Genomic DNA, 288,358 nt, shown 5'->3' on the forward strand with positions numbered 1-288,358 from the left:
TGGTGTGATACTTCAATGTGCGGTAGAGAAAATGGAGTCCGCCTCTGGACTCATCAAGCCAGCCCTCTGAGGAGCACAGCTGTGGGAATAGTTGCGAAATTTACTACTTTAAATACCAATCGTGTTTGTGTGTGCCTGTTAATCTTTTTTGGATGGAACTCTTTGAATACGTACATTTATCTGTCTTCATAGAAAAGGACATTTGAATTATTTTAATTTTTGATGACCTAGGTCTTTATTAAAAAGTTCACCATCTAACCCACTTCTTTCCGCATGTTAGCTCATTTCCCTTCTAACCTTTTCTCAGAAATGAAGGCCCTTGTCAGGTCTCTTGAATGGCTCAGTTGGTTAAGTGTCTGCCTTTGCCTCAGGTCATGACCCCTGGGTCCTGGGGTGGGGAGCCAGCTTCTCCCTCCCCAGTGTTACTCCCCCTGCTCTTGCTCTCTCTTTTACTCTCTCTCTCTTTGTGTCAAAACTCTTTAAAAAAAAGAAGAAGAAGAAGGAGAAGAATGAAGGCCCTTATTAAACTGATCTATCCAATCATAAACATTGGCTGGACTGCCATTACTAAGAGGCAGAGTCATTGTGTATTAACAGGCTCTCCATCACACCACCTCTTACAGTCCTTCTAGGGACCTGACCAATTGTATTTGCTCTCTGATATCTTTGGTCCATGCATCTGTTAAGAGGGTATATGTAAAATCTACTGTCTGGGTGCTACATAGTCTACCCTACTAGATTTTATCATTAAACCTTGGGGAGGGCACGTTTTGCATGGAGCACTGGGTGTTGTGCAAAAAGAATGAATACTGTTACGCTGAAAAAATAAATAAAATGGGAAAAAAAAAAACAACCTTCACAGTAAGCCATGGGGTATAGACTATTATTATTTTCCTTTTATAAATGGAAAACTGAGTCTTGCAGAAAGTCAGTAGCTTGCACAAGGGAAGCAGAGGGCTAGCATGTAAGGGAATGCACTCTGCCTCCAGCCCTTGCTCTGGACTTCTGAATTATATAGCATTTCATCTCAGCCCTGACTGTCAGACACCCCATAAGAGCACTGATTATCCTGCCAAGGGTCTGATGTCCAGTGCTCTCAAAGTGAAGGGTCCTTCTATAGGCCACAGACAGCTGTATTCTGAGCAGAAGCAGGAAGAAGGCCACTATCACCCACTCGGTTTTGTACCTTGCCATGGATGCCAAAGCAGTCATACTCAGGTATTTCTTTTTGTGGTTGTTGCTGTTTTTGATTTCCTTATGAAAATCATCTTCAGTTCTGCAATAACCATTCTTCCTAAGGTCAAGATGCACATCTGTGAAGCAAAGGAAGGGACCCGTGTCTGAGAAAGGCTCCATTCCCTTCCCTTGCCTTTGTCTCCATCAAGGCCCCCTTGCAAATCCGCTTTCATGGAAGCAAGGAGCATGCAGGGATGGTGGTAACTAAAAAAGAGATCCCTTACAGATCGACTCCTGGAGACCTCACCTGCTAATGTACCAGTTTCTTCTCGGACCTTCCACTGGCCTTCGATTACAAAGAATTAGATGCATTGTAGCCCAGTTTCATGACATACTTTCATAATTGGTAAGTGCATGTCCTAATTTTATTTACTGAATTAGCTATTTAATTGAATATTTGAAATAATTTAATGAGCTCCTATGAAACTACCCCCTCAAAAAAGTTAAATCTTTGGAAATATCTGCATATATCCATGTGGTTCCTCCTCATCCCCTTAGCCATCCCCCTTAAAGTAGCATCGTCTGGAATCCAGTGTTGATCATTCCTTTGCTTTCCTTTTTAAGCGGTTTTATTATGTCTATACACATTCTAAAATTTACATTTTAAGTTTACTTGTTATTAACTTTAGAAAAAGAGTATCATACTATAAGTAATCTTTCAAGACTTAATGTTTTTAACTTAATATCATATTGTTAAGATCAACCCATTCATTTATATCATAATCTTCCTTTGTATAAATAGACCACAGTTCATCCTCCCAGTCTCCCACTGGCAGGCATCTGGACTGTTTTCTGTTTTCTTTGTTGTAAACAGCACCACTAAGAACATTCTGAAGTACGTGGCCTTTGACACACGTGTGGGGGATTTCTCCTGTGAAGGCTTGTAAGAGAAGAATCGTTGGGGGAAAAAAATTCTGTAGCTATGTATGGTGATGGATGCTAACTGGACTTATTGTGGTGATCATTTCACAATATATATAAATATCAAATCATTATGTTTTACACCTGAAACTAATATAGGGTTATGTCAATTATACCTCAATAAAACTTTCTGCCGACACACATACATAGAAAATAAATAAATAAATATTTATCTTCCATAATTCCACATATTTTGATCTTGTTAGATTCTGGAAATATCCTTTAATGTGAACAAAATTAAACAATGTGATAAAAGCAGTGAATATAGGTTCTGGGACATAATTCAGAGCTATACACAGGCTAGGGTAGATATAACCAAAGTCAGTTTCAGGACCTAAAGGAAAGTGTAATGTATTTGTTCATCTGAATCAATAGCATATTATAAAAGCTGAGTTTATCAGTTTATTTGAATAATCTTGGAGCATCATGGTGCTATTATTTGGTGATGCATAGGAATAATAACTTTTAGTGGAAATTAATAGATATCACTTAAAAGACAAAGCTTTTGTAAACCCAAGCAGGATGAGATGAGAGACAGAGTAAGATGTCTGATGATCACTTAAAAGGATGTTGAGCCAGGGTGCCTGGGAGGCTCAGTCAGTTAAGGACTGATTCTTGGTTTCACTCAGCTCAGTTCATGATCTCAGAGCCTGAGACTGAGCCTCACTTAGGGCTCCACGCTCAGTGTGGGTCTGTCTGGGACTGTCTCCCTTCCTTCTGCTCCTCCCTCCTGCTCCTTTCCTGCTCACATGAGTTCTCCTTCTCTCTCTCTCTTTCTCTAAAATAAGCAAATAAATAAAATCGTTTTTTTTTAATTTTTTTTTATTTATTTGTCAGAGAGAGAGAGCATGCTTGCATAAGCAGGGGGAGCGGCAGGCAGATTCCCTGCTGAGCAAGGACCGTGATGCCAGACTCTATCCCAGGACCCCGAGATCATGACCTAAGCCAAACAAAGGCAGACGCTCAACCAACTGAGCCACCCAAGCATCTCACAAATAAATAAAATATTTAAAAAAAAAAAAAAAAGAATTTCGAGCCAAGGTAATACTAAGGATGGAATTGTGTTTACCCAAATTTTTAAAAATGCCTGTGCCTCTGTGATTACTTTCATACTGATTATGGAACTTGCCAGCAGTAAACCACACAAATGTTTAGTTTCAGGAATCAGGGACAATGTCAGGCAAGAAGCCCACCACCCATTCTGTATGGGTCTCAACAAACTTGGCCTTCTCATACTGCTCACTTCTGAATGAATTCAGTGAAATGACATATCAAAATATGTTTAGTAGAGAATGACATTTTTTCCATACATGTATTTAGCAAAATATATTCCTTTACTTCCAGAGAGACCTCAAGAGGTTTCTTCTGGAAAGAAGGGTTGGGGCATATGGGTGGCTCAGTCAGTTAAACGTCTGCCTTCGGCTCAGATCATAATCCTGGAGTTCATGAATCAAGCCCCTCCTTGGCATGAGGCTCCCTGCTCAGTGGGGAGTCTGCTTCAGCTTCCCCTCCCCACCCCCTGCTCCTACTCTTTAGCTCACTTTCTCTCTCTCTACCAAATAAATAAATAAAATCTTCAGAAAAGGAACAGGGAAATGTTCTTTGGTCTCATAAGCGGAGAATTGCATAGGACCTGGAATTTACAATGTAAGATTCTGAGGAGTATTATTTTTTTAACCTTTGTTTAATTCTGAACATTTTGGTTTGTGAAATCCTGCTTTAGTAGATTCTTCTGATTTGACAATGGATGGGAAATGAGATTCAAGAAAAATAAGTATACCATTATTTGAGCCTCAATGACTGGTAGAATGCAATTCTTAAAAGAAAGAAAACACGCAGAAAGTTGTGGGTTAGGAGAGACAATGAGTTCCATTCCGAGTACTGAGTTTGATCTCAAGATCCCTTTCTGGGTATTACTCTCTGTCAGTTGGAAATTCAGGACTAGAGCTTACCAGAATGGTCCTGACCACAGATGAAGATTTCACAGGCATATATAAAGAAGCAACAATTAAAGCCAGGGCAGTAGATTAGGTTGGGAAGGAATTGAGGAAAGAAGAAAAATGTGAAAGAGAAAACATGTCCCTGTATTTAAGGAGTCATCAGAAAGTTGAGATGAGGGTGGGAGGTTGGGGGAACCAGGTGGTGGGTAATAGGGAGGGCACGTATTGCATGGAGCACTGGGTGTTGTGCAAAAACAATGAATACTGTTACGCTGAAAAAAATAAATAAATAAATTTAAACTGTGCTGCATTCAAAAAAAAAAAGAAAGTTGAGATGAGAACCAGAGATGCACGTTCCTACTGAAGCCGGAAGAGGAGAGCGTCTCAACAAGGAGGAAATGCTACCCATGTTGTAAAGCTGAATACCTGAAATAAGGGCATCAGATATATTGATTTGAGGTGACAAGAACATTCCAGAGAACATTGTTGGCATTGTGGTAAGGACCTAAATCTTATGGAAAGTGTTAAGAATTGAGGGCATGCAGAAAGAGATAGCCAGGAGCACTGACTTAGTATGTCAGCAACAAAGGAGATGAGAAAGCTAGCTTGGTAAACTTAAGAAATAGCAGAATAGAGGGTATCCTCACAACTCTAGGATGTAGAATGGCCTAAGTTTGTTGTAGGCAAAGGAAGTGATTACAAGTAAAAGGGGGGCAGCTGATAAAGCAAATTTCCAAAGAGCCTGGTAGAGTCTCTGGTTGCTATTGGTAGAAGATAAATCGATACAGCCTTTTTAGAGAGCAATGTGACAATGTATCAAAATTTTAAAATCTATATTCCATTTGGCAACAATTTCATAGTACAATTCTGTCCACAGAAAAGCTAATGCAAGTGTACAAGGATACTCTTTATATTAGTTGTAATAGCAAAACATTGGAGAACTTAAATGTTTTCTGATGAATGAATGTTTAAATAAATCATGATAGACCTCTTCTACAAACAATACAGCTATTATAAATAATGAACAAGGGGCGCCTGAGTGGCTCAGTGGGTTAAAGCCTCTGCCTTCCACACAGGTCATGATCCCAGGGTCCTGGGATTGAGTCCCGCAATTGGGCTCTCAGTTCAGCAGGGAGCCTGCTTTCTGCTCTGTCTCTGCCTGCCTCTCTGCCTACTTGTGATCTGTCTGTCAAATAAATAAATAAATAAATAAAATCTTAAAAAAATAAATAGTGAACAAAATATTTATAAACTGAAATGAAATGGTGCTCAAAACATCTTTCCAATGAACTGTTAAGTTTTACTTGGCCAAGAACCGTGTCCCTTTTCTCACCCTTGTATACCTATGTCCTAGAACAGAGCTTGACCCATAGTGGGTGCTCAGTATCTCAATAAATACTTGTTGAATGGAATGTAAAATTTTGTTTGTTTGTTTAAGTAGGCTCCATGCCCAGCATGGGCCCTGAACTCACCAGATCAAGACCTGAGCTGAGATCAAGGGTCAGATGCTTAACTGACTAAGGGACTCAAACCCCCTTGAATGTTAAGTTTTTAAAACATATTGCAGAATAACATGTACATTGATTATGAAAAGATTCACATGTATTTTATATACACATATATGTGTTTACATTTGCATATGCATAGAAAAAAATTCTGAAAGAATATTTAGCAAATGAAAGTAGTTATCTTTGGACGGGAAGAAGAGGAAGAGATGTAAGCACACTTTTATTTCAATTAACCCTATCTTCTTAAATGTTTACTATCATGAATTTGTTTTATAATTTCCATATGTCAATAAAAGATACAAAATCACTAGAGGAAAAGGAAGAAGAGTGCAGTAGGGTGGGTTAGTCTTGGTAAGGGTCAAGCCCCATCTTCCTGAAAGACAGTAGCGGATCATGGTGAAGTTACAGAAAGGGGGAAAACTAGGGAACCCAGCTATGCATCTCAGTAAAGTAGAAGTCAGTGTCATCCATGAGAGGGAAGGTAGTGGTGACAGACTGGCATGTGAGGGAGGTTGAGAAGTTTCAAACATGAACTCAGTGTTAGCACTGGGGAGACCTTGGAGACCCTTCAATACAACCACCCACTTGACACAAAGCCTTGCCAAAGAACTCGTGGTTTGGTGCCAGTTCAATACAATGGCTTCTAAAAATATGCAAAAAGCCTTCAAAGCATATGAATAAATGGGTTGCAAGGCATTTGTGAGGGCCTTGATAGGGTGAAGAGAAGCCTTCACTGTACTATGGCATTCTGTGTCAATGATAGGCAGCCTGTGAGCTGAGCAGAGACGAGAAGGGGTGGAGTATGAGAGTGTGGGAGGTAGAGATGAATCCCAGGAGACTGATTATTGCATCGATGACTGAGGGACAGGTCTTTAGAACTGATGGATTCAAATGAGCAATAGTCTACTGGATTGCTCCACTTTCATCCAAGGAATCTTAGCTATGCTGGTGTCCAATTAGGTAAGTTGGGTAAAGGTGTTGCCCCAATTGTAAAGGCAGCACCCACTGACTTAATAAAACATGAAGTCTCAGCACTGATTCAAAATGTCTGGCAATTCCCAGAATTCTTGGGGTGAATCCTGACCTACCACTTTGAGCAGGTTTAGCTAGTAGCTCAGGCTTTCATTAAGGCATTGGCTGGTTAAGGCTAAGCATCCTGGCAGTTATTTCTGGAATAGAGGCTCAGCCATTTAGCCAGCCTGCTGGACACTGTATCAATAATGTACCTTCTTCCTAGACCCAACTGACTCCTGCTAGATTGCTATACTACCATGGTGTCCAACCATGATACGATAATGGAATCGCCAGATTGGAAGGTAGACCACAGCATATGGTACTGTGTCTACCATTCCAAGGAGGGGTCAGGGGCAACCATGTAAGTTATTAAGAGGGGTGGGTATGAAGAGAAAGAAAGGCACAGTGTTCTTCTGGTCTCTCTATGATTGCTTTGTGTTTTAACGTTCCCGGATTTTTGCTTTTTGTTTATTTCTAAATTTATTTTTTTATGATTTATCATTATATCTATGTCACGCATAGACCAGAAGGCTTGAGTTTGCCTGTGTCCTACCTTGGCCATATGTACTACTGAAAGTTATGTAATGGTCTCAAATTCCCTGCTGTTTTATTGGGCTAAATAAGAACATTTTCCATGAAAGACTGAGTTCTATTTAGTCTAAGTAGTAGATTGCGTAAAATCTGTGAGTAAATAAGGAATCTACACACTAAATTATGTCATACCAATTCCCCATGTTCTTCATCATCCAACACACAAGCAGATGCTCCTTGTTCTTCTATACAGTTCAGTCAAGGCTGTGTCTACACTTGCCCTCGGGCTTATGAATTTCATAAACATTTTGTTCACAGCTTACCCTTTCACTTTTTATTAATTGTGATCATACATTTAACATATTCATGCAGGGCAAGGATGAAATGATTCACAGCTAAGAAAAAACATGGACTAAAGGAAAGGAATGGAATTCTACTTCATTATAACTCAATAAATGTTTTTTGAATGGCCCCGCAGGTGACCTAGTGGCTGAGAGCATCCACCTATTCTTCCAGTATAGTCACAATTTCCTGTTGCAGTATCCTGTGTAGTTTGCCTAGTCTTTTTCCATCTCTAACACTACTGACTTGCCTATTGTTCTAGGAAGTACATACCATAGGGCCAGTGAAGGGCTGTAAAACAGAGGGGTGACTTGAGGACAGAAGGCATATTTCTAAATTCTTTTCCTTTTGTGGTCTCCAGCAGCATTATTTCTTTTCTGGCCTGTAGTTCTGAGTCTGGCAGAGTTTAAAATAATAACTCATATTTCTCTCCCCTTTGTTGCATTTGATTTGTTACATTAACTGTCCACAGGCTTTCCTGAGCCACCTAAAATATGGCTTCAGGCACAAATCACCAGACCCTGGGTTTAATTATTTCAGCAGGGAAGGCCATGGGGTAGTCCTATTAGTGTTACTTTCTAAGCCATTGATCTGCAACTGGCCATGACCAGAACACTCAATGTCTGGGGATAGGTCCCTTCCTAGAACATAAGAGCCTTGAGGCTGAGTGGGACCTCAGGTGCCTCTTGTCTCACTTTTCATTTTACAGAGGAAAGGAGTGAAGGCCAGGGAGCTTAGAAGACTAGCTCGAGGCTGAGACTAGCGAGGTGCAGCCCTGGGATGGAAATACCAGGTCTCTAGCCCACAGTATAGAGCCCTTTCTCTTCCCTGTGCTTTCTCCTAGGCCCTCCAGGGAGCTGCTGGTCATCACTCATCATAAAACCAAGTTAAAAACCACTGTGGACTGTTCCCAAAGGCCATCCAGTTGAAATAAGCACAGAAATGTTATGGGCCCATCTCCAGTAGCTAGCTGGAAGAAATAGCTTTTGCAAGGTCTTTAGTACATAATCATATTCACCCAGAAGAAGAATACAAGCATGACCTATGGCAAACCCAATCCTTAAGTTTTGCTCAGGTAAAGCATTTAATAAATAAAGAGAGAGAGTAAGCCTTAACTTTAATTCAATCATTTAATGATTAAATGTATCTCCTTCCAAATATGGGCTCTTTCTCTCCTCTTGCCTCATAATCAATTATTTTGTCCTTGGTATTTCCATTTTTAAATAAATGTTAATTTAAGAATGATAACAAGTGAATTGTTTTTCAAAATATGAGGGACAACAATCTTGAACACTTCACTTTTTGTATTCTTGCAGCTCAGCTATGACTTATTTTGAGTTGTTCAAGTCACAAATGTCAAAGACTGATGACTTTGGGAGACAGACGGGATGGGAAGAAATCATGCCAGGCTGAGAAGATTGAAGATCAGCCTTTGGGTCATGGTCTGCTCTCACTGATGTTTCCATCTCTCCCAGCTTCAAGTTGGATGATGGTGCTTACCCCACGGAGTTGTAGGGGGAATTGTTTTGGACAGCGTAGGTGACAGCATTCTGCATGCTCTAAAAGATGGAAAATGAAAACCAATGTAAAAATGCTATAATTATGAAAACATTTAGTGACTATAGAGTCTGAATTTGAATGCCTGAGAATACCAGACAGGAAATTGGCCCCTAAATTATGGTCTAGTTCCCTAGAAAAGCCTGTTCACCTCTAGTTACTTATTCCTAGAGAATAAGTTTGAGTCCACAAAGGAAAATTCAAATAGAGAACTGAATCAATTAAGGACATGATTCATACTGAAATCACTTTAGACTGAAAGGATGAAGTAATTAAGGATGGCATAGTTGGAGCCATGAATTATCTGGATGGGGCTAAGGATTAAGATGGGACATGTAATGAAGGGCTAGATGCTCTGTTATTTGATAATGAGACCAGAACCATGTATTAGCCTAAGTAGCAGCCTCTATGAGAAAGGTTAGCAAATATTAAATACTATGTTGATAATAAAGCATCTGCAATCAAGTTATTGTTTCCAGATATTAAAACTACTGAAAGAAAAGTGAAAAATACTTATTGAATTATGTTATAGATAACAAAGAATTCTATTAACTTTGTAATTATCAGCATTTTTTTCTTGTTTTCTCTAGAACACATTAGTCATATAGCAAAAGTAATAATATTAGTGTTATTAGTAATAATAATAGCAGCTGAAGTGTATGAGTGGTCTCTATGTTTCAAGCATTATTCTGGGAAATTTATGTGCATTATCTTACTTTACCCTCACAAAAACCTCTATGAGACAGGTACACATCCCACTTTATAGATGTGGCAGCTGAGACTTTGAGAATAAAATCGCTTCCCAAGATCACACAGCTAGTAAGTAGGAAAATTGAGAGATACAAACAGACAATCTAAGTCTGTAGCCTGGCTTTTTAAAAACTACATCTAATTTCTCTTTTAAGGAAGACCTACAGATTGACAAACTTATGGAAAGACAATATGTTTCATATATAAATTTTGCTTTTATGATGACTTCCTCCAGAAGAGTAACATGGCTGCTTTGCAAACCAGCATTTTCTATTTCTCCCTGATACACTCATCACAGTCTCTTTCAAAAATCACATGTTTCTCAAATTGCTACTATTCTTGTATCAGAATCCCTTTGGTTGTCAGTAAGGGAAAAACTAACTCAAATTGGCAATAAAAGGTATATCTTGGCCCATGAAAATGAAAGTTCAGAGGTCAATTTGATTTCACAGCTAAACAACATCTTTCAGGACCCATTTTATCCCACTTTTACTCTGTCTTCTGTGGGGTCACTTTCTCTTAAAAATGGCTTTCCTTGGGATTGATAATGACTCCAGGGGAAACAAAGTCTTTCTTTTATATACAAAAGAGAAAAGCAGCCCACCTCTAGAAGCTCTCTCCAAAAAAACCTGAGAAACCCCTTTCCAGAAGACCCCAGCAAACCTCTCCTTCCATCTGATTGACCTGTTGGTCATATGACTATCTCTGACCCTATAATTATGTTCCACTATAGGATGGGATTCCAGTAGTTCATTTAGATCTGAAACAAATGCCCCACACCCAGAAAATGAGACACTAGCACAGGTCCTGTGTGTAGGAGGTATGAATTCTCCATGGAAAATAAGAGTTGTTACTGAAGCTCTTTTAATGTCTGCTAGAGTTCCCATCATCATCTCTAGGATCCCAGTAATATCAGGGTAAGTACTAGTCTAGAAATCTCAATAGAGAAATTTGGTTGTATTTAAAGGCAATAACCTATGTTTACAGATTATTTTATTAGTAAGAAACTGCATGGACTATGATCCCAAATACCATAATTGTTTGTTTTTACATATGTATGTTTTATTTATTATATACATATATATACACATATACATATATGTGTATATATATGTATTTCTCTTTAATCATTAAAAAGGGAAAAAGGCCTTGGGAGTTGATTTAATAAGAAATATTATCTTTTTCTAATGTTTATATTTTTCGATAATCTCTATCTATACACAGTGTGGGGCTTGAACTCATAACCTGAAGATCAAAAGTCCCATATTCTTCCCACTAAATGAGCCAGGCACCCTAGAAATATTATCTTTTCATTAAATAAAGAAAAGAAGTTATGCACTTAGCTTGAGATAAATGTAATTAAAATTAGCATGGGCCTTTTGAGAAAATAAATGAGGGAGGACAAACAAAGAAGAAGAAGAAAAAGAAAAGAAATCAAGACTAAGAGAGAAAGAAAGGGAAAAACCATTAATGGGTTATTTGGAAGTAATAAAAATAGTCAAAGTAGACCTAGGGCAGGTAATTAATGAACTTTACTAATGGATGCGGTATGTGATAGATAGAAGCTATCTCATAGGAATTACTGTCAGGCAATACCTTCCACTGACAGAAGAGCCAACATATTGTGGCCTGGTAAACTCGTGACAGAGTGTGCTAACTTGGAAACGGTGTCAAACACTGCTTTCTTTCCCTCCAATAGGAGGGGCTGACTCCATTCAAGTTAAAATTCATCTCAGCTTCAGGGATGTATTGGTTTTACAAGTTGAGATGTCTGGATTGCCCCAGGAATGAGGAGTCGTGTTTAGGGGACACAGTGACAGTTCATAAGATTCATTCTGTTTGTCCCCTGAGGCCTAAATTGTTATTGCAACAACCTCCCGTTTGTCCTCTGGTCTCCTGTCTCTCCACTCCAGAGCACCTTCCTCCTGGTTATCTGATTAACCTTTCTTAGCTCCTCTGTGATCATTTCTCTGTCTTCTAGTAGTAAACTAGTGATCAGATCCATATCTATCTTTTCCATATTATCTCTCATTATCCACCCAACCAAACTTTGCACAATGCTCAGGTAATCTGCCCTTGCTCTTACCTGAATATGCATGTGATTTCCCATTCTATTCCTGTGTCTCTGCTGTTCCATTTGCCTGAAATTCCTTTCTCCATGCCCTTCCCCCACCCATCTTCCAATACCTAATTCCTCTGCCTGTGTGGAGATCCAGCTCCAATCTATAGTGCTTTCTTTTCTCATTGAGCTCAAAATATCCCTCCCAGCTTTAACCCCCAAAAGCAATGGATTTGTGCCCATCTGGAACACCTACTGACTTGAATCATAGTACCTGAATGCTATAAATCTCCCTTATTAGAATATAAGATAAAGTTATTATATAGTATTATCCACAGTGCCTTGCACTAAGTAGATCCCTGTGAAAAGGCAGTGTGTGTTTTGTGTATTATGTGTTATGAATATGTAATGTTTTCAAAAGAAGTCTTTAAGTAAAGGAATAGAGTGTAAGAATGAGATCTAAGGGGCATCTCAAAAAAATCTTCCCAAGCTCTTCATCATTTCTATTCCTCTAACTGGCTCTTCCTTTCCATCTAGCAGTGACAAATCAATCATTCAAGTCTGCTCAGGCCAAAAAGATGAAGTCCTTTCTTATTCTCATTCCCCATATCCAGAAAATCTTACTGGTTGTACATTCAAAATAGATCCAGAATTTGATGACCTCTCAGCTCTAATGTTAACGTTGTGGACCAAGCCCCTATCGTCTCTCACCTGAATTGTTGCCATAGCTTCTAAATGGTCTCCCTGGCTCCTCTCTCATCTCTTTCCCTCTACCCCTGTTTCCACGTGGCAGACAAAATAAGTCCAGTCATGTTACTTCCATGCACAGAACCCTCTAATACCTCCCATCACCCTCAGGGCCAAAGTTTTTATAATTATCTTGATGTTCCTACATAATCCATCCCACACAGCCCCTTTCCTTTGAGACTATTTCCAACTACTCTGCCTCCCTCATTTTATTCTTGCCTCTTCCTCAACAAGGCAAGCAAGCTTTCCATCCTCCGCAACCTTTTTCCCCATAGCACTTTTCATTTGACACACTGTATTCCATGTATGCATATTCCTCTTGCTTGATTGTTTATTCTCTCTCTCTCCTATGCTTGCCTCAATTAGCATGTAAACTTCGTGAAGGCAGAAATTTTTGTCTGATTTCTACTCTGCCTTCTCCTCAGGGCTGAGAAAAGTGCCAATTGCCAAGCAGACATTGCAAAATATTTGTTGAGTGAATGGATGGTGAATAAATCTTAGAATGCTAAATATTCAGGAGCTATAGACCACCTGACAGATCTGGTGGACAATGACTTGAGACTCCTTCTCCTAAAGGTCTGAATCTGTGCATTTGAACTTTTAGAGCCAGATCAATTTCCCACTTGTTAGAGAAGCAATAACTGTACTTTAATTCCAAACTGTAAAGCACAGTGCAAATTTGAGACATTTATTATGGTTATGCTCAGTTCTGACTTTTTTCCAAAACCAGTTTATTTCCCAAGGTGAACACATCCCACATGCATTTTCTAGAAGATAACGCAAGGGATACAGAGCTAGATTGCAGAACGCAAGGGATACAGAGCTAGATTGCAGAACGCAAGGGATACAGAGCTAGATTGCAGAGAGCTTTTGAATTAGACTCTTAAAGACCCATTTCTGCCACTGCTCATACAAAGTAGGTTAGAAAACATTTTAATTCCCCGTCCTGCTTATATACCCACCATGGTGACAGCAATCCGTCTCTTAAGGAAACTTCTCTTCCTTTTGTGGTGCTTGGGTTGGAATGGGTGCAAGGATATAAGAACCCAGTGTCTTGGGTCTCTTCTTTTGAATGTTGCCCAATTCTCCTTAATTGTATCATTTCATTACCCAATCCCAGGAGCTCCTATTTTATATTGATCTCATTACCGATATAATGGATGTTGACACCTCTGTTCTCAATTGATTACTTTACCACCAAACAACGATCACTTCCCTTTAGCCTGATAAAGTAATTATCCTGGTGGACCTAAGCGATGGCCACAGCCAAGGTGGTCGATAATCCTTGTTAGGACCATTCTCTCTCCATCTGCTGTGGCCCTCTAGTCAAAGTGCAATCTGTCCCTAAGAATCCTCCCCACAAAACTGGACAGCTATATGTAGAAGAATGAAACTAGACCATTCTCTTACACCATACACAAAGATAAACTCAAAATGGATAAAAGACCTCAATGTGAGACAGGAATCCATCAGAATCCTAGAGGAGAACATAGGCAGTAACCTCTTCGATATCAGCCACAGCAACTTCTTTCAAGATATGTCTCCAAAGGCAAAGGAAACAAAAGCGAAAATGAACTTTTGGGACTTCATCAAGATCAAAAGCTTCTGCACAGCAAAGGAAACAGTCAACAAAACAAAAAGGCAACCCACGGAATGGCAGAAGATATTTGCAAATGACAGTACAGACAAAAGGTTGATATCCAGGATTTATAAAGAACTCCTCAAACTCAACACACACAAAATAGATAATCATATCAAAAAATGGGCAGAAGGTATGAACAGACACTTCTCCAATGAGGACATACAAATGGCTATCAGACACATGAAAAAATGCTCATCATCACTAACCATCAGGGAAATTCAAATTAAAACCTCATTGAGATATCACCTTACACCAGTTAGAATGGCCAAAATTAGCAAGACAGGGAACAACGTGTGTTGGAGAGGTTGTGGAGAAAGGGGAACCCTCTTACACTGTTGGTGGGAATGCAAGTTGGTGCAACCACTTTGGAGAACAGTGTGGAGATTCCTCAAGAAATTAAAGATAGAGCTTCCCTATGACCCTGCAATTGCACTGCTGGGTATTTACCCCAAAGATACAGATGTAGTGAAAAGAAGAGCCATCTGTACCCCAATGTTTATAGCAGCAATGGCCACGGTCGCCAAACTGTGGAAAAAACCAAGATGCCCTTCAACAGACGAATGGATAAGGAAGATGTGGTCCATATACATGATGGAGTACTATGCCTCCATCAGAAAGGAAGAATACCCAACTTTTGTAGCAACATGGACGGGACTGGAAGAGATTATGCTGAGTGAAATAAGTCAAGCAGAGAGATTCAAGTATCATATGGTTTCACTTATTTGTGGAGCATAACAAAGAACATTGAGGACATGGGGAGATGGAGAGGAGAAGGGAGTTGTGGGAAATTGGAAGGGGAGATGAACCATGAGAGACTATGGACTCTGAAAAACAACCTGAGGGTTTTGAAGGGGCAGTGGTGGGAGGTTGGGGAACCAGGTGGAGGGTAATAGAGAGGGCACGTATTGCATGGAGCACTGGGTGTGGTGCAAAAACAATGGGTACTGTTACATTGAAAATAAATAAATTAATTAAAAAAAAAAAAGAATCCTCCCCACATGCAAATCTGAACACCATGAGTTTCTCACAGTAACATACTGAGGTTACAGTGACCTCAGTGGAGGAAAAGCTTAAAAATATTATGTACACTGTGATTCCTTTTTGTTTTTGTTTTTGTTTTTAAGATTTATTTATTTATTGCAGAGAGAGAGAGTGCATGAATGAGGGGAGGGGTAAAGGGAGAGGGAGAGAGAGAATCTCAAGCAGATTCCCTGCTGAGCATGGAGCCCAATGCAAGGCTAGATTTCACCACCCTAAGAGCATGACCTGAGCCAAAATCAAGAGTCAGAAGCTCAACTGACTGAGACATTCAGGTGCCCCATTTTGATTTGGTTTTGTATGAAAAAGTAGGATATATAAAATGGATATATAAAATATATTTCACATGCATGCAAAATATATATCAAATAGAATGCATAAAATATTTAAAAACATGGTACAGATGCAAAAAGGAAATTGATATGGATGCAATAGAAGTCTGAAGGTATTTACTCCCAAACATTTCCAGTGTCTTAAATCTTTACCCCAGAGAGGCATGATTCCTGGTGACCACTATTTCCTCTTTTTTTGCTATCTGTAATTTTCAATTTGACTACAATTACAACTGCTACATTTTAAATTCTGCAAATGCAACCATGATTATGTCATTCTTGGGCTTCAATTTCTTCACTTAAAATTTAAAAGGTTATGACAGTTTTGTGCTGAGGTTGATCAGAGAAGTAAGGGCGAGCTATCACCTGCCATGAGGTCTCTGACAGTCAAGTGGCAAGAAGGAAAGGTAGGGAGAGTGGTGTCTCTTTTCTGCTGACACCCCTCTCCTCTCAGGCTATGCTTCTCCTCTGTGGATGACTCTGGTGGGTGTCCAGCCATGTGAGGAGGAGCGAAAGCAAGAGAGCCAGGTGAGCATGGGGATTTCCAAATGGTGTTCTTCCCCCCATGGGGCATTGTACCTATGCATAACAATATTGTTATTGTACAGTTCAAAACCAGTGAAGAGGGTCTACCTCCTGTTAAGTTCTCACAACAATGAAATGTAAACATTTTGTTAACTTAAGAGAAGTTGTTCTTCCTCCCATGGGTTTCCTCAGACTTTTGTTCAGGACCTCCATGTGACTGTGACAAGCTCTTCAGTGTTCAGATTGGCAGGAGAGAAGACCCCCGTGTAGCCTGGGGCTTGGCAGAGGAAAACCTGAGAGACCGGAACAGGCTGGGAAGCTTTCTTCTCCCTCAGGCTGTCCCAGGCCCTGAAGACCAAGACTGTGTGCCCTGAACAGGCACGCAAGGAGCCTTCACAATCCCATGACTCTCTCACCTGTCCTGTGGCCGCAAGTCTCTGATGTGATTGCTCCTCTGCAAATGGCAGCTTTCCTTCCTCTCATCACGGAGGACTCAGCAAGGTTGCCCCCTTCTTCCAGCCAGTAGAGTCCCCAGAAAGGCCTTGCTCTGTACAGTTTATTAGCAGTTCATCTGGACTTTGCCTTTGAATTCCTGTTAACCGCTTTGCATTCCTTATAGGGTTAACTTACAGTGCACCTCAGTGGACTCTTAATTCCTTCAGAGTTAGGATTTTTTTTTTTTTATCACCCTTCCTTCAGCATGTAACCTGCCATTCTGAAGTGTCCAACAAATGCAGAGTAAGTAAGTGAATACAGGAGTTCATGAGTAACTAAATAAAAGATGGGAGGACAGATGGATAGATGGATAGATGGAAAGAATGTAGAAAGCCCATGCTAAAAGCCAAATGAGGCTGTGCTAAGTGCCATAGCCCAGAGAGGAAGCATGGCTAACACAGGCTGTCCACATCCTGAACAAAAGTCTGACAGAACAAATGGGAGGAGGAATGGCTTTTAGAAGGCCCCCCACACTCCTGGCTCTCTTGTTCTCGCTCCTCCTCACATGGCTGGACTCCCACCAGAGTCACCCACAGAGGAGAAGCACAGCCCGAGAGGAGAGGGGTGTCAGCAGAAAAGAGACACCACTCTCCACCTTTCCTTCCTGCCACTTGACTGTCAGAGACCTCATGGCAGGTGATAGCTCGCCCTTGCTTCTCTGACCAACCTCATCACAGAATTGTCACTAGTACACAGTCCCACAACAATCCTGTCTAATTATGTCCAAGATTAGCACCTAAAAATCCGAAATAGCATCTGACGTGACTTTCTATTTACAGAAGGGCATATGGGATGCATTAACAACACCCTTGCTGGATCCTCGGATGCTGTGGACAGGCCCAACAAGTGCTGAAGGGAGGGGGCAGCCCTGATACTCATCTGCTGATAAGTGCACCCACTGGGGGACTCAGAAGGGAATTCCAGAACGTTCTTTTGATAAAGCCTCCAAGCCACCAGATCTGCTGCTGCCAGCACTAAAAATAGTTGGGTGTAGTTGAGAAAGCATTGGTCTGGAAGTGGGAAGGTGTGGGGCCCTCATCCTGCTCTTGAACTGGCTTTGTATCCTTGCCATTTAACCTATTCGCCTCCCAACTCGCTCTCTTCTGAGCATCAGGGATTACAGAGCAGCACTCCTTTGATCAAGGGGCAGGTGGGGTTCCCAAGGGACATAATGAACCTGAAAGTATTTGGCCAATGCCCAGCTCCAATCTCAGGAGACGAGTGCAAGGAATGGTCGTGATAAGAAAACAGCCACACTGAGGACACTCGGTCTATTGTCAGTCTGTCATTGTAGCAGGAGTAAAATCCTCCCACACTCCGGATTTTGATGGTCTGTAGGTGGCCCTTCAGTGAGGAGATGATTCCCTCTGTTCTACTCTCTCCTAACTTTCTGTGCAACAGTCAGCCATGCTCTCGTCTTGCCTGCCCTGTCTTATCACTCCATCATCCATGACCGCCGCATACACATTGAATATGGGGAAGACCTACAGAGCAGCCAGAAAAGTGAATGGCTATTCTCAGCAAATGTGAGGTTACCCAAGCCGCAGGATAAATAAACGTGGTTATTTTTCTTCTTTAAAAATAGTTATTCTATTTTAAGACTTTGAAATACAGTATAAATAGTCTATATTGAGCACTGACTATACGCCAGTCTGTGTTAATACTTTACCAACATTATTTCATTTACTATTCATAATAATTCAGTGAAAGATGTATCATTGACCCCTTTTGCTTTTCAGGTAAGGAAACTAACAACCAGAGAGACTATGTGTGTGCCAAGCTCCCAGAGTTGTAAACAGACCCATGATTTAAACCTTATTTTATTTCATACAAAATTCATGCTCTTGTGTATTATGCTTTTAGCCTCAAAAATAATAGTAACCACAGGGGCGCCTGGGTGGCTCAGTGGGTTAGAGCCTCTGCCTTCGGCTCGAGTCATGATCCCAGGGTCCTGGGATCGAGCCCCGTGTTGGGCTCTCTCAGCGGGAGGCCTGCTTCCTCCTCTCTCTCTCTGCCTGCCTCTCTGCCTGCTTGTGATCTCTATCTGTCAAATAAATAAATAAATCTTTAAAAAAAATAGTATCCACAAAAAGAAGATGAGGAGGAAAAATTGGAGTACATATTTAATCAGTAATCAAAAGTTCATGGGTCTTAGACAAATACACTCTCACCCCTACCAGTCAGACCTTTCCCAGAACTGAACATGGCGTTGTGCATAAAGAGAAGACACCCAAGTCAGATGCAAAGTGTGTGACTGATTGATAGTGAAGAACAGGACATAATTCTTCAGAAAACAAATGTGAACAATTTTTGTGTACTGAAGAGATCTTTCTCCGAAGTCAGAATGTGATATTACTACTATTATTATTATTTTATTATTACTTCAAGTTTTTTCAAGGGAGAAGGGGAGAGGATAATTGAACATCATTTTTTCTTCTTAGACCCTAGCTATCTTGCCTCCTAACATCTCTCTCTTCAAGGACCCAACCAAACATGTTTTTAGGTACTTTCACTTAATTTAGTGCATAATCCGGTGTCTGTGGCTGATGATCATTGTTTAGCTTACTGGTTTATCTCAGTACTATCTTTATTTTTTTATTTTTTAGATTTTTTTTTAAGATTTTATTTCTTTATTTGACAGAGCGATATCACAAGTAGGCAGAGAAGCAGGCAGAGAGAGAGGAGGAAGCAGGCTCCCTGCGGAGCAGAGAGCCTGATGCGGGACTCGATCCCAGGACCCTGAGATCATGACCTGAGCCGAAGGCAGCCACTTAACGACTGAGCCACCCAAGCGCCCCCTCAGTACTATCTTTATATCTTAAAATGAAAACGTTACAAATACTTGAGAATATATGAGAACTTTGTGTTTCTACCTGCTTTGGCACTTTTGTTTCATATCATTTTATTGTTCAAAATCAATGACTTGGGCGCCTGGGTGGCTCAGTGGGTTAAGCTGCTGCCTTCAGCTCGGGTCATGATCTCAGGGTCCTGGGATCGAGTCCCACGTCGGGCTCTCTGCTCAGCGGGGAGCCTGCTTCCCATCCTCTCTCTCTGCCTGCCTCTCTTGTGATTTCTCTCTGTCAAATAAATAAATAAAAATTAAAAAAAATAAATAAATAAAAAAGATTCAAAATCAATGACTTTGGGGCATCTGGGTGGCTCAGTAGGTTAAGCGTCTGCCTTTGGCTCAGGTCATGATCCCAGGGTCCCACATCAGGCTCCTTGTTCAGCAGCAGGGAGGAGAGGGTCAGCTTCTCCCTCTTCCTCCACCCCTCTTCCCTGCTTGTGTTCTCTCTCTCTCAAATAAAGAAAAATATCTTTGAAAAGAATCGGTGATCTTAGCATCAAATAGTAGCACTTTCACCACTTTCCCATTACCAAATGTATGTAATGATACCTATCTTATAGGATTATAGCAATGATGACATTAAATGAGATAATTTATGCAAACGTTTTGGCACATAGAAAGTACTTAAAAATGGGAATATCTCTCCTACTCTGAATTTGTGACCTTTCTTTTATGAGTTTAGTGTGGTGTAGATATAAAAGACAGTTTTGCTATCTGTGATGTCCCCGTACAAACCTTAGCTTAGCTTTCGATCAGCTGTGTAAAGTTGGGCAAATGTCTTAGTCTCTCAGAACCTCCCCCTCCTTTTTTTTTTTTTTAAAGGAAATAATAGTCCTCTTTTCCAGGAATGCTGTGAGTCTGCAAAATAACATATATAAAGTATCTGATATATATTTGGTACAAAATAAATGAGTGAGTTTTTTTCATAGATAAAGTATCTTCTGTCCTATAAAACAGAGCTAATGATTAGGTTTTATGAAGATGCTTTATTGCATGATTATGGATAATTTCAAACATCTATAGACTTACTTGGGTATCATTTTATGGTTGCTTCATCTAATCCTTTGTAAGCCATGTTTGGGTCTTCTGGGAAGGTTTTAAGCTCCATTACGAAGCCAAAGTAAGCCAAGGTACCTATCAGCCGCAGCGACCACTGACCCAGCCACAGAGGCACCCCCAGCACAACTGTAGCCAACTTCGCCCAAAGTCTAAGAAACGTAGCATGACTCACACAGATGTAGTAGGCATGAGATTACAGGCCTAGAGGAAGAGGCCGGGGCTGTGGGCAGTATATTTGACAGGCTCATACACTGCAAGCCTTGTTCCGGAGCCCTCACAAAGCACCTCTTTAGGATGAAAACAAGATGTTCTTTGTAAATAAAAGTTCATGCATTTGCGTAATGAAGTCATTTTCCAGCGCTGCAGTAAAAGATACTCTTCTCCCAAGCCCCCTGGGTGAGGACTGTCAGGAGGAAGACGGTGGCCAGCCAGTCTCAGTGAAGACAGCTCCAAGAGTGAAGACTTCCATCTTTAGAAAATGAAAAACCTTGCTCAAGAAAGTGGGTGCCCTCCCCTCTGCCATCCCAGCGAGATTGCCTCCTTCTGGCTCCCGCCCCTGCAATCCCTTTCCCACTCACTCCCTTGTAAACTAGGGGGCCACGTAAGAGATCTACATAAACACAGATAAGACATGGGGCACCCTGACTAAAGAAATGAGAGATGTGAGGAAGCAATCACAAAAGCTGAATATTCCCGGGGTCCCTTGGAGAGGCTCCAAACTGGGAGAGGAGGGGGAGGGCAGGCCAGGGAAAGGCCCAGAGCTCAGTGTGTGAAATGCAGTGGGAGGGCCCAGAAGTGGAAGGTAAAAAGGGAGTGGTGCGAATGGGTGTGAGGAGGAAGGCAGGACCGCGCAGCCCTCAGTCCCCACCCGCCCAGGACAGGAGGTGGCCGGCTGGGCTCGTCCTAACCCGGTCTGCCTTTTGATGCTCAGCCTTAAGCTTCGTCCATCTCTACGCCCTTCAGCCAGAGCCTCTGGTGAGAGAGGCAAACGGAGGGGGGAGAAGGAAAGGAGCAGGGAGAAGTTGGGGAGAGGGACTCTGGCTCCCTTGCTCTCTCTCCGTTTTTGACAAAGTTGCTCCCCGGGCCGCCTTGACTTCCCGCATCTGGACACGGCGGAGGCCGGGAAGGTAGGGCAAGCGAGGCACCGCCGCCCCACGGTGCGGGGGGGACCGACGAGGACAAGCAGCCGCCGAGTCCCAGGCAGATCCCGCTGGATGTCAGCGGAGAGATGGCTGTGAGCTCAGCCGGGTGCTCCGTCCTGCCGCTGTGGCTCCTCTGGGGCGCTGCCTGCGCCGCCGCCGCGGCCGGGAACGACAACGCTTTTCCTTTTGACATTGAAGGGAGCTCAGCGGTCGGCAGACAAGACCCCCCCGAGACCAGCGAGCCCCGCGTGGCTCCCGGAAGCCTGCCGCCTGCTGCCAAGGTACAGTGTCCCTGCCCTTGTCACCCTGCCGCGGCACCTGCGCCTCGCGGGCTGCGGGCGCCGCTCTCCCGTCCCTGTCTCTCCCCCACTCTTTCCCTCCCCCATCCGCCTTGAGCTTCACCGGCACCAGGTCGGTTGAGAAACTTGAAGAGTTTTACTTGGTTGAGTTGGATTTGGACGTCGTGCATGGCGCGTTGGGGCTTTGGAACATGTCACTGTTGAAACTAGCAGAAGTGCGTGTGTCCTGTGTCCTCAGAGTGGGGCTGCTTAGACTCTCACCTGAGGCGGCAGTGGCACTTCTGTGACTTTCTGCCACTCGCATGTGCCGGGAGAGTCACTTTGGTCAAGCCACAGTTCCTAATGCGTGTGCTCTGACCCTGGCTTCCTGCTCCTCTGTGATGTTGGGACAATAGAAACAATACTGCGGACCAATCCTTTTGGCATAAATCAAACAGAAGGTTCTCTGCCACGGGGGGGGGGGGGGGGGTGAGCGAGTGGCTGAGGGTGTTGGGATACTACAGAATCTGTTGGGAAGCTACAGAGCTGATACTTGAAATAGATGGGAGCCATTATATTCCAGAAGCAAGAAGCTGTGATGAAAAGCCCCACCCCAAAAGTTAAAATGATCAGGATAGGCTATTGATGATACGGTTATGCAAAGAGCTGCTGTTTGAATACCTTGTAAGAGCTTTTATGTTGAAAGCACAACCAAAATGTAGAAATTAGGTAAAGGAGAATGAATCCAGGCTAAGTGATTTAAGAGTCCCCTGAGCCAAAATGGACAAGAGCATGTCCAGTGCGTGGGAGATGCTAAGTAGGAGGAAAATGGAGTCACCTAAGTTCATGGGAAAGGAAGGAGCAGTGGACCTAACATCACACACACACACACACACACACACACATATATAGCTATGGTTCTAGCAACTATAGAACCAAAGCAGTCATGTGGATTGACACCATTTCTAACAAGAACTGAAGTCTAGATTATTGCTATTAATCCTACTAATGGTTAGTTGAATGGTAGTTCTTAATTATTATTACCAAAATAAGGTGCATGAAGATGGTCCTTCTCCAGGAGTAAGCCACACCCATACCCCCCAAAAAAGAGGGAGGGGAGGTAGGGCCAGAGCTTACCAACCTCCCACTGCAGTGCTAAAATTAACCTCTATGTGAAAGAGGGGGACAGGCTTCTGCTCAGCTTTGTACTCCCAGGAGTGGGGAGAAGCCAGGCCAGGAGAGACACCAATGGGATGGCAGTGCTTCTCCACAGGCTGGGAATTACCCCCCCCACCTCCGGGGAAGCATTATTTCCACCTGTTGCTTTGAGCATGGAGAGTCTCAGAATGAAATGCCTGAGAGTAGGGTTGCCCTTTTATTAAGATAAAATACATCTAATTAAATTTGAATTTCAGATAGCAACAAATAGATTTTTTGTATATGTCTCAAATATTGTGCAGGATATATTTACAGTAAAAAAATTTATTATTTATCTGAAATTCAAACTTACCTAGGCATTCTGTATTTTTTACCTGCTAATTTTAAAGAGATGGACACATATAACTTTTTGCAACACTCAAACCGCAAAAAGTAAGAAAATAATTATTTGATCTTCAGGGAAACTTAAATTATTGTGGAGACCCTGAGTGATTTCTTATGTACTTATATGCTCGGTGAAATAATAGGAAGGCCGCACAGCAGAGTGTTTGGGGTGGCAGGCTTTGCACTCTGATGTTCCCAAGTTCAAGTTCCAAATTACCTGCTCCTTAGCTGAGGCAAAGTACAGATGCCCAAATAACAGAGAAAGAAGCTGAGGCTTAGAGAAAGTATTCATGCCTACTTCACACTTCCTACGGTTACTGTAGCAATTAACTAAAATATATACAGAAAGAATTCTTAACACAGTACTTGGTATAGAATAAATGCTCTATACGTTCTGAGTGTTACTATTAGTATAAACTATGCAGATGATTAAAAAGAAACCCTTATGGGGCGCCTGGGTGGCTCAGTGGGTTAAAGCCTCTGCCTTCAGCTCAGGTCATGATCCCAGAGTCCTGGGATGGAGCCCCACATCGGGCTCTCTGCTCAGCAGGGAGCCTGCTTCCTCCTCTCTCTCTGCCTGCCTCTCTGCCTACTTGTGATCTCTGTCTGTCAAATAAATAAATAAAAATCTTTAAAAAAAAAAAAAAGAAACCCTTATTTGGGAATATTTCTCAGAACATTATTTTTATGGCACTATTTTACTTAATATTACTTTGTCTCTGCTTGTCTATATCTTTCCAGCCAGAAAGAATGTCCTATAGTGGGTTAAATTTGTAATACTGTCAGAGTCTTATAGGTCCAGAATGCCAGTTGAGGCTTTTGGTTTAGGAAAACAGAAAGAAGCTATTAGTCATTCCAGAAGGGTCAAAGTATATGAAGTAGAAAGGGTGGGATTGGAGTAATTATGTTCCCACTGCATAGTTTCACATAATACCTCCAGTTAGCCTGCGGTCCCATGGCGATGCCAGTGCCCCAGCATTTAGATTTCCCATGCTCTTTATAGCCAATAAGGAGACCATAAACCGCATACGTTCTGGAATGTAATAACTTAGTAGAGCCAGTCTACCGAATTGGTTCAGGAGACTGTATTTACATCTATAGACAGAGAGAGAACAGGACTGTGGACACATACGACACATTATTCGTGGGAGGTTCGAGATGTGGATGGAGGGACATTCTAAAAATACATTCATGTTATTTGACTTGGATTTATATGAATGGTTATTCTTCAATTTTCCTTCAAAGTGAAGGAAGGAAAAATACTAAGGCAGGCATGGGGCAGTGGGAGGTGCTTGGCTGATGGCCCTCCAAAGGCTCTCCCAGGCTCCTCGACAGCAAGGTTTGTGCCCTCCCCACCCCTGGGTCCTCAGCTCTGATCATGGACCCCGGTTTCCCGCACACTGCGATCCTCACTGTGAGTCAGGGAATCAAAGACTTCAAATGCACACTGAATAAAAGAATGAGGGACTCTGGCCGACCAAGAAAGAAGGTCCCTCCTTTCCTTCTCAAGCCCAAACATCCCCCAGGATGCAAAGAGTTTGAAGAGAGTAGCACCCACCAGTAACTCTGTGCTAATGGGTAGGATTTTCCCACCTTCTGATGTTTTTAAACAATTTCCTGAGTCCGTTATTATTGCTGAGTTTATGGCAAAAACAATGATTCTCAGTGGTGGGGGGGTGGGCAAAGGGGAAACTGGGTACTTTCAAAAAAGCATATTCACAATTCTAATATTTTACATTTAAGAAAAGAAAGTTTTGATTTTGTCATACACACTCTAGCAACTAAAACTGGGCAAAAGGCCTCTTAACCAGTAGGGATATGCAAAAGAACTGGAGAGGGTACAGGGATGGAGACAGGAACAGTCCCCAAGGAGAGGGTGTCAGAATGTCCTTGGCAGGAAGGACAGTCTTGTCTGTCAAAAAGAAGCAGGCATTATATAAGGTCAAGAACACGAGGTTAGAGGTTGCCACTGTGTGGCTGGGAAGAAGTCCCACACAGACACTCAGCAGAGTTGGTGGGGGGGCTCCGCTGGAGGGGCAGAGTGGGGGTCAAGTGTTGTAACTGCCTTTGGGAGATAATTGAGAAATTAAGGCAAATAAATGACAATATTGAGCCAACTTCTCTCAGAGAGGAAGACGGGAATTTACCTCCTGGTAACCTGACTGGGCTTTGCTGTTGTTGTTAGCTGCACTAGAAGAAAATCAATGCCTCATGCACCACATAAGCAAAGGTACCCTGCCCTGGACACACTTAACTTGCTGGCTTTTAGAAAGCACTCTGAACTAGACTCATTCTGAGTAACTTGTCTTCTAGACTTGTTTTTATTGCTGGTCCATTTTCCTGTGCTCCAGTATAATGAGTGCCTTGCCACGAAAGGATTGCTCTATGTTTATTAAAAGGCAGCTTAGATCTCTTTGACTATCTTCATTCCTTTTCCTTATCTTGGGCCCTTACATTGAAAAATGGCCCCATTGGGTGCCTGGGTGGCTCAGTGGGTTAAGCCTCTGCCTTCGGCTCAGGTCATGATCTCAGGGTCCTGGAATCGAGTCCCGCATCGGGCTCTCTGCTCGGCGGGAAGCCTGCTTCCCCCTCCCTCTCTGCCTGCCTCTCTGCCTACTTGTGACCTCTCTCTCTGTCAAATAAATAAATAGAATCTTGGGGGGAAAAAAAAAAAGAAAGAAAGAAAAGTAAAGAAAAATGGCCCTATTGAATCACATTAAGTCACTGGCCTGGGCCATCATTCTATACTGGGGTTCAATGGTGCATTTAGGCAACGTGAACCCCCATGCACAGTCATTAATCCCTTCACTCAATATCATCCAACAGGCAGGTTTGAGCCCTATCCCGTACAGAGCAAAAAGTAGGCACCAGGAAGGGCAGAAAGAAGGCAGAGTCATCTCCTTACCATCAGGGAGGAGGCAATCTTAGAACGAAAAATATGTACACAGCCACTCTATAAAGCAGAAGGAGTTAATACTCTGTAAGATTGGCTAGAAGCGGAAGGCCCTGGGGGTAATGGGGGAAAAGATTACTCTTGAGTCAGATCAGTAGGACACAGTCGCCTACTCACCAAATACCAAAGAAGGTTCCTGGGAAACATTATTTTAGAAGGACTAAATATAGTAGTGGCAGTAGTAATAATAATAGCATGGCTTGTGGCACACGCTCATTGAGTATTTCCCAAGTGCCATACACCAGTCTAAGCCTTCTCCATGAGTTATGTTGTTTTAAAACCTGCTAACAACTCAATGGGACTTGTATAGTTGCTGTTTGATTTTGCAAACATGGAAACTGAGGCACGGAGCATTTGCCCAGGTACGCTACCTGGTAAGTGCCACAGCTAGTAAGGAGTTTATAAAAGTAATTCATCTGTGCGAAAGTATCTAGGAAAAAAGTGGTTAGGTAACTAGGACTATCTGTAGGCATAATTTCAGTAAACATTTTGGGGATTTCTTAGAATAAAGATATATAAAATGCCATTCAAAGACTATTTGTGCTATGCTTGCTAGATGAGTAGTGTATGTTGCGTAAAATTTTAGGATTACCAAAGAACTGAGATAACTTCCTTTTCTGGAACGGTCTGATAGCTACTTTTTAAACTACTCATATAGGAAAGACAAAAAAAAATGTTCCTGATTTCTACAATGTCCCATAAAACTACATACATGTATTATCTTTTGTAATACTCAAAAATGTAATACTCAATAGTGTAATACTCAAAAAAAGTTCCTGATTTCTACAGTGTCCCATAAAACTACATGTATTATCTTTTGTAATACTCAGTAGTGAAATTTTATAGATGACTGAATTAAAGTTTGGAGATGGTTAAGTAGCTTGCCCAAGGTTTCCAAATCCCATTCTCTTTCTCCAGCGTATCCCTGGCTCTCTCTTCTAGATTTTTTTTTTAAACTCTAGAGTTTTCTTGTATCCCATTTTCTTTTATAGGTATATTCTAGTGTGTTTCCTCTACATGATGCTTGTCTACATTAGAAGCTCCTGATTTAGATTAATAGGGAGAGAATCAGAACAGCACCACCTGCAGGAATATATGGCCTATCTTATAGAATTTTTTTTTTTTTTTAAAGATTTTCTTTATTTATTTGACAGAGAGAGAGAGATCACAAGTAGGCAGAGAGGCAGGCAGAGAGAGAGAGAGAGAGGGAAGCAGGCTCCCTGCCGAGCAGAGAGCCCGATGCGGGACTCGATCCCAGGACCCTGAGATCATGACCTGAGCCGAAGGCAGCGGCTTAACCCACTGAGCCACCCAGGCGCCCTATCTTATAGAATTTTTATAAAATAGCCAGAAAATAAAGAATTCCATTTGCTGTCGTTCCAGAGTTCTCTGATTTGACCATAAGTTTTTTTTAATATCAATAACATAAAATTTTTATGTTTGACGTAAAATATCAATAACATAAAATTTTTCATTTTAACCATTTTTACGTGGCATTAGGTACTTTCACACTGTTATGCAATCATTACCACCATACATCTCCAAAACTTTTTCGTCTTCCTAAACTGAAACTCAATACCCGTTAAACAATAACTCCCCATAACCTCTTCCCCAGACCCTGGCAATCGTTATGGCACTTTCTGTTTCTATGAATATTATAATAATAGATACTTTGTGTAGGTGGAACCTACAATATTTGTTCTTTTGTGCCTGGCTTATCATCATGTCTTTTTTTTTTTTTTAAGATTTTATTTATTTGACAGAGAGAAATCACAGAGAGGCAGGTAGAGAGAGAGGAAGGGAAGCAGGCTCTCCGCTGAGCAGAGAGCCCGATGCGGGACTCAATCCCAGGACCCTGAGATCATGACCTGAGCCGAAGGCAGCGGCTTAACCCACTGAGCCACCCAGGCGCCCCTACCATCATGTCTTTAAGGTTCATCCGTGTTGTAGTGTGTGTTCTAAATTTCATTCCTTTTTATGGCTGAAGAATACTCTACCGTATGTACAGAACACACTTTCCTCACCCATTTATCTGTTGAGGGACATTTGGGTTGCTCCTAACTTTCAGCTTCTGTGAATAGTGTCGCTGTGTCCATTGGTGTACACATACTTGTTTTGGGTTTCTGCTTTCCGTTTTTTGGGGTATATACCCAGAAGTGGAAACGCTGATCATATGGTTCAGGAAAAAACTAAAACTTGGATTCTTAAAGAGGCCAAGAAAAACATTATTGGGCAGAGAAAGGAACACACCCTGGGATTGGCTAAGGCCAGAGGAACAGGAGAAGAGTTGTCTCATCCAGAAAGACAGTCACCTCTGTGTTGCCCAGTCTTCCGTTATTTTGTTATTTTTTTTTTTTCCAAGAGAAAAACGGAATCTGGATTCTTAAGTAAAATTGCTGACTCAATTTTTTTTTTTTTTAAATACCTTATGGGATGTACATCTGATGGCCCCTTTCAGCCCAAGGCTGTTTATATGCAGTCTCTGCTTAACAACAGTTGAAATTCACCTTTCATCAAAGGTACAATGTGGGCGTGTAGCCAGACAGATGTGCTATGAATTCAACTCCACTACCTCGAGCTGTTTGACTTTGAACAGATTAGTCCATCCTTCAGAGGCTCAGTTTGTTTGATTGTCGAATGAACAGAAATGTATCTGCCTTGCAAGACTGTTAAAGTAAAATGTGTAAGCTATCTCCCAAAGTCTGCCTTCAGTTCCCTGTCTCTTCTGCACCTCGGTCCTCACCTCTTTTCTTCCACCATTTTTATCTATCTGCAAGTTAAGATTTGTTTTATCAGTTTGTTTTTATCTAAATTTGTGCTTCTTTATCTAAATTTGATTACTTCTAACTTTTCCTTACAAACGTGCTGATTATCCAACACTGGGGAAGAAGGAGACTGTAGTTGAACTTTTGTAATTTTTGTATCCCTAACGATTCTGTAAACATACCCTTTTATATGGTGACTAACATAGCATAATAAAAAAAAAATTTTTTAAGGGAAAAAAATTAAATAAATAATTAAAATAAAATAAACATAGCCTTTCATCCATAATAGGACTATCCGAGCAGTAAAGAGAAAGGGATGAGTTTTTCTAAAGCCCCCCAAAGCTAAACAAAAACCCCATCATTGATATGACAAGGTCTTTTTTTTTCTTTCACCATTAAATTCTCAAATCTGATTTGTCATAGTTTTTTGAAATATGTAATGCTAAAAACACTTTTCTCCTTTTGGGTTTTTCCTTGCTCCAAGTAACCATATAAATATAATGATGACCAGACATAATTTTGAGGCATTTGATTGATTAGAAACCATTAAAATCAGACTACCAGTACATTATTGAGTTCCAAAAGTTGGCATTTCCAAACAATGACTTATTTGTTTTCTGGAACCAGTAAATCTGCTGGTTCATTGAGATGTAGTGACCACAGAGAAGGATATTTAAATATCTACTCCAGCATTTGCAGAAGAGAAGCTTTCTTTTTTCAACTGTTTTCTTTTTTGCTCCTAATGTGGTAAAGTTAAATTCTGGGAAATGGTTTACTAAGGGGAAGCTTAGCCACAGATGTTTGTAATTCCAACTTAAGTTTCCCATCAAAGTCTTAATGAAATTCAGCTGCCAGCAGCTCAGCTCTGAATCTGAGTCGTTTTATCATGAGAAACTTGGGGAAAACAGCATTCGGAGGTTGAATGGTAGTGGGAAAATGTCCATATTCAAGCCCAAATTCCCTGCATAAAGAAAAAAAAAATATGTGAGGAAACAAATTCTGTTTTCCAAAAAGAGGAGAGAGGAGTGGTCAGACATATTTTGAGTAATATGCAATTTGACCTTCTCTTCACTTCCAGGACTTTCTTAGTTTGTGTGTTGTGTTTTGGAAGAAGCTGAAGATCCAGTGTTTATCTAAGTGGAGTGGAGTACCTAGATGTATGGCTCTATGAGAACTGATGCGCTGGAGAGATCTCATACCACCAACAGCTGCATGAGCGCAAATCTCTTGCAGACCAAACCAGTAATCCACGTCGTATACTCCAGCTAAAAGGACCCTTGCGTGCAGTGTAGGCTTTGTGCATGTGTGTTTATTTTGAAATCATGCCCTCCATTAGTTGAAGTGGCATGATTACTTTAAAGGAAATTAGGGAGTCTAGAGATCAGAGATGTCTTCACTAAAACTGGCCTCAGAGGTGACCGGTACATGCAGTAACGTTGTCTGTTTACATAGTGAATTGCAGCGTGTCCTTCTGCACTACACACAGCTCTGTAAAGCCAAATGCTGGCCCAAAGCAATGTGTACTAGAGACTCCGGCAGAAGGTAAGAGAAATGCCTGAAGAGCCTCAGAGCGTGGGAAACCCTCTAGAATGACATCAAGAGCCAGAGCACACATTGCGGATCCCGGGCTTAAAACTGTGGCTGGACTCTTCCTCCACAGTAGTCATTCCGCGATGCCTTTCAAGCTTCAAGGCCACACAGGGTGTGTTTCCCCCTTAAGGAACAATGATACGATGGGACAAGCAAAGAGTGCCCTAAATGTAACCTCTCTTCCTGCTGATACACCATGAGTCCTGGGCGCGGCAGACTGACTCTGTCGTCCGTGATTCTGTCAATTCCCGGGCACAGGTGAGGTGCCAAATGCGTGTTATTTGGAGACTGAACAGAGTCTGGATGCCTGGAGATGAGCCAGTGTTTGCGGTGCATGAATAATTGCCTCATTCTGTATTGTTCCCTTGGAGGGGTTGTCTGTCATGATCAATGCCAGGAGACACCCTGCAATTCCATCTAAACGAGACAAGCCCGGAAGCCCCTATTGCAGCCCAGAATTCAGCATAAAGGAGGCCTGTGTGAATGCAGAGCCAGTGGGCGTTTATTATTGGGTGGATAACTCTATTATACCTTGCGGTGCATACCGTAAAAATCAAAGAGATCGCAGAACGTTAGAGCTAGAAAGAGAGTTTAGAGATTCAGCCTTCTCATTTTGTAGATAAGGAAACTGAGTCTCGGGTGGGAGGCAGTTGAGGATAAAAAGCTCATTCATTAGCAGCAGTGGCAGGAACCCTGTCTCTGACTCCCAGCCTTATACTCTTTGAAATTGCTTCAATAGACTTGATATGTATATGTATAGCATATATATCTATATATAGCTTAAAGATATACATAGCTTTAAGAGAAAAAGTGTTTGCTTCTAATATACTAGTATTCACTTTACTCTTCGTGGTTTCTACTTATAAGAGAAATGGTCTGCAGGAGGGTCTCGTGGAATTCAGTGTAGTGGAATAAGTCCCGGAATGTAAGTCTGGAACCGGCTCTTCTGCCTCTTGGCCGTGCCGCCAACAACCAGATCACCTCACCTTTACCAGTCAGAGGAACCTGATCAAGTTCCTTCACCTCCCGGGTCCTCAATGTCTACAGTTTAAAAAAAGTAAATCAAAATAAGCAAACAAAAACCAGGTTATTTCTAACAACAAAATTCTAGAATTATCTCATAAATAGGTCAGAATTTATGCTAGTTGAGAGGAAGCTGGCTTAAGGAACAGAATCACTCAGAGTCACAATGGCTGTCCTAGTTAGAACCCCAAGTCCGAGGAGCCTAGAGCCTGAGGGAACTGATCTGGGGCTGGGGGTAGGGAGGCTTTGGTGGGTCTTTCCCTTGCTTTCTAACAACTCCACGTGTGGGTCTAAGGGTGGCCGCAGGACAGAGCACCAGCCCAGCCGCAGTCAGTCATGAGACTTTCCAAGGGGCCATACCGAGGTCCGATGAATGCCAGTGGTCCCCCACACCTGGGTTCCTGCAAGCTGCCACCTGCCCCATCCAGACCCTTCGGGATGACCCTAAACTGAAACTCTACACAGAGACACAGGAAAGATAACATTGGAAGAAACGAGGGACATGGAGACAGGGGGAGGGGAGGCCCATGTCCTTGCATCTCGTAACAGTTAAGGGACACGTGACTAAGTCCGGAGAGGAGAATGTATTTTCACTCAGTGCCAAAGGAAAGGAAAGTTAGCGATGGACTCTTGATTCGTTGTAAACATCAGCTGAAATCACGGGGTCGCTGGTGCACGGTACAGCTGTCCACCGAGGCTTCATCGTCAGGTAAAGAGGAAGCCTGACTTGATAACCTGCTCTAGGCCGGGCAGAACGTGACCTTTGGAAGCAAATAGTTTCAAGGACCTTTCTGAAAGTCAGAATCACCAGGATGTGAGGGGCCGTGGTGGGTAAAGGCCCTCATGGCGGCTGGCTTCGGGGAACAAGGATCTGGGGGGAACAGGCATCCAGATCACTGTAACCCAAAGTGTGGCCCAAGGAAGGCGGAATCAGCACCACAGAGCCTGGCCTTGGAGTTGCCGACTCTCAGTTGCACCCCAGAATCGGAACCCGCATTTTCACCAGACCCCCAGGTTGTTCCTGTGTACATGAAGGTAGGAGATGTGGAATCTCTCAAAGGCAGCTGGGCTTAAATTTTAATGGACTTAGAGGAAATTGAGAATCCAGAAAAGGGAAGATTTTTTCATGTAACTATGGGGAGGCCTAAAATAGAAACCCAGATCAGGGCTGCGTGAGGCTAGGAAGAGGGCTCACAGGCCCACACAGGTAGCCCCTGCCCCGAAACGCTGCCCTATAGAATAAAAAACAAGTTCAAAGCCAAGGGCTGTTTCTGGGAATGCGGAGAAGCTGAAATCGTGGCCCACACACCATTAGGTGCTCAGGAGGGGGTTTTATGAACTGATAGGGAAGGTTGCCTACTTCCCCCTACTTCCCGGCACCCTTAGCCTAGAAACAGGACCCTGGAGACTCTTTATCCTTGAGGGAAAGGGAGGGGAGGCAGGGAAAAATTTACTTGTTGTGTCATCTGTTTCAAAATAGGGTGTTGCTCGGACTCTTCAGGAAATAGTGGAATTGTAATGTTTCCCTTGCTAATAAGGGAAGCTTTCTAATTCAGGATAATGTGTCTTCAGGGAGTGAGAAGTGTGGTCTCTGTCCTAGGCTAGAAAGATGCTGTTCAGAGACACGGAAGAGCTAGTTCCACAAAATGAAAATTGTCAAGACTAATGCTCCAGCGGATCCTTTCCTGCAGGGCCTGAGATCTGCAGGGAAGGGCTCTTGAGTTGGGCTCTGTGTCTCTCCTGTATCAGTCGGGGCATCTGCCTCCTCCTGGCAGAATCCTGATCTCTTGAATGCAGCCTCAGCCCCTAGGGGAGATGTTATATAAAAGCCATGAGCCCCTTCAGGACAGCTAGCTGGCTGATTTCAAAGATCCTTTTAGCTTTAATTCTTAAGAATTTGATAAGCACTTACTGTGTCCCAAGCATTGTTTGAGGCATTTTATATGTATTATTAATTCATTTATTCCTCATAACCTAAGGAAGAACACACTACCATTAGTACCATTTGACACAGTGGGAAACTGAGTCACAGAGAAGTTGAGTAACTTGTTCCAGATCACAGCTTAGAATCTGACTCCAAGTTCATCATCTTTATCCTATACCGACCTTCTGACATCAGTGTTTCTAAATTTCAGAGTACCGACAGCGGCTCAATTAAGAAGGGTCCCAGCATCATCCAGGAATGCCAGAGAGGTCTTAGTAGTTGTCAAGTCTATAAAGAATATTTAAATTACTGGTATGTGCATATTTTGGATTTTTTTTTTTTTTTTTTTAGTTAGAAAGTAAACTGACGGGGCGCCTGGGTGGCTCAGTGGGTTAAAGCCTCTGCCTTCAGCTCAGGTCGTGATCCCAGGGTTCTGGGATCAAGCTCCGCATTGGGCTCTCTGCTCAGCAGAGAGCCTGCTTCCCGCCCTCTCTCTCTCTCTCTCTGTGTGCCTCTCTGCCTACTTGTGATCTGTCTGTCAAATAAATAAATAAAATCTTAAAAAAAAGAAAGAAAGAAAGAAAGTAAACTGACATCATCACATCATCACTGCGAGGTTCTTCTTTGGACATAATAGGAATAAAAAGTGACATAATTTCTGAATATGTATGTTTTCATGTTTCGCCAGCTATGCGAAGCATTGATCATTTCAGTGGGATCCTGAGTTTACCTTGCAGATCTACAACTGAAAAGAACTCGGTAGAAGGATAAGGCAAGAAACCGAAATGTGGTAAAAGCAGGACCTTGGAGGAAATGATTAGAAAAAGTATGTCAGTCGTAGAAAACCAAGTGAAGATTAGAAACAATTTACCTTTAAAAAATTTTCTTTATAGGGGCGCCTGGGTGGCTCAGTGGTTTAAGCCTCTGCCTTCGGCTCAGGTCATGATCTCAGGGTCCTGGGATCGAGCCCCGCATCGGGCTCTCTGCTCAGTGGGGAGCCTGTTTCTCCCTCTCTCTCTGCCTGCCTCTCTGCCTACTTGTGACCTCTATCTCTGTCAAATAAATAAATAAAATATTTTAAAAAAATTTCTTTATAAATGGCAATATTAAAAAGTTTAGCAACAGAAAGGATCCAAATCAGACCTAAAAGAAACATAGGCTATTAACTCCTTTCCTAGAAAACAACACGTCTAAAAAAAAGGAAGTTACTCATTCTGCACAAAAGGTTTAAGAGCCAAGTGCTGAGAACACCATCAAGCTACGGGCAGGTCCATCTGGAACAGACCCTGGTGGTCTCTGCCCTCCTGGACTAGGGGATGAGCTGTACTAGTAGTCACGGGAAATGCATTGTTAGCCTGGGAGAACGGAAGGTACGACATTAGTTTCCCCCCAAATTTTCATACTCAAGGATGTCTACTCGTTCTCCTATTCCTCTGGCCTCATGTTTTGAAATAGCTTGCCAGTTGTATTGGTTTTCTAGAGCTGCCATAACAAAATACCATGGACTGGAAGGCTTACATAATAGAAACTTATTTTCTCACAGCTCTGGAGGCCAGAAGTCCAAGATCAAGCGGCCATCAGGGTTGGTTTATGGTGAATCCTCCCTTCCTAGTTCACAAAGGGCCACCTTCTCTCTGGCGCCTCTCCTGCCCTTTATTCTGTGGATGTGCAGAGAGGGAGAGAGTGGGGTGTCTTCCTCTTGCATAAAGGCACCAGTCTGTCAGGCCTTACTCTTGAGACCCTAATTAACCTTTATTACCTCCCAATGGGCCCTACACAGAGTCACATTGTGCATTTGAGCATCAACATAGGACTTTGCAGGAGACATTGTTGAGTCCACAACACCTACCAAGTAAAGTGTGTTAAGCGATAACTCATTGTTAATGGGACAAATTAATTAATAACTGCAAAGGAGAGCTTCTGATAAAATAAGATAATCAGTATTACATTCAGCCAAAAGCGCAAGCACACACAAAAATTTCCCATTTCGTGTTAGTTGTACATGTCTTATGAGTGTATCACAATCAATGTTAAGTAGATATTTTGAAATATGGAAATAGTATGTCAGGCGCTATATTGCCATCCTGTATGCCTTAGGTGCCCAAGGACATTTGATTGATCAGCCTCAATATCTTGACTCTCTTATTTTTAAAAAAGTTCCTGCTACTTCAGTGAGTACCATGCATGTTACCAAGACAAAACACAGTGGAAGAGAGGAAACAAGTACACCAGTCGTGTAATACACAAAACTCAGATGTTACAAAAACTCTTCGAGGGTATAGAAGAAAGAATCATTCCTCGTGGGAAGCTCACAGGTGACATCATGGGAGAGCTGGCCTTTGAGTTAAATCTTAAAACTGAGGGAAATTCGAGGGGAGGGCACAGGATGAGTAAAGACGTAAGACATGGGTTTCTTCTAGAAAGAGATAGAGTCTCAGCTGGTAGAACTACATAACAGGGAGCCATTGAAGATCGAAGAGTAGAAAAGAAAATCCATGAGAGTCGTGCTTCTAGATCAACATTAATCTGGAAACAGGCTATTGGATACATTGGACAGGAGGCAGCCAAGAGTCCGGAGTCAGAGTCGCCTTTGTCGTGCATTGGTAATCATCCAGGAGAGAGCGAGAAGGGCCTGGATTTGAATGGCGGCTGTAGTCCGTAAAGGACAGAGTAGATGCTGGGATCATTGTAGAGATTCTATCAAGATGAATGTTTGTTTGTTGTATGTTTGGAGAGCGAGAGTGAGAGAGAAGTCAGAGGTGCTGCTCATGTTTGTAGAGATGCATTACATCAAGGGAAGAAAACTTCTGTGGAGACGTTTTAACGTAAGACCTACTACATCAGTGACTTCCAAACTGAGGCTTCACCAAAATGCCCTGGGTATAATTTGAGGGGAGGGAAGTTGGGGCTTTGCTTCCTTCGGCCGGAGCAACTTCTTTTCTTTCATCTGTTTTATAGGTGAATTCCACACGATATTTCACAGGGAACAAAAAGGAGACCGCTACCCTAATGTTTGAGAATCACTTGGCTGAGGGCTCCCACGTGGATATTCCAAAGCGTGACAGTTCTCCAAAATGTTACCCCAAATCTTGTTCCCATCCATGTCTCCTACACCGCTGCCCGATGGTGCACACACCTGCCTCGGGGCCAGCCAGCCTGCTCCTTGTGCAGAGCCCCTGACCTGCTGGCTCGTCCAAAGCAGCCTGCCAAACGATCAGGAGCTCAAAATCTCCAAACAATTGATACTCCTCTGAGGGATATTTTTATGCTTCCTGTTCCTTGTCTGAAGATATTTTTGGCCCCTTCTTGGGAAATAAGGAAATTCCTCTGTTGTCTCGGTTATTACCTGCGGGTGCTGAGGACAACAAACAAAGGAGTTTTGGAAAGAGGATACGGTGTAGTGAGGAGACCAACGAACTGGTATCTTTTGATCCTCACAGGAATGGTCAGATGTTTGCTCGGCTGCTTTTTTTTATTTTAATCCAATTATTCCATTGCCATAAACATCATCTTCTTCCAAACTACAGTTCCTAACCTACACTCTGAGCTAAAAAAAAAATGGTTCTTACTTAGTCTTACTCTTCCCTCCCCCCAACACACTATTGGACCCATATGTGGTCCTTTTTCTCCAAAGGTCAAAATGCCTCCATATGAATGTGATGTTTATGAAAAGGGAGAAAAATAAATATTAAAAAATGTACTTTATCTTCACTTTCTCACTGGATTAAAAATAGTGACACCTTAAGAATTTCACAGTGTCATGAAGGCAAACTTCAGCCTGTTTTGTTTAGGACATATATGCAGAACATGGAGAGAGAATTGATCTTCCAATGAGTTGGGAAAGCGCTCTGTATCTCTCATCCCATAGCCTGAAGAGTTCGACTTTTAACAAGCTATTGATAGGGTTGCCTGGGTGGCTCAGTCGGTTAGGCCACTGCCTTCGGCTCACGTCATGATCCTGGGTTCCTGGGATCGAGCCCCACATCAGGTTCCTTGCTGAGCGGGGAGACTGCTTCTTCCCTTCCTGCCATTCCCCCTGCTTATGTTTGCTCTCTTCCTCTCTCGTGCTCTCTCTCTCTCTGTCAAATAAATAAATAAACTTAAAAAATAAATAAAAATAAAAAGTTATTGACATTAGGGGCACCTGGCTGGCTCAGTTAGAGGAATGTGAGACTCTTGATCTTGGGTCATGAGTTCAAGGCTCACATTGGGTGTAGAGATTATGAAGAAAAATAAATAAGCTTAAAAAAAAAGGCTATTGATAGAGGACAGATGTTATTCACAATTACCATGTATTGGGATTTGCAATGACTACTAACTCAAATGAAAAATAATGTTAATACTGACAAAGCTTCCATGGTTTCAAGGCTTATTCCTACGTATTTCCACCTTTATTCTTTGCAGCCATGTTACAAACCAGACGGGCCAGGCATTACTGATCTAATTTACAGAAGCATGGAGATGTCAGATGATTCTTCCAAAGCCTCATAGCAATTAACCTTACTGAGACCAAAGGAAATTTTATACAATTATAGACTGTGGAGATGGAAGAGCCTAGGAATCATTAAACCGCTAATGTCATTGAAAGAGAAGGAAACCAGAGCCAAAAGTTTAGTCACTTCCTCAAGGTCCCACAGCAGGTTTCTAGACCCGGGGCCAGAAGCAAGTTTTCTGACCCTTGGAACAGTCCTCTTGTCCTGCACCAAAGCATGGATGCCATAACCAGAACCAAGATGAGGGATGAGGAACACCTGGTGACCCGTGAGTTGGGACATGAAAGTTGCTGGATCAGACAAAAGCATATCCGTGTTTACTTTCTTATTATGTATTATGCCACTGCATAATACATAATACTCATTAGTCCTGAGTAATTTAAGTACTAGAATATTAGACGTTCTCTTGGGCTTTTGATGATACTTATCCCGATTTTGAATTTAATTTATAACCATATCATTCATACCTTTTCTTTCATTTCAGAGATTTTTGCATTGGCCCCATAGAGCTTTTGGCCCCTTAAAAATGATCACCTGTGTTTAGGAAGAAGTCTTTCAAGTGCAAGATTTCAGAATTTCTGGCTAGCGTTTTCTGATGGTCATAAAAAATAAACAGCACATCCTGGATCTTAAAAAGAAGAAAGAAAGAAAAAAAAAAGATCTGTTTCAAAAATGAACAATTACCCTTTTGTTTCAAAACAATTGAAGAGCTAATTTTAAAAATTCCCAGACCACATTGTGTCTGCCATTCCCCCTGCAACACGATCATCATTCAGGTTTCCACATGACTTTAAGAAATTCCCCTGTCATGAAATAAAACAATAGTAACATGAGAAATTAACAAGGAAAATAAAATGTGGGAGAGCACCGAAGTGCTCTCCTCTGGCAGTCACCCCCCGGGACCTTCCCAGCCCTCTTTGGAACAGTTGAGATTTTCAGCCTCCCCACTTCATTAATACCCATTTTTCAAATAAAATCTGCTAACGTCCAGCAGAACTGCAGTTGGTGAAATCCAGGGACTGTCCTATGTGTGGCATCTGCTCTGATGTGCCCTGACTCTAATAAGGAGTTTTTCAGGGGTTGGGGCAGCACCTGTGGTCAGCAAAATAGGAATGTGTACGGGAGGCAGGACAGTTCGTAACTGCTGCCCACTCCGTGGTCCGTTTTCCAAATGGCCGGTGCCATCATCCCACATCTTCTCCCCTGGTCTTTGATGTAAGGAGGATCCTCAGTATGGTGAGAGTGATATTGTATTTAAGGTGATACAAATGTCTTTGTAGGGTTAGAGTAGTAATCTTTATGGGGGAAATATAATGTTCTTTGTAGGGTGTTAAAAATCTCTTGGTTTTATTGAAGGGATGGATTCTTCTTACTCTCAAAGAGAATTTGTGATGATTTTGGCAGGTGAAGTACATTTTTCCTGTGACCTGTGTTTTTGGACCTGTAATATATCAAAATATATCATATATCAAAATGTTCAGTGAAAATAACCATTTAGCGGTTTGGGTTTTTTGTTTTGTTTTGTTTCTGTAGAACATCTTTTCGTCTGCTCTTCCACTTTAATTATTTTGAAAGCTAACAAGTCTGGGACTCTGTTTTTAGTTTTAGGACATTATATCTTCATCTCAGATAATCTAAACTGTGTTTTGATTTTCCTTTGATTACAATCTCTCTCCTTTTTTTTTAATCTGCTAACGTAAGCTCATATTTGACTAGAAGATTTGCTTTCTCCTCAAGTTCATGAGTCAGCATAGATTTCCTTCAAGCATAGTTCAAATCATCTAAGAAATTCACAGACTTCAAAAAGGAAGAAAAAAACCTGAAATAGTAGTTGAAGCCTTAAATGAGGATAGTTTTCTGCTCTATTTCAGCTGCTCAGACCAGGCTATTGACAACAGAGTATTGAAAAAGAAGTTCACCAAGTTCTTGTTTTAATTCTTGATGGGTTCTAAGTAAATTAAATCAACCTTATAGCTACTCCGAGGGCCAGAAAATCAGGTGTTTCTACCACCATTCTTCTGCTCATCTCACTGTGGGGAAATTTCACTAGATAGAAGAATGAAAAAGGCTAAAATAAAAATACTCTTTTTATAGTTGAATGGCGTTCTCCCTATGCATAAATTATAGCTAGGAAATTATTGTCAATTCCAAACTTCCTAAGTTTAAAGCCACATGAGAGTCAGTCTTGGAGTTCTGGTGAGCACTAAGAATTATTGAGGCTTTTAGTCATACTTAACACTTCCTTCAGAGTTTAGGAGATGGCTCCAATATTATCTACAGTGTTTGGAGAGAGAGATAAGTGTCTCTGTGGGAGTATAGTGTAAGCAAGAAGGTTGCTGAAGATGTCACTTGAGTTTAATCGTGATATGAAACTAATCTTTCCAAAGAAGGTCCCAGAAAGTAGAAAAATAGAAGGTCCATCTGGTGCCTTCACTGAGGTAGACTATCAGGAATGAAAGCTGTCTGCTTTGAGCAAGAAAACAAGGGAAGGCACGAAAGGTTGAGCCTCTGCCTCTTATGGGGAATGACCAAAAAATTCTCAATGCTTTTCCAGGATTTCAGCTTTAGCTTTCCTCCTCCTTCAAAACAAAACAAAACCCACTTCCTCCTCCTTCAAAACAAAACAAAACAAAACAAAACCCACTTCTACGTAATAGTCACCACCTCTGAAGAACCACTCTTGATGTACATTCCCCCACTCCCATGTTAAAAGTAATCTCTCCTTCACGCTCTCAGCATCTCTCTGTACCTCTCCTCTTACATTATGATTCTTAGTACGTTCTTCCCTACCTTATGGTAAGATACACATGCCCCCATTAAGCCCGTGGAGGCCAGCAGTGTCTGTGATGCATTTTCTGATTCCCCAAATTGCCCAGCCAAGTGCCTTCAGTATGAAGCGCTTAAAAAAAAAAAAAAAAAAAAAAAAGGTTTATGCATCCATCACTTAACTCTTAAATGCATGCTCTGCGCCACACCCGAAACTGGGCCCCAGGTGAACAGTGGTACATGCAACAAGACAGAATGAATAAATGACCATACCAAATGCTGAAAGCCAAAACAGTGCTGAGATTTTCGTTTGTGGCATGTGTACGTTCTGACATAATTCAGTCTATAATCCTGACGGCCAAATAGACATTCAGCTTGACATCAATAGTGAACCATGACGTCCCCAGGCTCTTCATTCCAGGAGCTCTGCGCTGCGGGTGAGAATGCCTTTTAAGCTAAAAGCTTTGTCTTTCCCACTGTATATGGAAAAATTGACCATGCGGTTTCATAGAGAAGGTCTAGCGAAGAAATGTTTATATTGGAACAAGCCCCATCTCTAAATCTGGGCTTGTTGCTGAATGGTATTTTGTTTCCTTGGATCAGGGAAGGGGTCTGGAAACATCTGTAACTAAAGTATTGTTTTAAAATCAGCACAATTTTTCCCCCTCAAAGGATAGATAACAGAATTACTTTCAGTCAAACACGCTCAGCCTCCCCCCTCTATTTCCTTTCATAAGTGTGTATTATTTTGTTGTCATGAGCGTGGCTACACACAGAATAGATTTGTAGCATTTGAGGCATTGTCTGCTCCTTTGCAGTCATTTTCTTTTCATGTTACTTTGTATACTTTACCTTCGCTTTTATAACTATGCTCGAACAGAGTAGCTATCAGGATTATCGTTGTTATTTGGGGCCAAATTTTAAATGCTACAAAAGATATCAGATTGTAAAGTGATTCTGAAACTATCCTCAAAACTTTTACTGAAAAAAATGTGCAGATTATTTGTGCCATTTATAAATGTAAACGAATGAAGTAAAGTTTTAAATTGGGCAGTATTTTACCAAATTACAAAATAAAATGTTTAGGGCTGGGAAGTTGGGAACAAATCCCCAGATAACAAGAAACAATCCCAAATAACATGGAAAGAGTGGAAATTTTATACCAATTTTGAATATCATTCATGTTCTAAAAGAATTAGAATGGTTTATGGAAAGTTCATGATGTTATAATTAAAGTTTTGTTACTATAGATTTACCATTTGTTGGAAAACGTTTTTGTTTTGTTTCCTTTTAAATTAACTCCCCACATTATGGAACTAAATGTTCAGTATGTTCTAAATATTCCTTTCCCATGCTTTCTATAAGTACCTGGTGTTTGATGTAGTTGTTTATTTATGAACTGTTTGAAAATGGCCCTGTCATCAGAGTCCCTGACCAGAATTTGATCTGGTCCTGAAGATTCATTCTTCTGAGCTTTTTAGGTGCTTGACACGTAGCAGAGATGTAAAATGTTTGTTTTACAAATTCTACTTCTCATGTTCTACAAATTTGCAAATAAGAACACTTGGAGGGAGAGTTTCATTGTCCTTTGTCTCATAAAATTTGCTTTATAAAATTTATCTGTGACAGTATGTAGTTTTAACAAGCATTGCTAAATTTTGAGCCTGTCCCAAGCCCTCTGTGGGATTTAGCCTCCTTCAGTGCTGAAGGACAAAGGTGTTGGTTTCGTGGCTCCGTCAAAATTATAGTGATGGTATTTTATTAGAACAATTTATGGGTCATAGTCTTCCTGTTGGTTGGGGCCAGACATGTCAAGCTGCCATACATTCTTCCTAAGCAGACATCTGCTTCTGATTCATAAGGGGAAACACCTGCACACATGCTGATGTATATTACACAAAGGGGCATCCTTTCCCAAGGCCCATTGTCAGATACCTCACATGGAACAAGGGAGTGTCAAGGACACAGCTTGATGTCATACAATCCGCTTCTAACAAGGGTCATCATCTACATTATTTGCTTCACAGTCCATTTCTATCTGCACTACATGGAAACTGTTAAAAATTGAAACACCAGCTACAAATTACTATATTTAAATTAATAATAATTGCCATGTGCCAAATCAGGTCATTACAAAGAGCTGACGAGCAATGTTTCCTATCCTGAAATGAGTGCCACCAGCAAAGCAAACCTGAAAAGGGCTTAAAAGCATCCTCTCCCATCACCTACTCCCACTTCTCCATCCCACCCCACCCCTACCCCTTCACCCACCCTGCCTGGGGAGTGGTATTCGGACATTTTGATGATGTCACCAGTCGCCTGCAAAACAAGAAGCTGGTATTAGTGGGATCACTTCAGTGAGATTCTTGACAAATCGGATAACCATGAGCAGAGTCTATTTTTATGCCAAGATCGACCTGTGAAAGGCAGAGGAGGACAGTGTCAGCCTGTCTGTAGCCCCAGAAGAGATGCAAGCTTCCACGATACCCCTGCAATTCTCAACATCATTTTCTTCACCATCATCAAGAAGTGTGGTTTAGGGGCACCTGGGTGGCTCAGTGGGTTAAAGCCTCTGCCTTCAGCTCAGGTCATGATCCCAGAGTCCTGGGATCGAGCCCCGCATCGGGCTCTCTGCTTTGCAGGGAGCCTGCCTCCCCCTCTCTCTCTGCCTACTTGTGATCTCTGTCTGTCAAATAAATAAAATCTTTAAAAAAAAAAAAAAAGAAGTGCGGTTTAGTGGAAGCAGCACTGAGGGTTGCACTGACACGCTCTAGGCACACAACTTCTGAAAAGTCCCTTACTTCTCTGCGTCTCAGTTCTCCCACACTTAAAAGCAGGGGCAAGACAAGGGAATCAGTGAGATCCTCACCAGCCCTTAAGTCCTGTGATTCTGTACACCAGCCTACGTTCAGTAGATCTATGTCAAGCACCTGCTGTGCACGGGGCTGAGAATACAGTGACAAATCAGACGAATCCAGTTTCTGTTCTTGGAGAGTTCAGTCTTCTGGGGAGGAAAGACAGTGAACCGGTCACTTCGGGTGTCATTGCTGAGCTGCGTGCCATAGAGAAAGAGTGACAGCCCCCAGCGGGGCCCCCAGTCAAAACAGACCATCGTGACACAAACATATCTAAAAGGAAAGGTGTAAACTACTCGCTGTTGAAACCCTTGCATGCCCTTCCACTGGACTCTAAATGCACAATAGTAGTTACTCCTCACAGCTACTCTAGGAGATAATACGGTGCCTTTTTCAGAAAGGGAAACTGAGACCTCGCGTTCAATAGCCTGGGTGGTAGAGCCAGAACTGGAATCCAGATGTTCTCATGCTTTCCACGCCTCCAAGTTGTCTCCGAAGGCCGTGGCTATAGGGAATTACGGCTGCTGTAAAGAAGAGATGGTAGCGTGTCACATCACTGCACATGGGAGATGGATCAGCAAGTCTAGAAGCGGGAGGTATCCTACCTGCGAGCATCTTTGGAGAAGAAATTGATGCACTCGCTCAACAAATACTTCCTGAGTGGCTACCAGAGGCAGAGTTAACAAATGAATATACGTGTGTACTTCTAAAAACGCCAAAGAGTAGATTTTCATCATGTTCTGACAACTGGGAATGCAAAATCTAAAGAAAAATTACCTAAAGGCACATATTTGTATGTAGAGAGAGAAAAAGAATTTGTAAGCTGTTGGAAGAATAAGAAAGAAAAGAGAACACACTTGAGGGAACGTTCCCCCTGCCTATGAAATGTTCTTCATTTCCTCATTGAACGATTGATTCACTGCAATTGTATTGAGAAACCTATCAAAATCGATTACTTGAAAAATATCCTACTTTTGAATATAAACTCTTATCTATTTGGATTTCCTGGAAATGTGCTCCATCGACTGAACTAGGGGGAATGTCACTTTTTCCAGATTGTTATAAATTATGATAGAAGGGGCCCGAATATGTGAAGTGCAGTCTATCTTTAGATAGTGCACTTTCAACCCCCAGATGGATAGAATTCAATTTGTTAGCTCTTTCCAGTCTGTTACTAGCTATTCCAAAAATATATCCTGTAAAAGGCCTTTGTACCCATGCTTTTTCCTGACACAGCCCCTAGTGGGACCACTTAAAAATCTGTCGCTACTACCACATTAATGTTTAGAATAATTATAGCTAAAAAGAACTTTCCCCTTCAACAAAGAATAGTTCTCTCCTAAGAGCTGATTAAATTTTTATGAAATGGAAAGTTGAGCTCAGGATGTTGGAGGAGATAATTGGTGTTGTCATAGTTTTGCCTGTTTTCAGAGGCGATGGCTAAGGAAGGCTGAGAAACAGGGCTATCTAGAGAGGAGACACACGGCTCCCCTCCAACAAAGACAGTGAGGAGGGGGCCATGAGCCAGGTGGGATTAAAAAGCAACTGGATATAAATAATCCTAAATGTATGGCCTAATTTGAGCTCAGTTCACACAGCCGCAGTAATTTCTGGTATCACGTTTAATAATTTTCTAATAAAAGCTGAGTTTCCTTCTGTTTCAGGGTTTTAAAACCACCATAATTGGTCAGTTAACATTTTTTTAAATGAGTCTTCAAAGATGCGGTAAAAACAACTTGGATGTTTGAAAGAGGCCTTGGCCTAGAACGGGCTGAAAAAGAAAGTCAACCAGATGTCACTTCACACATCCGCTGGACCGTTAAATGGTCCCCAGATAAAGAGCTGGCAGGTCCTCTTTCCTACTGCTGCTTCAGTACCTTCTCCTGCCATACTCCTGGGGGTGATGGTGGGTTGACTACTCTGCACCTGCTCTTCTCCACTCCCCCCAGATCCTAGCCTGGCCCCTGCCTGCCTGCCTCATGCAGAGGCTGAGCCTTGCAGAGCCTTCCAGACCACAGTGCTCATGTTCCCTTGCTGAACCAGAACCCAGGCGAAGGGACAGGTTGGGGTAGTTTTGCCCTGTTCCCTCTCTGCCTTAGGCACTGCTTCCCAGGCAGAAGCTGTGGCCCTCACAAGACAAGATGTTGGCTTTCGTAGTGGCCACAGCTCTGGTCTCCACCTAGGTTAGTGTAACAACTATTTTTGACTCCTTGGCCCTAGAGGGGGTAGATTCGTGTTCCCGTTGCTTCTCCATTCCTTGTGCCTGAACTTCCCCACACTTCATTTGAACCCCTAAAGTGAATTCTGTTTCCTGTTGTGTCCCTGACTGACTGACTATATCAATGGACAGGCTCTCTTTTGAAATTTATAGCTTTTTCTATTTCCTTTCTGGTGGGGGAACGCTTTCCAAAAGCTTCGGTTGCAATTAGCTGTTTTAATTCACAAACTATTTGACTTTCATGCAATGGAATGATGAAGAAGGGATTATACCAAAAAAAATTTAGCAAACTCTGAGAACGTGATCTTAAATTTCACAATTCCAGTTCATTTGGTTTGAGTCATTGCTCAATCTTTCCCTAGTCCCCTTTTCAATTCCAAGCCAGCTGGAGAGGCCAACCACAACCTCAGCTTATGGGTCACTCTGCCGTGTTCTGCCAATCTAAACTCAGAGGTGGTGGGACGCCCACTTATTTGCTGTCTTGGTCTCTGAGAAAATGGTTCTCTGAATTGGGACCCCAGCTCCCCCTTTTAGAATAGAAAACTAGCCTATAAATTCTCTTACTTGAATTTTAAAATTTTGTATTGGAAAATGGGAGTATTGCACACTGTTCTGAGAATTTACCTCTGCCTTAAATTAGTCCATCCCAACTAGAACAAATAAGCCCTCCAAAAGTACTCCAGATTGCACAGGTAGAAAAGGATATGTAACTTTACTGCTGAAATAAATTAGTTAGTGGAAATCAAATTAAGTAGTCTTTTAAACATTTTAGAAAAACCTAAAGGCTGAAACATGCTTTAAATTGGACAGACATATAGACATGGGAAGGGTTTTCCCATGAGATGATGTAGCTGCTAGCTGTAAGATGAAAAACAAAGGAAGAACAAATTAGGAAAGGAATGTCCTTATGCTTATTTTTTTTAACTCTGTATAATGACCACGGTACATAGTGAATAACAAGGAAGTTGGGGAAATTATACACAAGCATCTGAATCTATTGTCAAGACATTAGTCACTTCCCACAGATGATGTTTTAGAGACCTCACCGGGTCTAGACATGGAATTCCAATATCCAGTCAACCTAAGTGAGAGCTTTTGTTTTTCTCTCTTTTTTTTTTCTTCCTTTTATTCTTTCATGAGCATTTGTGTGCCCTCCATAGAATTTAAGAAATAAAATATTGCATATATATTGTAGATATATATATATGAAAGATATATATATCTTTCCTCAATCCCATTCCCCTCTTTTGCCCTTAAACAACCCGATTTCTTAGATTCCCATTCATATCTTATACTTTTCTTTATATGTGAGTGTCCCTATATAAATACAGTATAATATTATTTTGTATGTTTCTAAATGCAATATAAATGTAGTGTTTCTGTTCTGCAACTGGCTTTTTTTCCTCAGTATTATATTTACAAGATTCATTCATGATTAAAGATATTCACTTGTGAGATTTGTCCAAATGCTCTCCAAACTTTCTACACTATTTACCCTCATCTGGTTCATTCTTTAGAGACCCAGATCTACTTTTTTCAAGTAACATATTTTCAAAATCTTCCTGCTCTTTGCTAATGATGCTGATAGGTGATGAAGACCCAAAGATGAACACGCCACTATTCCTGTTCTCAAAGATCTCCCAGTGATTTCAGAGAGGCAGGAGTGCAAATTAAAAACTATAATAGCGTGTTCTGTGTGCTCCAATGAGATATGTGCTGAGTGGCATGGGAACACAGAGGGAAAATGATAGAGTCTAAGACTAAGGAAAGGATTCATAAGTGATGGAAAGGAGAAAGACCCCAAGCCTCTTGTGCAAAGTCAAGGTGGTCAAAAGAATGGTATATTTGGGAGAAGAAGGAAATCCATAGTTTAGTAGAGCAGAGGGAGCAGAGTTTAAGTTCACCCTAAAGGACAGGTTGGGGGTGGATTATGAAAAAGGAACATTGTGCATCCTGCTAAATAATTTTATGTACTCATGTAAGCAATGAATGAAGAGTCACTGGGAGTTTTAAAGCAGACAAGTAGTATAAGTTTTCTTAAAATTGATTCTGGTAATAAAGAATAAACTGGAAGGGAGAAAGTCTGGTGATGAAGAGAGTAGGGCGGAGATAATTGTAATAATTATCCTGATCCTGAACTAAATAGTGATAGCGGGAACAAAGGGAAGACTCATCTCGATAAACATCTCAGAGGTAGAATATAAACTCTATGAGGTATAGTGTACAAAGGGTGACTGGACGTGGGAACAGTCTAGCCCAGGTGGAGGCAATGTGAGGCACTTTGTGTAAAGAGAATTTTAAAACAATAATAAAACTTGCTGAACCACAGTCTGCTTTTTATTATCCTCATGTGCCAGCATTTCCAAACAATGTCAATGAGAAAATTCTCCTCCCTTAAAAAAAATCTTTTGTTGTCTAAGTTCTACGCAGTTGCTGTGGTTACTGTTGAGTTTAAATAATATAACAAATATGTCAGCTTCAAATTAGCACATTCCAGTTACTTAACCTTTAATAAACATTGCATTCTACACAGAAATTAATTCGGAGAGCTTCCAGTCCTACAGTCCCCCTAGTACAGATGGAGGTATTAATTTAGAGAGTAAATTTATAACAGTTCAGAATTGTGCAAGACCCTTTCTGACTTGAGACTCTAAGCTCTGTGGTACTCCATCTGTCTCCATTTAAGCCACAGATCTGAGATAAACAATGATAGCACAGTGGTTGTGAAAAGGAAGAGATAGAGCTTGGGTACTTAAATGTTACTCTGTGTGCAAACCATTTTCTGATCTTTGCAGAGTTCATTCTTTTGGAAGCATTTCCAAAAATTATATTACTGCCAAATTTATTGATAAAATTGAAAAGTCTCACTCCATTACTTTTTTCCTTTTATGTTCTATCATCTCTATCTGAGAGATGATATAAGAAGAAAAATAAAGTAGGAGAGTATATAATAAGGTTACTGTGGGACACAGTCAACTCCGTGTGCCTACAGAACTGGAGATGGACCTCTCCCACAGGCACTTGGAAACAAGAGCATGGCATAAAAGAGCAAGATCAGGGATGTGTAGAGGGACTTGGGAGCCATGAGAATATAGACGGGAGGATGAAACTGTGGGTGAGGTTGAAATCACAGAGTGCGTCGATAGAAAGAGCTAGAAGGAGGTGATCCTAGAGAACATCAATAGTGTGGAGGCAGCAGAGGAAGAGGAACAGCCCTCCCTTCCTGCCACTTACTCTACCCGACCCCCCACCCCCCAAATACTGAGAAAAATAAGCAAGAGAAAAACCTGAAGACAGGTTGTCCTGGAAACCAAGAGAAGAGAGAATTTCAAGGAGGGAATTTGAACCATGTTAAGTACTAGAATGAGAACAAGTAAGACTGGAAAAGCAAAAGCCACAAAGACATCACCCGACAGCCTTATCAGTTCTGCCCTGGGTCCTCTGACAGCTCTCCAGTGGCACAGTGGAGACAGAAGCCAGGCGACGGATAGAAGCATGGGTTGGCATGAAGAAAGCAGAGCCAGAGTGATTGAATTCTCTCTCAAAATGAAGAGCAAAAGAAGAGGAGAATGAAAGGGAGGTATGGCTGAGGGAAGGTATTCTTAGAACCTGAGCCCCAGGGAAGAAGTCACCCCTCATTCAACACAGGACCCAGGACCTAATTATGCTCTGGCTTTCCTCACCCCTGAGGGTGCAAATTGCTGGATGGTGTGTGAGAGAAGGAAGCCAGGTTGATGGTAGGGTCAGATGTATGGGTTCCAGAGCACAGAGAGAGGGCTAATTTCTTCTAATATGAGGAATGCTATCTCATCTGAGATGAGCAGAGGAAATCAGAATGAATTAAAATTAAGATGCGGGGACACCTCGGTGGCTCAGTTGGTTAAGGGTCTGCCTTCAGCTCAAGTCATGACCTCAGGGTCCTGAGATTGAGCTCTGTGTCAAGCTCCCTGCTCAACAGAGAGTCTGCTTCTCCCTCTGCCCCTCCCCCCATGCTGGCTCTCTCTCTCTCTCTCTCTCTCTCAAGTAAATAAAGTCATTAAAAAAAAGATTAAGATGAATTTTGAGAAGAAAAATAGATAATATGAGCTTTTCCACTGAATGACCTCTATTTTCTCATTGAAAGAGGAGGCAAGATTATCTCCTGAGAATAAATGGGTACAGTTGAGGTTTGGGATGTATTTCTCCTTTCCTACTCATTAACAATAGCATTTCTTCAGTGAAGAATAAACCCGTGAGGAAGAGCGTAAGGAAAGAAAAACAGGACTGCCATCTTGAGCAATCCGGGGTAAGGATAGCACTGAAGGACTGGGAGGATTTCACGACAGAAGTGCAATTTCTTTATTAGCGAAATTCTTTATTAGCGAAGGAAACTGATGGGACATCCCAACCAGTCAACCTGCCCAAGGAAGCACCACTGCCTTTCCTATAGGGGAAAGGAAGCCACTATAAGTTTATAGACAATTAAGCCTCCTTCTTCCTTGTGAAAAGAAAAGGCAATTTAGTCAGGCAATTGCAAGACTGTGGGGCCATTAAAGTGGTGACGACCAAATTGGAATGTCTATAAGAAGCACTTAACTCCATCCCTGGTGTCCGTCAATAAATATTAGCTGTTATTACTCATTAAAACCCAGTGGAAGATGACAGAAAAGTCTGCCATCTCACAACACTGATTCCTGCCAAGTGGTGAAGGAATCATGTAAAAATCCCCCAAATGCCTGTAACTCTGAAGTCATTTCTCTCTGCTAGTTCTTCTAGCCCTTCTACACTGTATCTCTTCCTTTCTTGGAAATGTGTCCAAGGCATTTGCCCCAGTAAATTAAATAAAACTGAGTCAGCTTCGAGATATATTAAAAAAAAAAAAAAAAGAAAAGAAAGAAAGGAAAAGGAAATCTGGCCAAGGCTGTGTTGTGTAACCGTAGCTTGGAAGGTGGGGAGTGAAAAGAACAAGTTACATGAGATGAAGTGACGAGGAACCAGGGCAGAAAGCCAGGTGTTAGCAGATTTTTTTCAAGAAAATCAAAGGAAAAAAGGAACCACTAATGCCTGATTATGTTATAGAAATGCAATCACTACTACAAATGAGCAACTTACAAAGTATTTAAAGGAAATTATCAAGGAGACAATTAAATTAGTGAACATAGTCATCTCCAAATCCTACATTTCAAAAAGAAAATCTTTATGGCCGTAGGGCTCTAAACTTTCTCGTTTGATCCTTTCACTTACACAACTAAAGAGAGCCAAGGGTGGTAAATACATCGTCACAGCCCAAGTCTGCTGGTACCTCCATTCCGAGTAACATCTGATTGAGTACGGGCTTTGCAGAGTTATTTGAAATCTTTGGGTGGAGCACGGATTTCCCTGCCCAAGAGAAGACTCAAAAGTCTCATAAAAAGTGTTGAGGAATAGCCACATTAACACAACATCATTGCTGTGATACATACCTCTCCACCTTACAGAATTAAAGAACCTGGCTTAACTCTGATCAGTACAGCTCTGTGCTTCTCAGAATTCCTCAGAACCTAAATCCTTGTCTCTATGTCACTGGGGATTACATTGAGAGCTGGAGTGTTTGGCATGCAAACCAAGCCATGGCAGAGTCAGGTCCTAAGCACAAACGAAGCTCCAAGAGCCAACGAGGAGAGACTAGCTCCACAGCCTGTGTTTAGCGATGCCCTAGCTTGATGGTGCTAGTTATAAGAAGAAATGCCTTTCAACCGGATAAACCTCTGAAGAATGTTGAAACCACTTTCCTAATCGAGCTATGGTGAAATCACTGTCAAAATCTAAAACTTAACTTCACCTATTGAAATGTAGGGAATTTCAATGACGCAAACAAGAGCTTAAAGAGACCCAAGGGAGGATACAGGGGTAATTCTGTCCACATTCAAGTAAAATCAATCAAGAAGTCAACTTCTTGCTAACTGTTACACATTACAGACTGCCTTTAACTTATTCGGGCACTCTGACACAGCTTTGTATACGAACAGACAGGATGTGTTAAGCCCTCCCTGAAAAAAGTATAGAGTCAAACCTTACCAACAGCTTAATTCAGGACTGCTTTCCATCTCAGATAGTCTGTCTTTTATTTCTATAGACACAGAAAAATGGCCTGTGAGATGCCTACCCATGTCATAAACTCATACACTCTCAGAAGTCATTCCTTCCCACACAGGCTAACTTGATATTCCTGAATACATTAAATTAAACCATTGGTCCCTCCAAATAAAAGGTCTCTGAATACTGATTCTTAGGTCTGCCCAAGTTTTAAGCAGATGGAAGTCAAGATTGTGCAAGACCCACAGACTCAGAGTAAAGGCATAAAGTTTTAGCTTTTATGTGCGGATAATATTCAATCTTAAGGTGACTTTTATTATTCGATTTTTATTTTTTTTTTATTATTCCATTTTTTAAAAGTGGAGTTCTCTAAAACCAAAACTACAGCTAAAATCATTGTTGCCTGGAAACAAGGAGAAAAGTGGATTCATTATATATATACAAAAACCTAAGCAGATAGAGAATTGGATGTGGTCTGTTAAATTTGAAGAATACCAATTTGGAATGCAGCAATGACTCTGGACACCAGCAAATGAATTCAGAGAGATTTTGGTTTGTATTTTTTTGTTTGTTTTGTTTGTAATGCTTTCTACATCAGTCCTCAGTAAATTAAAGCAAAAGCTGATGAATCAAAATTCAAGAAGTCTAATTCAGAAAGCAAGATGACTGTTTGTAAAATGTTGGCAAATCCTTGGTTGAAGACACAAAGCAAATTTCTGCAGTGATCACCCCTCCCCCACCCCCCCACCCACCCTATGCAGTGTTTTGTTTTCCGTGGTTTCAGTTACCTGAAGTCAACCTCCAGAAGCAGATGATAAGGTCAATAGTAGCCTAATGCTGGGGCCCAATATCTACGTCATTAACCTCACTGCTTCTCATCAAGCAGGCATTTTTCTATCTCGCTTCATCCAAAAGAAAACAAGTAAATACAGTACAATATTTCGAGAGAGAGAGAGATCACATTCACATAACTTTTATTACAGTACGATGGTATAACTGTTCTATTTTATTATTAGTTATTGTGGTTAATCTTTTGCCATGCTTAATTTATAAATTAAACTATCATGGGTATGTATGCATAGGGAAAAACATGGTATGTATAGGGTTAGTACGATCTACAATTTCAGGCATCCACTGGGGATCTTGGAATGTATCATCCACAGATAAGGGGGGACTACTGTATTATAGGTCAGATATTACTAGAATAGGCACAGGCCTATAGAGTATGCTGTTTGTAATGGAATTTTATTATAATTAATTCACAGTCATTGTTGGAGCTGAAGATTAAGGTCTGAGTCTCTCCAAGAGAGACCTCAAGATGGGTCTCACATGACAACTTCAGATTCCTTGTAAATTTGATCCATTTTGCCGTTGCTTCTTTCAGCGGGTAGTTGGGGAGCTCAGACTCCTAGAGAAAGCTATTTGAGCATTTAAACTGTTTAGTCTATCAGACTTTTCAACAGAAATTCTCAAGGTTCTAGAGATATAATATCTATGCAAAAGTAGTGACTTTGGGCCAATTTATTAGCTCCTCTGTGACAATATTTGGAAAACCCAGGGAGATTTTTGTGAACATTTTTAACCTAAAATGGTATTACTTAGCTTGAGTTTACTACATTCAAGGGATGCAGACTGGACTAGACCTCAAAAAATCATGACTTCAGAATCTTAAAAAAATTTAGAAAATGTTCTGTATTATGACAATATTATTAGTTTCAGTTACTGTTCTCAAGGGACTTCTTCATATGAAGACAAAACTATCGATCGGATGGATAAATGTCATCCTCTTTGTTAAGAAACAGTCTCACTATGTTATATTATCTTATGAAATAATTAATACTGTGATTATGTGATGGACCTCTGGAAATAATGCCTTCTGCAATGATATCAACATATACTCTCACTCCCAGGTCCTTTAAATGTAAGTGGCACATGGGTATACCATACCAATTTCTTCCTAAAGTTCCGTCTAATTCTGATTTCTATGAATGTAAAATTAATCAAGTACACACTCATTGATTTTTTTTTAAGATTTTATTTATTTATTTGACAGAGAGAGATCACAAGTAGGCAAAGAGACAGGCAGAGAGAGAGAGAGGGAAGCAGGCTCCCCGCTGAGCAGAGAGCCCGACACGGGACTCGATCCCAGGACCCTGAGATCATGACCTGAGCCGAAGGCAGCGGCTTAATCCACTGAGCCACCCAGGCGCCCCACACTCATTGATTTTTACTCAAAGCCACATACCACACTGATGATAACAAAGTAAGCAAATGACAATCTATTCTATTCTTTGAAGGCAGAACTAAATGTTATTGATTCATCCAGTCAGTGTTCAAGCAAGAGACAAGCTGTAATAATATAGTAGCTGATGACAGAGAGCTGTAAAAAGTCTACAAATGATTTAGTGGAAAGTAATTAGTCAAAATGACAATAAGGCTGAAATAAATTGTTTAAAGAATAGATAGTCCCAGTCAATATTTTTCATATATTAATAACTTTATATATTTCAAGCATGTATCCGTATCTTAATAATATTTTTTTCTGGAGTTTAAAGGAAAGATTTTACATTTTTATCCATTTCAGCCTGCTTTGGACTGTTTGTAGTAGCAAAAATTTAGAAATAACCTAAATGTCCAAAAAAGTTGTTGGATTAATATACATTAACATACACCAGATGGTTAAGAGCTCAAACCCAGGAGTCAAACAATGGATCTAAATCCATCCATCCTTCCTTTCCTCCTTCCTCCCTTCCTCCCTCCCTCCTTTCCTTCCCCCTTTCCTTCCTTCCTTCCTTTCTTCCTTCCTTCCTTCCTTCCTTCCTTCCTTTTCTCTTTTTTATTTTTATGAGAAGTAGCATGTTGTAGTGGAGAAAGAATAAAATTTAGGTTTGTCTGAACTCGGTATACAGTTGTGTATACATTTTTCATCTTCTCTGCCCAGCACTTTGTTCATTTCCAAAATGCAGATGCTCATACCTAATGCACAGAGTTGTTACAAAGAGCAGATACTATAATGTGGATGAAGCACTTACAATGCTTGGTACATAGGCCCTCAATAAATAATAACTATGTTATAATTATCTTCATTATTATCATCCTTATCCTTATTATCATCATTAATTTAAAGCCTAGGAACCATCCCAGACAGTACAAGCCCTCTGAATACTCTCAGTTTAGCCACATGTGTTTCTACAGTTGTATGCTATAGGTCAGGTCTTCTCATACGGACCAGAGTGTTCAGTGTGGCATCTAAAAATTGATTGTAACACTTCTCTTGCTCACGCACACATATATAAGCATAAACACCATCTTCATTTAAGAAATTATAGAGGATATTCCAAAAGAAATCAGGCAGACATTCATTTTCTCTGTGGGAAGACCACTCAGCTTTCAAAGTCTCTAAATAACACAGGTCTTGGAATCAGTAACAAAACTAAAATTAACTCTGCTTTCATTCTTAAAATTATCTGCCTTTTAATTTTATAACAAAGATCAGTTTTGCCAGGTCCTATAGAATTTCAAGAAGATATTTAGTAAGAACAGAACCTTCTGGAGCCTTGACAAAACATTTCTACGTAAAAGGAACAACATTATGTAGCTCTTCCTTGAGGATGCTCAAACTTCTCTTGAACCACTTACTTACTTGCCATTCTGAGAAATCCTCTAAGGTTCTCCAACACAAAGGATCCAACACAAAGGATTCTGACTGGCATCAGAAACTCCCATGCCTAGGGCTTTCATTAGCCTAAATGATGCTTGTACACAGATTTTAAAATGGCACCTCCCCTCTGGATAGACGAATTAGAAAATATAATCTTTCAGGTGTACAAAGCCCAGCAGAAAAGAAGTTGGTCGGGTTTCCACCCTACTGCACCCTCTCCACAGGGGGCTCCACATGACCCTATCCCTACCTCCCTTTCTCTTCCCATCTCCTACAGTTTTAGAGACTGGAGCCAAGTCCATTTCACACAAGGTCAGAGCCTTAGCCTGGGGAATGTATAAGTGGATAATGACAGATGCTCGGGGTGAAGTCCGTTCCTGAACTAGGCATAACAAAAAGATTTCATTGAGCACAGTCCAGTCTAGGCAGTAGCTGCCTAGACTGTGTTGAAAAAGATTGGAGACCAAATCCAGCCCCAGTAGGGAGCAGTGAGTGTATTAGCAGCAGAAACCATTGGTTTCCAACAGCACATATGCTTCAGATTTGCTATCCTGGTCCAAACTGTTTAAATCATAAGCATTTGTGGAGCAATTAACATGAATAATGCACTGTGAGATGCTTTAGAGCAGTCCTTAATCACACATTGGAATCTTCAGGGAACTTTAAAAATAAATAAATAAATAACAAAAACATATCCTTCTAATTTTTCTGTAAATCAGAAGCTTTTCTAAAATACAGAATTTACGAAAAAAATCTTTTTGTTATTGTTATTTGGGATTGCTTTCTGTGTTGTGCAATTTTATTTTTGTTCTTTAAATATGAATCTCTTGATTTAGCTCAGTCCTCAAGGACTTAAGGATTACCTACTGTCGTATTCAAAATGATGCATTTATTCAGGGCAAATCTTCATATTCTTTGTCTTCTTTAGATAAAAGAGGAGCAGAAATGCCTACACGACTTGAACTAACATCAGTTTAGAGTGCTTTTACTGGAACTTGATACCTTGGGCCAGTGGAGGGATTTTACCATAGTTGATGATACAAGTAGATCTTCACATGTTCTGTTTCCAGGAGTCACTACCAGACACCTTGCCGACACCAACATGCTTTTTCCCTCCTAACACACCTCCAGTCTCTGCCCCATTCATTGGGACCCAGAGAAACAGAGACCAGAATGGTGGTCACAAGGGCTGGGGAGCAGGGAACATGGGAAGAGGTTGATCATCGGGTACAAACTTCCAGTTACGAGATTAACACGTTCTGAACATCTAATGTACAGACCAATGATCATAGTTAATAATATTGTATTACATACTTGAAAGTTGCTGAGAGAGTACATCTTAAATGTCTTCACCACAAAAAAAGAAATGGTAATTACGTGACATGACAGAAGTGTTAGCTAAAGCTATTATGCTGGTAATCATTTCGCAATATATACACACATCAGATCAACACATTGTACGCTGTAAACTTATACAATGTTAAATGTCAATTATTATTTCAATAAAGCCAGGGGAAATGATTAATTAATTTAAGTAATTTTTTAAATACAATATTTATTTTTTGAAAAATGCAGATATTTTTTTACTTCTTTGTCAGAACTCCTGAATGAGAGACTCCCCACATGTCCATGCATTGGTCTGTTAGAGAGCTCAGAAACTGCTGTTTTGGAAGCTACTGAGATAATTAATACTAGGCCCCTCACTATTCTTATCCATTCCTCTGATAGTTAAAACCCTCTTCATGTCGAACTGCAGGATGCAACACATTCATGGGTCATCAATCATATGTCTTGTAACAAGGATGTATTTTTAAATAAAGTAAAGAAGTTTAAGGTACATGGCACGTAGGTTAACTAGTGCTTTGCGAATCTTTTTCTGATATATATGTATATCCTTATATATTGACATACATATATGTATATCTGTGTACTGCACTGCAGTTAAAACATGTATTTTTTTAAGATATTATCTTTAAGTAATCTCTACACCCAATGTGGGGCTTGAACTTACAACCCCAAGATCAAGAGTAGTAAGGTCAACTGACTGAGCCAGCCAGGTGTGCCCCAAACATGTATTTTTTATATTTTGAAACAAAATTCAAAAAATAGGTAAACTTAGATGGTCTAAATTAACTGCTTCCTGCTGCAGTTCTAGCACTTTCCCCTCTATTGTTCCCTAGTGGAAATTGAGGAAAAGGTTTCCTATCAACCACAAACTCTCCATTATAAATTATAAATCAGTCCCCTCTCACCCTTACTTTCTTTCTCTCACTTAGAAAGATGGAATTTCTTCTCCTTGTCTTTATGGACAAATGTCATTATTCTTTGTTAAACTTCCTCCCAATTGAATATATCAGATTTTGGTTTTCAGGTCCAAACTGGTGGTGTTTTTGTTTTGTTTTGTTTTGCTGTGGTGGTGTTTTTATACTGTGAATAGTATCCAGTGGTTCTTTCTTTACAAAGAAAAAAGCAAGAGGAAATGGGTTTGCATAGCAGTCAAAGGGACTTCAGCCAGATATAATGAAAAATTTCCTGGTGGCTAAGAGAGTACAAAGTACAATGAGTCAATGAAATGGGGGAAGGGAGGTGGTGTGAAATCTCCAACTCTGTAAGTTTGTGGAAACAGCCCAGATTCTTATCTGTCTGGAATTCTTTAGAAGTGAATCTGTCTGATGAGGGGAGTGGACTTCCAGGTCTATACAGCCCTTGCTGCCTTGCATCACTAAGACATTCTGAAGAAAAATAAAATACATGTTCACAACTCCCATCACATAAATTAGGAACAATGTCGCAAAGTTTCTCAAGTAGGGCATGAGTGACATTGGCAAGGGCGAGGGACAATTCATCGTTGTGTAGGTTGACTGGTGTATTGAAAGATGGTTTAACATCTCCACAGCCTACTTAGCACCTCTGTGTCTAATGATTTCATCACTAGAATTGGGAAAGTAATGTGTTCTTCACAGAACTATAAGAAAAAATGGAATATATGAATGACAACCACATAAGACCTAGCAAGTATAAGAACTCATTACCTTCTCAACCCCTCTGTTTAAAATGTTAGGATCTGAAGAGAAAAAAAAAAATTAAGCATGAAAGACACATCTCTGAGTTGTTATGCTATAGCCAGTAATTTCTGAAACCATAAGTCTTTATTTTTAGGGAGCATGAGGCAATTCCTCACCCTCACCAGTTGTCATGGTTTGGTTTGGTTTTGTTAAGAAAACATCAGAAAATTTCTTTCTTCTTTACTGTTACCCAAAATCTTATTCTTCCTTACAATATTAGGACAGTGTTAAAGATATTCCTATTCCCCTGAAAAGTTAAAAAAAAATAAAAAGGGAGAGAATATAACAAAAAAAATTAGACATACACCACTGAATCGCAGTATAAATAGTCCATTCTAGTACATTCCGTAAAGAAATATTTAGATAGTTTAGTAAGCATCTCCTCTTATTCTTCTCAGAAAATATTGGCCAAAAGAGGTCTTTTCAATAAAGAAAATATTTTTGTTGTGTCTGTTTCAGAAATGTGATGCTGGATTCTTTCTCGCCCAGTCAGGAGAGTGTCTGCCCTGTGGTTGCAACGGTAACTCTGACGAGTGCTTGGATGGCTCTGGATTCTGTATGGTAGGTGGGGGCATCTGTCACTGTCCATGTACTTCCTTGAGCTTCTGCGTCTTCAACGGGGATCAAATATTCTTCCTGCACATTTGTGCTCTCTAGGAAAGAGCTCATCAGGTTCCCTTTTTACCCTTCACCTTTTCCTGTAAGACACCTCCTAGAAACTGCTGGTGATTTTACCTGGCCCTCTGGGCATCGGTATGATGCGGCATGTGCTCCTGGAGGGAACTGACCTCGCACCCCCGGCAGCTGGCGTCTACCACAGGGCCAAGGGTGAAGGGATTGAAAAGGCTACATGGAAGAAGAGATCATCCGTCCAAATTCCTCTGTAATAGTATAGGTTGCCATATGTTTGGCTTCATTCCACATAAACCAGGAGAATAAAACAGTTGTTTCATTGCCTATTTTACAACTTCAGATAGGTCTATAGATCAAAATTTGTTTAGAAAAAAAAAAAGGTTTTAACAAATGGCTAATAAAAATGAAAATTTTTGGCCTTGTGGTCTTTGTAAGTCTGTGTTTCAGCCTCCCTAAAGACCCTTTTTTCCCCCTCCCTTAACTGGAATGAATTCTTCTTCTGTTGAAGTATTGTAGAGACTTGTGGAGGACACTGGAGAACTTTCTAGCAAAAAGGGCTTGCCGTGTCTTTTTTGCATTCACTGAGTGGACTGACAGCTTCGTGAAAATGGCTATTGGAAATATTTACCAGAAATGGCTTTAGTAGAAGTCCTAGGAGGCATTTTTTTTTCAAGATTTTATTTATTTATTTGACAGACAGAGATCACAAGTAGGCAGAGAGGCAGGCAGAGAGAGAGGAGGAAGCAGGCTCCCTGTTGAGCAGAGAGCCTGATATGGGCCTCCATCCCAGAACCCTGAGATCATGACCTGAGCTGAAGGCAGAGGCCTTAACCCACTGAGCCACTCAGGCGCCCCCCTAGGAGGCATTTTTAATGGTTTTTTAATGGTTGTTTTTTTTTTTTTTAAAGATTTTATTTATTTGACAGAGAGAGATCATAAGTAGGCAGAGAGGCAGGCAGAGAGAGTGAGAGGGAAGCTCCCTGCCGAGCAGAGAGCCTGATGTGGGACTCGATCCCAGGACCCTGAGATCATGACCTGAGCCAAAGGCAGCGGCTTAAACCACTGAGCCACCCAGGCGCCCTAGGAGGCATTTTTAAAGACTTAGGCCCTATGATCATGTTTTCCTTCAGGAGCTGTACCACACGGCGGGAAAATTAGATTCTTCAAGATCTTCTGAGGCAGAAGAGGCTTTCCAAAAACTGCAAGAGTATTTTTGCATAAACTACAAGAATTCTTAATTAAGTACACCCTATTTACCTCAAAATTAGTATAATTATCTCCATTAAGCCGATCATTTTGATTATAAGTGGTCTCTGAGGTGTGCACACGGAGGTGCTCTTTTACCCATTGTAAATGCATTATATTAAGATGCAAATTAGAACAGTTCATCGACTTTGAACCCAGCAGTTGCCACTTTTCTAGAGACAGAGAGAATGTAGTGGCCAACACTGGACAAGGCCATCTCTTTGTAGTGTTTGTTTAGTCCTGGTGTTTCTGTCTTCCCCCTCCCCCATCTTCTTAAATAACCCTTACATCCAGGATGTCCTCTGTAGTCATGTAGGCACACGCAGCTGCCAAAGCCTGCCCCTTTCTAATGCTTCCCTCTCCGGTTTCCTGTTATTTTAATCCCAGTGACATTTGAAAAGAAAATCCCATGGGTGCACTTGAACTAATAATGTACATCTCCGATAATTTGACCAATTAAAGGCTCTTTGTTACCTGGTTGTTTTTTTTAAGTAGAAGACAATAGGGACTGGCAGGCCCATCAGCTGCCATCAGGATGCCAGTTAAGAGGGAAGACTGAAATAGAAGGGCAGAAGTCCCTCCTGGGGCACGTGTGGTGATGAGCACTGGGTGTTATACACCATTAATGAATCTTTGAACACTGCATCAAAAACTAATGATGTACTATGTGTTGTTTAACTAAACCTAATAAAAAAATTAAATTAAATTAAATTTTTAAAAAGTCCTTCATGCCAGTGCCTGTGAGAAAGCCACTCTTCTTAAGGTGACTTTGTCAGAATAGGAACTGTCGTGGTTTTCTCTCTGACTTAGACGGGAATTCTGAGGGAGAAGGTCCTCACATGATTCCTTCACAGCTCCTGGGCAGACAAAGTTCTAGTAAAAGTTTGGGAATGGACTGGGGTGTAAATTCTTATGCCCACTCAAGGAAACTGGCCATCTTCCTGCAATTACTTTGTTCCAAGACACAATATTTTAAATGTCCCAAGACAGAATATTTTAAAAAAAAAGAACAGCTGTCCTACTCATCCTAATTGTGAGCCCCCAACCTCACCCACAATCTTATCCCTTAGAGCTAAATATATATATATACATATATTCTTACAAATTTAATTTAGAAAGACAAAAAAAGAAGGATGTAACTTTATTGAATTAAATGTAAGTAGCGAACAGAGGCTTGCCAGCATAGAATATTTTGTCACTTGGTGGTAAATATATTGCCAACAGTGACCTACTGGAACCAAACTCAGGTTTTCCCATTTCCTTTGGCAACCCCGCTCTGGCCTCCTGGTGGAGCGGGGCCGTTACCAGCTCCTGCCCTGTAGCTGCTCCATCCAGCTCATCTGGTTCTCAGGGCACCAGAGAAGAAGCAATTTCTTCTTCTTCAAGCGCTTCCTTGCAGCCTTCCTTGTGGGCCTGAATTTTCATCAGTTCTTATCTTTTGTTTGCCTAACTCATTTCTCCCATCTTCCATACACAGCCTAATATAAAAGGCCTTTTTTAAATTTCATTTTAGTTTTGTTTTTATTTTGAAGGCCTATAATGACTCCCTCGGCCTTGCCTTCCCCCTTGTGTTTCTAATTCTTCCTCCATTCCAATGTCCAATTTCTAAATTTGACCTTATGTTTTATTGATAGATTTTAAGGAACTAAGCCATTTGACAATAAAATATAGTGTAGACAAAGTTAGGCTACCATTTTAGACATAGCGAAGAAACTTAGAGATGTCTTCACGAGAAGGATGCTGACTCTTCAAATGCAGAAAAGTGACTAAGTGAAAAGTGCCTTCATGAATGAAATCCTTTTTGTTTCCAAAAAGCTAGCTTGCATCTTATCAGAACTAGAATGTGCTGGGAAGGGTTCTCATCTGAGTCAGCCAGACAGGGCCCCAAAGGTCGGGTGATCCCAGTGGACATGGCAGAGTCTCTAGGAAAGCTCCAGAAAGAGGTATGAGAAAGGAATTAGGGGAAGAAACAAGTAGAAGCAGACAAATGGCTGGTGTTAGGAATACCTCGTCCCTAATAACCCATTCTTTATCCCAAGTCTATAGTCTATATACAAAAAATTAAGAAGAGGACATGACGGGGGCGCCTGGGTGGCTCAATGGGTTAAGCCTCTGCCTTCGGCTCAGGTCTTGATCTTGGGGTCCTGGAATGGAGCCCCACGTTGGGCTCTCTGCCCAGCAGGGAGCCTGCTTCCCTCTCTCCCTCTGCCTGCTGCTCTGCCTACTTGTGATCTCTCTCTCTCTCTCTCTATCTCTGTCAAATAAATAAATAAAATCTTTGGGGGAAAAAAAGAAGAAGAAGAGGACATGACTAAGGCCAGTTCCCATCTAAAGAAAAGCCAGGAACCCACTGACCAGAACTAGAGTGGAGAAAATCTGACTTGAAGTTTACCACAGAAACAAGGCTCCTTGGGTTCCTTTTGATTAAGGATTGGTTGGTCTATTGATCTCATCTAACCATTTAACAAAGAATCATTTTTCTTTTTCTTTTTCTTTTTTTTTTTTTTGAGCTCCACCTATGTGCCAGACACTATCCTAGGATCTGGATTAAGTGATTTTCCCACTGTATTGGGTTGAAGATCTGTAGGAACAAAAACTCCTACTTGAAAGTGCTTCTGGACATGACCACATAGTAAAGGTCAAGGTATGAGGACAATGAGAGCCTGAGAAACACATGTAGATATCCCTATCTGCTCAGTGAAAATCAAATGAAAAATTAAAAAGATTTCAGCGTCTGTCCCTACATTGCAGGAAATTTTTTTTTCTAAATCTGAATGAGAATATTCAGATTTAAAACTATTAAAAGAACAGCAAAAATATCATTGAAGTCTAAAGAGATGCCCATCAAGCTGTTATCTGGCTGGTGGAAACATGGATGGATTTTTATTTTCTTTTTACTTCACAGTGTGTCTCCCTAAATTCTGTACAACTGCCTGTAGTAATTTTGTAGTTAAAAAGGTATTGATATTCAAATGGACTTCTACCCCACCCTAAACGTAATAGAGAAAGGGAAGTAATTCAGTATATTGAAAGCTAATGAATTTTTTATTACTCTCAAAGCCTAATTAAAACTTCATTCAGGAAAGCAAAGATATTACATCTCTAAATTCTGCAGACATTAGCATTTTTCTCATGCTTTTCTAACTCTCCTTTATTATGTGTGTAAGACAGAAATCAACCAACATAAGTTCCTGTAAGACTAAATATGTGTGATTAATAAACCAGCACATTCATTAGACATCCCAGAGCAAGAAAAAAATGAGTGGTAGACACTTCTTTTTCCTGTTTTACTTGCAACTATGCAGTTGGTATCTAGATCAAATGTGTAATTCTTACATCAAAATTTTGACAATTTTCCAATATGGTGCAACTTGGAAAACCCCAAAATTTTGCAAATAGGGATGGATTTGGTTCCATGCTAACTGAAGTTTTGAAATAAAGTCAGAAAATTGTATGTCCAAACATCTTAGAGTCCTCTGTTGCTTTGTGCCCAGTCACGTGAGAATATAATAGGAAATGAGTGCAAATAAGTTCCCTATATGTAGGTCATGTTTCTTCTTCCAACCCTGAATATGTTCTTCTTATGTTCTTCATCTCGGTTAATTAATCATTCTGCCAAACCCTCATACTAAGATGTCCCAGATGCTTCATGAACTTCCTTTTCATCTTCCCCAACATTCAACCCCAGAGAGAGCCTCTTCTCTTCTCTTGATTCCCATCCACAGCATCTCTCCCAGACCACAGCTATGACTTCCCAATGACTCATCATGCCCTGATCCAGACTTTTCTTCCCCTAATCTGTCTTCCTTACCAGCAATGGAGACGTCTTTCAGCAATGGAGACCTGAGCAGACATTCTCCTTTCTAAAATCTTTCAGGGCTTTCTACTCCAGCCCCACTGAGTTGCTCACTGCCACCAAAACGAATTCCATATGGGCAGAGTCTGTGTCTGAATTTGTGCTCCCTTGCTCTCTACCTGGGATTTCTTGCTTCTCCTTCAAGGCCTCATTCAAATGTCATCAGCTCCATTAGGTCTTCTCCAACTTTCTTAGGAAAAGCCAGAACCTCTTTTTCCTCTTTGCTCCATATAAAGATATAGATATCCTTTATACATACCTCAGTCACAGCACCTAGCACACTATTGTTTGCTGGCCTCTCTTCTTCTTTCATAAGCCTGTGAGTTACTCAAAGGCAGGAACCAGGTCTTTTTCATAAAATGACACATAAATGAATCTGGTCTTCTTCATTTGAATAAGTCACAGCTCATTGTCTGTCATGATAGCAGCTGAATCCAGGCTTATTAAATGAATGAATGAATTGGTAAAATAACAAACTAATATATGCAAAAACCTTTAATTTTAAAATTTATGAGACACTTGGGTCACTCTTCATTGCAGTTAAATATGCTGTGTTTTTATGCTAGATACTCAGACTCAGGCCCAATGCTGAGCAACTAACAAACAATGTTACTTAGTCTAGGTGTTTCTATTTAGACCCCTACTTCTCAAAGTACAGTCTAGACCAGCAGCACTGGTGATACTTGGGAGCTTGTTAGAATGGCAGATACCCAGGCCCCACCCCAGACATCCTGGATCAGAATCTGCATCTTCACAACATCCCCAGGGCATTGGCGTGCACAGTAAAGTTTAAGAAGCACTGATCTAAACAGAGCAAAAGTTCTCAAACTTTTGGTCTCCTGAGCCCTTTGCACTCATGAGAGTTATCAAGTTGCCAAAGAGTTTTGTTTGTGGGGGTTATCCATGTTTACTGCATTTGAAATAAAACTGTAAATAAATCTTCAAAAAAGCTGGTGGGGGTGGGCACCTGGATAGTACATTTAGTGGAGCAACCTAATCTTGGTTTCAGCTCAGGTTATGATCTCAGGGTCGTGAGACTGAGGCCCCACATGGGGCTCTGTGTTCAGCACAGAGTTTGCTTGAGTATCTCTCTTCCTCTCCCTGTGCCTCTCCCCACTCCACAACACCCCTCACTCTCACACTCTCTAAAATAAAAAAATCTTAAAAAAAAAAAAAAATTTAGGGGCATCTGGTGGCTCAGTTGTTAAGTGTCTGCCTTTAACTCAGGTCCTGATTCAGGATCAAGTCCCACATGGGGCTGGGAAGCTTGCTTCTCCCTCTCCCACTCCTCCCGCTTGTGTTCCCTCTCTTCCTGTCTCTCTCTGTGTCAAATAAATAAAATAAAAATCTTTAAAAAAAGAAATAAAAAAAGAAATTTAAAACTGAAAGTTAAATTTAAAACTGAAAGCATTTTCTTGTTGATTTATTTGAAAATAGCAATAAACCCATTGCATATTAGCATAAGTAATATGCTTTTATAAAATACAAAGATATTTTACAAATTAAAAATATAGTTCATGCTTGGCTTAAGAGAAGGCAGCTGAATCTCATATCTGTGGTGGTATCTCCATGTCATGGAGCCCCAGGAGCCCCAGCCTCTACCTTACACACATGAGAAAATGAGAGTCCAAAAGATAAATAAAATCTTAGTATTATTAGGAGAATGGTTTTGACCTACCTAGACATAGTTTGAGAACCACAGATCTAGGTAGACTCTAGTCTTGCATAATCATGTGACAAACCACATGAAGGCCAACCTGGTCCTCTTGGGCTTTCTTGCTACATTAAACTGATTCTGTGGCCAAGTTATCCGATGGCATTTCTTATGTGGAGAAGCTCTTTCCTTTTGATCTGAAGTCCAAACTGTTAGTAAAATATTATGGCATCTTCTAATGTAGTCATTTTATGACTCTCTTAGGAAAGGAGCCTTTTGTCTAACACATTGGAGAAGTGGTATAATATGAGAATTAACAGTCTGGCTGCTAGAGCCAGATTGGCTGAGTCTGAATCTCACTTTCACCTCCTTCCATCTGTGTGACAATCTATTGGGCAATGTGTTTAACCTCTCTGTGCTTCCATCTCTTCACATGTAAAATGAGGTTAAAAAATAGTCTCCTACCTTGGAATCATTATAAGAATTAAACTAGTTAACCGATGTCAATGTTTGGAGGTTTTATTCTGTTTTGTTAGTCTATTTTGAACTTCACCATAGAACACAAAGACAAAAATCAAGAGCATGGATTTCACCTTACTACTGCTCCGTCTTGCCTTTCCTCAGGTTCTTCCACAGAGAGCTGTTTGAAAACAGTTGTGTTTGTTGAAGCTCTTGTGCATAGATATTACTGAGGGAATGGATCAAACAGGAGGCTGACTTTGATGATGTTCTAATTCTAATGGCGTAATTTTTCACTGAAAACCCTATTCAAATGTTATACACTCTGTTGAACGCATAAATGAAAATACCACAGTGCTAATGGCATTGGCTTCTGCGATCCAGTTCAGTCCTGTTGGCGAAAACTATCAGATTATTGTCACTGCCTCTTTAAAGTACTGGGCAGAAATTAATCCATGAACTTGTCACTGCTGAGTTGACTCTATTCTGAGTACCTGCTCCATTTGAATTGGTGTCAGTACAGTATGAGAGGCGCAATGTGGCAGAATGGCTGCTGAGGTCGGTAGCAGCTAGTACCATCTGGGTAGTGGAATGGGGGAAGAATCAGGGAAAGGGCATCAGAAGGAATTCCTGGAGGTTTCAAGGTCTAGTACAGCTCTTAAAAGATGACCAGGAATTCTAAACAGAAAAATCAGCTTGTTGATGAATTATCCCCTCTGCATGAAAACTCTAAACTCCTCAGGCTGCTCATAAACACACGGAAGCTCAGGATGAAGTCAGCCACCATTGTCCACCCTTTCTAGTATTGACTGGCCAACAAGACCCCTTTGCGTTGACCAGTTCTGACCACACAATCAATTCCATGAGCCTCACATCCTCTTTACTTGGAGTAGTATTTGGTTCCCAGATATATTGTGTATAGCATTTCTTTTGTGGTTTTGTCAAATATTCCTATCTTTTGCCTCACAGAACTGCCAGCGGAACACGACAGGAGAGCACTGTGAGAAATGTGTAGATGGTTATATTGGAGATTCCATCAGAGGACCACCCCGGTTTTGCCAGCCATGCCCCTGTCCCCTACCCCATGTGGCTAAGTAAGTTCTGAGAGAAGATGTTCTCTTCTGCTGCTTATCCCCTTAATTATGTACTTTTTAGTTTTGTTCTATCCAGAGTTCTCAGGTTTTCCCACCTTAGTGGAAAGACTGAGTACCTCATATTGAGATGAGACTAGAAAAGATACAGAAAAGTTCCTTAACCTAAACGCACTTTCAGGGAAACATAAGTACTTGTGGTATGGGTGATGACTCTGTTCCCCAAATATTGGGTAGCATCATAAGGCCAAATGAGTCTCCTAGATTTTATAAGCAAGGTTAATTTCTCGGCTATCCCTTGACCTAGGGAGATCACAACTGGTATTGCAAACAAACTCACAATCCAGTACTTCCAGTAGTTGTGTTTCCTCTTACTTTCATAGAGAAAAGGATTTCCTACATGTGGTGGCAAACTGTTCAATCAGAATTAGAACACAGATAAAAAGAATGCAAGCTTTAGGCCAATCAGCTCATAAAAGATTTTGCAGAAAACTAATTTTCGCTTCTGGCTATGTTTTGACCTGAGTGAGAAGTTAAAGAGAATAGGCGTACATCTTAATGGAAATGGTGGAATTCTTTTCAGGTCCATAATATGTATAAATCCAACAGTCAAGTCATGACTGGCCGCTTTATTATCTTAAAAATGATAGAACACAGAATTAAATTGGTATAGTGGTGGTTGGTTTTCCAAATATCAACCATTTCTCTGATTCTCTGAAGCCAAGTGAGTGTCCTACAATCAGTTCATTTCTGACGTTAACTAACTACCCAGAGTTAGTTAGCCCATACATTAAGTCCCACTTCAGAAACCAGCCACAAATGGGATCCCTAGGCTACTCACATATCTGCTCAGCTAACTACAAATTCAGGGGTTGCCTTAAGTTCAATAGTTCTCTACAATGACTCACAGAACTCAGGAAAGTGCTGTACTTACAATTACAGTTTTATTCTAAAGGATATAATTCAAGTCAAATCAAAGAAGATATATAGGGCAGGGTGTAGAGGGGGAGATGAGAGGGAGTAGAATTTCTATGCATTTCAGGGTTGTTCACCAACCCCAAAGCTCCACAAAACCTTCTTTGTTGTTTAAGAACTTTATGTATGTTTCATTACATAGTCATGATTGCTTAAACCATTGGTGACTGGGACTCAATCTCCATCCCCTCTCCCCTCCCCTGAGGTTAGTGTTGAAGGGAATGGGGTTCAAAGTTCCAACCCTGGAACCAAGTTGTTTTCACCTCTGACAACCAGCCCCTAACCTGAAGCTACTTAGGGGCCCATCAAGAGTCACCTCATTAGCATAAGCTCAAGTAGGCCTGAGAGGGGCTCATTCTGAATCACAAAAGAAGTCTTATCACTCAGGGAATTCCAGGAGCTTTAGGAGCTCTGTGCCAGGAAGCAGGACAAAAATCAAATACGTGTTTTTTCTTATACCACAAGTAGAAAGAATAATGAACTTAGGTTCATATCCATTTGGCACAAAATAGCTATGTGATCTCAAGCAATATAACTTTCTTTCCATGTTTCACTTTCCATGGGATTTGGGGTCAAGGAGACTAGATTCAGGTCTCAGCTCCATTAACTGATTCATTTATCTGCTCTGGGTCTCGGGTTGTTTTTTTTTTTTTTTCTTTCTGAGTTGGTGTAAGGATCTGCCTCATAGAGTTGGACTAGGACAATATCTGTGGAGCATTTGAGTTGGTTCCTTACAGACAGAAAGCTGTATGCTAGTTACTAACTTTATTAAACACATACTTTGTATTTTTTCTAACACTAGTATTTTGCTTGCTCTGTGTCAGGCAATTTCTGTTTGGATGTAATATTTAGTTGATAGCTGTTATAAAGGTTAAGTTAACTAATGCTTATAAAATAACTTTTAAAAGGCCTGAAGATCACCCCCTGCCCCCCCCACACACTTTCTTATCAAGAGAACAAAGATGACAATAAATTCTCCCCCTGTTTTTTTTCTTAATTGAACACCAACTCAACTAACATTTCACCTAAAATCTTGTGAGTGTTCAAATCCTCTGATGAGTCTGTCAGTGAAGAAGCCAAATATTTTATAGCTTCCATTTTTCTTTAGAAACCACTAAACTGCTTCAGTTCTTGCTTTGTGCTTTTTCATGTCCCATGGTATCAACAATGTGTGCAAAATGGATGGTATTGAGAGGGAGAATAGAAACCTCGAACATTAAATGTTCTGTTACATTCATCCAAGTGTGTCCTGATTTATGATCTCCCTTTGTCTCATCTAGATATATTCTTTAATCGTTCATTAATATTCTGCTCTCAAGCATTAGTCTTAACCATATCTAATGAGATGTTCAGCATTCTGTTTTCTTGCTATGCTATCATTATTTTGTTGAATATACCCTACCTCCAACTTCCCAATAGTAGGTTCTCCATATAATCTCCCATACAAATGAAGATGCTATGTAGCATCATTTGCTCAAAATAGGCGTATAAGTTCTGAGCTGCAGTTTCTTTGGAAACTAAAGATGAATTACAAAGGCAATCCTCTAAATTGTATTGTCTGACTTCTGCACTTTTTGCCCCATGCATGTCGATGTGGGAAACAAAGGCAAAGGAAAAAATTAAATTTCCTTACTACTTACAGCCCATTGACAAGTCCTTGAAACCAGAGTAACCTTCCTCTGGGGGCTCAGCTGCCTGATGTTGACTCTTTTCTAAAGGCAAACAAAAGTCAATCTTAGCTTAACATTATCCTGACCTACCCCCCACACCTCCCCCACCAGGATCCTGTGAGTCTACCTTAAACATATAGAAGTTCCTTTTGAAACGTCCTTTATCTCTACCCCCAAGATACATGTTGGCAATCATCCTCCAAGCATATGGCCCACTGGTAAACATCTGAAGGATCTCATGACTGAGGGTTTACTAAACAATAATAAATGACCTTTTCCTAACAATAGCTAGCTCCCTCAGCTTGTTTCCAGAATTCCTTGGAGGCTTGTGCTATCCCTAACCCCCTCCCACCTTGAAAGTATATAATCAGTCTACCATCACAACCGCAGTGGAGCTCCTTTCTGCCCACTGGTCTGTCCCTGTGCTTTAATAAAGAAACCAATTTGTACCGAAGACGTCCCAAGAATTCTTCCTTGACCGTTTGCTCCAAACCCCAATATTTTACAACAATATGACGGGATTTTCTTACCTAAATTACGACTTTAATGTCTTAAGATAAGAAATTTTTGGAATCTAATTCCTGTGGACTGAGAAGTTTTTCTACATGCAATCAACAAATATTTATCAAGCACTTATTATGTGACAGTCATATAGTACTAGTCGCCAGTCACAGTAGTAAACAAAACTATCAAAATGCCCGGACTTCATTGAAATAGGTCAAAATAAAGGAGCATTTGAAGTTCCTAAAACAAATTACTGTTTCACCTTTTCAGCTAGTTATCCAGTACTTCAACTGATCAAGAAGCTCTTCAGAAGGCTCTTTCAAAAAAATAAATAAGGGAGAAATTGCCAGTTGGGTGATGAGCTTCCTGTCTTGGAGGAGGAAACAGTTTCTATTGGATCACCATTCCTACTCATGCTCTTTGGGTGTGTGAGCAGATCTGGGTTCAAAGGGCAGTTGAAGGTCTCCGGGAATGTACTCTGCAGTTAGGCACATATTCACAGATATGGAAACTGAGGCCTCTAACAGTGTACATTTAAAGTTGAAACATTTGCTGCAAATGGACAGAAAAGCAAAAATACCCCCACGTATAAGTAAAAAACATTATGTGGGAGTGTGGAGGAATTGGGAGAGACCTTCTTTCTTTGAGGTGGCAACAGTCCTACTTGGGTAAAGAAACCTGCTACAAATAAGGCAGGTGGGATGGGGGGATGTGGGCAGGTGTAATCTGTGGTCACTGAACAGGACAAAGTTGCCTGAATCCTATAAGGTTCTAGCCTTTGATGTGGCCATATTACTGGCTTAGTTGACTATTTTCAAATATCTTACCAAAAATCAAATACCCCTTGCCCCTTTCAGCTTTTTAGAAATTCAAATTGTTACTTCCTATAAAAATTAAAGTGCCAGGACTTTTATTTGAGCTCAGAAAGTCACCTAATATGAAATCCACATTACACTTTGAGATACCCTTCAGTTGAGCCTCCAGACCAGGATTTGGATTTCCAGTTCCGATAGCCACATCAGAAAGCAACAAAATTATGCTTGGGAAGGTAAGCAAGCAAACAGTGTTAAGTCTATTTTTCCATAGGTTCCATAAAGGTTTCCAAGAACAAAAGGCTCCCGTCCACTTGGGAGAGGGCGCCATGGCTATTAATGTGGGCTGAGAAAGTCTCAGTGTTTTCATTTCCTTAGCCAAAAACAGACTTTACGTTAAGCAAAATATAAACAATTAATGCTGGTTAATTTAAAAAAAAAAAAAAGGAATCTCAATGGTTGGCATTGCCTGTGAGTCTCACTCCACTGAGACCAATGGTCACACAGCTGTTCCCAGGGACCATTTGCACAGAGTTCATTTATTTATTTTGGAGTTGGCCAGACATCCTCCCCATCTACTAGAAGCTGCAATAATCGTTCCAATTAAGGAAAATGTCATCTGTTTGAAGCAGCAGGACATTAGCTAAAGGCAGACGACTCCAGATACAGGCAGATGCTTCAGTCCTTCAAGCTGTGGGCAGACTGCTGGGAGAAACATCTTCAAAGAAACGTGCATGAGGGTTTGTCCACATTCTGGCCTCTTAACTGTTTTTTAACCCACTGAGCCACCCAGGTGCCCCCTCTTAACTGTTTTTTGAAGTAAGCTAAAAAAATAAGAACAAGCAAAATGGAGAATAAAAGCCAAAGAAGTGTCATTTTGCTGAAATGTTTTTAGCCAAATGCAGAAAAAATAAATTGTGGACATTGCCTTTCATGGCAAAGTATATATTATTTTCTGACTGATTGTATAAATCTCTTTAAACAAAGCAAACACATCCATTTGCTTCCTTCCAAAGACTATTAGGGTAAAATTGCTAATACAAGCAGGAATGTGAGAGCAGCAGGTCACACTCCATTGATGGCACAATACCTAAGCCAATTAATCTGTAAGTCTTTAAAATTTTTCACATCCCCCTCATACGGTTGGATTTATGTGTCAATGTAGAATTTTCCAAACATGTCAAGAGTTCTATTCTGTTTCCCCTTCCTTAATAGTTGAACAATATTTTTATTGCTTTTCTGTCCTATGTCCAAATTTTTATTATCTAAAAAAAAAAAACCCAACCAAAACAAACAAACAAACAAAAAAAACACACAGTAATCAAGAGAAGGGTTTCTATGGACGAGAATCCTTTTCCTGTGGGTCCTATTTATTGCTTGTGTACTTGTTTTGTGACTTTGGTCAAAAGAGCCAGTCCTTACACCTCCTATCCCCAACCTTTAGGGTATACAACAAAGAAATTAGGGTTCAGTGGGGATTATAGTGTACAGTTTAGAAGTGGTCCATGACCTTGAAGAGTGGAAGAGATCTAGTGCAGAAAAAAAAAGGGAGAAACTTTCCAATGTATATACAGAAAATGGTGAGAATACAGAAATTCTCATTTCATCAAAAATCAAAGGTAACAAAAAAATCACAGGTAACATATAAAAGAACTTGATTATTTTATTTCTGGCTTTGGAGTATGTGATTTAGACTTGCGTTAAATATTCTAGAAATTCCCACTGCTTCAAGTAAAAATAATTAAGTGCCTCTAAGGCAAAATAAGTAAGTGGACCTGGAAAATGGTCTCACCAGTGGACGAACATTTGGGCATTTTCTATCTGAGCCTGCTAGTCTAAACTTTCCTGAAAGGAAGAAGATTTGATTTAAGTAACGCAAATGATGAGATTCATTCGAACTTGACTGGGACCAAGGTAGAGATGATAGAATCAGAAGTTAAGACAATCTTTTCAGTGATGTATGGAATTGACTTCTAATATTCTCTTATAATTCTAGTTTTGCTGAATCCTGCTATAGAAAAAATGGAGCCGTTCGGTGTATTTGTAAAGAAAACTATGCTGGACCTAACTGTGAAAGGTAGGCTAATAAAATTCACTATTTTCTGTGTGGGAAGAAACTTTCTGTGTCTTGCACTCATCAGCTCTGTTATACTCCCATTCAGTGGGTCTGAGGAGGAGAACAGAACACTTGGGGGAAGTTTTCCTAAATCCCATGCCCCAGACAGAGCTGTAAAAATATGCTCCCATGGGTCCAGGTCAGGTTAAATGGTCAGGTGAAGAGGAAAATGAATATGCATATTTTGAAAAGATTCTCTAGATGGTTTTGGTAACACCACTATCTCTCTCCCCATTCCCGAGAACCAGTAGCGTTAATTGATAGAGAGGCTTCCTCAGTAGAAAAGAGAGGTGGGGGAGGGGAGGAATCCTCTATCAGTCAGTAAAGCAATACACTGACAAAGGCACGAACCTATTATTAATCCATTCTTTATATCATCTCCTCCCCTGAAAAGTAAACAATTTCACGGGAGTTTGGATTTTCTGAATCCCTGGCAGTATTTAACACCTTTTTTTTTTTTTTTTTTTAAGTTTTTTAAAGTTGCTTTGGGCTTTGCTCAAGTAAGAAAGATTTTGGCGACTAAAGATGTGAGCTTTCCACTGCTTGATTTCCTGGCCAGACATTTCCCATCCTCCCCACCTGTCAGTCACTCCATTTTCTCAAATCAAATGGCTTTTGCTAAAAGAGTCTCACAGAAGAGTCTTCTTATTTTCAACAGAAACGCTGTTAACATCAGCCTCTCCATGTGGTTGGGTAGCAAGATGATGCGGGTGCTGTAACGACGGAGGGGAAGGACTGGGGGACTTCTCAAGCCTCTGGTCCAGCATCTGCCCACGCCCACCTCCCAACAGCATACTCCCTGCCCCAGATGTGCCGCACAAAGGCCTGGGACTCCCAATGTCAACCTTAAATGATAAGCTATCTCACTCCCTCAGAAAACACCCTCTGCCTCTCAGAGAGTAGCTCCTGAACACTTTTTAAAAAGCCACAGTGTCTGTGGTGCGGAGAAAATCTCTATGCTTGGAAGGCATAGCTGTTATGATGACTAAGTGTACAAATCGTAGGTGATTCCTTCACTAAAGATTTTTTTAAGGTGTTTTTCTCTCTTTTTTGTTATGAGGGAAGAGGGAAAGTGAAAGCCCATGGCACATATGAATTTCACCCTTTGAGAGAGACAAACAGATTTTGTTAATTAATGTTTGTGACACACTCATTCCGTATTTCCTTACTGCAGGACTCAGGAATCTGAGATCCTTGACTTGCTCACTCTCTGGCTCTGTGTGAGTCAGGGAGGACTGTTTGTCAGCCAGGGATGGAGCTTTTTCTCCTCAGTGTCTGAGGCTGAAGTCTGTTTAGTCTGACAGAGATTGAGCAGTTCATCACCTAATGGGTATTCGACAGCCCCGGGGATGGCCTGCTGGCTCCAAGCAGGGCCTCCCGGAAGAGAAGTCATCTGTGTCCCTCAGGGCTCAGGCCTGCAAAGTTGCACAGAGATGCAGGCCCGGGTGCTGTCAGTGAGAGCAGGGGGCCTGGCACAGGACAGCTTGCCTCCCTCACATGTGGGATTGTAGATGATCAGTCTCCCAGTGCACCTGGAGGCTCCTGGCCCTGCCCTTGCCCTGTAAGGCTTGGTCAGATCTGGTGGACGGGTAAGGTCAAGGGAAGAGCACCAGTTGTCAAATATGGAGGAAGTGTCGTTTCAGCCTGGCCAAGTTTGTACCTCAGCTCCAACCCTTGCGGATCCTCCTGAGCGAGTTATTTGAGCTCTATGTGCCAATTTCCACATCTCCCGCACGGGGAAAATGAGAATGCTCACCTCCTAGAACTGTCATGAAGTGATACGGTGGGGTTTTTAGTATGGCACACGGCACTTCAGAAATGCTCGATAAAAATTGCCTGGTGGCAGTAGGAGTCCCTGGTGGCCATTGTCCAGTTCCCACCCCCTGGCATAAGTGTGCCTGGGAGAGGTTGGCTCATTTCCCCGAAACGCAGTTTCCTTAGCCAGAAATGATAGCTTTGAACTAGATAGTGCCCCTTGTTGCTTGTCTCCCATGTCCTCCCTGCTTTGCATTCCTCATCTCAGCCTCACCACCGCCCTGAGGGGAGGTGGTTTTTGTCATATTGCAGATAAGGAAACAGGCAAAGGGAGGAGATGGGGCTGGTCCACAGTCACAACACTGCTGAGTGGGGGACCAGGATTCGCACGGTTTGGCTTAAAAATCTGGATTCTTTCCCTGTGCGCATACTGTTTTTCCCAAGTGTCTTCCCCAAGGACTTCTATTTTAAATTTTAATTTTGACAACGAATGAAGTAGATGAGTCTCTGATATTCAGAAGCGCAGTGACCCCGCTCCTAGATTCCCTTTGGCTGGAGGCTGCATCAAGAAACATGCGGGAAGGGGTGCCTGGGTGACTCAGTGGGTTAAAGCCTCTGCCTTTGGCTCAGGTCATGATCCCAGGGTCCTGGGATCAAGTCCCGCATCGGGCTCTCTGCTCAGCGGGGAGCCTGCTTCCTCCTCTCTCTCTCTCTCTCTCTGCCTGCCTCTCTGCCTACTTGTGATCTCTGTCTGTCAAATTAATAAATAAAATCTTTAAAAAGAAAGAAAGAAAGAAAGGAAGGAAGGAAGGAAGGAAGGAAGGAAGGAAGGAAGGTAGGTGCGGGAAATGAGCGCCCTTCAAAGGCCTGCCATCAACATTGGGGGGGATCGCTCTGAGCAACTCCCTCCGTTTTGTCTCCTCTCTCCTGTCCACCCTTCCTCACACCGTCCTGTCTTAGAGAGAATGACCTGAGGCCTTTTACTGCAAAAATTGACTTTACCATCCAGAGGACTATTCCTCAAAATGGAAACAACCACACAGCAGATTGGTGGAGGGGATAGGGATGTGATACAATAAAACATGGTCTTTGCTCTCAGTGAAAGTCAACGCTAGAGCAGGAGACAAACCCAAACACCATTCATCACAAGGGAGAAAAGGAAAGCCAAATGCAAGGATAAGCAAAGTCCCTTCAGGTGTGTAGTGAAGGAGTGACCGCTTTCCCACAGAGAGGGCTGGGTCACCGGGAAGGGGGAAGCCTTCACTGCTTTTACTTCCCGTTTGACCTTGGGACTGATAGGGGAAGGGATTAGTTTTGTTTCAAGTTTAACAGCCAGGTGGTTAAATTGTCACAGTTAAGCTTCATCTAATCTATATTTTCAATGTATTTGTGACCTTGGACCTCTCCACAAGGTATTTTCAAAATATGTTGCCGACTTGTGTAGACGTCCATCTCTTTCAAACAAAACTATAATTGATCCAAACCAAGAACACACCAGGTGTTTCTGTACTTAGAGATCTTGTAGTCAAGCGGTGGTTTTCAAATCTGACTATATGTATCACCTGGAAACCTTTGGATTCCTGAGCCTTCCCCAAATCCCCTCTATGCCCCACTGAAAAAGAACCTCTAGGAGTGAGGCCTAGGGACCCGTGTTTGACTCCTTGTTGGGTTCTCATGCCAGTCCTCTCACTGCCTGGGAACTACTGCTCAGCCTCTAATGCCTCACCTGCATGATATAAAATACTGTCTCCACACACTAGCTTAAGAGCCGCTGGTTTCTGTCCTCAGAAATGGTCATAGAGGGTCATGAGTTCCCAGTGAATATTTTCTTAATTTTGTGTTTAACTTCAATGATAATCTTGAGGGAAAAGGTACTTGAAACATGTTGTGGACTTTCTGTAGAACTACTTAATAATAAAGGGAGATCTGCCTCAGAGCAGAGGAGAAAGTAACAGCCAGGGGTGTGTCAGTGGCACATTGCAGACAATTGGAGGTCAAATGGCAGGACATCAAAGCAAACTGAGTCATCACCCAGCACATGGCCGGACATAGATGCTGAACTCACACAGTCCTCTCCCATGTCCTGTTGCAAGTAGCCCTTCTGTTGCAACAAGACAACATCATCCAGTGTCTTGAATTGATGCTATTAATATGAATTCATTACTTTCACAGTTTCGTTTGTGTTTCATTTGTAAAATTTATTTTGGTTTTCAACATGTATAAAAGCCATAGGTATAAAGAGTTTCTACCTAGTTTAATGTTCAAACTATTCAAAGATTTAAAGATAATGTAAATGAACCCTAGGAGAGGTATTCTCTGAAAATGTTTTTCGTTGTACACACAAGTTCAAGAAACATCGGTCTAAAGCATAAAACATGAACCTTTTACTGTACCATGTAAAACAGCTCAAACACCCTTGTTTTCACAGTGAGGTTTTTGTGTTTTAACCTGCCCTGGCCCCTGGCTGGCTCTTTCCCAAAGTCCTTTTCCCCATCTCACACTCTAACTTCAGCATGTGGGAGCTGCGGCTGCCCAAATCCACAAGATCAACTGTAGAGCTCACCACGTTGTGTTGCATTTAGATGATGACCATGGCGATGAGGACAGAAATAGTAACATTTGTGGAGTGCTTACTGAGTGCCAGATAGCTGTTGTAGGCACTTCACATACAATGACACGTTTAAACCTAAAAAAAAAAAAAAGAAAGAAAAAAAAAAGAATTCTATGAGATACCATTCTCATCCTTATTTATAGAGGAGGAAAGTGAGAGACAGAGAGATTCAACCACATGCTCAAAATCACACATTTGGGTCCCCCCCCCCGCCCCGCCCAGTCTCTACTATTAAAGTAGGAGCTCTTCAGGAGAAGTAGCATCTCATTCATTTCTCTGCTGCTCTTCCCCCATCACAGTATCTGGAACATGGTAGACATGCAGTTATATTTATTTAAGTAATACCTTTTTTTTTAAATAAAAGACAATAACAGTACTGTTAATGTTCCTTTAAAAAGGTACCTGTAGTGATGAGAGTCAGTCATTGTTTGCCCTCTTTGATCCCCCATTCCACTTCTCCTCATGCCAAGAAAATGGAAAAGGGTGACACAGAATTGAGTGAGTCAAAACAGTGTCCTCTGACTGAATAGAGGTTGCAAATGGAAGTTATCATCTGATGCAAATAATTATAAAATGCACAGACTTTATAGAAAGGAATTTTGCAATTCTCATTCTCATCCCAGTGTGACTTTCCCTCTGTTCTAAGTCTCATATATATATATACACACTTTTTTTTTTAAACCGTATTTTTTGTAAGAAAGAGAGAGCATGTGCATGAGCTGGGGCGGGGGTGGGGGGTAAAGGGAGAGGAAGAAAGAATCTTAAGCAGGCTCCATGCTCAGCGCAGAGCTTGATGCCAGGCTCAATCTCACGACCCTGAGATCATGACCTGGGAGGAAATGAAGAGTCAGAAGCTCAACTGACTGAGCCACCCAGGAACTCCTAAGTCGTACCTTTTAAAGATGAGAAGCCTCGGGGTCCTGGGATCGAGCCCCGCATCGGGCTCTCTGCTCCACAGGGAGCCTGCTTCCTCCTCTCTCTCTGCCTGCCTCTCTGCCTACTTGTGATCTATCTCTCTCTCTCTGTCAAATAAGTAAATAAAATTAAAAAAAAAATCTTTAAAGATGAGAAGCCTGAGACAGGGAGCCATTAGACTTAATCTGAGTCACAATTGGATTAGTGGTAAACCCAAAACCAAAACCCAGGAGCCTTGATGTCCAATCTGGAGTTTTTAGTTCATACATATATGTTCTCAACACCTCAGTACTCCACACTCGCTCCCATGGCAGCCCCATCCATTCAGTTTTGCCATGGAATGAGAGACAGGCTAAGACAGTATGAAGATTTATCATGTGGGTCTTTTTGCTTAAAGATCAAGAGGGAAGAATGGGATAAATTAAAGAAAATCCAAGGGACCTTAAAACCCTAACAGGAAAGGCCAAATACAGTATCATCAGAGACAATGATGGTGATGGTGATAATGGTATTGATGATGACCTTGATGATCGAAAACAATAATAAAGAAGAGGAGGAGTAGGAAGAGAAAGTTAACATTTATGGAGTTTTGTGATTCCAGGGTTTAGTCTGATTCTTTCTGAAGGTACCACGTTTTTTCAAACTTTCACTATCAACTCTGTTATCTGTAAAAAATTCTTCTAGGACTCCCTACTCTCTACCATGTCCCCGTTGTGGATTCTTACCCTGACTTTGAATGGGTACATTTTCCTAGCCTTACTTATCAGTCTTTCATAGAGAAGTAGAAAGCATTTATATGGCACCTACTATGTAACAGGTGCTTTTTTTTTTCTTTAGAGTTTAATTTAACCCCAATGACGGCTATAGAATGGCATCCCTCCCAGAAAGACTTCTGTGCCACCTGGGAGATTTGGCACCCTTAGTAAAAGTATTCAGTGACAGCTGTGTGACCCTAGGAGGTGAAGCAAAGGAGAAAGAGCAGAGGAGGGGAAAAGAGCTCCAAAAATTCCCAGAACAGTAGTTTTGGGTCAAAATCTTTTTTCCCCCCAAAACACATTTCTTTGTTTTCTATTTTGCCCAAATAATATGATCACTGACTGAAATGGCAATGTTCATATACCACAGTTCTTTTGTTTACACACAAAGTTATCAGCTGTATTTTCCATGAGTGAATCAAGTCATTAGTTAAGCTAGAAATGAGATTATGGGGGAGGAAAATAGACAGGACCAGACTACTGGGTACCAAGGCTCCAGTTCGGACTCTAATTCCAACTGCCAGTCCTTTTGAACCTTTGTTATTTGTTATTTGAGGGTAGGAATTGGGTGCATTGATAGCATTTGATTATTCAATAGTTATAATCACTAATTGATTAATTAGCTAATTCATTTAATGCCAGACTTGTGGGACACAAAGAGCATTAAACTTGGGAGTCCCATGATAGGGTTGAGCCCTGCAGTAATGAATAAATTATTTAGCTTCTCCACACTCTAGTTTTCTTTGTCTATAAAAGTAAGAGATTATAGGGTGCTATGGGAAGAAACCTTTGCATGCTTATTCAATAAAATTTGTAGGGTTGAAGTTTAGGCTATGACTTCAGAATTGCCTCCAAACCTACCACCAAAAGATGTTCTTGAAACTCAAAGTAGGTTGCCCCTGTGATTGAGATTCTGATTTGCAGAATAGAGGATTTGATTTTTCTCTTGTGGAAGACCAAGAGACAACCTATGGAGATCAGATGCAGTGGGATTCAACAGAGTAAAGAAAGTAAGTGTCATCTGACTTCTGTGAGCTTGGGTAAGGTCCTTCACTCCCAGACCTCAGGATTCCCAACTCTACTTTGAGGTGGCAGATCTGAGTCCCATTTCAGTGGGACCAAGAGTCTCATATTCTCTGGTGAACTGCGGCAAAGGATAGAAATTCAATCCAGAGCCATGCGTTCCATAGAGTAATGATTTGTGCTGGCTTGGGAACCAGAGAACCTGTAAATCAGAGGTGCAAAGACATGAGTATGAATAACAAAACTCACTGAACATTTCCTCCAGGGGGGTGTCTCTCCATGGGTTGTATGGCACTTACATTCATTCTTATCTTTTTCATGGACTTCAATTTCTAGAGTTCATAATTTTACGTATAAGTGTGCTGGATTCGCTTCCTGTTCTTTCAGGGCATGTGCTGTGTGTTTTTCCTCTTCCTGTCTCTCCCCACCTTACATAAAATAGACATGAATTGTCCCTCTGTTGGATGAATTCATTCATTCATTTATAACAGCAGCAGTGTGGTCCGGGGTGGAGTGAAGGAAAGAACATCAGGGTCAGAAGGTCTGGGTCTCGCACTGTGAATTCCTTGCTGCATGAGTCTGGTAAACCAAAGTAGCCTCTCGGCCTCAGCACGCCAGGCCTGCATGGCCTACCTCCCAGGTGTCTGCGGTAAATAAATAAACCCACTTCAGCAAAGCTAAGGGATATAATGCAAGTAAAGGGTGTAAAGACTGAACGTATATCATTATTACAACTACACCAAAAAAAAAACTGAGACATAGGAGTAAAACCTGGAAAAACATATGCAGAATGCCGGACTGTGATTTTGTTAGGATCTTGGGATTATAGGTGATTTTTTTTTTCATTTCTCTATTTTTTCAAATATTCTGAGTCATGAAATCCTTTAAAAAAAAGAAATAAAGAAAGAAAAATTAATGTCTTGTTATTATTGGCCAGGTCTTCATGATTTCCTTGGAAAGTTCTCTCCTGCTTTCCTCTCCAAGGCCAACGCCCAAGCCCAGGGCCTCCGCACCCCAGCCTGGTCTCCCCATTCCAGCCCGCAGTCCGCCCGGCATCTGAAGCCATCACTGGCTTCCTTCACCTCTGCTATCATCACAGAAACCTCTGTGGGCTCCCTTTCTTTTTTTCTTTCACATGAGAACCTACTCCTGTGCCTGACCTTCCGCTCCATGAAGGGGTGGCTACACATTCTTTCCAGCCACTCCCAAAGCCTCTTCCGCTCCAGTTAGCCAGTCTTGACACTAGTTTAGGGTCACAGCAAAGAGGAGGCGGTAGCCCGCCAGAAAACATCTATAGTTTGGCTCATACAGTATTCTTACAAAGTTTGAGCCAACCTTTAAAAACGGTGATTTCACATAAAAATCCAAATTTCAACTTTTTTGTTTTAAAAATAGGAAGGTCTGGCAACACAGATCCTTATTCCTTTGAGACCACAGTGTGGAAACAGTTGACAGGAGCTGAGTAGCAGCTACCCCCTGGGACGGGGCCTGTGGTCCCACCACTCCCAATAAGGCCTACCCTGGCCCACAAGGCACTTTTGGGAAAACTAGAGAAAAGCATTTCTTCCTCCGAGCAGGAGCAGCCCTCCACCCCCCCCCACAAAGGCACAGCTTAGCAAGTCCAGCAAAGGCTAGATGGATTTTGGCCTCTACTCTCCAACCAATCATTAACGACCCAGCTGGCATGACCATAGGCACCATCTCTGCCCCCACAACAAAGGCAGTTTGGTGCCTGGCCTCTGTAGACTCACATATTAAAATATCCACCATCATGGCCATCGGAGCTCCAATTTAATTTATCTGTGGTGCTCTCAGCCGTGCCGTCTGCTTTGTCTCCACACTGCCTTCCCCGCGTCACAAGATGGCTGCCAGAGCTGAGTGCTACCTGCCTCTTCATTCACCTGCGGGTGGAGAGAATGCCTTCCCACACCCCTCATGCAAGAGCCCTGAGCTACACTCTGAATGAATCACTTCTCAGCCAAACATATTAGCCAGGACAATGCCAGGCACTAAGTGGCTCAGGTTTAGGTTCTCCGAACAATTCACTAGAGCAAGACAGTTGGTGATTTATACCAGTGTTTCTCAATACAGATAATAGCATTTTGGCCAGGATGGTTCTTAGCTGTGCCCTAGTACTGCGACCCTACAGTACAGTTAGCATATCCGATACCTCTCGATCATATACCAGTCACATACCATAATGGTTGAGGTGACCAAAAATGCTCACACGCTAGTTATGTCTAGACGTTCGTGCGTCTGGAGGTCTGACAAAACTGGATGGACTCCAACACAATAGGGAAGAGTGAGTGGTTCTTTAAAAACAAAGTCTGGCCCTATTAGGAAGATGGAAAAGTAGAAAAGAATTCTGGGAGGGCAATCCACGTATATTCACTATACATTCTTTTAGGTAGGAGAGAAGATAAAAGAGAAGAAAAACTATGGTTGTTAAATTGTTACCTGTGATTTTTGCCTCAGATGTGCCCCGGGTTACTATGGAAACCCCTTGCTGATTGGAAGCACTTGTAAGAAATGTGACTGCAGTGGAAATTCAGATCCCAACCTGATCTTTGAAGATTGTGATGAGGTCACCGGCCAGTGTAGGAATTGCCTACGCAACACCACAGGTTTCAAGTGTGAACGCTGTGCCCCTGGCTACTATGGGGATGCCAGGATAGCCAAGAACTGTGCAGGTACGGTACTATAGATCATGGCCAGCACATACACTGAATTTAGATGGATCGATGTTGGGGAAATACTGCAAGTACCCCTTTGTCACTTTTCCAGGGCAATGCACATTCTTAGGAATGTGCACCCTATACTCACCAGGGTTAGACATTACTATCAAAACTACTAGTACAACTTAGCTCATGGGTAGAATAAACCATGAGACCATCACACACTAGACCTTATCATCTCGTCTTCCAATTTTTTGTAATTTTTTTATTTTTCATTTATTTATTTGACAGACAGAGATCACAAGTAGGCAGAGAGGCAGGCAGAGAGAGAGGAGGAAGCAGGCTCCCCACTGAGCAGAGAGCCCGATGTGGGGCTTGATCCCAGGACCCTGAGATCATGACCTGAGCCGAAGGCAGAGGCTTTAACCCACTGAGCCACCCAGGTGCCCCTGGTCTTCCAATTTTGATCAAAGAAGTGAATCAGCCTTCCATGGATTACCTATCATTGACCAGAATTCTGAATGAAAACTTGAAAGATTTACCTCTGATTTCTTATTCCAGAAGCTATGTCCCTTTTACCAGTTGTGTCTGCTAAAACTGACTTCTTAGTGAAATAGATTAGCAAGCCAACGGTACAGTTTAGTCATCCCCCAATGTCCTCAAATTGTCAGCGTAAATATTGCAGGGACAATATAAGACATCTTCCTGGTTAAACTTCAGTTGGACCGAAATGTACAAATTTTATTCATGATTTCTCTAATCCATTTGCTGCATAGAGCAGACATCTTCAGAAATAAAGTTAAATTGCCTTTTCCTGGGAGCAAAAGAAGGTTGAGACTGAATATTTCTTACTCTTTGGTGACTGAGAGGAAGCAGAGTAAGGAGGCACTGTGCCTTGGGGCATGCTTCTACTGGAATTCCCCTCCCAGAAGCTGATTCCCACCTGAAAAGATTTTAAGAAGTGAAGAGTTTAAAGTTGAGGAGAAGGCACATATGATCTGCAGAAGCTGAAATAAAAGTATAGTTGCCTATAAGAAAGCCAGGTGCCCTGAGGCATAAAACGAGAGGCAAGAAAGGAGTTCTGGGTTAGGTCAGGCAGGTGTCCGAGAGGCTATTGGCAAAATCAAAGCCTTAGACATTGATGCTCCAGTTCTCAAAACATTTGCTAAACTTATGTTATACCACATAAATGCAGGTCACCATCAGAAATGATGCTAATGTTAGAAGCACTTAAGTATAATCTTGCTGAATTGTTTAATAAATCTACATTTTGTGGAACATCACAGAGCTGAAATGTAATAAATGTACATTCCTCTTGAAGCTGATTTTTTTATGATTGTTCTGTAAAGACAGTTAAGAGGTGGGCTCCCCTCTTAGTATTCACAATACTATCCCAGCTGATGGCTAGCATAGATAGCTTAGGAAATCTTTAAACATTACAAATGAATTGCTACTGAGAAATTCAGTGGAAAATGAGCAGTCTGATGAGATTGGGTTTTGTTTTGTTTTGTTTTGTTTTTTTCCAAAAGACATTCTTGGAAATCATCAGTAGATTCATAATGAGCTCTCAGGTCTTCTAAATTCACATAAATATGTTCCCGATTCTTTCCACGACATTATTCCTAGTCATCCCACTGATAGCTATCATTTGGAGGTTTGGAGTCAGCCTTGCCAAGGGTCAAGCATTGTGGGAGCCAAAAATCGTTCTTCAGCCTCCTCCCTCCCTCCCACAGTACTGCTCCTCCCTCACACCTGGCAATGATCAACCCTGGAGTTGGATTAAACTGGAGAATCAGTCCGTGATGAAAAGAGAGCTCTCAAATTCCGATTGAATGATGGGTTCCGGGATCATTTTGTACTTTGTGAAACTTCCCAGGATCTTTTTGGACTGAAGCAATTGCACAGTCATGCCATAATCCCAGAAAGTTGGGAGAGGAGTCCTAGAAAATGTAGATTTACTTTTGCCCCAGGACTGCCTTGAATATCTCCCTGTGCTGGGCTAAATTGGGTGAGGGGCATCATCTCTACATCACGCACTCTACACGATCATAAGGAAGATTATAATTAATCCCGGTTGGAAGAACTATATACTGATAGCCAGTATTTCTAGAAACCAGGAAAACTCTGCCATATCTAAAGTATTAAGAAACAAATCCCTAACCTCTTGTTTTTGTTTCCCACAGTGTGCAGTTGTGGGGGAGGCCCCTGTGACAGCGTAACCGGAGAATGCTTGGAAGAAGGTTTTGAACCCCCTACAGGCATGGACTGCCCAACCATAAGTAAAAATAACAGTACATGATTCACTAACCCCACTTTCTCTAATGTGCTGCAGGTGTAGGATTAAGAAGAGCTATGCAATTCCCTCTCTGCAAACTGCTTAAGTCCCCCTCCTGGCTTTAACCCTGTCTTTGCCTCCACCAAGTGGACCCTAAGCGGAAGCTACTTGATTTCAGTTGGCAAAAAGGGTGATTTACATTGAAGCAACTCTATTTTAGAAACCCTATTTTATGAAGCCTTTCAATTCAGCATCTTACCTCGTGGGCAAAGGCAGAGTCAGAGGCACAATTCCTAGTGACCGAGTTCATTTTAGTTCCTTTTTCTATGTCATCTCTTCAAGTCCTCAGATAATGTGATATACAGACAATGCTTTGTAACACTAGGGAAACCAAGACACTAAGCGACTTAAGTGTCTTTTCCAACATCACTCCAAAATGGAAATGACAGCAGAAAAAAAATGTTCAGGCCTTATGGGATGGAGCTGAAGTCTTACTTCCCTGGATTTCTCTGTCATTCCAATCAATCAAACCATGAGCATTCCTGATGGCGCAGGAACCTGTTGAAACACTTCCAAACAAAAGCCCAGGGTTGGTCTTAATGACTTCTCAGGCATCCTTCAAACCCTTCGTCTAGAAAAGGCTATGGTTGATTCTTATAGCATATACGTAAGACCATGTTAAACTTCAAATAACAAATTAACATATTAACAACTATTAACACTCAGTCTTCATTTATTGGTTCTCTAGAAAACAGCAGAGTCTGAGGAATAGAGATTGGGAACAGAAAAGTTTCAGAGACTGGGTCAAACAGGTTTCAGAGCACAGTCTGTTGTCCTCCTTAGTGTGCACAAGGGGGCACTGGGGCCCCCAGGAGCAGCGGGGGGTGGGGGACGAAGGTGATGACAGCGGTAAGCGGAACTCAAATCTGAAATGCGGGCAGTGGGGAGAAACTACGACCTACTTCACCACATGCCCAGGCTGAGCAGATATTCACAGACAGTGACATTCTACAGACCCCCTTCTGGCTGAAGTGTTTGTCCAGACATGAGGTCAGGCCATGCAGAGGCGCTGAGCCACCCCTGGGATAGGAATAGGAAAGAGTGGGTGCCTACCAAACAGCCAACTTCACCAGCGGGCACCAAGCAAAAGCCTGGCATGAAAAGAGCCATCCCAGAGGGCTGTCCCACCACTAAGGAGAAGTGGGGAGTGTGCTTCTCTCCCCCCACCCACCTTGCAAATGGCTTGCCCTTTTATGCTTCCTTTCTTTCTCAGTTCAGCGACTGGTGTCCGCGACAGCCTACTTGCCCTGTTGCATGCACTGTTCGTTTTGTTAGGTTTTCAGTGAGGATAGTGCCCGTGTACAGTTTGAGTCATCTTGGACTCCAGTGGCTTTGAGGGTAAGGACTGGTTCTGTGACCCAGAACAGCTCTTCAGGAAACAAACATAAAAATAATATTAACCAAAGAAGTAGACGTAATGATCTACTAGAGCACATACTTCCCGGATGACTTTCAGTTTTAAAGAAATAACACATCCGTTTTACCGCCAGGCTGTGATAAGTGCATCTGGGATCTGATAGATGACCTTCGATTAGCGGCACTCTCCATTGAAGAAAGCAAATCTGGTCTGTTGAGTGTCTCATCCGGTGCGGCTGCCCATAGGCACGTGAATGAACTCAACTCCACCATCTACCTCCTCAAGGTAGGCAGCCATGTTGTACCTTCAGCTGTATCTTCTGCTGGTCTTACAGGATTGCTCCTACAACTCCTACCCCTTCTGTCATCTGAGTCCCATGGCTGTATTACAGATGGGCTGTTAGACTAGGAGATGAGAAAAAGTTTATTGTAACCATGAGCTTCACTCTAAAGCAAGAGCTGCCATGCATAAAAGAAGTCAATGTGGAGAAGGCAACAACTAAAACAAGCAGTTTCTATGTACCCATCTACTGAGGGAAGGAAAACACTTTTACTTCCTGGGTAGAAATGTACATTCATTCTTCAGGTCCTTACCACAAACTTACCATTACCTTTACCTCAGTTTCCAATGCTTTGAGGAGTTTCTCTAGAAACCTCTCTCTTGCTCTTTCCTTCTCTCTCTCCCACCCTTACCCTGCCTTCTTACTGACACACAGTCTCTCTCATCTTCCCATCCACACATACACTGAAGCACACAGACATCCTTGCTCAGTGTCTCCTCACAAGTCTGGTGGTTAATGCCTTATACACAGTCAGACAACAGTCAAAACCAGTGGACTATAACAGTGCTTCTATACCTAAACTTTAAGAGGTGTTTTCCCCCTCGAAATTCTGGGCTCTGTCACAACCAACAGTTATTTTTTAAAACAGTAATAATTAACTGAAAGCATAATGGAATTAATACTGGCACAGATTTTTACTCTGTCAACTTCACATAATGGTTAAGAGCATTAACTTTGAAACCAGATGGATTGCATTCAGATCCCAGCTCTGATACTTACTAGTTATGTGACCTTGGGTCAGTTATTTAACCTGTTCATTCTTCAGTTTTCTCCGTGGGCACTGAGGATCGTTATTGTACCAACCTCCTGGGTTGTAGAGAGAATTCACCAAGCGATACGTGTAGAGAAGTTGCAAAAGTACCTACCTTAGAAGGTGCTCATTACTCTACTTTTTAGAGGGGCACATAAATGCTATCGACAGCAATTGGCCAAATATGCAAAATGTAAAGTAAAGCAGGAATCATGAAATCGTAGAGCTGGGTGGACTTCTATGAGCATTCTGTTCTAAACTTAGGAATCATTCTTATCCACACTCATCTGTTTGGACACAAGGAGGCACTAGTTCTCAGAGGAGTTGCCCAGACTCAAGCCTCTTGATACCACTTGAACTCTTTCCTCAACAGCACAACTTCAAGATAAGTGTAATTAGAGCTGACAGGAAGTCAGTGCCAGGATTGAAAGGCTTACTCCAAAGTAATCCAGGTAAAGCTACATTAGACCAAACGCCTCAAAAATGGAAAAGAAAGGGCAAATGATCTGAAATAAAGAGAATTGCTCTTCTTCTCCAAAAAAAAAAAGAAAGTAAATTTCCAAACTCCCATTTCCCATTACACGGATCCCTGTGGGTTGATCATTTCTTCCAGGCCCCGCCAAAATAGAAATTGTAAAGGTCAGACACCCTGGGCCTCCACCAGTCTAGAGGGTGCCTTTGTGAAATTAGAAAAATGAGCCCTTTCTCCATGGTGAGCACAACCTGGGTGAGGGTCTCTGGCCTAGGGAGCAGAGCTTACAGAATTTCAGCCCTGAAGGCCGTTGGAACCCTTGTGCAGACCCCAACTTTCATACCAGCTTATAGCAGCCTTCAGACTGGTAACAGAAGCTCACATTCTGCTCTGGGTCCTCTTGTACTGAAAGTGGTGGGTGGGTGCATGGGGGTGTGTGTGTGTGTGTGTGTGTGTGTGTTTAAGATTTGTTTATTTGCAAGAAGAGAGAGAGCAGGGGGAGGGGCAGAGGGGGAGAGAGTCTTAAGCAGACTGCACTGAGTGCAGAGCCCAACGCAGGGCTCGATCTTAGGATCCTGAGATCACTGCCTGAGCCACAAACCAAGAGTTGACACTTAACCAACTGAGTCACCCAAGCTCCCTTTTCTGTATAGTTTTTAAAACTTGGTGTGCACATCTACTGATTATTTTCAAAACTTTTTTTTCACAGACAAAATTGTCAGAAAGAGAAAACCAGTATGTCCTAAGAAAAATACAAATCAACAATGCTGAGAACACAATGAAAAGCTTTCTGTCTGACATGGAAGAATTAGCGGAAAGGGTACGTATTCAGTTTCTGGGACTGCCTTCAGAGAAGGGGTTTAGCTGGGGTGAGCCTGGCTAGTCACAAACGATCAAGGCTTAACACAGTGCAGGAAAGATGCAGTGACCCACATGCCTTAAAATAAATCAAGGCAAGATCTGTGGAGAAAGTTAATGTACTTGGTCTCTACAGTCTCTTCCCGTTTTGATTGCTTTCCTTGGAAAACAAGGTTTATGGGGAACTTTCATTTTATCTGCTGCTGCTTAATATGGTTGATATATGTTTCAATTAGGATAGTTGGTCAGCTGTTTGCCATAACATTTTATGGCTAAGAGCCATAGAGAGCCCAGAAATAAACTTTATTATACAGAAGATAAAATTTAAATATTTGCTAAAGGATGCCTTAAGTAATAAAAGGAAAGAAAAACCATGCTGAGAAAACAGTTTTGCAGGTTGACAGGGAAAAAAAATCACTTTCAAGTTTCACTTTATACCATATACTGAAATAAATTCCAGACAGATTAAGACTTGAGTTTAAATCTCAAATCCATAAGAAAGCAGAACTAAATAATTGTTAAACCTTGAAAGGAAATAACAGTGTGCTTAAATATAGTATGAAAACTTATAATAAAAAGAGGTAATAGATTTGATAAGATAAAATTTCAAATACCCAGTAAAACAACTAAATAAATGAAAAAGTCACCTAGACCGAGAAAAATATTGAAGGAAATATGGCGTGTAAAAGCTCTCACAAATTAACAAGAAAAACACTAAAACAGGAGCAGAGTGAACATGAAAGACTATTAAATACACTCCCCGGGAGCCTAATGGAAAAATATCCATCATCTGTACTAATAAAGAAAAATATAACTAAGCCACATGGTGCCATATTTTACATATTAAAATGTTTGACACATTTTTCCCCCTAATTATGCTCTACCAGTACTGCCCAGAGTACTCTGGAATTTCTACTTTCAGATGCTGATGTCTGATAGTATAAAATACTGAAGTTCTTTTCAAAAACTTCTTTCAAAAAGTTCTTATTTTCTGCAAAAGTAATGGTTAAGATAACTCTGATAATCTCTTTTGCACTTGTACATCTTAAACTTTTAAAAGATTATGTTCTAAAAACATGGATTATTCTAATTGGATCTTTGGGAGATTCAACTACTTTGAAATGTGTATGAAAATTATGTCCTTCTTTCCTACGCAGTGGTGTGTTTTAATCCAACCATAAGCATATGTAGAAAGCAGTGAGCTCTCTTAAGTTTCAAAGGAAATACCAGGAAAGAAATCTCTGTGAAAAATTCATTGTTTTTTCATTTCGGGATCATGGTTGGAATTTGCCCAAAGTGTCTCAATTCTTGAGAAAATATTTTCACCGAGATTAGTTCCTTTTACCGCTCAGACACAGAGTTACCGATCCTTTTGTTGTACAATTTTTCCACTTCTGGTGTAACTTAAGTGCAGACGTTCACAGAGAGAAAATAGCATGAGCTTAAAAGTGACATCACAACAGAAAGGCTCCTGGGCTCCAAGAACGGACCACTAAAACAGGAGGTTGATGATAAAGCACTTGAAACTTTCAGCTGTTTCCACTGACTCTTATTGAAAGTAAGGTCTTTCTAACAACAGTCCAGATGGTGTAAGAACCTGCTAAAACATTTTGAAACAAATGCCCAGAGCTGGTCTTAATGATTTCTCAAGCATCCTCCAATCCTTTAGTCTAGAAAAGTCTGTGATTGATTCTCAGGAAGATTTAAGAACAGAGTTGCCTTACGAAGTCTTCTACCACAGAAGTGACTAATATTTGCCTTTAAATAGACTGCAGGATTTCACTGTAGGTTCCCACAGTGGTTTTTTTTTTTTTTTTTCAAATGACAGTAATGTTTCCTCTTGAAATTTGAAAATACCTTCTTGCAAATTGTCACATAAATCTCATGAGACCCAAATCTCACAATTCACATTAATCTAAAGTGACTGGTTTTGTCCCAGCCTTCATAACTAAGTCCTCTAGCCCCCTTCTGGAAAATTCTGCAGCCCTTTCCTACCCTCTTACTCCTGGGAACCTCCTAAAGGGTGTCCGTTCATTTGTATTCACAAATAGCCCCTGCTCAAAGGGACGTCACTTCCACCACTGCTGATCACGTCTGTAAGAAAGCGCCAAACACAATGTCAAGATTCCACTTTCCCACGTTCCCAAGCCACCATGCTCAACGTCGGAGTGGTACTAAGCAAAAGAGGCTGTAAACAAAAGTGGAGGCAGTAGCCCTCAGTCTCAGCGCTGCCTCTTGCCAACTGGATCTTGACGTTACCATGCAGAGCCCCAAGTCACAGAGCCCCGTCTCCAACGCTGGCTCAGGGGGTGCCCCATCTCCTCCGTTCCTCTGTCTCCTGCATCTCCACTCTACCCCTTTAGCCACAACAAAAGCTCCCTGCTTATCAATGCATCCAAGAGATGTTTAGGACTGGAAGGAAAGCAGGTCACCTGTGTACATCAAAAGCACCTGAGCCTCATCTCTGATCCTGACAAAAATGTAAGACAAAAAATAAGAATATGTTTCAATCCCCAAAGCATGACTTAATACCTGGTGTCTAAGTGATCGCGCTAGCTGCTAGGGATACTGAACTGAATATAATAATATAGCATAAGCCTCGCTCTCAAGCAGCTCACAGTCTGGCAGGGAAAACAGATACATAAAATAAAAGACTCACCACATAGCATTCAATAAGAGAGGAATGGTACGGGCTAAAGAGCGTACTCTAAGGGAAAAATAAAGAACTTGCTCACTAGGGCTACAGGAGGGAACGATTCCCAGAGAAGTCGAGCATTGACCTACGTATTTAAAAATGACCAGGAGTTTATCAAGTACTTCCAAGCAAGTGAAAATTCCACAAGAGCAAAGAGATAGATATTCATAGTGTGTTCTTAGAACTAGAAAAGCTTTGGCTATGGCCTAGTGAAGATTAGCTGCAGGGCGCCTGGGTGGCTCCGTGGGTTAAGCCTCTGCCTTTGGCTCAGGTCATAGTCTCAGGGTCCTGGGTCGAGTCCTGCATTGGGCTCTCTGTTCAGGGGGAAGTCTGCTTCCCCATCTTTCTCTGCCTGCCTCTCAGCCTACTTGTGACCTCTCTCTCTGTGTCAAATAAATAAATAAAATCTTTAAAAAAAAAAAAAAAGCTTAGCTGCAAGGCAAGGAACGGGAAGTTCTCAGAGGCCAGATCATGAGGAACCTTGACCACCACACTCAGGAACATGCGGACTTCATCCTGTGGACTTTAGAGAACACTGAAGTATTTACATAGAACCACGAACTGATCAGATTTGAAATTTTGAAAACATTCCTCTGCGGTAGGGAATGATGGATTAGCGAGTGAAGAACTCTGAAGATACGGATAGCACTAGTCTGGAAAACTGCCTCTGGAGTCTAGACAAGCGTGGTTGATGGCTACCTTGCCTTCGTTTGAGAAGAATTTGCAGTGATCAGGTATCAGTCAAGACTGTGATCATATGGAACAGGAAGAGAGGCAAGAATGGCAGGCACAGTAAGAACAACTGGGTGACCAATGGACATGAGGAATAACAAGGAGAAATCTCTGGCTTGGAGAAATGACTATTCTAAGATTACAGAATGGGGGCCACTGGCTGGCTTAGTCGGTAGAGCATGCAATTCTTGATCTCGGGGTTGTGAGTTCAAGCCCCACATTGGAGGTAGAGATTACATTTAAATAAATAAATAAACAAATAAATAAATATCAAAAAATAAAATTACAGAATAGATTAATCTGGATGTTTCTACTAACTAACCAGAGGGTAGTTAGAGAAAGATTCAAGTCTGTAGCTCAGAGGAGAGATCCAGTCTGGAAAAGTTGTTAGAAGCCATCTGTGTTCAGGAGGTGGGGAAACCCACACCTATACACATTCTGAAATGGCACACCAGTATGCCCACTACTGTTTCGTCCGGTGCTGTCCTTGTTTATGCTTGTCTCCCAGAGTGATTCCTACAAGTTTCCCCTTTCACTTTGAAAAGTGTCATAGCATAAGCAATAACATATATGATCATCCTACATGTTGATTATCATCCTCACTTAGACTGGTTGATTTTTTAAATTTTTTTAAGATTTTATTTATTTGACAGAGAGACACACAGCAAGAGAGGCAACACAAGTAGGGGAAGTGAGAGCGGGAGAAGCAGGCTTCCTGCTGAGCAGAGAGCCTGATGCGGGGGGCGGGGCGGGGGGGGGCTCTATTCCAGGACCCTGGGATCATGACCTGATCGGAAGGCAGACACTTAACAACTGAGCCACCCAAGCACCCTGGTTGTTTTGTTGTTGCTGTTGTTGTTTAATCAGCAATCTAGATACACTCCCCTCCATGCATTGTATTACCAAAAAGTTCTTGTCACTTTTATGTCAAACATGTACAAGGAGACTTTGCTGTTGAGGGGAGTAAATGCTTCATCTATTTGTAATGTGAACCATTCATCAGTTTATGCTGTCAGTTAATTTTTTAATTTCAGCTCTTCTTAAAGCAAGGTGCATCTGTTTGACCAGGGGCCTATACTGTTATTTTTCTTCCATAAGCAAAGCTACAGAAAAACATAAAACTTTCAAATAAAGCATCACTATCTATTAGGGCCAGTAAGTTTGCAATTTAAAGTGATAGGCGGTCCCCTTTACCACGGAGTCTTTGGTCAAATACATAGTGTGTGTCTCAGCGCCCTCTGGTGTTTGTAGGAAAGAAGTGTTCTTAGACGCAGTCCAGCCTCCCCTGCCCTCCGTTGCTTCAATTCAAAGTTTCCTTAAAAGAAATAAGTTAAACGACTACAGTAATTACAATAGGCCTTTTTCTTTGAAGAATGAAGCCAAAGTTAAATGTGTGTGTGTGTGTGTTGTGCTTTGCAAACACCCCCCCCCCCCCCGCAACCCTCAGTTTGTTTTGTGAGATTAAGAGTCTCTCGTGGTTTGTCTCCCTCCCTTCCTACCTCCCAATCCCCTCACGTTGCATCTCCACCTTCTCATATCAGGGAGATCATATGATAGTTGTCTTGCAAATATAATTTAAACAGATCAAAAATTAGAAAAAAAAAACAAAATAAAAAGAATAAACAGATCAAAAATCAACTTGTTGAAAATTTCTAGATGTTTTAAATAAACGTGTTCATAATTTTTAGAAGCAGGGAGGAGCGACGTCAGAATAAGATTCATCTTAGTTTCTGCATCATATGATTTTAAAATGGGCACAGACTTTGTGTCTCTGGAAAGCATGAGAACAAGGCAAGAGGAAGACGGGCATTGGAGGAAGGAACGCCAATGACTCAGAATGCAGGTGTCCGTTAGTTCAGAGAACCCACTGTTTTGGGAAGCATCTGATGGTCCCATTACTGCTGCCCTGCGAGCTTTATATGGATGGCGTCTGGGACTGACTTGATAAAAATCTTCTGGGGCATGTGTTTGCTCTGATACCATTTCTGCTTTGTCTTCCTTGACTAAGCCAAAGAACACTTTGTCTTCTGTGGCTTATGCCTGGGAAGCCTAAGAGCTTTTCCAGGTGAAATCATGGCATAATCCTCTGGCTGGAACCCTGGAGGACATAGCCACTCCCCTCTCCCAGTGAAACTGTGCAGGGGGTCTACAAGCACGCTGGGGGGCAGACCACCCTGCGGTCCGCTCAGACGCTGCAGCACTTTGGTAGAGAACCAAGCCTGAAAAGCACCAGATGAGGCGAACAGACATCTGCCAAGTTCAGACAAAAGAACTCCTTCTTCACTTATGTATGGCCCATGAGCCAACCTTTCTAATGCTGAAAGGAAGGACATAGGACACGTCCCCAGCACCATACAGGCCAGTGTCCTGGCCGTGAGCCATTTCTTAGATGAGCTTCTGCCCTTACACACACAGAAATATGCACGTCCACGTACACACCCACCCATGCTTCCAGAAGCTGCATTTGAGTGGGGATTTCATCTTGACAAATACTACGTGGGAGCTCAGAAACAGAAACTCCCCAGTGGAGAGAACGGAGTCCCCTTCTCAGAGAAGAGTCTCATTCACTCCGAGCCAAGTCTGCCTGAGTGGTTATTTGTACCCGAGTGCCATCAGCGTTGATGGGAATTTGGAACACAGCACCGAAAACAGCATTGAGCCCAGTCAGCATAATCCTTTAAATCTCTGTGGTCGTTCAGTGTCGGCGCTGGTTGGACCACCCAGGAGCCACTGGACGCACAGGGCATTTCAAGGTCTGCCTGCTTTCTCAACAATCGCCCCTGTGAAACTCTAAGCATTTCTGCCAGCACAAAGTCAGATTGGTCCGCAGACATGGGTCATTTCCTAGTCTGGAACTGTGAGCTAAAGTAAAAATTCCAAGGGTAAATTGCATATGAAAGGCGGTTGGTTTGGACTGAACTGTGACCCATGGCATAGGAACACAGCTGATTTTACAGCGTCCTGCAATTCTAAAGCTGGTCATCCCATCAGCCTTCACGTGTGATTTCTGGGGCCATGTTATATGTTATATAACTTCCACACGCCAAGGAAATTTATGGTTATGGAAGACATTACGTCCACCCACCATTGCACGCACAGGTAGAACTTTCCCTTCTCGTAAATTTAAGCTGCTCTTTATATGAATTATTTGCAGGAAAGTCAAGTCTCAAGAAGGGGCAAGCTGGCTCAGAAGGAAAGCATGGATACCATTAACCACGCAACATACCTTGTGGAGCAAGCTCATGACATGAGGGATAAAATTCAGGGTAAATACATTCTCTTCTCACGCCGCTTAATGTCTAGTAATCATTTGTGTTTTAACAACAAAATGATGGCTACTGTTAGTGTTCGCTATGTGCCAGGAACTACTGTTACAGTGTTATATGTAACGCTGTTAAATATAATACTGTATATAATATATAATATATATAATATAATATATATAACACTGTATATATAACATATATATGTTATAATGTGTATATAACATATATAAATACACATATATTATATACAGTGTTTTATATATACAGTGTTATATATAACACTGTTAAATATAATACTGTATGTAATATATAATATAATATATATAACACTGTATGTGTAACACTGTATATAATATATGTGCATTTATGATGGTTTATATGTATTACATATAAGGTCTTCCAGTTTGCCCATCTAGGATTTCTGAGCACTCATCCCTACTTATTATCTGTTGGTTGTCAAGAATAAATATATGGAATCATTCCCTTTCCAGGCATTTCAAGGAAGTGGGATGCCAGCATACTCTTCCAGCAAGGAAATGGAATGCTATGGTGTCTCTAAAATGCAAGAGTTGAGTAAGGGTCATGTTTTTCTGGACTATTTGCAGCAAAAACCCCACCTTTAGAGTGGCGGGAAACTGTCCACTAACCCAAACTGCCCTAAGCTCTTTCTACGATGCCGTTTCCTGAAGACCAGGCAGGCAACATGCTCCAGGCCCCAAGCCAGAAGAAAAGCCTGGAGGCCCCATGTTCGATTTCTTTGCCCTAAAGCGTTGTGGCAGATTTTATCTTCTTCCGTCTTAGACGAGTACTTATTTGTGCTCTGACTTCTGATAAGTGTCGCTGTATTTGAAAACCATCTGAATAGCCCACTGAAAGCCAGCCTCCAATTTACCAACAGAAAACAGACGCTTTCACTTGTTCTAAAATAGAGAATTTTCTTGACTCACAGTCTACGAAGATACAGTATTTGTGTGTTTCCATAGCTTTTATCGTATATATTAAGAGCTGGGTGATAACATCAAGTGCATCTCAGGGCACAATGGCAGTAAAGGAGCCCACAGTGAGAAAGTCACATCTTTATCCTGAGGTATAGGGAACATATTCCAGGCAGAAGGATGAATGGAACCAAGAGTGGACATTTGCTGTATTTTTCTTTGGTGACTATAATACATGATAAAAATAAACAGCATGCATTTCAAACAGCCCCCAATCCCATCTTCACTGTTTCATGCTTTTGCATCTACCAATAATTTTTTTCATTTTAGAGTTTTATTGATTTTTTTTTTCAAAAAGTAAGATTGAGCCTAGATGAGCTGACCTCATCTAATTAAGAAATAAATGCCCCTCTAGGCAGCAAATAAAGCCAGCGTCCTAGTGAACCATTCAGAGAAAGTAATTCACCTTTGCTGTTGTAAATTTTTATTCTACCATGTTTCACTGGGGAGGGATCTAAGCCCTCTATTTGACCCTTTCAGCATAGGAAAGATGAAAGAAATACAAAAGAAATGTAAATGGGAAACAATAATTTCCATCAGTTTACTTTTTAAAAATAATGCATGAATAGTCTCCAAGATTAAGGCAAAAATGTTATTGTCTACATTTCCTTTTTCTAATCTACACCGGACATGGCTAAAATAAAACGGGCCAGAATTCAAAATGTAATATTTGGATCAACGTGCCAAAGAAGTCAGTGCTGTGAGTGATATATCTAAGAGGGGACGTGGGAAATCTATGTTTCATTTATTTCCCGAGCTAAGATTACAGATTTCACTTGAAAAGTGAATGTTTAATCCCTTCATAGTTTTGTTGCTAGTGTATCTTGGTTTCCCTGTAACTTTCTCAGTGATATTTACAGTGTTCAAAAACCTCCTTCCCCATTTATCTCCTCTCCTTCAGAAGTCAGGGATGCTGCGCGGGACCAAGAGTGTGTCATTCCTTTTTCCCAACCATCTATAAAATAACTCCTGGTGACCTTCAAGCCATTATCCATATAAAATACAAGCCCTTATCTGGTATGACTGATGTGACACCAACGATTGTTTCCCCATCTCGTCTGGCCGACCGCATAGATCATAGTAAACTACAGACACACAATTTCATTTATGCCAGGAAGATAAAGTACTTCCTCCCAGAGCTGTCAGAGGACAAGGTGGCAATTACATAACTTTCATCTGATCCTATTTAGTAGGAAGAGAAAGTCAGAGCTCTGCTGGTATTTAGACAATGCATTTAATCCCTCTGACCATCAGTTGTCCCTTTGGTTCTAAAATTCTCCAGAAGTGGAGTGAAAATGACCCAGAATCAAAATGGCCCCGTCTTGACAGTCATACTACAGAAGGCAAATAACAATTGCAAAGTATGTGTGTGCGTACACTATACATATAAAATATATTTATATAGATATATAAGTATATATTATATATATAAATGAACAAAAACTCACATCACAATATAACAAACCTCTATTTTTATATCTGGTCTATAGAATAATCTGAAAGATCCACTTGAACAACTATCAATATACTCTCAGTTTGGTTTAGAGCTTTGCTCAGAACCTTGGCTAAAATATAATTAGTATCTCTAACACATCCTACAAAGGACAGGAGATGCCTCAGAGAATTTTTTCCAAGTTATATATTTTGATCAAAGACCCCAGATTTGTGTGCCTTCAATATTAGTGTTCAGGAATTACTAGGGAAACCAGACACAGCTGAAGTCAGGACAGGCTTTATATTAATCCCTTTCCCATTCTGAAGACACCAAATGGGAAGCAGAGTTGTTTCCTCACGTTTTACTTCTCCTTGGAATATATGATGAATCCCAGTGCTGACACCAGTATTTACAGATGAACCTTCGTCCACTGGCTTTGAATGAAACCCTCTTTCCATTTCAGGATCAGCCCTGCCCTTTGCCCTCCCTGTCTGTGTTCTCAGTGGCATCCCCCATAAAATGTCCAGACAGCCCACCCTGCTTTCTTCTCTCACTGTGCCCTTCCTTTCAGAGATCAACAACAAGATGCTCTATTATGGGGAGGAGCAGGAACTTACCTCTGAAGAAATCTCTGAGAAGCTGGTGTTGGCCCAGAAGATGCTTGAGGAGATCAGACGCCGTCAACCATTTCTCACGCAAAGGGAGCTGGTGGATGAAGAGGCAGATGAAGCCCATGAACGTAGGTGTTTTCAACTCCTGAGGCGGAGCATGGGTCCACTTCCTTTGTGGGTCCAAGAGGGGATGCTGAGCTACAGGGGAACATTTGGTCAAAGCAAGCAATCTCCAATATTTGCCGTTATTTTTTTATAAAGATTTTATTTATGGGGCACCTGGGTGGCTCAGTGGGTTAAAGCCTCTGCCTTCGGCTCGGGTCATGATCCCAGAGTCCTGGGATTGAGTGTCGCATCCCTTCTCTCTGCCTGCCTCTCTGCCTACTTGCGATCTCTCTCTCTGTCAAATAAATAAATAAAATCTTTTTAAAAAAAAGATTTTATTTATTTATTTGAGGGGGGACATGAATATGCATGCACACGTGAATTGGGGGAGGGGCAAAGGGAGAAGGAGAAGCAGACTCCCCGCTGAGCAGGGAGCCCAACACAGGACTAGATCCCAGAACCCTGGGGTCATGACCTGAGCCGAACACACTTAACTGACTGAGCCACCAGGTGCCCCTAGATGCAGCTATTTAGAACTTATTCGTGGCCTCAGGGAATCAGGACAGCCTGTACAGTCAAGATTTCTAGATCCAGGCCCAACCTTGACCTTTTGAAAAAGAACTGAGATTCCACATAAAATCTATAGACTTTAAACTCCTGAGGAGAAGAATTAGGGACTTCATAGTTGGTGAAAACGTATAAAACAAGAGAAGAAAAACTAAAGGGAACCAGTTTTCAGAACTCCAATAAAAGAAATCTAAGGGGAAAGCAGTAAAGCTACAAGCCCAGCAACGTTCCTGTTCTGAGGTCTGCGAAGGACTTTTAATGACTTTTAACCTCCAGTGCAAATTTAACATTTCCTTCAATGATGCATGTAGGCAAGAAACCGCAGTAGTATCAGCGAACCTATGACTTGGCCACTCTGTCAGTTGTCAATGACTATCTAGCAACTCACCCCAAATATATTCATTTTTTTTAAGATTTTATGTATTTGACAGAGAGAGAGAGTGTGCACAAACAGGGGGAGCAGCAGAGGGAGAAGCAGGCTCCCACTAAGCAGGGAGCCCAATATGGGTCTCTGTCCAGGCCCCTCAGATTATGACCTGAGCTGAAGGCAGACACTTAAAGACTGAGCCACCCAGGCACCCCAAACATATTCATTTAAAATTACCATTTATTTGTTCATGATTTCACTGGCAATTTGGGCTCCACTCCACCTGGACAGCTCATCTCTGCTCCATGTAGGAGGAGCTGGGCTCCCTCTGATGTCTGGGGCCTTACCCAGGATTGCTGCGCTTCCCTGGCTTGTGGAGTTTTACCCTCAAGGAGTCTTGCCCAGGCTCATTCTCACAGGGCAACAGCTTTCCAGGAAGGCAAGAATGGAACTCAATTGTGTCATGTCTATCCTACTGGCCCAGACCCGCCCAGATTAACTCTCCTCTTGATGGGAAGAGTTGCAAAGAATTTGTGTGCATTTTAATCCACACAATCAACAAGAGAAGCCATGGATCTGGGTATTGGATTTTAGCTGTAGTCTGATCTCACAACATTCAGTTCATCAGTAACTCAAAATTGTGTAGTTATTAGTCCCACCTCTAGATCTTGTTACTTCAGACTTAATAAACAAGCACATGTGTTATATATCACCCATTTGTCTTTTAATATCTTGGTCTTTGTTTTAAGTCTATGTATTTTATTTTACTTTTTTAAAAAGATTTTACTTATTTATTTGAGAGAGTGAACACAAGCAGAGGGAGTGGAAGAGGGAGAAGCAGGCTTCCCACGGAGCAGGGAGCCCAAAGCGGGGCTCGATCCCAGGACTCTGGGATCATGACCTGAGCTGAAGGCAGCCGCTTAACAACTGAGCCACCCAGGCGCCCCTTTATATATTTTAAAATACATGATAAGAAGGGGCCTGAAGTCTTCACTAGATTGCAAACTGTCCCATGGTACAAAAATGGTTAAGAACACCTGTACTACATTATTTCCCTACGATACTATCAACTTCTGCTAAAAATTATTGTGACTATTCTAGAAGAGGAACAGTCTTCACCTGAAGGCATGTTATCATAACAAATGTATAGAGTCTTAGAAACAGCAAGAGTTCAAGAAGAATCTCAGGTCCCATTTCTGGGCCAGGATGAAGCCAGTGCTCGGGAAGGCTGGAGCTCTGATGTCACAGACAACAGCTTCCCCACTTTTTGCCTGTTTCAGATTGGAACGAGTCTGCCCTGGGGAAGTGAAACCGATCACATCTCCCACATAGCCACCTTCCGCCTGATCAATGCATTTTTAACCATTTTCTTCACTCAGTCATGAGCATGTGTCTTCTGCTCACACTAATGAAGGAAAAATACAAAATCTTGAAAAGTCAGACGGATATTCCCTGGAGGAAAAAGAGAATTAAGATAGGTAATCAATTCATGTTACTTTGATCAGAGGATTAAGACATATAAAGAATTTAAGAATATATCATTGCCATTGACTCTTCAGACCACCCAGAACAAAGGTTTAGGTTTGACCCAAAGAAGCTACCTAAAGACAATTGTCTAAAGAGAATGGAGAAAATGTCAGTAGCAGATAAGATAACTTTGGTTATTTTTTTTAAAGATTTTATTTATTTATTTGACAGACAGAGATCACAAGTAGGCAGAGAGAGAAAGAGGAGGAAGCAGGTTCCCTGCTGAGCAGAGAACCCGATGCAGGACTCCATCCAAGGACCCCGGAATCATGACCTGAGCCGAAGGCAGAGGCTTTAACCCACTGAGCCACCCAGGCACTCCTATTTTTTTTTTTTAAGATTTATTTATTTGACAGATAGAGATTACAAGTAGGCAGAGAGAGAGAGAGAGAGAGAGACCGAAGCAGGCTCCCAGCTAAGCAGAGAGCCCGATGCGGGGCTCGATCCCAGGACCCCGGGATCATGACCTGAGCCGAAGGCAGAGGCTTTAACCGCTGAGCCATAGTAAAACTATAGTATATCCAAACCCCTTTGTCTGATAAAATTATGAATAATCTGGGTAATAATAAACACAGCATAATGACATAGTTTTCTCAAAAAACATAATCTCATTGGAAAACCTAATCAGGCTTTTTTTTTTTTTTTTTTGGCTGACTGTACTCCTGGGACTCTCAGACTCTACAACCAAGTATTTCTTTCTTCAAGTGTAAAACACGGGGCTATTTTTATGAACAACAGCTTCAGTCTCTACTGCTAGGGAAGGCATGCCCTGACAAGTTTGTGTTTTTGCTCCCTGCTGGATGGAGGGGTAGGAGGCAGGAGAAGTCCAGACTGAGGCTCTGTGTCCATTTCTTCCCAGTGTTGAACCAGGCTGAGAGTTGGCAGCGGCTATACAATGACACTCGCTCCCTGTTCCCTGTCGTCCTGGAGCAACTGGACGACTACAGTGCTAAGTTGTCAGACCTCCAGGGATCCCTGGACCAGGCTCTTGACCACGTCAGGGATGCCGAAGACATGAACAGAGCCACAGCAGCCAAGCAGCGGGACCACGAGGTACAGTGGACACACTCCCTGTAAATGCATTTCAGACATATACAACACAAAGTTATACCAAGAAGGGATGGTTGGCATACAATTTCCTAAAATACTGACATATTCAAGTATTCGTATCTTTAAAATAGTTATGCATTTTTGCCACTGTAATTTGCTAATGTCACTGTGTGCACCTAAAATTGAGTTGGAAGCATTGTAATTGTTGAGCTTCTGCATGGATAAGAACGCAATTGTTCTTGGGGCTTGTGTCTGTGCGTATGGATAGGCTGTTCTTGCAAGTGAGTTAGCAATGTGCTATTCCTATGCCTACCATTTTTTTTTTTAAACTGAGAGCACTAGAACACCAAAGCAACCCAGAACCATATTTTAGAAGGGTATGTGTAATTTCTGGAAAGGTATGATAAGCAAATCCCACAGCCGGACTGGTTGGCAGCCACAGGGATAGGGAGTCTAATTCAAGCCAAGGTCATGAAAATACGAAGAGATGAGAGAAATTCCCAGATGTAGCCATAGCTTACAAAGGCGGGCATCCTGATGGGGGCAGGATCCGTGCATGCCCACCTTAGGGGGCTTAGATCTGGTGGTGGTCATGGCTGTTCCAAGCAATGCATGAACCCACACCACCACCATGCAGAGGAGCGATCTTCTGATAGGGAAGACACGTGCATCTTGGACATATCTATAAAGATCAGAATGAAATAGCAATGTCAAAAACTAGGAAGCAACTATGAGCAAGTTCATTAATTCAGTTATGTTTGCTTTTATTGTCTCCAAAACCACCTTAAGTGAGACTCTCCACCCTGATTACCAGTCATCACCATCTCTCAGTAAGTCACTGGAAATTTTCCTAAACAAAAGTGAATTACACTTAGCACCACCATTTTCTAATAGGAGCAGTCCCTCAGCCAGCATTTTTGAAGAATAGCAAAGGCCAAGAGAGCCACCAAAATAGCCTCCCTTTTTCTACGCTCCATTCCTGCTCCCTTGCCACCTGCCCGCCCCACCCAGCCTGAGCAGCTGCCCCCAGAGCGGTTCTGACTGCGCTACTCACTCTGGTAAAACCCTTCGTCTTTCCCTTCTGACCCTATAGCAGTGCCTTTGACTCTGCAGCTTGTGAACCACTGAGTGATCATAAAATAAGTTTGGGGGGTTGTAACCAGCCTTTCTTTTTTTTTTTTTAATTGAAGTATAGTTGAATAATCAGCATTTTCTAAAAGAAAAGAAAGAATAGAATAGAAAGTATCAAAGCACATCATCTATAAGAAGGTATGGTTTCATTGCATTTCTGCTTCAGCATTGCAATATAAATCTCATTTTTTACTGTGGCTCCCTGTTAAGAACATTCGAGACCCTGTCCGATAGGACAGCTTATATCCCTGCACATGCCATGAGGGACGCTCTCTGATCCACCCTTTGCCAGCCTCCTTGGCCTCGCCTGTTGCGGAGTCCCTGCCTCCCACGTTCAGTTCAGGCAATATTACACTTCCAGTAACCCCATGGGCCTGGAACACAGACTTCCTTTTCCTTTCTCCTTCGCAGGGATAGCCCCAGGCATCACCTCCTCTGGGAGGCCTCCCCATCCCCACCCCTCCCCATGCCAAGGTTAACAGGTGCTCTCCTCAGCAACCTCATAATGCACCTTGTGCCGTTCCCGTTTCAGTATTGCGATCATCCCTTCACAGACCTGCCTTCCCTACCCCGCCTAAGTGTTGTAATTTCACATTTCCCTGTTAGACCTACAGCAAAAGAATAACAGCAAATTTCCAATCTTTTTACAAAACCAAAAGTAACCACACAGTTTAATCATTTTGATATGTGCAGACGGTAGCCACACAACTAATAATTACATGATTTATCTCACCATCCCACTCTCACCCCAAAGGGTAATAGAATGATAAAAATCTTTGTCAGATGAATGAAAGATTCTGTGTTTTGGAAAGCACTCTTTAGAGAGTCTGTTAAAGCAAAGCTCTGCCTTCCCAGGACTGTCTCTCTCATTTTTTGTAAGGCTCGGGAAATTTATTACTCTTTGCATCTGTGAGATGGAAACTGAACAGGCTTGATAGCGTTAATTGCGTGTCATTTTCATAATTATTGTGTTCATATTGACCTTCTTTCTGTGGGAGTATACTTTTTTCAAAGCTAATTTTATTCATTTCTGTCTAACATTATCTGTGATGAGTCCAGTGTATGATAAGGGATAAGCCCCTGAGCTTGAAGCGTATCACTTCCCAACTACTGCAAATGAACTTCTCACTCAGTGCTTATTAGCACAGGGCTTTGAAATTTGGCTCTAACTTTTGGGTTTTAGCTATATTCCCTTAAGGCGACCAGATACAAGAGCTTCCCAGCAGGGGTCATATCTCAGACTCTGTAAAAGGAAAATTGCTCTGAAGGAGCTAAATAATACCAACCTTTTTTCACCTCCTTTCCTTACATATAGTTCAATACCCATGCTTTAAAATACTGCTTTTGTGTAGCACTGTGTAACTACCTGTCCTTGAAGAGACAAGAATAATTAACCTGAGATAGTCACACTGTATTAAGCCTGATGGATTTTGAGGGGAAATTGATTTTGCAATGTTCTTGCATTAAGAAGATGTTCAAATGGGATTCTTTCCTGTCCTTGGACCTTTATCTTCCCCTCTAGCAATGCGTTTGGAGAAGATGGCTTCCGTCTTCCTTCCCTAAATTAGAAAAGACCACAAGCAGCACGAAAGACACTAAGAAGAACTTCAGAAGTTTATCCCTCTATATATCCCTCTATATCTGTGCTTCTGTAATTATTCCCGTGATATCTTAGATTATACCATAAGTCATGTATTTCAACTCCCATACAAATGACCATTTTAAAGTAACTTCAACTCATTTTTTACCCAGACTGTAAAATGAGTCTTACTTTTCCCTCTTGAAGTATCATTCTGGCTGCTTTCAAACTCCAAACTCATTTGAAGTTTTCTAATATTCCTTCAGAATCACAACGTGCCTGCTTCTAGAACCCAACAGTGAAGGTAGAAATTAAACCATTGATCAAAAAATCCCTTGGGGGGCGCCTGGGTGGCTCAGTGGGTTAAAGCCTCTGCCTTCGGCTCAGGTCATGATCTCAGGGTCCTGGGATCGAGCCCCGCATCAGGCTCTCTGCTCAGCAGGGAGCCTGCTTCCTCCTCTCTCTCTGCCTGCCTCTGTGCCTACTTGTGATCTCTGTCTGTCAAATAAATAAATAAAATCTTTATAAAAAGGGGGGGAATTCACTGGCTACTGTTTAAATCTGAAAATTCAAGACAAAGCAGGATGAGCTTTGCTATTAAAAAGAAAAAAAAAATCCCTTGGGCCACTTCCCTCCTCAAAAAGTCTGAGCATCTAACATAAAGAGCTCCAAGTGCTAGGATGGGAGATCACAATTTCATGATTTAATAGTAGAGCCATTTACAATTTTTAAAGAGCATTAAGATTTTTTTGTATATGCTTTATTCCTACCCAAATGATATATTTGTGCCTGGCCCAAAGTCACCACATGATAAACGGTTTTTTAGATTACTTCATTTTCCACTTACTCAAATATAGAGGCTCTGTGAAATCCTGTGTCCAGTGTCCCACTTTACATTTAGGGAGAAAAAGTCAATGCCTCTCTCTGAAGTGGTCAGTCTCTTTGAGATGATGGTGTTATAAGTAAAAATCATAACTAAGTGCTTCGAAGCTCCCAAAGTGCTCACTTTTGTTATCTCCATAGTATAAATGAGAAAACTGCACGTGGCATGGGTAGAATTCCCCAAAGTCACACAGCAATTAGGTGGTGGGGTTGGGAGAGGAACCCGGATTTATCTGAGCACAAAGACAGGAGGTAACATTGACCACACTCCCTGATGTTTTCTCTAAAGTGACCTTCTCGTCCACGCTCACTTACTCTTTGTTCCCATAGAAACAACACGAGAGAGTGAGGGAACAGATGGAAGGGGTGAACGCTTCTCTGAAGACGTCTTTGGATTCTCTGACAACACCTCGTCTGACCCTTTCAGAACTTGATGAGACAATAAAGGTAGGGATGCATGTGACTTGTAGGTTTGTATTTATAGCAGATTAGAACAGCGGCTCAGTGTCACAGAACAATAATGGAATCCAATTCAAATCTGTCAAGTTAGCCGGCACTATCAAAGCAAGACTGGGTGACTGAGTGTTTCAGTTTCCTTCATCGTATGGTGGCACGACTCACATATGGCTATTTAAATTTAATGACTTAAAAAGAAATACATTAAAGTTGGATTCCTCAGTTGAATTAACCATATTTCAAGGGCTCCATAACATCATGTGTTAGATCTCCTGCATAGATCTCCTGGCAGAAAGTGCAACTTAGAGCCACCCTACTCACTCTTTACTCATAAGTTGTGTTTTTAATAAAGCGAGCATTCAAATCAATAAGAGACATAGTTCTAAAGTAGAAAATTTCCAGTGAACCAGACAATCCCAAAATTACTCTTAACTCATTTGTATTACCTTTGAAAGGATACCATTTTAAAGTCATCTGATCACCATCTCCTCCTTTGACAATTTCAGCAGCAAGCTCTCTGTCTTCCTTTCCATCCCTAATCCCATTACTATCTTGGAGACATCAAAATCCAGATGGATGAGCCCACTAGCTTTCAGACTTCTGGCTCCTATAACTTCTGTCCAACAAGATTTTCCTCCAGCCCACCTTGTTATCCCTGCTCTGGCCATACCCAGGTCTTGTCATCAATAACAGTACCTCCTTCCAAATCCCAGTATTAAGCCCCTCCCTCTCTTATCTCACTTACTCTGGAATATTCACTCCAGCAATTCTCTGGCCACACGGAGACCTCCTCCAGCTCATTATCCTGCTCCTCTCATATCCTCTTCTCCCTCCTTAAGTAACTAAAATGACCAGTAAGTCGTCCCTCTTATCCATGGTTTTGCTTTCCATGGTTTCAGTTACCCACAATCAACCTCTGTCTAGAAGCAGATGATCCTGCTTCTCACATATCCTCACAAGGTCACTTGTAGTCTAATGCTACAGAATAATGACTACGTCAGTCACCTCACTTCATCTCCTCACGTAGGCATTTGATCATCTCTCTTCGTCACAAGAGGGGTGAGTACAGTTAATAAGATATTTTGAGTGGAGTGGGGGGAGGAAGATGGTGGAAGAGTAGGACACCTACATGTCCTTGGGTCCCAGGAGTTCAACTAGTTAATCAAATCATTCTGAACACCTAAGAACTCAACAGAAGAGAGAAGAGAAGAAGAGCAGCAATTCTAGGAACAGAAAAGCGACCACTTTCTGGAAGATAGGATGTGTGGAGAAGTGAACCCAAGACAATACACTAGAAGATAGACCGCAGAGGGAGGGGCCAGCTCCCGGCAAGTGGTAGAGAAGTGGAGCACAAAATCAGAACTTTTAGAAAGTCCACTCCACTGAGGGACATCATTTCAGAGGCTACTCAGGGCATGGGGACAGTGTGTTCTCAGGAGCCACAAGGTCCTGAGGGGTGCCTGAGTGTGGCAGAGCTCCCAAGTATCAGAGTGGGGAAACCAGCTGCAGAGATGGAGACGAGGAGTGGGCTCTCAGCTTGGGGTTACCTTAAACTGTGACTGAGGCACAGTTGGGCTACTCCTCTTCAAGCAGGGACCCCACAAGTTGCAGATCCAGAGAGACCCCCTCCTTCCTCCTCTGGGAGGAGTGACACAGGAGCATGCTGCAGGATTCTTGTGGGTTTGGAGACTCCAAACGGGGCTGGGCACCATTTCTATCTCTCTGCACCAGAGATAGAGACTCTCAGTCACAGGCTGAATGAACATGGAGTGTGGCCAGAGAGCAGGGAGACAAGAATGACGGTCTGCTTTTCTCTGAGGGTGCACTGAGAGGAGGGGCTCTGAGCTCTTAGCTCCTACAGGGCCAGAGATTGGGGGGTTGCCATCTTCATGCCCATCCTCCAAAGCTGTACAGAAAGTGTTCAAGGAACAAAAGCAAACCCGAGCAGATTACTTAGCCTGGCCACTGGCAAGGGTGGTGCAATTCTGCCTTAGGCAAAGACAATTAAGAATCCTGCAACAGGCCCCTCCCCCAAAAGATTAGCAAGAACATCCAGCCAAGAACAAATTGACCAATCAATGAGAATTGCAGAACTCCCGAGCTAGGGGAATGCAACACATAGAATTCATGGCTTTTTCCCCAAAATTCTTTAGTCTTTCAAGTTAAAATTTTTTAATTTGTTTTCTTGTTCTATTTTTAAAATGTTTCCTCTTTCCTATTTTAACCTTTTTTTAAACTATTTTATCTTAGCAATACCTTTTTAAAATCTTTTTTAATTTTCATTGTTACAGTCATATTCTATCCCTTCATTGTATTTAATCTTATTTTTTGTGTACATATAGGTTTTTCTTTTTTTTTAATTTTGTGATACAATTTCTTCTAACAGATCAAAATATACCCTAAATCTAAACGTGGCTTGGTTCTAGTCTCCAGTCTGATCACATTCTTTCCTCTTTTTTCTTTTCTTTTCTTTCTTCAACCAACTTCTTTTCTTATCAATTCCTTTTTCAGACTCTTTTTTAATTTTCATCTTTACAGTCATATTCCAACCCTTCATCGTGTTTACCCTCATTTTTGTATATACATAAGTTTTTTTCTTTAAAATTTTGGGAGGCAGTTTCTTCTAACAGACCAAAATACATCCAAAATCAAGTGTGTGGCTCTATTCTATTCTATTCACCAGTCTAATATATATAGTATATGTATATATTTTTTTCTTTCTTCTTTCTTCTCTCCCTGGTCTTGTGTCTCTTCCAATTTGGTTGGTGTATATTTTTCTGGGGTCATTGCTACCCTTTTAGTATTTTGTTCTCTCATTTATCTATTCTTATCTACATAAAGTGACAAGGCAGAAAAACTCACCTCAAAAAAAAAGAGCAAGAGGCAGTACTAATGGCTAGGGACCTAATCATTATGGACATTAGTAAGATGTCAGAACTAAAGTTCAGAATAACAATTATTAAGGTGCTAGCTGGGCTCGAAAAAAGCATGGAAGATACTAGAGAATTGCTTTCTGGAGAAATAATATCCCTTTCTGGAGAAATAAAAGAACTAAAATCTAACCAAGTTGAAATCAAAAAAGCTATTAATGAAGTACAATAAAAAATGGAGGCTCTTACTGCTAAGATAAATGAGGCAGAACAGAGAATTAGTGATATAGAAGACCAAATGGGAATAAAGAAGCTGAGAAAAAGAAAGATAAACAACTACTGGACCACAAGGGGAGAATCTGAGAGATAAGTGATACCATAATATGAAACAACATTAGAATAATTGGGATCCCAGAAGAAGAAGAAAGAGAGCGGGGCAGATGGTATATTGGAGCAAATTATAGCAGAGAATTCCCCTAATTTGGCAAAGGGAACAAGATCAAAATCCAGGAGGCACAGAAAACTCCCCCCAAACCCCTCAACACCCCATCATCTAATAGTTAAACTTACAAGTCTTAGTGAGAAAGAGAAAATACCAAAAGCAGCTCTGGACAAGAGGTCTTTAACATACAATGGTAGGAATTAGATTGGCAGCAGACTTATCCACAGAGACGTGGCAGGCCAGAAAGGACTGGCATGATATATTCAGAGCACTAAATGAGAAAAATATGCAGCCAAGAATACTATATCCAGCTAGGCTGTCATTGAAAATAGAAGGAGAGATAAAAAGCTTCCAGGAAAAATAAAAACTAAAAGAATTTGCAAATATCAAACCAGCCCTACAGTAAATATTGAAAGGGATTCTCCAAGCAAAGAGAGAGCCCAAAAGTAATAGACCAGAAAGGAACAGAGACAATCACAGTAACAGTCACCTTACAGGAAATACAATGGCACTGAATTCATATCTCTCAATAGTTACCCTGAATGTAAATGGACTATATGCCCCAATCAAGAGACACAGGGTATCAGTATGGATTAAAAAAAAAAAAAAACCTATTGGTAAGCTGTTTGCAAGAAACTCATTTCAGACCTAAAGACACCTCCAGATTTAAAGTGAGGGGGTGGAAAACCATGCACCATGCTTATGAACATCAAAAGAAAGCTGGAGAGGCAATCCTTATATCAGGTAAGTTAGATTTTAAGCCAAATACTATAATAAGAGATGAGGAAGGACACTATATCACACTTAAAGGGTCTGTCCAACAAGAAGATCTAACGGTTTTAAATATCTATGCCCTAACATGGAAGCAGCCAATTATACAAACCACTTAAAACACAAAATCAAAGAAACACATCGATAATAATACAATTTTAGTAGGGGACTTTAACACCTCCCTTCACTGAAATGGACAGATCATCTAAACAAAAGATCAACAAGGAAATAAAGGCTTTAAGTCACACCCTAGACCAAATGAACATCACAGATATATTGAGAACATTCCATCCCAAAGCAACAGAGTACATATTCTTCTCTAGTGCACATGGAACATTCTCCAGCATAGATCACATCCTGGGTCACAAATCAGGTCTCAACTGGTACCAAAAGATGGGGATCTTTCCCTGCATATTTCCAGACCACAGTGTTTTGAAACTAGAACTCAACCACAAGAGGAAAGTTGGGAAGAACCCAAATACACGGAGGCTAAAGAGCATCCTACTAAAGAATGAATGGGTCAACCAGGAAATTCAAGAAGAAATAATTCATGGAAACAAATGAAAATGAAAGCATAACTGTTCAAAATCTTTGGCAGTCCTGGGAGGAAAGTACATAGCAATACAAGCCCTTCTCAGGAAACAAGAAAGGTCTCAAGTACACCACCTAACCCTAAACCTAAAGGAACTGGAGAAAGAACAACAAATAAAGCCTAAACCCAGCAGGAGAAGAGAAATAATAAAGATCAGAGCAGGAATCAGTGAAATAGAAACCAAAAGAACAATAGAACAAATCAACAAAACTAGGAGCTGGTTCTTTGAAAGAATTAATAAGGCTGATAAACCCCTGGCAGACTTGTCAAAAAGAAAAGAGAAAGGATCCAAATTAATAAAATCATGCAAGAAAGAGGAGAGATCACAACCAACACCAAAGAAGTACAAACAATTATAAGAACATATTATAAGCAACTACACACCAGCAAATTTGATAATCTGGAAGAAATGGGTGCATTCCTAGAGATATATAAACTACCAAAACTGAACCAGGTAGAAAGAGAAAACCTGAACATACTCATAACCACTAAGGAGATTGAAGCAGTCATCAAAAATCTCCTAACAAATAAGAGCCCAGGACCAGATGATTTCCCAGGGGAATTCTAGAAAACGTTTAAAGAAGAATTAATTTCTATTCTCCTGAACTGTTCCAAAAAAACAGAAATGGAAGGAATGCTTCCAAACTCATTTTATGAGGCCAACATTATCTTGATTCCAAAATCAGGCAAGCACCCCATAAAAAAGAATTACAGACCAATATCCTTGATGAACATGGATGTAAAAATTCTCACCAAAATACTAGCCAATAGGATCTGACAGTACATTAAAAGGATTATTCACCAGGGACAAGTGGGATTTACTCCTGGGCTGCAAGGTTGGTTCAACATCTGCAAATCCATCAATGTAATGCAGTACATTAACAAAAGAAAGAACAAGAACCATATGATACTCTCAATAGATGCTGAAAAAGCATTTGACAAACTACAGCATCCTTTCTTGATCAAAACCCTTCACAGTGTAGAGATAGAGGGGACATACCTCAATATTATAAAATTCATCTGTGAAAAACCCATAGTGAATATCATTCTGAATGGGGAAAAATTGAGAGTTTTTCCCCTAAGGTCAGGAACACAGCAGGGCTGTACTAGAAGCCCTAGCCTAGCAATCAGACAACAAAAAGAAATAAAAGGCATCTGAATCAGCAAAGAAGAAGTCAAACTCTTACTTTTTGCAGATGATATGATACTTTATGTGGAAAACCCAAAAGACTCCACTCCAAAGCTATTAGGACAGAATAGAGAGCCCAGAAATGAACCCTCAACTCTATGGTCAACTAATCTTCAACAAAGCATGAAAGAATGTCCAATAGAAAAAAGACAGTCTCTTCAACAAATGGCGTTAGGAAAATTGGACAGCCACATGCAGAAGAATGAAACTGGACCATTTCCTTATACCACACACAAAAAAAGACTCAAAATGGATGAAAGACTTCAATGTGAGACAGGAGTCTATCAAAATCCTTGTGGAGAACACAGGCAGCATCCTCTTGGACCTCAGCCACAGCAACTTCTTCCTAGAAACATCACCAAAGCCAAGGGAAGCAAGGCCAAAAGTGAACTGTTGGGACTTCATCAAGATCAAAAACTTCTGCACAGCAAAGGAAACTGCCAACAAAACCAAAAGACAACCAACGGAATGGGAGAAGATATTTGCAAATGACATATCAGATAAAGGGCTAGAATCCAAAATCTATAAAGAACTTATGAAACTTAACACCCAAAGAATAAATAATCCAATCAAAAAATGAGCAGAAGACATGAACAGACATTTCTCCAAAGGAGACATAAAAATGGCCAACAGACATGAAAAAGTGCTCAGCATCATTCAACATCAGGGAAATATAAATCAAAACCACAGTGAGATACAACTTCACACCAGTCAAAATGGCTAAAATTAACAAGTCAGGAAATGACAGATTTTGCAGAGAAAGGGGGACCCTCCTATACTGTTGGTGGGAATGGAAGCTCTCTGGAAAACAGTATGGAGGTTCCTCAAAAAGTTGAAAATAGAGCTACCCTATGACCCAGCAATTGCACTACTGGGTATTTACCCCAAAGATACAAAGGTAGTGATCCGAAGGGGCATGTGTACCTGAATATTTATAGCAGCAATGTCCACAATAGCCAAGCTATGGAAAGAAAGATGTCCATCAACAGATGAATGGATTAAAAAAGATGTGGAATATATATATATATATCAAAAAGACCCAGAAAATCTTGCCATTTGCAATGACGTGGATGGAACTAGAGGGTATTATGCTAAGCGAAATAAGTCAATCAGAGAAAGACTATTATCATGTGATCTCTCTGATATGAGGAATTTGGGAGACAGAGCTGGGCGTCATGAGGAGAAGGGGGGGATGAAACAAGATGGGATTGGGGAGGGAGACAAACCATAAGAGACTCTTACTCTCAGGAAATAAATTGAGAGCTGCTGGTGGGTGGAGGGGAAGGATAGGGTGGCTGGGTTATGGACATTGAGGAGGGTATGTGCTATGGTGAGTGCTGTGAATTGTGTAAGACTAATGATTCACAGACCGGTACCCCTAAAGCAAATAATACATTATATGTTAATTAAAAGAAGATATTTTGAAAGAGAGAACTCATTCTCATAACTTTTATTATAGTATATTATTATAACTATTCTATTTCATTATTATCTATTGTGGTTAAGCTCTTACTGAGCCTAATTCATAAATTAAACTTTATCATAGGTTTGTATGCATAGGAAAACCATAGTATATATAGTTTGGTACCATCCACAGTTTTAGGTACCCATTAAAGGTTTTGTAATGTTTGCCCCATAGATAAGAGGGACTATTGTATAATCATTATTTTTAAACACCCTTAACTCGTATACCCTCTGCCCCTACTGTACTCACATGAGAATTCTATTCCCATATCTTAGTAAACCCAAGTATCCCCAGCATCATGGCCATACCAGAGAAGTCAACATAATGAACAGCCTACCTCCTCTTCTGTCGGTCTGTCTGGTGAATTTGCTTCATGCTGCACTGAAATATAAAAGCAAAGAGAAGAGAACTTCCCTGATCTTTCCTCCCCAGTTCTACCAGTCCACCGACATCTGTATTTACCCTTGTACCTCCCTTTCTCATATAATTAATGGAGTGTCCCTTGTTCTGTCAAAGTCCCATCTCCCTGCCTATGCTCTGAATCCAATCCTTTCTCAGCTCAATACTCCCCAAAGTATTCCCTCTCTCTTCTGTGTTACCCAATTCTTATTCTCTATTGGACTGTTACTACCAAAATGTTAACCTGCTGTAACTTATTTCCTGTCCTTTAAAAAAGGAAAGAGATTGCCTACATCCCCTCTGATCTCTGCCCCATTACTCTACTCTGCTCAACTTCACAGCAAAACACCTTGAGAATCATTTACCATTGTCATTTCCACCCTCCAGCTCCCTGGTGTCTGTTGTACTCAACTACTCCAAATGGGATTTCATGCCCTTCCACTGAGACTATCACCCAGTTCACCAGTGAACTCAACATAGCCAAAACTGTGGTTGCCTCTCCCTCTCCCTGCTGATTAAACTTTCCTCCTTATTTAAACACTCAGAGCTTTCATCCTGGCTCCTCCAGTATCCCACTCACCTGGTCCTCCTCCCACTTCATTGGCCATGTTTTCATCTCTACATATCCTCTATGTAGTATATATTGTAGTAAATATTTTAGGTTCTGTGGCCACATATAACCACTCTCTCGTTTTCTTTTTTGGTTTTTTGTTTGTTTGTTTTTATACCAAAAAAAGTAATACTCTTTAAAAATGTAAATAATATTCTTAGCTAGAAGCTATATAAAAATAGGCCTCAAGCTATTTTTGGCCCAGAACTCTGTCCATCCCTACTCTGGTATAATGACTGGCTTAGTTCTCAGTCCTAAGCCCTCTTTGGTACTTACACTTTCTCCCTAGTTGATCCCATTGGATCTCATGGCTTTAAAGAACAATTGTATGCATGCTCCCACAATTCATACCTCCAAATTTCATACTTCCAGTATGATCATTTTACCTGGTTATTCCACCCCCAAGACTACATGACTGTAGAAGGTAAGCACTGTGTCTATTTTTTTAACTTTATTTTATTTTTTCAGTGTTCCAAGATTCATTGTTTATGCATCACACCCAGTGCTCTATGCAATACATACCCTCCTTAATACCCACCACCAGGCTCACACAACCCCCACTTCCCTCCCCTCCAAAACCCTCGCTTTGTTTCTCAGAGTCCACAGTCTCTCATGGTTTGTCTCCCGTCTGATTTCCCACAACTCCCTTCTCCTCTCCTTCTCCCAATGTCCTCCATGTTATTCCTTATGCTCCACAAACAAGTGAAACCATATGATAATTGTATTCCCAGAATGTAGCATAGTTCCTAGCACAGAGGGTTTATTTCTATGGAGAAAGTATTAAGTCTCTAGCCATTTCACAGGTCATCTGGGGAACAATACTTTGAAAAAAATTATATTTAGTTGGTGAAGCCACCTGGGTAATCAGATTTGTTCCTGTATAGCAACTGGTTGATTTTGAGAGGGATAATAACATGATCAGATTTGTTTAAAAGAAAGATCACCACTCCTGTAGGAGAGTTCAGAGTGGGCTGAAAGATTCAAAGTCTGGGCTGGGAGAGAGGAGTTAGATTATTCAGAAAGGAAAGTGCTAAGTCAAGTTTGAGTCTGAGCTAAGTCAAGTCTGAGCAACACCAACTTTTACAGTCTCCTTCCTGGACAGTGAAACAGGAGACCCAGGAGAGAGCAATGTCACAGAAGCTAGGGAAAGAGATTTTTAAGACAAAGGCAGTGACCAACACTGTCACAAATCAGATAAACCCAGGAAATAAAGACAGGAAGGTGGGTCAAATGGATCTGGCAACATGGTGTCTGACACTGGGAACCTTGGCAAGAACCATTTTCTGTGGAATGCACTGCACCAACAAAGAAAAGAAGCTAGAGGGGAAGCTAGAGTCAAGGAATAGGTTTTATTTGTGTGTTTTTAATGGGAGAGGTTAACTGGGCATGTTTACATCTGAGAGGGGAGCCAGTAGCTAGGGAGCAAGAAGAACAGAAAACAGGGCAGCATGCCTTATACAGAAAAGGAACGCTTTTCCTCTTAAAGTATGACAAAGATGTACATAAAGTTGTGCTCCAAATAAGTGTATAGGGGTTTTTTGGTGGAGGGCAGGAACTGGAGGATGGTGGCAAAGAGTTGTTTGCAACTCTTCTTTGTTAGTATTGGAGTCTGTGAGGAGAATAGTACCCCCTTTCAGCTCCCAAGTTCTAAACAAGTTGAAAAATAAATAAAATAGTAAATATAAAGTCCAAGACTATAACTTTCATTTCTGATGCAGTTTAGATGAGGGCATGGCTTTAGATCTCTTAGCCAAGTGGGGTTGCTAATATTCAATCCCAGAATTAGGCACAGCTGCCCACTCAGGTAGACAACATCATTGCAAGGTTCCTATACGGGTTCTGCCTAGAACAGTTTTCATTAGGGACAAACACAGGAAAACTCTGGTTTTCTGCTGGCAGCTTGCTACCAAGAGGCAGAAGGTAGAATTGAGTAGAGCCTACATAGTTATTCCCCCAAAATTTACTAATCAAATGAACCAGTCCCTCTCTCAGGAGCAGAGTGAAGAAAGGGGTGGAGAGGTCTGAGGTTTCATCAATTGAGCTCCCTTTATATGGAAGAAACTTCAGGAGTATGGAAAAAATGATTCCTGCTACAGTTAGTTGATGTCTCTTAAATTTAAAAGAAAAGAAAAGAAAAATACAGTGATCTATCAGACAGTAATGGAGGAAGGAAATATGATTGGCTTAAGAATTGTGACAATGTTTAGAATCACTCCTTGAGTGACTGGCGAAAATGAAGGGTGCTCATTAGATTCAGTAACTGAGATATCATTAGTTTGAATTTCTGTTTTGTTGGAGTAGTAAAATAAAAAATAGACTGGAGTGGGTCAAAGAGTGAATTAAAAAGCAAGGGAATAGACAGCTAACATAAATGCTTGTTTGGCCATATATTGCTATGGAGGGAAAGGAAAGTAAGGTAATAACACTGGAAAGATGTGTGGGTAAAAAAGGTTTTTTGTTTAGCTTTGTTTTGTTTCGTTTTCAGGTGGGAGAAGGCAGAGCATGTCTGAAAGCTAGGGAAGCAATCAGTAGGAAAGGAGTTATTGAGGATGCAAGAGAAAGAGATAAAAGTCTACTTAAAGTACTTCAGACTGCTGTATACCTGGCCTAAAATTTACTGAACCTCATAATAAGGAAGACGAGAGATTATCTTCTGGTTATTCTGTATTCAATTCACTTTTTAAAATATTTTCTTTAGAATGCTTCAGGGATTTATGCGGAAATAGATGGAGCCAAAAATGAACTACAAGGAAAACTGTCCAACCTAAGTAATCTTAGTCATGATTTAGTCCAAGAAGCTGTTGACCATGCACAGAACCTTCAACAAGAGGCTGATGAATTGAGCAGGTAATATCCTGGTTTTAGAAATGCAAATATCTATATAAGCTGAATAACTCATTTTTATTCAATTCCATGTACCCGAGTTACAGATTAGCAGGTTGGGTTTGGGGTTGTGTGTGTTTGTTCATTTGTAAGTTCTTGGTTGATCAGTCTGAGAGCCAGCCAGTCATTGTTTATTGTCATTGTTTTGGGGAGAGTTTTTTGGTTTAAAAAAAAAAATCTGTCAGATTAGAGACCTGTGTTGGGGGGGGGGGGTTCTACTCCATAATTATTAATAGGGTGACCTAAGACATTTTGGTTAGGGGCCTAATGCTGCACAAAATACTATCAAGTAAGGGCACCTGGGTGGCTCTGTCAGTTAAGCAACTGACTCTTGATTTTGGCTCAGGTCATGATCTCAGGGTCATGAGACTGAGCCTCGTGTCTGGCTCTGTGCTCAGTGTAAGGTCTGCTTAAGATTCTTGACATTCTCTCTCACCTTCTCCTCCTGTCCCTCCGCTCTCTTTCTCTTTCTCAAATGATAAATAAGTAAATCTTTTAAAAAAATTATTAAGTAAATGAGATCCCTCTACAAGATCTAATTCTACCACCATCACGTATTTATTTCACATACAGCATTAGCTTTTTACACCCAAGGGTCTTAAGTAAAGCTGGTTGGAAGTTGGCAATACAATTGACTTCTGGTAAATTCTCATAGACACTCCACAGTGCCCAGCAGGAAATGTTTGATTTCAACACCTGATTAAGAGAAAATCAATTGACAATTTTCCTCACAGCGTCTAGAAGAGAGTCGCACACCCTTTGGGCACTCAATTAATGTTAATTGAAATGTGCTGAAAGATTGGAATTGAATTCATGACCTTGAAATGATAGGTAAATGATGAGATAATTATAGAGAAAGACTACAAACCTGGCAATTAGAAAAAAGGATCAGTAAAGGTCATGAATAAAATAAGAACCAATAATAACTCTTGTTCAGACTTAAACTACCTTTTTATTCCTGACTGTCAGAACTTTCAAATATTCCTTCAGATTTTCTGAGAACTGAAAGGAAGAGAGGAGACAGACAGAGAGAGAAAAATAGATGTTATGTAAAATCTTGGTGTCCGAGATGGCATTATATCCATCTAGTGTCATGCTTCCAGGAAATTTGCTTTTGATCAAACCAATAAAATGAAGCTTTTGATTTGGACAATATACTGTATTGAAATAATATTGTTTCTGAGATCCCTCTTGTGGCTGTCTTCATTGGTTTTTTTTTGTCCTCTTAGTGAATCTGTCCTGTTGGTTGGGATCCCAACACATACCTTCACTAAATGCACAGTGTTCTAGCATAATTCTAAGAAAGTTACCCATGCTATATATGAAAAATTGTTCAGAAATATCAATCACCCTGAAGTCCCTTTTGCATGCAGGATATTTCAGACTGGGTATATTCAGGGAAGCATTGAAATTTATATATGTCTTTCCCTCAAAATCTGAATATTCTTCATCATCTATTTGGTGACCCAGAGATTTGATTCTTGTGCATAAAACAGAGATAAACATAATTCATCAAGAAACTTCCATTTCAAAAAAAAAAAAAAAGAAACTTCCATTTCAAAAACACATTTTTATTTTATTTTTTTGATGCAGTACCTCTTTTGTGACTTATAATAAAAACAGCATTAAAGACTCTTTTAATCATTTTCTTTTCTTGCATCTTAACATTAGCAAGCAAAATTTTAAAATATTAATGAATACTTATAACATTTTATTCTTTGTATCCCTTTTAAAATTTCCTCAGATTTTCCTCTCTGTGTCATTTCTGAAAACAAGGGGTTGTGGATAGGAAGAAATAGCAAGTATGTGAATTAGAATTACCTCTGTAGAGCAGAGTTGCACTATGGCTTTCCTTGACCCTAGGTACTTTTGCTTCTGTGGGCCCTTTCCTCCATAAAAAATTTTAAAATTACCTGTCATGATAGCATTGCTATAAAGACTAATGTAATCATTATTAGTATCTTCATTGTTCTTCAGATTTAAAAAAAAAATGAAAATGGAAAAATTCTTTATGGGGCCCTCTTATGCCTAAGGGATAAGTCAGCTCTCCCACAAAGGAGCCCGATGATCGTGAACTAGAACCAAAGAGAAGAAAGTAGCCAGGGAAATACCGAGAAGTTGTTCTGAGCCTAAGAGAGCACACTGAAACTGAAACTAGATGGAGGAAATTGAGAATCAGTAGAGTTCAATGGTCAGGGGAGTTGGAAGAAATGAGCCAGTGTGGGATCCTCAATGTCACATATTGTGTCACAGAGAATCTTCTGGAAGTTACTGATGAATCAAGTGATAGTAGTCATCAGTGTTTGGGACTGAGAAGAAAATATGCAACTGGTGTATTTAAAATTGAGGCAAAGGATTCACGACGAGCTGAAACAGTGACAGGATGTTTATGTGTCAATAAAGTGAATTATTCTATGAATACACTTAGAATTTGAAGTTCCAATTCAGGAAGTAGTTTAGGCACAATAATAAATCCTGATGTTTTTTGGATGGCAGGGGCGGGACCAAGCATGTCACTTAGTTTATCCCTATTGTACCTCGCATCAGTCCTCTGAGGCATATACGTGATCAGGCACTATGTGAGAATGCCCAGTGCATGATGGGTACCCAGTAAATAGTGGATGAACCTTACAGAGGCCAGAATGGGGTAAAGGCAGAGAACATGGTATATAGGGCAAGGGTAGAAATGGGTGTGAGTAGAGCTTTGCACTTTAAGGAAGCCGCTGGGCCCCAGGAGTAAGACAAACCATAACAACATGCGCCCTGGTTCCCTCTATGAAAAGGGAATAAAAATGGCTACTTCATGGGTGTGGTAAGAATTCAAGACATATCATACACCACAAGACTAGCCCAGAATCTGCACATAGATGCTCAGTATGTATCATTCCCCTTCTTAAGGGAAAATACAATGTTTTATAAAGTGAACAAAAGGTTGAATAAATAGAGTAAAACCTACTCATACCTAACACCATGCTGAGGCTTGCGCCTTCACTGAGGACCTTGGTTTCTTTGATGGAAAGGAAATAACAATGATGATCTGGGTGAGTAGGTGGGGAAGGACTGTGTGTTGGTTCCTGGGCCTGACCCCCACCACATAAACTCTTGCTTGTAGAGGTGCAGAGGCCTGTTTTTAAATCAGTCCCTTTTCCTGTAGCCACTGCCCGGCCAACAGCTTCCGTGGAGCCAAAATGGGGTAAAGTCCTGGGGGCACCAAAGGCAGAAGAGAGCAAAGAAGATGTGCTCCCAGGAGAAGCAGCTTGGGAAAACCTCACCAAGCCAGGCGGCTTTGAAGAACTGGAGGGAGGTCCCTGGGGTCCCAGAAGTACTCATATCAAGCCATAAAAATGGCCCCATTTCCCACAAAAGGGAGACAGAGGAATAATGATACATGTTTTCTTTAACAGGAATTTGCACAGTTCCGATATGAATGGGCTGGTACAGAAAGCTTTGGATGCTTCAAATGTCTATGAAAATATTGCCAATTATGTTAGCGAAGCCAATGAAACGGCAGAATTGGCTCTAAATATCACCGATCGAGTTTATGATGTGAGTATTCCCTTATTTTTTTTTAAGTTTTTGTTTTTGCGTAATCTCTACACCCAATGTGGGGCTCGAACTCACAAGATCAAGAGTTACATGCTCCACTGACTAAACCAGCCAGGTGCGCTCCCCCACCCCAAGTATTCCCTTATTTTCAAGTTCATTTATATGTTGCCTTCTTCCAGCTTGGGACTTTTCTGTTTTCTAATGCCCTCTCTTGAGCTTCCATTGTAATGCAAATGACAGAAAGTGCAGGAGAACTAAGAAAAGACCATTTTCTTGATGTTGTGAAGGTTTCCGTAACATTTCTTCAAAATGTGCCATACTCTTGTCAGCAAATGTCAGTTCCTTTGACAGCTTTTTTAAACCATAAATGAAGCATATTTAAGATGAGCCCGTACTGATAGAGAAGATGTTTTATGCACACATTCACATTTTTTCAAATCAAAAATTGTTTATCGAGTGACTTCTATTTGACAAGCACTTTGGTGGGGCCTTGGCCGGTTGCTGTTCCAGACTGACTGAATTTTCCATGAAAAACATTTGTCTTGAAATGGATTTTATGAAATGGATTTTATTTCCTCGTGTTCCCATTTGACCTTGCTTTTGAGCTATGGAAATTAAGTTGTATGAATTTTACTTGGTGTTTAGTAAATAAATGGTGTCGTTTATATCCTCAATCCATGAAAAGTGGATTTCTTCTGTCATTCTTACTTTTTCCATGCAATTCGTTTGCAGGCTGTCAGTGGGATTGATACTCAAATCATTTACCATAAGGATGAGAGTGAGAACCTCCTCAATCAAGCCAGAGAACTGCAAGCCAAGACAGATCCTAGTAAGCATCTTCCCTTTCTTACCTTCCTTCTGATTTACAGCTGCTTCTCTCCTTTCATACAGTACTTCTGCATATGGATAGAGATTTCAAAAGTCTAGGATTAAAGAACAAATGATCTTTTAAGTGAATAGTAAATAGCTCCTGTTGAGATCTAAGGTATAAAAAAAGTGAAGATTGAATTTTTTTTAAGATATTATTTATCTATTTGAGAGACAGAGAGAGAGTGGGGGAGGCGGGAACAGAAGGGAAGGGACCAGCAGACTCCACGCAGAGCACAAAGCCGACCCCAGAGCTTAATCTCAAGACCCCAAGATCACGACCAAGCAGAAACCAAGAGTTAGATGCTCAACCAACTAAGCCACCCAAATGGATATTATAAATAAAGTTGGATATTATAAAATAAATTGTGATTAAAGAAAAAAAGAACTTCCATGTAGTAAAACGTGGTGTATATTCTTGTTAATCAAATAGACTAATTGTGACACCTGGGTGGCTCAGTTGGTTAAGCGTCTGCCTTCGGCTCAGGTCATGATCCCAAGGTCCTGGGATCAAGTCCGTGTCAGGCTCCTTGCTTGGTGGGGAGTCTCCTTCTCCTTCTACCCTTCCCTCCTGCTTGTGATCTCTCTCTCATGTCTCTCTTTCCCAAATAAATAAATAAAATCTTTAAAAATTTTGGCTACTAGACATTTACCATGAATACCAATTTTCAAGGAAATAATGCCATAAAATACACTTAACACTAAAACTATATTGTACATAATTTAGTCTTTCTTGAACAATTCAGAAGGCCCTTTAAAATTTTACATGAAGTAATGAGTCAGTACTGGGAGAGTCAGGAGGATAGGAAACCACAGAGCCATGTAGTTATCGGCACTTTCCTGTAGTTTGTGTTCTGTAGGTTTACAGCATTTAGGACAAGCCAGTGACCATATGGAAAGAAGCATTTCCAAAAGTTAGTGTTTGCATCTGTGACAGCAAGCACATCCAAGTGCGAGAGGGAAGGAAAAGAAAAAGCAAAATCATGTTAGTCAATTTTGAATCTTGTGAGCTACTCTTAAAAACAATTGCATTGGCTAAGAATTTCACTAAACAATATTCATCTCTGAGTTAATGAACTCAGACCTAAAGAGGGTTGCCCATTGACTGATGAGGTTGGAAATCCGTTACCTAGCAAACTTCTAACTACCACCTAAAAACAAAAACCAAGTTTGAAACAGAAAATGTCATGTAATTTTATCAAAGCAATTCATCTTAATTCTAATCATGCATTTTCTTTTTTTTTTTTTTTAAAGATTTTATTTATTTATTTGACAGACAGAGATCACAAGTAGGCACAGAGGCAGGCAGAGAGAGAGAGGAGGAAGCAGGCTCCCTGCTGAGCAGAGAGCCTGATGCGGGGCTCGATCCCAGGACCCTGAGATCATGACCTGAGCCGAAGGCAGAGGCTTTAACCCACTGAGCCACCCAGGCACCCCTTCTTTTTTTTTTTTACAAAGAATACTATATAGAGAAAAAAAAAAGTATTTGTTTTTCCTATGCAGAATATTTAACTAGCTGTGATATAAAGCAACTATTATTTTATGATTGCTGGGTAAACAAAGGCAATAAAAATGTTCTCTTCTAACTCATTCATTATATAAGTTTAGTCTTGAACATACTCTTACAAAAGAATTAGAATATTGACAGCAACAATTTAGAATATTGAAAGTAAAATATATTTTATTGAATTATATTAACATACAGTGTTACAATAGTTTCATGTGTACAGTATAATGATTCAACAGTTCTATACGTTACTCAGTGCTCATCACAGTAAGTGTACTCGTAAAAGTAAAATATTTTTTACGTAAATGTTGCCATATCAATGTATTTCTTTGTTTCTTATGATGTGAAGACCAGAGTATGTGGATTCTCAGGACACAATGACTTAGATATTTTGTTCTCCTTGATAATTTACAATGCAGTCTTGTCCTTCTCATGAAAACAATTTTTCTTTCCTGGTAATAATGTCTCTTCAAAGTTCTATACTTTAAGTACAGATAAAATCTCTGCACTGGTCTCTGAATATTTTGCAAATCTGGTTTCCTCTTTCATGATCTTGGTTAAATTTTTTCACATATTTAATTTCAAAGGGACATCCTTGGGGAATTAGGACTGTGTGGGTCAGAACTTCCCTCCCTTTAGACAATAATGTTTGTGATATAAATTCAGATTTTCAGATTAAACTATATTTATCTACTGAGTTACATTACAATTTCAAATTACTGTTAATTCATTTCCAGATGACTTTCAATGATCAGTAATCTTTATAACCCAGATTTCCTTCCTTTATTATCCATATCAAATAGTTAGCAATCTATAATAAACTCAGGAAGCGGCTATTTAAAGGAATCTTCTATTGAATTCGTTTCTAAAATGAAAACTGTTTATGTAAAACAATAAGTTTCAAATAGGAAAGAATTTTTATGAAACATTTTTTTCTTATAAACATCCAGCCTCAAATATAATTTTTTCACCTATTTTTATCAGGGGCTCCAAATGTAGAGTTAAATATATTCTTTCTCAGTATATCAGTCAGCATCTTTTGCAGCTACAAAACCCAAAAAGAAGAGCTGAGAAGATTATAAATTATTCAAAAAAGATTATAAAATATTCAAAAATTGAAAGTAAAAGAGGGAGAAAGGGATGCAATACAAGTACAAAGTGTGTTTAAGTCCCTCCTTGAATTCTGGGAAATTTTTAGCACTCCCCAGAGGAATTAAGAAAGAAGTGCTTGTACTTTGTTTACATTGTACTTGGTGACAGAATCAACTCAACACCACTCATTTTATACCCACCATTCACAAGTGCGGAAAGACAACCGAACAAGAAAGCAAGCACACAAAGACTGTATAATGGAAATGAGAAAGTACACCATGGGAGAGTATATATTTACAAGCCTTTTGGAGAGAAAGAGAAAAGCATATAGTAAGGGAAGAAATGATTTCTCTGTTTGTCAAAAAGCATAAATTTCCTGATGCTTTGGGAGTAAACAACGCACAAACCAAGAATCTTTGGGAAAGTTCATCCTTCAGTTCAGACAAGATATTACATCATGATTTGTTTGGATTTGCTCCAAAATAGCCCATTTTGGGACTATGTTACAAATGCACTTTCAAGAATAGTTTTATAAGAAAAAGACTATCAAACCTGATACAAGAACAAATAGAAAATCTGATAGACCTATATATACACATATAAAATTAATCAGTAATTAAACTCTCCCCACAAAGAAATCTCAAGGCTCAGATGGCTTCCCCAGTGAATTCTTCCAACCATCTAAACAAATGACACCGCTTGTATATAAATTCTTCCAGAAAATAAAAAAGATGAAATATTGTCTAATATATTCTATGAAGTCTATAAAACTAAGATACAAAACCTGATAAGGACATTGTAAAAAAAGGAAGATTATAAGCCAAATTCTCTCAAAAATTGAGATGTGAAAAACCTAAACAAGGCATTAGCAAATCAAATCTAACACACATAGAAATGGTAATACATGACCAAGTTAAGTTTATTCTGGGATTTCAGGGACAGTGTAACATTTCAAACATCAATAGTAATTCACCACGTTTAAAGAATATATCAGAAATTTCATACGGTTATCTCACCACATGCAGAAAAATCGTTTAACAAAACTCAGTGTCCATTCATGTTTTACAAAAACTCATAGCAACTTCTGTAATCTAAGAAAGAAAAATAAAATAAAATAAAAATAAGCAAGCATATTAATACTGAAATATTTAAAGTTTCCCCACTAAGGCTGGAAACAAGACAAAGATATCCCACATTACCAACTCAATGTGTAAAAGTCCAGTTTAATTATATGTAGAAAATAATTAGAAATTAACTTTTTAACACCATTTGCAATAACATAAAATGCCTAGGAATAAAGCTGATGAAAGATAAGATCTCTACACATGAAACTATACTACCCTGCTGAAAGAAATTAAAGATGATCTAAATAAATGAAAATCAAAATGAGAATTTAGATCTAAAGAAGAGTAAGCAAAAACAATTAGCTGGAAGACTCAAATTTGTAAAAATGACAATTCAGCCAAATTTATATATAGATTAACTATAACACCAACCAAAGTACCAGAATATTATGTAAATAGAGAAGATGGTCCTAGAATTTCCATGGAAATGAGTGTGGGAGGAGCTAAGAAGCCAGAATAATCCTTGAAGAATAGAATCCAAGCTGGAAGACTTAAACCACCAGATATTAAGACTTAACCACTCTACAGAAATTAAAACAGAGATATGAAAGCTGTAAAAAATTATACTACTGTATCATTTCTTTTTAATAAAATTTAATAGACACAACTAAAAAAAAAAGAATAGATACAATCACAGATGGAGATAGAATTCAGAATAGAGGTCATCCTTGGGGAATTACAGAGCGCCCCAAAAATTGAATAGCAATTGTATTCTACTTTCTTGATTTAGCACAGCATGTATCCCGTGCTCAGTTTGCGAAAATTTGTTTATAATGTATGCCCTTTTCGATATGTATATTGTATATCCATTAAAATTTTATTTAAAAATTAAGAAAAAAGAATTATTCTTATATAACAAGTCGTGGCCATAAATAGAGATAGACTTTTCTTTTCAGCTCTTTATCAACTGCACTGCTAGTTGTAAGTCACGGCAGTGTTATATTTTCCAAAGAAGTTAGCCATTATCCTTGCACCTTTTATGGGCCACTTTATGGCATCCTAAATCACTCTCAAGCAGTGTGACTAGTCTTCTATAGTCCTGCACCTCTTAATTGGAATGCCACTTTCCAGAGCGGATGTTCTACGTTCACACCGTATTCAGAATATTACAGATGACCCCACAGCACAGATCAGAATTGTCCTTGTTGAAATGGAGATTTTTTTTTTTTTTATCCCTCTAACATCTTGGCTCCACTGGTACTTTTTTTGGCTTCTTCTCCATAGGCAATGATGAGGCGGTAGCTGACACCAACAGGCGTGTGGACGGAGCCCTAGCAAGGAAGAGTGCTCTCAAAAACAGATTGAGTGATGCCATTAAGCGACTACAAGCCACAGAGAGAGGTAAGGGTCACAGACAAGAACAGAGTATGCCTTACCTGTTTCTTTGCTGGGATTAAAATAAACGCTTGCGGAAGAGTACATGATTCCTTACTTGTCAATCCTTCTATAAATAAATATTGTTTTCTGGTGACAAAAGGAACTATGTTCATCACACGCACGCACACACACACACACACCAGAAAATAATTGTAAAATCTATAATCATACCTCCTAGGGGTGATCATTACATTTGAGAGCATTTTCCTCCGATCGTGTATTTGTGTGTGTATGTACTTATGTGCATCCGCGTGTGCAGCTGCTTTAAGGCAGTCGGGCTGCTTATACTATTTTGTAACCCACTTCCTTTGAACAGTCCTTCTTCGCTAATAAACATGCCCGAGTTGGTTACTGGGTCTCTCTGCCCCCAGCTGTAAGTAGCTGCCTCTGTTACCTGCCATGTCATTCTGGTAGTACAAGTAAGGGAGACCACCAAGCCAAATGCGGACACAGGAGCACTCATTTTGCCTAATCGGGGACTACAGTGGTATCTTAAAAAGATGGGCTGGCATCCAGATGGGCTGGAAACCAGACGGCTGGATGTGCATTTTCTTCTACACATGGAGCAAATCCAGCTACTGTCTCCTGGTTTGCCAAAGCCCCAGCCAGGACGGTGTCATCCAACAAGAATCCCTGTCATCTGCACCATCAGAGACTCCACATGCTGGAGCACTGGGCTGTGGTTTATATACTTCATGTCATGTGGGAAAGTACCACCATTGCCTTCAGATGGTGGTGAACCCTGAGGCTTGTCAAGGTTAGGAATTTGCTCCAAAAGGCACAGCTCCAAAAATTAGTGGACCCAGGATTCAAAGCTGCATCCATCAGAGTTCAGATTGTGTGAGGTCGAATTAAATGTTTCTCCACTGAAGTAAAAGAAAAGGTACAACCTCACCTGTGACTTTTATTACCAAAGTAATACATGATTATTATAGAAAGAGTAGAAAATACAGATAAGAAAAAGAACAAAAGAAGAAAAATCTTTTGTAATCTCGTTACCCAGGAAAAAACATTTTGTTGTAAACTGACATTTTTTTCTTTTAAATACATAACTTTTTAATAAAAATAGAATGTCACTATACATGCTATTTTGCAACTTGGTTTTACTATTTAAAAATAATTTTCCTTACTGATTTACTTCTGTAGTAGAATATCATTTTTCTGGCAAAATGCATGCCACATGGAAGAAAGTGATATTTACAATGATATCAGACATGAACGTTTTATGACTTAAAATCTCATGGGGCGCCTGGGTGGCTCAGTGAGTTAGAGCCTCTGCCTGCAGCTCAGGTCATGATCCCAGGATCCTGGGATTGAGCCCCACATCGGGCTCTCTGCTTAGCGGGGAGTCTGCTTCCCTTCCTCTCTCTCTGCCTGCCACTCTGCCTACTTGCGATCTCTGTCTGTCAAATGAATAAATAAAAAATCTTAAAAAAAAATCTCATACATGTTTCCGGTGGCTTTCTCACCAGGTCTCTAACCTGAAGAAATACTAATTACTTTTTTTAAAAATTCACCTCTAATTTGAAAATGTTTTAAGTGGGCTGCCTGATTTTAATGAGACTCTAGAGTCTTTCAAGCTCAGTTTGTAACTACCTTAACATTTCTAACTTACACCATCATTAACATCTATTTAAAGATCTTTGTTCAGCTTAAAAACCCAAAACTTGAGGACTGCCTAATCCCAATGATTAAATGGATGTTGATGCTCCCAACAAATGTCCTGCTTCTCTGCAAAATGAGTGTCCCTGTGCTCTGTGTGAAGGTGACGCCCAGCAGCGCCTGGGTCAATCGAAGCTGATCACGGAGGAGGCCGACAAGACCACAGTGGAAGTCCAGCGGGCAGCCGCCCCCATGGCTAACAACCTAACCAACTGGTCACAAAACCTTCAGAGTTTTGACTCTTCTGCTTACAACACAGCGGTGGACTCTGCGCGAGATGCAGGTATCACGGTTTGCATCCAGATGAACTGGCCATTCGGCGCAACGCGTCTTTCATTAAGATGCGGTGGTTTTCATCTGGGTGTGAGATTAGAATAATGTAGAAATCCGCTTAGAAAAAAAGAAAAATTTTGCTCAGGTCATCTATGTGTATACACACACACACACACACACACACACACATACACACACACACACATATATATACACGTATATATATGCACTTATAAATATGCATATATGTTTATTTATACTTTACACATATATATGTATATACATGTATATATACCAGTATATATATATACATATATATGTGTATGCATATAAAATATATATATTTCACAAAAATATACTAGAGAGATTAGTTAAGCATCATTTTTTCTATATGAAATAATAACAGCGCTGATGTTTGTCAATGTTATGTCTGTTCCTTGGGGAAGAACGTCGATCACAAAATATTGGTTTACTTTGGGGAAAAACATTTACTAAACTGCATTGCTTTGTCCTTACCTGAGAAATGCAGGTTATTACCAACAGGTACTATGTCCAATCAAAACTGACGGTTCCCATGATGAAGTTTGGGAGCACCTGGGTGATGCAATCAGTTAAGCTTCTGACTCTTGGTTTCCGCTCCCAGGTCATGATCTTGGGTCATGATCTCAAGCCCCACATCAGACTCCCCGCATGGAATCTGCTTGAGGTTCTCTCTCTCGCTCCCTCTGCCCCTCCTGCTCCAGTGCGCTCTCTCTCTGTTGCTCTCAAATAAACCCTAAAAGAAATGATAATAGGAGAAGAGTTTGTTGCCCAGTTTGAATACAAATTTACAGCAATGATAATGAAATACTCTGTTAACTACCTAATTTCTTTATACACAGATATTTAAATCACATATTACCTTGTTTATTCTACCTCTTAAATATCAATGACTTTGTCATGACTAGAACTTCCTGTTCTCCAGCATGGCTTTGCAGAACATATTACATTCACTTCCATCTGAGTTAAGGAAGAACTTTATTAATCTACATTTGATCTGTCACTAGTAATTTTATCCCAGGTCACAAATATTCATTCCTGTAACAAGAAGATAACCATTATGTTCATCTCCTAAGTATATATTCATGAGTTTTACCATGTAACCACTCACCTAATTGCATTTAGAACTTAATCTCTAAAAGATTTGCCTACATGACATCTAACATTCACATTTATAAAGACAGAGCCTCAGGAATGTTTACTCAATCTGTGTTAAATTTTTTTCTTCCTTTTTCGGTCCAATCTGAGATTCCAATAAGTGTCCAGAACTACCATTAATTGAGACTGTTTTAGGCCTCTGTGTTTTCCTCAGATAGCATTTTGTGGTTCAAATCAAAGTAAATGAAAGAGCGTACCACAACATAAGAGACTTTATAAAGACTCTAATAAAAGGTGGTTCCCTTTCTCAGAGAATTGGAGACAGGGAAACCCTGTTTTGTTTACATTTCCATAATCAAAATTTAATGTAATGCATGAAATACACTTCATTACATATAATTTTTAAACACTATTATACTATAAAATGGCTATTGTGATCAGTTAGCCAAACAACAAATATTTACCTCTATTAATTAACATGATAAAGTGATAATTGTTATTATTTTCCTTGATTCCATTCCTTAAGATAGAGAAACACCCTACTTCCTAAATACAGAAAAGAGTTTTATCCTTGGTCCTCACTGACACATTCTCCTGAATCTGAGTTTAGTTTGGCTCCAGTAAGAGACTTCCGGTTTTGTAGCTGCTACTGCTTAGTGACCATGGCTCTGCCCTTCTCCGGGGGAATATGCAAAAGGTATTCATTCTCTAGTCCCGGTTCATAAATCTTCATGTGCTTTAGAATCACCTGGGCCTCACTCCCAGAGTTTCTAATTCAGCAGGTTTGGGTTGGAGCCACAGATTTTGCATTTCTAACAAGTTCCCTGATGATGCCAATGCAGCTGGTCTGTGGACCACACGTTGGGAACCACTGGTCCGGTTCATGAAACCTTACAGAAAGTTACGCCAATCTCCCTGTTTTGGACTTCTCTCATCTAGCTGTGTAAATATGATTAATTCTCTATTTAAGATTTGATTTATTTATTTTAGAAAGAGAGCATGTGAGCAGGAGGAGGAGCAGAAGAAGAGGGACAGGGGCGCCTGGGTGGCTCCGGGGGTTAAGCCTCTGCCTTCAGCTCAGGTCATGATCCCAGGGTCTTGGGATCGAGCCCCGCATCGGGACCTCTTCCCAGCAGGGAGCCTGCTTCCTCCTTTTTCTGCCTGCTTGTGATCTCTGTCTGTCAAATAAATAAATAAAATCTTTAAAAAAAAGAAGGAGAGAGACAAGCAGACTCCCCACTGAACACAGAGCGGGAGTAAGGCTCCACCTCAGGTCTCTAAGATCATGACCTGAGGCGAAATCAAGGGTCAGACGCTTAACCAACGGAGCCACCCAGGCGCCCCTATTCTCTTTTCTATGTGTACCTCATAACTTTAAAAAAAAAAAAACCAAAACAATAAAACATAACTTACAAATTCAGGATGATGTGTTTGTATCATCACCCTTATTGGGCCCATAGACCATGGCGCCCACCCTCTCCTTGACACCACCTGCCACACTTCTGGGTGCTCGGTTGTTTTCTCCACGCAGCTCTGCCTCTGCATGGACTGTTGCAGCAGCAGTGTGATGTGGGAATAGGCAACCTGGGAAAAAACCTTCCCGCCTCCTTTTGCCCAGCCTGCCTTTAGACTTGTTCTATCAGTTCCATTAGAAATGCAGGCAGAGGGCGCCTGGGTGGCTCAGTGGGTTAAGCCGCTGCCTTCAGCTCAGGTCATGATCTCAGGGTCCTGGGATTGAGTCCCACATCGGGCTCTCTGCTCAGCGGAGAGCCCGCTTCCCTTCCTCTCTCTCTGCCTGCCTCTCTTGTGATTTCTCTCTGTCAAATAAATAAATAAAATCTTTAAAAAAAAAAAAAAAAAGGAAATGCAGGCAGACCCTGTGCTATATGGGGACAGGAACATCTGTCGTGGGCCTGGCCCTTCAGAAATGTGCATTGTAAGCCAGCTCACTCTACATACAATGTGTAGACCAACAGACATTATAAATGCCACAAAATAGGAATCGCTTATACAGTGGGCTTAACTCTTCCTTTGGCAGGATTACAAATAATTATAGTTCTCATCGAAGTAGCCCTGTGTTTGTTGTCTCTTCACCGGATTCCTTAAATACAGCTAATATTATTTAATATCATTGAGATATTTACTCAAGTGATTAATTTTTATTAACTGCAGTAGGAAATCTGACAGAGGTTGTCCCTCAGCTCCTGGATCAGCTCCGCACCGTAGAACAGAAGCGGCCTGCGAGCAACGTCTCTGCCAGCATCCGGAGGATCCGGGAGCTTATCGCTCAGACCAGAAGTGTCGCCAGCAAGGTAACCATGAAAGAAAGGAGTCTACGTCAAGTGCTCACTGCTCAGGAAACTGAATCGCAGCTCTTAAGGCAGCTGCCAGAGCCTGGAATCTTTCTACTTCAGTAGTTCTTTTCTTTTTTAATTCATTTGAGCGAGCGAAAGAGAGAGAGGGAGAGCGAGAGAGAGCAAGCGCACAAGCAGGGGGGAGGGGCAGAGGCAAAGAGAGAGAAGCAGACTCCCCGCTGAGTGGGGACCCCCCCCCCACCAACCCCTTGCGTGACTTGATCCCAGGACTCTGGGATCATGACCTGAGCCACCACTAAGCCACCCAGGCACGCTCTCTACTTCAGTAGTTCTAAGGCACCATCTGGATCTGTTTATTAGAATTGCGTGAAGAGCTCTGAAAACTAAACACCTTCCAAAGTTAGGTTTCTGTGAGTGCTTCCCGGTCCCAATCTCAAAGCCATCGATCAGGCTCTCTAGAGGATGGGCTCAGTTCCTGTATTTTGATTCTTATGGAGAGCCAAGATTAAGAGTCATAGAGTTAACCTAGTCAACAAAGCTTGTAGAGGAAAAGAAATTGAGTAAATCTAACACCAACCGAAGATGTGATTTATACTTGTCATTATTATTAATTATTGGAACAGGTGTTTTAGTGCAATTACTATGTTGAATACTCCTGCCCATCTACCTCTTCAGGGAATTCTCTGGTATAACATTGATAGAGGGAGCCTTCACCGACCCCTCCACAGGGGTCACTGGGGAATCAGAGATCACCTAAACTGAACAATCTTTACACAGAGGCCACACAGCAACACCAAAATTCAATTAACGTTTTCAGTTGGCAAATAGGGCTCATTCTTGGCCCTCTTTTTCATTTATTTTTTATTGATGCATAGACCGGCATCATTATATGGTTTTATTTTCTCAATTGCAAATTGTCCTGAACAGACCATGAGCCCTAAGTACTGACCAAAAGAAGAGTTGTAAATCAACTATTTTGTAATGGAGAAGATTGTTTTTGGTGAATATATTCAGTATTTAAATGATACATGATAATTGGTCTCACACCACAAATTACCTTTGTTAGATACTTTGGGAAGCATTTCAAGAAAAGCTTAGTGTAAAGAAACGTTATTTCCAAAGTTAGGTTTCTGTGAGTGCTTTCTGGTAATTTGATTCAAATGGAGAAAACTTTGGGGAACTTAACCACCTAAAACTGTTCTCTAGAGAGAGTCTTGGCAATGCCTTTGGGAGCCCCCTGGACTCCCCAAAGTGAGGTACTTTCTGTGCAGATATATTTCCTTCTCAGACTCAATTTTTATGAAAAAAGACTTTAATGCCATGAACTGTTTGATTGTTTATTAAGATGATTGATTTTTACTCAACTAGCAATGTAAGACAGCTGTATTCTAGGCACTTGGGAATATAATCTTGAGCTTACTGACCATCAGTATTAACCAAATCAATATTATATAATGGATGTCAATACATCTAATTATTCAGAAATATTTGCATGAGTGACATGGATATAAAAGTCCATCCCCTTCTGAATACTCAGAAAATCACTCTGAACCAGATCAGAGCATCAGCTTATCATATTGGGCCTCTCAGAAATGCATCTACTGAATTGTGCTTTGTTTTGACGTTTTTCTAAGAGTTATTATAAGAAACATCTTAATGAACTCATTACAGTTATAATAATGATAGAGCCAGGAACTGGAAAGTACTTTACAGTTATTATCTCATTTCATTCAGCAAGATTTTCATCCACACTTTACATTTGAAGAAACTGCAGGTTAAGTGACTTGCTCACGGTTACACAGCTAGTAAGAAGCAGAGCCAGGTTTCAAGACCCTGTCGAAGACTCCAAAGCTGGGTCTAGACCCCTCCCAACAGTCCTGGTTTGCTCAAAGATGTTACTCACAGCCTTATTTCTTGTTCCTCTTTTTAAAACCCTGAGGAGAAAGTTCTAGCCGTATTTGTTCCCCAGATGTGTTATACTTCTCCTGATCAATTAGTCATTGTTAATTTTATGGGCCTCATGGACTGTGTAACTGACCAGGACTCCCATCAAATATTTAGTTCACCCCAACCGAGTGTATAATTCATTGTGGGATTTGTAGTTATCCTCATCGTAGATCTGCTTTGTCACTGTTTTTTGGCTTCCTTTCACCCCACTTTAAATGTAAATGACTATATTATGATCTGCCTTAACCCCTTTCTCCCACAAGGTGAGGACATCAGGAAACAAGGGCAAGGAAGGGAGTAGGGCTCAGAGAGTCCATAAGGATGGAGGGAAGCCCGTTGGGAACCAATGGAGAGAGCTGTGCCCATTTCTGCAGGGTGCTTTTAACAGAAACATTCTCTAACTCCAGATCCAAGTCTCCATGATGTTTGATGGCCAGTCGGCAGTCGAGGTGCACCCCAAAACCAGTATGGATGACTTAAAGACCTTCACGTCCCTGAGCCTGTACATGAAACCTCCCCCCGTGAAGCAGCCAGAGCTGGCTGGAGCTACGGACCGGTTCATCCTGTACCTCGGAAGCAAAACTGTAAGCGTGTGACATGTTTTTTTTTTCTAATAAATTTATTTTTATTTAATTTTTTTCCTTTTTTTTTAAATTTAAATTCAATTAGCCAACAGAGAGTACATCATTAGATTCAGGTGTAGAGTTCAACAGTTCATCAGTTGCGTATAACACCCAGGAAAACACAACATTTGAAAAGAGAGAATAATAGTCATAGGAAAGACAGGGGCTTTCCTCTTCCCTTAAAACAAAACCACCTATGCAAACAAACAACATTCCCATTCTGGTTACCCAAACAACATTCCCGTTCTGGTACAGACCACTTTAATCCCGAGACTTGAGTGGTCATAAAGGTAAGTGATTCCTTCTCTACGTGGGATATTTCTGGGGCTGCTTCGTAATCAGTCTCACACGGCTCATTGAATGCAGCATTTCAAGGACTTCCGGAACCCAGAGGCCTGTTAACGGTTGTTGCTCACCCTGTTTGAATAGGCACGGGCAGTCTGTCTCGGCAGGCTGCGTATGTCCCTGGGTTAACCAGACAGGATCAGGCCACTCCTGGAAGCTGTCAAATGACCACAAGCCTGACATTGCCTGCCTCCCTGTCCAGGATGCACTTGGACAAACACGGGGAGCAGCACACCAATGTAGCCACAGGGAGGCTGGAAAGGAAAAGGCACTGCCGAGTCCAACAGGAACTTTGTAATAATTCAGGCAAGATGTGCCTTGTAGACAGCCAAGCACTTGGATTGATGATTGTCCCTTAAAGGAAAACAAAATATGATGTTCACTCCTATCGATTTTCTTTAAGTGGCTTCTTGATATTTCAGGCCAAAAAAGAATACATGGGTCTTGCAATCAAAAATGATAACCTGGTGTACATTTATAATCTGGGAGCTAAGGATGTAGAGATTCCCCTGAACTCCAAGCCCGTCAGCTCCTGGCCTGCTTACTTCAGCATTGTCAAGATCGAAAGGTAAAGTGAATTCACAATACAGGACTTCCATGCACATTTCATAAAAAATCTGTGGAATGCATGCGTGCATGTGCTCACGTGTGCGCACACACACACACACACACACACACACACACAGTTTTCCTGTGGGTGTTTAAATAGCATTTTCTTCCCTTTACTGTTGCTCCTTTTCTCCCCCGGTATGCCTGTGTTGCTTCCCAAATACCTAAGTCGGGAAAAAAAAAGATTGGGAAAAAATACTCATCATTTCTAAATAGCAATCAGATTATTAGATCTTTTTATCTGCCCAATCCATGCCTTAATTCCAAGATGGAATATCTTTTTTTTTCTTTCTGCTGATTGTTGACATCCTGTAAAAGCTTTCACATGATGACCTTTAAAAAAACATATTTTCTACAAATTATCTGGCTAATAAGGACTGAAAATTCTTAACAGGGTAGGAAAACACGGAAAGGTGTTTTTGACAGTCCCAAGTCTGAGTAGCACTGCAGAGGAGAAGTTTATTAAAAAGGGAGAATTTATGGGAGATGACGCCTTGTTGGATCTGGACCCTGAGGACACTGTGTTTTATGTTGGTGGCGTGCCTTCAAACTTCAAGGTAAGCTACCCAGCCAGATTTGGACTTACTGAAAATCTACACTGACTGTTTTTCAAAAATCCATAAGTCCTACAATGATTTGGGGGGTGTATCGAAATCTTGGTATTTCAAGAAAGAAGTTAGCTCCATGGGTGTTAAAATTCTGATCTATAAATCTGGCATATAAATCCGGTCTCTGCTACCTACATTTTCATGGTGTCAGATGCTTTCAGGCTCTAGCTACCACTTGTATATCAATTCATTTCATTCCGATACACGCATATGTAATTGATATTACCCCTACCCACTACTGCAGGAGTGCGTGGACCTTGTGGGTTTGCTAGGTTCACAATGACAGTTTCAAAAACTCAGTTATTTCAACTAATATAGACATGAAATAAAATACTTGGGATGAAGAAAGGGGTGAGTCTAAGGGGGGAGTTTGAGACCTGGTAAAAGGCAAATAAATGAAAGGCCCAGATAAGGAGATAGGGAGTTGATGTAGGATTTCAATCCCAAGGCTGTTACTTACTAGTTATATATTATTGAACCTCTCCGAGAATTACTTTCCTTCTGTTGATATGAAAACAGGAATGCCTACCTCAAAGAGCTGCTGAAAGAATTGATTTTGCTCCTGAATTCACTATTTGGTGTGTGACTGATACATAGTATATACTCAACAAATCCCATCCTCTTGCTAGATAGGCACAACTGAAAAATCATTGTTTATGTAAATTAATCTGGCCCAGAGGAGACACAGGTCTAGAAAGATATTTATCTATATGGGCAGTTCTCCCTGACCTGTTATCTATTTCATTGTCTGTTTTGTATCATCTGGGTGAAGTGCAATCATGGGGTGATTGACTTTGTCTGTTACATAGCTCCCCGCAAGCTTAAACTTGCCTGGCTTCGTGGGCTGCCTGGAACTGGCCACTTTGAATAATGATGTGATCAGCTTGTACAACTTCAAGCACATCTATAACATGGATCCCTCCAAGTCAGTACCCTGTGCCAGGTAAGAAAGTGTTAAGAGTACTAAAGACTTTGATAGCCACATGAGAGCAGCAGATGAGACAACCATGGATCAATATTCAGGTTCCCATTTTTTCTTTGGGGAACCCAGTCTTGGAACTGCATACGAGTCATGTCTGCAAAAATCGTTTCAGTTTTCTGCCACGGATGAGCATGTACAAGTATGAAGTGTTAAACATCTTGTTTGCACCTTTTTTTTTTTTAAGATTTTATTTATTTATTTGACAGGGAGAGACAAAGTGAGAGAGGGAACACAAGAGGGGGAGTGAGAGAAGGAGAAGCAGGCTTCCCGGTGAGCGGGGAGCCCGATGTGGGGCTTGATCCCAGCGCCCTGGAACCATGACCTGAGCCGAAGGCAGATGCTTAATGACTGAGCCACCCAAGAGCCCTTGTTTGCAGCTTTAATTTAGGATTCCAGAGACCTGGGTTTCACCAGAAACTTCTGTTGTCTTAGCACAAAGAGTAGAAAAGATATCCATTCAGAATCACTCAGATTATGCTGAGTGAAATAAGTCAAGCAGAGAGAGTCAGTTATCATATGATTTCACTTATTTGTGGAGCATAACAAAGAACACGGAGGACATGGGGAGATGGAGAGGAGAGGGAGTTGAGGGAAACTGGAAGGGGAGGTGAACCATGAGAGACTATGGACTCTGAAGGGTCTTGAAGGGGCGGGGGGGTGGGAAGTTGGGGGAACAAGGTGGTGGGTATTAGGGAGGGCACATGTTGCATGGAGCACTGGGTGTGGTGCAAAAACAATGAATACTGTTATGCTGAAAAGAAATAAAAAAAAAAAGAGCCTCTGTAGGAGACTCTCCCACTGGCTCATGAAGCACAAACACACACACACACACACACACACACACACACACACACACACACGCATGGACATGGCTCCCATTTGAGGTTCTCATAAAGGGATGAGCTATTTAGTCTTCTTTTCAGGAAACCCCGTCATTTGAATGGGAAAGGTCTAATGTCTGAGCCATCTGGGTCATTATTAGGAAGAAAACTGAACTGACCCCTTCCCCCAGTAATAAATGCTTTTCCCTAAAAAAAAAAAAAAAAAATCACTCATTAGGATACGGAAGATCACACACACACACACACACACACACACACACGCACGCACTGGAATACAATGTAGTCTTGCCATTTGCAGTGACGTGAACGGAGCTGGAAAGTATAATACTAAGTGAAATTAGTCAAAGGAAGACAAATACCACAAGTTTCGCTCATATGTGGAATTTAAGAAATAAAACAGATGAGCATGTAGGAGGGGGGTGGGAAGAGAGAGGCCAACCAGAAAACGGACTCTTACCTATGGAAAACAAACTGAAGGTTGCTGAGGGGAGGTGGACAGAGGAATGGCCTAGATGGGTGATAGGCATTAGGACGGCACTTGCTGTGATGAGCACTGAGTGTTGTATGTAAGCGATGAATCACTCAATTCTAAATCTGAAACTAAAAAAAAAAAAAATTAAAAAATTAAAAATAAACCATTCATTTAACTTACCTATAAATACTTCTCTGTCTCCCATGTAGACATCAGGACTTCACTTATTTTTTTCAAGTTTTTATTTAAATTCCAGTTAGTTAACATACAATGTAATATGAGTTTCAGGGGTAGAATTTAGTGCTTCGTCACTTACATACAACACCCAGTGCTCATCACAAGTGCCGTCCTTAATGCCCGTCATCCATCCAGCCCATCTCTCCCCACACCTCCCCTCCAGCAGCTCTCAGTTTGCTCTCTGTAGTTAAGAGTCTGTTTTCCGGTTTGCCTCTCTTTCTGCCTCACCACCCCCTACCACGTTCATCTGTTTTGTTTCTTAAGTTCCACATATTTAAATGCTGTAATTTCCATGGAAGATGTCATGACAATGGGTTGAAAGTCCCTCACGTGGAAAGCATAATGCAAACTGTCATGTTCGTCTGATCCTTGCGTTTTTATTTCAGAGATAAACTGGCCTTCACTCAGAGTCGAGCTGCCAGCTATTTCTTCGATGGCGCTAGTTATGCTGTGGTAAGGGATATCACAAGGAGAGGGAAATTCGGTCAGGTGACTCGCTTTGACATAGAAGTTCGAACACCAGCTGACAATGGCCTCGTGCTCCTGATGGTCAATGGAGTGAGTAAATATAAAAGTCCTTTATCCTCTCCGTTATTCCCTTTACTTTCCACTGTGCATATTCCTAGGAACCTTCCCAGATTGAATGTGTTGTGCCACCAAACCGAAGTTTTAGTTTAGAAAGCAAAATTGGATTTCTTTTTCTTTAGGGAAGTGATGCCAGCAATAAGTAATTACTGCAACTCTGAAATGCATTTTTTGATGTATATTAAATATAACCCCCTTTAATAAGCTAGAGAATTTTGCAGAAAATCAGCACCAAGATCTAGGTGGGTAGTGTGTCTGCAGAAATTTAGCACTGACTTTTTTACATCATATGCATTTATCAGTTTAAAAAAAAAAATGCATGCTTACCATAAATACATGCATTTCTTTTTTTAAAAGATTTTATTTACTTATTTGACAGAGAGAGAGAGATCACAAGTAGGCAGAGAGGCAGGCAGAGAAAGAGAGGGAGAAGCAGGCTCTCTGTTGAGCAGAGATGTGGGGCTCGATCCCAGGATCCCAAGATCATGACCTGAGCCGAAGGCCAAGGCTTAACCCACTGAGCTACCCAGGCGACCCTATGATGTCAGTTCTTGCTAGCTAATCATATATTGCATCATTTTGTAAACTTTAACAAAAGAACTCAAGACCATTGAAATCTTTATTTGACAGAGTTTTAAACTGGTTAGAAATTTTTTTCTAAAATTATTTTTAATAGTGCAGATATGAGAGTTTTTACAGGTAGTACACATTGTTTTCATCAACAAATTTATTTAACATTGGAAAATTTTACAAATATATATTTTTAAAAACCATCTCTCCAGAGTACAACTTTCTTCAAAAAAGTTACTTTCTCTTCAGAAATCTGTTGCATTTCTATAACCAATAGTGAAGCAGCAGAAAGAAAAGTAAGAAAAAAATCTCATTTACAATTGCATCAAAAATAACAAAATATCTAGAAATAAACTTAGCCAGAGGCAAAAGATCTATACTCTGAAAATTATAAAACATTGATGAAAGAAATTGAAGACAAAACAAAGAAATAGGGGGTGCCTGGGTGGCTCAGTGGGTTAAGCCTCTGCCTTCAGCTCAGGTCATGATCTCAGGGTCCTGGGATCGAGCCCCGTATCGGGCTCTCTGCTTGGCAGGGAGCCTGCTTCCTCCCCTCTCTGGCTGCTGCTCTGCCTACTTGTAATCTCTCTCTCTCTCTCTCTCTCTCTCTCAATCTGTAAAAAAGAAAAAAAAAATTAAAAAAAAAACAAAGAAATACGAAGATATTCCATGCTCATGGATTAAAAGAACAAATATTATTAAAATGTCTATACTACTCAAAGGAGTCTACAGATTTAATGCAATTGTTATCAAAATATGCCAACAGCATTTTGCACAAAACTAGAAAAAACAATCCTAAAATTTGTATGGAACCAGAAAAGACCCAAAGAGCCAAAGCAATCTTGAAAAAGTAGAACAAAGCTTTTGAGGTCTCATAATTTCAGCACAGTAGTATTGCAAAGCTGTAGTAATCAAGAGTGTATGGTGCTGACACAAAAATAGACACATAGATCAATGGAACAGAATAGAAAATCCAGAAATAAATTCACAACTATATGGTCAATTAATCTTCAACAAAGGGGAAGTGAATATACAATAAGGAAAAAACAGTCTCTTCAACAAATGGTGGTGGAAAAACTGGACAGCCACAGGCAAAAGAATGAAACTGGAAAACATTCTTACACCAAACACAAAAATAAACTCAAAATGGCTTTAAAGACCTACATATGATATCTGAAACCATAAAAATGCTAGAAGAGAGCACAGGCAGTAATATCTCTGACATTGGCCATAGCAACATTTTTCTAGATGTGTCTCCCGAGACAAGGGAAAAAAACAAAAATAAACTATTAGAACTACACCAAAATAAAAAGCTTCCACACAATGACGGAAGCAAGCAACAAAACTAAAAAGCAGCCCACAAAATGGGAGAAAATAGTTGTAAATGAAATATCTGATAAAGGGTTAGTATCCAAATACATAAAGAACTGATACAACTCAACACCCAAAAAACCAAATAATCCAATTAAAAAATGGGCAGAAGACATGAAATGACATTTCTCCAAAGAAGATATCCAGATGACCAACAGACACATGACAAGATGCTCAATCTCACTCATCATCAGGTAAATGCAGATCAAAACTACAATGAGAAGAAAGAAAAACTGCAATGAAGCATCACCTCACAAAATGGCTAAAGTCAAAAACAAGAAACAGGTGTCAGCAAAGAAGTGGGAAAAAAAGGGACCCTCTTGCTATGTTGGTGGGAATGCAAACTAGCGCAGCCACTGTGGAAAACCGTATAGAGTTTCCTTTAAAAATTAAAGATGGGGGGGCGCCTGGGTGGCTCAGTGGGTTAAGCCTCTGCCTTCAGCTCAGGTCATGATCCCAGGGTCCTGGGATTGAGCCCCGCATGGGGCTCTCTGCTCAGCAGGGAGCCTACTTCCTCCTGTCTCTCTGCCTGCCTCTCTGCCTATTTGTGATATCTCTCTCTCTCTCTGTCAAATAAATAAATAAAAACTTAAAAAAAAATTAAAGATAGAACTACCCTATGATCCAGTTATCACTACTGGGTATTTACACAAAAAATACAAAAACACTAATTCAAAGGGATACACGTATCCCTATGTTTATAGCAGCATTATCTACAGTAGCCAAATTATCAAGCAGCCCATGTATCCATTGATAGAAGATGTGGTTTATATATACAATGGAAGATTATTCAACCTTAAAAAAGAATGAAATCTTGCCATTTGCAATGACATGGATGGAGCTAGAAAATGTAATATTAAGCGATATAAGTCAGAGAAAGACAAATGCCATATGAATTCACTCATGTGGATTTAAGGAACAAAACAAATAAGCAAAGGGGAAACAAGAGAGAGAGAGAGACAAACTAAGAAACAGACTCTTAACTATAGAGAACAAATAGATGGTTACCAAAGGGGAGGTGGGTTTGGGGATGGGTGATGGGGATTACGGTACACACTTATGAGGAGCACGGCTGATATATGAAAGTGCTGAATCACTGTATTGTATACCTGAAACTAATATAATACTGTTTGTTGACTATACTGGAATTAAAATTAAAAATAACAAAAATTTTAAAGAGTTATTTTTCATGCATTGTTATAATAATACCCCTCTACTGAAATGACAGATCAAGTATTTTTTAAATAACCAGTGAGTTTCATAACACAGAAGGACATCTGTCATGACAAATGGTCAACAAATTTATAATTACTCATTTTATAAAGAAAATGTGTCGCTCTCTTTAAACCTGACATTTTTAGTCATTTGCAAGAAGTAATCTGCAGACATCAGTGTCTCAAAAATATTTTCACATCGCTGCATCTCAAAAGAAAATTATTATAAATATTCTATTATTTAAGCCTTCTCGCACATAAATCCATGTAACCAGACACACATAAACTGCAATAAATTGCAATATGGCTAAAAGCACAGAAATGCGTGAGGGGCCACCACCAGCCTTCAGGTATGAAACTGTGCTCTCAAAGCCTCACATACTGTGTGAAGCCCATGAAAATCTGTCCAAAGGACAAAATGAAGGCCGAGCTCAGGCCATGCACTAAATACTAAAAGTTAACTTGTTTCTCTATTTTGGAGTTTTAAAATGAGTATAAATGTAAGTTGAGAGACGCTTGGGTGGCTCAATCAGTTAAGCATCTGCCTTCAGCTCAGGTCATGATCCCAGGGTCCTAGGATCGAGTCCCGCGTGGGGCTCCCTGCTCAGCAGAAAGCCTGCTTCTCCCTCTGCTGCTGCTCTGCCTGCTTGTGCTCGCTCTCTCTCTCTCTCTCTCTCTCTCTGACAAATTAATGAATACAATCTTTTTTAAAAAAATGCAAGTTGAGGGGCGCCTGGGTGGCTCAGTGGGTTAAAACCTCTGCCTTCGGCTCAGGTCATTATCCCAGCGTCCTGGGATCGAGCCCTGCATCAGACTCTCTGCTCAGCGGGGAGCCTGCTTCCCCCTCTCTCTCTGCCTGCCTCTCTGCCTCCTTGTGATCTCTGTAAAAGAAATTAAAAAATCTTTAAAAAAAAAAATGCAAGTTGAGGGGCATCTGGGTGGCTCAGTGGGTTAAAGCCTCTGCCTTCAGCTCGAGTCATGATCTCAGGGTCCTGGGATCGAGCCCCATATCGGGCTCTCTGCTCAGCGGGAGCCTGCTTCCCCCTCTCTCTCTCTCTGCCTGCCTCTCTGCCTACTTGTGATCTCTGTCTGTCAAATAAATAAATAAAATCTTTAAAAAAAAAATGCAAGTTGAAATATTTTCTTTCTTTCCCCTAATGGATTATTTTCCTATCTCTGGACTATACAGACACCACTTGAGAGATCACTTTCTGATAAATAGGAACTACGATAATGCCTCATTTTTCAAATCCATTCCGTTCTTCTATTGCAAATTATCTTCCAAAACAAGCAAGCCTGACCAGTGAATTACTTGAGTGCTACAGAATTACTTTGGTTCTCAAACACCATATGACCCAAGTGCATAATCATTTCATGTTTATTTACATAAATCCAGTGTTTCCAAATAATACAGAAATGTCCTTATCCATACTTGCTGATAATTTTTTCAGATTCTTCTCAGCAAACCTTGGAATTATTTTTCAGTATTGCCAATTTTCCTTTTAAAATGAAATGCACTCATGCCTGTAAGCCTGTTACAATTTTCAAATATTCTCAGGATTTTTAAAAGGTCAATAAAGTAAACTTAAAATTTTATTAATTCACCAATAAGAAACAGAAGATGGCTGCTTTAAATTGAGTATAAATATTAACATTTTGATATATTAACCTGAGACCTAACTGCTGATATGGATGGAGTTGCAATTTTAATTTTATAATAAGAATTTCATGAGATTCTTTAGTATTCAGTTTCAATAATAAAAACTACAGTGTAAGCTCTCAAATTCAGATAAATCTACACTTTCCTAATAGCAGACGTTTACATCTTATAACTTCTTCTTTCTCTCCACAGAGTATGTTTTTCAGCTTGGAAATGCGCAATGGTTACCTACATGTGTTCTATGACTTTGGATTTAGCAATGGCCCTGTGCATCTTGAGGACACATCGAAGAAAGCTCAGCTTAATGATGCAAAATACCATGAGGTATAAATCATTGCGATTTGTGTGGTGTGTTTTGTTTTGTTTTGTTTCACTTGTGCTTAGAACTATTGATCGAATCAGATGGTCAAATGACGTAGGTGCCAAAATGATTAAACTGAGCACCTTCACTTCTAAAAACCAACAGCAGGACCCCATTGACTCAACTCCAGGATGACATTTGCTTTAAAAAAAATGAAGGTTTTTGTCATATTGATGTTTTCTAATAAGAGTCACTGAAAGATTCATTTTAATTGCTTCATTGACCAAAAGACTCCCACTCAGTGTCTTGATTACAATGGCACTCCATAGAATACTTTTATACATCTGTTGAAAATGCTAGTGTGGATACACAGCCATTTTTAAAAGTATCATTTGAGCACTACTAAATGTAAAAAGAGTAGGTAGAAAGCAAATAGAGAATTTCCTTGTAAAGCATTTATCCAGAACTTAAAAAATACTAACACAGATTTCCTTATAAAGAGAGTCCCCAGGGAATGCTCTTTAACTTTGAAACCATTGTACAGTACACTGATAATATGTCTCATCTATTTTCGGTAACAACTACTTTGAATGTACAATTGAGTAAAATGTATGAAAGGTGTATCTGTTAAGTTGAACCAAAATGCAGAGAGTAGGAAGCTCTCTTTCTCTTTCAGTTCAAAGTCCGTGACCTCCGTGAGGATGGTCTATGGCAGAAGGATATTTTAACTATATCGCTGACTAGAATTTGGGCAGAAGCATTAAAGATTTTCACTGTGTCACTAAAACAATGACACATGGGAACATGCAGTCTGGGTTCAAAGGGTCCCTGTTTATAGTCTTTTTTCCTGAATCTCCTCAAAGAGACGAAAGAAAACAATTGGTGTCATGACAAAAATATTTTTTGGTTTAGCTCCTTCTCCGTGTGGAAATTCCTCTCCAGAAAATCTGATCTTCTGGTTATTGAAGTATGAGTGTCCCTGTCTGTAAGAAAGGAAAATCTGTTCCCCATTTTGTGAGCCAACAAGTACAGGAACATGGGGGCCCAGCTGTTATAACCAGAATAATTAAAATATGTAGTCATCTTTAAAAAGTTGATTATTAAACAATGATCAAGACTTGACTATATATTATGTCTCCCAGATCTCAATCATTTACCACAACGATAAGAAAATGATTTTGGTGGTTGACAGACGACATGTCAAGAGCATGGACAATGAAAAGATGAAGATACCTTTTGCAGACATATACATTGGAGGGGCTCCCCCAGAAATTTTACAATCCAGGTAAGCTCTTTTTGTTACGTAGCTGTTGTTCCTGATGACATCCTGGGCTGAGTATTCAACATCCAGGAGACGTCTAGGAGAGGTTTGAAGGCACTCCCACTTGCTGCTTCTAGGCACCTACACAGACACATGAACACACATATTCAAGCACCCTCGTGACCTCCTTAAAATAGCATCTTCTAGATGAGATCTGCAGGTTTCTTTAATTATTGTATTAATCTCTGAACACAGTCTCGTGCAATATTTCTTACCTGCAAGAGCAATGATGGAGCCTGGTGTGTTGTATGAACATGAAGCATTGTGTCCCTTTACTTTTATTTCAGACTTACTTTAAACTTCTTTGAACTCTCAAATAGCATCTGAGGGTATAAAAAAATTTAAGCTTATCCAAGGGGATGTGAATTATGTATCATTATAATTTTATTCTCAAGCATTTAAAAATTTAACTATCTCTTATTACAATCAAGTCATAGCATCAGACACCCTTGAAATTGAGAGGCAATTTGAGGATAGTCCAGCCTGGTCATCCTCAACTCTGGTTCTCACCAGAATAACCTGGACGAATTTTATAAACACCATTGCCCATAACCACTCTCCAGAAATTCTAACTGGTCTGGGATGAGGACCCCAACTTCAAACTTTTTTTCCAAATTAGATACCCTCTTAGCTTCTTCAACAACTCCACATGGGACTTTCAACCATTATGGTTGTCATTATCTACCCCCAAACCTTTAGTTAGCGTGGTCCTCTAGGTATGATCTTGATGGAACAGAATATAGTGGGACTGTTACTCCTTAGTTTGGCCAGTGATCATTTAAAATACACTGAAGACATGATAATTTGATCAAAACTAACTTCATAGTCATTCAATATTTGATAATATGCTCTTGGGCACCTCCTATATCCTAGGCATAATGATAGGTACTAGGATTACAGTATCAATCAAATTATCACCCCTGATCTCCAAGATAAAAGATTTCTTACGTTCTTATTACTCCAAAAGCTCAACATTCCACTAGGAGATTTCTCTAGCCTTAGTTGATCATAAGTGTGTTGCAAAAATAGCCAAGAAGATGAGTTCATGACTTTAATCCAATCCACTTGGGAATGGATTAGTGGAAGACTGAAGACCTGGGTTCAAATCTTAACTTACCACTTGTGACACTAAAAAAAAAAAAACAAAAACAAAAACAAAAAGATTTTGATGTTTCTTAGTTTCATTTTGAAGTTGCCAACAATTGACCGTTTTTGACCCAAAATACATCAGTTCTGTGTGGTTCAACCTATTAATCATCTGTAAAAGGGAAATAATAGCCTTTCCTTTAAAAAAAAAAAAAAAGAAGATTTTATTAGACAGAGAGAGACATGGCACAAGAGGGAACACAAGCAGGGGGAGTGGGAGAGGGAGAAGCAGGCTCCTCACTGAGCAGGGAACTCTATGCGGGACTGACTCAGTCCCAGGACTCCGGGATCTTGACCCCAGCCGAAGGAAGACACTGAACCACAGAGCCACCCAGACACCCCTGCCTTTCCTTTTATATCACAGAATTTTTATAAACATAAAATGAGCTAATGTAAGTTAAAGGATCTTCAAAACTATAAAGAAGTAAACAAACTGGCTTGATGCAGAATAAAGCTGTTCTACAGGCAAAGATTAGACATTACTCTATGCTTATGAGAGAAAGCATAAGAATATGAATAGTTACAAAGCCACTAAAAATGACTATAAATAAAATCAAATTTCATATCCCACATATGCAGGGTAACATCACCATCATCATTATCATCATCATGTTATCAGTGAAGACTTAATTTTCTTTTTCAGGACCCTCAGAGCGCACCTTCCCCTAGATGTCAACTTTAGAGGATGCATGAAGGGTTTCCAGTTCCAAAAGAAAGATTTCAATTTGTTAGAGCAGACAGAAACCCTGGGAGTTGGTTATGGATGCCCCGAAGACTCTCTTGTAAGTACCAGTCAGTCAAAATCTTTTAAATAAATACGTACACACACACAACACACACAAATAGACATAAAATGTGTCATTCTCAAAAGCTGGAAAAGGTTTATTCAGCTTCTCTGTGAGCCTAAGTACACCTTGGCCTCCTTTCTGCCACCAGCAAAAAGGAGAAACATTAAGCTAAAAAGTCGTGTGGGGGTTCCTCTGGGACTTGTCTGTTTGCTTCACTTTTCAATGGGTGGGGCTTCCAAAGCCCAGAGAGGCTGTGCGGGCATGTTTACTCACGCAGGGTGGAGGAACTGGAGAAGCTAAAACCCCACCGGCCAGGGGCACACAGAAGAAGTCAACATGCCTGAATGCCTGTATAAAGCAGAAGTTAAAACATAAACTATTAATACAGAAACCAGTAGGCAAGGGCTTTGGTGTGTGAGAAATTGACATTTATTTTCAGCATTTAATAATTATCACAAACACTACACTACATTCACTTTATTTATTTATTTATTTATTTATTTATTTATTTATTTTTGCCACACAGATATCTCGCAGAGCATATTTCAATGGACAGAGTTTCATTGCTTCAGTTCAGAAAATATCTTTCTTCGATGGCTTTGAAGGAGGTTTTAATTTCCGAACGTTACAGCCAAATGGGTTACTATTCTATTATGCTGCAGGAGTAAGTATTTCTTTTTCCCTATGGGAAATTTTTTGTGATAATTGTTTTGTCTATTGAAAATACTGTTTAAGCACATTAAAAGTGATTTTCAATTCAGATTAATTTGGACTCACATGAACACACACAGAATGCCTCGTTTCAGACACTTTGTAATTAAGTCTATCACATATCAGGAGTTCTGAACCTGGGATTCATAGACCCACGCCTCAGGAGTTCATGGAGAAAATTCAGTGTGTCTGTGGACCTAGATCAGAAAATAATAAGGTTTTTTAAAAATTTTATTTTCTCAAACTAAAATTTAGTATTTTCTTCAGTTACAAATGTCAGCAACAAACCACAGTAATATTTGCAGAACCTGTTACTTTATTGTTAATAGAAACCACAGTTATTTTTCATCTCCCATAATAGTTGCCACAGATGACTCAAAATATCGTTTTTGCTCATTGCTACTTTTAAATTGCAGTAGTTATTAGATCTGCTGAGAGATTTTATAATTTAGCGTCTTAATAAAGACGTACATATATCACAGATATATTAAATATTTTGAAACCGTATCTCAATATAATTGGTTTCCTTTTTATTCTAGATATTTGTTTGATGCATTTTAAAATGTTATTTTGAAGGGGCCCATGTGTATCACGTGCGCTGTGCTAAAGGAGTGCATAGCACAAAAAATGTTAAGAACCTCTGTGTATGGGGACACCTGGATGGCTCAGATGGTTAAGCCGCTGCCTTCGGCTCAGGTCATGATCCCAGGGTCCTGGGATCGAGTCCCACATCGGGCCCCTTGCTCAGCGGGGAGCCTGCTTCTCTCTCTGCCTCTGCCTGCTGCTCTGCCTGCTTGTGTTCTCTCTCTCTCTCTCTCTGACAAATAAATAAATAAAATCTTTGAAAAAAAAAAAAGAACCTCTGTGTATATATACAAATACATATGTGATTTCTTGGTAAAGTAATAGGAACATACTTTTCTGTTCTTGGACTGGCTACAGAACACTTGAACTCACCTTCTAAAGATACATTATTCCAAAAATAAAATAAGATATCCAGAGGTTTGGTGACCCCAAGACCCAACTGATTTATCTCTGAAAAGGTCATCAACATATCCACTGATAGAGCAGGTCATAATAGAATATGTAAAAGCTGCTCTTACTTTTTGTACTTATTACCTTAATATACTGAATTTAATTTAAATCAGTAGCGACAGTGAGAATTTACCCAAAGCACTCTGTAGGATCTCCACCACCAAACCTGCCTCAGATTACCATGGTTAGTTAAATAACAGTTTTTGTCAAAAAAAAAAAAAAAAAAGTAGTTATGTTGAGGGTTGTGCCCTCCCCCCCATAGAGGTCAGTGCCCCTCTAAGGGAAGAGAAGCAAGATTATCCATTTGCCAATATTTTAAATAATCAATAAGCAAATTAGTAAAAAGAACTGTTGACTTCAGTCCTTTTTGTATTTGTCTTCCACCTCTATAGATGAAAAGTAAAACACTTCAAAACACTTAAAAAGCCAAACTGACAAGTTAACCCTTTCCTGGTCACCTAGCTACATCTCCAAGGAGACAGAAGTATTGCCTTTCCCAGCAGGGAGACCAAAGACAGAATAGCGATGCCCGAGTTAGGGAAGGCGCTAACCCTGGGACAACTCTCAGCACGACAAAAGCACTAGAAATCCTCAGTTCAGGAGAGAGGAGGCTCCTTTCTCCGTTGAAACATGCCCAATTTTGTCCGTGACACCAGTATAAGCAATATGTTGTCACTGGTGTTTTCATAGAAATTATTTTACAAGAAACCTTCCACACATCAGGCGTTTCTTTAAGCAATGTCATTAAATGAGCGTTGAACACGTGTCCATCTTTTGGATCCCAGGCCTCCCTACTTAAAACCACGTGTTTGAATTTCAGTCAGATGTGTTCTCCATTTCATTGGCTAACGGCACCGTGGTTATGGATGTCAAGGGAATCAAGGTGCAGTCGGCCGACAAGCAGTACAACGATGGGCTCTCCCACTTTGTCATTACCTCGGTCTCACCTGCAAGGTACGGTTCCTGACTTCATATGCTTCCCACAAGATGCCTTTATTTGTAGGGCTTGATTCTGCTCAAGGACCACTATGAACAATAGAACATTCTATTGCTTTTCCAGTGCTTTAAAAAAAATGGTAGGGTGAACAACTTACATTCTTTTAAAAAGAAGTTGCTATTAATTTCCAAGAGATGCCAAATAAATCACTATATAATTACTTAACAGGAAGATAAAGGGTTTTTTCCAGTCAAACCACAGGCTACCAACCTTCTTGAGGGAAGTGCCTACACATAGCGCTTACTGAATGGAAGGCAGTGTTTTGCATGTAGAAGGAGATCCGCAAACATTGGTTTCATTTAGATTTTTAATTAAGCAATTGAGAACTCTATATTTATGACCATATATTGAAAGCTCTAGCTTTATTTTTCAAATGTGTAGTACTGAATTTCTTTTTCATAAGAAGAAAGCTTTCTGGATTAAGAAATACATTTCCATTGTAGACGGCTGCTCTTCTATGCCCACTTCTGTGGAGCCCTCCCATTACAAAAAAAAAAAAAAAAAGACATTAATTGGCCTTTATAGGCTCCATTTCCAATTATACTCAAAACCAGTCGATGTGCCTTACAATGAAAACAGACTTCCCAAGTGTGATTAAATAATCACCATGAGTTACATTCTGCTTTTTCCACCACCACCCCCCAAAAAATGCTGGTAACAAATCACCTGAGCTTCTTGTTTTTAGGGGTTTGGAGAGTCTTTTCTGCATATAAAAATATTCAACTATTTTATCCCAGACCTCATGAAGAGTCTGATAAGTTGTTATCTTTTCACTAGCCAGAATGTTCTATGTTAATTTCATGAGAAAACCTGCAACCTAGAATGGAACTCCAGGTAAAACGGTACCAATGTAGTGCATAAAGAAACTTTTTCCTTTGCAGATATGAACTGATAGTAGATAAGAGCAGACTTGGGAGTAAGAACCCTACCAAAGGGAAAGCGGAACAGACACAAGCAGGTGAAAAGAAGTTTTACTTCGGTGGCTCACCCATCAGTCCCCAGTACGCTAATTTCACTGGCTGTATAAGTAATGCCTACTTTACCAGGTAGGATATTTTTATTATTTGTAATTCTGCATAATTCATAAAAAAGTCAGGTCGATAATGAAAATGTTTACATTATTAAAACTGAGGACTGTAACATTTATAAACATTTATGAGAAGCAACAGAGGAGAGTAATTAAAACCTTGCATGTGCTCGAGCACCTGACATACTTAGGTTTCTGTGTAGGTTTCTTCCCTTTAAATTCCTTTATGCCCTTGGCTAAGTCAGCCTTCACTTCTTCTCTGCCAAAATGCAGATAATAATGATGTCTGCCTCCTTGTTAGAACAATTAAATGAGATAACGTGCAGGAAGCACCTGGCATACAGCAAGCTATAAATATTAGATGTAATTATATCCATGCTGATTATTATGGTGTAGCATAGAGTAACATACCCAAATCCTTGTTAGAGGTTTAGGAAAGTCTTCTTAATGCATCACTTTAAACAAAGCCATTAATCGAGGTCCTTGACAAAGACCGGAAGTGCTCCAGTACAAGAGCAAGCAAGGGAGAAAATTAATACACACGGAGTAACACAGAGGCGGTACCCATCGTCCAGAACGTGGTGAAGGAAAAGATGTCCATCTGTCAGAATGTGCTGGTGCCAGGCAAGGTTATCCATGAATTGTTAAGTGGTCATGTAAAGGGTTCTCATCAAGAGAGTGGTTGACGCAGACCCATCACACACACACACACACACACACACACACACACACACACACACACACAGATTTTAATTACCAAATTCTTTCACTTCTGTAGTTTTCATCTTATAAGTCTGCACCACATTTTAAGGGTTTCCCTCCCTCTGCTGCACAGGTTGGATCGAGATGTGGAGGTGGAAGACTTCCAGCGATACGTGGAAAAGGTCCACACTTCCCTTTCTGAGTGTCCTATTGAGTCTTCACCGTTGCACTTCCTCTACAAAAAAGAGAAAAATTCCTCAAAGCCTAAAACAAGCCAGAATAAAAAGGTAAAAGAGAATGCTGTGTCAGATTCTCAACCATCCTCGCATTCCACACACACAGTTCTAGACACTGATGCTGTATAAAATTCACTCCAATTTGCAACTGTATGTACATACGAAAGGTGGGATCCTTCTGGTACCTGATACCATTGTTTCCCAGCTTTGGTGTATCAATCTTTGTTCCCAGAGAAACAGTTTGAATCAGATTTATTCCATATGGCTCAATGCTTCTCATTACAATGATTAAAACTGCCCCTTACTTAACCATTTGTGTGTATAATGTGTATTATTTAGTATAGTAATTCTCAATACCATTTGCTTCTGTGTCACGATCTCGGGCTTCTGTCACAGCCATGGAAATTCTTAAAGTTTCTGATCTCCCTGTTCTCCGCTCCTTCCCTGACCTTCATATCAACCACTCACAGGCACTGCTGATCCGTGATATCAACTAGAAATGCTCCATTAACAAAATCTTGAGTTCTTAAACTACATCCCCTAGGACAGTTTTTTTTCCTCATTCATTTACATCCAGCATGTACATTAGCATTCTTTATTACAGATGAGGCTTCCAATTCCTTCCCACTCTTTCCAGCTGATCTCCCCACCCACTTCCTGGTCCAACCTTAACAAGTCCCTCGGGTGCTGCCCCTCCCACCCTGGTCCAAGCCATCTGGGCCCTGCCAGGGGCTCCTGCCCAGGCTCCTGGCTTCCACCAGCTTCTCTGACACTCTGTCCTCCACACAACAACCACATGCTTATACACACGTCACATCATGTTACTCCCCTGCTCAAAGTGCCCCCCACCCCCACTACACTCAGAATAAAAGCTCCGGGCCCTACAACGTCATAAGACGCTCTATGTTATCCAGGCTCCTTTCCCTCACTCACTCTTCTGCCCACACTAGCATGAGTCACGTGCATTCCTGCCCTAAGGTCTTTCTTTCTGCTGGACCACTGTCCCCCGCCAAACATCTACGCAAACAGCTCCTCCTTCTGGCCCAGCTTTCCAGCGTTCAGTAAGGCCTCCCTTCACCCCCTAATTAATACCACAGCTGTCTCCTGACTTTTCCCAGTACTACCCATCTCCTTTGCCTTTCCTAGTTGTTCTTTTTTCCATAGCACTTTTCACATTTTATTATAGCCTGTTTTTATTGTGTTTGGTATTTACTCTCTGTTTCTTCTTCTAGAATTCGAGCTCCTTTTTTTAATCTGCTCAATGATGTGTCCTAAAAGCCTAGAACAATGCACATAATAGGTGTTCAATACATACTTAGCTATTTGCATCATAGGGTTGTTACAAAGATTAAGTCAGTTGATGCATGAAATGCCCTAGCACAATGCCCAGCATAGAGAAAAACATTCAGTGAATATGAGCTGTTAGATCTCTTTATGGAGGCTTATGAATGTTTCTGGAGGATCAATTCCTTAAAGTAGAATTGCTTGGCTTAAGGGAATATGCATTGTCAACATTGAGATAATACTTGAACAGCATTTGAAAAACCTATTGTCCCTCCCAACAGCTGAACTGGATATGAGCAAATTTTTATAATTTGCCCATCTAATGGACAGATAGGGCATCTCATTGTGATTTTGATTTGCATTTCCTTGAATGCTAAAGTGGCTGAGCATCTTTTAAAGAACTAATTTTCCTCCATGGCTGGCTTCTGAACCACCAGCAAAAGGAAAGCATCCCCACCAGCTTCTCCCTTCTGACAGTTTTTCACTGGCCGTTACATCTTGATCGCTTCCCTATGTATTTCAGCTTACGGGGACCACTTTTGAAAACCCCCTTGCAACTCCTCCTTTGTTCACACACGATTTGCCAATGTTAATAGGGTAATTTTATTTACGTACAACTTAAAATTAGTAATTTTTCAGGATCCTCTCCTGAATTTCACATGGCAGAAAGATAATTTCATACGACTTTTATGAAGGCTTTCACTAGAGGATAATTTAAAGGATTTTTCAGAGGAGACTATGAAATTCTGATGAGATCTCACCGTCCCCTTCTCATATTGATGCTAAAAGGTTTATTCTGGAATTTTTCAGCTGGGACTTGAGCGCAGCCCAGTGGATCAGACACAGCAGGTTAATATCATGGGCCGATGAGGAAGATCAGCCTACTGCGCGCACTTTACCTCTTTAAATGAATACAGTTTTCTATTTGAATCTATCAAGTGCAGTCTCCTAACAAATATTCATACTCTCAAGTTTGCAATCAACAGACCTTGGAACTATTAACATACACTTTTCAGTATTATAGGAAACCTCTTAGCCTTTCTTGTAAAAAGCCTTAGAAACTCAACTTCATAATAACAGATACAGGATGACTATAGATTTCCCTTCTATTTCTTGGTAATTAGAATGTCAAATATTTGCTAATCTTCTCTCGTATTTACCCTTGTATCAATAGCTTCTTAAGTACCTATCCAGAAAAATATGTGGCTGCTATTTTAAATTTTTATCAAGGCCGATTCATAGCAATTGGGCTATAATAATTTGTTTTCACAGTAATGTCCTCATATTGCATCTTATGTGTATATTTTAATTTATTTAACCACTAATAGACTTTCAGTGCTTTCCAGTTTTCTCCCTTTATGGGTGATGATCACTGTGTATTAGTCTTTGATTACACTCCTGAATATATCTTTACAAAATATTCTTAGAGGTAGACTTACTGGGTCAGGGAAAATTACTTTCCAAAGAAGAACACTGATTTCTATTTCCCCAGGAGTACATAAGAATACCTGTCTTACCACCTGTGTTCCAGCATGGAAATTTCTTATAATTTTTGTTTTTAAATTTAATTGGGGACATAGTTTCTCATGTGGTATTTCGTGTGATAATGAAGATTTTATATATTTTAAGAGGCATCATTCTAACGTATCCAGCCAACCACTCGCTTTTCTGAGAATTGATTCCCTACACACAGGGCAAGCCCAGTATTTTAGGTATGTGACTTCATCTACCTGGATACAGATGTTTGGATTGGGGTAGATCATTTGAACTAAGCTGGGCTACCAGATCCCCTTCCTTATAAACTTAGAACCCAGAGACACTAGCCTAGGCTGGTCACTGAATGGAAAACATGTAAGCCTAAGAGCTCTATGTTAATCATGCACATAGAAAGCTGCTTTGTAGAAATTTAAAAGGCAGAGAGCTGTCCTGAAGAGAAAGAAAAATGAAAGCCGGCTGAGAAAAACAAAGCCAAGATACCAGAAACATTTGGAAAAGGAATTCCTGGAATCTTCCTAGCTTTGCCATTCCGGATTCTTGCCCCTGGTAGGGTACTGTCTTGTGTACCAGATAGCGTGCTATCTTGCCCCTGATACTGTATTTCCTCCCCTTGGATTGTGTAAGATACTCCCATATCCTTATAACGCACTGCCCTCTTTTGCTTAAGTAGCTGAACTAGTTTCACTGTTGCGTGACACAAAAGAATCTTACTGCATTAAAACAGACCCTCAGAGAGCACCTGGGTGACTCAGTCAGTTAAGCACCTGCCTTCGGCTCAGGTCATGATCCTACGGTCCTGCAATCAAGCTCGATGTTGGGCTCCCTGCTCAGCGGGGAGTCTGCTTCTCTCTCTACTCCTCACCCCTTCTCCTGCTGTGTCTTTCATGCTCTCTCTCTCTCTCTCAAATAAATAAATAAAATCTTAAAAAAAAAAACCCTCAGAGAAAAAAATTACACTGATAGAGTCAAAGTCTAGTGAGGTTCAAAATCCACATACACAGCTATTCTAGGATAGTAAACCGAGTCTCTGTGTTACATGGTTGGATGTAATTAAATTAAAACCTGTCTTCTTATTATCATTATTATGATTCAGAGCATATACCCACAGAGAATTTAGAGTGTTTGGTTGCCACATATAAATATCCCATCATCTATTCCTTTCTGCAGCAGACAAGAGACAAGTCCTCCTCTGTGGATTCCCACGTGGAAGCAGAGAAAGGCAGGGCTGGTCATGGAGACCTTGTAGTCCGGTAGCCCCCCCTTTGCTGCCCCCTGCCGTTGATTCGCCCTTGCCCTTTTCCCATAGCGAAGTGGAGGCACTGACTGAGGAGGAGGAGGAGCCACCAGGGTTGGGGACGTCCCCAACTCCTCAACAATCTCTCACCCCCACCCTCCGGAAAAACAAAACCCCATCCTCCAAGGGGCGGCGGGGGGGGGGGGGGGGGGGGGCGCGGGGGGGGGAGGTTGAGGAACCAGGTGGTGGGTAATAGGGAGGGCACGTACTGCATGGAGCACTGGGTGTGATGCCAAAACAATGAACACTGTTATGCTGTAAATAAGCAAATAAAAATAAATAAATAAATTAAAAAAAAAAAAAAAAACCATCCTCCAGCAAGTCATCAAAGGTCCTTTCTATCTGGCAACGGCCTGTCTTCCGGTTTGCTGTTTAACTGCCTGTTTTTCCAAATCAGTTTTCAGTTCCTTTAAAAAAGGAAACCGTTTCTCACTCACCCTTCTCTTCCCCACCACACGGTGCCTGCGGGGGGCACGCACAAATACTCCTTTCCTTCCACGTCATTTCTACCTCGGAGGTATTCAATAAACACTGCTTGGACACATGAATAAACGACGGGATGACCAGGTTTATTTGCAATAACTTTAATCTTGCCCCCAAAATTAAGACTAGATAACTATGAAATATTAGCCTATAGTCTCACAGCTCTAAATTTTAAAATCAGCAGTGTAATTTTAGGAGCACAAGGTAATTGTTCTATATCTTGCCACCTGAACGTTTACTACTTACCACCAAAAATATTCTTAAATATTTTGAAGGTGTTACTAAGGATGTTGGTAACCGCCTGTATAAATAATAATTTGTGTGTTAAAAAAATGTTGTCTATAATATGAGGGTTTTATTGACTGATTCCCCAGGGTTATTTTATTGTCAATATTTCCATTTTTCCCCATTGGCTAAGATGTGCATTTAATTTAAATGATAGAGCAGTTATCTCTGGGGCTTTGGGTGGGCTCTGCTCTATTATCACAGACTAGAATTTTGGATTTGACATACTGTGTTGTCATTTGTTGTTCTTAACGCTGCAGCACCTAACGTCATCTCCTCAAGGAAAGAGAGGGGCCTAATATTTCATGAATGGAAAATGCACAAATAATATATACTTTCATCGTTATTTTATTTTTATTAATGATAAAGAAATCACAAATGAACTTTTGCTACTAGTACATCAGAGTCATCCCTCAATATGACTTACTTCCTATTCTTACAGGGAGAGAAGAGTAAAGATGCACCTTCAGGGGATCCTGCTGGCCTGAAGTTCCCGGAGGGGAATGTTCCAAGGGATTCTCACTGTCACCTTTCCAACAGTCCTAGAGCAATAGAGCACGCCTATCAGTATGGAGGGACGGCCAACAGCCGCCAAGAGTTTGAACACTTAAAAGGAGATTTTGGTGAAAAGTAAAGTAACACACTATCCTTCCAGAAACTTTATGCCGTGGCTGGACTTCATACTTACTTGCCACATGCCGTCTTTTTCCTGTGATCTTTCCTTTCTGTGGCACTTAATCCTATTATCTTGTCATCAAAATAAATGCTAAGTAGTACATGATTCTTACTTTCCAATAAATGAACATTCTCTGAGACTTTCTTCCCAAAAGTAAGATGCATAACTCAGGATTCTTCTAGGAGTTTGTAGCATTTTTATCAAAAAGGAAAGGCAATCAAAGAAAGGAACATGTGGCACATTTTCAATGACTCATCATCTAACCTTGATATTACCTTCCTTCCCCCATATAAATTGCTTTCAGATTGAAAATGGGGGTGCCTCTGAACCGCTGGAAGGTTAATAAGGAAAGACACCAAAGACACAAAAACCACTTGTATCTCAGCTAGCCCTCAAGCTGTCTGTAAAGCCCAGCACCTCTTCCCAGTATTCTGCAAATCTCTAGGTTACTTAGCACTCTTGAGGATCTCTTTTTAGAGTGTCAGCACACAAATATTCTTATGTAAGTCTTATATCTCTTTCAAATGTCCATAGAGGCGGTGCATTCAATAAGTAACCTCTAATGCCTTCTAATTTGCTATTTGTCTAATAGGCAGTATCAGTATTTTGTATTCATTGGGAAGAATTTAGAGTTAAACTAGAAATTACCCTAATGTATCTTGTCTATATGGGCTAGAGCTAAAAGTCTAGAAGGTTTTGTTTAATTCCTACACCTTCTGGTGGCTGTTTTTGGCCTGTGATATCTACTGATTAATTTTTCTTGGGAAAGACAAATCGATCTTGTATTTTAGATAGCACACAGATCGTATTGTTTCTAGGCAAACTTCTATATGCACATTAATTACAGACTAGTATTTTGTCCACATGAACAAACCAAATGCGACCATATTTTCAAAGCAAGATGCATTATGATCCTTACATGAAACAATGCTTCCTTAAATGTGGAATGCAGCCCTGCTGTATAAATAAGTAGGGAAAGATGTACATTTTTGAGTTAGTCATGCTTTCCCAATATTCATGAATAATGTTAAGACGTAATTAGAAGTAATGCTGCTTGGGATTCGATAGAATGGCTACTCATTCTTCCTTACGCTGTGTTGCTGTTGGAAACTAGAGATCCCCTCCAGTCTCATTTTACGGATAGTAAGCTTTCTCTTTTCATTTACCAGATCTCAGTTCTCCATTCGTCTAAAGACTCGTTCCTCCCATGGGATGATTTTCTATGTCTCAGATCAAGAAGAGAATGACTTCATGACTCTATTCTTAGCCCATGGCCGCTTGGTTTTCATGTTTAATGTTGGCCACAAGAAACTGAAGATTAGAAGCCAAGAGAAATACAATGATGGATTGTGGCATGATGTGAGTTGAAGGCAGAGAATATTATTACCAGCAAATAGTCACCATTATCAAATGGACTGACATTAATGCCCACTATTGGTCTTTCTAGAAACACCCATTTTAAAATTCTGTTGCCGTATGCTCAGAGTTCAATTTTGAGAAATTTTTTAAATTCCTTATAAAAATCTTGAAGCATATTATTTAAAAAGAGATACAGGTTGCATGTAATTTTTAGTGTAATTATTTTCACCAAAGGACCAATAGCAAACATCACCTGAAGTTTAATTTCTAATGATTTTTCACTTGTTTTCCCACTGCCTGTAAGTTTCTAAATTTCAATAGCAAATGCTGAGTGTCTTTTATAGGCTAAGCCATGGAAGATACAAAGTGAAGAGAAAATCTGTTAGGATGCTAGGATACCACAGGGAGACTCTTTAAATATTGAAACAAATCAGTGTTACATAAAGGAAAGAGTAAGAAATGTAAGATGTATTAATCACCATAAATTTACGAGAGGAAGAAACCAAATGAGCTGACCAGCTGTGAAGAGTTTCACTGAGAAGCCTGCTAAATACATATAAGCTGAATTCAGAAATTAAGCCTATAGCTTTAAATCAAGCTTTAAAGGAAAAAACAAACTCTTGACCTTCAGAGAAAGGGTCGGCTTTTGAAAGAACTTCTGCAGATCTCCCACAGTACCCCAATAGCAAACCCCAATGGAGAAGAGTCAACAGAGCCTTCTGCCAAAGCTTGGGATGCACTTGACATGTGTTATTGTCCTTCCCTCCACCCAGGTGATATTTGTTCGGGAAAAGAGCAGTGGCCGACTGATCATTGATGGCCTTCGAGTCCTAGAAGAGAGTCTTCCTCCTACAAGAGCTGCCTGGAACATCAAGGGTCCTATTTATTTGGGAGGCGTGGCTCCTGGAAGGGCTGTGAAAAATGTCCAGGTAAGCCAGACATGACCAGGACAAGCCCTGACTTTTAGAGCCGACAGATTATTTAATCCAGGACCTCATTTTACCACCAGCAGACTAGCGAGAAGAGAACTGTAGTTTCACTGGATCTGGGCTACCAAAGGGAGTTTTGTCCTTGGGCATGTCTGTCTGCCCTCTGGCATTACAAAGTCAAGAGTGGTCTTTTGACTCTGACGGAGAGGTGAGATGAAACAATTTCAGAGGTTTAAACTATCATGAGAAGTTATGTCTCAAGGAGATGCTTATTTGTTCAGCAAGTACACATGCTATTAGTGTAAAAAATACAAAAAAAAAAAAAAGAAGTAAAGAATGTCATTCCATTATGTAGCATTGAGTGACAAAAAACTTTGGGGCCATTCTGTAGACTATGATTTCATTTTTGTTTCCTACACACACACACACACACACACACACACACTTGTAAATGGGCAAGGAAGTATGGTTATCCCTGGGCAGAGGGGTGGGGGAAAAGAGGCGGTTATAGTAAAAAGCATGTAATTTCTGTACTTGAAAAGTTAATAATATTGCATCTTTACAAAAATATTTATCAATAAAGGGAATGTATCTTTCTTAACATATAGATTTGACTTCAGCACGAAAATATAGATGCATTTCTAAGATTCACTAATATATGTAGATAAAGGAAAAAGGGGGGGCTCATATTATGTTGAGATTTTAGGCAAGTAGCCCCAATTTCATGACAACTCCTTTAAAAGAAAGGTTTCCAAAACAGTGTGAAATCAGTTGTCCAAAGGGGCCCAAGTTTCATGTCCTGAGGTATGATAAATTCTCGACCACAAGATCAGGTAATGCAGCCAGAAATGCAAGCTTTCTGCTGTTTAGTTAACCATGGTAGATTTAACAATTAAGAACTTTGCTAGCCCTCATCAGCATTAGCTGATTTGGGGCCACCTGTCATCGTCATTCTTGAAGGAAAACAAAGGAGGATAGTTCTAACATTTAATTTCAAAACCATAGCTGCAACTTACGTGTCACAGTGTATGTAGAAATGTTCTTGGTAATGACTGCAGGCTGACATTATCAAATACAAAATCCCAACTTCAAAGAACTCATCATTAAAGAAGCAACTACCTGGAAAATGACTGACCCTTCAGGCAGCTAAGATAAATAAGACAGGGGGCTGCTTCGTTTCTCTCGGGACGTGAATCCCTTCATTCTGTTTCCCTTTGGTGCACACCTGCGCATGTTAAGAAAATGACTTTTAAGAAATGTCTTCTTCCCTCAGATCAATTCAGTCTACAGTTTCAGTGGCTGCCTCGGCAACCTTCAGCTCAACGGGGCCTCCATCGCCTCTGCTTCTCAGACATTCAGCGTGACCCCTTGTTTTGAAGGTCCTATGGAAACAGGGACCTACTTTTCAACAGAAGGAGGATACGTAGTTCTAGGTAACAGTGACTTCTGCACAAAACATGAATCACGAAATACTTCTGTCCTGGATGGGGAAATTTGGCTCAGGGTTAAAACTTCAGAATACCGGGGCGTCTGGGTGGCTCAGTGGGTTGGGGCCATGATCTCAGGGTCCTGGGATCGTGCCCCGCATTGCGGGGGGCGGGGGGGTGTCTCTGCTCAGCAGGGAGCCTGCTTCCTCCTCTCTCTCCACCTGCCTCTCTGCCTACTTGTGATCTCTCTCTGTGGAATAAATAAATAAAATCTTTTTAAAAAAAACAACAAAAACACTTCAGAATACCAAAGTCACTCAGCCCTAGGAAACGGCTTCTTTCCACCAGGATCCCCTTTGTTGCCTCCTGCCACACCCAGCGAGACAGGCTCCCCTGTCCCTGTTCGCTTTCCTGACCAGAACTTCTCCACAGCTGCCACATCTCTGATGTAGCCCATCTTGACCCTTTTAGGATTTCCTGTGCTGCTCTGTGCTCTAATCTGTGTCAGGGCGGCTCTAATCAGAGCAGGGTGGCTCTTGTCTTTCGCTGCCCCCCTCTTAGCGTGACCCATTGTCCCTACTAAAGCAAGTCCCACTTCCTCCCTTTGCTCTGCAACTCCATCCTTCAGAAATTTTATTTCTGGATTTGTATTCTCCATAGCTATTATTCTCGCATTCAATCAACCACATTTTTATTGTATGCCTCTGGCATGGGAGCCCCTATGCCAAGTAATGGAACATCGTAGTTCTAAAAATAAGTACATAAAGTCCTATCAGTCTATAAACAATCGCCACCCAAGCCATTCCAACAAATACTCTACAGAGCAAATATTAGGTACGAGGAGGTCACTGGGATCGGTACCCCGAACATTCCCTGAATAAAGACGTGACAATGCAGCCACGTGTAGCTTCCTAAACTGCCCCCACGTCCAAGAGAAAACCAGAGGTCATCTCTCCTCTCCCTGTCTTGCTCGTGATTGTACTTTCCTTTCTCCTCCTTGATCCACAATGAAGCACCAACTCTCATATTTCTCAGCCTTTCATTGGATTTCAGTGATAAGAACTCAAAGGCTCGGACAGCTTGAAATGCATAGCAACCTGCACAATTTACGCTCTCCCTTACCATTAACTAATAGCAGGAAACATTAAAAAGTGATTTATAAGGAGACATGTCAAGTGAATATTATTAAGATGCCCAGGTTTACACCACGTCTCCTGGAGTGAGCACCGCTCTCCTTAATAAGAATTCATTTTCTCACATCACGGCAATAGCAGCTCCTGACCGCTTCTGCTGCCCTCACTTTTTCTTTCCTCTGAAATGCTCAGCAGCGCTGGCACCAGTGATCTTTATTATTAAGACTTATTTTAAAATACGGGTCTTATTGGAAAATAAGGCTTATCTTAAAATACACCTCCCTTGCTCAGTGACTGCAAAATAAAGTCTACCTTCCATACTTGAGCGCAAGTGCCCTTCCCCTGTGGCCTTCCTCACTCTCCTGGACTCGATTTACCCTGGCAGGGGACACTGGCCTCCACGGTGCTCTCCAAATGTCCTGACCTCTGCACTCGTGTTCGTAATATTTCCTGTGCCCAGGCTGCTCTTTTCTCCTCCTCGCTTGTGAAAGATTAAATGGTCCTGCTGGTTGGAATCAGTTTCTCTTCCCCTGAGAAGAGACGCCATGGCGCCTTTTCCCCATGCTGTCCCCATGCCACGGCCCACGACCGGAGTGGCATACTAGTTTTCTCAGGCCCGCTCAGAGCTTTCCGCAGCGTGCTTGACACAGGAAATGCCACTTGCTGCTTATCTATTGAAAAAGGTGTCAAACTTTCAAAAAGCAGATATAAAAATGTATAATTACAAAATCACACCATGATTACAAAATTCAGGCTGCTGCTCTTAAGAGCTAATATATCTCTTCCCAGATGAGTCTTTCAATATTGGACTGAAGTTTGAGATTGCCTTTGAAGTCCGTCCCAGAAGCAGTTCTGGAACCCTTGTTCATGGCCACAGTGTCAACGGAGAGTACCTAAATGTTCACATGAAGAAGGGGCAGGTAATGGGTTAAAAACTGTTTTAACAGTCTGTCTTCTCTGACCTTCAATTCTAGGTCTGAAGCATTTTCATTTCACAGAATTAGTCCATCAGTCTGTCCTAACTGGGGGTGGAGAGGGGGGAATCATGGGGAAGCTCCACATGAAATTTAAATGCAGGCAGTACTTAGATTCACATTCATATGCTGGGAATTGATTTGATTAGAGCAAAGGGCCATGAAAATGTGGCAAAGCTAAAAAAAATCACTACCAATGGAATTAAAAGGTTTTAATAAAAGAATTGGGAGAAAACATTTTTACAACAAAAGAAAGCAGCAAACATATCCAGCTATCAGAATGAATAAACACTAAAGCATCAGTCTTCCTGTCTATAATATATTTGCATACCAGGTGTATATATGTGCGTGCATATATGTGTGTATATGTATATATGTGCATATACACATATATATTACTTACAATTGCTAGAAATAAAAAAATATTATAATTAAGCAGCACTTTCATCCTGAAAAATTATGACTAAGGAATAGTCATGAAAGTGTTCAACTAAATATTAAGGAGAAAACAGCATATTTTCACTCTTGTCCCTAACTGATTTTTTATTTGAGTTCTGGTACTCAAACTATATAACGATATCATGCTTACTGTGTGTCAAGTACTATTCTAATTATGGATGAGCTCCATTAGCCCCCCAGCGGCCCTGTGACCCCACGTAGGTGTCACAAGTGAGAAAACAGGCAGTGAGGTGATGGGGCCCTGGGATGGGAACCCAGGCAGTCTGGCTGCACAGTCCGCACCCTCCACCGCTACCGTAACCAGCTTTGTAGAACACATTCAATCTGCAAAAATTAGAGGAAAGCCTTTTATTATCTTGTTGTTCCTCTCCCCCAGCTTTTCTCCTGTTACTATTCTGTCCTCTCCCCTAGGAACCATTTACTGTCTATAGCCTACCAAAGAGTGACCCCTTGCGTTCACATTGCAAAGCTAATCGTTTGCAGATGTTAAAGCATTGCTCCTCTGGGGTGAATTTCAGAAATCTAGTTTTATCTCTATGAGGAAAAATGAAACTATATAACGTATCCTGTCTTTTGCAGGTCATAGTGAAAGTCAACAATGGCATCAGGGACTTTTCCACCTCAGTGACACCCAAGCAGAGTCTCTGTGATGGCAGATGGCACAGAATTACAGGTGAGAAAAACGAGTATCCTGGGCTCCTTTTATAAAGTGAGTCCACATCCCAAGTGTGGAATGATGGCTCGGGAGAACTCAGACTCTAACTCACATGATAAAATAGGGGATGGACGACAGTCTACAAGTGGCCAAGAAAAGAGAATAAATATTACTGTATATATCGAATCCACATGTGATTTGAAAATTGTCTTTGGGGGCTTTCTTAATAATGCATAATTTATGAAGAAAAAAAATAGAGTATCCTAAACATTCTCCCTTCCAAAGGAAAATATTATAAGGATTGCTTGACTAGACATTGACATTTTCAATGATACAGAAGAAAGTGCGAGGTTTGTTCTGGAATAAATAAAAGCCATCGCTGTTATAAATTAGTCTCTTTCATGTGAAAATTCATCACTCCAGTTCATTTATGACTAGTCTTTTCCTGGTATTTCAGTTATTAGAGATTCCAATGTGGTTCAGTTGGATGTAGACTCTGAAGTGAACCATGTGGTTGGACCCCTGAATCCGAAACCAGTAGATCACAGGGAGCCTGTATTCGTTGGAGGAGTTCCAGGTAAGAGTTCTTTAAAAGGGACATAATTCCAATTCCAAAAAACAGTTAAGTTCCTATAATTATTATTATAGTACTAAGAATGGAGCCGTGTGTTTTCATAATTCACCTAATAACTCAAAGGATTTTATATACAACGTCCTTTCCTAGGAAAAAAGTATACTGATCCTTATCCAAGGATCAAAACAAAGTAACACATCACTACACTTCAGCCTCCTCCCTGGTAGATACTACTCTCCCTTTGCCAAATATGCTTATTTTTTTCTCTTTTCCTTTTATATGTCCTCACGTTCACATAGTGAATACACACACTCTATTTTTTTCTCTAACACAAAGAAAACTCAGTTGCTAACCCTGCTCTCAGATCTGAGAATCATGGAGGACTAAAAGTTTGCTGATAAGTACTCCCCTTCCTTACTAAGAAAGAAGAGAATCCACAGTTCTCCCTGTCCAGGATTAGTCTGAATTGTGAAAACAGCTGCAGACCGTAAGTTGTTTTGTTCCGATGTAGTGACAATCCCCAAGAGAGGTTCCCAGCTGCCATCCTGCAAACGTCATCAGTAACATTCCTGCTGTCATCTGCCAAGAATGGTGTGTAATCCAGGGTGGTGACAGAAGGACTCTTATGGACCCCCCACAATTGTTTTAACCCTCTGGAGCAGGAACCATGACCTATGTTGAAAGCATTTGTTGCACACATTTCACTAACTTGGAAAAATGGAATGTTAAATCTATAGAGAGAGAGATAAGGAGGAGAAAACCAAGCTTTTACATCCAGAATTTGATGGTGATTTTAAGGAAAAACCTTGCATGATTTTTCCTTGTGTTCTAACTAGATTATTTTAAACTGAGCCATGTAAATGCAAGCAATAAATTAATAAACAGAGTAAGAAGAAAGAGAGAGAGAGAAAGAACAGATCAAATGAAGCACCTGACCTTGGGTACTCAACAAAATCATAGGAGTTGAGCATTCCTCTTAACATGAATCTTTCAAATGAAACACCTGACCTTGGGTACTCACAAAATCGTAGGAACTGAGCATTCCTCTTAACATGAATCTTTCAAATACTAGTATTGACAATAACAGTAACTCCCTGATGAAATACTTGAGACCATCCTCTTCTTTACTTCGACTGTCCGCACCCATCTCCATCCCCCAGTCCTCTCCCCCCACTCCTGGCCTCAGTTCTGAGAGGGATTCTGGTGAAGGCCACCACTGCACTTTCTGCAGGCAGTGGGGGAGATGAGCCACCTCAGTTCTTATATTTCTGTACATTGCTTTCTTCCTGGAAAGCACAACATGATTTAAAGTATTCCACAGGTTCCCCAGGACTTACAAGATCAAATTCAGCAAGGTCCTAGATCTTCTGGGCCTTCCTCACCCCTGCCTCTGGGGTCTCCCCATACTTTCTGGGACTTACAGTTCTCTGAATGTTTGATGCCCTCCTTGCTCCAGGCCTTTAAATCACATGTGGAGCCTCAATTGCTGAGAAAATCTTCTTGATTTCCTCCCCTGGTATACCTTTTTGAGGAACAGCTTCTCCCACTCATCTCCCAGTTTAACTGTTTACTGATCTCTAGGACACAGCTCAGACCTCTACTGACCCACACATGTCCCTCTCTCCCTAGAATGTGCTACGTTTTCCTAGCCCTCTTGTGACACTTACCACAGGATTTCGTGGAAGTTAGATAGTCCACTCCTTGCTGCCCGGTAACGTGACCTCATCAATTTATGGTCTATTGCATACTGTGCTAGGCTCTGAGAGAGGGACAAACTAAGCATGGCCCTCCTTCATGGAATGTAAACGTCTTTCTTCTTTACTTTGCACCAAAGCACTATGTCATTCAAGCAAACATTTGTCTCCAATTTTTGTTTGTTTTCAGAGTCTTGTCCCAGCATTACACACTGCCATCATCTCCCACTAGAAGAGTTGCTAAGCGCCACAGACTAAGTGGGCAAGGTGTCCCTTAAGCCGAGTTTAGCCTGCCTGAGACATATAATGAACAGCAAATTGTGCTAATGAGCCAGCCCACAGGAACTAGTGGGCTGGGGGAGCTAACCACTGCACCATTACAGCTTTCAATTCCATCTAGGAACCATGCCGGTGAGCCTAGAACAAAAGCAATTATAATGTAAGCTGGATGTCATTAATTACATCATTTTGAGCTGTTCGACATTAATTCCACTAAAATTACATCAGAAACTGAGGCATGAAAAAGAATAACTAAAGGAAATTAGTCATAAATAAGCCTCACTGAATTCCCTCAGAGTCTCAATCAGGTCTCTTATATCACATAGGACCCTCATGATACTATCCTGATACTATTTCTATCAATAAAAACTGAATGCATTTAATGAACTATATTCCCTTTGCAAAAGTCAATTTTGCTGTGTAATTTAAAAATCAAAATTAGAAATCAAAAAATAATTTAAGATAATGTAGTTCACACATACACACAGATCTGATCATTCCTCTACTGAAAACCTTGCATTATTCTGTATATAGTCAAGCTTTCGACCTGAGGAATGTTTGCTCTTAAAATCATCTGTTGAGGGTGCCTGGGTGGCTCAGTGGGTTAAGCCGCTGCCTTTGGCTCAGGTCATGATCTCGGGGTCCTGGGATCAAGTCCCGCATCGGGCTCTCTGCTCAGCAGGGAGCCTGCTTCCCTCTCTCTCTCTCTCTCTCTGCCTACCTCTCTATCTACTTGTGATCTCTCTGTCAAATAAATAAATTTTTAAAAAAAATCTTTAAAAAAAATCATCTGTTGATTTTATTAATCAGTTACTTAGGGTTCCGGGACACTTTATTGTCAGTACCTATAATAAATTGTGTGGTGAATTATGAAGACCATAATTTCTATATGAATTATTTCCTCTAGATGACGTTCCCCGTGAACCACAGGATGGTAAGCTTGAACAGAATCAAAATCCATGTTCTAAAACTAGTTTCCAAAATGAGCAGAAGAAATAGATGTTTCTGCCCCTTATACTCTTTCCTGTTCACCCATTTTTATTCTGACGATGAAGTACACTGAGCAGCTTGAAGAATATATATAGTCTAATCTAGAGACAAAGGGAAGTGATCTCTCAGCCCCTTCCAAATCTAAAACTTCATAATTATCATTCTAAATACGAAATGCGATTTCCACGATTTATTTTCAGTACAAGCTTCTGCATAGTCTTCATCTACGCTGCTTAGAAAACTTATTACAGCTGCTCGATAATATTTAATTTGCTGTCCTGTTTTATGTTCCTTCCTGAGTTAGTGATTTCTTAGTGTTTTCCATCTTTTATCTGCTACTGCTCACATAGCTGTTTGTACATAATAATAAGCTTTGACTAAGTGGATTTTAATTCCATGATATTTCTAAGCTCTCTAAACTGCTTTAAATTATATCGCTTCTATCATCCAACACGTTTAATTGTATTTGTACAATGAATAAGCATAAGGTTTCTTCTAGATCCCTAAGATAAGGGGAGAAAGTTCCCCTGGCATACTACAGGACACCCCTGCCCATGAAAAGACTAGACCAGTTATCATTATCCTATTCATAGATCTTTTCTTAAGATTTTACTTATTTATTTGACACGGGGAGAGAGAGATCACAAGTAGGCAGAGAGGTAGGCGGCAGAGGGGGGAAGCAGGCTCCTTGCTGAGCAGAGAGCCCGATGTGAGGTTCAATCCCAGGACCCTGAGACCATGTCCTGAGCTGAAAGTAGAGGCTTAACCCCTCTGAGCCACCCAAGCACCTTCTATTTATAGTTCTTAAATCCTGAGCTTAGAAAAATTAGAATTTAGCTTATGTGAATTCATTATTTTCTCATTATATTTCATGAGCTTGGCAAAAGTGTGGAGGCTTAAGGGTGAAGGGTAATGATACAAATTAAACAGAAACATTAACCAAGTCTAAAAATAGTGTAGAAGCTAAAATCCCTTCCCCTTTTCTCAGTAAATCACCCAAAATGAGTGAGAACCAGGCAAAGTTAACTCTAAAAAGCATCAGCATAGGTAGCTCCTGAAAATTTACTACTGAAATTTTATATGTAAGTGGGAAATTTCAGCCCTGGAAGATAGCTGAAATCCGCTCAGAACTTTGATCATGGGACACATGGAAAACTTTAAAGTTACCACATGGTCACATTACTTCGGAAGCAGATAAAGTTCCTGAGAAAATGAGTAAATTATCACTACATTCCATTTTGACATGTAAATCATTTTGATGATGTGAGCGTTGTGCATATTTTTGCCAGTGTAACATTTGGACTTGGAAGGGCTCACCTGCAATCTTTGTTTTCATTTCTTCCCTTTTCCAGAGTCTCTACTGACACCACGCTTGGCCCCTGGCAGACCCTTCACAGGCTGCATCCGTCACTTCGTGATTGATGGGCGCCCCGTGAGCTTCAGCAAAGCAGCCCTGGTCAGCGGCGCTGTGAGCATCAACTCCTGTCCCGCCGCCTGACACAGCAGAGCAAAGCTGCCCCGTACAAAGTTCTTTCGAGCACTGAAAGAAACGCAAAGCCAGCAAGGAGGAACAGCAACTCTTCCTCCCAGTGGGAGCCTTCATCTAGTGGAGCAGGACTTAATAAATGAATCGCCAGGGAATGGAGGTTTATTATTTCTCATTTGGATTCTTACCTTGGATCCAAGGTGTCTGCCGTGAACAACAAAGGAGCATCACACTTACTTGCATTGTATTCTTTCCTGCTGGTGAAATTACTGTTCCTCTTTCTAATAAAATAGAAGGGATTCTAAATAAACACTGGCACACATTTGCAAGTATGGCTAGATTCTCAGATTCATCTTTCTTTCAGGGATGAGACTTTGAATTGAATTACACCAAAGTATTTGAGGTGTATTTTCTTTATCCTGAAAACATATACTAATTTACATAAAATCTGGAATTAGATGGTAGGTTTGCTTTTAGTGCTTTGGTTTGATCTAACAACATAACAAGAATATTTTAGGTTTATAGCAGTTATAAGGTTTATAAAGTAAATTTCTAACAAATTATTAGAAAAATGAAAGCACAACTTAACTGTTTCTAGAGGAGAAAAAAGGAGTTAAGCCACTTTTCCCCCCTTATTTCTTTAAAAGAAAAAGAAAACAGCATGAGGGGATGTTCCCGTAAGATATTATTACTGTGTGTTCTATAAGAAACACTGAGGATATTATAGCAAAGAAAGTAGGACATAATCATAAAATTCTATTTAAAAGTATAAAAGTCCTCATATTAAAGGTTTTCCCCTACATAACTACAACACAACTAGTATTTTCAAATTTTATGATTTTTTAGGTGTCTGTATTCATAAAGTCTAGAAAAAAAATGGGCTTGAATAGCCGGTGTGATGGTTAAACACAGAAACTGAAATAAAAGAATTATACATGAAAAGATAATCAATATTGAGGACAGAATGAGAGAAAAATAGCCCTCAAAGCAATAGGATTAAGGATATGTAAAAGGAATAAATTTGGGGGCAAGGGAAGGGGGCATAAAATATTTTGAAGAATTACTAAGGGAATAAAATAATCTCTGACCTTGGGGAAAAACATATATGTAAATTGTTATATAAGATAGATGATAGATGATATACATCTAGTCCCCTGCAACCCTCCTGTCTCAAGTACATTAATAATAAAGTTGAAGATATCAATGAAAATAGCTAATATCAATTCATAGATGAGTTACTGCATTCCAAACTCCATGATAAGTTCATGTTGATTTGATCGTTACATTAATCCTATGAGGTGGCCTTTGCAGATGAGAAACCTGAGACTTAGAAAAGTTAGGGATATATTGTCAGCTGTCATTCAGCTAAGCTGAAAAACCAGGTTTCAAAACAAAGGGCAGCGTGATTATCCCCTTGCTTTCTGCCTCCAGAGAACTATCTGCCGGCTACCAGCTTCTCTAAGTCTAGAGTCACAAACCCAAGTGCCTATAGAGCTGGTGAGTTACCATAAAGGAGTAAAGCTGGTAGGGTTTGACTGACAAAACCAAGAGGGCACCTGCCAGACTTACCTAAAAAGCCAGGAGTTGCTCAACTCAGCTGACTCTCAACCATGAAAGGACTGACTCGGAGAAACCATTTCAGCATAATCAGCAATGTAACATGATGAATAGCACTTGATACCTAGGTTTATGCTCACTACATCTTTGTTGAGTGAATTTCAGGAAAGCAAAATGTCCATAAAAGCTACCCCTCACCTTATCTCCCACTGCAATCACTTGTAAAGTGCCTAGGACTCTCAAGGGGAAAAAAAATCTGGTATTGACCCTCCACTAGGGATCCCCTGAGCCCCAGGGATCTCTGATTGCTGAGGGTGTAGGGAAGGAAAAAAAAAATGATACAACCCACCAGAGAGACAAGAAGCACTCCCTCAGATCTTTGGTAACCTTTCAAGTCCTTAAAAGTAGAGAAGAAGGTTAGCTACATGGATAAGGCCACTCAGTTTTTAAACTTCACAACACCAGAGGACATCAACCCCAGAAGACACTACTAGGGGGCAGAATGACCCAGGTGGCAGGTTGGGAGGGGTGGTGGTTAGGTGAGATTGAGATATGAAAGCCTGTTATCATCTGCCAAAGCACGGGACAGAAAAGCACACATAAGAGGAAGGTAGCATGATGTGACCAGCCGGAAGCAGCAACTGAATCCCTCAAGGAGGTGCTGAGGTATAGTAATGGCGGCTGCCCAGCACTGAGTGCTTCGCCAACCTCGCCAGACTGTAGTGCCTCAACAGTGAGCCAAACTGGCCACCTCAACAAAATATGCTTTAAAATGATCACGTCTAAAGATGAATGAGCTGATGTCAACCTGGAGGAAGGTTATGAAGGCATGATGCCCCCAAACCTACTTATTATAACCCCTTACAGAAAGCCCAGATGTAGCACTGTAAGCAGTATAGGAAGGATTTACTCAAGGCAGAGGCCTTAGAAGAATAAAGAATTCATACTGGTAAAAAACTAACTGCTTTGTCCTTTTAGTTATGTCTTTATGATCTACAGTAATGTCTCTACTTTCATTCCTGATATCAGTAGTTTGTGTCTTTTTATCTTGTTTAGAGGAAATTCTGTTTAGAGGCTTATCGATTTTATTGATCTTTTCAAAGTACCAGCTTTCGGTTTCATTAATTTTTCTCTATTATTTATTTTTATTTTATTGATCTCTGGTCTTTATTCTTTCTTTCTTACTGCTGGTTTTGGGTTTCGTTTGCCCATCTTTTCTGCTTTCTTAGGGTGAAAGTTTAGATCATTCGCTTGAGATGTTTCTTCTTTTCTAATGCAAAAATTTAAAGTTTTCTAAGCACTATTCATCTGTACACCATCCTTTTTAATGTGTTTCCACTTTCATTCAGCTCAAAATACTCTTCAAATTTCTCCTGTCATTTCCTCTTTATTCATGGGTTATTTGAAAACGTGTCATTTAGTATCCCAATATTTGGAGATTCTCTGGATCCTTTTCTTAATTCTCCTGTGGAATATACTTGCATACTCTGTATATTTTGCTATTTTTCAGTTTATTGAGACTTGCTGGCTGCAATGTGATCTATTCTTGACGGAGTTTTCCATGTGTACTTGAAAAGATGTACCATTTCTGCCATACTATCATTCTACTACCAGTTGCTGAAAGATGTTGAAATCTCCAACTATAAAATGTGGAGCTGTTTCTTTTCAATGTCATCAGTTTTGATTCATATACTTTGAAGCTCTGCATAAATACTTAAAATTGTTACAACAATGTTAACATTATGAAATGGCCTCTTTATCCCTGGTAGTAGTCTTTGTTCTAAAATTGTCTTGTCTATTATTAATATAGGCTATTCCAACTTTCTTTTGATTAATGTTTACATGGTATATCTATTTTTACCTTTCATAATTTTAATTTATGTGTCTTAGTATTTTTCTTTAAATGTTTCTTTTTTTTTTTCTATTTTATTTATCTGACAGACAGAGATCACAAGTAGGTAGAGAGGCAGGCAGAGAGAGGGGAGGAAGCAGGCTCCCTGTGGAGCAAAGTGCCTGATGTGGGGCTTGATCCCAGGACCCTGGGATCATGACCCAAGCCAAAGGCAAAGGCTTTAACCCACTGAGCCACCCAGGCACCCCTGTGTTTAGTGTTTAAAGTAAGTCCAAGTAGATAGCATCTTCTTTTCTAGCCAATCTGAGAATCTCTCTGCCTATTCATTGAAATATTTAGATCTTTTGTAATTAATGTAAATATCAATATAATTTAGCTTAAATTCATTATCTTTGTTCGCTTTTCCCCTTTTCCTGCTTCTTTAGGATTGAGTGATATTTATTCCATTTTATCTCCACTATTTGGTATTAGCTCTCGGTTATCATTTGTTTTTAGAGATAACTCTAAAGTTTACAATTTATTGGGATTTAGTTCAGTTAAGCGTCTGTCTTTGGCTCGGGTCATGATCCCAGAGTCCTGGAATCAAGCCCCACATTAGGCTCCTTGCTCTTTGAGAAGCCTGATTCTCCTTCTCCCTCTCCCTCTGCCTGTTGCTCTCCCTGCTTGTGCTCTCTCACATGTGTGTTCCCTCTCTCTCTCTCTCTGCCAAATAAATAAATAAAATCTTCAAAAAAAAAAAAAAAAAAAACTATCAAGCCAGAAATTGGCTTAGGGTATCCAAACGAAAGGATTCAGCTAAGTGGCAACCCAAATATAAACAAAGGAAACCAGCCTAAAACACATTAAGTATTTAGAACAGGCCCTTCATGATGGATAATCAAGGTGGATTAACCTTCATCTTGAATTACTGATATTAATGATCCACTGTGAGCAAAATGATGTCTAAAGTACTTTCTAATTGTGAAATATTATTCTGTCTTATCTATCAAACGTAACTGATGGCTTATCGCTACGTATTTTACAGACGACCTCGTGCGTTTTCCCACTGAAAGAAAATATTTCCACCACTGTCATCATCCAAAGGTGCCACCACTTTTATTTGTTTATCAGATCATAAGATGTTACTGGCCCATTACCCTTGACCTAGTCAAACCTCTACAAAAGGCTTAATGATGCTATTTAGGATGCATTTCCTTGCTGCTTTGTGCAGGTGGCTTTCGCATTGTTGCATAGACAGTGATAGGAACATCAGTTATTGTCAGGCAATGACTTCCAGGGCATCTTCGGAGTTGCCTGAATAAAAGAGCAAATGACATGTGGTTAGATACTAAAAAGGAAATTTTTTCAGAGCAGCAAAGCTTGCTTATCAACTGTTTTAAATCATTTTGAAAGCTTTGAATGTCACAATATAATTATAACACAGTGGCACTGATGAGCCAGACATTTTAGACTTATGTTGCAAAGAAGTTCTGGTTGTTGCCATACATTTAGATGCAGAAAATTCATAAATATAAAATAACCCTCTGGGGCGCCTGGGTGGCTCAGTGGTTTAAGCCGCTGCCTTCGGCTCGGGTCATGATCTCAGGGTCCTGGGATCGAGTCCGACGTCAGGCTCTCTGCTCGGCAGGGAGCCTGCTTCTCTCTCACTCTCTCTGCCTGCCTCTCTGCCTACTTGTGATCTCTCTCTGTCAAATAAATAAATAAAATCTAAAAAAAAAAAAAATAACCCTCTGGATGATCATTTTGAAAGGTAAGCAGTGATTGCTAAATGGCAAAAAGAGGAGCGGGGGGAGTGCATAGTTGTAAACATGGTGATGATTCTATGGCACTTTATGCATACATGCACCTTAAAATCACTTCGAGTGACCTAAAAACCAGAATATTTGTGGAAAAATATAAAACTGAACATACTATTCCATATACTATTCAAATGCTGATTGACTCTCAGGTTTAAAAGAATCTTTAAAAGACTTCTTGTCCAAAAGTACATCGAGTGCTTGAATTTCTGTTCCAACATTCCCACCAGATAATCACCTAACCTAAGACGTTTCTAAAGACAAGTGTTTAGTACTTCCCAAAATAGTATTGCATCCTTGAGTAACTCTGATTTTTAAAGTACCTGACTTATTAAGCTCAAATCTGTGTTCTAAAAATTTCCAAGCCGTGAGAACGGAGTCTAACAATGTAGTATTTGGTGGTTTGCTCTGGTAAGCAGCAGAAAAGTGGAACAAATCCTCTTTGTTACAGTTTTCTCCAGTTTGCAGAAAATGATTTTGCTTTATAAAACATTCATATTCTGTATTACTGTCTTTCTGCTGAAAGTCAAATCAAAGCCAAAGTGACATGAAATCTGAGGTTGGGGTCTTCTTAACATTTGTAGCCTTATGCCTGGCATATAGTAGCCCTAAAGATTTGCTTGTTCAAATGAATGTTATCTGTCTTGTAACTATCAAAAACAACAGTAACAACAATCTAGCTAAAAATGTACCCCATCCCCCAAAAAGAACTGGTCTATCACTGAGATTTACAGAGGTACCAAAAACAGACTGTGCTTAGAAAACCTGGAAACTGTTAATACCGATTTCATAACAGCAGTGTTTGTTAATATTAATTTAATGACCTTGCCAATATTGAACATCAACTCAAGCTTAAACTGATAATAGCCATTACACATTTCCTCAGTCATCAGGACAAGCAGACCTTACCTGGTCGGTGACATCTCTTTCCCATTACAGGCAGCACTGGAGCTCAGCCCAGATTCCAGCCCAATTGAAGAATCTCCACCTTCTACCGGAAACCTCCTTGGCTGGGTCCCAAACCGAAAAGGCATAATTCACTGAAAACCTAGATTAGAAAGTTAAAATAATGGCATGGGGCTGAGTTGTCTTCAGAAAGTTCTTTGGAGTCTTTAATGTTATTACTTTGTCACAGGTATATAAAAACATTCTGAAACTGACATTTTAAACTATCTCTAAAAGTATATGAATGTTATATTACATAACTCCCGCTCACAAACAATTTGAATGCTAGTGACAAATATAAAACAGCCATTAGATGGTAGAAGTAAAATGTGTCCTGTGGTTAACATTACTGAAGTCTCTTTCTGCTGTACTGGGAAAAAAACTAGCTTTCTTGAAGTGGGTGTTCCAATCAACAAGCCTGAGCCCCTACTTCCAATCCCCAACTCTCTGCCAAGCCCCTCTCTTCCTTACAAGTAGAGCCGAGTCCCAGATCCTCCACAATAGCTTCCCTTAACCCTGTTCTTGATGATCATTCATCACCTCCCACCTCTCTACAATTACAGCATATTAGTTAAGAAAGTGGGAGAGTTCGACTGCAGTCCTAAGCAAGGTACTTAACCAAGTATGTTTCCCAAGGATAAATCGGGAATAATAGTATCTCCTTCCAGGATAATAGTGAGGATTAAAAAAGGTAATACCTGTAAAATGCAGTGCCTAACACATAGTGCTCAATAAATGTTAACTATCAATACCCAGCAGATGCTGCTGGGCATTATTAAATATATGTACACACACACAATGTAACATATATATGAGATATAAGTATAATACACATACACACACAACTATATAAAATAAGCTCTTTACTGCCTACCATAGCATCTACTTAGAACTCTTCCCTCACCCCACTGCTCCCCACTCCTTACTTGCTAGGACCAACTCATTCATTAAGTCTGAATTTACATTTCACTTGGTCAGAGAAGCCTTCCATAACCACTCCGCTATAGATGTTTTTCTAGCACTCTCTGTTTTGGCTTTGGAACAGTTACCACTCTAATTCAGGACTTCTCTACTGTGACATGATGCACAGTTGGGGCCACATAGTTCTTTGTTGGGGAAAGAAGTTGGCCTGTGCTCTGTAGGATGTTTTATACCACGAAGGCCTCCATCCACTACACACCAATAGCACCCCTCCCCCAAAGTTGTGACAAACAGTTGTGACATTCCCAAATGTTCCCTCGTGGAGAGGGGAAAAATCATCCCCTGTTGAGAAGTAGTGCCCTAATTTTTTGTAAATGTGTTTGCTTAATCATCGCACCCCCTCCTCATTTCATGCCTATCTTTGTCACCACTGACTGAATCCTTAATATCTAGAACAGTGGCTGACACACAGTAATTAATAACTATTTTATATAAATGTATATGTGTTCAACAAAAGACAGGAAAAATGAAATGTCTTATAACTGTTTTTTATGCCTAGAACAGTATTCTATGCCTAATAAGTAAGTGTTTGTTGTGGTAATAATAAAACTAAATTATTAAAGTTTAGGAATTTGAATATAGTATATATTGGTTTTTATAGACTATGTGCTTCCTTTATCAAGGAAAAAAGTGAAAGGCTCATTGATAAGTTAGTAAAACTACAGTAAAATCTATGGTTTAGTGTAACTATCTTGTTTATGTAGGTATTAAGTTTTAGCTAATTCAATCAAGGATACATAGACTTACCAAAATAGGCTGAGTCTAATTCCCGTAGAGGTGAACAAATCAACTGCTTCTACTGACTTTCCATAGAAGGCTGGAATTGCCAAAGGAATGATGATCAAATATTCCAGTGACACCCAGAAATTATTACATCAGAAGATTCTTTCACATAGTTTCCTACCTGATAAAGAATGAAATGTCACAATTCATAGCTCCAGCACCAAGCTGAAACTCAACAAAAAATTTGTCTCTCAAGTTTGACAGTCTTATTCTTGTCACTGCCTTATTCTCCAACAATATGATATATTTTAATCCATGAATGAATTTATATTCTAAACCTACAGTCTGTACAAAATCACGAGATTCTTCTCACTTTATATCCCAATTTCCTCACTATCTTTATCTTCCAGTTTTTCCCTTAACTATTAATACAAACTAGTCTAATGTAACTATGTTCTCATCCCATACCAAAGGCCTCAAACTGTACCTTACAAATTTCTCTATGGCTCTTCCTATATGGGATTCTTTACATCATCTCCCTAATGTCTGGACTAACTCTTCTTTTCTATTTCCTCAAGAACCTTGAAATTCCCCAATGACAGAAATAAGGACAATTGAAAAATACGAATACACCTTGTACTGTCCTCTGTTCTGTCCCCTGGACCCTGAGGCTCTCCTCTGTTTGTACCATCTTTGCCAAAGGAATGATGATCAAATGTCACAGTGACACCCAAAAATTATGACATCAGAATTCTTTCCCATAGGTTCCTATCTGCTAAAGAATAAAATGTCTCAATTCATAGCCCCAGCAACAAGATGAAACTTACCTTCTGGACTGCCCTCCCTCTCCCAACTTCTGTAGCAATAGCGTACCTCACTGAATATAATACTGAAGTATAACCTTTAAGCCAGAACATTTCTCTTCAGCTAATCTTTTTCTTTTTTCCATTTTCATAGTTGATGACAAACTTTTAAATGATATTAAGCATTTTTTTCATTTAATGAAAATCTTTTTTACTACCCACATTTTCTAAGTTCCCACTGTTCTGATTCATATGATTTACATTATGGAAAGTTGGCATTCTACATATATAAGTTGATGTTAGACAAAATCTTACCTCTACCTTCTTTTTCTTACTAGGGTGCCATGTGTGAATAGTTGATCACAATTTTAGCTTGAAGAAACCACTTAACTGACTGTGTCATAGTTAGACAAACTGAAATAATTGCTAGCCATTGTTAGCTAATGTACCAGTAGGACCTAAACATTTGATCCTTAGGGTGGCAAAAAAAAAATTTTTTTAAGATTTTATTTATTTATTTATTTATTTGACAGCAAGAGAGAGAGATCACAAGTAGGCAGAGAGGCAGGCAGAGAGAGAGAGAGAGAGAGAGAGGGAAGCAGGCTCCCTGCCGAGCAGAGAGCCTGATGTGGGACTCAATCCCAGGACCCCTGAGATCATGACCTGAGCTGAAGGCAGCAGCTTAACCCACTGAGCCACCCAGGCGCCCAGGGTGGCAAAAATTTTTAATAGTTTACATTTTCTAGTGGAGGTGGCTGTGGGAAAATGGTAGGTTTTGACAGGAAAATTCGGTTTGAATTTTAACACAATGTAAAGTCTGAGACTTTGAGCAAATCACTAAAAGTTTGCCTGAAAAAATGGTGTGAATTTCTGCATCATTGAGTTGTTTTGAGGAGTGAAAAAATATAACATGTAATAAAGCCAATGTTTGAGATACAAAAATTTCACCAGCACATATTCTTTTATCTTCGTGCACAATTCCTGAAATCAGAGTGTTGAAGCATTGATTTCACTTTCTAGTCATTGATGTATTTTTAAACTACAAAGTGAAGTATCTGTATGTGAAATATTCATAAATTCCTCTCTAATTTACTATGATTTTTAACTATTTATTTGGCACAAGTTGTACCAAGTTTCTTTTTTTTTTGTATGGGTGACACAATGAAATAAGCCATACAGTAGCCTTAATGATGAAACTTTCTAGCACTACAGTAATAATATATCACCAAAAAGAACCTGACTCTCCAGCAGATCTTCACAGAGAAAAGGATGACTATGTGAAGTATAGCTATTTGGGCGGGAGCAGTGTTGAAGATGTTGAAATCTCTAAATACTCTCTTAATCCTCATAAGCCTGACAGTAATAATAATCTTCCAACCCTCAGAATATTGATTCATGAAATGCAGGAAAGGAGTAATGCTTGAATTTGTCATATCCTAAGACAACAGATCTACCACGAGGAATTCATGTGTATAGCAAATATTTACTGAGAATCCACCATGAGCCAGGCATATGTTAAGTGCTGAAGATAAAATATTGAGCAAAACACAGTGTCTATCCTAGTAGAGTTTACAGGTTAGGGTAATGTATGCCCTAGATGAGGATATCAAACCTAAGTCTAAAGAATGAGTAGACACTAACTAGGTGAAAATGGGTGGGAATTAGAAACACTGAGACAGCTGAGCATGGGACAAACAGAGGAAGCAGCATGTGCAAAGATCATGCGCCAGTAGAGAAGACAACAGAAAATATGAAAGGCCAGCATAACCATAGTAGAGAAAATAAAAAAGAAATAAGGTCAGAGAAATGAGTAGAGGCTAAAACAAGCAGGAACAGGAATCCAAGTCAAAGACTTCATGAGCAAGGGAGCTCACAAAAGGATTTTAATCTTTCAGGAAATGTATTACGTGTTCGTTGATTTTTTTTCTCTGTTCATTTTGTTTTCTACTTGATTTCTTCTCCAATCTTTAGTATTTCCTTTTTTTCTCTTTTCTTTGGGCTTAATCTGTTTCTCTTTTTCTAGTCTCTTAAAACAGAAGCCTAGAATCTTTGATTTGAGACGTACTTTCTTGATACAAGCATTTAATTCTATAAATTTCCATCAAAGCACTACTTGAGATTCATTCCACAAATTTTGAATGTTGTATTTTCACTACCTTTTACTAATTTTTTAGAATCCATTGTTGGCAGAGAACATTCTTTGTATGATTATAATTATTTTACATTTATTGAGACTTGCTTATGGTCAGAATATGGACTATCCTAGTAAGGGTTCCACCCACCTTTGAAAAGAAAAATATGTGTTCTGCTGTCATTGAGTGAAGTGTTTGTTCTACCATTGTAATTACTTGTTTGACAGAGTTGTTCAAGTCTTCTGCATTCTTACTGATTTCCTGTATTCTTTTTCAATTACTGAATGTTCAATTACTGGATGTTGAAATCTCCAAATATAATTATGAATGCATTGGTCTCTCTTTCTATACTGCCGTTTTTGCTTCATATTATTTTGAAGCTCTGATAATAGTTAGTAGTTAGTACTACTGATAAGTAGTACTGATAAGTAGTTAGTAGTGCTATGTCCTCCTGATGAACTGACAACTTTATTGTTAAAAACTATCCTTCTTTATCTATAGTAATATTAGGTGCCCTGAAATCTACTTTGTCTGAAATTTATATAGACACTTTATATTCATTAATGTTAGTATAATTTATCTTTGCCTATTTTTTTACTTTTAACCTATTTGGTCTTTATATTCAATGTGGTTTTCTTATAGACCGTATGTAGTTGAGTCTTGCTTTTTCTTATCTACTCTGATGAAATTAGCATGTTTACCTATACTTAATGTGATAGATAAAACTGAATTTGTATGCCCTCTTGCTATTTGTATTCTATTTGTGCTGTTCTTTTCCCCTTTTTTCTTATTCTGTTCTTTTGAAACAGCTGAGTATATTTTATGAATCTATTCTATCTTCATTACTGGCTTATTATTTTACAACTTTTTGTTTTCTTTTTGGTTACTTTAGGGTTTATACTACACATGCTTAACTTTTCTGTTTGCCTTAAATAACATTATGCCACCTCACATACACTAAACGAACCTTACACTCAAAGAAACTCATACTAATAGAACCATTTCCTGTCCCATCTTGTATTATCATAAATTTTACTTCTACATGGATTGCAAACCCCACAACACATAAGCTTCTCTTTAAGCAACTGTTTTTAAAGAAAATTTTTTAAATGACTGGTCTTTTATTTACCCACATATTTATCCTTTTCAGTGTTCTTGAACCCCTCTAGTAGGTCCAGATTTCCCTCCAACAGCATTTCCCTTTTATCTGAATGAAGATTTTCATTTAACAGTTCTAGTCTACTAGCAATTAATTTATTCCATTTTTGTATGTTTTTACTTCATCTCCACTTCTTTCATCTCCATTTTTGAACAATATTTTTGCTGAGTATATAATCCTGTCAACAGTTTTGTTTTGTGGGCCTTTTTTTAAGTACTTGAAGATTTTGCTCCAGTTTTCTGACTTGCATTGTTTCTAAGTCTTCTTTTATTCTTAACTATGTTCCTTTACATGTAGTATGTCTTTTTTTTTCCTCTGAGTGCTTTTAAGACTCTTTTTTGGTCACTGGTATTAATTTGATTAGAAGGTGCTTGGGTGTGGTTTTATTCCTGTTTCCTGAGTCTAAAGTTTCATTGAGCTTCTTAGGTCTGCGGGGTCGTAGTTTTTATCACATGTGAAAACTTTTCAGACATCATCTCTTCAAGTATGTTTTTGTTTCCTCCTTCTGGAACTGCAATTATGATATATAAAGCTGTCTGAAGTTGTCCCATAGCTCACTGATCCTTTTTTGTTCTCATTTGGTTCTATTTTGGGTAGTTCCTACTATTAAATTTTTAAGTTCACTACTCTCTTCATTTGCAATGTCTAATCTGTTCTTAATTCCATCCAGTGTACTTTTCATCTTAGACATTGAATTCTTTTTTATCTCTAGATGTCTGACTTGGGTCTTTATATTTGTCTCTTCTTAATCTTTCCATGCTATGCTTCCTTCTGCCTTCTTGAACATATGAAGTATAATTATGTTATTATAATGTCCTCTTCTACTAATTCTTTCATTTGTGCCATCTCTTGGTTTGCTTTTACTGATTTCTTTTCAACCTCATTTGGAGTGTTTCTACATCTTCGCTTATCCTGCAATTTTTCATCTGATGGCAGACATTGTAAATTTTATGTTGTTTATGCTGGATTTTATTTTAGTCCTCTAAGCACTTTCAAGTTTTGATCTGGGACACAGTTACTTGGAAATAGCCTGGCCCTTTGGAGGCTTGATTTTATGCTTCCCTAATCTAGACCAGAACAGCCATTCATCTATGGCTAATTTTTCTCCACTACTGAGGCAATGTCCTTACTGTACTCAACACCCCCAGATATTACAGGGCTCTTCCACTAAAAATACTGGGAATGTAAACTAGTCCCAGCCTTGTGTGAACTCCCAAAATTCTTCTGCCTGCTTCTTCCCAGTGGTTCATTCCTCAGTCTTGGGTAATTTCCCCACATGCATATACCGACTGGTACTCAGTTTAAGGCTCAGAGAAATTCCCTGAAGATCTCCAGAGCTTTCTCTATACACTCACTCTCTAGCACTCTGCTTTGAAAATTCTAGCTGCCTTGGTCCCACAGAATTTTCAGTTCTGTCTCCCCAACTCAGAATGGCTGTTGTGTTGTGTTTGAGCTCTATTCATCAGAAAGAAGTTAATAGGTCTAGTCCATACTCAAGGAGAGGGAATACTGTATTCTGATATCATGTCTGAGAGTGCTTGTAATGTTATAAATGTTGTTCATCAAATATTTCTGGCTTTCTGCCTTCTGGAAATTGCAATTCCTGCCCCCCTATGATTACTCAGAGCTCATGTGACTAGTTTTGGCCAGTGCGTTAACAACAGCCATTAACTGCAGCGCAAGATCCTCTTGAGTTGCCTTTCCCTTTGCCACAAAGACAAGAATTTACCAAATAGTGGTAGTTTAGAAATCTGGGTGCCAGAGTGAGGTAAACATAAAGCACAACCACAGCGACCACCCGAAAGACATGGATCTTGTGCAAAAATATAAACCTTTATTGTTTTATACCACTGACATTTAGAGGTTAGTTACCACAACTTGGCAAAATTTATCATGGCTTATAAAGATTTAGGTCCAGATTTAATAACTGCCATAACAAAAATCTAAAATATAAGTCACTAGCATAGTGGTCAGGCAGCAGGTAACAAGGAAACTGTTACTGGAAGCTGAAAGGACAGTTATTTGTTATTAGTGGCAAATGTATTGGAAAAAACCTTTGCAAAACTCTTGTGATAACCTAGAAGATTCATTACTTACTAATGAACTTGAATTCAAGGGGAAGGAGTTAGAAACAATGCTGGCAAAACACTGGTTGCTATGGTTGTGTTTGTCAGATTATATGAAAGAGAGATGGGCTCTGAAATGCAGTGTGCCAACAGGAATTAAAAATGGATAGAGCCCCCACAAATTCTAATTATATTCAAGTGACAACCTGGAAAGTCAAAGGAGTATAATTTTCCTGGAACACATTTTATTCCCCCTCAGAACTTTGTAATATACTTTCAATGTCCTCCAGTACTGAATGTGCTAAAGATGAGTCTAAGAAAGCCTCATTGCTTTTTCTCCAACATTCCCCCCAACCCCCACTGCTGCTGTTTCTTGCCTGGGTACACACAGAATTCTTTAATTCTGAAAATTGAGTAACTTAACCAGGATATATCTTAGTGTTGACTGTTCTATAGAAATTTTTCTATGGAACATGATATATCCTTTTTTAATTGAAGTATAATTAACATACAGTGTTATATTAGCTTCAGATGTATAATACATTCAACATTTCTATACATTACTCAGTATTCATCATGATAAGCATACTCTTAATACTCTTCCTATAATTCTTAATCCTGTATACTTTTAATCTATAGTTTTTCTTTATCAGTAAGGACATTTCTACTTCCATTTGCTGTGTTCTCTATTTTAGGGGCACTTATTAATCTCATGTCAAACCATCTTTGTTTCTTTCACGTATATTCTAAGAGTTTTAATACCTTTGTCCTTTGCCTCAATATTCTCTGTGATTATCTCAAGCCTCTCATCAACATCAGTTGATTTTCAGCTCTCTAAGCTACCTCTTTGTGCTTCTAAATCTGTATTTCTAAAACCAGTTCTCCTACTTACAGCTATAGTTTGAAAGGTAAGTCATATTTTTTTCACTGTCTGTATCAGCGGAGGTATATTACAACCCCACTAGAGCTGTGTATAACCCTCCCGGATGGCCTGGGTTCCTCCTGCTCTTCTGAGTTTGCTGAATATCTTAAATGGGGTATCGATCCATCTAATGAGGAGTGTATTCAATTCCAGGCGATGCTCAAATATATGACTTCAATGTGAGTTCTTGTAAAATATAAACTCTAAAAAGTTTTTCTGCTTCTACTGAGGTCCTGCAATGGCCGGTATATAAAGCTCTGCCTTGATTCTGAAGCAAAATTAACTCTCATTCTGATGCTCCCCAGACTGAAGTTATTAATGAGACTTTTTAGGACTTTCTTAATTTAACTTTTTCCCATGTATGACGGCATGGACTAACGACTTGGATCTCACCACTGTATGAAACAGAGAGCTTGCAGAAGCCAGACCACCAGATGAGCTGACACCATAACTCACTGGCACAGACCTACTAACATCACTGCTTGCAAACTGGACCAAACTTTGCAAATTTGGGAGGCCCCAGGCTTTGGGACTTCAACATCAAGACATGAAGTGAGGTGTTGGTGGTTCCAAACTATACCTCCACCACTGACTCCATGCTCACTAATAAACAGTTAAGAGTAAAATCTAGCAATTGCAAAACCTTCTGGATTAAAAGTTACCTATTAATCACAAGGGATATAAATACTAAAATTAAAAACATCCAAATGGAAATGTGGGAAAACCTACGCACTATAAATCCCCCATTGCAACTTCAAGCTTACCAACTATCAGAGAATGTAGAAATTATTTGTCTTGGTGAAGGAATAAGGTGTTCTAGGCAATCAAATATTATGGTTACTATCACCACATACTAATTGCACATATACTTTTTTTTTTTTTTAATGGAGATGGCTTCCTACAAAATCCGAAGATTTTGGAGTTCCTCACAATTTTGTGGAAATTATTAATTTCAGTAAAGATGTTCTGGAGTTCTTAATTGAAGTCTGGTCTAAATTGATCAATAACAGTTTAGAGTGTTTTTCAACGTTTGACAATTTTTGGTACTTGGTAATTTTCAGGAATGTGTTAGTCTTAGTCTTCTTCCTTCCATCTAATTGACATAATCAAATGCCTAGTTTTAATGTCATCTCTTTCACTAGACTTCTGTTTGCTGATCTACATCCTCACCCACTGAACCCTACAGAACTTACAATCAGCACCACACAATAGAGTAAGACAAAAATTGTTTTAGTATTTCCTGTGTATCTAAGATATAGGCTTCTTGGGGCTGGATGCATGTCTTGACTTCTTTTGAATACTCTGGAAGGCCTAGAAGTTCATGTCGGGAGTGTACAGCTTCAACGAACTGTGTCTCTGAAGCGCTTTTTTGTCGAAGTGTATAAACTGCCTAGTTTCGGTTGTAGCTTGACACGCCTATTTGGGATTTCTTTGTGCTCGTCGACATTGTTTTCTGTTAGAAGAAAGGGCTTGTTGGAAAGACATTCGAAAGCAGAGCGTCGCGAGGGACTCTGATTAAACGGAATTTGACCCAACTCCCAGGGTGTCGAGACTGAACAAAAACTAGGGCTCTAAATAGGCCATAAACACTTTTGAAGACACACATTTTAAAATCCCACTCCAAGGCCTAATTACCCGCAGTTACCCCAGCTTCCGGAGCTGCCGAAGCTCAAAGATGTTGGCAAGCAGCAGGATCTACGGTCCGGAGGCCCATTCGCTATGGCAACGGTGGGACGCAAGTACCCTTGCGCGGCCTTCTGAAGGAAAAACTTAGCTTGACTCTAGAAAAGAGCGTTGCGACGGCAGTGACTTGCGGCAGCTGCGTGACTTACGGCTGCCGGGCGCCTGTAGGCGTGCCGCTGGTAGGCGGAGCTCGCAAGGGAGTTCGAAAGTGGGCGCGGGCTCCCGGGTGCCTGCGTCTGGGCGCGCCGTAGTATGACCCAGTCGGTGGTCGTACAGGGTAAGCTGCGCTGGGGTTCGTGGGTGGGGATGAGCAGTCGGTCACCACGCAACCGAATGGCCTTGTTTGCCATCTAATGGCTGCTTTCTTTCGCTCTTCTCGCTTGTCTCAGTGGGCCAGTGCGGAAACCAGATCGGCTGCTGCTTCTGGGATCTGGCGCTGAGGGAGCATGCCTCGGTCAATCAGGTACCGGCCCCGCCGCCCGGAGACCCCTCGCCTTTCACCGAGACTCGTCCAGCAAGAATCAGTCCATTTGATCTTTTATCTGACCAGTTTAAGGCGAACGGGATCTCCTCAGGAAAGAACAACCTGGTTTTTAAACGGTTTTTTTGGCGTTAGACACAGAACAAACGATGGCCAAAGATCTTAGTCTTAAGGCTCCCTGATTCTCAGGGTCTCACTGTTAACAGGATTCTTGTGAAGAGCGATTAGAGAGTATTGGGGAAGTACTCGTACACTACGTAACATGTGTTATATTCCTGAATTTAATCAGCTTGAAAATGATCACCAGAAATCTAGACAGAGCTTTCGTTTGACGCGTCTGTTCTACAGTCCTGTGGAGACTCCTTTCTTCAGCGCCCTCAGCTAAACTTAATCTATAGATTTTATAGCATTTATTCTTTAGGTGGGAAGAATCAGTCTAAGCACTTTATGGTAACTTGCATTTTTGCAGTTGTTCTCATAGCCAAATACCAACCATTACAGTATTGTGAGACTATTAAATCGAAAGGATTTCATTTGGGAAAGAGGTAAAACTAATCAAATGTTATAAATATACTTTTTTCTTTTTAGAAAGGAATTTATGATGAGGCATTAAGCAGCTTCTTTAGAAATGTGGATACCAGGTAAGATGGCATTAAAGTCTATCACATGGCATAATGATTCTTTTCATGCTATCGGGTTGGGTGAGAATTCTTCAAGGGACAATGAAACAGTTGATAGCTATAAAGAAGTTGTCTGGATTATTTGTTTTTCTCATTATTGAAAGCATTTTTTTTCTCATTCCCATATCATTCATATTTCTCATATTATTCTGCAGAGCAGGACAGCAAGTTTCCTTTTAAGGCCATTTGAAGGAACAAAAAGAAACCTCAGTGTGTCTTCTCTTTATTTTTTAAAGATTTTATTTTTTGGAGAGAGTGCACACTAGCAGAAAGGAAAGGAAGAAGGAAAGGAAGGAGCAGACTCCCTGATGAGCAGGGACCCTCATGTGGGGCTCCATCCCAGGACCCCCAGGATCATGACCTGAGCGGAAAGCAGACACTTAACAAGCTGAGCCACCCAGGCGCCCCTCATGTGCCTTCTTTTAACATGACCTTGAAATAAAGTTTTACTGAAAGACTGATGAAAGTTTCCTTCAGGGTATGTTGTTAATGCGTTCAAGAATGACTAAACTTTGAAAGAAAAAATACATTTTTACACTTCTGTAGTCAGGAATATTTGTAGTCAAGAATATTTGTTGTAGGAATAGAATGTGCTAAAAGAGAAAAACAGTTGTCAGATTACTTTTGTTTATATAAAAAAGAGCACATGTATCTTTTATCTGAAAGTAATTTTAACATTCAAGATACATCCCCCAAAAAATATTTTTTTAAAAAGATATGTCCATAAGCTTTTAAATTTTTTTTTTTTAAGATTTTATTTATTTATTTGACAGAGAGAGATCACAAGTAGATAGAGAGGCAGGCAGAGAGAGAGAGAGAGAGAGAGGGAGGGAAGCAGGCTCCCTGCTGAGCAGAGAGCCCGATGTGGGACTCGATCCCAGGACCGATCGATCATGACCTGAGCCGAAGGCAGCGGCTTAACCCACTGAGCCACCCAGGCGCCCCTGTCCATAAGCTTTTAATGTTTAATCATTAAGTTTGTGTATTTTCAAAATAATTAATAAAACTAAACTGTAGTGAACTTGAACTAAAAACTATATCACGAAGATCCACCTTTATATATATAATTAAAATTCTAGTTCTAAGGGTACCTGGGTGGCTCAGTGTGAAGCTTCTACCTTCAGCTCAGGTAGTGATCTCAGGGTCCTGGGATCAAGCCCTGCATCAGGCTCTCTGCCCAGCAGGGAGCCTGCTTCCCCATCTCTCTCTGCCTGTCTCTCTGCCTACTTGTGATTTCTCTGTCAAATAAATAATCTTTTTTTTTTTTTAATTCCAGTTCTAGTTTGAATTAGTTGGGTATTTAAGGTAAGTTATCTCCTAGGGAAGGCTAATTAGAGGCTCTGCTTCCTTGGTAAATCCCAGAGTTTGACCCTCAGATTTGCAAACTAAAAACTTAACATCTTGTTAATGAGTCCATTGCTTTGCAGTATAGGCAGATAAACCAAACTCAAAGAGAATGGAAAATTGAAAAGCAGAAAGTCAATGTAGTAATTGACAGTAGGAACCATAACTCAGGAGCATCAGATCTTCCTTTCCCTTCGAAAACATTTTCTCTTCTGTAGGGAATCTACTTGAAAAGTAATAGTAGAAGGTTGCTTGGTGATCATGGAATCAGACCAAGGGGAGTTAGATGTATTACCTTAATGACTGGTATCATTTATCTTTATTATATGGAGATACTTGTTATGTAGGATTCCCTCTTATTTGTGAACTAGAACATCCTCTCTCCTAAATACTGTTAAAGAGACGCAAATTTGCCTTTGGCATACTTCCTTTTCTGTGCTTCCCTTCTAACTAAATTCCCACTCTCATCACCTCTACCCTTGATGGCCAGTCCTTTCATTAAGTAGTACTTGGTTGAGACTCAGCCAGGGAGCTATTCTTTCTTTTGAGAAAGGTGGTCCAAGCTCTTTTTTTTTTTTTTTTTAAAGATTTTATTTATTTATTTGACAGAGAGAGATCACAAGTAGACAGAGAGGTAGGCAGAGAGAGAGAGAGGGAAGCAGGCTCCCTGCTGAGCAGAGAGCCCGATGCGGGACTCGATCCCAGGACCCCGAGATCATGACCTGAGCCGAAGGCAGCGGCTTAACCCACTGAGCCACCCAGGCGCCCAGGGAGCTATTCTTTCTTAATAAGGTGACTACATAACTATACTCTCCTGTACTCTATTTTATAATTTAATGTGAGGGCATTCTTATTTCCCAAATCCCAAGTTTATCCAAAAAGGGGAGATGAGTCTTGGCATTTTACTCTTTCTATGTACTAGCAACACCTGGAGCATCTGTTCCATGTTAGTACAAAAAAAAAAAAAAAATTTTCAAAAACAAGAGCACATTTTTTTGTACGTTTCTATATCTATTTGAGGAAATGACCATAGCTTTTTAATAGTGTACTAAGAATTTACCTATACTAGGGGTTAACAAAGCTTTCCTACAAAGGACCAGATGGTGACTATTTTAGGTTTGAAGACCATAAGGTCTGTGTCACATCTGTTTGACTCTGCTGTTGTAATGGGAATGCAGGTATAGCTTACTAGTACCTAAGCAAGTGGGCATGGCTGTGTTTGAAGAAAACTTTAGGAAAATAAGCAGCTGGTGAGAGTCAGCCCAAGGACCATAGTTTACTAACCCAACCTATAGCATCATCTCTGTTCAATTCAACCTCCTTTCGTATATTGTCTTCTTGTGAACTGTATTGACTCATACTCTGTGTTTGGTCATAGGTGTAGTTACTTTAGTTCAACATGGCATTCTAGGAACAGGCTTAGATACTTGGTGATACAAAACTTATATCAGTTGATGTGTGTTCAGCTACAGTAGGAAACCTCAGTAATGGTGGCTTATACAATAAAAGTATCCACTTATCCCATATAAAGAAATCTGGAAATAGGTAATCTAGGCTTAGAGAAGTTCCTTAAAAGACCAATGTACTTTCATTTCATTATTATTGTGTTGGCTTCTTGTCCTCATGTTTGTTTTTTCATAACTATAAAGTGGCAGCCTCCATTCCATGCATCGCATCTTTATTCATGTTCCAGGTAGGAAAGGGGAAGAGTTGGCACCGACTACATCTGGTCCTCTTTATCAGAAAAGCTTCCCAGAATATCTCCCTTTTATCTCATTAGTAAGAACTAGATTACATGGCCAGCCCTAACTACAAAGAAAGCCAGGGCAAAAAGTATTCACTTTTCAGCCTAAGGGGAGGGTAAACAAGGGAGAAAAATAGGAAAGGCACCTTCTGTATGTTGCCTTTTGTGTCTGCCTCACCGGGCCTGTAAGTAGCTTTATATAAACGGGAGTTAATTACCTAACAGCAGTATTAGCCTTTGGGAGATCTTATGACCTTTTCTCATTTTTTATCTTTCAGAGTGGTTGGTGATGGTGGCAGTATTTCCAAGGGGAAAATTTGTACTTTGAAAGCACGAGTAAGATCTGTATACTTGGATTTTTTTATTGTGTGTCTTTTAAAAATAATATTTCTCTAACAATCAGAATAAAATTTTAATTTAACTTCTCAAATACAAAAAAAGTATTTACTAAGCCACATTTTAATATAAATATAATTAAGCAGACATTTATATCTGCCTGGAACTTTAGGGGAGAAATTTTGTGCTTAGAGGAAAAACACTATCTTAGCATTTTTTTAATAAATGTTTCAGAGGAAATGTACATCTGGGTAAATGATACCAAAAGGAGCTTTCTTAATTCTAAGCCTCAGACACATGCTAATGCAGGTTAATTTTTCATTTGAAGGTAATGGAACATTTCTTTGCATCAGTTACTATTCCCAGCCCAAAGCATGGATCGGATCCAGCCACGTTATAGTGAATACCATAACTATTAAGACCTCTTGAACAGGGGCACCTGGGTGGCTCAGTGGGTTAAGCCTCTGCCTTTGGCTCAGGTCATGATCTCAGGGTCCTGGGATCGAGCCCCGTATTGGGCTCTCTGCTCAGTGGGGAGCCTGCTTCATCCTCTCTCTGCCTGCCTCTCTGCCTAGTTGTGATCTCTCTCTGTCAAATAAATGAAATCTTTAAAAAAAAAAAAAAGACCTCTTGAACAAAAATGATTTGAGTCAGTCGCCCATATTTAGTCTTAATCTCATTCCAACAACAACACTTCTGCATTGTTTCTCTACAATAACCTGCTTTTTCCAGTTGTTGATCAGTAATCTTTGTAACAATAAAGAAAAGCAGTTTGGGTGGAAGGAATTGAGACTGTAAGGATCAGACCTGGAGTCGTGGCTGGAAGAGCAAATAGCAATCGTGTTGTGGTACCTGGGAACTGTCTCCTTGTATCCGTAATCTCAGATGTCCTTGGAAAACAAAATTTAGTGGCAGAGACCATGTACTTATAGGCTGTTCAGATGACTAAAACTTGGTATCCTGGAGATACCAAGAGCACTAACATCCCAATCCAAATCTTACAGAAAAAGTAACATTGACATTTCCTAGAGCACTCCCAGTTTGAGCTCTTTCCCAGTACCCTATCAGTGAGCAAGGTAGGAGGTGGAGAAAACGCTATTGGGAGAGAATAAATCAGTGTGTCTCTGTCACCTTTGACTTGTCCTAGAAGGTACTCTTCCATTTCTCCTTAGGAGTCTTGGTATTAAGTGGCTGTGATCACTGAAGTCTTCACAAGATAACTTGGTGGTCAGGTCCCTCCACTGTAATGGGTAAATACTCAGTTTTGTAAATCCTATATTACAATTAAGGGATAGCTCAAAGACCAGAAAGCTATCACCAGGTTGCTGTTGTGGTAGAAAACAATAAACATCAAATCCTGAAACAGCTGTGATTCTAGGCCTTGGATGGCTATGTGAGGAACCCAGAATAATTCCTCCTCATTTAATTAATTTCCAAGGGAAAAACGAATCGAAGGCTTGATATGACTAGAATTGAAAGAATTCTGTGCCATGTCAGCGTTTTCATGTTCAGTGATGATGACAGTGATGATTCTATCAAACCTGACTTCAAGAGGGACTTGAATGTCCGTTTGTAATCTTCCTGTTGCTTCCTTTGCCAGATTACAAGGTAATTGAGGGTAGTCGTCCACAAATTATCATAAATAAATCTGTTTGGGAACAAGGCCGTTATAAGCTAATTTTTTTTTCTTTTTGTAATCTTATACAACTTGTAGTATACTACTGTTTGCCCATACAGTGACGTCCCTCTTATGGTTGATTAGGTGTCAAAAGTCAACATCTAGGTAAAACTTGCATATTATCATAAAATATCCTAGAAAAAGCTTAAATTGCCAGTAAATAACCCTATATAGTCCAGTATACATAAGGTATATGTATATTGCTTGCTATATATAAAAGAGCACATTTATAATATATAATTTTATAATCTTTCTAGTATTCTACTGTGATATGCTATTGTGCAATTAGAAATATATTTCTGACATACTGAGTAAGACTAATTCAGTTGCTTGCTTACAGTAGCATAGTTAATTCCACAAACAGTTTAATTCACATAATTTAAATGGGCATAAGTTGCAACCCCATGGTAGTTAGTACTTCATAAATATCACTCTTGACTATCTCAGTAGATAGGAGAGCATGGTGTTTGATGGTGAAGACTGAAGATTCTGCAGCCAGGCTAAGCGAGTGTGAATCTCCACTCCATCACGTACTAGCCAGGTGATCGCAACTAAGTGATTTAGCTTTCCTGGGCCTCCATTTTCTCAAGTGTAAAGCAGGGGCAATTATAGTACCTATGCATAAGGTTGTGAGGATCAAATGGGGTAATACGTACAAAGCACATAGAAACGCTGTAGGTGCTTAAAGTCACAGGGTCACAAGAACTAAAAAAAGCCCGTAAACCAAGCACTTCCTCCGACACTGAATCAAAGAGTTAATAGCTTTGTAGTGTATTCTAAAGTTATTTCAGAATTTTTTCAGCTTTTTTAAGTATTTATTTTACTTTTTCACTCATCTTCCTCGGTTTAGAAAACATGGGAAGTACAAAACAGTGAGAGTAGGGGATATCCCTGCCTACATTTTGCTGTGTTTCCCTCCCATCTCTTCTATTTTTCTTTCCACACTTAATTTTATGTTTTATATTCTCATTTTCCTCTAAGTAGTAAAGGTTATTGCCCATGTCAATAGTGTTTGTGGTAATGAATTAGGTTTCTTGGGAGTAGGGACCCTGTTTCACCTTCGACCTCTATCCAGGGCCTTGGTTTGCATCTGACAGTAAGTTTACTGATCTGAATTGAACCGTTTTGGGCTGTGATTCGTGAAGAGCAGCATGGTTGTTCCTGCTGAGCAAGTGCATTAACAGACCGTAGATTTATTGAGAATTTTTTTCTGGTTAGCGCACCTTCTAAATTTCCGAGACCTTGTTTTCAAAACATTTACAATCACATAGGCACATGAGTACAGGAGTTGTTAGAAAATCAGTTAAGGGGATTATTCCTCACCCCATACCACGTGGTATTTTGGAGTAGAATGAGAGTTTAGAACACACCTTTTAATTGTATTCCACCTTCTGAGCAAAGTGAAATTACTTTTTTCATTCTTTTAACAGATTCTACATAAAGATTCAAATAAAGATTTAACTAAGCTTAAACTATAAAAAGAACAATGCAACTTTTAGTTCATAAATTCATTTACAGAGTTACTAGGTCTAAAAACATAAGCTAATTTGATTTTATTTCTCTTTCTCAGGCTGTTTTGATTGACATGGAGGAAGGGGTAGTAAATGAAATTCTGCAGGGACCGTTGAGAGATGTGTTTGATAGCAAGCAGCTCATCACTGATATTTCTGGCTCAGGGAATAATTGGTGAGAACATGCTGTATGTAAAAAATTGTCATCTGAAAAAACTGATCTTTCCTTCATTCTAACAGGTCCTGCTTACATGAAAACAAGATCTACCTGCCAGACCTGCCTCTAGGCTTTTCGGCCCTTCATCTTTCCCTGGATAAGTGATGGGGTTTCTCAGTGTTGAAAAGCCACCCTATTACAGTTTTTTCTCACCATTTTTTAGGAAAAAATCATGAAAAATTGATTTACTAAATTCCTTGTAATTGATTCTGACATAATACTAATGACAAGTTTTAACTATTTTTATAAACTGTTCTCTTACTTATACTATTTGACTCTATCAAGTTCTCCAATTGGTCAAACTTGACAGGAATGCTAAGAGCTGCAAGCTAGACCAGTGTCCCAGCATTGAAGCTCAGCCAAAGGCTGTGTTTAGCTCTTATATATATAACTGTCTGTTCTCTTTAATGGGGTAAAAAGCTTCAACGAAGATCATTGAAAATTTACATTGAGACTGTTTTTGCTGTTTTTTAAAAATTAAGTAGCTCCTTATTATTTGCAGATCTAATATTTACTATTTTATCTATTTGTAGCCTGTCTCTCAGGTTCCTAATGTGTAGTGATATCATTTCACTAAAGCATGAATTTGCTGGGTGCCTGGCTGGCTCAGTTAGAAGAGCATGCAACTCTTGATATTAGGGTCATAGTTTGAGCCCCATGTTAGGGGCTAGAGATGACTCTAATAAATAAAACTTTAAAACATGAGTTTACATTTTGCGTTCTTAGAAACTCATATGGGGAGAACCAGCCACCAAATGAATTCACCTGCCCACTTAACTGGCTTTTCACTAATTGTGTAACTTTTTCTGTAATTTTTGAGTTACACAGCCTGACTGCGTGTCGTGGGGAACTCATTCATTTGTTTTTTTAATCATTTTTTAATGCATCAATGTGCTCAATGCAAATTTGATTATCAGAAAGGCTTGCAGAGCCTTATGAATATCAGGTTTCTATTGTGTATCATTTCAACTAATGATAACATGTGATCAGTGTTTTCTCCTTTATTAAACCAATATGTTACTTCAAAATTTTTTATTTTTAATGTCTTTCTAGTTGACCAAATTCTGCTCTTCAATATGTAAAACTTACTGCAATCAGTGTTTATGTTAAATGGAGATGAGAAAAACTATGTAATTAAAGTCTTATATTTATACCTTTAAAAAAAAGGGAGAAGATAAATTTAGAAAACCGTAGTTTAATATCCATTGATAATGAGCTATTTTATCAGGATATTTGAGGATTATAGACCTTTATATTTGTTACATTTTTTATCTAGTATCTTTGAAATACTACAATATGATTTATTCATATGAAACAAGAATTATTATAGTAAAATGCTTTTTTAAGTTTTTCTGCAATCTTTTCATTTAGTTCAGAAGTAATAAAATCTTGAAACAATAAATGTCAGAGTATTTTTGTAATTTATATTCTTTTTTTTTTTTTTCAGGGCTGTGGGGCACAAAGTTTTTGGCAGTCTTTATCAAGAACAGATTTTAGAGAAACTCAGAAAGTCGGCAGAGCACTGTGATTGTTTGCAGTGTTTTTTTATAATACATTCCATGGGAGGAGGTAAAGTTATGCACTCATTTCCCTATGGTAATGTGAAAGTGTAAGTGGAAATTCATTTTGCGAACAGTAGCCTATTTTCAGACCTATGCTTAATAAAGATACAACTTTTAGGGGCGCCTGAGTGGCTCAGTGCGTTAAAGCCTCTGACTTTGGCTCAGGTCATGATCTCCGGGTCCTGGGATCAAGCCCCGCATCCGCCTCTCTGCTCAGCAGGAAGCCTGCTTACCCCCTTCTCTCTCTGCCTGCCTCTCTACTTGTGATCTCTCTCTCTCTGTCGAATAAATAAAATCTTTAAAAAAAAAAAAAAAAAGATACAACTTTTAACACTGTATGTGTTTGAGTATATACATAACTGCTTCTTAGTTTAAATTTTTGCCAAATTTTGTTGCTATTACCATTGTTTATAAATTGAAGCCCTTTTAAGAGTCAGTACAACTGAATCTGAAGTTTTTTCTTCTTCTACTTTTAGTTCTTTCATAAAATTTCCAGCTACATTTCAGTGTATGTGAGCTTTCTGGGAATCCTTACTTTGTCTATGAGTTTGCTTGAGTAGACTCATATCCCACCTAGAAACTAAGCATTTCTGGCTTGTTCATAGGTATCCTTGCTAAGAAATATCATACTCTTTAACTGCTTTCCATCCTTTCTTGTGTCCAATAAGAGACATAAATAAAAGAAATCCTTTTAGTCAGCTCCTTTAAACCATTCCTTACATACTAATTGCCTTGACCTAGAATAAGTGATCTGCATTGCTTCCTTTCCCCGGGGAATCCTGTACCTTGCAAATGAAGTATTTTGTTCCTCTGTTTTATGAACTAGACGTATATCATATTTTGATAATTTCCAAAAGGATTAGTGAGTTTTAAAAGAAAAATTTGCCATACAATTTTTCTCTGAGCTCAGATTAAGACTTTATATTCAGCAGATTATATAAATTTATTTTTTTAAAAGATTTTATTTGAGAGAGAGATCACAAGTAGGCAGAGAGGCAGGCAGAGAGAAAGGGGGAAGCAGGCTCCCTCCCAAGCAGAGAGTCCGATGCGGGGCTTGATCCCGGGACCCTGAGACCAGGACCGGAGCCGAAGGCAGAGGCCCAACCCACTGAGCCACTCAGGCGCCCCATAAATTGATTTTTATACATACTATTCAGTATGATAACATTTTAAAATTAAAGTGATAATTTCTATGTAACCATGCCTTTGGAGGACCATCGTAATCATTAAGAAACAAATTCTCTATTTACTAGTATAATTAACCTAAAAGTTTGGGTAAGTTTTCAAAAAACCAATTTGATTTATAGTTAATTATAGTGCCTTTTTTAATCTCTCTTTTGTTCAAAATCTCAGAAGACTATATTCATAATTTACTGACAAAAATAAATAACAGTGAGGGTTAAAAATGGTCTCCTTTCTGACATCTAAATCCTAGACTCTGTCCTCACAGGTAATCAAGTTTGCCTATGTCTGTCCTTCCAGATATTTTCTGTGCCTTTAAAAGTACGTGTGCGTATTTTAACATAAGATCATGCAGTGCATATTATTCCAACATTTTTTCACTTTATGTCTTTCCTGAATGTCTTTCATTATTTTCTCTGTCTCCTAGAATTCAATTGTGCTAATATATACTTTTGGGGGACGCCTGGGTGGCTCAGTGGGTTAGGCCACTGCCTTCGGCTCAGGTCGTGATCCCAGGACCCTGGGATCAAGTTGCGCATCGGGCTCCTTGCTCGTCAGGGAGCCTGCTTCTGCCTGCCACTCTTCCTGCTTGTGCACTTGCTCTCTCTCTCTCTCTCTCTCTCTCTCTGACAAATAAATAAAATCTTTAAAAATATATATGTGTGTGTGTGTGTGTGTGTGTGTGTGTGTGTGTGTGTGTATATATATACTTTTTGAAGTCCATTTCCCACTAGTGGATGTTCAGTTGTTCATGATATTTAGTTATTACAAACAAGCCCCACTTGACTATCTGGTACATACATTTCTGCCTGTTTATGCCCCTACAGCTGTAGGTAATATTCCCAAAAGGAAAGTGGGAGCAAAGAATACATTTTAAATTTTGATTGATATTAATAAGTACTTCCCTACTTTATTTCACCAATCCATACTAGAAACAATCTATATGGATTTATTTCCTCACACTGTCACTAACACTGAGTATTATAAAACATTAATATATTCAAAATTAGATTGTTTTAACTTGGATTTCTTTGATTAGAAGAAGGGTTGACCATCCTTACATTTAGTCACCACTTGATTTATTATGAATTACATATTTACATACTTTACCCATTTTTCTGTTGTATTATTCATGTTTTTTTGGTTGTTAATTTGTGAGACCTCTTTATTGATGAAATTTAGCCCTTCAAATTTGTGGGAGATATTTTTCCTTAGTTTGCCCTTTTTTTTTTTTTTTTTTTGCCTTTTTCATTTTATTTATAGGTTTTGTATTTGTATGTATATATTTTTTAATTTTTAATGGAATCAAAACTCTCTTCTATATAATGCTCTGGTTTTTAAAATATGTTCCTATCAAAAAAAGCCATAAAATTCCAAGTTCCTCACAATTTTATTTTGAATAGTTTATGCTGGTTTGTTTTTGTTTTTGTTTTTGCAATTTTAATTCTCAGGAACAGGATCTGGACTTGGCACATTTCTTTTAAAGATGCTTGAGGATGAATTCCCAGAAGTATATAGATTCGTGACTTCAGTTTATCCTTCTGGTGAGGATGATGTCATAACCTCACCTTACAATAGCATCTTGGCAATGAAGGAACTCAACGAGCATGCAGACTGTGTGTTGCCCATTGACAACCAAGTAAGAAATGACACTAATTTATGGATATATATACGTTCAGTCTTGTGTTACGCTTATATGTGCATAGGAAACATTCTCATCGTTTTCAGCCTTCCCATCTAAGAGGAAAAATAAATTGTTTTTCTTTCTCTTCTTTCCTTCCTAGTAAAATGTCATCTATGTCCACTCTTGTTAATAGCTTCTCTCCCAATATTTTCCCTTTAAAAGTCTTTATTTGACATCATTAGCAAAATTGACCTGATGGTGAGTTCTGGAAAGTTGGGCACAACTATAAAGCCAAAGAGTCTGGTTACTTCAAGTGCTGGGGCTGTTAAGAAACGGCACCAGAAGCCCTTTGATGCAATGAACAACATTGTGGCCAATTTGCTGCTGAACCTTACAAGGTAATCCTATTAATGGCAAAACTTCCGACAGTTTGAAAACTTCACTTGTCCTATGATGATGCTTGTAGTAGCATTTTTGTATTAACATCTTTCAGGTTCTCTAAGTCACAGGAGGTTTTTTAATTTTATTTTATTCTATCTAGCGTTTTCAGATCTTGGAGTGAAAGACTAGAACTTTAATTTCTGTTACTCCAAAGCATTATTTTCCCAGGTATATTCCGGAGAATATTAATAGGCTTTAAGTGAAAAAAGTTTGTCACAGATAAACACATGAGACCTTGGTTAGATTACAGTAAGCATATTTTTTGCTATAGATTGCCTCATCTTCTAAAGCAGCTAATGTTTATCTCCTTATTGTTAGTTGGTCCAAAATATTTCCTTGACTTTGATCTAGAAGCCTGCTTTGGCATTATTATATTCCAAATTGTAGAGCACATCAGGCAGACCCTTGAAGAATTTAATGAAGTTTATAGAATAATTAAATAATTATTGACCTGTATGTGTTTAATTCAAAGTCTGTTTTAAGTAAGATATTTTTGTGTGAGAAATGTGCAACATAATAGTGTCTTGGTTACACATCATATAATCCACAAATAAGAATTGATATAGATGTTGTGTGTTATACTTTATCTTTATACATGTTATCCATGATACAAAGTTTCACTAATACAAAAAAAGCATATATTCTCTACTGTAGAACGGTGTGCAAAAGGACTTAAGAATGCCTGCTGAATAGTAAAGCTACATTCAAAGTATAAAATTTTAACATTAAATTTTTTTCTCTTGCTTTAATGTTAATTTTTTAGCTCTGCAAGGTTTGAAGGGTCCCTTAATATGGACCTTAATGAAATCAGCATGAATTTAGTTCCTTTTCCACAACTGCATTATCTTGTATCAAGCCTAACACCTCTCTATACACTGGCAGATGTTAACATTCCTACCCGAAGGTAAGATAGAGTAACTTTATTCCAATGACTTGATTATTTGAATTACCTTTTTTTCGAAAGTTTTTTTAAAAAACTTTTAACTCTGGGTATTTTTTCCATGTCATTTTCTTTGTGTCATTTTCGTTATTTGAATGCTTTATTTACAAGTCTTTGTTTAAAAAGTCAATATTAAACTATTTGACATTAAATCTTAATTTTTGAGCTAATGAAATTCGTAAAGATTTGGTTTTTATTGAAAAAGATTTCAGGACTTTGCAATCTGACATACATAAGTCTGAATGCCAATTCTGTCACTAGCTATAGGACCTTGGGCAGGTGCACGTGCCTCATATGCTTGTTGGGTATCTTAAATAAGAATATCTTTAAAGCTCTTACCCCAGTCCAGCACCATAGAAGGCTTTCCAGTGTTACTGTTTATGGTAGCTGCTATGTATCATTTCCAGAACACCTTGTTTTGTAACTGTGTGTCATAAGCATAAAACTTAATGAGTCTACTTAACAAAAAAATGTAGTTGAAAAATATTCCGAGCACATACAGTGATGATAGCTTGAATAGGTCCCACTGGCATCCACAGTTGACTGAAGAAAAAGGGCCTGTCAAACTCTAAGAGGAAAGTATGTAAATGATAAAAACCAGATGAAGGTCTTTTTTGTAGTTTAAATTTTGACAAAGTAATAATTCTATACTATAAATATCACAGTGCTATTGAATAACTTTTATTTAAGCTGTTAACAAATAACCCAGTTATGCCAACTAGTAGATAGGACTCTTTCTGCATGGGACACCGATGACCTTAAGTGACTTGCATTGTATATGGAACATGGTAATCATTCACTGAATGATCACGTTATTATCAGCCCCACATATTAAAACTTAGTGTATTTAAATGTGCATCTTCAGTATGGACACATAGAATGTAAATTGGTGCTAAACTATTTGCTGTACAATAATGATAGTCCAGACATTTTTACATTTAAAGTTAATTCTTAAAAAATAAAGACGGGAAATTTCTAATTAAGTCCAGCATAAAGAAAAAAATGCTTGACTTGGTCCTTCAACCTGAATGTTTCAAAGCCAATTTAACTTCTTTTAACCCTGCTTTTTGGCGTATTTTAATAAAAATTATTCTGTTGCAGCATTTTGTATTCATATAATCATAGTTATAATCATACAAAGGTTTATTTTTAAAATGTGTTTGTGATAATGTATAAGGGACCTTAAAGATTTTATACTCTTAGGGAACTTGTCACAGTATTCTTTCTATCTTTGTGTCTTTTTACTCCTTTTCCTGCCGTAGTATAGATATATCAGCACATGAGCACATTTATCCTTGAGTAAAATAATAAATTGTTCTAAAATTGTACTATTAGATAGAAGTCAGTTTTAAAGCTCTTCAATTTCTTGTAGTGAGAATGGTTCTTGTTGTGCCTTTTATTAATGTTAGTCCTGTACCTTTTCTCATTTTTATCACACAAAAATAAAATAAGCACATATGAGGAGTGTTTTAGATTTCTTGAAATTCCATATTTCTAATGTAAATAAAGATAAGCATCCCAAAATTACAAAAAGCTCCTTACTAGTTTTTATATTTTTTGCAGAGGATAAATCAAGAATGAGTTTGCCCACTTGTTGGATAGTGGTTCTTAATCCTTTTCTGGGTTTCCTTAACTCCATAAAAATGCCCAAATCACATACACACCAAAATTTCGAACACAGTAGCAGAGGATTTACTAACCTCCCACAGCTCTTCATTCCCTAAAGGAGTCTTCTGTTCTTGCTATCACATAACCAAGATCGAATATAAGCCCCAGTAGAGTAGAAATTTTTGTTGCTCACTTCTGTGAGCAACTTCTGTGAGCAGCTCTTGCACTTAGAATAGCGCCTGGCACATAGAAGGCATTCAGTAAATATGTGTTGAATGAGTAGGTAACACAGTGTGATTTCTGCAGCTCTTCCCAGACAGTTTGAAGATTCAGCACACAGAATCGAGAGTTATCTAGGGAACCTGATTATATTTGTACTGAGTTACGTGGAATATAAGAACCAGGGTGGGGGTCTAGGTTCCTGTCTATTATTACATATAATATGTTAGCACCTTCTTCATCTCTTTAAATAAAGGATAAAAGGTGTCCTCCTCTGTTCTTATCAAGATTGTTTTGAGAAAATGATCACTGAAATGTAGGTGTTTGTATGTGAAGTTTCTTTACATATAAGTGACTATCTTGACTTTGTAGTTCTACACAGAAGAAATAATATTTTGTATAAACAGTGATTCTTTCGTTGTTCTAGGTTGGATCAGATGTTTTCAGATGCCTTTAGTAAAGATCACCAGCTAATTCGGGCTGACCCCAAACATAGTCTGTACCTCGCCTGTGCCCTTATGGTTAGAGGAAATGTACAGGTTTCAGATCTTCGCAGAAATATTGAAAGGTTTGATTTTATATTTTCATGATAATTTATGTGTACTACCTGTGACATTGTAGCGTAGTAGTTCAAATGGCCTCTCTTCAAATTCTACCGCTGCCATTTAATTAAAGGGTGACCTTCAGCAAATTACTTAGCCTTATTTTTCTCAGCTGTAAAATAAGAATAATAATGGTACGAAGTTGTTATTTATGGATGGCACCTGGTGGCTCAGTGGGTTAAGCCTCTGCCTTCGGCTAAGGTCCTGAGATCGAGCCCCACAGCGAGCTCTGCTCAGCAGGGAGCCTGCTTCCCCCTCTCTCTCTGCCTGCTTCACTGCCTACTTGTGATCTCTCTCTCTCTGTCAAATAAATAAATAAAATCTGCAAAGTTGTTATTTATGAATAGTGAATGATAAAGGAGATATTTTATTTTCTGAAAGAATTCAGAAAATTTAACTACTGTTGTATTGTTACCACTACACTGCTTGTAAGTGTATGTTTTACTATTTTTTGACAGTCTATTTTTAGGAAAACTACTCTATTGAATTACAAAGTAAGGAAATTGCAATACTTTCATCTTTTCATCCCAGATTTAATGTCCTCCTAACTAAATATCCCTTTAGCTCACTGTCAGACTGTACCATGAGACCGCTAATAGTAAAAAATAGGTTACTTACATTATATACTGGGCAATTAGAATGGTACCATCAGTAATGTCCGCTGCCATATATGGCAGATACTTTCAGAACCTTCATTCTCACCTTTCGGTTTTTGTATCTCAGATTAAAACCTTCTCTACAGTTTGTCTCCTGGAATCAAGAAGGCTGGAAGACCAGCCTGTGTTCAGTACCTCCTGTGGGTCATTCCCATTCATTATTAGCTCTAGCAAATAACACATGTGTGAAGCCTACCTTCATGGAACTGAAAGAGAGATTCATGAGGCTCTACAAGAAAAAGGTAATTATCAATACACCTTCGTAACTGAATGTGTTTATTTTGGCTATTTAAGATGTCTTCTCATGAATTACACTACCAAATCAGGGGCAATCCTGACAGCTCTATTCACTGTACTGATTATAACTGAAGAGGAGAGGTTTACTCAGACTATGTAAAGGAGAAATCTTGTGAGTTTACAGGATTTGAGTTGCCCTTTCTCTTGTAAAGCTGAGTGAACTATCATTTTAATAAAGAATTATTTATGTTTTAGAATAATTACATATGGATTAAATTTTCTGAAAATGGTCAGCATTATCCAATTTTTTATTTATAGGCTCATCTTCATCACTATCTACAAATTGAAGGGATGGAAGAAAGCTGTTTCATGGACGCTGTATCATCTTTATCAGGACTCATAGAGGAATATAACCAACTGGATGCCACGAAAAGCATCCCTGTGGAAGATTTTCCTAGACTAAGCGTAGCTATGTGATAAAGAAACCCCAAGATACAACTTTGATTTTGTCACCTTTTCTTTCTGTTTCAGAATTTTTGTGATTCAGAAAATCCAATTTGCACTTTTCCTATTAGAAGCCACTTTTGTCTTAAAAAAAAAAAGTGATTTTCATTTCATCACAATTTGTGGATGATACCAGTCTGTGAAATTAGTGAAGTCCTACTACCTCAACTTCAAACATTTGTCTTCAGAAAATTCCCCTTTTCTAAAATGAGAAAACAGAATTCTTCGGTATTTTAATTTATAGTCTCATAGTTAGGCACCTAAATACAGTGATAATCATGTCTTCAATAAAGATCTTATAAGGTATATTTTTATATTTATTTATAATTTATTTTTTCATATTGTTTAAATTCTCCTGATTTTTTAAAAGCAAGTACGAGGAGTAGTAGAACACAATATAAACACATCTATGTAATACCACTAATTTTTCAGGGATAGGTTTTATTACCTCTATAACGGAGGTTTTGGTTTCTTCTTTGGGTAACCACATGTTTGCACTCAAAGAATCCAAATTTACATTTATTTTAACCTGTATATATATTAAATTATCTTTAAAACTTTTTTATTAAAACAGTTGATTTCATAATAATAAATGTCTATTTTTAAGCAGTATTACTTGTTATTGGATTTGCTTATTACCATTTATATAAACAAAACATTACTTAGCTTGACATCTTCTAAAGTTTACAGGAAAATGGCTATAATAGTCTAGGGAACGTGTTCCAGTTATAATCTCCAGTTATACTTTAACTTAAATTAACTTTTAAATACAATTTATATTTTAAATCCATAGGTGGATTTATCATTTAAGAAAGTAATTTTGGGGAACAATTTATTTTCAAGCCATAATAATCTGTGCTTTCTTTAGTGTTAAGTTTTTAAGTTTCTTTCCTTTTCAAAGTACAGATACTCTTCTTGATCTTTATCTTGGAAATTTCATTTTTTACAGTATTTCACATAGAAACTTTTAGTTTACAGTTGTCAATGGCCAAAGAAGTTCTATTTTCTTCTTTTAAAAGAAATCTTAATAAACTGATAGGATAGGGTAGTGGAAATTATATTTGTAGTTTAATCTTATTCCTATTTAAGATGTAAACCCAGAATCTTGCTCACTGTGGAATGATTATCACCTGATGGAATCCTAGGCTACACCTTCAAAGTACAGATAAAGTCTTAAAAAATAAAGTGTTAAAAAAGTTCTAAACTTTTTACACATCTTCAACAAAGTATTTTAGATTATTTTATAGAATAAAATGCTTTCTTGTAAATTGTATAATTTTTCCACTATGTATGGAATATGGAGATGGAAGCAACTATCTGTGTATTTCATTAACTACAATTTTAAACAAGAATTCACTTTTAAGAATTTTAAGCTATATATATACATACATATATACATATATACATATTTTTGGTGCAAAAAAGCTTTTATTAAAGCAGAGGGACAAGACCTATGAGCAGAAAGAGCTAAAGTTTACAGGTTTACATATATCTTTAAGAGAACATTTTAAATAGCCTCTAACGCCTTAACTAGAGTCATCTGAGAACAGGTAGGTGTTCTTCCCTTTTTTAAATCAGTAAGGTAGATGTGCCACCCTTTTAAAACCACCCTAATTTCCTTATGTAATGGCATGATTACCTAAACAACTTTTCCCATATATACTAGGTTTTATAGGATCTTGAGCTCAGAAAATATATCTCCTGGCTCTCTGCAGTTCCTTTGACATACACAAGATGTAATCCACAGCATCTTCCACTTAAATGACCCTTCGTTTGGGCAATCAAATTGAATGGTAATCATTTTAGACTTATTAGGGATACAGCATCTCTTATCCAAGCATACTCCACAGAAAGTGGGTTTATAACTCTGAGTACTTGAGCATCCAGAAAAGATGAATTTTTCAGCTTTGAGCAGTTGGAAAGTAGGTTGGCACGTTTTTCCTTTGGGGATCTGAAAAGGTACATGACATTAAGAAGTCATTCTTTAATTTGGTTACAACAGTTTAGAAAAGTGATACTCTATATAGAAACACAAAGAAAGAAATTATTTCCAGGGCATTAATATTTCCCATTTAGTGACTTAAAGCACTCTCTTTTCTACCTTCAAAATTCCCTCACCAGAAGTCTGTCCTCCCTATTCTTGTTCCATCATAGCATAGGACCCGCTCCCCAGTCTTTTTGGCTATCTACTCCACTCAGTTCCAGTTTCCAGAATGGAAATTTTTCTTATTTAATGTCAAGGGCCATGTCTTATGAAATGTTTATTTACCTAAGACTTAGCAAATCCCCTAACACAGCTCAGACAATTTTGAGTGGATGAATAAGTGAAGACATATCTAAATCCCTTTAAAATTGAGTTGTCAACTTCTTAACATGATAGGGAATAACTTGGAGATGAAAAGACTTTCAGTGTTCCTAAAACTTATTCTTGAGATGGTTATCTTGCCTTGTTCTAGAAGCAGGACCAGCACTAGTTATACCAAACAAATCTAGAATAAATATTTTGTCACAGCCCTTTGGCAAATCTACTATCTAAGCACAGAGCATTTTGGACATGGTGGTTTCCCCCTCCAACTTGGTGATACATAACAAAGATTAGAACTTGTGCTCGCTTCGGCAGCACATATACAAAGATTAGAACTTCTCTGATGTCCATAATGTCTGTTTTTATAATTATGATGTAGCAACCAAAATCTTTTATCCATTGCCTTGACTCCACTACATAGAATTAATATATTTTTAAAAAGAGTCTGAAAAGGATCTACTTTTAAAAAACACAACACATCTTGGGCCTACCAGAAGAAATCAGGCTGATCAAGACCCACACTGTTAAACTGTTAAAATATCTAGAATCAGCAGGGTAATATTACCTCTCCTCCTGGTACTATTTTCCCCATGAAGTGCAGTTAGATTGATCTTTGTTTTCCTCTGAGATAGTTTAAGATTACAATGAGGTGAACTTATTTTTATAAGAATTACACACCATCTAGCCCTCTAAAACGCAAGAGTACTTTTTGGTCTCTTAATACTGAATTATAACAAAATTAAATCTAATTAAATGTTACCTTTACTCTCTTTGATATATTACTGTCACAAGGTTGAATATAACACAGTCTTCTCTCTTTTCTCATTTCACAGTTGCTATTTTCATTAGTGACCCGATCGGATATTCCCATCCCACATGTTCTGGAGCAAGGGGTCCACTTTGTTGCTTGCACAAGACATTTTCTCTTCCAAACAAGTGGGAGATTCCTATAAGCTAAAATAAAGAGGGGAAAGTACATATGTATACATATATGTACTCATGTCAACAGACCACTTTTAATCATTATTTTTCAGCTAATTGTTAATAGATCAGAACCTTTTATGTAATATAACTCAGCACAAAATAAGCTTATGGTCTAATTCATCATTCTCTTTTTCCCCGCTTTCCAAATTTCCTTTCAATCAAATGCGACAGTCCAATTTCTTAGGAAGAATAAAAATACTTTATTTTTGAAAATCTGAGTAAGGTGCATCCATTTGCTTCTGCTCAGCTCATCTTAGTAGTAAACTACTGTGTTTTCTCTGGTTCTTGCCTCTTGCAGGATATTATTTTCAACAATGAAATAGACATTTAAGATTAAGACTACCAAGATATTATTAATCAGAACAATGTCTTAATGTTAAATTTCCTATTATGTTAAAATCTAAAATACAAAAGTTATATTTGAGGATAAACTATTGAGGCCAGTTATTTTTCCTCCACTTGTTTTAATCTAGTCTTTTAGAAAACTCTCTACATTACATTGAACGAATCAAAATCATATACTACTAAGTCATGGCAAATACGTAATCTATTTTATCCATTCAGCTTAACTGCTACATTCCCTATGGAATTGGGCCCATAGTATTCATTCCATTGGCTAGCCATTTCAAATCACTTCTAGAAAAAGGCATGACAGAGGAAAAGATGGACAGATCTACGGGCGGGTGAATGAGTTGCTGGATAGATGGAGCCCCCTCCACTGGACAGATCTACAGGTGGGTGGATGAGTTGGTGGACAGATGGAGCCCCCCCCACTGGACAGATCTACGGGTGGGTGGATGAGTTGGTGGACAGATGGAGCCCCCCCCACTGGACAGATCTACAGGTGGGTGGATGAGCTGGTGGACAGATGGAGCCCCCCCCCCCCCCCACTGATTGTACTGACACTGGAGCAAAAGGGAGGGGAAGGGAATAAATAACAGGAATACAGTGAGTACATAGTAAGTCTTCCTTCTTATGAACCCACTGGGAGATTCATGTTCTACTCATGAATGAATCAGGCCATTGCTGCATTTTAAACAAACTACATATTGGTTGATTTTCTCAAAGCATTTCCTTAAGCTTAATATGCATCCTCAAATGGATGCTTGGAATAAGATGCAGATTTGAATCTGCAACGGAGCATAGCAACATTCTGGCTACATTACTTTAAAATGCCGATTTACAAGTCTGAAAATTCACTCCCCACCTGCCCCCGGCAAACTGCCTTCCTCATAGGAAATATTGGGCACTTTGAATTTCTGCTGTCTTTAAATGAAATGGCCCTTTAGGGTGCATGGGTGGCTCTGTTGGTTAAATGTCTGCCTTCGGCTCAGGTCATGATCCCGGGGTCCTAGGATTGAGTCCTGCATCAGGGTCCCTGCTAAGTGGGGAGTTTGCTTCTCCATCTCCCTCTGCCTGCCACTCCCCTGCTTGTGCTGTCAAATAAATAAAATCTTTGAAAAAAATAAAAATAAAATAAATAAAAATAAAATGATCCTTTACTGCTTTCAGTGTTATTACAGTAAGCTCTTGCGATTGCACAAGGAACTGAGGGAGAGGAAGCAGAAACATGAAGATACCTGGAAGGTAGACAGCAGTTTAAAGACCTCTATGCAGGAAGCAGATTAAAAGCCCCGGCAGGCATCTGTAATAAATAAAGGTAGGTTAGATTATCATATTTCCAATAACCCCCCTACAGTTAAGCCAAGAGCTGCAGTTCAGGAATTTAACATTCATTAAAAAGCAAGAAAACTAGAAGAGCTTTTAGAGAGTTTATTTAGTACTTGGTGAGCAGTGAGGAAAGCATGGGGGCATTCACTGCATGCTTCATATGGAGCAAACAAAAGGTAGATTCCAACCATGAGCTGTCTGCATTAAGTAAGTATATCAATTACGACCACAAATACACCTTAGAGTGTGTGTGTCATTGTGCTTAATTTAAAAAACCAAACTTCTGTTTAGGCCCATAAATACAGTTTCAAAGTTAAGCAGCGGAGAGACTTCAGACCGAACGTACACTTCCTTTGAAACCTGTCTAGGCCTGTGATCTCAGCTCCTGAGAGCACAGTGGCAGATTTTGTTTTTTTGTAGCAAAGCACTAACCAACAAGAATGACGGTCTAAGAACCCCTCCAACCAGGTTCCAAGTGAATCCTCTGGAACTGCTCTACGTCCACAAAGGAGACCGACTGAACTTGATCCAAAGGGCTTTACTTGTGGAAACTGCTGGGCTAAGGTATTTTCTCACCAGCGAGGTTCATGCATGGGTCCCAAGAACTCACACTGAGTCCCACAGATCCAATGCAGAAAATCAACTGTTCCTGTACATTTTGAAGAAAGAACAGTTTGGCTTATAATTTTAGAGGTTTTAGAGCATTAGTCGTGTCTTGTTATTAGCTGAAAAACTAGGTATGGTAAATGCAAATTCACTACAACCTGTTAAATTATTTTCAAACCAGTTGGGATAATGGAAGCTTTTGAGAAAGTTCTTTTCATAGAGTTAGTTCTTAATATCTAAAATATCATTTCTCTGATGATAGTGGCTTTTATTAAATATTTACATAATAGAAGTGAACTTAAAGAGTTTTTAGTGTAGTTGAATATCCCCTCTGTATCTGCATGGCACCTATCATTTCCTAAGCTCTAAATTTTGATAAAGAGGCATTCTTGATTTCTGGGTGAAAACACCAAGATTCAGGCATGAATACTGACCTTTTTGAGTCCTTCCTCATCTGTGCTTCATTGGTTGGTGTTTTTGAAACTCCTGTCCCCAAATGCCCCAGCACTTAAGATATTAACTTAGAGCTGACCAGAATAGAGCCTTTGTGAACATATGGACACTCACTGCAAATGGCCAGGTGCTCAAGAGGAGTGATACAGAGCCTCATTATAGGTTTCTGACTACTCACATGCCTAGGGAGCCTACTTTAAAACCCCTGTACATGTGTCGGTGACTGGAGAGCGTCATTTCCAGAGCGAATGAAAAGATAATCTTATGTCGGCCATTTTCTATTTTTAGAAACAATAATTACAAATTCTAAACATATTCTTAAATATTTTTAATCAGTAGGCTTCCATTTCTGCTTTCATCATATAGCAAAGTTACCTTTGAAAATTTGGGGGATGAGTTAATTCGCACTTCTTGCCCATAATATAACAATATAAGCAAAAATTTTTCTCAGGGTACACATGATATAGCAATATAAGCAAAAATTTTCCTCAGGGTGCACATGAACAATAGTTGGTCAACTCTCCTGAGAAGAGGTTGAGTGGGAATGAGCAGAGGCATAGAAGAGTTTTTCTGACCCAGCAGAGCTTTTAAAAGCTGGAATGTTTTACTGGAAAAATCTAAAACATTATGAAGCTTCCTTTTGAGATTTTTAGAATATACCTCTCTGAGGCAGACTGAGTAATGGCACAGCCAAACTAAATCTCACACTGATTGCTGATCATTAGATGCTTACTGAGTACCTATGGTACATCAAAGGAACATGAAAGAAAACCACGAGAAGCCAATACATGAAAAATAAATATGTCTCTAAGCACCTGGCATTGCTTTGTAGCTTGCTGAAAGCTGCTTTTGGAATGGTCGCAGGCCACAGTGGGACTGATCAGACTTCTTTCTACCTTTAGCGCCAGAGCAACGCCTGTCATCCAGCTTTGGTATGAACAGAGGTGTGCATCCAATGGCCCCACTCACACAGAGGCAGCTAAACAGGGGGCTGGGCTGAAAGACTTGGCCATTATGATAATGTACCCTGTTGAACTCGCATCCCACAGCTATAAGGTCTGAAAGAGAGAAAAGCAAAATCACCAAAGAAGCCATAACTGATAGACCAGACCTCCCATGAGAAACTTCAGAGGTAATAGCCATCCCCTTCATGAGGTCATGGTCTCAATTTCTTAGGCCCCATCTGGAACCTTTCCAAAACATCTGTAAAAGGTGAAAATTAGACTTTTTCATTTTGTTGTAGATTATCAGCCCCAACTGGTCACTTTCAGAATTACGACCAAGCACAGGCCCTGTTCTATCACTGTGAGGATGGCAGTGAGTTCATGATTCTGAGAGATGGATTGGTGGAAGGCAAAAGAGGTTTCACTAGATATCCAACAATAGGCAGGGATATATTCGTAGGAAATGAGGCTACATGAATGGCTGAAGAGAATTTGTTTAAGTACATACATAATTTAAGTACAAACATAATTTGTTTGAGTACAGTGCCACACAGTAACTAGTTCTTTTTGCATTAAGAGAATTGGAGGAAACTTTCACTGCTCTGAGAGGCGTTCTTGACCTGGATCAACAGTTCTCAAAAGCTTGACCCCTTGGACCTCTTGGCAATACTGAAGCCCTTTCAAGAGAATCTGCGAGGCCAAAACTCTTTTCCAGAATACCAAGAGGTGCCTGGCTGTTTTCACTGTGTGGATATTTGCACTAAGGTACAAAAGCTGGAACCTTAGCATGAAGCCAATTATACAGGGTAGTCACTGTATTTGCCTTGCCAATGCACTTGTCCATAAATGTACTTTTGGGGGGGAAAAAAGCTAGTTTTACTTAATAATGTCCTGACAGCACAGTAAAAATTACTAACTTTATTAAATTTTAACCATCAAATATATGTCTTTTAAATATCCTGTGTGACAAAATAGGAAGTATCCACAGAGCATTTTTGTTGATATTCTTCTTGAGGAGAAGCAACTAATCTATTGTCTGAGTTTGGGGCTGAAACAACCACTTTTTCATTAGGAATTTCACCTAAAGAAATGACTGACAGAGAAACCAGGATTACTCAGGTATTTGGCGGACATTTCCTTGAAAATCAACAGTGAGCCTGTCACTTCAAGGAAAACAACTTTCTGGCCAATGACAGAATTCAGGCTTTCAAGCAAAAATTAGAATTTTGGAAAACCTGTATCCACCACTGAAATCTTTATATCTACCCAATATGCAGACTTTTCTGATGAGATTAGGATTCATTAATGTGGTATTTTAAAATATTGTATAATTAAGTATATCAATATTTGGAATATCTATATAACCACTGTTCCAAACTAGCATTTTCCAAATAAATGATGCATGATATTGCAAAATTATATATAAGTAAAACACCCATTCCAAGTAGATCTTGGATAGACCAATACATTTTATTGTCACAGAGTTCGACAAGTTCATTGATATGGTTTAGATTCCATGATGCAGCTAATTTTCAAGAAACTACCACTCCTCAAGTTTATTAAAGAGAATATTCAAAAGAATATCAAAGAAAATATTCACAATTATCCGAAAATTCTGTTAAAATACCCCTGCATTTTCCAGTGACCTATCTGTGTCAGGCTGGATTCCCTTCATAGATGTCAACTAAAATAACACACGGGAAGAGTTTGAAAGCAGCAGCAGGTGGGGAAATCGAGCTATCTTCCATTAAGCTAGACATTAGAGAGAGGTACAAAACTGTAAACCCATTCCATTCTTCTAATTTTTTGTTTTAGAAAATAAAATATTTTTAACAATATATTATTCCCATCAGGTTGCAATGGGTTTCTTATTTTTAAATGAATTAGTAAGTATTTTTAAATCCCTAATCCATTTAAACACCAATAGAGAAAACTCACATTAGCAAAAGCTCTTGGGGTCTTTATTAATTTCTAAGACTAAAGGGGTCCTCAGACCAAAGTTTAAAAATCATCGTTCTATATCATGGATCAGCAAATGTTCTATAAAGAGCCAAACAGTAAATATCTTAGCATTTATAGACCATTGGGGTTTTGTCACAGCTACTGGGCTCTATACCATTAAGCAGCCATAGCCATGTAATTGGATGGTGTAGCTCTCCTCCAATAAAATGTTACTTCCAAAAATAGGCTCTGGACCTGAATTGGCCCCTGGGCCATGGTTTGTGACCCCAGTTAGAGGTCATCTCCATCCCCATCCTCATGGCTACGCTCTGTTAAAATACTTACCACATTGTATGTGACATCACGTGTGGAAAGATCTGTCTGACACAATAAACTTTGACTCTGTGAGGGCAGGGCATATATATATATATATTTTTTTTCTTTCTTTCTTTTTTTCTTTCTTGTGTCCCCAGCTGCTGATCCCAGTGCCTAGCATGGTAGTGGCTGCTCACTACGTGCTTGTTAGGTTAACCAAATAACTTGCCCAGCACCGTTTGGGAGAAAGGGGTATCATGATGCCAGAGTCTGCTAGAACATGTTTTCCCTGTTAAATTTCCATAAATAATAGCTAACATTTTTAGGAGTCTACTGCCGACTAGATACTCTGCTAGGTGTTTGGGATTTTGTATCTATTTCATTTGCTCCTCCTGGAATTTCTGTAAGGTAGGAAATATAGATGACATAGCTGAGGCACAGAGAGGTTAAGCAACTTGACCTCAAGGTCATTCAGCATATGAAGCCCAGAATTGGAACCCAGTGCCTACATTCTTAATCAATATAGTTTAGTCAGCACTAAACAGGGGTATCAGGCTATCAAACCTGAACAGCTCTACACATTCAGTCCATGCTCACACCCCGACTTCGGGAGTAATCTGCCTGTCCACACAGTGGGCAGTCTTTCCTATGGACTGACTGAAATGTAAAGCAGACACGGGTCTTTCTCTTCCCTTGGAAATCTTAATTTTTAATCCCAGATAAATCAGGATCCTGAATTATCCTCGAGGTGTCAATTTAGAGAGTTATTTATGTCAATTTAGAGGTGTCAATTTAGAGACTCAATCAGTCTCCAGAGCTAAAACCCCTCAAGTCGAGGGTCAGGCTGTGATTTGGGTTACCCGTACCTTCCTTTTTACACCTGCTTCATCTGGAAAGAACAGTGACTTGCTGGTTATCCGGAAAGGCGGAGGTGAATTATGTCTGCACGTACGCAGTACGTCTGCACACTAGATACACATCCTTACACTTGAAGCGAGATTCCTTTTTAGTTCCAGAGAAGGCGGAATTGACAGCGTTCGACCGCAGGGACAAAAGCTGTCACTGTGTGGCGCCTGGAGAAGTCTGCTCCTCCTTACATCATCTTAGCCCTTTTTCTCACCGAAGGCGATCACCCGAAAATAACTAAAGATCACTACGGTGCAATAAAAACAGCAGGGGCGGGGTGTCTGGGTGGCTCAGTGGTTTAAGCCTCTGCCTTCGACTCAGGTCATGATCCCAGCGTCCTGGGATCGAGTCCTGCATCGGGCTCTCTGCTTGGTGGGGAGCCTGCTTCCTCCTCTCTCTCTCTCTCTCTCTCTCTCTCTCTGCTTGCCTCTCTGCCTACTTGTGATCTCTGTCAAATAAATAAATAAAATCTTTAAAAAAAAAACAAAAACAGCACGGGCTTCTGACCACGTGTACACATCGCCAGGGTCACGTGTTGTCTACTACGACAAAACCGGCCCCACCGTGGCCGAACTCCGCGGATTATCCCCCAGGAACCATTACTGGGGGGAGACCTGGCGCCCAGACAGACGCGACCGTCGCCCGACCTCCCAGCGGGAGACACTTACGCGCACACACGCCGGTCTCGAAGCGAGGCCTGTCGGCTGAGTAGTCACAGTAGAGCCCTTTGTGGGGGTCACAGAGGTCGGCTTCATTGCAGATGTCCCCCGGTTGTTTGGCACAGATCTTACAGCACCCGCAGCCGTCCCTCAGCAGGCTCACTCCCGGAGGGCAGCTGGGCGGCGCACGGGGGCACTTGCAGGGCCAGTGACAGAACTGCCTGCGCGGCTGCACTTCCGGTTCTCCTTCTCCTCCGGGCCTGGCTTCCGGCGCCGCCGCGGCCAATGGCGCGCCGCCCTGCGCCCCGCAGCAGAACTGGGGGGGAATAACACAGGAGCGGTTAGATTCCTCACACTGCGTTCAGAGAGTTCTGGAAATGGGAGCCTTCCCCTAAACGCGTAGGATACGGGGTGGTGAGCTGTGAGAATTTCTATCTGACCCGACCCTCCTTCCTTGAACCTTTCTCCACTGAGCTTCCAGCGCATCACTTCCCTCCCTCCTCACCGATGGCTCCTTCTCCGGGTGCTTTGCTGGGTTCTTCGCACCCTCTTCATCCCTAATTGGAGCCCTCTGTGGTGGAGGCCTCTCGAGGCTCTCCCCTCGCTCTGTCTCCCGCCACACCTCCCTTCCGGACTGAGCCACAACCTGCCAGACCTCCCCGTGGGGACGGGATGGGCTTAGCAAGCTCAACCCGACCAAAGCAAACTCCCGAGTTTCCCTCCCGAGCTTCTCCTGCACACCCTCGCGTGAGCATGCGCCAGTTTCATTTTTTCAGAATACCTTGGGGTCGGGTCCCTCTTGACTTCCCCTCTCACATTCCAGGTCCCATCCCTTCTGTAAATCCTGTTGGCGACATCTTTAAAATGTACCCACTCTAATCCTTTCTGAACACCCCCACCGCTATCCTGGTGATCCAAGCCACAGTTATTTCTCACTTGAGATGATTATAATCGTCTCCTAAAAGTTCTCCTCACTTCCCCCTTTGTCCTCGATATCCTCCACTTGGCAGAATGGTTAAAACAAAATAAGCTACAGCGCCTATAGCTAACAGTACCATGTTATATACTTAAATTTTGCTAAGCGAATAGATCTTATGTTGAATGTTCTCACTCCCTGCTCATGTTTGCTATCTCCCGCTCTCTCTCTGTCTCTTTCAAATAAATAAATAAAATCTAAAAAAAAAAAAAAAAAAAAAAACTACCCTCTAAGGCCCTGCAACATTGGGTCCCCACCTCCTACTTTCCTTTGCCCGCTGTCACTCACCCACTGGTTTGCTCCATTGCACTCCACACCCACCCACCTCATTCTCTGAACACTCCAAGCCTGCTCCTCCCCAGGTACCTTCATCTCTCCCTCTTCCACCTGCTTGAGTCTGTGCTCACATTTATCAGTAACCACCCTTTATAAACCACCACCCTGCCCGGCCTTTTCCCCATAGACCTTCTTACCACCTATCTTATTCCTGCATGTTCTGTATGTTTATTTGTTATTCTTGATCACATGCATCAAGAATGTGAACTTTTGGGGCGCCTGGGTGGCTCAGTGAGTTAAAGTCTCTGCCTTCGGCTCAGGTCATGATCCCGGAGTCCTGGGATCAAGCCCCGCATAGGGCTCTCTGCTCAGCGGGGAGCCTGCTTCCCTTCCTCTCTCTCTGCCTGCTTCTCTGCCTACTTGTGATCTCTGTCTGTCAAATAAATAAATAAATAAATAATGTATGCCAGGTGCCTTATGTGATTACATCACTGACCCCTCGTAAGAACAGTGGGGAGCAGTTATTATCCACCTAGGATGGGCATAGTAATTCTCCCTTCAAAGATATCTGTGTTCCATTCCCTGAAATCTAATAACATGTTACCTTACATAGCAAAGAGGATTTCACAGAAGTAGTTAAAAATCTTCAGATGAGATTATCCTGGATTAACCAGGTAGGCCCAATGTAACCACAAGCATCCTTAAAAGGGAGACAGGCAGGGGGCGCCTGGGCGGCTCAGTCATTTGAGCATCTGACTTCTTTTTTTTTTTTCAATTCAAGAAATTAACATATAGTGTACTACTAGTTTCAGACCTAGAGTTCACTGATTCATCAGTTGTATATAACACCCAGTTCATTACATCATGTGCCCTCCTTAATGCCCATCACCCAGTTACCCTCTCCTCTCCCACAACCCTCAGTTTGTTTCTATGATTTAGAGTCTCTTATGGTTTTTCTCCCTCTCTGATTTCATCATGTTTTATTTTTTCCCTCCCTTCCCCCATCCTCCTTTGTTTTGTTTCTTAAATCCCACATGTGAGTGAAGTCATTTAATTGTCATTCTCTGATTGACTTATTTCACTTAGCGTAATACTCTCTAGTTCTATCCACGTCATTGCAAATGGCAAGATTTCATTTTTTTTGATGGCTGAGTAATATTCCATTGTATATATGGACCACATCTTCTTTATCCACTCATCTGTCGAGGTACATCTGGGCTCTTTCCATAGTTTGGTTATTGTGGACATTGCTGCTATAAACATTGGGGGGCTCGTGCCCCTTCGGATCACTATATTTGTGTCTTTGGGGTAAATACCTAGTAGTGTAATTGCTGGGTCATAGGGTAGCTCTCTTTTTAACTTCTTGAGGAACCTCCATGCTGTTTTCCAGAGTGGCTGCACCAGCTTGCATTCCCACCAAGAGTGTAAGAGATTTCCCCTTTCTCCACATCCTTGCCAATATCTGTCGTTTCCTGACTTATTAATTTTGGTCATTCTGACCGGTGTGATGTGGTATCTCACCGTGGTTTTGTTTCGTATTTCCCTGATACTGAGTGATATTGAGCATTTTTTCAAGCATCCAACCCTTGATTTCCACTCGGGTCATGATCTTCCCTCTACCCCATCCTACTCTTGCGTGCTCTCTCTCTCTCTCTCTCTCATTCCCTCAAAAAAGGAAAAAAAAAAAAAGGAGAGAGGCAGGAATGCCAGAGAAGATAGGATGATAGAAGTAGAGACAGGAGTGACATCACAGCTGAAAAGCAGTCATGAGCCAGAAAGGCACCTTTAAAAGCTGCAAAAGGCAAAGAACAGATTCTCCCCTAGACCCTCCAGAAGGAACACAGACCTGCCCAATACTTGATTTAGCCCCCTAAGACCCATTTTCAGACTACTGATGTCCAGAACTATAAGATAATAAATATGTGTTGTTTACGCCCACTGAGTTTGTGGTGGTTGGTTACAGTAGCCATAAGAAACTATACACCCCATTCTATAAATGAGGCCACTGAAACTCAGATTATGTAACCTGTCCTAGATCATACACATCAAGCGGTAGGAAAAGGATTTAAACAAGGCAGGCAGATTTCAGAGCCTGAGCTCTCAACCCTTACCTTCCTTCCTTCCCTAGTCCAGGTCCTGCCACAAACCAGCTTTGATCCTGAACAAGCCACCTAATCTCTGCATCTGTCTCCCCTCTCCAGCCTACACCTCTCTCCCTAAGCTTGCAGCTCGTGAGTTTCCACTGGGTATATCCACTTTGATGCTGGTGAGCATCTCATTTTCTCCCTCCCACCAACAGAATGCTCCTCAACTAGCAGTCCCCATTTTAGTGAATGGTGATGCCAGCCACTGGGTTCCCCAAGCCAGGAAGTTGAAAACCAACCTCACCTGCTCCTCTGCTTCATCCCTGACACCTGAAAGTCACTGACTTACAGGAAAGTCCAAACTCCTAAGCATAGCATTACCTGACTCAGGTTCTAGCAAGTTCAAGGTTCTGCAGTTCCCTGCATATCCGATGCTGTTCCTTTCGCCTTGAACATAATTTCCCCTACTCCCACTCCTTCAGCTGGTTGTGTTTAGGCATCATCTTTTCCAGAAAACTTTTTACAATCTCTCCTGCCTCCCTTTTACATGCCCTCATATGGAAATTATCTGTGTAAGAGCTTGTCTTCTCCACAGGCTGACAGTTACCCAGCCAGAACTTGGGGCTCATTTGTGGGTATACTGTTGGCACCTAGCACAGTGCCTGGCAAGTAAGTTATATAATTAACTTTCAATTTTTATTTGATAGACTGGAGGCCCTTGCACTGATCCAGAGGTCTAAACCTCCTTCCAACTCAAAAATCCTACCTTTAAAAACATCAGTTTGCAATCCCACCATCCACCCTTAGCCCTTTGCGTTATCACTGGTAAAACTGTGATATCACTCAGTATCAAGGAAATACAAATCAAAACCACAGTGAGATACCACAGTGTTTCCCCTAGAGAAACACTTTCAGCTACAATTCAAGTGGAAGATACAATGTGAGGTTAGAGTTTGAGGAAACAGTGCTGAGGGTCTGGAGAAGGAAGAGGGGGACAGAAATACAAGAGTGGAGAAGGGAGTAGAAATAGTGTCTACTTCTCAGTTTTTCCAGATTCAGCCATGGTAGCAGGGCCTCCCTGCAAAGCTGAGTGGCCGACCGCTCAGCTAGGCTTGTGTTCATGGAGTCTCCAGTCTGCCCTTTGCCCGCTTCTCTGAGGCGTTTGACCCTTAATCTCTTCCACTCCCCTGGCTTTCATGATACCAGACCATCCCAATTCTGCCCTTATTCTCAACATACAGTCTCAATCTCTTTTGCAGATTCCTCTTTCCCCAAATATTACTTACATTTAGACTAACTGGTGTTTTGTGACCTCAATGTATTGCTTTTCACACTCTGCCCACTGTCTCTTAGCAATCTTGTCCACCCCCTTGCTTTCAATTTCCATCTCGTGCAAGCTTCGAAACTAAATTTCCATCCAGGATTTTTCCACTGAGCTCTAGAGCCATATGGCTGACTACCAACTGATGTTGTCACTAGAATATCCCATGGGAAAAACTCATTTCCCCCAAACTCATCATCTCTCACAAACCTCTGCCTTTTAGACAGCTTCTCCAAAGTTTGGCGTTAGGAAGCCAGGAGTCATCCAGGTCATTTTCCTCTTCCTCACTTCCATAGACATTCAGTGACTGATGCTTGGTGTCCTCGTATTCTGAGAACTAGTCACTCTTTCACCATTGAGACTGCTACTGAGGATGAGAGCAGGACATTCTTAACTGGTTTTGCTTCCTCAAGAATGACTTCCCAAATGAATCTACCACATTGCTTCTGATGACATCTCTTCTAAAAACATATCTGATTCTACTGTTCCTCTCCTTAAAGCCCATGAGTGGTCCCCTACTGGGTACACTTTGTAGTCCGAAATTATAAGCATGCTGTCTAAAGCCTGTGCTGGTTTATGCCTTCCTCCCCAGCCTTCACTCTCAATTCTCTCTCCTTTGCACCTTGCTACTTGCCAGACCCACCAGGTCAGTTTCCTCCCCCATGTTTTTCCTCATATTGCTTCCTCTTAAGGAGAAGCCTACTCTCAAAACTGCCCACCTGGGGACACATGTTTTTCTTTCCAGTCTTGAAGTATTTCTATATAATCTCTGAGGCCACAAGGTAACACTGCGGAAAACCAAAGGTAAAGAGAAAATTTTGAAAACAGAGTGAGAAAAGACCCTGAGATCATAACCTAAGCCAAAACCAAGAGTTGGAATCTTAACCAACTGCACTACCCAGGCGCCCCTCAAATTTGCCATCATCTTAAAGCTGCTCTAAAAAAAAAAAAAAAAATTAAGTCTTTTTTAAAAAGGAGGAGGAAGAGAATAAGACCCAGTGCTAAAAGGGGGATTGGGTGGGGGGCTTTCAACATGGAATTCTATCTCCAGTGAAACTCTCTTTCAAAAGTGAAGGTGAAATTAAAGGCATTTCCAGTCAAACAAAAACTGAGAAAATCGTGTCTAGCATACCTGCTTCACAAGAAAGGTGAAAGGAAGATCTATCTCAAGGAAAATTACAATAGATAGTAATTCAGAAATACAAAAATGAAGAGTCCCAGAAATAGCTAATAGTGGGAAAATTAAAAGATACCTATTTTTTTCAGACATTTTGACTGTTTTTAGAAATCAAAATCTCAAAACAACAAGAGTGAGTAGACTCCTTTGGTGGAATGGAAAAGAAGTGGAACAGAATTCTTTTGGCACACCCAAACAGGCTCTTTTGGCGTAACAGAAAGAAAGGGTTTTGACATCGAAGCTGAGCTTTGGTATAGTCCTCTCTCTATATAAAGTGATCTTAGATGACTTTTTGTCATTTATTGATCTTTGAGCTTCAATCCTCCTCTGTAAAATGGGATTAATAACATCCACTTTATACAGCTATTTTGAGGATTAAGATAATAACTAAATACGTAACACCGTGTTTGGCAAGTGGCAGATGTTCAACAAATGGTAGGTATTCTTCCTCAAAAATTCATAATGGCAAAAGTAAACAAAATAATACTTTCTTGAATTTTAACACCTTTTTATGTTTTTTTAAACATTTTGGACACATCTCTCTATAATGGAATATTTACTGTTTAGGAATACCTTGTAGGCTCTCCATTCACAACAATGATAGGATTTTTCTCAAGAAGGGTGGAGTGGGAGATAGGCTGCCCCATCTCACTTTTGCTGGGGAAATGCACGCTCCACATAACACTGGAGATAAACTGTACCACCCGCATTCTTGTTAGGATTCTTTTATAATCTTAGATCTCTCTGTATAAAATATAACAAATTTAAACCTCTTATTTCCCAAAATGCAATTTACTGCCCTAATCAACTATTAACTCAAAGACACGTCCCATGGTTTCCAAATCACCAGGAGGTTTCAAAAGCTCTATCCTCTATGCAAGCAATAACCTCTGCTGTGTACATAAATCCATAAATAAGTCACCCTGTTTTCATCTTCTTGGTAAAAAATACTAAGGCAATGAATTGCTCCTATTAAATTAACCTTCCCTTTGGTCTGTGGCTTAAACTATTTCAAAGTCTTCATGGACTGGTTCCCTTTCATGAAAAGTGAGAAACACATGAGTTGGGAAAAGACGAAGTAACAGAATGTTTGAAAAATAGAAACGTGTTTCCAAAGTGCTCCTCTCCAACAAGGACAGGCTTAATTGAAGAAAGTTGTCAGGATCATTTTTTCCAGTGGCTCTCTGCACATTCAGCACACAGCCCTGGAAAGCTGAGCCCCAGCCTGGGGCCCAAATGAAGAGGCGCCATTCACCCCACAGCCCCCAGGCGGAGCTGCCTTCTCCCAGATCCGTGGTGTGTGTCCTACTCCACTCAAAACACACATTTATTCAAGTTTGGGAGCTGTTCAAACATACCGAAAGTGGGATTTGGTGCCATTACCTGAGAGGGAGAAATGTTTTTCACTTCTTTCCTGAAGCTAATAAACTAAAACCCAACTTTCCTTGGAGAGGAAAATGGCTCCCCATCTGGCATGAAGTCTTTCCACAAGGAATTTATCCTGAACCACCTCCCCCTCCCTCGATTCCTCCATCTTCTTCTTTTTTCATTTCTGAACTGAAGAAATGGGAACCGCTGCAGCCTCCCAAGGGGAAGCAGAAGGAGAGGGAGCTTACCTGCACCAGAGCGGCGCCCAGCAGCGTGGAAAGGAGGAGCCCCGGCATGTTCCCCAGGAGCCGGCAGCACCGGGACATAGGAGGGAGCTCAGGCCCCGCACAAAGGGCCCCTGTGTCTCCTCAGCAGGACACACACACGCCTCCACCTCCCAGGCCACCGACTTTGGGCTCACACTCTCAGCCTCTGCTTTGGCTCTCAGGGATCTGCTTTATACTCTGTTTTCTTTCCTGCAACTCGCCTCATATTTACCTTCAGAGGGGCGTGGACTGTGTCATGAGGGTGTGAGCACTCTCCTCCAGGACTAAAGGAGGATAGGTCAGGTGGTGACTTTTCTTTGAGCAATCGTTCCGCCAGTTCCCAGAGATCAGAGTCTGCCCTTCGGTAAAAAATGGTGCAGCTGGCCTCATTCGCCTTCCTCACCTGACTCAGCCTCCCCACCTGACTCAGCCTCCACACTCAAGGCTTGCCCTGCCCCAGGCCCTCCCAGACCCACAGCACAGAATGCTGGCCTGCTCTCTGTCCCTAGCCCCAAAGTCTGGGGTTCTCCCTCTACAGCGATAACAGGGTTCCAAAGGCCTTCCCTGACTTCCCCCATCTCCGGATTCTCCCTCAGATGTCCCCACAGTGCCCTGCACTTACCTCCCTCACATCACATCTCTCATACCAGCTGGCTCATGACTTGAAGAAATGGAGGCAGAACGGGTGGATGCCTAGAGTATCTAGCCTGAGAGAAGTTCTCTCTGTGGCCACAGCCCCACCACAGCTGAAGTAAAGTTCACCCCAGTCTCTCTGAGCTAAGACAAAACAAGTGCTAGTGGCAGTCATTTAACAAATTAAGATTGGGGGGGGAGGAAGAAAACCATTTATTACAGGTCCGTACCCCTCCTCCTAAATCTCACCTCTCTGGCGTGTGTGGCCATAAGCCCATCTCCTCCGGGGTTCGCGTGTCTATGTGTGTGACCGTCCTTCTTCCCACTTTCTCAGCCTTGGTCTTTGCTTATGCATCTTGACATGCATCTGCCCTGGGGCTTTGTCTCCTTGTGGATCCTCTGTCTGGTCTACCTTCATGCCCCCATCTTAGAGCCTATTTCTATTCTCTTTGTCCCTTTATGCATCCCATCTCTTCCTGTTATCTTACCTCTCCTGGGTTCGTTGGAGCAGTCCCAGCTACATGAAGACATGGTAAGTAAAGCCTAGTGCCAAGGGTCTGGGGAAAATCTAGGCTCTCTGCCAACATCGGGAAATCTGAGCTCCTCGGAGAGCCAGGGATTCCATAAGGTGCAAACAAATTCTATGCCGATTACTAAGTAGTCAATTAAACCATAATTATAATCACACCAAAACACCAAGGAATACCCAGTGCGGCTGTGAGGCCAATTTTTACCCCTTTCTCCCTAAGAAATAGGACAAAACCTCAGAACCACCCAGTGAAGGAAAACGTATTTGTCCTGGTCCACTCTGATCTATTTCTTTAACCTTTCCGGCGTAACACTGTTTGATCTTTGGGTTCCCAACCTCAGGGACTCATGTTGCTCACTGGCCATCAGGATGAATTGTTTCTCATCTCCTGGCTCGTCCATCTGAATCGGAGGAACCCCAGCCAAGAACTAGAGTACTGGTCAACTCCATCCCTCCTGCGCCCCACGTTCTGAATGTGATGCTGCCTGTATCTGCGGAGCCTTTGAACTTAGGAGATTCACGCTTCTCCCATTCACTCTCTGTGAAATGCTGGTGGCAGCCGCCATTTTTCCGGAAGTTCTTCGCTCTGTCTGTAATGTCTCTGCACTGGGGAGGGGAAGGTGTCATAGTCAGCATCCTTGCCTCTTGGGAGGAAAGGAACATCTTGGTTGAGCACTAACTCGTGAGCCCCCTCCCCCACCGAAGTGTACAGAATTGATTGGCTCTAGGTTACTCACTGCCACAACATGTTTACACGTCTTCAGCCCCAGGCACATCCCTAATTAATTATTTCACGCCCACTATGGATGGACTACGTGAATACGATATTTTTAGAGGCTGGGGCTGACATCTTTGACTTCTGACAATGAGAAGTATCACAGGATACATCCTGTCCCAAGCACTTTCCTTTAGTATCTCATTTAACAAAATGCTCCTCTAGTTAGGAGCCCATTGCACCAGTGCTCAGCTCGTGATGTGCTTTCAAATACACATGGCATTGAGCATAGTTAATATATGCATCATGTTTTATGATTTACAAGGAAGTTTCACATTATTATCTTTATTAATTTCACAACTCAGTGAGGTAGGCAAAAGCAGTATTAACTATCCTCATTTAACACATTAAAAACTTGAACTTAAGGGATTGTACTTGGTCGATAAAACACACTTAATCCCTGCCCTCTAAAGCTTCATAGAATCTACTGGGAGAGAAGTCAGTAACCAAACACACAAAATATCCATCACTAAAAACTGAACAAAGGCTAATAATGAAGAGTAAGAAAGTCTAAGACAGAATGACAGGGAGAAGCTAATGGAGCTCAGGGGGCAGACAGGACACCTCTGAGGAAATGGCACTTAACCAGTTGAAAGTGGAAGCCAGATGGAGAGTGGGGGGAAGACTGCTGCCCCTGTGCTCTTTCCACTGGCAAAATGCACACCTTTGATGGTGACAAGCTCCATCTGCCAGGGGCACAGCCCTCTGCCCTTCCCATAAGGTGCCTGAAATCCTTCCACTGGGCACATCTTCACAGCTAGAATATTCCCTTCTCCCGGAAGGATCAACCACCTAGACAGGCAAAGGTCCAAACCCACACCTTCTTTTCTCCTCTTTACTGGCTGTGGGAGGGAGACCTTGCTGGTGGAGAACACACTGAAAGTGTGCTTTGAGGGAGCGCCTGCACTTGCATGGGTGGAACTAGAGATGTACTACCAAACGCTAACCATGCATGCTCAGGGGGCTTTCCAGTGTGCCCAGTGCTGTGTAAATATTGACCAGGCTGATCCCCAAGGCCACCCTGCAGACTGGGTGCATCTTCACTTATGAGGAAACCATAAGACAGGGCCACAGAGAAAGCACAAAGCAGAACAGAGATTCTAGATATTTACTGCCTCTGCTAGGCGACCTCTCTGCCTGGCCTATACGTTCCGTGATAATTTGTACCAGGATGGTTTATTGAGATATTACTTTGCATTGAGTTCTCAACATTTTTCTTCTTCCTGCTCCTCCCTCTAACCTCAAGAAGTTAGTGAGGATTTTTATATTTCTCTCTGATCCATCTTCCAAGCAGAAAATAGAAGCCACTGGAATGCTTTATCTCATCTTTTTTTTTTTTAAGATTTTATTTATTTAACAAACTGAGAGAGCACAAACAGGGGGAGTGGCAGAGGGAGAGGGAGAAGCAGACTCCCTAGCATGATTGGAGGCACAGGGAGAGGGCGGGCACTCAATGCAGGGCTGGATGCGGCTCAATCCTAGCACCCTGGGATCATGACCTTAGCTGAAGGCAGGTGCTTAACCGACTGAGTCACCCAGGCACACCTTTCTCTTGTCTTTTGGGGAGGCTTGATCTCACTGAAAAGAGGAGTCTGAGAGAGGAGAGAGAAAAAGAGAAAGCGAGTGAAGCCCATGGGCTGATTGAGGACTGGATCCTCGGACCATCCAATGACAGCCCAGAGGGACTTGGTGTTCCATGGTGCTTTCTGGAGACTGACCCTATGTCAGGGCTGCGCATGGGCAAGCTCCCTGCAGATTTCCGGGCACATGCAAAGCCTCTATTACCCTTACAGGCAAGGAGCGTCAGAGTGTGGGCAGAAAACTCAGAAAGTGAAGACCAAAAGCCTGGCCTCTTTTCTGAGCCCCAGCTCATCCTTCTGGTGGTGGTGGTGGTGGTGTCCCGGCTGGTGTCAGAGGCGGGGAGGAACGCACTGGTGAGAGCTTAGAACAAATTTCTCTCCAGCTGGAGATGGGAGAGGGGTTCAGAGCCAGGTTTAATTGTAATTTTAATTAAAGTTTAAACCTAATTAAATTCAATAAATTTTTAATTTTAATTTGAAGAAAACGGCCAGTTCCTACACTCCACTGCTTGATTTCCAGAGTCACTCATACTTGCTACAAATACTCGAAGTCTCACAGAGTTGCTTTTCTCCTTCGCTGTGTTCTCTTTCTTGAAGATTTACAGGCTCCAGAACCGAAACCAAAGCCAGGACCTCTGTGGGACCTCTACTGGCTCTCTGCTCTCTCCTGGCAGGGCCAGCAGCTAGATCTCTAGTAATTCAGCGAGTTTTCCAGCCAGGTTGACATAAGGGCGCCGAAGGATACACGTGACAGGTGTTCAATAAAAACTTGTTGGTTATATAAAGGACTTCTTTCAAACATCACACTCAAGGGGCGCCTGGGTGGCTCAGTGGGTTAAAGCCTCTGCCTTTGGCTCAGCTCATGATCCCAGATTCCTGGGATCTAGCCATGGGGCTCTCTGCTCAGCGGGGAGCCTGCTTCCTCCTCTCTGTCTGTCTCTCTGCCTACTTGTGATCTGTCTGTCAAATAAATAAAATAAAATCTTTTAAAAAAAATCACACTCTACCAGAGCTAAGCACGACTATCCTTTTGCATGCATTTATCCACTGCGTTTTTAATTTTCTTTTCTATTGCTAATTATTGCACTTCTCACCTTTTTCCTGTATGTCCTCACCTTAACCGCCACTCAATCTTTTTGCAAAGCTCTTGCCTCAAGGTCCCACCTTGATTTTTGTGCTAGGGCCTGAGAGAGCAGGTGCATTCTCTCTGCTACCTCCGCTCATCCTCGTGAGCCTGGTCTATCAACACCTGCGAGTTCTCCGAGGGGCTAACCCCGTGCTAAGGCGCGGCCAATGATGGCTCCTCCCATCTGCTTTTCATGAACCAGATCCAAGACAGAGCAGCTCCTGACAACCGCAAAAGCCCCAGGCCCTGCCGTCTGCGTGGGCCTCGCAGCATCCTCTTTTTGAAAAGCAGCAGGTGCCCTCGCCTCGTTCCCAGAGCATCAAAAGTCAGGAAACACAAGGCCAAATACCCCAGAGGGATGTAGTGCACTTTATCTCTTGGCCCTGTTAGTCTGGTTTGCGGGGGGGGGGGGGGGGGGGCGGGGGGGGAGAGCGGAGTTCAAGAGGCACGCACCGAGCATGCCAGCCACCAGAGAAGTAGGAAGGGAGAGAGGGTTACTTTCTGCAGGTCCCAATGTGAGTGGAGCTCATCCTTCAGACAAGGAGCAGCATGCATAATGCAGTGTGTCATTCCTCAGCTGAAAAAAATGCCTGTGTGTGTGCACTGTAATCCAACTAGAAGGGCAGGTCCTTTGGCAGGTTGATGGGCGGGCTAGACTTGGAGCCAGAAGACCCCAGTTCACATCCAAGCTCTGCTACTTGGGAGCTCCTGACCTCGGACCATGTTCCCCCAGCCCCACCTTCGGCCTTCTTAGCCCCTCCCATCCCCCCTCCACGTTGCTGCCAGATTTACCTCCTTAAACACAAACGTGACCACGTTATACTTCTACTCAAAACCTTTCTTTGGGGGTGCCTGGGTGGCTCAGTCGGTGGGGCATGGGACTCTTGATCTCAGGGTTGAGGCCCTGTGATGGGTGTGGAGGTTACTTTAAAATAAAATATTTATTTATTTATTAAAGATTTTATTTATTTATTTGACAGAAAGAGAGATCACAAGTAGGCAGCGAGGCAGGCAGAGAGAGAGGAGGAAGCAGGCTCCCCACGGAGCAGAGAGCCCGATGCAGGGCTCGATCCCAGGACACTGAGATCATGACCTGAGCCGAAGGCAGCGGCTTAATCCACTGAGCCACCCAGGCGCCCCTAAAATAAAATATTTAAAAGCAACAACAACAACCCCTTTCTTTCACTCCCCATGCATACAGGTTGAAATCCAGCTCCTTCGTAACACGGTAGGGGCCCTCTGTGACCGGCAAGCTCCCAAAGGGGCTCTCCCCTCCTCACCCCTGTGCTCCATAAGCATGGAACTGCTGGGCTGTGCCCCCGCCCCAGCGTCCTGCCTTCTCTTGTCCTACCAGATCCATATGGATTTTCCCTCCTAGGCATGTCAGGCGACACTGGAGGCTGATGAGACTCAGTAGCATCGCCCTGGTACTCACAAACTGACGGGCAGATGCCCGGTAATCATGATTTAGTTTATGCGATAGGCACTTGGCGTTTTTAGCCTTAAAATGGTTCATCTTACAAGCAAATGAATAAGCGCCACACTTATTTTTCCTTTGCCTCTTACAGTTAGATCCACTGGGGCGCCTGGGTGGCTCAGTCGGGAGGCGGCTGCCTTAGGCTCAGGTCATCATCCCAGGGTCCTGGCATCGAGCCCCACACTGGGCTGCCTGCTCAGCGGAGAGCCTCTCCTGCTCCCTCCCGCTTGTTTTCTGCTCCCCCTGCTTGTGTACCCTCCCTCACTGTGTCTCTCTGTCAAATAAATAATAATTTTTTAAAAATAAAATAAAATTAGGTCCACTCTTAGAAGCTAAGTGCGGCTCCATGCACGGTCTAGAGAGAGCAGTTTCTGCCTCTCCGGGGCCAGCCCGCGATGAGCACAGGCGGCCTCTAGATGGCGCAGCGGGCTAACGTAGCAACCTCCCACGCGCATTGCGGGCGCGGGCGAGAAAGAAGGCGCGGCTCTGCCGCAGAGCCCTGCATTATTGATGGTGACGCTGCCGCAGAGGTAGGAGGAGCCCGCCGCCATCTCGCCAGGGCTGCGGCATCGCCGACTTCCCTTCGAGAAGCTCTTCCTTCCTGCAGAAAGTCCTATGTTGTGTGAGGAGGGAGCGCTCGAGTGCACACGTTATTGTTTCCATTCATAGGAAGATCGGACCTTTCTTTGGTCAAAATCATTTCTATTTCGCACTGTCATTGTGCGTAGCGGCACCAAAGAACACAGCTGTACCTTCTGAAAGCCACTGCTTCTGAAATCAATATCTATTTTAAAATATTACCGAGTGTAATTAAAAGGCAATAAAATTGCGTGGGGGTGGGGTGAAGGTGTTCACCCAGTTACAAAACGTTCTTATATAAATAGGTGAAAATACTTTCGATGTAAAACAATAGCATTATACTGATGTAACCACGACTACATTGTCAGCCGGCATTTTAACCGGAAACCTGCACTTCTTTATGAAAATAGATGCTCCAAAACGAGACAGTGGGTGGGGCTTCCACGCAATCCATGGACGGCATCCCTCCCTTCTGACCGGTAGAGGGCGGTAATGCATTCGCACAAAAAAGGGGATCACACACCCAAATAACACATATATACCGCAAACACTGTGTTCCAACAGGAATCTTAAAATGTGTATTCACTCACCAATCCTTTTGTTTGGCCAACGCCTGCCTTTGAATATGGATTTGCTGGTAAGAGTGCTGTCTTGTCCCCTTTCTTTGTGAACCACGCACATAATGGATCCTTTATGTTCTATCATTTGGGTTACCTTAGGGAAATGAGAGTTCAAAGACAGTTCAAAGCATCTTGATTCAAGAATCCTTCTAGATACTGTACTGAGAGCCATCAAATATAATTCAACAACACTTTTTAAACAACTTCCCTTCATTGAATCTTTCCAGAGCAGTAGCTTAATTTTCACTGGTAACGCATTCCTCTCTTGAGGTACTCTTGTATTACAGGCTTTAATAACACACAGTCAAAGTGTGTAATTATTGGAATACAGCCAAATGGTTAGGAAAGAAGCAAACACACACAGTGAACCTACGAAAGAGCATCCTCCTATCACAGCACACTCTAGCCCTCCGTGGGCTACAGGCAGTAGTAGTGTCTTAGCTCAGGCTGCTAAGAATTGTCACAGAATACCAAGCTGAATAGCTACTAAGCCACAGAAATTTCTTTGTCACAGCTGTGGAAGCTGGGAGCCCCCAGTTTGGGGTGGCAGCATGGTTGTGCTCGGTGAGGGCACTTTCCTGGTTTATAGACGGCTGCCTTCTCACGGCATACTCGCATGGTGGAGGGGAGCACTCTCTGGGGTCTCTTTTATCAAGGAAATCATCCTATTCATGAGGGCTCATGACCTAATAACTTCCCAAAGACCCGCTTCCTATCCCCTCGCATTGGGGGTTAGGATTTCAACATGTGAATTTCGAGGGGATACAAACATTGGTTCCATTACTATCAGTTTGTTTCACAAAGGAAACGGGGAGTTAGTTAATCTGGCCAATCAGTTACATGAAGGTCAGTTATGAGAGCTTCCACTTGAACTCAGAAAAATAATAATCATAATCATAACCAATAAATATACATACCAACCTATCACTTAGCCAAATCCACATGTAATGTGATTGCATCAATTGCTAAATCACATGCCATCCTCACTTAAGATCTGGTAGAACAACACTGAGCTCACTCTTAGCCCCCGCGAGGTTGTCAGCGGATGAAACTCAGCCACAAAACACTGAGACTCGTGTCAGTATTTCAGAGTATGGAAAGCAACTCTCCAGTCCTGGCTGCTGGTTGCTAGAAAGCCATCTGGGTCCTGTGTCAGTCGCACGTACACTGCCCTTACCGGACCCTCGGGTTTCATGTCCAAACTCAGTAGATTCAGCTGCAGCAAGCAAGAGTTTGAGTTCTAAAATTCAGGTGCACGATCAATAGCATATATTTTCAGCCTCCTGTAACTCAAGTCAAAAATGACTCCAAGTCCCCTTTCCACAGAGAAAATGGGCAACTAAATCATAATCATTATCAGGTGCCCGCTCTGTCCTGATTTTTGTAAAGGTACTTCTTGGAACCCACAGGCCACACTGTTCCAGCCCCTGTGTTCCTTCGGATCTGGAATCCACTGTTACTGTCCCACTCTTAGGGTATGAGAATCATCAGTGACCTGGAAGGTCCTGCATCTGGGGTCCACTCTCTCTGGCTCGGGTCATCCCTAGGGATGTCCTTCCTACCATCTCCGCAGCACACAGTCAAGAAGTGGAGAGGAGCCCCACTCTCACAAGACCTCTGACTCATCTTGGAGGGGCGTCTCTTCCTCAATGGCCAGTTGCCTCCAAAGCCATGCCTCCTTCCCTTCCCACTCTAGGGCAGAATTTGCTATAAAGAGTACCAGCTGTAAACCTTTTCAGAAAGGATCTAAAGGAAACCAATAGGTGGCAGAAACAGAGTTTGTGGACGGGCACTGTATGGAAATAAATTTTGTTCTAATGGAGACAAAGTAATGTTAAAGATTGAGAGCCGTTTCAACCAGGAATAATTTATCTTTTCTGGACAGTTCTAAAAAGAGGATGGAAACTTCCTCACTACGCAGAACATGGGGACTCTGTTGTTGGGCTCTTGAAAAATTTCCACGTCTAAACATTTCATTTTGTTAACCAGCATTTCCAGCTCATACATTCCTTCAGTCCCAACTGTAATTAAGCAAGTGCATTAAATTTTCAGTATCAGCGACAAATATCCCTCCAGCCCAAGAACTTTCTATTACAGTTGCACACCTTTTCTACTAAAGAAAAGAAATAACTCAAGTTTATGTGACGCAAATGTCAGCTCTGAGAAAATGAATATGGAAGCAAATCAGGAATTAATCAAGAGGAAGCATAGCAGTGGGAAAGAGAACTGGAACTCAGAGCTCCTGGGAACTGGGGCGGGGGGGGCTTACCTCAGGTTAGCAGGCACCTTTCATTAGGGAGTTCATTATTTCAAAAGACCATCCATGCCATTGTTGGAAACCTCTGCAGCAACACTGTCCACTAGAACGTTCGGCAATAAGGGAATATTCTATACCATAGAGCTATATTGTGCTTGCTATGAGCATTTAAAATATGGCTCATGCGACGGAATATTTTATTTAATTTTAATTAGTTTAACTTAAATTTGAATAGTCAGATGTGGTTAGAGGCTACCCTGTTGGACAATACAACCAGATAGTCTTTTTCTCTTTTAATGTATGATTTATGCCTCACCCACTTCCATAAAGGTACTAAGGTAACTTACCAAAAAATCAAGCACAGCATGAAATAAGAAAACTTGGGTTTTCTAATGAAAACAATAAAAGAGGAAAGTAGTTTTGTAAAAGTGAGCAGAGACATAGATGTTCCCAGATACATGGAAGGAGTTAGTCATTGCCTTTGAAAATGAAATTTATGTCTAGAGACTATAACAAAATGAAAAGTCCCACAAAAGGCAACATTGAAATTTGTAATTAACAATTGTTTGGCTGCTAACAACCCCTATTTTCTGGGGGGCATTTGGCTTCCCTCTAAAGCCCCACACCCTCACCTCACACACCCCACTTACTTGGTTATGGCAAAGCCCCTTAGGGTGACACTAAGCCAAGCTGGCCAATCACAGCTGTTTTCTTGGGAGACTGGCCATAAGACATAGGAAGGTGTGATCTCTGTGGGGCTGATGGACAGCAGGTGTGAAACCTGGGGTCTGCAGAGCGCAGGGCAGAAGTCTCCTGTCGGTTCCGAGGCCAGAGAATGCAGCATGGTGAGGACCGCAGACACAGGTCTGCACCTGTTCTCACACTTCCAACTACGTGGCATTGGTCACATACATGCCCTAACTTCTCCAGGCTTCCTTCTCTATAAAATCTGAGTCATTTTCATTCAGATCTCATAGAGTTTTTATAAAAAATAACTGCAAACCCATCATAAGTGCTTCACAAATATTACTATTAATTATAATAATATTAGCGGCAGAATACCGCCAGCATTCAAGTTGCCAGATCTGTGGCATTTGCCAAAATCTCAGCAATTGTCACCCCTGCACTCTATGAGACACACTCCTCCCTCATATTCTTAAAAGAGCATTTCTCTTTGGTTTCAGCTAATTTGGGTTGGGTTTCTGGTAACTGTATTCAGCAGAGATGCGACTTGTCTGCCATTTGTTTGGAATTCCAACTTGTTTTCTTCCCTCTGAAGGAAGCCAGGGGCACCTAACCTTCCACAGACTCTGACCACAGGTGAGGGGCATGGAATAGGAGAACACGGACACAACATTTAATCGACATACGCCATATTTTTGGTTGCCCAAAACCCACACACCTTTCTTATTTGGGAATAGACCTTCCAGAATATGCATCTCAGTGGGAGACAGGGCCCTACTTCTTACTACAGGTGCCCAGAAGTTGCCAAACAATCTTTTTCTTCATCCATTGGCAGCTACCATGTGGATGTGTGACCTGGGCTGGGCTGATTGAAGGCTCCCGACTTTGGGACTTTGGAAAGAGTGCACAGGCGCGACTGTTGGTTGTCATGGTGATGGCTGTAATGATGTCCAGAGCCCTTCTGTGGAGAGGGCAGCACCAATAGCAATGGGCTGACCGGTCGCTCCTGCCATGTGACCCTCATAGACAGGCTCCCCCTGCCCAGACTCTCATTTTCCGTGACTAGTTCTGCAGCCTTCCTGGGGATTCTGTGAGCTACCCAATAGGTTGCCACTGAATTCTTTCTCTACATAAACTAGCCAGGAGGCGGGGGGGGGGGGGGGGGGGTGTGTGCTTTGAATGTGTAATCAGGAACCCTGTCTTTCCCTTTTACCCCCCTGAATAATTAGGTGAGCAAAAATGAACACAGCCTGCTCATTGGGCCTTGCTGTGTCACCACTGACATTACTAGTATTCCAGTCCCCAAGGTGGTCACATTTCTAGTGATTCTCACACAATCCTGTGGTGCTCAGACTGCCACTTGGCCACACCTGACCTGATCATTATGCCATAGCTTGGACCGTGATGGAAGAAGGCAGAAGAACCATGCAGGTACCAGGCATGGCACACTGCTTTCAAAGTTACCAGCATTAGATTTGGGGCTGGTGTCTTCTTCTGAAGAGAAGAAAATAAGGAGTCTTCAGAAGGACTGAACTTATTCAAATATCTACTTTTCGTCTATTTAAAGCAGATGTACCAGCACATCTCTAACAGAAATCTTATCATTTGTGCTAATACATTAGTATTCTCTATCAGTGATGCAGCATAGTTTCACCTTCCATACAATGTTCTTTCAGAAAAAATCTAGCTTGACAGTTTATCCACAATGTGTTCTTCTCCAACCTTTAGGTAGACGGGGGCATGTATCCCCACTCCCCGGCACGATTCCTAGAGAAAAGCAGCCAATAAATGTTTGTTGAACAAATGAATAAGGGAGCCAGTGAACTCACACACAAGCAGTCTACCAGAGGAAAGTGAATAGTCAGCTACTTGCATTTGCTCTGGAATGACAGACCTTCCACGAGCTTGGTAATGGAGAGAGAAAGAACAGGGCTGATAATCCAGAACATCTACTCATTGCAAAAATATGAGGCTGTTTTGGTCTGTTTGTTTTTCATTGTGAGGAAAATTTACAATTAAGTCCTTCTGTTAAGGTCACGAGCACACCCAGTGGGAGGCTTCGACTCAAGCTGTAAGGCACTCAGTGATGGGCCAAGTCACGGTCGTATATGGCGGTGGCTATGCTAACATGCCCCTGTAGGAAGAAGAGTTCATCACTGACATTTGAGGGTTCTATTTCACTCCTCTCTCTTCCCTCATCCAGCTTAGTTCTCCAGGAACACCTGGAGTAAGTCTGTTCAGCCTGCTCAGCTGCCCTGACAATTGCTTGTCAAACACCAAAACCAGATATTTTCCCTACTGTCAGCACGGACTGCCCAGAATGAAGTCATCACAATAGTAACTGCAGGAACCTAAGCTGTGTTCCAACTTCTGCATTCACGGGGACCACAGAATTACTGGATGCCTCCCACGTTACTACTTCCCAGGGCTAAGTTGTTGTCCTTAACTCCATGACCATGATGAGGGAGACTTCCTTGGGAAACCCAATGACAGCACTTTGTTATTACTCTGCTTTCTGCACTGCTAATCACGTGCCTTGGTTATCCTGGTAAATACAGCGGGTGTTCCTAGAAATGGAGGTGTTGGCTAGTTGGTTAGCTGGTTGGTGGGTTGAGACTTAGTAGAGAAATCAGCACTGCCCTCTGAGCGACTCTCAAGAGTCTACCGTGGGGCTTCTCTTAGTTACTGTGCCTGTGAATCACGAGGGGGATCTTGTTAAAGTACAGACTCTGATCCGGTGGGGTACGGGTCGGGCCTGAGAGTGTGCATTTTTAGCAAGCTTCCATGACGACCACGTTTATGCAGAGAACTTTTCCCTCTGAAGGTAGCCGTGAGCCACTGCAGACTGACCTTGCCTGGGAGTGCGCATGCGTTTGCGCATGCGCATACTGTAGATTGGTGAGGCGTCCACAGCGAGTTCAGAACAGCCCGGAAGCTAATGGCAGCAGGCAGACACATCCGTAAAGCTCACCTGAGAAGCTCTAATGACCAGGGTGTGGCCGTGACACTGACTGCGTGAAATTCTAGACGTTGGAGAAGTCTGAAGAGCAACTGTCCGTTGCCTCTTGAAGGAGAGCGCAGAGGAGGGGTATCGATGTTGGCAAGAATGAGGACTATGTTATTATGGAGAACCCCCTAATTATGCAGTTAGAGAGCCGTGTGCGGCACATTCCGGAGCCCACACTGCTCTCATAAGGATTCCACTGTTAATTTTAAGGAGAGAAATAGCAGTGCAACTTTCTCAACTCCCACACCATTCACACATTGAATTTGTGTGCCAACTCAAAGCATACCCACTGGAAATGAAAACAGAGTTAAAGCCAACCCTTAAACTGAAGCTTGTCAGGCTACAGAGACACACAGGGAAAGGACTTTGTTTTCTTTCTCCCATTTCAAAACAAAATTTTCTCTCTGCCATTTTAAAATTTACATCAGACATACTTTTGTTAAATCAAAAAGACCAGCCCAAGAAGCCTAGCACAAAGACTTTCACACAAGAGGTGCTCAATCCATGTCTGTTTATCGCCTGAGTGGTCTTTCAGGCACTTCACCGTCGGCCTAAGGAAACAGCCTGCGGTAGGAGCCCCTAGTGAACCAAAGCCAGCTGGTCTGATATAGTTCCTCCTTTTGGAAATAGGAGCAGGCAATGAGGATTGAGCTGTTAGATCACAGAGTCTACAGGGCAGTGAGACAGGGGGGAAAAATTTATATATATATACACATATATATATAATCACATCCCAACACACATACAACCACACGTAAAACAAGATTTATGAAATCATAGTCTTCCCTGCTATATAAGATGTACCCTATTTTCAAATGATGGTCTCTCCTAGTACATCATTCCAATAATTCCCCAAGCCACAATTTTTTTCATGGATTTTTTTCACAGCAACTCTTTCATGATCTCATGATTGTTAAAGCACCATTTCAGTATTTCTTTTTCCTTCATTATTCCCTCTCAATGCCTTGCTGCCATTGTTTTCCCTTGTCAATGAGTTGTACTCTCCTCTCTTAAAAGGTGGGGAAGCAATTAGCACAGTGGTGAGTGGCCTGGAGTCTGGAACCAGAGTCATCTCCACCGCTGTGTGACCTTGGGTAGGTTAACTTCTCTGGGTCTCAGTGCCATCATCTGTAAAAGGGTGACGATAGCAAGGCTGACTCAGAGAGCTGTTGCTAGAATTTCATGTATTAATACAGACAAAGTCAGAACATGGCAGAGCACAGAGTAAGTCACCTGTTGAAACAACCGTTAGTGGTCCAACCTCTCCTCCGAGAAGAGACAGCCACTGTGACTAGCCTCTGCTTCTCAGCACTTAGGCACCCAACCTAGAGAGTGTCCTTCCACAGCCCCGACTTGGTCATGCCACACTCACCCTGCCTCTTTCTGACCACTGCAGTTAATGATATAAGTATGTAAACTTCCTTTCTTTTTTAACATTTCCAAAATGTACTATTTAACTTAAAGGATTGCAGAAGATACTAAATCTACTGTAGATTTTACTTGATCACAAATGGTCATCCCTAAAAACATCAATTATGACACAAGGCTGTATTACAGTGATACCTCTGGGACCCACAATAAAGTCCCTTTAGCAGGAGGTTTCCATGTTCCGGTTGCTCCAAAATGTTGCTGGGAGTTTAGGAGCCTGGAGAAACATGTTTGTTAGAAGAAGGAACAAAATCATAAAAGTAAATAGATTGTGTTGGAAGACCTCCTCAATGAATAAAGGGCATGCAATTTGGTGTATCTGTTTAAGGACATTGATTCTGGCTGAACTGGGATGTTGGCTTCAACTACATTCCAGATAATTGCTGCTACCTGAGAAGAGGCATCTCAGTGGGTGAGATATTGTTACATAGTGTTCTCATGGTATTTCATGTGTGTACAACCTCTTCCCTGCCTGATTCTGAACAGAGTGCAGAGACTATATTTTTTAATTCCATTCATTCATTCACTGATTCTTTCAACAAAAAAATGACCAAACACCAAGATGCCAGGCATTATGCAGGATGCTGGAAATAATGACAAACATGTACATGGGACTTTATAGTTGCCAAAGCACTTTCAGGTAAATTATTTCATTTGTTCCTATAAATAGCTCTAACAGACAAGTGATCCTATTCCCATTTTACAGACAAAACAAGGGGGGGGGATTATGCACAAGAAAGAGTAAAGGGGAAAGAAAGTATTAACTGAACAAAAGTCTTTTTTTTAAGATTTTATTTTGAAATAATCTCTATATCCAACATATAAGATTTTATTTTGAAATAATCTCAGAACTCAAAAGTCTGAGATCAAGAGTCGCACGCTCCACTGAGCCAGCCAGCTCCCCTAAACCAAAAGTCTTGAGCATTCTATCCATGTTGTTTACAGAAGGGCAACACCCCAAGGAGCATGGACCTTGCTCCCTGAACTGACTTGGTGCTTTGCCCAGCTCAGCACTGCATGTAAAGAGTCATTTAATAAGCACTTTGGAGGAAGATCATTTTGATGCTGGTGAGTCTTCAGGTCATCTCTGGGGAAGGGGAAAAGGCTGGTAATGAATTCCAGGAGCCAGAATGAAGGAGAAGACTGACAACACTGTTCCAAATACTGGGGGATGGCGTGGTGGGATAACAGGCAAGACTTGAAGGAAGGTAATGAGGTTGAGGTTAACTTCAATCTGGGGGAGAAGACAGCCCGACAAAGAGGACATGGCCCCAATGAAGACATCAGCACACAGAGAGCAGAGACTTTGGGATCCAAGGGCCGTTTCCAGGATGTTACAAACTGGCCTCAAGAAAAAGGAAACACTCTTTTCTGCACTTTCACCAACAATTTCCAGCCAGCAAAGTGGTTCCAGATTTCTGGCAGCCTTCTAAATTAGCTTCAGGCCCAAATTCAAAGCAGAAACTGCCCCAGATTCCTGTTTCTCAACATTTCCCTTTTCTGTTGCACGAGGCAGCTGCAGATACTCCCTCCTGACGATCTCGTGGGTGCTCAAAGACTGTGGCTGCACAGACTGATTCATCTGTGGATGACTGAGGCTGTGCTGCGTGCTCACTGAGGCGAGGTGCGGTGTGGTGAACACCAACAGCATTACGGACAGCAGGTGTGGCCGAGGGTTGTTTCCAGCAGCATGCTCGTGATAATCTCCTTGTGTGTCCGCGGTGACAGAGTTTATATCTGAGTGGGAAGTAAGATCAGATTGGTAGGGCGGGGTCACATCACAAGAAGCCTAAAGAGGGAGGAGTTTAAGTCAGAAGATTGCACTAAAGTCTGGTGGAACGGTAGGTGTCCAAATCCATGGAATGCATGCATGCAGAAATGATCTTAAATGAGCATACTGACATCCTTGCAGAATTATTCTGGAATTAGAGAAGGGTAGGAGTCTACTCTTTTCCTGAAGACAGTGACTTTTGACTCCCCGAATGGATCTGATGACTTGGAAATAGAAGAGGAGAAGCTGAAAGATAGCAGTGCTTGGTGCAGGGTGGGCGCACCCTACTGACAGCAGAATAGCAGAGAAATGATGAGTGGGAGAGGAAAGAAGTCTATGGCCAGATTCTCCCGCCACCCAAGCAGGGTCCCAGGAAGGCAAGGACAGAGAACGGAAAGACTGGGGGAGCAGGTTCAGTCATACAGTGCTGCGACCTGCACTGGCACTCCACAGAGGGTAATCAGTACTGATCACGGAGTCTTACCTGCTCTGCTCCCTGTGCCTTCCTAACCCTAAAACCCTTTCTAAGGTATCTTGTCTCTCTTTTTTAAGATTTTATTTATTTATTTGACAGAGAGAGAGAGCACAGCAGGGGCAGAGGCAGAGGGAGAGGGAGAACCAGGCTCCCCACTGAGCAGGGAGCCTCATGTGGGACTCCACCCCAGGACTCTGAGATCATGACCTAAGCCAAAGGCAGATGCTTAACAGACTGAGCCACCCGGGCGCCCAAGGGTATCTTGTGTATCTTGACAGTGTCAGAGACATAGAATGTGTAGCAATCTGCACAGTGAGGAGTAAATTGGATGGTTTCTGAAGCTTGAGCTGGGAAGTCTTCCAGAGGAAAAGTGTGCCAGTTCACGGAGGATGCTTCCAAACAGCCTTCAGCAGAGATCCCGTTGGAATGCTTTCGGGATGGAACAACTGTGGGCATCTTATAGTCCTCCCCTCTCCCTCCTCTTGCACTCTCTCTGTACACAAAACATGGGCCCACACGTATCCCACCCTCATACCAATCCTAAGGCAACTGCCACTTTGTGTACTGGCCTGATCTTTAATAATTGGAACATATAACAAAAGAAAACCTATTGGGCCAAGGTCATCATCTTCATGAACAAGAAATCTGCCATGAGTACTGCAGGGGTTCGTCCCTGAGGGATATGGGGAGTCAGAGCAGCTAAACAGCAAGGCATCTCTTCAGTAGTCCTTCTTTATCTCACAATGTGAGATTCAAGCTGGGCCTTTCCACGAAAACCCTACACTTTTGTGTTTTCTTCATGCTACCTGATCAAACCACCATTTAACTCAGGCTAAGCCTGTGGCTTCTGTGGAGCGCACACTTAGCTGTATCAGTTGGGTTGTAATTCCTTTGGCCAATATAAAGAAAGGAATTTCCAGTAGAGACTCTTAGGATCTATTTACTGAGTTCAAACTCCAAACCCATTACTCTGTCCAAGTTTTATTGACTTGAGTACCTAGGTAGACATCCCAGAGTCATCGACCTCAGAAGCCCCTACTTTGTTAATGTGAGTTCTGAGAGCTGAGTGGAATGGAGGAGGGAAGGAGCAGCAAAGGCAGACTGAAGCCAGGCTATTCTGACTTTGCCTTTTGGAGGACAATAATCACCCTACCTCCCGGCAATTCACAACCCAGACTCACGACACTAAAAACTCCACCCCAGGAGCCCAGGACGAGGTGGGTGGCGGTCCTCTGGCCTCTGAATGAAGAATTAAAATCCACACCTTGACCAATGGCTATGTCCTTTAACTAGAATTATGTACACTTGGTATCAAATATCTTGCCTCTCAAGGTGAGAGAACCATTCCAAGACCTGTTGGAAGGTAGAGATTTTTCCATGAGAGGCTCTTTTGGAATCTGCCCTCTTCCACATTCAGCAGGAACCATCTCAGCTCACTCCCAACAAACCAACGGTAACGGCAGTGCCCCTGCTATTCTGGAGGCAATTAGCCAACATCATCGGGGGTGATCTTTCATCACTGGAGACTTTGGTAGAGTCAGCTGCTTTACAAGCACAGTAGTGGACAAGTACGTATGCACAACAGGATTAGAGGTTCAAAGCTTCATAGGTCTCGGTGACCCAGTGACAGCTAAATGGAACAGGCTGTCTGAAAACCCCTGCCTAAAATGTTCAGGATTTACTGATAGTGTCAGAAAGTGTAGTAGAACATATATCTTTTATATATTTGTATTTATTTAATGCCTACCATGCACAATATTTGGCACTGTGGGAAGTAAAAATCAAGACACAGTCCCTGCTGTGTAATCAGGGTGTACGGCTTAACAGACTCAGACTGAAATGAGCCTTGTTTAAGCTCCATTCTGGAGGGAATGTAGCTTTTTGAGTTTTCCTGCTCTGGCCATTGCATAGATTTGATTTATTAAGTGGGGTCTACTCCCTCCAGACAGCCCTCAAAAGTGATCCCCAAGAGGGCTCTTTAATCAAGGACTTTAGGAACATACCAAAAGTGTTTGCTGAGAAAAGATTGATCAATACACTGGAATGGGAACTAGATGCACACGGTCACATAGTTCACTTAGCGATCTCGAAATGTGCAACTCCAGATGATGACGTGCCTTGGGACTGAGACACAATTCCACCTCTTTCTCATTCAAGCACTAGTGAAAACCGGTGTGTTGATTTGTGTTCTGACATGATCAGATTTCTCTCCTTCTAGTGTCACCCTGTCCAGACTACGCCTCCTCTGAGGGATGGTGCCTGATTTGGCCTCTTGCCAGGCCAAGTTGCTGCTGCTTCTGTCCCACACACTCTGCACCAGGCTGGCTGCCAACTGGGTCTTCCCCTGTCCCTTGGGGACTGGCTTCACACACACACACACACACACACACACACACACACACACACACACGTGCTGCACTGAGAGCTGTCCTGGGCGTGTCCTCTAGGGCCACCAGTGCTCTGCACCATTGCGTCCTTTAGTAAAATGGAGGAAGAGAAGAGTGTATTGGAAAGAGCCATTTCTGGTGTTTGGGGACTGAGATAAAAATGGATCCTACGTTGAGCAGAAATGAGACTCCTGACACTACCCATGTTACTATTAACTACCCCGTGGCTTGTTTTCCACTTTGATCTTGACACCAGCTGTCATGTAGGTTGGGTAGGGGTGGGGGAGTGAAAGGCATGACATCAAAAATCACAGTGAAGAGGCAGAGAAAAGCTGCTATTTGGATTTCTCCTTGCTCCATCCCCTCTCAGTTCTCCTCATTACCAATTAATAGGAAAAGCAATCTAAATCCTACACATGTGTCTCCACGCTACTGTTTTTTGTTTTACATAGGAAAATATATTCAGAACTTCCATACTTGTATTTGGTGTTCCTCAATATAAAAGTTGCCTCTTCACCACTGCCTTCCTCACATGGTTTTTGATCTTGGACCTCCATGGCCTGCAGCACCCCTCTTCACAGCGCCCATCATAACTGCTCAACTGCTACAAGACTGTGAGCTCTGAGAGGATGGGCCTTATGTCTGACATGGTCACAGGTTATTCCTGTGCCCAGCACACAGACCCACAAATCCAGAGAGCTCAGTAATTATTTACTGATTAATTAATGTAAAAATAAATCATTAGCTTTCAGGCTAGTCCCAGGGTAAGGGGAATCAGCCCACCCACCTACAACCTTTATTCAATGTCATCCCATTGTCACATTCTAAAATCCCAGAGGAGAACCACCAAAATGCAATAGAACAGTTGATAGCATATAAAATCCATTAAAATTATGAAACGTCTGGTCCGGTACTATTTTTTTTCCACAAAGGCAGAAAATGAGAGCAGATACCCTGAGCACTGTGTGAGGGCAATAAATGCACGTACTGGAGTCAAGTATCTGGTGGCCCACCGTGTTTACTCTACTCCATCCATGCATAGGGCATAGCCCATTGTGGTGCCAACAGCACAGAACAGGGTTCAAGTCCCAGCTCTGCCACTTACTAACTGGTGGATGATCATTATGATGTCCTTCCAAGATTCCTGTGTTGGAGTCCTCATTCCCTTGTACTTCAGAATGGGACCTTATTTGGGAAAAAAAGGCTGTTGGCAGATGCAATTAGTTAAGTTACAATAAGGTCCCACTCGTGTAGGGTGGGCTCATTACTTAGTATGACTGGTGTCCTTATAAAAAGGGGAAATTTGGACACAGATGCGCACACACAGGGAGACTTCCTTGTGAAGAACTGTGTTCTGCTGCTGTAAGCCAAGCCACTGCCAGAAGCTGGGAGACAGTTCTGGAACAGACCCTTCCATAGTGCCTTGAGAGTGAGCATGGTCCTGATGACAGCTTGCACTCAGACTTCTGGTCTCCGGAACTAGGAGACAATGTTTCTGTTAGGTGGGCCCCCAGTTTCTAGTACTTTGTTATAGTATCCCTGGGAAACTTAATACAGTGACCTTCACAAATCAATTATTGTGCCTCGGTTCCTTTTTTTTTTTTTAAATGAGGTTAGTCATGGTCCCTATCTCGTGGAGTTGTGATGAGGATTAAATTAGTTGATATTTGGAGGGGTGCTTGGAGGTGACACCTGGCACAGAAGACCAACGAGGTTCTTCTAATGGTCAAAACTCTCGCCTTTTCCACGCAGCAGTGACAGGAGTAATTGTCAAAAATTCTGGCATAGTGAGTCCTAATTTGCAACTCATTGCTGGGTTGTGACATTTCATACTTTCACTTCTGTGTACAGCATGGATACATAAAAGGACTCGAGAGTTCACTAGAAAGCGATGGGTGCTGGATGCTCTTGTATCCACTAGAGATTAACTGAGCACCTTCCCCATGCAAGGCACAGAGCTAAGGATCTCAAATGGCCACATGTGACCTTGCAGGGAAGAATGTTTTATAGCATTTTATTGTTTCTAATACTGAGCCATTAAAGCAAAATGATCCTAGATTTTCATCAGTTTCTGCTGGATATTTCTAGCTTTCTCATAAATATGAAACCCTGGAAGCTCAGAAGAGTAGGAGAACTTTAAGAGAAATAAAGCATCTGGGAATGAAGACAGAAACAGCAAATGGAAGAGAGGCTGGGGCCAAAGAAAATTCAGGAATTATCACTCTCTTCACTTTAAACAAAGGATCCTTTACTTACCAAGTCTTTTGAGCTGTAGGTCATTGGAGGACCTCCATTAAAGCCTGTGTGGGTTCCACAGGTTCTTCGGGAAAGGACTGTGAATCTCTCTATTCTCCTGGCCAAAATGACCACCAGGTAATTCATTCAATTAGTCATTCCACAGGTATTTATTGAGCACTCACTATGGGCCAGGTGCTGTTTTAGGCATGAGGATAATGCAAAGGATAAAAATGAAAAAAAAAAAATCCATTTCTTTGTGGAACTCCTATTCTGGTGAGGGGAAAAGACAATTGACCAAATAAACAAGAGTACGTCAGAGAGTTATAAATGTTAAAGAGGAAAAGAAAATAGGGGCATGTGGGGTGGAGGATTTGCACTGGGGGAACAACTTTACACTGGATGAGTGGGAGGCCTCACTGAGAATGTGACATCTGAAAGAGCTGGCAGAGGTGAAGGAGTGAGCTATCTAGCTGGGAGAAGAACATTCCAGGCAAAAGAAACAGCACGTGCAAAGGCCCAAGGCAGGAGTATTACAGATCAGAAAGAAGTCAGAATGGCTGGAATGATATGAGAGGAGCAGAGGAGCATGGGATGGAGAAGAAGGTGACAGGGGCCTGGAAGTCATAGGAACATTGACTTCTGCTTTCAGTGCAGAAAGGAAGCCACTGCAAGGATTTCTGGCTGCTGCTCCGTCTTCTTGACTGCGTCAGGGGCAAGGGAAGGACACACGGAGACAAGGTAGCAGCTTTTGCAATGACTCTAATAGGAGATGATGACTCAGGATGGTAGCGACAGTGACGGTGACTCTGGATAGATTTGGAAGATCGAGCAAGCAGGATTTGTAAGGTAGGATGTGAAATATGAAATAAAGAGAGAAATTATGGATGATTCCACGTTTTCTGGCCTGAGAAACTAGAAGTATACTTCTCAGACGAGGAGAGCTATGAGGATAGCAGCTTTGTGGGGAATCCCAGGAGTGTAGTCCTGAGGTACAGGTTTCCAGACCTAGATACAGTGTTAGTTTTCTACGGCTGCTGTAATAAACTGTCAGAAATTAGGTGACTTAAAAGAACTAAAACATACTTTCTCATAGTTCTAGAGGCCAGAGTCAGTTTTACTTGGCCAAGATCAAGGTGTCACTAGGGCCATGTTGTCTCTAGGGTCTTTAGGTGAGAACCCATTCCCTGTCTCTCCCAGCTCCTGGAGGCTGCTGGCATTCCTTGGTTTGTGGCAGCATCACTTTCATCTCTGACTTCATGGTCACATTGCCATGTCCTCTTCTGCGTGTCAAATCTCCCTGTGCATCCGTCTTGTAAGGTTACATGTGATTGTATGTAGGGCCCACCCAGATAACCAGGATCATCTTCCTATCTCAATATCATCTCCCCATCCTTAACATAATCACATCTGCAAAGTCCTCTTTACCACTGAAGGCAACAGAACAGGCAGCAGGGACTAACGAGGACATGGATATATTCTGGAGGGCCATCATCCAGCCTATCACAGATATCCTGGGGAGATGGTGTACAAGCAATTCCTGATACAATCTGAACCTCAGGGAAGAAGCACACTCTGGAGGTAGGAGTCGACGAGTCAACAGCATCCTGGGGTTATTATTGTCATGAGACTGGACCACCCAGGGAGGGTAAGCACATAACATTGATGTCAAAAAACCTGGGCCTGTGCTCAAAAGTCTGGGATGTTGGGAGAAATCAGCAAAGGAAACTGAGGAGCAGCTGGAGAGGCCAGAGGAAAATTGGGAGGCTTCTGAGAAGCAGGCAAAGAACGTTTCTGAAACAGCAGAGAATGGCTGACCGTGTTAAATGCACCAATGGGTCCGGGAAAAAGAGATCTTAGAGCACTGGGCTTGGCAGCATGGACATCACCATTGGTCTCAACAAGAACAGTCTGATGTAGAGACCGGGGCCAAATCTGATGCGAGAGGTCCTGCAGAAGAATAGGAAGAAGGAATCGGAGATGGCCCTGCTGACAACTTTACAAGGTGCTTTGTCCTAAAAGGCAGTCCTGAAAAGAATCCACCCTCCTACCCCTACCCCCCAAAAATCTCTTTACATGCCCCAACTTTAAGAACAGCAGAGAGACCGGCCGCCGGTAGTGTCCTACCTGGGATTCTAGAATCCAAAGAGGATGGATGTGAGAGATTCTAACTGACTGTTTTGTCCAAGAGAGTCCTGTACTTGTTATTGCTAAGGCTGACTGCATTCAGAAAGCACCCCATAGAAGGCATGGCCCTGAATTTGAAACACTGGATCACTGTGGACAGATGGCCCACACTCTCCCCCAACACAAGCGGGGATGCCTTAACCCTTAGAGATGGGTTATGCGGCCCCCTCCCGAACACGGAAAGATCAATCATAAGGTTTCTAAGTTGGTGGGAGCAAAGCACTGCTATGCACACACTCTGCAGATGTGGAGCTAATTAACCTCGAACTAGGCAAGTTTCTAAGTCTCTCAGAGAAGTTTATTTATGCCTCCTAAAACTGAGGGCAATAGCTGCAGCCTGATTTTAATTCTAGGTTGGAGAAAGTGTGAGGCATTGCTGTAATGCTAATGAAAAGAGGCCCAAGTAAATTAACACCAGCCTGCAAGGAGTTAGTTAAAGAAAATCATAAGGTTCTCTTGTGAGTCTCTGGAAGATACTGTAATATACTTACCTTTTTATAACTATGACGCTTAAGAGGACACATGACCAGGATCCAACAACACTGGAAGGAGAATACTAGCTGTTGTTCACTGAGTGCTCCTCTGGGACAGATGCTCCTCTGGGATGAGATGCTCCCCTGGGACAGATGCTCCTCCCAAATGAGATTCTCCTAAGGGATGAGATGCTTCTCTGGGACAAGATGCTCCTCTGGGACAGATGCTCCTCTGGGATGAGATGCTCCTCCCGGATGAGATACTCTGTGCATTATTATTTCATCCTCGCAGAAGGTCTGTGCACTGGTTACTTCTGTTGGACTCATTTTACAGTCAGGAAAAATGAGACTCAGCTTCATGCCATGCTTACAGGAATAACAGATAAATGTAGAAGCATGACAGAGCCTCTTCTGTGGAGGTAACATGACTGGAGGGCACCAAGGAAGATGGGGCCAAGACCTTGAACAGAAGTCTGGTGTCCAGAAAACCAACCTGCTTCATTGCAGGGCAACTGAAAATGCTTTGGCAATAGCCAGTATCCTTTGGCATTGTCCATTAGAAAAAGAGAATGCAATGTTTCCTTTGGGAATTGAGACTAACCTACAAATGGCATAGAAGGTGAGGGGTAGGGGCTGGATCCCTATAAATAATGGAGATACTCATTTCTAGACAGAGCGGTCCACTGAGTTTATTGAGAGGCTGGGGTTTGGTTATCTGTCAGCCAGAATATGCATGCTAAAGAGGGAAAGAACAAAGGGCAGCTTCAATTTCCAGACAGCCCAACTGCCCAGCAGGATTTTTAAAAATTAGTACAGTAGTTATTTTAACAGGGTGAAATTTAACACAACAACAGTACCAAACACCCCCAAAGAATAGATGGTACGTGCGAGGCTGAGATTTGGCGCATGAGGACTAGAGCCATTGGCTCCCAGATCTTTCCTGGGGTACCCAATGCCGGAACTAAGCAAAGCTATAAAACAAAAGTGATTCTCAATGGTTCTGTTGCCTGACATCTTCATGCAGGAACTCCCAGACAATCTCAGGTGTCTGCCACCTTAAGAACTCCCACCTGCCTGGCCTCTCCCCTGTGGAGAGCCCTATTCCTGCCCCTTCTCTCTCTCATCAGAATTTGTGTTCTGGACTCAGTTACTTTTGGAGTCCTCGCAGGTGACCACCAAAATGATTTTTTTTTAAGATTTAATTTATCTATTTATTTGACAGCGAGAGAGAGAGATCACAAGTAGGCAGAGAGGCAGGCAGAGAGAGAGAGAGAGAGAGAGAGAAGCAGGCTCCCTGCCGAGCAGAGAGCCCGATGTGGGACTCGATCCCAGGACCCCTGAGATCATGACCTGAACCGAAGGCAGCGGCTTAACCCATTGAGCTACCCAGGCGCCCCACCAAAATGATTTTTATTAGAACAGAGGGCTGGATTTTCAGGGAGAAGGACCCTTTCAAGCCACTACCAACTCCTCTTCCTTACTGTGGTTTTGGATCCAACTCTGAAATTAGCCAGGCTTTCCCCAGGCCATATGTATTCTACTGGGAACCTGAGAGGTGTGAGCACACCAAGACATTCATGGGGAGGACCCACTTATAACTTTGTTAGTTAAAATGATCTGCACAGATCTAATAATTATGGAATGGGAATTAGTTTTTCAAACCCAAATGAGGTACTACTACTAAGACAAAAATCACTCTCTGGAAAGGTTGCTTTTGCCCACCCAAACCTTTCCTAGTACCGAAAAAAAAAAAAACAAAACAAAAACAAAAACAAAAACAAAACCTCATACACACAGCCCGGCATAGTCACTAAGTATATGTATCTCAGTATCACACAGAGCCAGGCGAATAGCTTGTTTCTGCTACTAGTTCACCAACGGACATTGGTTAACGAGTTTCTTCCTCTGCAAGACCACAGTAGTAAGAGTACGTACCCCTTGGGGCTTTGTGTGGAATAGATGTGAAAACTCCTATGAAACCCTTACTTAGCACAATCCTTATTTCCTAATAAACATTTAAAAGATGTTAACCACCGTCCTAACCCTCTCTAATAATAGCTCCCCCTAATGTGTAGTTTACCCAGTGCCAAGCACTGTTCTGGATTCTTGACGTAAGTCAATGTGGAATTTTCACAATGACCCTGTGGCGTATGTTGCCCCTGTTTCAAAGAGGAGCAAACGAAGGCACAGAGAGATATGATTTGCCAAAGTACTACTATGTGTCCAGGGCAGAGCTATAGCTTGAACCCCGGTAGCCCGGACACTCCGTCTACACTCTTGACCACAACCACCCAACTCTATGGCACCTGCTGGGGGCTCTAAAAGGCACAGCCCATCTTACATCCAAGAAATTTGTGTTTGTGCAACAAAGAAAAGACTGTCTGTGAACGCTGTACCCCAAAGGAGAAAAGATAACAAGCACCCCCAGCGCCGAAAGGGGGCTCCCATCGGGAACATACTCCACACCCTGGAGCCGGAAGTGAGTCGTTCTGAAATCTGCAACATTTCTCTGTGGTGAAATTTAAGAGGAGGACGTTCTTCATCAAGAATGAACATAAGTCACCATGAAGTGAGGGACTAAAGAGATTCTCTAAAAAGTGCAAAAGGAAGACAGGAGGAAGAAAGGAAACAAAGAAGCTAAGGAAAGGCAGTCCTATTCTCGGAGTCATCACTCACACACAGCACAGGTTCCCCCAGCATTGATAGGGACAGCCTGTCCAATAACACACACAATGCACAATACGCTACAGACTTGTTTGGTGCAGAAATGCGTTCTTGAATGAGATTCACAAGGGAATTCTTGTTGTTTGACATTCCTTCCAGTTTATTAGGCCATGATGCCCGGTATGAATTGTCGTGTGTGCCACCAGACTGTGGGGAGCACGCCGGCCACGCCTTCACGTGTTGTCGCTATTCATGCCCGACCCTGGTCTCTCCGGTTTGGTGGCAGCTCTGCTTGAATTTCACTCACTCCGTTTATACTTGGGGAAGGGAAGAAGGAGGGGAAAGTAACAGAACCCCGTTTGTGGAGTTTTGCTAAAAATCTTGTTTCAATAAGACTAAAGGAAAATGTCCAACTTGTGATTCTTTTAAAAAAGCATCTGGCCTTTTAGTAAAATTGCTTCAAAGGTGCATCCAAAGAGGAGGTCTACACTCAGGGATTTATCAAGGTAAAGTCTGGGCTCCTCTGCATTTAGCCTGCAGTGTCGAGGGCATGGGCTGTTAGCGGCTGCCCCTATGGACGGTTTCCAGCCAGGAAAAATAAAACCAAACCCAGGGTCCACAGAGTGAGCAAAAGGTCTCCGAGTTGCTTGTCACTCCAGCTTCTATACCTGAGTTTGCCTGTTGCCATGGGGGTAGAAGCCCTTTGATGAGGGTCGTGAGAATATTATTTTCAGAAGCTGGCTACTTGCCGTCAAGCTTTTATTTTTTAAATTATTTATTTCTTGTGCAAACAGTGCCTCCAATTCCTACCAACAAACTACAAAAACTCATAGCCACTTAAAAGTAGAAGAGAATTAGTGAATTATATTTCAGCTCCTTCTCCTTGCAGCTGTTCCTTTTGGAGAAATTATAAACTGTGAAGCAGGAGAATGGACAGTGAGTTCTCATCAGTTGTGAGATGCAAGCTAACCATCCACTCTCCATCATCGCCTTCATACAGTGGAGAAACCCTTCATCGTGCTGAACTGAGGCTGTGTTTGATCCATAAAATGCCTTCACTGCTTCTAGATCCCCACTGCCTACTGATCTTAGAGCTGAGAAGTGCTCCTGCCCCCTGGAGATCCAACAGAACCAGCACAAGGCCAAGCTGCTGCCTTCCCAGCCTCTTCTGGGAGATGATTTCCTAACGATTTCTTTGACCACACAGATAAATTCTCATTTAAATTCAGGCACATACACCCACAGGCTGATCGACAAAGACACACCATGAATTGAATGATAAATAATACATGCAGACAAAGACAACATCAGCTCTTATTTGCAGATGAAAGAACACTAGAAATTATTTCTGATGGAAATATAAAAGATTAAATTCAAGCGGGGAGTGGAGGAGGAAGTATTTTTTTAAAGCTCCTTAAGAAACAACCTCATTGTTTCACTTTCAAAAGGCACTTTCTGTCTTGAGTTGGGAATTCAGTGGGCACTTGGTAACCCAGGCCCCAGGGGGAGACGCTTGTCCACTACTGAGAGAGCCCAAGGGAGCAGAAACGGAAGTGAAATCTGAGAAAGGACACTGACTGAGAGGCAACCTGCATCCATCTCCCTTCCTCTGGTAATTTTCTAGCAGAAAACTATCCCCTTTCCACTCCCATTCTATAGAGCCAAAGGGTATTGGAGTTGGGAGCAGAGTTAGGAAAATGAACCAAGTCATCTCAGTGAGACCCTACCACCCAATTTGGCTCTGTTTTCATCAAAGTTTCCAGCCAGCGGGTTGTAAGCCTGGGGCTTGCTAGGTCAGGAGAGCCTGCCTGAGAGCACAGAGGAAAACAGCCGAGCTACAGATTCCTAGTTAAGTATTGTGAGTGCCTGGATTCAGCCATTCCTGAAGCTAAGACTGCCCTTGAAGTTTCAGTTACAGAAGCCCAGGAATTCATGCTTGTGCTTATGTCAGTTTCAGCTGGGTTTCCCCTCACTCTGTCAAGCAGTGAGATGGACTGGTGGGTCCCATTCAAATATGTGTAATATACACGAACTTACACAGATACATAAGTATATATGTATATCTATCTATCTAATTATTAACATGAAGGCAATCCTCTTGTGAGTATTAGTAAGAAGGTTTATCCTACTGATAGGCTAAACCTACATAAGAAAATCCAGGTTTATCAATTGATAAATTAGGGAGTAGAGGGGAATGTGGGTGGCTCAGTTGGTTAAGCATCGGACTTGGGTTCAGGTCCTAATCTTAGGGTCCTGGGATCAGGCTCCACGATGATCAGCAGGGAGTCTGCTTGTCCCTCTATCCCTCCCCCAACCCATGTGTTTTCTCTCTCTCTCTCTCCACTAAATAATAAAATATTTTTAAAAATTAAGGAGTATTTTTTTTTGTTAAGGATTACATGGGATGTCTATAAAGAATTACATGGCAGGGGCGCCTGGGTGGCTCAGTGGGTTAAAGCCTCTGCCTTTGGCTCAGGTCATGATCCCAGGGTCCTGGGATCGAGCCCCGCTTCGGGCTCTCTGCTCCGTGGAGATCCTGCTTCTTCCTCTCTCTCTGCCTGCCTCTCTGCCTACTTGTGATCTCTCTGTCACACAAATAAATAAATAAATAAATAAGAATTACATGGCAAACAAGGCTCTCACCTGAGATTAGGGGAAACAACTCTCAGAAGAAGGGGATCATGGCCTAGGAGGCTATCTCAAAAGATGTTTAATACAATATGGAAAACACAACTTAAAACAGGAAAATTTAAACAAAAGAAATCAAAACTGTGGACATTATGAGAATAAGCAGTACTGGAAACAGGTGAACAAGAAAGCCAAGAAGAAAACACCATGACTAGCCTGAGCCATTAAAAACTTGCTGTAAGAAAATTCCAACAGAATAGATGTGAAGGTTTCCAGATGTTCCAGTCTGTGGAGAGGAAGTGGTGTAGACTGCTCTTCTTCTCATGTGGATGGTCCAGAAACCATGCTCAGAGAATGAGCTGCCTTCCCTTTCTTGTCCACAGAGAGAACCTCTAATCAAGCTATCTTTGACTCCTCCAATAGCCAACACACCTAATCCTTTTCATTTTATCTTCGATATATATATATTTTGAAGTTCATCTTCAGTTGATTCTCTGCTTCATTCTCACATTTTGGTCCTACACACCATCAGCCCTCATGTAGAGTACTGTGAGTGTCTCCTAAGTGTCCTGCTTCCCTGCTTTCACCTGTGTCCTTCTATAATCTCTTCTGTAGACCACAGAGGGAGCCTTTTAAAATACAGCTCAGGGGCGCCTGGGTGGCTCAGTGTGTTAAAGCCTCTGCCTTCAGCTCAGGTCATGATCCCAGTGTCCTGGGATCGAGCCCCGCATCAGGCTCTCTGCTTGGCAGGGAGCCTGCTTCCTCCTCTCTCTCTCTCTCTCTCTGCCTGCCTCTCTCCCTACTTGTGATCTCTATCTGTCAAATAAATAAATAAAATCTTTAAAATAAATAAAAATAAAATTATAAAATACAGCTCAACCCATATCATTCTTCAGTTCAAAACCTCTCTATCTCCCCTAACAAGAGCCAAAATTTGAATTTGGTCAGAATAAAGAGGATGGAATGATTATGACACATTTCAACCAGATAAGGAAATGAAGGCAAAGGGTAACATTTTGCTTCTTTTCTTTTTTATTGAAAAGCAAGTGCAAAAGCCAACAGAGAATATAAGTACATCAATATTCAAAGTTCCATGAAGGCAAAAGTTAATCCGTTCACTTTAAAAATAAAAGTGAGTAGGGGCGGCTGGGTGACTCAGTGGGTTGAGCCTCTGCCTTCAGCTTGGGTCGTGATCCCAGAGTTCTGGGATCGAGCCCCGCATTGGGCTCTCTGCTCAGCAGGGAGCCTGCTTCCTCCTCTGTCTCTCTGTCTGCCTCTCTGCCTACTTATGATCTGTGTCTGTCAAACAAATGAAATAAAATCTTAATAAAATAATAAAATTGAGTAGACTTCAACCAAGCATTATGGGAAAGAAGTAAGACTCAGACTATCTGCATTCACAACCCAGGTCCACCATATAACAAGCTGTGAGATGCTGGGCAAATTATTTCATTTCCCTGGGTCTCAATTTTCTCATCTGTGAAATGGGGATACTAACAGTATCTACTTTATCAGATTGTTACGAAAACAAAGTAACACATGTAATGTCCTTAGAACCTTGCCTAACATGTTGTAGGACTCCAATAAGTGTTAATTATTAGTGTTTATTATTATTTATGTTAAAGAAAAATTTTTGGATAACTTAGTTATGAAGAGGTGTGAAAATATTGCTAACATCATGTTTGCAAGGAGGAAAGACCTATAGTAGACCATGTCAGAAATGTCTTACAGGAAAAGAGAATAGTGAAAATATCACTGTTGTGTGAATAAGGTAAGACAAAATATGTTAAGTACCCAATATGCTGCTACATAATGTAAACTGAAGATAATATTGGTTTTTCCTTTTTCCTACTCCCCACTCCTCCCTGTCTTGTCCAAAACACAACCCAGTAAGTCTCTAAGCTAGTTGCCACACCCCCATTTCCTACATGTGATAGGAGTTCTCAGGAGGGGAGCAAAGTAATCAATAATTGACCTATTCCACACACTACAAATGGCCATATTTAACCTCAAGCCCCATGTCAAGGGCATTATCTCCTAATGGTCCCAAATCCAGTCTTCAAAGCTCCAGGACAACATGAGATTCCTGATGTGGCCAGGAGAGCAGCCCTCCCCTGGGCCACTTGCGACCATCCTTTGTAACCTGAGCTTCTGTTCATAGTCTGAATGATCTCACCAGCTCCTGATATGTATCCTCCCACCCCAGCCAGAGCCCTCACTGGCTCCTTAGGTTGGGTGGGGACAGTGTCCTCCATCTATCTTACCTTCTTTTCCCATGCACTAGACTCGAGGCAAACCTGCTGGTAATGTGTGTATGGGGAAGAAGATGAAAGGGTGTAGTTTATTGGAAGTACTTATCTGCTATTCTCAGTTATAGAATAACCCTTTATTGAATACTATGAATCTGAATTATAGAGGAAAAGAGGAAAGAGAATATAGAGTCAGTCCCTGTTACCATTCACAGCCAGTTGAAAACAGGAGACTGCTCCTTAAGGCTGAAATAGTCATGTCTCATCTCCCTGATGTCCTCCACGTCCTTGTTCATAATGGAATCTCAATAATTACCAAAAGTATGAATAAATTAATGAAAATTTCCCTTCACCCAACTGAGTACATACTCTAAAAGATGTGATTTGGGAGGGGGCATTAAAATACAAGCTAATATTTATTTAATGAAACAAATGCTTCCTTTCATAAAATAGATATGGCTAGGGGATTAAAACAGCATTGGTACATTTATTTTGTAGTTTGGAATTCTCTTATACAAATTTTCAAAAGATGTGACTCTTGTCAGGCCAAAACATTCACGATAAAGAATCAAGGCACTGAAAATAATGGCTTATTGTGTGAGAGAGGATAATAAAACATGTACATTGTCAAAATTAGAGATTGGGCTCAGATCAGTGAAATGAGACTCAATTTTTTAAAACAGCAAAGTGATTTCCATATGAAAAAATATGGAGCAAGTTGAGAATTGGGACTGTTGGTCTGGCTGAGCATGAGAAATAAATAGTTTGCAGGTCCACAGAGGGTCCCACTGCAACAAGAGACCATGGCGTGTCGGGCTGGATGCAGGGATTCACTCCAAGGTCAAATAGGCGTGTGTTTGTAACTCTTGATTTGGCCTCCGTAAGAACAAACCCAGTGGGGATACGAACTATAATCTTCTTCAAGTTCCAAATTTCAAAATCGACGTAGACCAAAGAAGTTTCGGAGGAAAATGAGAACAAGAAAGATTTTTTTAAAAAAAATAAGTCTTACAAGAAAAACACAAATAAGAAGGACTATGTTTGGTATGTAAGGAAAGAGATTAAGGAAAGGTACGAATCTTTAAGTGTATAAAGTGTATAAAGTTAGGGTACAGAGAGGACAAAAATGACTTATTCTCTCCACACACAGTGGATAGTTGAAATAATAAAGGCATGGTGCCAGCATTGTTCCATGAGCACTGATAAATCTAGAAAACAGGCGATCAGGACAATTATTGGCATGGTCTGTTCTACCTTGGGCAAAGGCTGGCCTTTATTCAACCCATTACTCAAAAACTCTGCTTTTCCTCCACGAGCACAAACAAAACTCTCCTCACAGAAACCTCAGAAGGAGGAAACAATTCCCTATCTTCTCACATAGGAAGTATCAAGATAAGAATATTGTATTCTAGGACAAAACCAGTATGATGGGGTCATGGAGGGAGAGGCCATCTGCTGTTACCACCAACACACGTTCCCTGTTAATCCTGCATGTATGAACTGGTGAGTTCTCCATGTGCTGGAGTAAGTGGGGATATCTGTCCTCTAGGAACTTTGTACAATTTTTTTAATCTTTTTTTTTTAGATTTTTTAAAAATTTATTTGACAGACAGAGATCACAAGTAGGCAGAGAGACAGACAGAGAGAGAGAGGAGGAAGCAGGCTCCCCACTGAGCAGCGAGCCTGATGTGGGGCTCGATCCCAGGACCCTGGGATCATGATCTGAGCCGAAGGTAGACGCTTTAACCCACTGAGCCACCCAGGCGCCCCCTTTGTACACTTTTATGTGGTTTGTGACTCCCAAATAGAGACCTTCCACCTATGTAAGTTATACTGAGAAGCAAAGAGGAGAATCTTTGCTCCTCTTTCCTGAATGCAGGATAATATGGCTCTCTTCTGAACCTTTAACAGCTCCCATCCATCCCGGGGACAAAGCCACAGATACTGGACAAATGACCTGATGGCTTTTTTCCAGCTCAGACCAGCTCTCCCTTCCTCCTCCCTGACCCTAAGCATATCCATTCTAACCTGTATCTCCATCCATGTGCTGTCTCATTTCCCAACACTCCCTTCCTCCTCAGATGAACTCCATGTGTAGCCTCTGCATGGCCCTCATTTCAGACATGGCCTCAGAACTTTCCTTTGGCTCTCTCTTGATTCCATGCTCTGCCTCCTGAGAGCCAGCCTCACCAACCCCCACACCAGCTCAGGCTCCTAAATCCCACACCTGGTCAGAGAAGTCCCAGAACTGCCAGGCCAAGAAGCATAAACTTGACCATGCTACCCAAAGCTGCTCTGAATATAAATGAATCCTAAGTATCTAAAAAGGTTATTTGGGATGAAATGTATATATACTTGGCCAAGATTCAGAATCTTTCAAACAGCCACTCTATAAGATTGTGAGGGAAGCAGATGGAGGTCCCTTCCCCTCAACCAGGAACAAACATTCTCTCTGTTCCCGTGAGGCCTGGATCACAAATAACGTGCCTCCAGAGGTGGAGAGAAGTGATAGGAATGGTTAAAGTGGGCCAAGCAGGGGAGTGGTGGGAAGCGTGGCCCACGGGAGAACATCCCCATCTGTCTTAGTTACTAGGGCTGCCATAACAAAGTACCATGGACTCGGGAAGCTTAAACAACAGAAATGTATCTTCTCATAGTACTGGACACTAGAAGTTCGAGGTCAAGGTTGGCCTGTTTGGTTTCTTCTGATGCTTCCCTCTTTGCCATGTGGATGGTCACCTTTTCACTATCCTCACATCAGCTTTCTTCTGTGTCTGTCTGTATGCTCATCTCCTCTTTCTCTAAGGATCTTGGTCATATTGGATCAGTATCCATCCTATGACCTCATTTAATTTGATTACCTCTTATAGACCCCTATCTACAAAAGTGATTCCTGGGAAAACACTCTGAATCAATCTGACCTAGCTCTGCCCCAAAGATAACCCCATGAACAGGCACAGAAAAAAAACTGGTACATTTCAGAAAAGATCTGTGACTTCTCTGGGCTTCCTTCAAACCTCAGACAGAGAAGCTGCTTCTAGGTACAGTACAGTAATGGTTGGTGGTAAAGGGATTGCAGGTCAAGAGGCATAACTGACCCAAAATAGGCATATCTGTGGCAGATTCTATAAAGACCTGGTAGCTAAAGTCCGACAGGCCCCAGCGCTATGCAGCTGGGCCAGGAGCTAAGGAAGAATGGTAGGCAGGTTTCACCTGTCCAATGGGCACGAGAAAAGTCAAGTGCAGAGAAGCAGAGGGGAAAGGGCAAAGTGAATTTACATGGATGAGGGCCGTCATTGAATTCAGTGTTGGCAAGCAGGATGACACTCCTGGGCCAACTCTGATGGGCAGTGGCTGCAGGGAGGATCAGTTTGTATAAACTCTGCAACTTCATCAGGACACTGAAGGGAAGGGAAGAGTTCTGTGATTGATTAGCCCTGTCTGGTCTGGGTGCAGAATGGTTGTGACTGTGCCATCCTGCTCCAGGAGGGGTGATCAGGCAGTACCAATCAAACACCGAGGCTCGGGGATGGGAACCTGTCAAGGGTGTTTCAGCTACAAGCTAGGTGAAGGTCTCAGGACAAGAAGTCAGAACAGAAACAAGGGATTTGCTTGTACCTCCTGGAGAGCAAACCAGAAACTTCAGAACCATGGAAGTCAAAGCAGAGATGTGCAGATCTGAGGTGTTGATTTTTAAAAGCTAACCAATAATCTGAAAACCAGAAAAGTGGTAAGAATGAGTAGTGCACAAAAGCTCAAACAAGCAAGGGGCACCCCACAGGCGTGGAGTAGAAATGGACAAGAGCGGTGATGATCATGACGTAGGAGCAGCCGGAGGACGACTGGTTTGCTGGAGGACCTGGGCAGCAGAGGGTCACCAAGGGATCAAGGTGTGCACATCAGATGGAGAACCCAGCCACAGCTGGTGAAGAAAAGGCCGGGTGCTAAAATCACTTCCGGGGCCTGCCGAGGGCAGATCAGGAATCCTGGCCTGCAAGCTCATTTCTTCATTCGCAAGGACAGCTAGGGAACCACTGCTCCGTGTCAGGAGGAGGCAGGTAACAAAGCACGTCTGTGCCCCTGAAGAGCTCGGAGTAAGGCAGGAAATGCACCCAGGAGAAATCCCCACAAAGAATGTGCTAAGTGTGGGGATGAAGGTAAATGCAGCACACCGTAGGGGCACAGAGGCCGATGAAGTCAATGCCCATCTCTGAAAATGAGTGTGAGCTTGTTGAATGGAGGAACCAGGATGACAAATACTTAGAGAAAAGTACCTAACACGTGCCACGCATTATTATAAATGCTTTACACATATTAACTCATGTCATCCTTTGGAGGGAGGTATTCTGTTATTACCATTTCACAGATAAAGAAACTGAGGCTCAGAAAGTAATTAAGCTGTTCAAGGTCCACAGCTAGGAAGTGGCAGAGCTTCGTGGTCTGTCACAAATCTTCATGGTCTGCCCTCACGACCTGTGCATGGCTGCCCCTTAATGGAAGGGTAGGTATGGGCAGAAAGGTCACTCTTGAAAGATATTTCAAGATCAAAATGGACCTTGGAGTCCATCTAGTCCAAGTGATACATGGGAGGGGGATATTTGGGCTAATGTCCTCAACCGTCTTTCATTTCCAGATTGTTCTGAATCCTCGGACTTCAGAAGCACCCGTTGTTCTCTATTAAGGATTTACATCCCTAGGACAAAATTAATGGGCACCCGGCAAGGATGCTACTCAATCCGAAATTAAAAGTAATCAAGGATGAATGATCAGGATACTGAGGGTTGTCATCCCAATTAAAAGCTATGGTACCTTGCCCAGTTTCCAGATAATGAACAAGTTTTGTGAACATGGAACCTATTAAGGAGAGGCGGGGTCCTGGGAGGAAGGACCCCAAAACATCATGGCAAGTGTATCCAGTTACAATTCTTCCTGCCCTTCCCCAAAGAGATTATATGGCCATTTGCCATGGGTACACCAAGGAAAGGGAGACACCAAACATTTTGAGGTCTACTGACTACAAGAGCTGACTTGACATTGCTAACTGGAGACTCAAGCATCAATCTGGCCCTTCTTGGAGAATAGGGACATGTGCGTCCCAGGAATAAATGAAGGTGGCCTGGCTCAGGTCCGGCTTACACTGGGCTCACTGAATCCAAGGACCCATCAATTATCACTTCCATAGCCCCCAAATGAAAAACTGGATGCACACAAACCCGCATCAGTCTGGCGGAAAGTCAAGTGGAAACTACACTCCTGTAAACCCAGTTCAAAATAGTAAATCAAAAGCAAGATAGCTTTCTGGAGGAATGGCAGAAAAAAACACTTAAAGGGCATAGGGTTGGTGAACCCCATCTTACCTCCATTTAAGTCACCAGTCTGACCCCTGCAAAAAGCAGACAGATCCTGAAGGATGGCAGTTTAGATGGCTGCCATTCCATCAAGCCCAAATGCAGCTGCTCTCCCAGATGTGGCATTTTTGCTAGAGCAGATGAACATAGCCTTGGGTATGTGGAATGAAGCCACTGATCTGGCAAATGTATTATTTTCCATCCCTATCAAAAGAAAGAATCAGAAGCCATAACACAGTATATTTACAGTCTGGTTTGAGGGCAATATTAACTCTCTTTCCTTCTGTCATAACACAGTCCAAAATAAAAGCCTGGACTGGTTAAACATCCCACAGAATATCACAGTGGTACATTATGCTAATGACATTATGCTAATTGGATTGGGTGAGCAGGAAGTGGCTAGGACATTGTAAGCCTAACTAAGCCATGTGCACTCAGGAGGCTAGGAAGTAAACAGCATGCAGGTTGAGAAACGCGTTGCATCAGTAAAAAAAAAAAAATTAGGTCTCCAGTGATCTGAGCAATGCCAGCTTTCCATTCCAAAATAAAAGATAAATTATTGCATCTTGCACGTCTCTCCATGAAGAATGAAGAGGCCGATGATGGCTGGTTCCAGTAACAGGTTCTTGAGACACAGGACTACCTCCCGCCAGGCATGGGGGTCAGGGCACTTAGGCAATAAGAGCATTTCCAGGAAGCCACTGTTACTCAGAAACGGCTAGCAATAATTCAAATCTAAGCAGAAGTGACTACACACCACTTAATCCAAAGGCATTCCTAACTCACTTCCCCTTACCAGAATCCCAAAAGGCTATTCCAACACCACCCAACCCAAGAGGAAGTTAGAGGTAGATGTTTTCAAGTCTGTCCAGGTGATTGCTAGGGCACCTCTGAGAGCCTTGGCAGGGGTCTATACAAGTGAAGGGCCCAGGAGTTGACATGCCATTAGCTTCCAGGTAAATTCAACAATGGTTAGGAACCAAAACAATGAGCAACAAGTTCTGTTCACCTTCAATCAGGCCAAGGTGGAGCTGGATGCGGGTGCTGACGTTCTGGTGCACTTTTCCAAAACTTCTTCTCTATTCCTATGTCTGTAAATATTTTCACCACTGTGACAATTACCAAGGGCTTTTTGTTTGTTTATCAAACTAGGCTCCATCAAATACTCTCATAATTAGGAACAGCTGGTGAAGTACAGGGGCTGGGAGGGGAGCCGACACTCCATCCTCATCCAGAAAGAGTCATGAAGACCAAGCGTTTGGCTCCTTAGCTGCTACGTCTGGATGGGAATTACAAATATCTGGACATTCTTGCCACGGTCTCAAATTCCAGTGCCTGAGACAAGGCATGAGAGCTCGGGGCTCCAGCTTCCCCCATCTGCACATCGACGATATTTACTGGTTGGTGACTGCTGGATGAATGGCACTACCAAACTGCAAAATCATATATTATTGCATTTCCTCTTTCATCTCATGGGACAAGATGAATTTATGATATCGTAATTGTTTCCATGGCAGCAAATCATATTGTCCCAAACAGGGGATTTTATGACTTCATGGCTGGATTAAGAAAAGGGAGAAATCAGATTGAGAGTGAGAAATTTGCCCGAGCATAAATATCTTCGATGATAGCAAGGGGAATACAGCAAATTACAGATAGGCAAAATTGCCTTTGGTTTTAATGTTCTTTTTACAAGTTCATCCCGGTGCAGAAGCCCCTTCTCCAGGCATATAATTTGTATAATGATGCCTCTTTCCTTGAATTCACAGAAGGCTAATGGTGAAGCTCATCTATTTCGGGAATGCTTCAGCAATGCTATTACTAATTGTTTTACAACAAATATCTGGATTTCTGCTGTAAGCAGTTTTGTTTGGCTTTTCTACTTGTTTGGGTTGCTTGTTTTTTTGTTTCTTTTTTTTTTTACTCCCTCAAGATTTTATCCACAGAAATTCATTTGAAATGAACCTTTCCAGATAAAAATTGGCTTTATGTCATCTGAAAATCTGTCAAGAACTCTCCTCACTAGAGGCATCTGCTTTGCCTTCCGTAGGTTCCCATTGACTTCATTCTCATATTTCCAATCTTCCATTATTTTCTGTCTATTACCTGAGAAGAAAGCAAAATTTCTTCCTAATTTTGAAGCTACTTAAATTTACCTCAGTTTCATTTAACCATATACAACAAACAAACAAAGACTTGGGATTTTTAAAATTCTGGGTCTCTCTCTCACTTGATCACTTTCCTTTCTCTCTCCCTCCTTCCCTAATTTCTCTTCCCTTCTCACCCTCCTCCCTCCCTCTCTTCACATCTCACCCCAATCCCACACAACTCCTTTTTCTGCATAGACATATTTCCAGTACCTTCTAAGAGCAGTGTCCCTCTCTCCTTCTTTTACCCCTCACATACCCAGAATCTGCAGCTTCCTACTAATTCACAAAATTCTTGCCAACCAGCTCACCCAGGAACACCATTCTCTGAATACCCTGGAGACTCACTGCTTCCCAATAATGTGTCCCAGTGATCCTTCTCCATTCTTACTCTGAAGATTCCACCTTGCTGAATCCTGTACAACGAATTACTCCTCAATATGATTCCATCAGCAAGCGATCTGTGATGGTTAGTTTTATGTCAGGTTGGGGAGACTATAGTACCCAGTTACTTAATCAAACACTAATCTAGGCATTTCTCTGAAGGCATTAATAGATGTGTTTAACATCTGCAATAGATGACTTTAAGTAAAGGAGATGACTTTCAATATTGTGGGTGGGCCTCATCCAATCAGTTGAAGGCCTTAAAGCTAATCAGTCAAAGCTAAAACAGGTTGCTTAAAGAAGAAATATTGCCTCAAGATTGTAACATGAACTTCTTTCTGAGTTTCCAGGCTGAGGCCTACCCTATAGATTTAGAACTTTCCATAACCTCACAGTCACATTCACCAATCCTTAAAATAAGTCTGTGTGTGTGTATGTGTGTGTTTGTGTGTTACACTTCTTGTAAGAACCCTGACTGACACATGTACATAAAGAACACACTATGTGTTCAGTGACATGCTGAGAAATGTACTGTAAGAAATACAAGGACCCAAAAGGCGTGGTCCATTTCTCCCAAGAGCTTATAACTCATGGGAGAACCAGGACTAACAGTGCCTAAAACAATGACAAATTTTTAAATAATAATAATGGAATTTAGATGTTCTGTGTAGATGCCCAGGAGTTCAGCGGAAAGAAGCATCAGTTGGAACTCGGAATCAGGGAACATTTCATGGAAGAAGTGAGCATTGAGCTGGCCCAAGGAGGATTGGAGGACTGGTACAGGCACGGGAGAGAGCAGAAGGAACTCAGGCAAGAAAAGCCAAGTAGAAGGCCCAGAGGCAGGCATCTGTGCAGTCTGCTTACAGAACCAGGAGGAGACCAGTCTGAGCAGAGCAGGATGTATTTAGAGAACTTGGAAAGCAAGGTTGGAGAGGACGACTGGGACAGAATTGGGGGAGAGCTCATTAAGGTCTTGTTTATGCCTTGATATTATAGAAGGAGATCCCAGAGTTTCGACAGAAAGAGAAGTCATAGGTTGAAAAATTCAAGGACCATGCCCAAGCACCCATGACTAGTTAGTGGCAGCGGCAGAGAACCAGGTTTCTTGACACTTTATCTAACCACCACACCTCTCTGCCTCCATACAGAATAGAGAAATGATATCATGGAAATAGTTTAGAGAGAGACTGTCTAGTTGGTGGGTGAGACCTTAGAAGGGAGGCTCCCGTGTGTGGCAGGCGAGGGTCTCCACCAGGGGAGCATGGGTGAGAGGAGGATGACGGAAGGACATGTTGGTCATATAAACCCAACAGCTCCTTCTCAACCTTCACCCTTCCCACTTAGTAGCATTTTGTCTGTGACTCCTTCCTGAAACTGCCACCTCATCTTCTCTGACACTTTCTCTCCTCCTTCCTCTCTTGACACTCCTACTCTGGATCCTTCCTCCTCCTAGCTCATCAGTGTAGGTGGCCATCTTGTCCTCTCTTTTTAACAAGACCTTGACGATTGTGATCAATCTCTGGACCTCAGCTCTCACCTCGGTAATGACCTCCATACTGCCATTTCTAGGTCTGTCCGTTGTCATGCATTTCAGGCTCACGGGTTTAATTACCTATTAGAAAGCTCCACTTGGATGTCCCCCAGCACCTCCCACTCACTGTGACTGCAACTAAACTTATCGCTTGCCTCGTCACACTTGATCCTCTAGTCTTCCCTGTTTCTGACTTGGGGATCAGACACTTGGGCTCAACATCTCAGCATTGTTTTTGCTACTGTTCTCTCTTGCTTGTTCTCCATACTCCACTGGATGCAAAGTTCTGTTCATTCTACGTCACCAGCATCTCCGCCATCCTCCTGTGCCTGAATTTCCAACTCTGCTCCTACTTCTACCAGCCCCATGGGAGCTGCTGTAACATCCAGCCTAGACGATGATGCCCCCTCTTGCGTTTCTCTTCTCCAACCCATTTTTGAGGCTGTGCCTAAATTAACTTTCCTGAAACACAGCTCCAGACACAGCTCCAGTGTATTATTTACCTGTGCAGTATTTTTAAATCTGTTGCCAAGACCTTCAAACAGAAATCAGTTCCCTGCCGGTCTTCCCCTTCCTTCCTACCCTTCCCCTCCCCCACTCTAGGCTCCAGCCCAGCTCAGTGATCATCTTCCCTCCTCACTCACAGCTGTCTTTCTTCTGGGGTTCTGTTCATGCTGTTCCCTCTGGCTGAAAGGCCAATCCCAGCATTGCCATGTCCAAGCATGACCTAATTTTCACAGCCCATCTCAAATGTCCCTCTTTCTCCAAGCCTTCCTAAACTCAAGTGGAAGTAATTGTCCCCTTTTCTGCATCCTCATAACTCGAATCTGTAACTCATTATTTTCCTCCTTAAATTACTCTTCCTGAACATGTTTTACCTCTAAGCTTTGGCTACAAACTCTCCGAGGCTAGAAAATGAATCTTTATAGCACCAACCCCAAAGCATTTACACAGTGTTTTGCATATACTAGGCAATAAATAAGTATTTCCTCAATAAATTCTGAAAGAAGACACTATGGGATTTGGTGTGGGTTGGAAAAAATGTTTAAAGATAGGAATATAAAGAAATGGAAAAGTTTCAGGTTTAGCTGCATGGAAGGAAAGTAGTGACATTGGGAGGGGACAGTAATTCTGACAGTGGAAAGGGATTTGGGGGCTTTAAGTGACAATAAGATTTCTAAATGGAAATGGCCACCAGGAAGCTGGAAAAATGGGCCTGGAACTCAGATGATGCCAAGTTAGGAGCATAGACATGAGAGAGCTCTGAGAGTGCATGCGGTCCCCAGCGAATAATGTGGAAGAAGAGAAAAAATTGGTGAAGAAACTGAGCCTTGAACAATAGGAGAATAGAAAACAAAGAAGTTGCCGTCAAAGGATAAGGGACAAGAACTAACATCATAAAGAGGACAGCATGTCCAGAAGGAAAGAGATGCCAACAATGTTACATAGAGAGATATCTATAAGTCACTCGCTGAATGAATGTTTATTGAACATCTTCTATGTGCCTGGACTGCTGGATGTGCTAGAGATTCAGTGTTAACTATAATAGAGCCCCTGAAGAGTTACAGTCCAGTGGAGAAGAAAAAGCACAGATAAATACATAGCAGGTGGCAATGAAGTGCCATAAAGAAAAGATAAAGTGGGGTAAGGAGATAGAGAAAGGCAGGGGTGTTATGTTAGAGAGGAAGGATCTAGGAAATCTCACTGTGGAAGTGACATTTGAACAGAAAGCTGAATGAAGCCGGGAACAAGCCATGTAAATATCTGGGCAGGTGCCTGGAAACAACCAGACAGCAGGGGGCGTGGTAGCTTCCTTCTGGGTGTCTCAGCTTGCTCTGGCAGGTAAGAAGTAAGAGCAGGAGATGAGGAAGAGGCAGCCACTGGCCTGTCCTGGGATGGCGGAAGAGGGGACGGGGGGGGGGGGGGGGGGGGGGGGCGCTGTGAGTGCCGGATGAATGGAAATGAGGGAAATGGTGCCAAGCTGAGGCAGAGGTACCGGAGAAGCGGGACAGCGATAATCAAGAGCGAGCTCGGGCTTCTTCCAGCAGGGACTCTGTTTCCAGGACATATTTCTCACCTGGTTCGCCCTCTACTTCTGGGAAAAGCTGGCCCTTCCGTAACGCCCGGTGGGTCAATGCCACCACTTTGCCAACTCCCTGACAGAGAACTTCTGAGAGATCTTCATTTCCCTTTGAGTCTTTCCAAATCCTTCCTCACCAGTTCCTAACCCAGTTTGTTTGCAAATCCTGCTGTCCTTTCCTCTCTAGATACTCAGCATTCCTACCCGTCTTTCTGTTTGCATTATCACAGCCTGAAAACAGACACTGATCCTTTCCCAGGGAAACTGTCTTCCTCCTCGGATCTCTTCCCTCTGAATCTACCTACGGTTCCCCACTGAGCCTCACCACGTCAGCCATAATCACTTTCTTCTATTGGTATTGCTTTTATCCAACCATCATTTTTTTTTATCTTGTTGATTTTTTTATTGTTATGTTAGTCACCATACGGTACATCATTAGTTTTTGATGTAGTGTTCCAAGATTCATTGTTTGCATTTAACACCCAGTGCTCCATGCAATCCATGCCCTCCTTAATACCCATCATCAAGCTCACACATCCCCCCCATACCCTTCCATTCTAAAATCCTCTGTTTGTTTCCCAGAGTCCACAGTCTCTCATGGTTCGTCCCCCACTCCAAGTCCCACCCCTTCATTTTTCCCTTCCTTCTCCTAATATCCTCTGTGCTATTCCTTATGTTCCACAAATAAGTGAAACCATATGATAATTGACTTTGTCTCCTTGACTTATTCCACTCAGAATAATCTCTTCCAGTCCCATCCTTACTGATGCAAAAGCTGGGTATTCATCCTTTCTGATGGAGGCATAATATTCCATTGTGCATATGGATAGCATCTTCTTTATCCATTCATCTGTTGAAGGGCATCTTGGCTCTTTCCACAGTTTGGTAATCATGGCCATTGCTGCTGTGAACATTGGAGTACAGATGGCCCTTCTTTTCACAACATCTGTATCTTTGGGGTAAATACCCAGTAGTGCGATTGCAGGGTCATAGGGAAGATCTGTTTTTAATTTCTTAAGGAATCTCCAAACTGTTTTCCAAAGTAGCTGCACCAACTCGCATTCCTACCAACAGTGTAAGAGGAGGTTCCCCTTTCTCCACATCCTCTCCAACACTTGTTGTTTACTGTCTTGTTGATTTTGGTCATTCTAACTGGTGTAAGGTGGTATTTCAATGTGGTTTTGATTTGAGTCTCCCTGATGGCTGATGATGATGAACATTTTTTTCATGGGCCTGTTAGCCATTTGTATGTCTTCTTTGGAGAAGTGTTTGTCCATGTCTTCTGCCCATTTTTTGACATTATTATCTGTTTTGTGTGTGTTGAGTTTGAGGAGTTCTTTACAGATCTTGGATATCAGCCCTTTGTCTGTAGTGTCATTTGCAAATATCTTCTCCCATTCCATGGGTTGCCTCGTTGTTTTGTTGACTGTTTCCTTTGCTGTGCAGAAGCTTTTTATCTTGATGAAGTCCCCGAAGTTCATTTTTGCTTTTCCAACCATCATTTTTATTTTACTTTTCTTCCTTCTTGGGCTGGGATTCTAATATCACTGAAGACGGAGCCCAGGCTGTTGAACCCTTGTATCAGGAACCAGGGAGCTCTTCACAGTGGTCCTCCCCTTGGCCTGAATTTGTCCCTCCCCTTGTCCCAAATCTGTTCCCAAGCTGGACCACAGGCTTGGCCACACCATCTGGGCAAACTTGCTGGCTGATCTAGTACCAACCAGCCACAGGCCTCCTTGGCTCTAGCTGGTCACGGAATGGCCACACCCCCTTCATCTCATCCCTGTGACTCTGTGCCCATCCTCACCAGTCACTCCCCACTCCTGGTACATAAATGTGACATTAGGAGAACATGTGGCCGAGGACAGTGTAAATCTCTGGCTTCAGTTTGTCAACTCGGAGGATGGCTCCTGCTTTAAGTGACTGCTTAGATCCTTGATCTAAAAATGCAGGGAGGTAGCTGGCCGGTTAGCTCAGTTGGTTAGAGCGTGGTGCTAATAAAAATGCAGGGAGGAGGGAGCACTCATGAAACTGGGACAGCCCGAGCACAGTGATGTGCTGGCAGCTTAAAACCACCACCACATACATACATAGATACATACATGCAGCATTTCGACTCTGAAGCTTCGTTAATAGCCAGCAGCAGGGTAAACCCCATTATCTGGCAAATATGTTCCTGAATCTATCAACCTTTGATAGGTTGAAGTTACAGGAAAATGTATTCCCTCCCCAATCCCCAAGTCCCTATTCCCCTGACTAAACAACAAAGTCATGGGCCGGGAACTGTGATTTTAGCCTTTCTCTGAAGAATCTCCTCCTGGCTGCTAACAGAGCTGGGAGGTCTCCCTCTGGCCCCATTATTCAGGGGGAACGAACACCATCAGCCTGTGAGCTAGCTTGGCCTAAACTTGGCCCTTGAGACTCAGAACCTGACTTCAGAAGAGTGGGAGGGGCAGAATACAAGGGAAGAACAGAGGGTAAGAACCTTCTGGGCCGCTTACTGCCTTCGGAAGCACCAGGGTGGGGGGAAAGAAGGCTTTCCGACAGTCTGCTGTCTTAAGTAGGAATGGAGAGCCCGGGGCCTCTGAGACCTGCTGTCCTTGAGGGAGGGTGAGCAGGAGCCCCTGACCTTCCCCACAGCTCCTTGAGGACATGACCTGGGACACCGCCCTTGGCCTCAGTCCTCTCTCCAGCACACACCCTGTCCTGGGTGAACTCTCTGGGTGAAGCCCTAACGGCAACTGAGAAGCCTTTAAAAAACAAATCCTGGTGATCTCTGTGGAGGAAATCTGCCGGAGGGAAAAACAAAACAACAAAAAACAAAACCAAACCCAGCAACCTTTGAGTAGCATCGCAAGCACTGCTGGTAATGCGCGGCAGAAACGAACGAAATCTTCAGCCGGTCCGTCCCAAGCGTCTCCACCAGGAAAACAATGAGGAAACGTCTTACCTCGCCTTTGTTTGTGGGGAATTTCCTAAGAATTCCCATCTCTGCGGCGATTTTCATTCTGGCCGCTTAGCCGCATGCAAATTCCAAGCCACGCGCTAGAGGTCGCTGTTCATCACTATCCAACCTCGCTCCGCTGGGGTCCGCCCGCCCGCCCGCCCGCCTCGCGGCTTCACCGCAGAGGGAGCAACCTGCGGGCTCCGGGCAGCAGGAGAATCTGCTCGCTCACGCCCGGGGCCAGGTATGTCAGGACGCATCCGACTGCAGGGACGTTTGCCCTTCGTTACACAGACAGAAGTATAAAAGGGGAGGGGAGAGCTATCGCCAAAAGTCCTTCCGATTAATTAGAATTTTTCACAAGTGCTGCCCGATTGGTGACCTTGTAAACACTTCCCCTTGTTCCTCTGCCTTCCCCTCCTCAACACCCGGTGACCCCACCAGCAATTTGAAGAAGGGATGGTAAGAACGACTTGCCTCAAAGCCAGGGTTTCGATACAGGCCATACCTGGAGCGAGCTACTACCATGGACACACTGGGTTCGTATCCCTCCGGGCTGGTTCTGTGCCCAGAATATAAAACAGCTCAGAAATAAAACGACAACGGAGCTGATAACACTGTAAGCCATGACAGCCCGGCCCGCTGCGGAGATTTCTAAAGCGACGACTGAAAAGAGCAGGGTCCGCATAGGAGACCATTATCAATGAACCGGAGCTGGGCCTGGCCGACCCCTACTATTGCTTTCCTGCATCTCCTAACGACATTCACCTGTTCCTTCTTTAGTCCTAACTTTGGAAATTGCAATTCTTTCCACCCAGACCAACGCAAAGGCGAGACAGAGGCCAGAGTTGCCATAAAAGTCAGCAGTACTTTCGTTTGGAGGCAAGTCAGGAAGCCCCTACTTTTCATTAGCTGCATTTCCGCCTGTGTCCTTTACTCTGGATCCAAAGTAGATTCTAGATGGTGACGCAGAGTCATTACACATGCAGACGCTGGTACAAGACAATGTATAAGGCAGCGTTAAGATCACCGCACAGACTCCAAGTCTTAGGGAAATTCCTAAAAGAGCCCAGAGCACCAGTGTAGACAAGCAAGGGCTTCTTGGTGAAGACCAGGGCTTAGCCTCTCCTCTTGGGGGTGGGGGGTGGTGAACCCGGGCTGGGAGCATCTGAGGTAGGGAAGCAGACAGGAGCCTGGCTCTGGTGAAGGGACCGCCCACCTGCAGCCAGGTGCAGTTCCTGAGTTGGAGGGGGAAGATGGGAAGCACCAACCACCCACGGTGCCGGAGCAGGGGAACATGACTGGTAAGCTGCAGGGTGAATCTGCACACTTTCCCTGTGGTGTGTATACATAACATCATAGCTACCACTGTAGCCCTTTTTAAGTGTGCAATTTGGTGGCATTGAGTAGATCCACATTCTCGGGCAACTGCCCCCACTCTCCATCTCCAGAACCTCTTCCTCATCTCAGAAAGAAACTCTGCACCCATTAAGCAATGGCCCATTCCCCTCTCCTCCCAGCCCCTGGTAACCTTTGTTTTATTTTCTGTTGCTATGAATTTGCCTATTTTATATACCCCCATGTAAATGAAATCAGGCAGTAGGTGTCCTTTTGTGACTCGTTTATTTTATGTAACATAATGTTCTCAAGGTTCATCCATGTTGTCGTATGAGTCAGAACTCCATTCCTTTCTAAGGCTGAATAATATTCCATTGTGTGCTTCTTCATTCATCCTGTAGACGGACTTTCGGGTTGTCTCCACTTTCTGGCTATTGTGAATAAAGCTGCTATGAACATTGGTGTACAAATATCTTTAGGTTCTTTCAGTTCTCTTGGGTATATATCTAGGAGTGGAGTTACTGGATCAATATGGTAATTCTATATTTAAGTTCTTGAGGAACAAATTATTTCCCACAGCAGCTGCACCATTTTACATTCCCACAAGCGAAGCAAAGATACCAATTTTTCCACATCCTCACCAGCACTTGTAATTTTCCGGATTTTTGGGTTTTTTTTTTTTAATAATAGCCATCCTAATGGGTAAAGCGGTATGTCATTATGGTTTTGATTTGCATTTCCCTAATGATTAGTTATTATTGGACATCTTTTTTGTGTTTATTGGCCATTTGTATTTTCTTCAGATAAATGCCTATTCAAGTCTTTTGTCCACTTTTGAATGACGCTACAATTTTGAGGCAGTATGCTTCCGTCCTGGCTTGGGCACTTCCTAGCTGCGTGACCCAGAGCTAGTTAATGTCTCTCAGTTCCTTCATCGGTAAGACAAAAACAATAGTATTTACCCACACAGGATTGTAGGCGGATGAAGTGAGTTTGTATCTAGTAGTGGTATAGCAGACGCTCAGTACATGCTAGATTCACTGCTACGTGAAGTGGCTTGGAGAGGGGAAGGCTGGAGTCCGGGGTGGTGGAAAGGAGGGACTGGGGAGCTAACATCCTACTACCGATGCTGGTGGGAGTAGCTTCAGAGATCCCCCAGTCTAGCCTCTGTATGTAACAGAAAGGAAAGGGACAAAGTTAGATCCAAGAGCCCAGGGGAAAGAGGGGCGCTTGGAGCCATTGCTCCGAAGTCCAAGTCCACGCTCCTTCTACCACACTTTCTACTGACTTCCGTTCCAACCTGCAGTGTTCTAGTAGCTTCCTCATGGGATATGACTTGAACATCTTCAAAACCACATTGATATCCTCTTATTGGCATCATATTGATGGACCTGCCACGGTTGTTAGTTCTGAGGCTCAGGGTGGGAGCTGGTGTGAGCAGGAATTCCCCAAAATTCCCCTTTGGGGAAAGGGAGCCCCAGGTTCTCTCAGCGCTTGGGGCTGGTCAGCTTTCCATCAGCATCACAATTCTCAGTGGCCTGCTCCCACTTTTCCCTCTCACTTCCTACTCCTGTGGGACAGACCAATTAGAGTAGAAGACCAGCGACTAGAAGACCCTCTCCTAGAGAGACAACTCTTGGGACCTCCCCCCAAAGGGCCTGAGAATGCAGGCAGCCTCTGCTTCAGGTGGAGGTCTTACTGAATGGAACCCTGCTTGTCCGTGTGGAACTCCCCATTTTTCTATGCCTACCAGCACATATGATGATGCCAACTGCCTCCCAGCCCCCATGGCGGCAGGTGACCCAGAAATAGGTGGGCAAATGGACACAAGATGAGCGGAGACAGCCCGTTCTGCCGAAGGTTTTTATGGCACCTCAGAAACAACTGATGGCATCACTGGTAAAATCAATATGGCCTCTTTTCGCAGTGCCTAGAGCTGAAGTTCATGTCCAATTTCCTAAATGGTCCTGCCTCCAACAGCAGAATCCATTTCATATCAACTTGACATAAACCCAGACGCTCTGCATCTCTATCTCAGATTTGGCTAATGTGATTTCTCCCATTCACCGCCCTGAGACAACGCGACACGCATTTTATCTCTCACCGAGCCGCATGCCCCCCTCTCGTACAGTTTGCTCGCGGATGATTCACATCAAATTTCCTGTTGGGCTTCCTTTACAGACGCATGGCTCCCGGTGTTTTTACCCATCTTCTCGTGGTGCATCCGGCCCAAGAATTCTTATCTCACTTGTCAGCTTAGCAGCCGTCCCTCTCCACCGATGCTCCCCCGGGCAGCAGAAGGAAGTTTCACATTTTAAAAATGTTTTGATTATTTCTTCTTCCTCCAACTTTCCCCCCTTTTCTTCTAGGATGAATAAATGTCAGCTGTCATAACCCCGGGGTCCTAGGGACATCTTCGGTCCTTGCATGTCCTGCGATCAAGAAGGTAAGAAGCACCCACGGGCCCATCACCAAGGCCTTCCCCTAGGCAGGAGAACGAGGGCTACGGTACCCAAGCAGGAAGGGTGGCTCCTGAGGCCTATGCAGCCATTCGGAAGAAGTCGGAGCTTTGGGGGTTGTCCGGTACCCTAAGGATGATGAACCCCACATATGTGTCTTCCACACCAGGAGTTTTTTAATTGTTCCCCAAAAGTGCAGGAAGAAAAAGAGAATGTGTGGAGAATGAGGGACAGCCAGGCTCTGGGCCTCCTCCCTTGATTCAAGGTGATCAGCTCTGAGTTTGTATGTTTCATACAAGATGGTCTTTGGAAGAAGCCCCTCTGTGGCCCAAGATAGGCAAACCCACAAATGTGCTTAAAAGACCACCGTCCTTCCAGTCAGGAAGGACCTCGGTCCCAACCTAGCCCCATGGTCCTTGGCAAAGCACTGGAGATCTCCCTGCTGTCTGCGAAATTAAAAGACTCAGGCTAAGAGATGGCTGATGGCTGATCTCCTGATCTCCTTCCAGTTGCCTGATCTCTTCTTAAATGTGATTTGTATCCTTTAGATGACCGTGTCAGCTCCCAGGCAGAAGGACTTGGAGCTCAGTTCCAGGTCTGCCGCTCACAGCTCTGCTATCTGGGCGGGAGGTTGCTTCTCCCCTGGAATCACGGATAACCTTAATGGTCTTGCAAGGTCATTGTACGGGTTAAAAATAATATACATAACTCTTGGGGCACCTGAGGGCCCAGCTGGTTAAGCGTCTGACTCTTGATTTTGGCTCAGGTCATGATCTCAATGTTGTGAGATCAGGCCCCAGGTCAAGCTCCATGCTGGGTGTGAAGCCTGCTTAAAGTTCACTCCTCCTCTCCCTCTGCCTCTTCTCCTGCCCATCCTCATACTCCCTGCCCCTGCTCCTGTAAGTGTGTGCTCTCTCTCTCAACAACAACAACAAAAATAACATCAATGAAACCAAACCTATATATAGAAATCTTCTCAGCCCATAGCAGCTGCTCAGTGAAAGGTAGCTATGAATTACCATGATTTTTAAGCATATACCTTTAATTCAGCTGATCTAGTGCTGGACATTTAGCTTATAGGTATTTGAGTGAACGTTCACCAACACATTCATACAAAAATATTCATAACCCCCAAATCTGTAATACAAAAAAAAAAAAAAGAGGAGGAGGAAGAAAACAAATAGAATGTGTCCGTCAATCAGGAATGAATAAATAAATCATGGATTATGCGTCTCTCTATATTTGCATTTCATGACTGTGGATAGGTTTGTTTATTGATCTATTTTATCAAAAGCAAGATTACAACTTATCCTTTTGTTTGTTTACCTCTTCATACTTCTCTATATTAAAGGTAAGTTCAACAAATGTTATTTTTAATGCAGCGTTCTACATTCTATGTATATGCTTGTTAAGTAAATAAATATTGACTATGATGAGGCAGATGGTGCAGGAGATGATGGGTCACTTTCAGAGGGTGTGGGCCTCTTAGGATATCTTTCGGGTCAATTCCCAACAAGGACCAGGCTCTTCAGATGGATGCTCTCTTGCCAGTCTTCTTCTTGGACCCCATCTGTTCCACTTGATGAATTATTTGGGTCTTCCTGGGGCCTCCTCCAAGCGAAATAACTCTCTGGTCCTGGTTTTTATTTATTTTTTCTGTTTTATAGCCAGAAAACAACAATTCTTACCCGGTCTCAAAACCTAGAGTCGAACGCTGAGCTGAACACCACAGGGTTCTCTAAGGACACCCACCCAATTTCCGGGTCCTCGGTGCTGGTTTCTCAGCACTTGGTCTGAGAGTGAAGAGGCTTGACATCCTCCAGCAGATGATCTGTTCCACTTGCAGAAAAAGGGGCTCCTGTCTTTGTACATAAAGCTCAGATCTTTGAGCTTTCAGTTTTACTCTTAAGATCTTTTCGTAACTACCTTTACAGGCACGTAGACCGGTGCTAACAAAATATTTCCATCACACAGATGAAAAACTCTAGCCAATACTGGTCTAAGGGTGCAGAATTTCTGGCCTAGGAAATAAATGTGTAAGTGAGATCGCTTGGCCCTCTCCCCTGTGAACATCCCACACACACACACGTTGAATGTCACACTACTTCCTCTGGCTTCAGGGCCCCATCACAACATCCTGTCATATCTGATTTCTTCTGAAGTGTGCCAAGCTCTGCGTGACTTTTCCCTCTCCTTCCCCTGAGACCCCTCTACCCCTCTGGCTCCCCTACTTGCACACAAACTCAGATTTTCTCCCTTCTCGGGTAACAATCAGGAGGAAAGTCCGCTGATTCATTGATTGAATTTATGGTGTGAATGACTGAGGACCTTATCATTTTCTCTGGGAAAGTGAAGGGTTTATCAAAGGCATTTAATGCCAGTATTTACCGAAAGAGATTACAAATTCTTCTTTTCTCCATCCCTAACCCAGCCCTGGATTAGATGCTGGTCCACAGTCCTATTGTCCTCAGGGCTGAGGAGATCTCTGTTCTTCAGGAAGAAGACAGCTTCTTCTTCCCTGGTAGAATGTACCCCTGTGATCCTGACTCTTTCCTACTATAGATATCATATATTTTTCACTTCCCTTTCTCCTTTCCTTCCTCCAGAGCACAGAGCCCCTAAGCCTTTACTCTGTGTATGTATATGTGTGTGTGTGTGTTTCATTTTGGGGGGGCAGCTCACAGGCATTCTTCTGCTCTTCCCATTGTTTTTCTTTCTAGTGGCTACTCAGGTATCTGGAAAGAGATCACAGAGGGATTCCACTTTTATGACCACAGAGCTCCCAAATACAGATCAGCGTGCATAACCACACATCCCTTGGCTTGGGGAGCACAGTGTAGAGAAAAGTAGCTAGGATCTGGGCTAAGAGCCTTATCCATGAAATCGTGATTGCTGCTTATTCAAGGGCCCTCGGGTGTCTCAAGTATGGTCTTGGGCAACATTTATTTTTCTCCTTCCTTCTGCCACTCTCCACTCTCAGGATCGTCCTACGAGGACTGTTGCCTCCTGCTGTCCCATAGAACTCTAGCTGCTCTGTTGTATCTCCCTGAATCACAGTCAAGAGGGGGCTCCCTCTCTTACACTGTAAGCCCAAGTACGAGACAACTGGGCCACTCAGTGGTATGGATCTGCCAAGGGGACTATTTTTTCATTTAAGTACAATTTTCATGTTATCACAGTTTCCCTTCCCTTTGAAAGTTGGCACAAATCCTCTGGACCAGAAAACACCATGGAATGCTGGGTGTGCAAAATAACACCCAAGCAACTCGTTGATAAGGCAAAGCTGAGCTTATTGCCTACGGCGGTGAAAGAGAGTACTTGTCCTCAGAGTCTCACAGCTTCTCAGAGCGAGAAGGGCTAAGGAGATACATCTAGTGAAATTTCGAAGTCTGACTTAAGACAGGTGTTTCAGTGTGGGGGCACGTTTAAGGACGGAGGGAGGATCATGGTGTCATAATCTAGTATGGATGGACAAAACAAAGGAAGGATTTTGGAAGCAAAAGGTTTCAACGAGTCTTAGGTTATAAGTTGTCATTTAATGCTTTCTAAAATTAAAGATTGAGGAGCACATGGATGGCTCAGTCAGTTGAGTGTCAGACTCTTGATTTCAGCTCAGGTCATGATCTCAGGGTTGTGGGATCAAGTGTACAAGCAGCTTCTTCTCTTCCCTTCTGTCTCTCTTCCTATTCATGTGCGTGTTTTCTCTCCCTCTCTCTCTCTAGTGCACGTGTTCGCATATGCGCGTGCTCTCTCACTCTCAAAAAGAAATAAAATCTTTCTAAAAATTAAAAAAAAAATAAAGACTTGATACGTCTCTCAGGAGGTTCTTGCAATGATCAATAAAATTATCTGCCACTTTCATCTCCCTGGAAAAGAGGTTGCTGTAATTATTAAGTTATGTGATGAAGACAGTAGAATAGAAAAGTTGTGTGTAAACTGTAAGCTGTGTAGGAGGTTTGAGTCTTAATAGTAACAAGTCCCAAAAGTACCCATTGGGCTACACTTAATCATCTCCCTGTACCGCCAGCCCCACCCACCCTGCGCCGAATCTGTAGACCTAGAAATTTCAGACTATTTCCTTTTCTTGTAGTGCTTCCTTCCTCATCCAGGTCACTGTCTGCAGGGGAAAGGATTCCTGTTTCCATGCCCAGCTCAGCTATACACTGTCTCTCCTCAGCTCCTCCAACTCTCCTGCAGACAGGGCTCCTTCCAGCCTTCTGGACAGGCCCCAACAGGCCTGAATTCAGACACACTAGGTAGGCCACAGGAGCCCTTGCCCATGACTTTGGTGGACACTTGAAGGTTTGGTAGAAGAGGCAAAATGTACACATTTGGCCTGTTGTAAAATGGCACCACCGTGGAAGGGGCCACAGAAAATAGTGCCATGAATTACTGTCATTACTCAAGGAAATGAGGCAGAGCTGTCTGGATGTCCGACAACTGTTTTACTCCCTCTCACCTGGGACAGAGTTAGCACTGATCTCGGGCAAGATATCAGGCAGGACAGAAGCAGCCTGGGTCCCAGGATTGTCAAATGGAGAAAAGCCTGCCAGGCAGGAAATGAAGGAGAAGTAAAGTCCTATTATGTTAACCACGAAAAAAATGTTCAGTCTATCTGTTATAGCAGCTCGTACAGGAAGCAAGATGATGATATTCCCATCAGGAGTCACGAGAAAATGATCTCTGTCATTGTTTGGAACTGAAAAACCACACCAGAGTGAAGAACACCGAGTTCAAGCTTTGGGTGACCTTGATGGAAAACCAGAACAAATGAACTTGGCTTTGGCATATTAATCAAGTGGCAGGTATTTATAGAATGTGTTATTAGCTGATCATCCTTTGAAAGCCAGTTTGCTTCTTGGGGAAGGTTCCTCTTTTTTTTTTTTTAAAGATTTATTTATTTATTTATTTGAGAGAGAACACGTGAGCGGGAGATGGGCACAGGCAGAAGGAGAGGGAGAAGGAGAGAAGCAGGCTCCCCACTGAGTGCAGAGCCTGATGCAAGGCTCCATCCTACAACCTTGAGATCATGACCTGAGCCCAAATCAAGAGTCAGCTGCTTCGCTGACCGAGGCACCAAGGTGTCCCAAAACTGAGATGATCCTCATTTATGTATTTCAGATGGGAAGAAACATAGGGCCAAAGTCATATTTGACCAGAATCTCCTCAATACCTAGGTCATTCTCCCTGGAGTTCAGTTTGCAGCAGAATCCAGAGAAAAATTCTCCCAGCACCCTTCTCAATAACTTCATGAGCTGGAGGAAGTAATACCCTCATGACAAAGGAGACCTCACTCTCAGGGACTCTCCTGCAGTTTTGCTGCCCCTCAGTGCAGGTGTTCAGGCTGAGTAACAAAATTAATTGATTGATTAATTAATTAAAAATTAAAAAATAAAAATAAAAATCACATACCCACAAGGATAGGTAGGAGCCCCCCTTTTCCCCATGTTTCTATCATGTTATAGAGAAGGACACAGTGTTGATCAGTGTACAATTCCCCACTAGTTTGCCTGGGATGACAACCATAAGTGGTCATGATGGTTTGAGGTGGGCCCCGGTTCAAGATCATTGCTGGTCTGTGTGCATCGAGCAGCATGTGTTTTGAACGCCGAGCAGCATGCATTCTGCCCATGTCCCTGCAGCCATATGATCCTGGGAGTGATTAGCCCACCTTCTCCACCTATCCCACGACTTTCTGTAAAATGAAATTAATGAAATCGGCCAATTTCATGTGACAAAGGTAGTAACAGGCAGTAAAAGATTATGGACTCTCATAGGAGGGAAATACAGAATAATACTATATCTAAACACTAGGTACATCCCAATTAACCCCAATGCTGGGATTCAAAAAAATCTTTTTTTTTTTTAATTTTTTTTTTGTCGGTAAAACTTTCACAATGGGAAAAAACACATAGCATTTGGCTCATGCATTCTGAGTACAAAAGGATTCCATAGGCAAACCACGTTATTAGAAGAAGCCATCCAGCTCATACTTGTTCATTCATTCAAGAGAGCGTGAGAGCCGTCAAGCAAACTGGTTTTGTGACATTCTCATTTGAGGAGGTCACATGGGCCCCTTCAGCCCATTTCCATGTGTGAGTCCTGGCTTTGCTGGAGTTATTTGTGGGCAAGACTCACATGAAAGCTTTGGAGGGGTTGGCTTTTCAAGGTTTAGTTGGGAGTAAGTAGAGAAGTTGACTTCGGGAACTGGAAGGCTTTAGAGACCTGACAGACTCAGCACTAGGTGCTATTTTTAGTAGTTCTTCAACCTTATTGACGTGAAAAATGCCAAGTAGAATAAGACCATAAAGGAGGGCACCTGACTTAACCACCAAATGCGATAGAAATAATCATTAAAAGCTCTTGTCCTCTTTACTCAGTTACAGCTCCTAAGTTCTGGATGGTGGTTCACACTTCAGTGCTTGAGGAGCATAGGGAATGCCTTTGGATTTTATTATTTCTGATAACATAGATTTAAAAATTACAAAAGTATCTAAATTCATTTTTGGTTTAAGTGCACTTTTGGTTTTAAAGCTTCTAAGTAAAAATACCATAGAAATTTAGACAACTTGAGAGCTTATGAAATCAGAGGGGAGTGTCACCTCAAACACATTTTGTGGTATTGTTCCCTCACCCCCTCAGCTGTGGAATTATTCCCTCACCCTTCTGGGCTGTAGTGTGTCTCCTCACCTCCTCAGCTGTAGTGTGTTTCCCCATCCTCCCCTCCTGGGCGGTGTTCTCTCACCTCCTGGGCTGTGATGTTGTCTCCTCACCTCCTGGGCTGTGGTGTTGTTCCCTCACCTCCTGAGCTGTGGTGTTGTCCCCTCACCCTCTGAGCTGTGGTGTTGCCCCTTATCCCTGAGCTGTGGTGTTGTTTTCGCACCTCCTGAGCTATGGTATTAACCCCTCATCTCCTGAGTGGTGGTATTGTCCCCTCACTCCTCAGCTGTGGTGTTGGCCTCTCACCCCCCGAGCTGGGGTGTGAAGAACAGTGTAGGTGCTCCTGCAGCATGCCTTGCTGCTCTCCAAGAGTGGCAGCCATACCATGAGAAAGAGTGGCCGTCCTTGTGATTTGTTTCAATTTGAGAAATAGAAACCCACTGAAGCCAAGTCAAACAAGCAAGATTTATTATGGGAACACATTGGAATTAAAGAAGAAATCGAGTTCCAAGGACATCCAAGCACAGAAGCTATAACTGAGCTAGGTCCTGGCTTCAAGGACACTCAGTCAACCCCAGAGCTAGCACTTAATAGATCTTCACTCCAAAACCTCCAAAATCTGCCAAAACTTGTGTCTACTCATGTCATTGCTCCGCTCAGAATGCTCCAGTGGCTCCCATCTCACTCAGCGTCAAAGACTAAATTCTTACCATGACCCACAGATCCTATATGATGTTCACTGCCTCTCCCGATTACACTGTGCCTCCCCCTCAGTCACGCTGCTGTGACCGGTCATGCTGTCTACCCTGTGGTCCTTCAGCACTGCAGGAACCCTCCTGGCTCCAGGATGTTGTACCTGCTGTTCCCCCCGCCTGGAATGCTCATTCCCAGCTTTGTACTTATCATTTCTTTTATGTCTTTGCTCAAATGTCTTCTCAGTGAAGCCGTCCTTCTATCTAAAATTGTAAGCTCATCCCACCCCAAGACTTCCTATCTAACTTAACCTGAATTCTTTTCAAAGTTTTGTGTTATGAAAAATTTTAAACAGTCTAAGTGGTAAAATGAACCCCCCTTCTAGTCATCATTGATCAGATGCCTAAATTTCATTGATCTTTTTTCATCTATTTCCCCTCCATTTTTTCCCTGTGCATTATAGCTAAACCTCCCAGCATTGATCACTCTCTAACATATCTTTTCTTATTTTTCTTGGTTATTTCATGTCTCCTCACAAAAACATCGGCTCCACAAGGACTGGATTTTTCTGGCTTTGTTCACAGCCGATCACGGACACCTCCAAGAGTGCCTGATGCCGAGTAGGTACTCATTATTCATGGATGAATGAAGCAATGAAGCAGTTACCACAATATTGCCTGCTTTCTTCTCCCACAACCTCCCCCACCATCTGACCTGCACAGCCACGAATGCCACAAGCACCCCTCCTCGGACCCCACCCAGTGATCGTCAGCCACAGCACCTACTTAGTCCCATCCCAGACTTTCAACAAGTCCCTGGCTCATAGTCACAAGAGGCAAAACCAGATTGGTCCAGTTCTCTGTTTGTGGGCCACGTCACATATTCTGGCGAGACCGTGAATTAATCTCCCTGGTATCCTCTTGTCACCATGTGGTACAGAAGTGGGTACCCAACAGGGGCCGTTGATGGGATCTTTCCCTGGAAAGGGGATGAGTAATTGACATCCCTCTTTCAACCACACAAATGATTTTCAACAAATTTGATGAGATTGGGCCATGTCCCTTTTTAGGTGGGTTGGTAACTCTTTGGGGCAGCCCATAATCATTCTAGCCATCTTGGAGTTATTATGCATCCCCTAGAGATTTTTGGGGGGAGTGGGGGGTCAGGCTCCACCTGTGAGGCAGAAAAAAATGCACAAGGAATACCTCTGCTCAATTCAATCTCTCTTTCACCACTGCCAAGGTTGTCAAACAGCAAAGCCCTTTGGGCATCAGACACTCTCCAATTAGGCTTCCAATAAAAGCCAGGAGGTGTTGTCAGGCCATGATGACAAGCTAGGAACCTGAAGGACCAGTAATATTGTGGCAGCCCGGCAACCACAACTGGGATTGCTTGGCGAATGCTCCTTGCCAACAGCGTTTCCCGTCTACCTGCCAAAGGGTGTGGCTTCGTCTTCAGGCAGCTCCTAATGCCAACCAAGCATGGACCAGGCAAGGGTAGGTCCGGAAGAAAACATTACCACCTCAGAGCATGTCCCATGGCTGTTGCATTCTTTTCAGGAAAGACTGTTTATTTTTGCTGGGGGCTGGGTGTCCCTGACAGCTCTCCACCCCACCCCCACCCCCGGCCACCACTCAGGATGATTTTTTTTTTTTTAAGATTTTATTTATTTGACAGAGATCACAAGTAGGCAGAGAGGCAGGCAGAGAGAGAGGAAGGGAAGCAGGCTCCCCGCTGAGCAGAGAGCCCTACGCGGGGCTTGATCCCAGGACCCTGAGATCATGACCCGAGCTGAAGGCAGAGGCCCCAACCCACTGAGCCACCCAGGCGCCCCTCGGGATGATTTTTAAGGCCACCTGGTTTTCAAAGTCATCTTATAAGGTTGTGGAACCCCAGTCCCAACTCAGATTCAAAATTTTTAAAATTAACAGTATTTCCTTCATTAGCTGTTAGATACACACTGAGACCTCACAGGGGGTATACCCTTTTTCTAGAATCTTTCAAGAGTAAGATTGATACTCATCTGGGGCTGTCTGGCTGTTATCCTACAGAGTATTGGAATACTTCCATGCCACTTGGTAAATAGACAATGCCCCAGTCACCCCCACTCTGAAGTCTCCCACCATCTCACCTACCTCAGCTCCTCCTCTGAGTCCTCTGGAACTTGGCATGACCCAGGAGGTAAAGGACTAATGCCGGCCTGGGAGGGACCACACTATCCATTGTGATGGGTCAGCGTCTGTGCCAAACTAGTTGCTAGATGTTTTTAAGATCACCCCCACTTCTAAGTTAAGAGCAACAACTATCACCACCCCTCATATTCGACATTCTCATTCTTGCTAATTTCTAGAGAAGACTGAAGTGGGACTGGGGTTGGATCAAAGTCCTAATCCTGCACAGAGAGAGGACAGCCAGAAAGAGAAGTAATGGTACGCAGAAATGCTGCAAGTACTTTCCTCCACCACGGGCATCTCTGCCCCAGAATGATAGCCACGTAGGACACACACGTGTGGTCTGTGCCTTGCTGTATACCCCAGCACCCCGAACAGTGCTCGGCGCACAGAGAGTGCTCAATAAATCAACGCAAACCTTGAATGACGACACAAATTCCCTGATCTGAGGACCCTGTTGTTGGCCTAACTCGACAAACTTAGATGAATCCGAGGCTTTTCAGGACTTAACAGTTTTGACCTTTTTTCTGAATTATTTAATCTCTTCCCACATCAGGGCACAGAGAAGACAAGCATATACATGACGCATGTCACTGCCTGCTCTCCGCATTTGCGGTGATGTGATGTCTGGAGGATTCCCCTGAGGTCTCTAAGGTGCCCTGATTTCTCCAAGATACTTTGATTTTCACTTCTGGAAAATTGGCCTCACACATGACATCCCTTTGACCAACTTGGCAGAAGCCGTTCCAGGATCTCAGACAGCAGAAGTGACACGAGAGAGCAGAGTAGCGCTCTGCCATCTCAGCTCTGCCACGAGCCACATCGTGGGACACGAGCCACATGCAGACAAGAAGCCTCCAGGGGCTCCAGGGTAGTAGAACAGGGTCAGGGACCAGGAGGAAGTGGGGTAGGCAGCAGGCCTTGGAGAACTGGAGTAAACAAGTTCCCCTTCTCTAGCTGCTGACCAAAGGCCACTCTGGAAGCAGGGAAGGGCCGGGTTTCATCCATCGAGGCGTCCCCTACCTTCTCTGCACTGTCCAGCTGTGCTCACCTGGGACATGTTTTCTGTCAGCAAGATCTCTGTGGGATTTGAAGGGTGAAGGAGCAGAGTCTCTGAAGGAAAACTCGAAATACGTGACACTTAAGAATCAGCCCCCATGGCGCCTGGGTGGCTCAGTGGGTTAAGGCCTCTGCCTTCAGCTCAGGTCATGGTCCCAGGGTCCTGGGATCGAGCCCCGCATCGGGCTCTCTGCTTGGCAGGGAGCCTGCTTCCTCCTCTCTCTCTGCCTGCCTCTCTGCCTAATTGTGATTTCTCTCTGTCAAAGAAATAAAAAATTTAAAAAAAAAAAGAATCAGCCCCCTTGGGGCGCCTGGGTGGCTCAGTGGATTAAGCCGCTGCCTTCGGCTCAGGTCATGATCTCAGGGTCCTGAGATCGAGCCCCGCGTCGGGCTCTCTGCTCCACAGGGAGCCTGCTTCCTCCTCTCTCTCTGCCTGCCTCTCTGCCTAGTTGTGATTTCTTTTTCTGTCAAATAAATAAAATAAAATCTTAAAAAAAAAAAAAAAGAGTCAGCCCCCTTCCCTGTTTATGAAACTACAGGGAAGAGTGTCAGCCTCTGAACACACATCCCACGTGCAAATCCACATTTTCCTCTTGACTGTGCTTAGGGGACCAACGTGATTCCAATACACCACGCAGATGGCATGTTTCCCTACAAGTGACATGAATCGTGCGTCACAGTTACACTTTGTTTTTAACCCCTTTCATCCCAGCATTGCCAAGCAGGGCACAAACTTTAATTAATACCCCTCACAAAGTAGCAAGGATCATTATCTCTGTGTCAAGTTTGAGAAACTGAGTCACCATAGGCTGTGACCCACAGGCCACAGGCTTAGTCAGTGCGAGAGCAAGAGACCAAATTCCTGACTCCCAACTGCCCGGCCACTGGCCTGGCCTCACACCCACTGCCGGCCTCTCTTCTGTGAGCTGCTGGCTTTCACCTGGAGCCAGCCAGACGCCTCCCCTGAAGCCTCCTTCTTATTCCACAGCTAACAAGGATGCTGCAGCCCAGGAGAGGTGGAGACCAGCAACGGTGGAGACATATCAGAGCATCTGAGGACGTTCAACACAGTCAAGAATCTGGGCCTGACCTGGGCCGGACCTGGAATTTTCTCCCAGGACTGTGATACCACGAAGCCCCAAGCTTTCCAGACGCCCCTCTCCCTTCTCAGAGCACACTTAGTCCGCACCATGCTTTTATAGTTCATGGTTCTTAGTGACTGCATGAATGATTTTTGCCTTCGTCCTTTTCTTCCTATCTCTCTGCTTGCAATCAGTCCCCTGCCTTTCCTCTCTTCCTTTCACAACACATGCATTGCCTCCTCTGCAAACAATCCACAGGCCCACACACCTTGCCCTAGAAGTCATGACCTCCACTTCTGGCATGCTCTAGAAAAGGAAGCCAGGAACCAACTTCACTAGAAATCAGCTTTCAGGGCATAGGAAACTATGCCATGTAAAGGAGACACACAGGTAACTGGGAAAGTGTCCTGATTGGGAGCAGGGGTTCCCACTAGGTGTTGCACGTAAGGACTGTTTTTGGTTTTTGTTTTTTGTTTTTTCCCTGAAGGAAGGCAAATAAAAGGAAATAGAGACCTGACAAGTTTTCACTTAAGAGGTGGTGTGGTGCAGGGGCTTAGAGAATAGGTGACACGGAGCCCAAACACAGCAAATCCTGACTCCACACTTACCAGCCATATGATCTAGGCCTCTTTCTTCATTGCTTGATACTTCCGTATTCGATCTTCTGTAAATTGGTCAAGTTGTCCCTCTCCTCGTGATCATTGTGAGAAATAAATGACTTAAGGTATCAAAAGTTCCTAGAATGGTGTCTAGTGCTTAATAACTGTTAGAATCCAACAAATAATGCTCTCCACAGTTACTCACGCCAAACATTGTATTAGGTACAGGAGCTGGCCCTCCAGAGCTCCGGTGGAGGGAAGAGAAAGTAGCTAGGTAGTCATAATACACTGTAGTTGGTCATGACAGTGATGCGGGCAGGCACAGGGCACTACGAGTCTGTCTTTGTATGAATGAGGAAGTAATTGAAGCCCTAATGGAACATGCAAGGGAGACTTGGGCTGGAAACCAGCAACTTATTTCCTCAGCTGGGCCCCATTATGCCATAGTGTAAGTGATATGCCGTGTAACATCGGCCTGCAGAATTGATCTAACCCAGCCTGGGAAAGAAGGGGAATGGATCAGAGATGGGTTTGGAGAAGGGATGACTGGATTTCTCTTGAATCTTGAATTCTGATAAATTCAAAATGAATTCATCAAAATTCATCAAAATGAACAGGGGAATCTGAAATGGCATTCTAGGCAAAGAGAACACCATGAGCAAAAGCACAGAGACAGTCAGGAAGACATTGTATGTAGGGAACTACAAATCATTCGGTACTTCCTTGAGTAGGAGACAGGGAATGGCAGGCAGCGTGCTAGGCAGGGGCCAAGCAGTGTAGGGGCAGGTCCACTGTGTTCATAGCACCTGATATCTGAGAAAAGATGGCCAGAGATTCAAATCCTCACACTGACTCTGGGTTACTCACTTGGACATGGTTTCCTCTTTCCTCTGTTCTACTCTGGGGTTTCAGTGGGCGTTGTGAATAGCTGACATCCTGAGGATCAGTGATCCAACAACTTTGGGCTCCCATCCTGTCTGATCATCAAGATTAGACAAGGACCCTGTGTCAAAAGGGAGGCTTTCTATTTTGCCAAGGAACACAAAATGAAAGGTTGAATTCTTTGTACATCCTCTCAACTACAACTTCCTCTGAAATCTCATGGGAGTCTCACTCAAATTGCTTCAGTGAAAGAAGAAATGCACATACTCTGAATTTAGAAATGAGAGAAACATGATCTGAGTGTTTAATCTATTAGAGTCGATCAATGTGTAAATGGATAAATCCAACTACCAGATGACCTGAAAAGTGCTAGACTAGAAATGTGGGCAAAGTGTATGGAAATCGCGGGACCAACTTGTCAGGAAGAGTTTGGTGAGGCTTGATATAAGATGATGTCTTTAAGCTGACCATCAGAGGCTGAGTCAGAGTTTGTTAGAGAATGAGAAGAACAATTCAGACAGAAGAAAGCACAGAGTTGTGAAAGAGTCTGTTGTTTCAGGAAACAACAAGTCATTCCATCAGAACGACTGTGGTGAAGGATTGGAGGGTCAGAATCACAGGAGCTGAGCATAACTGGATGGTGATGCATCTTGGGGTTACATGCTCAGGTTTGCTTTTTAGAAGACATTTTTGGTGGCAAGACACAAGATGAAGTGGAATGCAGTGCCAAGAGAAGCGGAAATTCCACAGATGAAGCCATTGCAATCACCAGGTAAACCATAGTAATGGCCTGATCTAAGATAATACAGTGGGGATCTTTATGAGATGGGATTCTCTGACTTTGTGACTGGCCACAGAAGTGCAATAGGAGGAAGATTTCAAAAATTACTGAAATTTCTGGGTCACCTGGGTGACTCACTCGGTAGAACATCTGACTCTTTATCTCAGCTCAGATCTTGATCTCAAGATGGTGAGTTCAAGCCCTGCATTGGGCTCCATACTGAGTGTGGAGCTTACTTTAAAAAAAAAAAAAAGAGATTAAGAATACTTGAGGTACAGAAATTTCTGTCATTCATAAGCATTCCATTTGAGATGTATTAATTTTGAGATGACTTAGGACAATCCAATCGGAAATATCTGGTTGATCATTGGAAATATTTGTCTATGCTTCGGAGAAAGATCAGGACTGGAAATAGGAATATGGAAATTATTATGGGTTGACCCATATAAAATTGCTAATATGTGATCACATTTTACCTAAAAAAGTAGCAGTTTCATGTGGGAGAACATTCCATCTGGGAAAATAGAGTGAGAGAGAAGAGATAAGTACCAAGAGTAGGGATATTATCTGGGAAACGATTTCTAACCATGGGCAGTGAACGAGAAATGGTGAAGATATTGCACAGAAATGGTGGGAGATAGAGATGTAGGGGAAATTCAAGGGAGTAATGTATAGAAGCCGGAGGAGTGCTTATCAAAAAGGAAGGAGTGTTCAAGAGGAAAAGGAATGCTGCGAAGGATGCAAGTAGGAGGACAGAAACAGGGCTCTGACTGCACCCCCAGCAAGAATTTCATCAGAGATAGGATAAGAGCTCGACTGTAAGAGGTCAAAAAGAGAAGGCTGACCACAAGGTTTCATTTGCTTGTGTGTTTTCTTTCTTAAGGTTTGAGGTGTTTGGCACATATTTATATATAAAAGGAAAAAGCCAAAGAAAAGAA

General features: G+C 41.4%; 4 protein-coding genes and 1 long non-coding RNA gene across 11 annotated transcripts; 3 read left to right on the top strand and 2 right to left on the bottom strand.

Annotated features, from left to right (window-relative positions):
- Positions 1–21,257: 21,257 nt before the first annotated feature.
- On the top strand, positions 21,258–172,602 carry LAMA4 (laminin subunit alpha 4). Of its 2 annotated transcripts, none has more exons than XM_046005514.1 (38): positions 21,258–21,967; positions 59,333–59,434; positions 67,690–67,814; positions 73,769–73,849; positions 83,423–83,637; positions 85,806–85,880; positions 87,448–87,599; positions 89,587–89,697; positions 96,317–96,428; positions 99,430–99,597; positions 102,895–103,088; positions 107,008–107,124; positions 118,170–118,318; positions 121,759–121,900; positions 122,633–122,729; positions 127,715–127,831; positions 129,633–129,812; positions 133,112–133,251; positions 135,609–135,785; positions 136,592–136,737; positions 137,173–137,335; positions 138,196–138,329; positions 140,306–140,477; positions 145,512–145,643; positions 146,763–146,905; positions 148,731–148,869; positions 149,402–149,539; positions 151,442–151,575; positions 152,500–152,664; positions 153,481–153,634; positions 158,869–159,056; positions 160,272–160,461; positions 161,235–161,390; positions 162,664–162,823; positions 164,740–164,870; positions 165,963–166,056; positions 166,496–166,615; positions 170,928–172,601. In XM_046005514.1, exons 1-38 carry the CDS (start codon positions 21,773–21,775, stop codon positions 171,071–171,073), a joined length of 5,454 nt encoding a protein of 1,817 aa, XP_045861470.1. In that variant the 5' UTR covers positions 21,258–21,772; the 3' UTR covers positions 171,074–172,601. The 2 variants fall into 2 exon arrangements, with proteins under 2 accessions (XP_045861470.1, XP_045861469.1); XM_046005513.1 differs by having other exon boundaries at positions 21,691–21,967; positions 85,806–85,901; positions 170,928–172,602.
- Positions 172,603–175,538: 2,936 nt separating this feature from the next.
- FAM229B (family with sequence similarity 229 member B) lies at positions 175,539–187,794 on the bottom strand. 4 transcript variants are annotated; one of them, XM_046005689.1, is made up of 4 exons: positions 187,643–187,794; positions 178,940–179,096; positions 177,176–177,314; positions 175,539–175,763 (listed from the first exon to the last, which is right to left on the bottom strand). In XM_046005689.1, the coding sequence occupies exons 3-4, from the start codon at positions 177,298–177,300 to the stop codon at positions 175,646–175,648; spliced, it is 243 nt and encodes an 80-aa protein (XP_045861645.1). In that variant the 5' UTR covers positions 177,301–177,314; positions 178,940–179,096; positions 187,643–187,794; the 3' UTR covers positions 175,539–175,645. The 4 variants fall into 4 exon arrangements, with proteins under 4 accessions (XP_045861645.1, XP_045861646.1, XP_045861647.1 ...); XM_046005690.1 differs by having other exon boundaries at positions 187,633–187,784; XM_046005691.1 differs by lacking the exon at positions 178,940–179,096 and having other exon boundaries at positions 187,643–187,793.
- An 84-nt stretch (positions 187,795–187,878) lies between these two features.
- TUBE1 (tubulin epsilon 1) lies at positions 187,879–205,552 on the top strand. 3 transcript variants are annotated; one of them, XM_046004059.1, is made up of 12 exons: positions 187,879–187,957; positions 188,070–188,143; positions 188,750–188,802; positions 192,208–192,265; positions 195,514–195,629; positions 197,119–197,240; positions 199,867–200,054; positions 200,262–200,437; positions 201,244–201,384; positions 203,675–203,815; positions 204,573–204,747; positions 205,061–205,552. In XM_046004059.1, exons 1-12 carry the CDS (start codon positions 187,933–187,935, stop codon positions 205,217–205,219), a joined length of 1,428 nt encoding a protein of 475 aa, XP_045860015.1. In that variant the 5' UTR covers positions 187,879–187,932; the 3' UTR covers positions 205,220–205,552. The 3 variants fall into 3 exon arrangements, with proteins under 3 accessions (XP_045860015.1, XP_045860017.1, XP_045860016.1); XM_046004060.1 differs by lacking the exon at positions 187,879–187,957 and adding an exon at positions 193,704–193,873 and having other exon boundaries at positions 188,126–188,143; XM_046004061.1 differs by lacking the exons at positions 187,879–187,957; positions 192,208–192,265 and having other exon boundaries at positions 188,074–188,143.
- A 1,119-nt stretch (positions 205,553–206,671) lies between these two features.
- Positions 206,672–223,619, bottom strand: CCN6 (cellular communication network factor 6). The gene is made up of 5 exons (XM_046005922.1): positions 223,481–223,619; positions 216,040–216,346; positions 212,081–212,323; positions 208,312–208,505; positions 206,672–207,197 (listed from the first exon to the last, which is right to left on the bottom strand). Exons 1-5 carry the CDS (start codon positions 223,556–223,558, stop codon positions 206,916–206,918), a joined length of 1,104 nt encoding a protein of 367 aa, XP_045861878.1. The 5' UTR covers positions 223,559–223,619; the 3' UTR covers positions 206,672–206,915.
- LOC123942007 lies at positions 209,164–213,050 on the top strand. The gene is made up of 3 exons (XR_006818378.1): positions 209,164–209,269; positions 210,048–210,195; positions 212,787–213,050. It is a non-coding gene; the product is annotated as an uncharacterized LOC123942007 (long non-coding RNA).
- Positions 223,620–288,358: the final 64,739 nt, after the last annotated feature.

Source organism: Meles meles, chromosome 5 (assembly GCF_922984935.1).
Source record: "Meles meles chromosome 5, mMelMel3.1 paternal haplotype, whole genome shotgun sequence".
Lineage (NCBI taxonomy): Eukaryota > Metazoa > Chordata > Mammalia > Carnivora > Mustelidae > Meles > Meles meles.

Bases quoted from the DNA above. Each gene is read 5' to 3' on its own strand.
- TUBE1 (XM_046004059.1), top strand. From the start codon at position 187,933: ATGACCCAGTCGGTGGTCGTACAGG. The intron at 188,144-188,749 runs GTACCGGCCCCG...TTTTCTTTTTAG, and splicing joins AGCATGCCTCGGTCAATCAG to AAAGGAATTTATGATGAGGC. The intron at 204,748-205,060 runs GTAATTATCAAT...TTTTATTTATAG, and splicing joins TGAGGCTCTACAAGAAAAAG to GCTCATCTTCATCACTATCT.
- CCN6 (XM_046005922.1), bottom strand. From the start codon at position 223,558: ATGTCCCGGTGCTGCCGGCTCCTGGGGAACATGCCGGGGCTCCTCCTT. The intron at 216,347-223,480 runs GTAAGCTCCCTC...ATTCCCCCCCAG, and splicing joins TGGGCGCCGCTCTGGTGCAG to TTCTGCTGCGGGGCGCAGGG. The intron at 208,506-212,080 runs GTGCTTAGAGAC...TCTTTATTTTAG, and splicing joins AAGCTACAAAGCAATGCCAG to CTTATAGGAATCTCCCACTT.
- LAMA4 (XM_046005513.1), top strand. From the start codon at position 21,773: ATGGCTGTGAGCTCAGCCGGGTGCTCCGTCCTGCCGCTGTGGCTCCTC. The intron at 151,576-152,499 runs GTACGGTTCCTG...TTTCCTTTGCAG, and splicing joins ACCTCGGTCTCACCTGCAAG to ATATGAACTGATAGTAGATA. The intron at 161,391-162,663 runs GTAAGCCAGACA...TTCTTCCCTCAG, and splicing joins GGGCTGTGAAAAATGTCCAG to ATCAATTCAGTCTACAGTTT.
- FAM229B (XM_046005689.1), bottom strand. From the start codon at position 177,300: ATGCCTTTTCGGTTTGGGACCCAGCCAAGGAGGTTTCCGGTAGAAGGT. The intron at 175,764-177,175 runs GTAAGGTCTGCT...TCTTTTATTCAG, and splicing joins AAAGAGATGTCACCGACCAG to GCAACTCCGAAGATGCCCTG.